The 288,358-nt window shown below is 33.2% G+C and overlaps 4 protein-coding genes across 5 annotated transcripts; 1 reads left to right on the forward strand and 3 right to left on the reverse strand.

Moving 5' to 3' along the window:
- The first annotated feature begins 59,684 nt into the window (after window positions 1-59,684).
- LOC143242300 (uncharacterized) lies at window positions 59,685-175,068 on the forward strand. The gene is made up of 23 exons (XM_076485661.1): window positions 59,685-59,713; window positions 64,102-64,178; window positions 67,729-67,844; window positions 68,759-69,039; window positions 71,690-71,829; window positions 71,959-72,116; window positions 99,859-99,944; window positions 113,576-114,043; window positions 116,057-116,136; window positions 117,986-118,092; window positions 121,469-121,737; window positions 124,650-124,804; window positions 134,938-135,094; window positions 147,458-149,917; window positions 150,134-150,876; window positions 151,427-151,512; window positions 151,766-152,208; window positions 157,201-157,467; window positions 159,953-160,029; window positions 170,802-170,902; window positions 171,610-171,878; window positions 173,660-173,817; window positions 174,087-175,068. The coding sequence occupies exons 2-23, from the start codon at window positions 64,176-64,178 to the stop codon at window positions 174,240-174,242; spliced, it is 6,780 nt and encodes a 2,259-aa protein (XP_076341776.1). The 5' UTR covers window positions 59,685-59,713; window positions 64,102-64,175; the 3' UTR covers window positions 174,243-175,068.
- A 34-nt stretch (window positions 175,069-175,102) lies between these two features.
- Window positions 175,103-207,701, reverse strand: LOC143242430 (nuclear envelope integral membrane protein-like). 2 transcript variants are annotated; one of them, XM_076485818.1, is made up of 10 exons: window positions 207,495-207,701; window positions 205,252-205,370; window positions 202,349-202,553; window positions 199,858-199,890; window positions 186,506-186,545; window positions 186,055-186,148; window positions 179,222-179,437; window positions 177,947-178,071; window positions 177,338-177,499; window positions 175,103-177,080 (listed from the first exon to the last, which is right to left on the reverse strand). In XM_076485818.1, exons 1-10 carry the CDS (start codon window positions 207,583-207,585, stop codon window positions 176,933-176,935), a joined length of 1,233 nt encoding a protein of 410 aa, XP_076341933.1. In that variant the 5' UTR covers window positions 207,586-207,701; the 3' UTR covers window positions 175,103-176,932. The 2 variants fall into 2 exon arrangements, with proteins under 2 accessions (XP_076341933.1, XP_076341932.1); XM_076485817.1 differs by lacking the exon at window positions 199,858-199,890 and having other exon boundaries at window positions 186,506-186,578.
- A 9,865-nt stretch (window positions 207,702-217,566) lies between these two features.
- On the reverse strand, window positions 217,567-228,440 carry LOC143242654 (trypsin-1-like). Its single transcript, XM_076486128.1, has 6 exons — window positions 228,285-228,440; window positions 228,038-228,126; window positions 224,306-224,412; window positions 220,208-220,479; window positions 218,897-219,048; window positions 217,567-218,100 (listed from the first exon to the last, which is right to left on the reverse strand). The coding sequence occupies exons 1-6, from the start codon at window positions 228,346-228,348 to the stop codon at window positions 217,933-217,935; spliced, it is 852 nt and encodes a 283-aa protein (XP_076342243.1). The 5' UTR covers window positions 228,349-228,440; the 3' UTR covers window positions 217,567-217,932.
- A 34,034-nt stretch (window positions 228,441-262,474) lies between these two features.
- Window positions 262,475-270,954, reverse strand: LOC143242605 (peptidoglycan-recognition protein SC2-like). The gene is made up of 5 exons (XM_076486073.1): window positions 270,770-270,954; window positions 266,488-266,658; window positions 263,838-264,023; window positions 262,845-263,050; window positions 262,475-262,732 (listed from the first exon to the last, which is right to left on the reverse strand). The coding sequence occupies exons 1-5, from the start codon at window positions 270,819-270,821 to the stop codon at window positions 262,598-262,600; spliced, it is 750 nt and encodes a 249-aa protein (XP_076342188.1). The 5' UTR covers window positions 270,822-270,954; the 3' UTR covers window positions 262,475-262,597.
- Between the last annotated feature and the right edge of the window lie 17,404 nt (window positions 270,955-288,358).

Consider the following 288,358-nt stretch of genomic DNA (forward strand, 5'->3'; position numbering starts at 1 on the left):
TGTCGCTTTGTATGGATGTGTGTTTAAAATGGTAAATGTCGCTTTGTATGGATGTGTGTTTAAAATGGTAAATGTCACTTTGTATGGATGTGTGTTTAAAATGGTAAATGTCGCTTTGTATGGATGTGTGTTTAAAATGGTAAATGTCACTTTGTATGGATGTGTGTTTGAAATGGTAAATGTCGCTTTGTATGGACGTGTGTTTAAAATGGTAAATGTCACTTTGTATGGATGTGTGTTTAAATGTCACTTTGTATGAATGTGTGTTTAAAATGGTAAATGTCGCTTTGTATGGATGTGTGTTTAAAATGGTAAATGTCACTTTGTACGGATGTGTGTTTAAAATGGTAAATGTCGCTTTGTATGGATGTGTGTTTAAAATGGTAAATGTCGCTTTGTATGGATGTGTGTTTAAAATGGTAAATGTCGCTTTGTATGGATGTGTGTTTAAAATGGTAAATGTCGCTTTGTATGGATGTGTGTTTAAAATGGTAAATGTCACTTTGTATGGATGTGTGTTTAAAATGGTAAATGTCACTTTGTATGGATGTGTGTTTAAATGTCACTTTGTATGGATGTGTGTTTAAAATGGTAAATGTCGCTTTGTATGGATGTGTGTTTAAAATGGTAAATGTCGCTTTGTATGGATGTGTGTTTAAAATGGTAAATGTCACTTTGTATGGATGTGTGTTTAAAATGGTAAATGTCGCTTTGTATGGATGTGTGTTTAAAATGGTAAATGTCGCTTTGTATGGATGTGTGTTTAAAATGGTAAATGTCACTTTGTATGGATGTGTGTTTAAAATGGTAAATGTCACTTTGTATGGATGTGTGTTTAAAATGGTAAATGTCGCTTTGTATGGATGTGTGTTTAAAATGGTAAATGTCGCTTTGTATGGATGTGTGTTTAAAATGGTAAATGTCGCTTTGTATGGATGTGTGTTTAAAATGGTAAATGTCACTTTGTATGGATGTGTGTTTAAAATGGTAAATGTCGCTTTGTATGGATGTGTGTTTAAAATGGTAAATGTCGCTTTGTATGGATGTGTGTTTAAAATGGTAAATGTCGCTTTGTATGGATGTGTGTTTAAAATGGTAAATGTCACTTTGTATGGATGTGTGTTTAAAATGGTAAATGTCACTTTGTATGGACGTGTGTTTAAAATGGTAAATGTCGCTTTGTATGGATGTGTGTTTAAAATGGTAAATGTCGCTTTGTATGGATGTGTGTTTAAAATGGTAAATGTCGCTTTGTATGGATGTGTGTTTAAAATGGTAAATGTCGCTTTGTATGGATGTGTGTTTAAAATGGTAAATGTCACTTTGTATGGATGTGTGTTTAAAATGGTAAATGTCACTTTGTATGGATGTGTGTTTAAAATGGTAAATGTCACTTTGTATGGATGTGTGTTTAAAATGGTAAATGTCGCTTTGTATGGATGTGTGTTTAAAATGGTAAATGTCGCTTTGTATGGATGTGTGTTTAAAATGGTAAATGTCACTTTGTATGGATGTGTGTTTAAAATGGTAAATGTCACTTTGTATGGATGTGTGTTTAAAATGGTAAATGTCGCTTTGTATGGATGTGTGTTTAAAATGGTAAATGTCTTTGTATGGCTTTGTATGGATGTGTGTTTAAAATGGTAAATGTCGCTTTGTATGGATGTGTGTTTAAAATGGTAAATGTCTTTGTATGGACTTTGTATGGTGCTTTGATGTGTGTTTAAAATGGTAAATGTCGCTTTGTATGGATGTGTGTTTAAAATGGTAAATGTCGCTTTGTATGGATGTGTGTTTAAAATGGTAAATGTCGCTTTGTATGGATGTGTGTTTAAAATGGTAAATGTCACTTTGTATGAATGTGTGCTTAAAATGGTAAATATCGCTTTGTATGGATGTGTGTTTAAAATGGTAAATGTGTATGGATGTGTGTTTAAAATGGTAAATGTCGCTTTGTATGGATGTGTGTTTAAAATGGTAAATGTCACTTTGTATGGATGTGTGTTTAAAATGGTAAATGTCGCTTTGTATCGATGTCTGTTTAAAATGGTAAATGTCGCTTTGTATGGATGTGTGTTTAAAATGGTAAATATCGCTTTGTATGGATGTGTGTTTAAAATGGTAAATGTCGCTTTGTATGGATGTGTGTTTAAAATGGTAAATGTCGCTTTGTATGGATGTGTGTTTAAAATGGTAAATGTCGCTTTGTATGGATGTGTGTTTAAAATGGTAAATGTCTTTGTATGGATGTGTGTTTAAAATGGTAAATATCGCTTTGTATGGATGTGTGTTTAAAATGGTAAATGTCGCTTTGTATGGATGTGTGTTTAAAATGGTAAATGTCGCTTTGTATGGATGTGTGTTTAAAATGGTAAATGTCGCTTTGTATGGATGTGTGTTTAAAATGGTAAATGTCGCTTTGTATGGATGTGCTGTTTAAAATGGTAAATGTCGCTTTGTATGGATGTGTGTTTAAAATGGTAAATGTCGCTTTGTATGGATGTGTGTTTAAAATGGTAAATGTCGCTTTGTATGGATGTGTGTTTAAAATGGTAAATGTCGCTTTGTATGGATGTGTGTTTAAAATGGTAAATGTCGCTTTGTATGGATGTGTGTTTAAAATGGTAAATGTCGCTTTGTATGGATGTGTGTTTAAAATGGTAAATGTCGCTTTGTGGATGGATGGTAAATGTCGTGTTTAAAATGGTAAATGTCGCTTTGTATGGATGTGTGTTTAAACTGGTAAATGTCCCTTTGTATGGACGTGTGTTTAAAATGGTAAATATCACTTTGTATGGACGTGTGTTTAAAATGGTAAATGTCGCTTTGTATGGATGTGTTTAAAATGGTAAATGTGCTTTGTGGATATGTGTTTAAAATGGTAAATGTCACTTTGTATGGATGTGTGTTTAAAATGGTAAATGTCACTTTGTATGGATGTGTGTTTAAAATGGTAAATGTCGCTTTGTATGGATGTGTGTTTAAAATGGTAAATGTCGCTTTGTATGGATGTGTGTTTAAAATGGTAAATGTCACTTTGTATGGATGTGTGTTTAAAATGGTAAATGTCGCTTTGTATGGATGTGTGTTTAAAATGGTAAATGTCTTTGTATGGATGTGTGTTTAAAATGGTAAATGTCGCTTTGTATGGATGTGTGTTTAAAATGGTAAATGTCACTTTGTATGGATGTGTGTTTAAAATGGTAAATGTCGCTTTGTATGGATGTGTGTTTAAAATGGTAAATATCGCTTTGTATGGATGTGTGTTTAAAATGGTAAATGTCACTTTGTATGGATGTGTGTTTAAAATGGTAAATGTCACTTTGTATGAATGTGTGTTTAAAATGGTAAATGTCGCTTTGTATGGATGTGTGTTTAAAATGGTAAATGTCCCTTTGTATGGATGTGTGTTTAAAATGGTAAATGTCACTTTGTATGGATGTGTGTTTAAAATGGTAAATGTCGCTTTGTATGGATGTGTGTTTAAAATGGTAAATGTCACTTTGTATGGATGTGTGTTTAAAATGGTAAATGTCACTTTGTATGGATGTGTGTTTAAAATGGTAAATGTCGCTTTGTATGGATGTGTGTTTAAAATGGTAAATGTCACTTTGTATGGATGTGTGTTTAAAATGGTAAATGTCACTTTGTATGGATGTGTGTTTAAATGTCACTTTGTATGGATGTGTGTTTAAAATGGTAAATGTCGCTTTGTATGGATGTGTGTTTAAAATGGTAAATGTCGCTTTGTATGGATGTGTGTTTAAAATGGTAAATGTCACTTTGTATGGATGTGTGTTTAAAATGGTAAATGTCGCTTTGTATGGATGTGTGTTTAAAATGGTAAATGTCGCTTTGTATGGATGTGTGTTTAAAATGGTAAATGTCGCTTTGTATGGATGTGTGTTTAAAATGGTAAATGTCGCTTTGTATGGATGTGTGTTTAAAATGGTAAATGTCGCTTTGTATGGATGTGTGTTTAAAATGGTAAATGTCGCTTTGTATGGATGTGTGTTTAAAATGGTAAATGTCACTTTGTATGGATGTGTGTTTAAAATGGTAAATGTCGCTTTGTATGGATGTGGTTTAAAATGGTAAATGTGCTTTGTATGGATGTGTGTTTAAAATGGTAAATGTCGCTTTGTATGGATGTGTGTTTAAAATGGTAAATGTCGCTTTGGTATCGCTTTGATGATGTGTGTTTAAAATGGTAAATGTCGCTTTGTATGGATGTGTGTTTAAAATGGTAAATGTCGCTTTGTATGGATGTGTGTTTAAAATGGTAAATGTCGCTTTGTATGGATGTGTGTTTAAAATGGTAAATGTGTAAAATTTTGTATGGATGTGTGTTTAAAATGGTAAATGTCGCTTTGTATGGATGTGTGTTTAAAATGGTAAATGTCACTTTGTATGGATGTGTTTAAAATGGTAAATGTCGCTTTGTATGGATGTGTGTTTAAAATGGTAAATGTCACTTTGTATGGATGTGTGTTTAAAATGGTAAATGTCACTTTGTATGGATGTGTGTTTAAAATGGTAAACTTTGTATGGATGTGTGTTTAAAATGGTAAACTTTGTATGGATGTGTGTTTAAAATGGTAAATGTCACTTTGTATGGATGTGTGTTTAAAATGGTAAATGTCACTTTGTATGGATGTGTGTTTAAAATGGTAAATGTCACTTTGTATGGATGTGTGTTTAAAATGGTAAATGTCACTTTGTATGGATGTGTGTTTAAAATGGTAAATGTCACTTTGTATGGATGTGTGTTTAAAATGGTAAATGTCACTTTGTATGGATGTGTGTTTAAAATGGTAAATGTCACTTTGTATGGATGTGTGTTTAAAATGGTAAATGTCACTTTGTATGGATGTGTGTTTAAAATGGTAAATGTCGCTTTGTATGGATGTGTGTTTAAAATGGTAAATGTCACTTTGTATGGATGTGTGTTTAAAATGGTAAATGTCACTTTGTATGGATGTGTGTTTAAAATGGTAAATGTCGCTTTGTATGGATGTGTGTTTAAAATGGTAAATGTCGCTTTGTATGGATGTGTGTTTAAAATGGTAAATGTCACTTTGTATGGATGTGTGTTTAAAATGGTAAATGTCACTTTGTATGGATGTGTGTTTAAAATGGTAAACTTTGTATCGTGTTTTGTCGCTTTGTATGGATGTGTGTTTAAAATGGTAAATGTCGCTTTGTATGGATGTGTGTTTAAAATGGTAAATGTCGCTTTGTATGGATGTGTGTTTAAAATGGTAAATGTCGCTTTGTATGGATGTGTGTTTAAAATGGTAAATGTCGCTTTGTATGGATGTGTGTTTAAAATGGTAAATGTCGCTTTGTATGGATGTGTGTTTAAAATGGTAAATGTCACTTTGTATGGATGTGTGTTTAAAATGGTAAATGTCGCTTTGTATGGATGTGTGTTTAAAATGGTAAATGTCACTTTGTATGGATGTGTGTTTAAAATGGTAAATGTCACTTTGTATGGTCACTTTGTATGGATGTTTAAAATGGTAAATGTCACTTTGTATGGATGTGTGTTTAAAATGGTAAATGTCACTTTGTATGGATGTGTGTTTAAAATGGTAAATGTCACTTTGTATGGATGTGTGTTTAAAATGGTAAATGTCACTTTGTATGGATGTGTGTTTAAAATGGTAAATGTCGCTTTGTATGGATGTGTGTTTAAAATGGTAAATGTCACTTTGTATGGATGTGTGTTTAAAATGGTAAATGTCACTTTGTATGGATGTGTGTTTAAAATGGTAAATGTCACTTTGTATGGATGTGTGTTTAAAATGGTAAAAATGGATCACTTTGTCATGGATGTGTGTTTAAAATGGTAAATGTCACTTTGTATGGATGTGTGTTTAAAATGGTAAATGTCACTTTGTATGGATGTGTGTTTAAAATGGTAAATGTCACTTTGTATGGATGTGTGTTTAAAATGGTAAATGTCGCTTTGTATGGATGTGTGTTTAAAATGGTAAATATCACTTTGTATGGATGTGTGTTTAAAATAGTAAATGTCGCTTTGTATGGATGTGTGTTTAAAATGGTAAATGTCGCTTTGTATGGATGTGTGTTTAAACTGGTAAATGTCGCTTTGTATGGATGTGTGTTTAAAATGGTAAATGTCGCTTTGTATGGATGTGTGTTTAAAATGGTAAATGTCGCTTTGTATGGATGTGTGTTTAAAATGGTAAATGTCACTTTGTATCGATGTGTGTTTAAAATGGTAAATTTCACTTTGTATGGATGTGTGTTTGAAATGGTAAATGTCACTTTGTATGGACGTGTGTTTAAATGTCACTTTGTATGGATGTGTGTTTAAAATGGTAAATGTCGCTTTGTATGGATGTGTGTTTAAAATGGTAAATGTCACTTTGTATGGATGTGTGTTTAAAATGTTAAATGTCACTTTGTATGGATGTGTGTCTGAAATGGTAAATGTCCCTTTGTATCGATGTCTGTTTAAAATGGTAAATGTCACTTTGTATCGATGTCTGTTTAAAATGGTAAATGTCACTTTGTATGGATGTGTGTTTAAAATGGTAAATGTCACTTTGTATGGATGTGTGTTTAAAATGGTAAATGTCGCTTTGTATGAATGTGTGTTTAAAATGGTAAATGTCACTTTGTATGGACGTGTGTTTAAATGCCACTTTGTATGGATGTGTGTTTAAAATGGTAAATGTCGCTTTGTGTGAATGTGTGTTTAAACTGGTAAATGTCACTTTGTATGGTCGTGTGTTTAAATGTCACTTTGTATGGATGTGTGTTTAAAATGGTAAATGTCGCTTTGTATGGATGTGTGTTTAAAATGGTAAATGTCACTTTGTATGGACGTGTGTTTAAAATGGTAAATGTCACTTTGTATGGATGTGTGTTTAAAATGGTAAATGTCACTTTGTATGGATGTGTGTTTAAAATGGTAAATGTCGCTTTGTATGAATGTGTGTTTAAAATGGTAAATGTCGCTTTGTATGGACGTGTGTTTAAAATGGTAAATGTCACTTTGTATGGATGTGTGTTTGAAATGGCAAATGTCTCTTTATATCGATGTCTGTTTAAAATGGTAAATGTCACTTTGTACGGATGTGTGTTTAAAATGGTAAATGTCGCTTTGTATGGATGTGTGTTTAAAATGGTAAATGTCACTTTGTATGGATGTGTGCTTAAAATGGTAAATGTCATTTTGTATGGATGTGTGTTTAAAATGGTAAATGTCACTTTGTATGGATGTGTGCTTGAAATGGTAAATGTCGCTTTGTATGGATGTGTGTTTAAAATGGTAAATGTCGCTTTGTATGGATGTGTGTTTAAAATAGTAAATGTCACTTTGTATGGATGTGTGTTTAAAATGGTAAATGTCACTTTGTATGGATGTGTATTTAAAATGGTAAATGTCACTTTGTATGGATGTGTGTTTAAAATGGTAAATGTCACTTTGTATGGACGTGTGTTTAAATGTCACTTTGTATGGATGTGTGTTTAAAATGGTAAATGTCGCTTTGTATGGATGTGTGTTTAAAATGGTAAATGTCACTTTGTATGGACGTGTGTTTAAAATGGTAAATGTCACTTTGTATTGATGTGTGTTTGAAATGGTAAATGTCCCTTTGTATCGATGTCTGTTTAAAATGGTAAATGTGTCTTTGTATCGATCTCTGTTTAAAATGGTAAATGTCACTTTGTATGGATGTGTGTTTAAGATGGTAAATGTCGCTTTGTATGGATGTGTGTTTATAATGGTAAATGTCGCTTTGTATGGATGTGTGTTTAAAATGGTAAATGTCACTTTGTATGGATGTGTGTTTAAAATGGCAAATGTCGCTTTGTATGAATGTGTGTTTAAAATGGTAAATGTCACTTTGTATGGACGTGTGTTTAAATGTCAATTTGTATGGATGTGTGTTTAAAATGGTAAATGTCGTGTATTATGAATGTGTGTTTAAACTGGTAAATGTCACGTTGTATGGACGTGTGTTTAAAATGGTAAATGTCTCTTTGTATGGATGTGTGTTTAAAATGGTAAATGTCGCTTTGTATGGATGTGTGTTTAAAATGGTAAATGTCGCTTTTTATGGATTTGTGTTTAAAATGGTAAATGTCGCTTTGTATGGATGTGTGTTTAAAATGGTAAATGTCGCTTTGTATGGATGTGTGTTTAAAATGGTAAATGTCACGTTGTATGGATGTGTGTTTAAAATGGTAAATGTCGCTTTGTATGAATGTGTGTTTAAACTGGTAAATGTCGCTTTGTATGGACGTGTGTTTAAAATGGTAAATGTCACTTTGTATGGATGTGTGTTTGAAATGGCAAATGTCCCTTTGTATCGATGTCTGTTTAAAATGGTAAATGTCACTTTGTACGGATGTGTGTTTAAAATGGTAAATGTCACTTTGTATGGATGTGTGTTTAAAATGGTAAATGTCACTTTGTATGGACGTGTGTTTAAATGTCACTTTGTACGGACGTGTGTTTAAAATGGTAAATGTCCCTTTGTATCGATGTCTGTTAAACTGAGAAATGTCACTTTGTACGGATGTGTGTTTAAAATGGTAAATGTCACTTTGTATGGACGTGTGTTTAAATGTCACTTTGTACGGACGTGTGTTTAAAATGGTAAATGTCGCTTTGTACGGATGTGTGTTTAAAATGGTAAATATCGCTTTGTATGGATGTGTGTTTAAAATGGTAAATGTCACTTTGTATGGATGTGTGTTTAAAATGGTAAATGTCACTTTGTATGAATGTGTGTTTAAAATGGTAAATGCCTTTTTGTATGGATGTGTGTTTAAAATGGTAAATGTCGCTTTGTATGGATGTGTGTTTAAAATGGTAAATGTCGCTTTGTATGAATGTATGTTTAAACTGGTAAATGTCGCTTTGTATGGATGTGTGTTTAAAATGGTAAATGTCGCTTTGTATGGATGTGTGTTTAAAATGGTAAATGTCGCTTTGTATGGATGTGTGTTTAAAATGGTAAATTTAACTTTGTATGGATGTGTGTTTAAAATGGTAAATGTCACTTTGTATGGATGTGTGTTTAAAATAGTAAATGTCGCTTTGTATGGATGTGTGTTTAAAATGGTAAATGTCACTTTGTATGGATGTGTGTTTAAAATGGTAAATGTCGCTTTGTATGGATGTGTGTTTAAAATGGTAAATGTCGCTTTGTATGGATATGTGTTTAAAATGGTAAATGTCGCTTTATATGGATATGTGTTTAAAATGGTAAATGTCGCTTAGTATCGATGTCTGTTTAAAATGGTAAATGTCACTTTGTATGGATGTGTGTTTAAAATGGTAAATTTAACTTTGTATGGATGTGTGTTTAAAATGGTAAATGTCACTTTGTATGGATGTGTGTTTAAAATGGTAAATGTCGCTTTGTATGGATGTGTGTTTAAAATGGTAAATGTCACTTTGTATGGATGTGTGTTTAAAATAGTAAATGTCGCTTTGTATGGATGTGTGTTTAAAATGGTAAATGTCACTTTGTATGGATGTGTGTTTAAAATGGTAAATGTCGCTTTGTATGGATGTGTGTTTAAAATGGTAAATGTCACTTTGTATGGATGTGTGTTTAAAATGGTAAATGTCACTTTGTATGGATGTGTGAATATTTTTCTAATATTAAAAATAATTCTACACAGAGATAATTTCTATGTAGTTTTAACTTACTAATTTTTGAAGTTAAGAGATATCCAGTACATTTCCAGCACTTTCATTACACTGGGGAAACAAAATGGTCAGGAGAGGGTGGTGACATACTGGCATTTGTCCAAAGTCTGATTAAAGTAAGTAATGAATGAAGAGTCAGTGACCCTGTGGGCTGAACTGGAACTCATAGGATTGTGTGGCTGTTAAAGAAGGTTTATTTAGGTTGTGACGATCGTTGGATTGTGTGGCTGTTAGAAGTTAATTTATGTTTTGTCATGATGGATTCTCGTTTTGGTTATTAATTCTGGAAATGGCCTGAAATTAATTATATAAATGACAACAATGAAACCAAAATCATGGAATGCTGTTCTAATTCATATGTGTGTACCAAATATTAGTTTGAATTAAATAGCATATTCAATGATAAACAACCTTGGAAAACTTCAAGCTATAATGTTCTTTAAATTTTTAATGAATTCATTTTATATTGTTATGTTTTAAACTAAAATTACGTAAATAACCTCAAAGTATTCACTTAAAGAAAAATTTTCAGTAATATAGAATCTCACCAACAAGTCCTAGCTCCTACTACGTTGTATGCTAAATGGTTACCAAATAACTATGAGATAATATCAAATGTATATCAGCGGCTGTGTACTACACACTCAATTACCCACAGGTGTCAAGCGGACAGATCAAGAACAGCAACCAATATTGACAACATTTTGGTATTTGTCATATGTAAAAACTTTGACCGCAGTTATTAACTTTTTACCTCCATATACTAATAAAATAATTGAAAATACACAATACAGTGTAAAGTAATCTAATGTTAAATCCACTAATACGTTACACAATACAGTGTAAAGTAATCTAATGTTAAATCCACTAATACGTTACACAATACAGTGTAAAGTAATCTGATGTTAAATCCACTAATACTTTACACAATACAGTGTAAATTAATCTGATGTTAAATCCACTAATATCTTACACAATACAGTGTAAAGTAATCTAATGTTAAATCCACTAATACTTTACACAATACAGTGTAAATTAATCTGATGTTTAAATCCACTAATACTTTACACAATACAATGTAAAGTAATCTAATGTTAAATCCACTAATACTTTACACAATACAGTGTAAAGTAATCTAATGTTAAATCCACTAATACTTTACACAGTACAGTGTAAAGTAATCTAATGTTAAATCCACTAATACTTTACACAATACAGTGTAAGGTAATCTAAAGCTAAATCCACTAATATCTTACACAATACAGTGTAAGGTAATCTAAAGCTAAATCCACTAATATCTTACACAATACAGTGTAAAGTAATCTGATATTTAAATCCACTAATACTTTACACAATACAGTGTAAAGTAATCTAATGTTAAATCCACTAATACTTTACACAATACAGTGTAAAGTAATCTAAAGTTAAATCCACTAATATCTTACACAATACAGTGTAAAGTAATCTGATATTTAAATCCACTAATACTTTACACAATACAGTGTAAAGTAATCTAATGTTTAAATTCACTAATTCTTTACACAATACAGTGTAAAGTAATCTAATGTTTAAATCCACTAATACTTTACACAATACAGTGTAAAGTAATCTAATGTTTAAATCCACTAATACCTTACACAATACAGTGTAAAGTAATCTAATGTTTAAATCCACTAATACTTTACACAATACAGTGTAAAGTAATCTAAAGCTAAATCCACTAATATCTTACACAATACAGTGTAAAGTAATCTGATGTTTAAATCTACTAATACTTTACACAATACTGTGTAAAGTAATCTGATGTTTAAATCCACTAATATCTTACATAATACAGTGTAAAGTAATCTAATGTTTAAATCAACTAATACTTTACACAATACAGTGTAAAGTAATCTAATGTTTACATTAACTAATACTTACACAATACAGTGTAAAGTAATCTAAAGTTTAAATCTACTAATACTTACACAATACAGAGTAAAGTAATCTAAAGTTTAAATTCACTAATACTTTACACAATACAGTGTAAAGTAATCTAATGTTTAAATCCACTAATACTTTACACAGTACAGTGAAAAGTAATCTAATGTTAAATCCACTAATACTTTACACAATACAGTGTAAAATAATCTAAAGTTTAAATCCACTAATATCTTACACAATACAGTGTAAAGTAATCTGATGTTTAAATCTACTAATACTCTACACAATACAGTGTAAAGTAATCTGATGTTTAAATCTACTAATACTCTACACAATACAGTGTAAAGTAATCTGATGTTTAAATCTACAAATACTTTACTCAATACAGTGTAAAGTAATCTAAAGCTAAATCCACTAATACTTTACACAATACAGTGTAAAGTAATCTAATCTTTAAATCCAATAATACTTTACACAATACAGTGTAAAGTAATCTAATGTTTAAATCCACTAATACTTTACACAATACAGTGTAAAGTAATCTAATGTTTAAATCCACTAATACTTTACATAATACAGTGTAAAGTAATCTAATGTTTAAATCCACTAATACTTTACACAATACAGTGTAAAGTAATCTGATGTTTAAATCCACTAATACTTTACACAATAGAATGTAAAGTAATCTAATGTTTAAATCCAATAATACTTTACACAATACAGTGTAAAGTAATCTAATGTTTAAATCCACTAATACTTTACACAATACAGTGTAAAGTAATCTAATGTTAAATCCGCTAATACTTTACACACTACAGTGTAAAGTAATCTAATGTTAAATCCACTAATACTTTACGCAATACAGTGTAAGGTAATCTAAAGCTAAATCCACTAATATCTTACACAATACAGTGTAAAGTAATCTGATATTTAAATCCACTAATACTTTACACAATACAGTGTAAAGTAATCTAATGTTTAAATCCACTAATACTTTACATAATACAGTGTAAAGTAATCTAATGTTTAAATCCACTAATATCTTACACAATACAGTGTAAAGTAATCTGATGTTTAAATCTACTAATACTTTACACAATACAGTGTAAAGTAATCTAATGTTAAATCCACTAATACTTTACACAATACAGTGTAAATTAATCTGATGTTAAATCCACTAATATCTTACACAATACAGTGTAAAGTAATCTAATGTTAAATCCACTAATACTTTACACAATACAGTGTAAAGTAATCTAATGTTAAATCCACTAATACTTTACACAATACAGTGTAAAGTAATCTAATGTTTAAATCCACTAATACTTTACACAATACAGTGTAAAGTAATCTAATCTTTAAATCCACTAATACTTTCTACAATACAGTGTAAAGTAATCTAATGTTTAAACCCACTAATACTTTACATAATACAGTGTAAAGTAATCTAATGTTTAAATCCACTAATACTTTACACAATACAGTGTAAAGTAATCTAAAGCTAAATCCACTAATATCTTACACAATACAGTGTAAAGTAATCTGATATTTAAATCCACTAATACTTTATACAATACAGTGTAAAGTAATCTAATGTTAAATCCACTAATACTTTACACAATGCAGTGTAAAGTAATCTAAAGCTAAATCAACTAATATCTTACACAATACAGTGTAAAGTAATCTAAAGCTAAATCAACTAATATCTTACACAATACAGTGTAAAGTAATCTGATGTTTAAATCTACTAGTACTTTACACAATACAGTGTAAAGTAATCTGATATTTAAATCCACTAATACTTTACACAATACTGTGTAAAGTAATCTGATGTTTAAATCTACTAGTACTTTACACAATACAGTGTAAAGTAATCTGATGTTTAAATCCACTAATACTTTACACAATACAGTGTAAGGTAATCTGATGTTTAAATCTACTAATACTTTACACAATACAGTGTAAAGTAATCTAAAGCTAAATCCATTAATATCTTACACAATACAGTGTAAAGTAATCTGATGTTTAAATCTACTAATACTTTACACAATACAGTGTAAAGTAATCTGATGTTTAAATCCACTAATACTTTACACAATACTGTGTAAAGTAATCTGATGTTTAAATCCACTAATACTTTACACAATACTCTGTAAAGTAATATGATGTTTAAATCCACTAATATCTTACACAATACAGTGTAAATTACTCTGATATTTAAATCCACTAATACTTTACACAATACTGTGTAAAGTAATCTGATGTTTAAATCTACTAATACTTTACACAATACAGTGTAAAGTAATCTAATGTTTAAATTCACTAATACTTTACACAATACAGTGTAAAGTAATCTAATGCTTAAATCCACTAATACTTTACACAATACAGTGTAAAGTAATCTAAAGTTTAAATCTACTAATACTTACACAATACAGTGTAAAGTAATCTAAAGTTTAAATCCACTAATACTTTACACAATACAGTGTAAAGTAATCTGATGTTTAAATCCACTAATACTTTACACAATACAGTGTAAAGTAATCTAATGTTTAAATCCACTAATACTTTACACAATACAGTGTAAAGTAATCTAATTTTTAAATCCACTAATACTTTACACAATACAGTGTAAAGTAATCTAATGTTTAAATCCACTAATACTTTACACAATACAGTGTAAAATAATCTAAAGTTTAAATCCACTAATACTTTACACAATACAGTGTAAAGTAATCTGATGTTTAAATCCACTAATATCTTACACAATACAGTGTAAAGTACTCTGATATTTAAATCCACTAATACTTTACACAATACTGTGTAAAGTAATCTGATGTTTAAATCTACTAATACTTTACACAATACAGTGTAAAGTAATCTAATGTTTAAATTCACTAATACTTTACACAATACAGTGTAAAGTAATCTGATGTTTAAATAAACTAATACTTTACACAATACAGTGTAAAGTAATCTAATGTTTAAATCTACTAATACTTACACAATACAGTGTAAAGTAATCTAAAGTTTAAATCCACTAATACTTTACACAATACAGTGTAAAGTAATCTAAAGTTTAAATCTACTAATACTTACACAATACAGTGTAAAGTAATCTAAAGTTTAAATCCACTAATACTTTACACAATACAGTGTAAAGTAATCTAATGTTTAAATCCACTAATACTTTACACAATACAGTGTAAGGTAATCTGATGTTTAAATCTACTAATACTCTACACAATACAGTGTAAAGTAATCTGATGTTTAAATCTACAAATACTTTACTCAATACAGTGTAAAGTAATCTAAAGGTAAATCCACTAATACTTTACACAATACAGTGTAAAGTAATCTGATTTTTAAATCTACTAATACTCTACACAATACAGTGTAAAGTAATCTAATGTTTAAATCCAATAATACTTTACACAATACATTGTAAAGTAATCTAATGTTTAAATCCACTAATACTTTACACAATACAGTGTAAAGTAATCTGATGTTTAAATCCACTAATACTTTACACAATACAGTGTAAAGTAATCTAATGTTTAAATCCACAAATACTTTACACAATACAGTGTAAAGTAATCTAATGTTTAAATCCACTAATACTTTACATAATACAGTGTAAAGTAATCTAATGTTTAAATCCACTAATACTTTACACAATACAGTGTAAAGTAATCTAATGTTTAAATCTACTAATACTTTACATAATACAGTGTAAAGTAATCTAATGTTTAAATCCACTAATACTTTACACAATACAGTGTAAAGTAATCTAATGTTTAAATCTACTAATACCTTACATAATACAGTGTAAAGTAAGCTGATGTTTAAATCCACTAATACTTTACACAATACAGTGTAAAGTAATCTAAAGTTTAAATCCACTAATACTTTACACAATACAGTGTAAAGTAATCTGATGTTTAAATCCACTAATACTTTACACAATACAGTGTAAAGTAATCTAATGTTTAAATCCACTAATACTTTACACAATACAGTGTAAAGTAATCTAATTTCTAAATCCACTAATACTTTACACAATACAGTGTAAAGTAATCTAATGTTTAAATCTACTAATACTTTACACAATACAGTGTAAAGTAATCTGATGTTTAAATCTACTAATACTTTACATAATACAGTGTAAAGTAATCTAATGTTTAAATTTACTAATACTTTACACAATACAGTGTAAAGTAATCTAATGTTTACATTAACTAATACTTTACACAATACAGTGTAAAGTTATCTAATGTTTAAATCCACTAATACTTTACACAATACAGTGTAAAGTAATCTGATGTTTAAATCTACTAATACTTTACACAATACAGTGGAAAGTAATCTGATGTTTAAATCTACTAATACTTTACACAATACAGTGTAAAGTAATCTAATGTTTAAATCCACTAATACTTTACACAATACAGTGTAATGTAATCTGATGTTTAAATCCACTCATACTTTACACAATACAGTGTAAAGTAATCTAAAGTTTAAATCCTCTAATTCTTTACAAAATACAGTGTAAAGTAATCTAATGTTTAAATCCACTAATACTTTACACAATACAGTGTAAAATAATCTAAAGTTTAAATCCACTAATACTTTACACAATACAGTGTAAAGTAATCTGATGTTTAAATCCACTAATACTTTACACAATATAGTGTAAAGTAATCTGATGTTTAAATCCACTAATACTTTACACAATACAGTGTAAAGTAATCTAATGTTAAATCAACTAATATCTTACACAATACAGTGTAAAGTAATCTAAAGCTAAATCCACTAATACTTCACACAATACAGTGTAAAGTAATCTGATATTTAAATCCACTAATACTTTACACAATACAGTGTAAAGTAATCTAATGTTTAAATTCACTAATACTTTACACAATACAGTGTAAAGTAATTTAATGTTTAAATCCACTAATACTTTACACAATACAGTGTAAAGTAATCTAATGTTTAAATCCACTAATACTTTCTACAATACAGTGTAAAGTAATCTAATGTTTAAACCCACTAATACTTTACACAATACAGTGTAAAGTAATCTAAAGCTAAATCCACTAATATCTTACACAATACAGTGTAAAGTAATCTGATATTTAAATCCACTAATACTTTATACAATACAGTGTAAAGTAATCTAATGTTAAATCCACTAATACTTTACACAATACAGTGTAAAGTAATCTAAAGCTAAATCCACTAATATCTTACACAATACAGTGTAAAGTAATCTAAAGCTAAATCCACTAATATCTTACACAATACAGTGTAAAGTAATCTGATGTTTAAATCTACTAGTACTTTACACAATACAGTGTAAAGTAATCTGATATTTAAATCCACTAATACTTTACACAATACTGTGTAAAGTAATCTGATGTTTAAATCTACTAGTACTTTACACAATACAGTGTAAAGTAATCTGATGTTTAAATCCACTAATACTTTACACAATACAGTGTAAGGTAATCTGATGTTTAAATCTACTAATACTTTACACAATACAGTGTAAAGTAATCTAAAGCTGAATCCATTAATATCTTACACAATACAGTGTAAAGTAATCTGATGTGTAAATCTACTAGTACTTTACACAATACAGTGTAAAGTAATCTGATGTTTAAATCTACTAATACTTTACCCAATACAGTGTAAAGTAATGTGATGTTTAAATCCACTAATACTTTACACAATACTGTGTAAAGTAATCTGATGTTTAAATCCATTAATACTTTACACAATACTGTGTAAAGTAATATGATGTTTAAATCCACTAATATCTTACACAATACAGTGTAAAGTACTCTGATATTTATATCCACTAATACTTTTCACAATACTGTGTAAAGTAATCTGATGTTTAAATCTACTAATACTTTACACAATACAGTGTAAAGTAATCTAATGTTTAAATTCACTAATACTTTACACAATACAGTGTAAAGTAATCTAATGTTTAAATCCACTAATACTTTACACAATACAGTGTAAAGTAATCTGATGTTTAAATCTACTAGTACTTTACACAATACAGTGTAAAGTAATCTGATGTTTAAATCTACTAATACATTACACAATACTGTGTAAAGTAATCTGATGTTTAAATCCACTAATATCTTACATAATACAGTGTAAAGTAATCTAATGTTTAAATCTACTAATAGTTTACACAATACAGTGTAAAGTAATCTAATGTTTACATTAACTAATACTTACACAATACAGTGTAAAGTAATATAAAGTTTAAATCTACTAATACTTACACAATACAGTGTAAAGTAATCTAAAGTTTAAATCCACTAATACTTTACACAATACAGTGTAAAGTAATCTGATGTTTAAATCCACTAATACTTTACACAATACATTGTAAAGTAATCTAATGTTCAATTCCACTAATACTTTACACAATACAGTGTAAAGTAATCTAATTTTTAAATCCACTAATACTTTACACAATACAATGTAAAGTAATCTAATGTTTAAATCCACTAATACTTTACACAATACAGTGTAAAATAATCTAAAGTTTAAATCCACTAATACTTTACACAATACAGTCTAAAGTACTCTGATATTTAAATCCACTAATACTTTACACAATACTGTGTAAAGTAATCTGATGTTTAAATCTACTAATACTTTACACAATACAGTGTAAAGTAAACTGATGTTTAAATATACTAGTACTTTACACAATACAGTGTAAAGTAATCTGATGTTAAAATCTACTAATACTTTACACAATACTGTGTAAAGTAATCTGATGTTTAAATCCACTAATATCTTACATAATACAGTGTAAAGTAATCTAATGTTTAAATCTACTAATACTTACACAATACAGTGTAAAGTAATCTAAAGTTTAAATCCACTAATACTTTACACAATACAGTGTAAAGTAATCTAAAGTTTAAATCTACTAATACTTACACAATACAGTGTAAAGTAATCTAAAGTTTAAATCCACTAATACTTTACACAATACAGTGTAAAGTAATCTAATGTTTAAATCCACTAATACTTTACACAATACAGTGTAAAGTAATCTGATGTTTAAATCTACTAATACTCTACACAATAAAGTGTAAAGTAATCTGATGTTTAAATCTATAAATACTTTACTCAATACAGTGTAAAGTAATCTAAAGCTAAATCCACTAATACTTTACACAATACAGTGTAAAGTAATCTGATTTTTAAATCTACTAATACTCTACACAATACAGTGTAAAGTAATCTAATGTTTAAATCCAATAATACTTTACACAATACAGTGTAAAGTAATCTAATGTTTAAATCCACTAATACTTTACACAATACAGTGTAAAGTAATCTGATGTTTAAATCCACTAATACTTTACACAATACAGTGTAAAGTAATCTGATATTTAAATCCACTAATACTTTACACAATACAGTTTAAAGTAATCTAATGTTTAAATCCACTAATACTTTACATAATACAGTGTAAAGTAATCTAATGTTTAAATCCACTAATACTTTACACAATACAGTGTAAAGTAATCTAATGTTTAAATCTAGTAATACTTTACATAATACAGTGTAAAGTAATCTTATGTTTAAATCCACTAATACTTTACACAATACAGTGTAAAGTAATCTAATGTTTAAATCTACTAATACTTTACATAATACAGTGTAAAGTAAGCTGATGTTTAAATCCACTAATACTTTACACAATACAGTGTAAAGTTATCTAAAGTTTAAATCCACTAATACTTTACACAATACAGTGTAAAGTAATCTGATGTTTAAATCCACTAATACTTTACACAATACAGTGTAAAGTAATCTGATGTTTAAATCCACTAATATCTTACACAATACAGTGTAAAGTACTCTGATATTTAAATCCACTAATACTTTACACAATACTGTGTAAAGTAATCTGATGTTTAAATTCACTAATACTTTACACAATACAGTGTAAAGTAATCTGATGTTTAAATCCACTAATACTTTACACAATACAGTGTAAAGTAATCTGATGTTTAAATATACTAGTACTTTACACAATACAGTGTAAAGTAATCTGATGTTTAAATCTACTAATACTTTACACAATACTGTGTAAAGTAATCTGATGTTTAAATCCACTAATATCTTACATAATACAGTGTAAAGTAATCTAATGTTTAAATCTACTAATACTTTACATAATACAGTGTAAAGTAAGCTGATGTTTAAATCCACTAATACTTTACACAATACAGTGTAAAGTAATCTAAAGTTTAAATCCACTAATACTTTACACAATACAGTGTAAAGTAATCTAAAGTTTAAATCCTCTAATACTTTACAAAATACAGTGTAAAGTAATCTAATGTTTAAATCCACTAATACATTACACAATACAGTGTAAAGTAATCTAAAGTTTAAATCCACTAATACTTTACACAATACAGTGTAAAGTAATCTGATGTTTAAATCCACTAATACTTTACACAATACAGTGTAAAGTAATCTAAAGTTTAAATCCACTAATACTTTACACAATACAGTGTAAAGTAATCTGATGTTTAAATCCACTAATACTTTACACAATACAGTGTAAAGTAATCTAATGTTTAAATCCACTAATACTTTACACAATACTGTGTAAAGTAATCTGATGTTTAAATCCACTAATATCTTACACAATACAGTGTAAAGTAATCTAATGTTTAAATCTACTAATAGTTTACACAATACAGTGTAAAGTAATCTAATGTTTACATTAACTAATACTTACACAATACAGTGTAAAGTAATCTAAAGTTTAAATCTACTAATACTTACACAATACAGTGTAAAGTAATCTAAAGTTTAAATCCACTAATACTTTACACAATACAGTGTAAAGTAATCTGATGTTTAAATCCACTAATACTTTACACAATACAGTGTAAAGTAATCTAATGTTTAAATCCACTAATACTTTACACAATACAGTGTAAAGTAATCTAATTTTTAAATCCACTAATACTTTACACAATACAGTGTAAAGTAATCTAATGTTTAAATCCACTAATACTTTACACAATACAGTGTAAAATAATCTAAAGTTTAAATCCACTAATACTTTACACAATACAGTGTAAAGTAATCTGATGTTTAAATCCACTAATATATTACACAATACAGTGTAAAGTACTCTGATATTTAAATCCACTAATACTTTACACAATACTGTGTAAAGTAATCTGATGTTTAAATCTACTAATACTTGACACAATACAGTGTAAAGTAATCTAATGTTTAAATTCACTAATACTTTACACAATACAGTGTAAAGTAATCTGATGTTTAAATCCACTAATACTTTACACAATACAGTGTAAAGTAATCTGATGTTTAAATATACTAGTACTTTACACAATACAGTGTAAAGTAATCTGATGTTTAAATCTACTAATACTTTACACAATACTGTGTAAAGTAATCTGATGTTTAAATCCACTAATATCTTACATAATAGAGTGTAAAGTAATCTAATGTTTAAATCTACTAATACTTTACATAATACAGTGTAAAGTAAGCTGATGTTTAAATCCACTAATACTTTACATAATACAGTGTAAAGTAATCTAAAGTTTAAATCCACTAATACTTTACACAATACAGTGTAAAGTAATCTGATGTTTAAATCCACTAATACTTTACACAATACAGTGTAAAGTAATCTAATGTTTAAATCCACTAATACTTTACACAATACAGTGTAAAGTAATCTAATTTCTAAATCCACTAATACTTTACACAATACAGTGTAAAGTAATCTAATGTTTAAATCTACTAATACTTTACACAATACAGTGTAAAGTAATCTGATGTTTAAATCTACTAATACTTTACATAATACAGTGTAAAGTAATCTAATGTTTAAATCTACTAATACTTTACACAATACAGTGTAAAGTAATCTAATGTTTACATTAACTAATACTTTACACAATACAGTGTAAAGTTATCTAATGTTTAAATCCACTAATACTTTACACAATACAGTGTAAAGTAATCTGATGTTTAAATCTACTAATACTTTACACAATACAGTGGAAAGTAATCTGATGTTTAAATCTACTAATACTTTACACAATACAGTGTAAAGTAATCTAATGTTTAAATCCACTAATACTTTACACAATACAGTGTAATGTAATCTGATGTTTAAATCCACTCATACTTTACACAATACAGTGTAAAGTAATCTAAAGTTTAAATCCTCTAATACTTTACAAAATACAGTGTAAAGTAATCTAATGTTTAAATCCACTAATACTTTACACAATACAGTGTAAAGTAATCTAAAGTTTAAATCCACTAATACTTTACACAATACAGTGTAAAGTAATCTGATGTTTAAATCCACTAATACTTTACACAATACAGTGTAAAGTAATCTAATGTTTAAATCCACTAATACTTTACACAATACAGTGTAAAGTAATCTAATTTCTAAATCCACTAATACTTTACACAATACAGTGTAAAGTAATCTAATGTTTAAATCTACTAATACTTTACACAATACAGTGTAAAGTAATCTGATGTTTAAATCTACTAATACTTTACATAATACAGTGTAAAGTAATCTAATGTTTAAATCTACTAATACTTTACACAATACAGTGTAAAGTAATCTAATGTTTAAATTAACTAATACTTTACACAATACAGTGTAAAGTAATCTAATGTTTAAATCCACTAATACTTTACACAATACAGTGTAAAGTAATCTGATGTTTAAATCTACTAATACTTTACACAATACAGTGTAAAGTAATCTGATGTTTAAATCTACTAATACTTTACACAATACAGTGTAAAGTAATCTAATGTTTAAATCCACTAATACTTTACACAATACAGTGTAATGTAATCTGATGTTTAAATCCACTCATACTTTACACAATACAGTGTAAAGTAATCTAAAGTTTAAATCCTCTAATACTTTACAAAATACAGTGTAAAGTAATCTAATGTTTAAATCCACTAATACTTTACACAATACAGTGTAAAATAATCTAAAGTTTAAATCCACTAATACTTTACACAATACAGTGTAAAGTAATCTGATGTTTAAATCCACTAATACTTTACACAATACAGTGTAAAGTAATCTGATGTTTAAATCCACTAATACTTTACACAATACAGTGTAAAGTAATCTAATGTTTAAATTCACTAATACTTTACACAATACAGTGTAAAGTAATCTGATGTTTAAATCCACTAATACTTTACACAAGACAGTGTAAAGTAATCTGATGTTTAAATATACTAGTACTTTACACAATACAGTGTAAAGTAATCTAATGTTTAAATCCACTAATACTTTACACAATACAGTGTAAAGTAATCTGATGTTTAAATCTACTCATACTTTACACAATACTGTGTAAAGTAATCTGATGTTTAAATCCACTAATACTTTACACAATACTGTGTAAAGTAATCTAATGTTTACATTAACTAATACTTACACAATACAGTGTAAAGTAATCTAAAGTTTAAATCTACTAATACTTACACAATACAGTGTAAAGTAATCTAAAGTTTAAATCCACTAATACTTTACACAATACAGTGTAAAGTAATCTGATGTTTAAATCCACTAATACTTTACACAATACAGTGTAAAGTAATCTAATGTTTAAATCCACTAATACTTTACACAATACAGTGTAAAGTAATCTAATTTTTAAATCCACTAATACTTTACACAATACAGTGTAAAGTAATCTAATGTTTAAATCCACTAATACTTTACACAATACAGTGTAAAATAATCTAAAGTTTAAATCCACTAATACTTTACACAATACAGTGTAAAGTAATCTGATGTTTAAATCCACTAATATCTTACACAATACAGTGTAAAGTACTCTGATATTTAAATCCACTAATACTTTACACAATACTGTGTAAAGTAATCTGATGTTTAAATCTACTAATACTTGACACAATACAGTGTAAAGTAATCTAATGTTTAAATTCACTAATACTTTACACAATACAGTGTAAAGTAATCTAATGTTTAAATCTACTAATACTTTACATAATACAGTGTAAAGTAAGCTGATGTTTAAATCCACTAATACTTTACACAATACAGTGTAAAGTAATCTAAAGTTTAAATCCACTAATACTTTACACAATACAGTGTAAAGTAATCTGATGTTTAAATCCACTAATACTTTACACAATACAGTGTAAAGTAATCTAATGTTTAAATCCACTAATACTTTACACAATACAGTGTAAAGTAATCTAATTTCTAAATCCACTAATACTTTACACAATACAGTGTAAAGTAATCTAATGTTTAAATCTACTAATACTTTACACAATACAGTGTAAAGTAATCTGATGTTTAAATCTACTAATACTTTACATAATACAGTGTAAAGTAATCTAATGTTTAAATCTACTAATACTTTACACAATACAGTGTAAAGTAATCTAATGTTTACATTAACTAATACTTTACACAATACAGTGTAAAGTTATCTAATGTTTAAATCCACTATTACTTTACACAATACAGTGTAAAGTAATCTGATGTTTAAATCTACTAATACTTTACACAATACAGTGGAAAGTAATCTGATGTTTAAATCTACTAATACTTTACACAATACAGTGGAAAGTAATCTAATGTTTAAATCCACTAATACTTTACACAATACAGTGTAATGTAATCTAAAGTTTAAATCCTCTAATACTTTACAAAATACAGTGTAAAGTAATCTAATGTTTAAATCCACTAATACTTTACACAATACAGTGTAAAGTAATCTAAAGTTTAAATCCACTAATACTTTACACAATACAGTGTAAAGTAATCTGATGTTTAAATCCATTAATACTTTACACAATACAGTGTAAAGTAATCTAATGTTTAAATCTACTAATACTTTACACAATACAGTGTAAAGTAATCTAATGTTTACATTAACTAATACTTTACACAATACAGTGTAAAGTTATCTAATGTTTAAATCCACTAATACTTTACACAATACAGTGTAAAGTAATCTGATGTTTAAATCTACTAATACTTTACACAATACAGTGGAAAGTAATCTGATGTTTAAATCTACTAATACTTTACACAATACAGTGTAAAGTAATCTAATGTTTAAATCCACTAATACTTTACACAATACAGTGTAATGTAATCTGATGTTTAAATCCACTCATACTTTACACAATACAGTGTAAAGTAATCTAAAGTTTAAATCCTCTAATACTTTACAAAATACAGTGTAAAGTAATCTAATGTTTAAATCCACTAATACTTTACACAATACAGTGTAAAATAATCTAAAGTTTAAATCCACTAATACTTTACACAATACAGTGTAAAGTAATCTGATATTTAAATCCACTAATACTTTACACAATACAGTGTAAAGTAATCTGATGTTTAAATCCACTAATACTTTACACAATACAGTGTAAAGTAATCTAATGTTTAAATTCACTAATACTTTACACAATACAGTGTAAAGTAATCTGATGTTTAAATCCACTAATACTTTACACAATACAGTGTAAAGTAATCTGATGTTTAAATATACTAGTACTTTACACAATACAGTGTAAAGTAATCTAATGTTTAAATCCACTAATACTTTACACAATACAGTGTAAAGTAATCTGATGTTTAAATCTACTCATACTTTACACAATACTGTGTAAAGTAATCTGATGTTTAAATCCACTAATATCTTACATAATACAGTGTAAAGTAATCTAATGTTTAAATCTACTAATACTTACACAATACAGTGTAAAGTAATCTAAAGTTTAAATCCACTAATACTTTACACAATACAGTGTAAAGTAATCTAAAGTTTAAATCTACTAATACTTACACAATACAGTGTAAAGTAATCTAAAGTTTAAATCCACTAATACTTTACACAATACAGTGTAAAGTAATCTAATGTTTAAATCCACTAATACTTTACACAATACAGTGTAAAGTAATCTGATGTTTAAATCTACTAATACTCTACACAATACAGTGTAAAGTAATCTGATGTTTAAATCTACAAATACTTTACTCAATACAGTGTAAAGTAATCTAAAGCTAAATCCACTAATACTTTACAGAATACAGTGTAAAGTAATCTGATTTTTAAATCTACTAATACTCTACACAATACAGTGTAAAGTAATCTAATGTTTAAATCCAATAATACTTTACACAATACAGTGTAAAGTAATCTAATGTTTAAATCCACTAATACTTTACACAATACAGTGTAAAGTAATCTGATGTTTAAATCCACTAATACTTTACATAATACAGTGTAAAGTAAGCTGATGTTTAAATCCACTAATACTTTACACAATACAGTGTAAAGTAATCTAAAGTTTAAATCCACTAATACTTTACACAATACAGTGTAAAGTAATCTGATATTTAAATCCACTAATACTTTACACAATACAGTGTAAAGTAATCTGATGTTTAAATCCACTAATACTTTACACAATACAGTGTAAAGTAATCTAATGTTTAAATTCACTAATACTTTACACAATACAGTGTAAAGTAATCTGATGTTTAAATCCACTAATACTTTACACAATACAGTGTAAAGTAATCTGATGTTTAAATATACTAGTACTTTACACAATACAGTGTAAAGTAATCTAATGTTTAAATCCACTAATACTTTACACAATACAGTGTAAAGTAATCTGATGTTTAAATCTACTCATACTTTACACAATACTGTGTAAAGTAATCTGATGTTTAAATCCACTAATATCTTACATAATACAGTGTAAAGTAATCTAATGTTTAAATCTACTAATACTTACACAATACAGTGTAAAGTAATCTAAAGTTTAAATCCACTAATACTTTACACAATACAGTGTAAAGTAATCTAAAGTTTAAATCTACTAATACTTACACAATACAGTGTAAAGTAATCTAAAGTTTAAATCCACTAATACTTTACACAATACAGTGTAAAGTAATCTAATGTTTAAATCCACTAATACTTTACACAATACAGTGTAAAGTAATCTGATGTTTAAATCTACTAATACTCTACACAATACAGTGTAAAGTAATCTGATGTTTAAATCTACAAATACTTTACTCAATACAGTGTAAAGTAATCTAAAGCTAAATCCACTAATACTTTACAGAATACAGTGTAAAGTAATCTGATTTTTAAATCTACTAATACTCTACACAATACAGTGTAAAGTAATCTAATGTTTAAATCCAATAATACTTTACACAATACAGTGTAAAGTAATCTAATGTTTAAATCCACTAATACTTTACACAATACAGTGTAAAGTAATCTGATGTTTAAATCCACTAATACTTTACATAATACAGTGTAAAGTAAGCTGATGTTTAAATCCACTAATACTTTACACAATACAGTGTAAAGTAATCTAAAGTTTAAATCCACTAATACTTTACATAATACAGTGTAAAGTAATCTAATGTTTAAATCCACTAATACTTTACACAATACAGTGTAAAGTAATCTAATGTTTAAATCTACTAATACTTTACATAATACAGTGTAAAGTAATCTAATGTTTAAATCCACTAATACTTTACACAATACAGTGTAAAGTAATCTAATGTTTAAATCTACTAATACTTTACATAATACAGTGTAAAGTAAGCTGATGTTTAAATCCACTAATACTTTACACAATACAGTGTAAAGTAATCTAAAGTTTAAATCCACTAATACTTTACACAATACAGTGTAAAGTAATCTGATGTTTAAATCCACTAATACTTTACACAATACAGTGTAAAGTAATCTAATGTTTAAATCCACTAATACTTTACACAATACAGTGTAAAGTAATCTAATTTCTAAATCCACTAATACTTTACACAATACAGTGTAAAGTAATCTAATGTTTAAATCTACTAATACTTTACACAATACAGTGTAAAGTAATCTGATGTTTAAATCTACTAATACTTTACATAATACAGTGTAAAGTAATCTAATTGTTAAATCTACTAATACTTTACACAATACAGTGTAAAGTAATCTAATGTTTACATTAACTAATACTTTACACAATACAGTGTAAAGTTATCTAATGTTTAAATCCACTAATACTTTACACAATACAGTGTAAAGTAATCTGATGTTTAAATCTACTAATACTTTACACAATACAGTGGAAAGTAATCTGATGTTTAAATCTACTAATACTTTACACAATACAGTGTAAAGTAATCTAATGTTTAAATCCACTAATACTTTACACAATACAGTGTAATGTAATCTGATGTTTAAATCCACTCATACTTTACACAATACAGTGTAAAGTAATCTAAAGTTCAAATCCTCTAATACTCTACAAAATACAGTGTAAAGTAATCTAATGTTTAAATCCACTAATACTTTACACAATACAGTGTAAAGTAATCTAAAGTTTAAATCCACTAATACTTTACACAATACAGTGTAAAGTAATCTGATGTTTAAATCCACTAATACTTTACACAATACTGTGTAAAGTAATCTAATGTTTAAATCCACTAATACTTTACACAATACAGTGTAAAGTAATCTAATTTCTAAATCCACTAATACTTTACACAATACAGTGTAAAGTAATCTGATGTTTAAATCTACTAATACTTTACATAATACAGTGTAAAGTAATCTAATGTTTAAATCTACTAATACTTTACACAATACAGTGTAAAGTAATCTAATGTTTACATTAACTAATACTTTACACAATACAGTGTAAAGTTATCTAATGTTTAAATCCACTAATACTTTACACAATACAGTGTAAGGTAATCTAAAGTTTAAATCCTCTAATACTTTACAAAATACAGTGTAAAGTAATCTAATGTTTAAATCCACTAATACTTTACACAATACAGTGTAAAATAATCTAAAGTTTAAATCCACTAATACTTTACACAATACAGTGTAAAGTAATCTAAAGTTTAAATCCACTAATACTTTACACAATACAGTGTAAAGTAATCTGATGTTTAAATCCACTAATACTTTACACAATACAGTGTAAAGTAATCTAATGTTTAAATCCACTAATACTTTACACAATACAGTGTAAAGTAATCTAATTTCTAAATCCACTAATACTTTACACAATACAGTGTAAAGTAATCTAATGTTTAAATCTACTAATACTTTACACAATACAGTGTAAAGTAATCTGATGTTTAAATCTACTAATACTTTACATAATACAGTGTAAAGTAATCTAATTGTTAAATCTACTAATACTTTACACAATACAGTGTAAAGTAATCTAATGTTTACATTAACTAATACTTTACACAATACAGTGTAAAGTTATCTAATGTTTAAATCCACTAATACTTTACACAATACAGTGTAAAGTAATCTGATGTTTAAATCTACTAATACTTTACACAATACAGTGGAAAGTAATCTGATGTTTAAATCTACTAATACTTTACACAATACAGTGTAAAGTAATCTAATGTTTAAATCCACTAATACTTTACACAATACAGTGTAATGTAATCTGATGTTTAAATCCACTCATACTTTACACAATACAGTGTAAAGTAATCTAAAGTTTAAATCCTCTAATACTCTACAAAATACAGTGTAAAGTAATCTAATGTTTAAATCCACTAATACTTTACACAATACAGTGTAAAGTAATCTAAAGTTTAAATCCACTAATACTTTACACAATACAGTGTAAAGTAATCTGATGTTTAAATCCACTAATACTTTACACAATACTGTGTAAAGTAATCTAATGTTTAAATCCACTAATACTTTACACAATACAGTGTAAAGTAATCTAATTTCTAAATCCACTAATACTTTACACAATACAGTGTAAAGTAATCTAATGTTTAAATCTACTAATACTTTACACAATACAGTGTAAAGTAATCTGATGTTTAAATCTACTAATACTTTACATAATACAGTGTAAAGTAATCTAATGTTTAAATCTACTAATACTTTACACAATACAGTGTAAAGTAATCTAATGTTTACATTAACTAATACTTTACACAATACAGTGTAAAGTTATCTAATGTTTAAATCCACTAATACTTTACACAATACAGTGTAAGGTAATCTAAAGTTTAAATCCTCTAATACTTTACAAAATACAGTGTAAAGTAATCTAATGTTTAAATCCACTAATACTTTACACAATACAGTGTAAAATAATCTAAAGTTTAAATCCACTAATACTTTACACAATACAGTGTAAAGTAATCTGATGTTTAAATCCACTAATACTTTACACAATACAGTGTAAAGTAATCTGATGTTTAAATCCACTAATACTTTACACAATACAGTGTAAAGTAATCTAATGTTTAAATCTACTAATACTTTACACAATACAGTGTAAAGTAATCTAATTTTACATTAACTAATACTTTACACAATACAGTGTAAAGTTATCTAATGTTTAAATCCACTAATACTTTACACAATACAGTGTAAAGTAATCTGATGTTTAAATCTACTAATACTTTACACAATACAGTGGAAAGTAATCTGATGTTTAAATCTACTAATACTTTACACAATACAGTGTAAAGTAATCTAATGTTTAAATCCACTAATACTTTACACAATACAGTGTAATGTAATCTGATGTTTAAATCCACTCATACTTTACACAATACAGTGTAAAGTAATCTAAAGTTTAAATCCTCTAATACTTTACAAAATACAGTGTAAAGTAATCTAATGTTTAAATCCACTAATACTTTACACAATACAGTGTGAAATAATCTAAAGTTTAAATCCACTAATACTTTACACAATACAGTGTAAAGTAATCTGATGTTTAAATCCACTAATACTTTACACAATACAGTGTAAAGTAATCTGATGTTTAAATCCACTAATACTTTACACAATACAGTGTAAAGTAATCTAAAGTTTAAATCCACTAATACTTTACACAATACAGTGTAAAGTAATCTAATGTTTAAATTCACTAATACTTTACACAATACAGTGTAAAGTAATCTGATGTTTAAATATACTAGTACTTTACACAATACAGTGTAAAGTAATCTAATGTTTAAATCCACTAATACTTTACACAATACAGTGTAAAGTAATCTGATGTTTAAATCTACTAATACTTTACACAATACTGTGTAAAGTAATCTGATGTTTAAATCGACTAATATCTTACATAATACAGTGTAAAGTAATCTAATGTTTAAATCTACTAATACTTACACAATACAGTGTAAAGTAATCTAAAGTTTAAATCCACTAATACTTTACACAATACAGTGTAAAGTAATCTAAAGTTTAAATCTACTAATACTTACACAATACAGTGTAAAGTAATCTAAAGTTTAAATCCACTAATACTTTACACAATACAGTGTAAAGTAATCTAATGTTTAAATCTACTAATACTCTACACAATACAGTGTAAAGTAATCTGATGTTTAAATCTTCAAATACTTTACTCAATACAGTGTAAAGTAATCTAAAGCTAAATCCACTAATACTTTACACAATACAGTGTAAAGTAATCTGATTTTTAAATCTACTAATACTCTACACAATACAGTGTAAAGTAATCTAATGTTTAAATCCAATAATACTTTACACAATACAGTGTAAAGTAATCTAATGTTTAAATCCACTAATACTTTACACAATACAGTGTAAAGTAATCTGATGTTTAAATCCACTAATACTTTACACAATACAGTGTAAAGTAATCTAATGTTTAAATCCACTAATACTTTACATAATACAGTGTAAAGTAATCTAATGTTTAAATCCACTGATACTTTACACAATACAGTGTAAAGTAATCTAATGTTTAAATCTACTAATACTTTACATAATACAGTGTAAAGTAATCTAATGTTTAAATCCACTAATACTTTACACAATACAGTGTAAAGTAATCTAATGTTTAAATCTACTAATACTTTACATAATACAGTGTAAAGTAAGCTGATGTTTAATCCACACTAATACTTTACACAATACAGTGTAAAGTAATCTAATGTTTAAATCTACTAATACTCTACACAATACAGTGTAAAGTAATCTGATGTTTAAATCTTCAAATACTTTACTCAATACAGTGTAAAGTAATCTAAAGCTAAATCCACTAATACTTTACACAATACAGTGTAAAGTAATCTGATTTTTAAATCTACTAATACTCTACATAATACAGTGTAAAGTAATCTAATGTTTAAATCCAATAATACTTTACACAATACAGTGTAAAGTAATCTAATGTTTAAATCCACTAATACTTTACACAATACAGTGTAAAGCAATCTGATGTTTAAATCCACTAATACTTTACACAATACAGTGTAAAGTAATCTAATGTTTAAATCCACTAATACTTTACATAATACAGTGTAAAGTAATCTAATGTTTAAATCCACTGATACTTTACACAATACAGTGTAAAGTAATCTAATGTTTAAATCTACTAATACTTTACATAATACAGTGTAAAGTAATCTAATGTTTAAATCCACTAATACTTTACACAATACAGTGTAAAGTAATCTAATGTTTAAATCTACTAATACTTTACATAATACAGTGTAAAGTAAGCTGATGTTTAAATCCACTAATACTTTACACAATACAGTGTAAAGTAATCTAAAGTTTAAATCCACTAATACTTTACACAATACAGTGTAAAGTAATCTGATGTTTAAATCCACTAATACTTTACACAATACAGTGTAAAGTAATCTAATGTTTAAATCCACTAATACTTTACACAATACAGTGTAAAGTAATCTAATTTCTAAATCCACTAATACTTTACACAATACAGTGTAAAGTAATCTAATGTTTAAATCTACTAATACTTTACACAGTACAGTGTAAAGTAATCTGATGTTTAAATCTACTAATACTTTACATAATACAGTGTAAAGTAATCTAATTGTTAAATCTACTAATACTTTACACAATACAGTGTAAAGTAATTTAATGTTTACATTAACTAATACTTTACACAATACAGTGTAAAGTTATCTAATGTTTAAATCCACTAATACTTTACACAATACAGTGTAAAGTAATCTGATGTTTAAATCTACTAATACTTTACACAATACAGTGGAAAGTAATCTGATGTTTAAATCTACTAATACTTTACACAATACAGTGTAAAGTAATCTAATGTTTAAATCCACTAATACTTTACACAATACAGTGTAATGTAATCTGATGTTTAAATCCACTCATACTTTACACAATACAGTGTGAAGTAATCTAAAGTTTAAATCCTCTAATACTTTACAAAATACAGTGTAAAGTAATCTAATGTTTAAATCCACTAATACTTTACACAATACAGTGTAAAGTAATCTAAAGTTTAAATCCACTAATACTTTACACAATACAGTGTAAAGTAATCTGATGTTTAAATCCCTTAATACTTTACACAATACAGTGTAAAGTAATCTAATGTTTAAATCCACTAATACTTTACACAATACAGTGTAAAGTAATCTAATTTCTAAATCCACTAATACTTTACACAATACAGTGTAAAGTAATCTAATGTTTAAATCTACTAATACTTTTACACAATACAGTGTAAAGTAATCTAATGTTTACATTAACTAATACTTTACACAATACAGTGTAAAGTTATCTAATGTTTAAATCCACTAATACTTTTACACAATACAGTGTAAAGTAATCTATTTTAAATCCACTAATACTTTACACAATACAGTGTAAAGTAATCTAATGTTTAAATCTACTAATACTTTACACAATACAGTGTAAAGTAATCTAATGTTTACATTAACTAATACTTTACACAATACAGTGTAAAGTTATCTAATGTTTAAATCCAGTAATACTTTATACAATACAGTGTAAAGTAATCTGATGTTTAAATCTACTAATACTTTACACAATACAGTGGAAAGTAATCTGATGTTTAAATCTACTAATACTTTACACAATACAGTGTAAAGTAATCTAATGTTTAAATCCACTAATACTTTACACAATACAGTGTAATGTAATCTGATGTTTAAATCCACTCATACTTTACACAATACAGTGTAAAGTAATCTAAAGTTTAAATCCTCTAATACTTTACAAAATACAGTGTAAAGTAATCTAATGTTTAAATCCACTAATACTTTACACAATACAGTGTAAAATAATCTAAAGTTTAAATCCACTAATACTTTACACAATACAGTGTAAAGTAATCTAAAGTTTAAATCCACTAATACTTTACACAATACAGTATAAAGTAGTCTGATGTTTAAATCCACTAATACTTTACACAATACAGTGTAAAGTAATCTGATGTTTAAATCTACTAATACTTTACACAATACAGTGTAAAGTAATCTAAAGTCTAAATCCACTAATACTTGACACTGTATTGTGTAAAGTAATCTAAAGTTTAAATCCACTAATACGTCAGTCATTTTGAACTTTTTTTCGTACAATCCATAGCCGAATTCATACCCATAACTATAATTCTTGTGATTGTGGAGGAACTTTAGTTATTTTACATTTAAAATGTTTCATTTGTTTGTCCACTCCTTTATAATTGACATTTTTGGAGCAAAGGTTCGAATCCCCGTCGTTCCAAACATGTTTGCTCTTTCAGTCGTGGGGGTGTTATAATGTGAGGTCAATCCCACTGTTCGTCGGTGAAAGTTTAGCCCAAGAGTTGGCGGTGGGTAGTTATGACTAGTTACCTTCCCTCTAGCTTTACACTGCTAAATTAGGTACGAGCAGCGCAGATAACCCTCGTGTAGCTTTGCGCGAAATACAAAAACAAACAAATAAAACAAAATATACATGTTCGAATTATCTGTGCTCCCTGCTAGTACAGCGGTATATCTTCGGATTTACAACGCTAAAATCAGGCGTTCGATTCCCCTCGGAGGGCTCAGCAGATAGCCTGATGTGGCTTTGCTATAAGAAAACACACACACACACTCGAATTATCTTCTTGCCAAAGGACTTCAGAATCACACGGACATTTCTCGTTTTCACAACAACAAGAGAATTACGTACGTTTATCACATAGATCTGCGATTGGGAAGTAATTAAAAACGAACCGTATCTACATGTAGCGTATAAAATAACAGTGAAAACATATCACTAGTTTTTTAAAAGAAAAGTATAAAACAACATGGCATTGCTTCGAATTCGGGTTATTCACGTTCGGTTTGATTGTCATCAAATATAAAACCATATAATGACATTCTCTGCTTGTCCCAACACAGACATCGAAAACTAATTTTTAGTGTCATATATCTGCAAACCTGGCCCAATGAGGGGCATTACTTAACTATCTGTTTAAGACCCCTAAGTCTATCTCGAGTAAACTTCAGGGCTTATAACGCTAGAATTTGGTGCTCGATTCCTGCAGTGAGCACATTGTAAATAACTTACGGTGTGCACCTTTGTGCTAAAACCAATAAATATCTTATTTTGTCGTAAGTATTATGGTTAATTTACATATTCCAATGTATTTTTATATCTACGAAATATTCTATACCTTCAAGGTGTATATTCCACTTATCTTGGAACAGATAAGAAATTTCAATATTGGGATAAATGTACTTGGTTTTTCTTGTGATATATGAATTTGTATAAAGAATTGGACTGACGCTGCTGTTGATAGGACCACTACAGACAGAGAAGGACAGACACATAATCTGATTTCATCAAACCTTAAACAGTGGCCATCACCAACTCACACTGCGACCTACACACATACATTCCCGCTGTTTAACGGTGAAACATTCCAATTCGATATTGAGACACGGGATGAGAACACATATACTGAAAATCTGAGCTTCCCGGGAATCGACTTAATCTCTCTAAACGCGCGGAATCATGGGTATTTCTCCACGAAAAAAACAAAGAATTTCTAAGCCAAGTGAAACAGACATTCCTAAACAGTTACTTGTTGTCGGCACCCCAGAAATGGAACTAGGAGTCGATATGTTGAACTGAAGCATATGTCAATCGTACAATATTTCTTCTTCCGTAAAGCTGACTAGGAATTCTGAAGATACTATTAAAAGACAGTGTAAGTAAAGCACGTATGTTCAAATGTTAGGTGTTACTTAGGGCTGGAATTTTCCCTAACATTTTTGAAAATAACCTAATCCATTAAATGATTCAACAACTAAGTTCTTTTTCTGGCTCACTAAAACTATCAAATATTTGCCGCCAGGATACAAATACTGGTGTGTTGTATTACCAACAAAACATTAACATGCGGCTCAAAAACAACCTAGTACAGATACTGATCTAGACAACACCTAGTACACACTAGACAGATACTGATCTAGACAACACCTAGTACACACTAGACAGATACTGATCTAGACAACACCTAGTACACACTAGACAGATACTGATCTAGACAACACCTAGTACACACTAGACAGATACTGATCTAGACAATATCTAGTACACACTAGACAGATACTGATCTAGACAACACCTAGTACAGACTAGTCAGATACATCTAGACAACACCTAGTACACACTAGTCAGATACTGATCTAGAATATACCTAGTACAGATTAGACAGATATTGATCTAGACAATATCTAGTACAGACTAGACACATACAGATCTAGACAATACCTAATACAAACAAGTCAGATACTGATCTAGACAATACCTAGTACAGAGAAGACAGATATTCATCTAGACAATACATAGTACACACTAGACAGATACTGATCTAGACAATACCTAGTACACACGAGGCAGATACTGATCTAGACAATACCTAGTACACACTGGACAGATATTGGTCTAGACAATATCTAGTACAGAGTAGACAGATACTGATGTAGACAAAACCTAATACAGACTAGACAGATACTGATGTAGACAATACCTAGTACAGACTAGACAGATACTGATCTAGACAATTCCTGGTACAGACTAAACAGATACTGATCTAGACAATACCTAGTACAGACTAGACAGATACTGATCTAGACAATAACTGGTACAGACTACACAGATATTGATCTATAACCTAGTACAGACTAGACAGATACTGATCTAGACAATACCTAGTACACACTAGACAAATACTGATCTAGGCAATACCTAGTACACACTAGACAGATACTGATATAAATAATACCTAGTACAGGCTAGACAGATGCTCATCTAGACAATACCTTGTACAGACTAGACAGATACATCTAGACAACACCTAGTACACACTAGTCAGATACTGGATACTGATCTAGACAATACCTAGTACAGACTAGTGAGATACTGATGTAGACCCTACCTGGTACATACTAGACAGATACTGATCTAGACCATACTTGGTACATACTAGACAGATACTGATCTAGACCATACTTGGTACATACTAGTGAGATACTGATCTACACCATACTTGGTACATACTAGACAGATACTGATGTAGACCATACCTGGTACAGACTAGTAATTGTTTCCTTTCTGTAGATAATACCTCAACAGGAACAATTATAATTATAACAAATGCTCCTGTTTTTATACAAAGAAAAATAAAGAAAGCAGTCCAGATAGTTTGTTGATATAAGCACGGTATGAGGATGGCCCCAGTGTGTTGATGTAAGCACGGTATGAGGGTGACTCCAGTGTGTTGATATAAGCACGGTATGAGGGTGACTCCAGTGTGTTGATATAAGCACGGTATGAGGGTGACTTTAGTGTGTTGATATAAGACCGGTATGAGGGTGACTCCAGTGTGTTGATATAAGCACGGTATGAGGGTGGCCCCAGTGTGTTGATATAAGCACGGTATGAGGGTGACTCCAGTGTGTTGATATAAGCACGGTATGAGGGTGACTTTAGTGTGTTGATATAAGACCGGTATGAGGGTGACTCCAGTGTGTTGATATAAGCACGGTATGAGGGTGGCCCCAGTGTGTTGATATAAGCACGGTATGAGGGTGACTCCAGTGTGTTGATATAAGCACGGTATGAGGGTAACCCCAGTGTGCTGATATAAGCACGGTATGAGGGTGACCCCATCCCTCGTTGAGGCACTTACGTTTTATATCTTACCGGATGTTTGAATTGTATCTTCTTCCGAGTTACAGCTGAGACACATTCGTTCACGACATGCCATACTTTCAAGATTTTAAAACTATTTGAATCAATGTTGTTCATGTAATGCGCTCGCTGTTTCTTCTCCTATAATCATTCATGTAATATCGTCGCTGTTTTCTCCTGTGAGTCTCACCGTTTGTGTAACCTCGTGTATAAATTATATCTTTTGTACACAGACTTTACTCCAACGCTCACTGTACAAATTTATTAAACATTTTTCTCCGTTAGAGGCCGCAACCAGCAATTCTTTCGCTACAATGGACACACATAATTCCTAGAACATGTTATAAAACATCAACGACATTACATCTGCACTATCTTTATTGCCAGCCAGACCTTTCGATCAATACCAGGATTAACCAATCTAACTACATTACGATAAACATAGTTCTAATGGAGTTTTATTTGTATCACCAATTGTATTAACAACTGCAGTAATTTGTGCGAACCAGATTAATTTTAATGTAATTATTATATATTTTGTTTAGGTGGAAAATTATTTAATGTGGGGAATATATATATCAGTTTCTTAACGCTTTTTAAAACTAAGTTTCATAAACAAAACAAACAAATTTTATAACAATGAGTAAAACGGTAACTGTCATCAGCATTGTTGGAGACCTCATTCGTCAGATGATTTCTTCCTGTCATCAGTATTGTTGGAGACCTCATTCGTCAGATGGTTTCTTACTGTCACCAGTATTGTTGGAGACCTGGAGACCTCATTCGTAAGATGATTTCTTACTTCACCAGTATTGTTGGAGACCTCATTCGTAAGATGATTTCTTCCTGTCATCAGTATTGTTGGAGACCTCATTCGTAAGATGATTTCTTACTGTCACCAGTATTGTTGGAGACCTCATTCGTAAGATGATTTCTTCCTGTCACCAGTATTGTTGGAGACCTCATTCGTAACATGATTTCTTACTGTCATCAGTATTGTTGGAGACCTCATTCGTCATATGATTTCTTACTGTCACCAGTATTGTTGGAGACCTCATTCGTAAGATGATTTCTTACTGTCATCAGTATTGTTGGAGACCTCATTCGTCATATGATTTCGTACTGTCACCAGTATTGTTGGAGACCTCATTCGTAAGATGATTTCTTACTGTCACCAGTATTGTTGGAGACCTCATTCGTCAGATGATTTCTTTCTGTCACCAGTATTGTTGGAGACCTCATTTCTAAGATGATTTCTTACTGTCATCAGTATTGTTGGAGACCTCATTCGTCATATGATTTCGTACTGTCACCAGTATTGTTGGAGACCTCATTCGTAAGATGATTTCTTACTGTCACCAGTATTGTTGGAGACCTCATTCGTAAGATGATTTCGCACTGTCACCAGTATTGTTGGAGACCTCATTCGTAAGATGATTTCTTACTGTCACCAGTATTGTTGGAGACCTCATTCGTAACATGATTTCTTACTGTCATCAGTATTGTTGGAGACCTCATTCGTCATATGATTTCGTACTGTCACCAGTATTGTTGGAGACCTCATTCGTAAGATGATTTCTTACTGTCATCAGTATTGTTGGAGACCTCATTCGTCATATGATTTCGTACTGTCACCAGTATTGTTGGAGACCTCATTCGTAAGATGATTTCTTACTGTCACCAGTATTGTTGGAGACCTCATTCGTCAGATGATTTCTTTCTGTCACCAGTATTGTTGGAGACCTCATTTCTAAGATGATTTCTTACTGTCATCAGTATTGTTGGAGACCTCATTCGTCATATGATTTCGTACTGTCACCAGTATTGTTGGAGACCTCATTCGTAAGATGATTTCTTACTGTCACCAGTATTGTTGGAGACCTCATTCGTAAGATGATTTCGCACTGTCACCAGTATTGTTGGAGACCTCATTCGTAAGATGATTTCTTACTGTCACCAGTATTGTTGGAGACCTCATTCGTAACATGATTTCTTACTGTCATCAGTATTGTTGGAGACCTCATTCGTCATATGATTTCGTACTGTCACCAGTATTGTTGGAGACCTCATTCGTAAGATGATTTCTTACTGTCATCAGTATTGTTGGAGACCTCATTCGTCAGATGATTTCTTTCTGTCACCAGTATTGTTGGAGACCTCATTCGTAAGATGATTTCTTACTGTCACCAGTATTGTTGGAGACCTCATTCGTCAGATGATTTCTTTCTGTCATCAGTATTGTTGGAGACCTCATTTCTAAGATGATTTCTTACTGTCATCAGTATTGTTGGAGACCTCATTCGTCATATGATTTCGTACTGTCACCAGTATTGTTGGAGACCTCATTCGTCATATGATTTCTTTCTGTCACCAGTATTGTTGGAGACCTCATTCGTAAGATGATTTCTTACTGTCACCAGTATTGTTGGAGACCTCATTCGTCAGATGATTTCTTTCTGTCATCAGTATTGTTGGAGACCTCATTTCTAAGATGATTTCTTACTGTCATCAGTATTGTTGGAGACCTCATTCGTCATATGATTTCGTACTGTCACCAGTATTGTTGGAGACCTCATTCGTAAGATGATTTCTTACTGTCACCAGTATTGTTGGAGAGCTCATTCGTAAGATGATTTCTTACTGTCACCAGTATTGTTGGAGACCTCATTCGTCAGATGATTTCTTTCTGTCACCAGTATTGTTGGAGACCTCATTTCTAAGATGATTTCTTACTGTCATCAGTATTGTTGGAGACCTCATTCGTCAGATGGTTTCTTACTGTCACCAGTATTGTTGGAGACCTCATTCGTCAGATGGTTTCTTACTGTCACCAGTATTGTTGGAGACCTCATTCGTAAGATGATTTCTTACTGTCACCAGTATTGTTGGAGACCTCATTCGTCAGATGATTTCTTTCTGTCACCAGTATTGTTGGAGACCTCATTTCTAAGATGATTTCTTACTGTCATCAGTATTGTTGGAGACCTCATTCGTCAGATGGTTCCTTACTGTCACCAGTATTGTTGGAGACCTCATTCGTAAGATGATTTCTTACTGTCACTAGTATTGTTGGAGACCTCATTCGTCAGATGATTTCTTTCTGTCACCAGTATTGTTGGAACCTCATTTCTAAGATGATTTCTTACTGTCATCAGTATTGTTGGAGACCTCATTCGTCAGATGGTTTCTTACTGTCACCAGTATTGTTGGAACCTCATTCGTAACATGATTTCTTACTGTCATCAGTATTGTTGGACCTCATTCGTCATATGATTTCGTACTGTCACCAGTATTGTTGGAGACCTCATTCGTAAGATGATTTCTTACTGTCACCAGTATTGTTGGGGACCTCATTCGTAAGATGATTTCGTACTGTCACCAGTATTGTTGGAGACCTCATTCGTAAGATGATTTCTTACTGTCACCAGTATTGTTGGAGACCTCATTCGTAACATGATTTCTTACTGTCATCAGTATTGTTGGAGACCTCATTCGTCATATGATTTCGTACTGTCACCAGTATTGTTGGAGACCTCATTCGTAAGATGATTTCTTACTGTCATCAGTATTGTTGGAGACCTCATTCGTCAGATGATTTCTTTCTGTCACCAGTATTGTTGGAGACCTCATTCGTAAGATGATTTCTTACTGTCACCAGTATTGTTGGAGACCTCATTCGTCATATGATTTCGTACTGTCACCAGTATTGTTGGAGACCTCATTTGTAACATGATTTCTTACTGTCATCAGTATTGTTGGAGACCTCATTCGTCATATGATTTCGTACTGTCACCAGTATTGTTGGATACCTCATTCGTAAGATGATTTCTTACTGTCACCAGTATTGTTGAGAACCTCATTCGTCAGATGATTTCTTTCTGTCACCAGTATTGTTGGAGACCTCATTTCTAAGATGATTTCTTACTGTTATCAGTATTGTTGGAGACCTCATTCGTCATATGATTTCGTACTGTCACCAGTATTGTTGGAGACCTCATTCGTAAGATGATTTCTTACTGTCACCAGTATTGTTGGAGACCTCATTCGTAAGATGATTTCTTACTGTCACCAGTATTGTTGGAGACCTCATTCGTCAGATGATTTCTTTCTGTCACCAGTATTGTTGGAGACCTCATTTCTAAGATGATTTCTTACTGTCATCAGTATTGTTGGAGACCTCATTCGTCAGATGGTTTCTTACTGTCACCAGTATTGTTGGAGACCTCATTCGTAAGATGATTTCTTACTGTCACCAGTATTGTTGGAGACCTCATTCGTCAGATGGTTTCTTACTGTCACCAGTATTGTTGGAGACCTCATTCGTAAGATGATTTCTTACTGTCACCAGTATTGTTGGAGACCTCATTCGTCAGATGATTTCTTTCTGTCACTAGTATTGTTGGAGACCTCATTTCTAAGATGATTTCTTACTGTCATCAGTATTGTTGGAGACCTCATTCGTCAGATGGTTTCTTACTGTCATCAGTATTGTTGGAGACCTCATTCGTAAGATGATTTCTTACTGTCACCAGTATCGTTGGAGACCTCATTCGTCAGATGATTTCTTTCTGTCACCAGTATTGTTGGAGACCTCATTTCTAAGATGATTTCTTACTGTCATCAGTATTGTTGGAGACCTCATTCGTCAGATGGTTTCTTACTGTCACCAGTATTGTTGGAGACCTCATTCGTAACATGATTTCTTACTGTCATCAGTATTGTTGGACCTCATTCGTCATATGATTTCGTACTGTCACCAGTATTGTTGGAGACCTCATTCGTAAGATGATTTCTTACTGTCACCAGTATTGTTGGAGATTTCATTCGTAAGATGATTTCTTACTGTCACCAGTATTGTTGGAGACCTCATTCGTAAGATGATTTCTTACTGTCATCAGTATTGTTGGAGACCTCATTCGTCATATGATTTCGTACTGTCACCAGTATTGTTGGAGACCTCATTCGTAAGATGATTTCTTACTGTCACCAGTATTGTTGGAGACCTCATTCGTCAGATGATTTCTTTCTGTCACCAGTATTGTTGGAGACCTCATTTCTAAGATGATTTCTTACTGTCATCAGTATTGTTGGAGACCTCATTCGTCATATGATTTCGTACTGTCACCAGTATTGTTGGAGACCTCATTCGTAAGATGATTTCTTACTGTCACCAGTATTGTTGGAGACCTCATTCGTAAGATGATTTCGCACTGTCACCAGTATTGTTGGAGACCTCATTCGTAAGATGATTTCTTACTGTCACCAGTATTGTTGGAGACCTCATTCGTAACATGATTTCTTACTGTCATCAGTATTGTTGGAGACCTCATTCGTCATATGATTTCGTACTGTCATCAGTATTGTTGGAGACCTCATTCGTCAGATGATTTCTTTCTGTCACCAGTATTGTTGGAGACCTCATTCGTAAGATGATTTCTTACTGTCACCAGTATTGTTGGAGACCTCATTCGTCAGATGATTTCTTTCTGTCATCAGTATTGTTGGAGACCTCATTTCTAAGATGATTTCTTACTGTCATCAGTATTGTTGGAGACCTCATTCGTCATATGATTTCGTACTGTCACCAGTATTGTTGGAGACCTCATTCGTCATATGATTTCTTTCTGTCACCAGTATTGTTGGAGACCTCATTCGTAAGATGATTTCTTACTGTCACCAGTATTGTTGGAGACCTCATTCGTCAGATGATTTCTTTCTGTCATCAGTATTGTTGGAGACCTCATTTCTAAGATGATTTCTTACTGTCATCAGTATTGTTGGAGACCTCATTCGTCATATGATTTCGTACTGTCACCAGTATTGTTGGAGACCTCATTCGTAAGATGATTTCTTACTGTCACCAGTATTGTTGGAGAGCTCATTCGTAAGATGATTTCTTACTGTCACCAGTATTGTTGGAGACCTCATTCGTCAGATGATTTCTTTCTGTCACCAGTATTGTTGGAGACCTCATTTCTAAGATGATTTCTTACTGTCATCAGTATTGTTGGAGACCTCATTCGTCAGATGGTTTCTTACTGTCACCAGTATTGTTGGAGACCTCATTCGTCAGATGGTTTCTTACTGTCACCAGTATTGTTGGAGACCTCATTCGTAAGATGATTTCTTACTGTCACCAGTATTGTTGGAGACCTCATTCGTCAGATGATTTCTTTCTGTCACCAGTATTGTTGGAGACCTCATTTCTAAGATGATTTCTTACTGTCATCAGTATTGTTGGAGACCTCATTCGTCAGATGGTTCCTTACTGTCACCAGTATTGTTGGAGACCTCATTCGTAAGATGATTTCTTACTGTCACTAGTATTGTTGGAGACCTCATTCGTCAGATGATTTCTTTCTGTCACCAGTATTGTTGGAGACCTCATTTCTAAGATGATTTCTTACTGTCATCAGTATTGTTGGAGACCTCATTCGTCAGATGGTTTCTTACTGTCACCAGTATTGTTGGAGACCTCATTCGTAACATGATTTCTTACTGTCATCAGTATTGTTGGACCTCATTCGTCATATGATTTCGTACTGTCACCAGTATTGTTGGAGACCTCATTCGTAAGATGATTTCTTACTGTCACCAGTATTGTTGGAGACCTCATTCGTAAGATGATTTCGTACTGTCACCAGTATTGTTGGAGACCTCATTCGTAAGATGATTTCTTACTGTCACCAGTATTGTTGGAGACCTCATTCGTAACATGATTTCTTACTGTCATCAGTATTGTTGGAGACCTCATTCGTCATATGATTTCGTACTGTCACCAGTATTGTTGGAGACCTCATTCGTAAGATGATTTCTTACTGTCATCAGTATTGTTGGAGACCTCATTCGTCAGATGATTTCTTTCTGTCACCAGTATTGTTGGAGACCTCATTCGTAAGATGATTTCTTACTGTCACCAGTATTGTTGGAGACCTCATTCGTCATATGATTTCGTACTGTCACCAGTATTGTTGGAGACCTCATTTGTAACATGATTTCTTACTGTCATCAGTATTGTTGGAGACCTCATTCGTCATATGATTTCGTACTGTCACCAGTATTGTTGGATACCTCATTCGTAAGATGATTTCTTACTGTCACCAGTATTGTTGGAGACCTCATTCGTCAGATGATTTCTTTCTGTCACCAGTATTGTTGGAGACCTCATTTCTAAGATGATTTCTTACTGTTATCAGTATTGTTGGAGACCTCATTCGTCATATGATTTCGTACTGTCACCAGTATTGTTGAGACCTCATTCGTAAGATGATTTCTTACTGTCACCAGTATTGTTGGAACCTCATTCGTAAGATGATTTCTTACTGTCACCAGTATTGTTGGAGACCTCATTCGTCAGATGATTTCTTTCTGTCACCAGTATTGTTGGAGACCTCATTTCTAAGATGATTTCTTACTGTCATCAGTATTGTTGGAGACCTCATTCGTCAGATGGTTTCTTACTGTCACCAGTATTGTTGGAGACCTCATTCGTAAGATGATTTCTTACTGTCACCAGTATTGTTGGAGACCTCATTCGTCAGATGGTTTCTTACTGTCACCAGTATTGTTGGAGACCTCATTCGTAAGATGATTTCTTACTGTCACCAGTATTGTTGGAGACCTCATTCGTCAGATGATTTCTTTCTGTCACTAGTATTGTTGGAGACCTCATTTCTAAGATGATTTCTTACTGTCATCAGTATTGTTGGAGACCTCATTCGTCAGATGGTTTCTTACTGTCATCAGTATTGTTGGAGACCTCATTCGTAAGATGATTTCTTACTGTCACCAGTATCGTTGGAGACCTCATTCGTCAGATGATTTCTTTCTGTCACCAGTATTGTTGGAGACCTCATTTCTAAGATGATTTCTTACTGTCATCAGTATTGTTGGAGACCTCATTCGTCAGATGGTTTCTTACTGTCACCAGTATTGTTGGAGACCTCATTCGTAACATGATTTCTTACTGTCATCAGTATTGTTGGACCTCATTCGTCATATGATTTCGTACTGTCACCAGTATTGTTGGAGACCTCATTCGTAAGATGATTTCTTACTGTCACCAGTATTGTTGGAGATTTCATTCGTAAGATGATTTCTTACTGTCACCAGTATTGTTGGAGACCTCATTCGTCAGATGATTTCTTACTGTCACCAGTATTGTTGGAGACCTGGATACCTCATTCGTAAGATGATTTCTTACTTCACCAGTATTGTTGGAGACCTCATTCGTAAGATGATTTCTTCCTGTCATCAGTATTGTTGGAGACCACATTCATAAGATGATTTCTTACTGTCACCAGTATTGTTGGAGACCTGGATACCTCATTCGTAAGATGATTTCTTCCTGTCATCAGTATTGTTGGAGACCTCATTCGTAAGATGATTTCTACCTGTCATCAGTATTGTTGGAGACCTTATTCGTGAGATGATTTCTACCTGTCATATAACAAATATATGTAAAATGTATTCCTAAAGTAATATAAATTTATCCCCTATGAAGTTAGAATAAACCGGTTTAGGTGTTGAATGTCAGTGTTTATATTTTTTGGACAATATGTACGAGTCCCGTTCATAAACATTCAAAACATGAACACAAGAAAAATAACCAACATAGAAGTCTTACCATACCTAAAGATGAACAAAAGATTGGAGACGGCTTGACCGGGTAACGAATAAAACTTTTTATAAATGTAGATGTCCCTCGTTACCAGGTTGAGAATATGTAATGTTCTACCATCTGTTGAGTGAAAAGCTTTTTGGGCTTCGACTTTTAGAACACAGAAGGGATATAAAAGTTTTCTTGAACACAGCTCTGAGTTGGAGTCACATTGGAGAATTTGTGGTAAAAGTTTCATAACTATATTTGTAATATTTTACTCATCGTGTCTGTCGTAATCTGGTAAACTTTACTTCTTAGCGGTTACTTGTTGACCGACAGATACGACATCTTTAAATATTAAGTATTATTTACAGAATATTAGATTAGTTTGAGAAAAGTATTTCCTTGAAGATTCTTTGAAACAAATAATTCCACTTTCGGTAACTTAAATTCATTTTCCTCTTAACATTTTAGAACATATAGGGCAGCAGCGTTAAGGCTATCGATTTATTAACAATAATTCCACTTTCGGTCACTTAAATTTATTTTCCTCTTAACATTTTAGAACATAGAGGGCAGCAGCGTTAAGGCTATCGATTTATTAACAAATAATTCCACTTTCGGTCACTTAAATTTATTTTCCTCTTAACATTTTAGAACATAGAGGGCAGCAGCGTTAAGGCTATCGATTTATTAACAAATAATTCCACTTTCGGTTACTTAAATTCATTTAATTAATGGGCTGTCATGAAAAAACACACAAGTCTTTGTTACCTCATTTTTTATTTACTCCACTGTCATCAACGTCAAAGAAATAAAAAAAATGTGTCTTGATACTGAGCTCAGATAATTCGTTGATTTATAAATACAGTGTGTTAAATACACGTGTTTAATACGGCTGCGTTATGTTAGTTACCTGTCAATTTGTTTTTGTTTTAATTATAGATAAACATTATCTCACAGTCACTGACACACTGAGGTACGTGACATCACATGTGGAACATTTTTAAGCCAAATGTTTTTAACAAATAAATAAAATAATTGCGCGACAACAGCATATGTATATATACCGATAAGAATGATAGCTTCTCACTGGAATTAACATAGAAACTTTTGTTAAAAACAAGCTTTTACTGAATTATTTAAGTGACAAAAAATGCCAAATTTGGGTAAATACGTTTACCAAAAATTGTAACAATTATGTTATAATAAATTATCTTAATTATAAGTGATAAGCTACAAGAAGGTTCTATCATCACTTAGGTAATGTCTGCTACAAATGTTTTCAGGCTCTGATTTCTGGAGTAATTATTGGTTTACTAGTTTATCGCTAGATGTCTCACCTATTTTTTATTTATGTAATTTTGTTTTGTCTTTTACGCTATTACCTTTCTTTTTAATATTATCTCTGATTAACGCCAATTGTTTAAATAATCATGGATTATTGTGTTCCGTCCTTTTTATTGGCTTAACACACGGTGCTTTAATCTCAGACTTCGTAGCTTTCTAAAATGTTCGCTATGTCTCTTGGGAAACTTGTGCGCCCTCTTTTGATAAACACTTTTTCTGCAAGCGTAACTTTCCAAAGGAACAGTAAAAATCAAGCGTAAAGTCACACAAACTCGTCCAAGAAAGTAGTGTGAAGACCTCCTTTAGTAGCAACTTTTCACTCCACTAACTACAAAAACGTTTAACAGATGGCGACACACAAAAATAATTACGCTCACACTTGTTTTCAGGGCTTTTTTGAGTTACGGAACATTAGCTCAGTGTAAATGGTTTATCACGCGTATAGTTCCATTATTATAAAAGTAGCGTGACAACTATGTGAAGACCTCTGTTTGTTTGTGCTGTCGTTTTTTAGTTTGTGTAAATCAATTTTTAGTTTATTGTACAGTGGAAGTACAGTTATTGTTTCTTGTTTTGTGTGTGTGGGAGACGGTGGGTGAAAACTATGAAAGCGCACGATATGAACAAGAACGCAGAATCAACTCGTTAACCCAAGCGTTTTCGGAAACTTGACCTTTGATATGGGCATACAATAAATGGCCACTGTTGATTATTCTTCTTGTGATTATTATTCCTGTAGTCTATACCACGTGCTTTTAAACACGTGACCTAAAATTGTGACCCAGTATTGAATGACATGAAATAAAGCTGGTGAAGACATAAGCTTGTCGAAACGTCTTACAAGCCGTTTCTTTCAAGCCGTTTCCAAACTGTATTTTATCATATTCAATGAGTTCCTTATCGTAAAAAAAGTGTTTGTTTATTTCTCTCATCGCAAAGCCAAACGCCCTCCAGTGGCACAGCGGCATGTCTGTGGACTCACAGTGCAAAAAAACGGGTTTCGATACCCGTGGTTGGCAGAATACAGATAGCCCATTGTGTAACTTTGAGCTTAATTCTAAACAAACAAACAAAAAACAAGCAAGGCCACATAGTGCACTATCTTATCTGTCAACCGCGAGTTTGACAGATTTGTTTGCTTTGAGTTTCTCTCCAAACTGCACGAGGCCTATTTATTTTACACGTTCCTAACTTAACAATGATAGACCAGAGATAAGGCAGCTAATAAACAATACCTACCGCCAAGTTTTAGGGCACTCTCTTACCAACGTCCCTACGACAGAAAGGGCAAGCCTGTTTACTGACGGTGATTCGTACCCACGACTCTCAGATTGCGCGGTGATCTCCCTAACCACCAGGATATTCAAGAAATTGAACCCCAGATTTTAATGTTGTAAGTTAATACACCTTCCACTGACCATCCGGGTGAAGTCTTTGCTTGTTTGTAATTAAGCTACATAATGGGCTATCTGTGCTCTGTCCACCACGGGTATTGAAATCCAATTTCTATCTTTGTAAACCCACAGACTTACTGCTGTGTCACTCGGGAGTTCAAGAGAAGTAATAAAAGACAGAGAGGAAACTGTAATTGTTAAATAAGAAAGGCTTACAAAGAGACTTGTTTGTGGAAGAAATGATGTTCAGAAACATTGAGATATTCCAAACAAGAGCACGAAATAAAACAGTGAAATACAAAATATATTAACAATAATAATACACGAATAAAAATAATATGTGTTAAATATAATACAAAACATAACGAATTATAATTAAACGATACAAATATAAACATTTCAAAATAGAATTTCCTAACGTTTTTAGGGTGTTCGGAGAGTCACTGTGCACTTATATATTTATTAACAGACATGTTTCAATATAGAATACAGGAGGTAAATATGAATGACAATTATAAACAGTGATGAAAGTGACCCCTGTTGGCATCAATACAGGCTTGGATCCTTCTTATTTTGTTTCTAAACACCGCTATCAGTTGCTGGCTTGAAATAGGCTGAATGAATGCTGATTACAAAACTGCACAGTGGCTTTCCGAACACCCTGTATTATGCCCTATTGTCGAGAGTAATTCGTTATCGGAATGAGATAATTACTGATATGTCTCAACTCATCGAACTGTCTGTTATCTCCCGCTGTGACTCAGCGATATGTCTGCGGATTTACAACGCTAAAATCCGGGTTTCGACACCCGTGGTGGGCACAGCACAGATAGCTCCCTTGTGTAGTTTTGTGCTTAACTAAAAAAAAAACACAAAAACTGTTATCTCTTAAAGTCCCCTGGTGAAACAACGGCAAATCTCATGAGTTCGTTTGTCCACGGCAGACACAGCAGATAGCGCAATGTTGCTATAAGAAAACACAAACATACACACTTCCTGAGATTCGAAAGTTTCATCTACCGAACTAAGGTGAAAACTGAACCAAAGGTTCTTATTAACTATAACTACATAGTCACGCTAGTTTCTAATTTATGAAAAATATGCAATTAAAAACTTTATCAAGTCTTTGTAAGTTGTGATATTTAAAAGTCAAAAGTGGACTAATCCGAAAATTTCTCTCATGTAGAATACTTTTAAATTAATTTAATTGCAAATCAATAGATGGCAGCATCACTGTTCTAAAAGTGTGTATCGAATGTATTGTTTTATTTGCAACTTTTGATTCACATCACGAAAACGTATCCACAACTTATTGTAAATAAGTTGATATCAGCTCTAACTTATTGTCATTTTTTTAAAAAAACGATATGGATATAAAACCTTCGTGTAAAAATTAAAAAGCGATTTGTAAAGAATGTGCTTGGTGTTAGGGTTGAGTGCTTACCCTGAAAAGTACAGTAAACAAAGCATCCAATTAGTTTACATCTCTTGTAAGTTATGTATCTCGTTACGTGTTGTTAAACACAAAGATGTGCTATGTCGATATCAGGGATCGAACCTAAAGTTTAGTAGAGTAAGTCTTCAAGCTCATCACTGAGCACCTTCCAGTAGAACAACGGTAAGTCTGCGGATTCGTAATGCTAAAAACCGGGTCTCGAAACCCGTGGTAAAAACAGCATAAATATCCCACTGTGTAACTTTGCGCTTAACTACAAACACAATAAATTATCTCTGAGCAACCTGTGGACCATTTTTCTATTTTCTGAGATATATCGGTCCTCATACAGTGGTGTTATGCATTTTGAATAGAAACAAGTTATAATCTCTTTGGGGATTATTTAAGTAACAATAAACAAGTACTGTCAACGTATAGTTTTCCATAATTATCAATGAGAAGCTAAACGGAAAGCAGCTAGTTAACAGCGCCCTCTATGGTTACTAATTTCCGACGTAACAGTGAGATTTAACTACACTCTTACGGAGTACCTGCAACCTTCAAGTGCGAGCAGATTTTTTGAAACAACGGGTCGCAAACCGTGAATTGTCAGATTCGTAGTCTTAGCTCAATAACCATCAGACCACGATCGGTTCTTGAAGAATCGGAAACATCATAGTTTTAAAATCACTTCAGTGATCAGGAAGGTTAAATAACTCATGTATTTAAAGTAAAAATATAAAGCAACCCGTTTAAATAAATTAGTGGAATGTTGAGGAAAGTCAAAAATCCTCATGTTTATATGAAACACATTTATGTTCCAGGAAACATTAATATTGCTCTATGAAACATGTTTCTATGTACATGATGTATGATGCACAAAATAAAGAAAACACCATCAATGAATATATGGATTCTTCCTCTTTTGTTCTGACATTAGCATTAAATCACGTAATATTACGTGGAATTATCCCGCTAACAGCACTTGAAACTAAATTGTAAGAACGTGAGTACGACTAAACTGGGACACAAATCAAGCATCCGCCATTATAGACCTGGCATGGCCAGATGGTTAAGGCAGACTAAAGTGGGACAAAAATCAAGCGTCTGCCATTATAGACCTGGCATGGCCAGATGGTTAAGGCAGATTAAAGTGGGACACAAATCAAGCATCCGCCATTATAGACCTGGCATGGCCAGGTGGTTAAGGCAGACTAAAGTGGGACACAAATCAAGCATCCGCCATTATAGACCTGGCATGGCCAGATGGTTAAGGCAGATTAAAGTGTGACAAAAATCAAGCATCTGCCATTATAGACCTGGCATGGTCAGGTGGTTAAGGCAGACTAAAGTGGGATACAAATCAAACATCCGCCATTATAGACCTGGCATGGCCAGATGGTTAAGGCAGACTAAACTGGGACACAAATCAAGCATCCGCCATTATAGACCTGGCATGGCCAGATGGTTAAGGCAGATTAAAGTGGGACACAAATCAAGCATCCGCCATTATAGACCTGGCATGGTCAGATGGTTAAGGCAGACTAAACTGGGACACAAATCAAGCATCCGCCATTATAGACCTGGCATGGCCAGACGGTTAAGGCAGACTAAACTGGGACACAAATCAAGCATCCGCCATTATAGACCTGGCATGGCCAGACGGTTAAGGCAGATTAAAGTGGGATACAAATCAAACATCCGCCATTATAGACCTGGCATGGTCAGATGGTTAAGGCAGACTAAACTGGGACACAAATCAAGCATCCGCCATTATAGACCTGGCATGGCCAGGTGGTTAAGGCAGATTAAAGTGTGACAAAAATCAAGCATCTGCCATTATAGACCTGGCATGGCCAGATGGTTAAGGCAGACTAAACTGGGACACAAATCAAGCATCCGCCATTATATACCTGGCATGGTCAGGTGGTTAAGGCAGACTAAACTGGGACACAAATCAAGCATCCGCCATTATAGACCTGGCATGGTCAGATGGTTAAGGCAGACTAAAGTGGGACACAAATCAAGCATCTGCCATTGTAGACCTGGCATGGCCAGATGGTTAAGGTAGACTAAAGTGGGACACAAATCAAGCATCCGCCATTATAGACCCGCCATGGCCAGGTGGTTAAGACACTCGACTCGTAATTCGCGGGTTCGAATCCCCGTCACACCAAACATGCTTAGCCGTGGGGGCGTTATAACGTTCGATCAATCCCACTATTTGTTGGAAAAGAGTAGACCAAAAGTTGGCTGGGGGGGTGGTAACTAATTGCTCTACCTCTAGTCTTACACTGATAAATTAAGGACGACTAGCGCAGATAGCCTTCTTGTAGTTTTGGGCCTAATTCAAAACTAACAAAAAAAACCCACCATTAAAGAAAGTATAAGATAGATGACCGAGTATGCTATAGTAATCAGCTCTTGGGTTTATTTGTTTCAATCATACAGTATAGAATTGGTAGTGCCAATTAAATATATAAATATGTTTATATACTGGTGTGATCTGTTTCGAAACACCAGAGACTTCGTATGTTTTATGTATCACGTTCAGGTGACTGTATCTTTAACCCTCTGACAAGCAGTAAATAAAAATATCACTCAGAAGCTCTAACAATCCGACAGTTTCAAATTAATTAAGACGAGCTGTGACGTCACAGTAAGCCACGTGATTTACTTGTGTGAGTGGCAGTTTTTCTTAAAATGGAACCAATTGTAGCTGGCAAACATAAAAAACACAACATATTTTTCATCAGTTGATTAGAAATGGTTCCACAGTGTTTCAGTCACTCGAATTATGGATCGTCATGGTTTTATTTTGTTATATACCTTTCTTTTTATATATAATAAATTGATAAGTACGCTAAAGGAAATCATACACAAGCTTTGTTTATTCAGAACATGGTTTCTGAACTACAGACATTTCTATGCCGATGTAGGCCTAGTGTGCAATTTTCCATTGTTTCGGACACATAAAGGATCTGGATTTCACGGTTCGTAGGCCTAACATTCTTATGGAGAGTCAAGCGTTTATCATTGAAACACGACGCCAAGTTCTGCAATTAAAAAAAAATCAATTAGTTTAGAAGCTCCATCTATGATAAAGTCGTGTAATTAAACAGCGCGACCAACGAGTGCAACAGTACACATCACTGATAATAAAATGATCACTTCAGTATGGCCGAAGCACGTAACTAGGTTGGAAGATATTTTCAGATGTTAAATTAGAGTTTGAAAAAAAACAAACACAAAAACATGTGGTATAAGCAACATTGTTCCAGGGTGGCATGCGACCTGTAACAGCGAAAATCATACATACTAATCTGCGCTTGCGCGAACTTCGTAAGCCATTTAGCCAATCGCAGGATATTGTATCATTCAGACTTCCGCGTCACCTGGTGAGCTTTGTTAAATTGTCGATTTTTTGTGTGGAAAAATACGAACGATTGTCATTGTGGTAGAAATGAAACAGGTTAACAAATCTTTAATTAGTTTGATAAAAGATTAGAAATTGCAATATTTATAGTAAATATATATATGTGTAATTGTTTTCTATTTTATGTTTATATACATTTTAGTTTAATTATATATATTTAACAAATACATCAATGACGGTTTCTGAAGTCCTCTCATGAGACAAAAGCACTGTCACTGACCGCTTCTTTCGGGGGGTTGGGGTAAACCTTATACAGGTTTAGAAAGTTGAAAGAAGAAACTATTAATCCCGTTCTCTGTGGAGCGTAGCTACTATTGGCGGACAACCACCCTAGGACGAAGAAAATGTGGGTCACTAGCACGAGCACTGACTCTGTCACCTGTAAGTAGGCCTACATCTTGAGCTGAGCTGACTAGCGCATCCAAGACTGTGTTTAGAATTGCCAAAAAGTCATAAATTCTGGATGTGTATGGCCGACGTAAGAAGTATGCAGATGGTCAGTGTTAGATGATCAACTGGACAAGGCCGTATTTGTCTGTCCACCGACATGCCCGATTGAAAGATGAGGTAATCATATTTACGTTTTTCAAATCTCCTGAGGTTATTGGATAACTTAAAAATTCCTGCTTGACCTCAAAACGATCTATGTTCCCATGCTCAAGCTATGCTCTAGGATTCGATCTTTTAATTTAGAGGGTGTTTCAGAAGCGATTGTTTGTTGGTCTTATAATAAAACCATCTTGGATTATTTTCTGTGATTATTTTCCTTAAAATGATCTATGTTCCCACGCTCAAGCTATGCTCTAGGATTCGATCTTTTAATATAGAGGGTGTTTCAGAAGCGATTGTTTGTTGGTCTTATAATAAAACCATCTTGGATTATTTTCTGTGTCCACTGCGGAGGCTAGAAGCCCGGACTACATCGTGGCAAGTCCGTGCACTTACTGCTGCCCCCTAGGGAAAAAAAGAAACAAAAGTAGATAAAAAAACAGCTTCAAGGGTTTTGTTTCAGTTTACGAGGATTTTAAAACACAACTCATGTTACCTTTGTCAGTTTGTGGCCCAGCAATAAGTCTGAAGTCTTACATCGCTAAAAACCTGGCTTCCATACCCTTGGTGGACACAGAACAAACAGTACGTTGTGTATCATTGCGCAAAACATTTCTTTACAAAGTCAGAGTTTCAGAACACCTTGTGCACTATCTTATTATTTGTATAAATACGACATTAAATATTATTTTTGCAATATCGACTTTTCGTTTTACCCAAGTTTTTCGTCCACTGGAATATTCAAAGATATTAATGTAATTACCAATTAACAGAACAACTCGAACTATTGCAACAAATTACATGAACAATATCATAAGTTAACGTAGTTTTTAGATACAAGTCATCTCATCAGTTTTGGTTTTCGTTTTCTCCAACCAGGTTTGGTGGATTCTGGGTTTTGGTTCTCCTCGCTGTTTTGGCAAAACTCTCACTTTGCGCCACCTGAAGAAAAGACAACGTAAGTACTTGTAATAACACTTGTTTTCTGTATCAAAATGCATTATTTTAGGACTTACAAAGAGGGTGGAAGTTGTTTGTTTTTAATTTCGTGCAAAGCTACTCCAGGGCTATCTGCGTTAGCCGTCCCTAATTAAGCAGTGCAAGACTAGAGGGAAGACAGTTAGTCATCACCACCCACCGCCAACTAAAGGGCTACTCTTTTAATAACGAATAGTGGGATTGACCGAAACTTTATAACGCCCCCACGGCTGAAAGGGCCAGCACGTTTGGTGCGACTAGGATTCGAACCCGGGACCCTCAGATTACGAGTCGAACGCCTTAACCCACCTGGCTCGTACTTCGATTTTGAATGAATTTAGTGTTTATTGGAATCTTATGTTTGGCTCACAAAGTGTAACTAGAGGAAAGAAGACAGTGGGACTCGACTTCATAGAAAGCGTGATACGCTAAACAGTTTTAGATCCATCGGGTTAAAATGGATTTACAATATAACTCCGCCCCCAAGTCTTAGAATATAATTTCTGACTTACACGAGTTAATTTCAAATCTAAACGAAATTCAGTTACAGCATCCCTTTTTGTTGTGAAACAATAGGTCTTTTTAGTAACCGCCACAGACATACTTTCATAGTCGATGGTACATTACAAACAACTATGTTATTATTTATATATATATATAACACTATTTTCTGGCTTCTGTTTTCGTGATTCTGTACAATGAAGCGAAACAGTTAGTTCCTCGTCAGAAAGATAATTTTCAAAACCTAATAATTTTAAACAGTGAAAGCGAGTTATTAACTTTTGTTTACTTTCAATCATGTGAAACACTTTTTTGTTAGTTTTCTGATCTGAATAAGCTGGTGTTAAAATATCTTTGGTTTGTGTTTGGTTTGTTGCAACGTCAATAAATATGTGAACTTCAGACAAAGAACCTTGTATGGCATTCCCAGATATACGTGACTAGAATTAAATTATAATATAAAACTAGATGGCGCTTAGTACAGCGTATACCCTTGTCCCTCAAAAAATTGGAAAACGTGTCAGTAAGTCCGTCGTTACCAGTGGACGGTTTGTTTTGAATTTTGCGAAAAGCTACAGGACGGCTATCTGCGCTAGCCGTCCCTAATTTAGCAGTGTAAGACTAGAGGGAGACCAGCTAGTCATCAACACCCACCGTTAACTCTTGGGCTACTCTTTCACCATTGACCATCACATTATAACGCCCCAACAGCTGAAAGGGCGAGCATGTTTGATATGACGGGGATTCGAACCCGTGATCCTCGGATTACAAATCGAGTGCCTTAACCACGTGGCTATGCCAGGCCTTTTATGGAAGGACAATGATGAATAATACTCAACATACGTACATCAAGTTTCGTCAAAATCCGATCATGTTTTGGTGAATTATAGAGAAAAACAAAGTGTGAGAAATCTGTGGTTAACAGGAGGGGGATATTTTATATTTTCGTGGCCTTTATCTTAACCCTTCAAAAACTGACCACTTCAAAGATGGGACATAGTTCAAAGGTATACTAGCTTTCGTCCAAATTCATTCGGCAGTGTTCGAGAAATATTGGTGTTACGCATGCACAATTATTTAGTTAGTGGTTTATACTTTATGTTGTACACTGTATTTAGTCAGTGGTTGATACTTTATGTTGTACACTGTATTTAGTCAGTGGTTAATACTTTATGTTGTACACTGTATTTAGTCAGTGGTTAATACTTTATGTTGTACACTGTATTTAGTCAGTGGTTAATACCTTATGTTGTACACTGTATTTAGTTAGTGGTTAATACTTTATGTTGTACACTGTATTTAGTCAGTGGTTAATACTTTATGTTGTACACTGTATTTAGTCAGTGGTTAATACCTTATGTTGTACACTGTATTTAGTTAGTGGTTAATACTTTATGTTGTACACTGTATTTAGTTAGTGGCTAATACTTTATGTTGTACACTGTATTTAGTTAGTGGTTAATACTTTATGTTGTACACTGTATTTAGTCAGTGGTTAATACTTTATGGTGTACACTGTATTTAGTCAGTGGTTAATACTTTATGTTGTACACTGTATTTAGTCAGTGGTTAATACTTTATGTTGTACACTGTATTTAGTCAGTAGTTAACACTTTATGTTGTACACGATATGTAGTCAGTGGTTAATACTTTATGTTGTACACTGTATTTAGTTTGTATACAATACAAAAGATATAACAACCAGTGAGTATTTGATTTTACTAACACCAATCACGTTGTTACTCTAGGTTCAGTGGTTACAATACCGTTCTAAAGTAACTGTTCGATTAACATGGTTTGTGGCTTCGTATTTCTTCCTTGAGATCACGTGAACTTAATAATTATTTTCCAATGTAGTTAAAGCATGGTTTCAGAGTTTTTTTTTCCTTTATCCTGAATACGTTGTCATGTAAACAGAAAGATACATAGAGTCCGTCACTGAAAACAACAGCTAGTAGTTATTACAGTTTTTAAAGCCAAGTCTTAACGTGACGTCATTACTTTCAGTTGTCCTGGGTGACGTTGGCAGTTTCCTTCAGTCAGGAATTTCGAATGTCAACAGCTGTTTAACACCAGATGGTCGTAAAGGTGTCTGTGGAAACATAGCCAACTGTTCTTATCTAATCTTCGACTTGAATAAACTCCGACAGTCCATATGCTTCCGTTTCTACGTCATACCTGGAATTTGTTGCCCTATAAGTCAAGTAAATTCGATGTTCTTATCCTTCCAGAGAAACAGATAAGATTTCTGGTTTTTGAATTTCAGTTTTTCAGTTATTTACAGTTTAATAAAATTTATCTAAAGAAATAAATTTCAATTATGAAAGCTTGGAAATTGTATCTTGAAAAGAAACACCAGTAACTAATTATTTATATTTATTATATTAACAAAACAAAACAAACCTGATTTTATAATTATTTTTTGTAGTGGAAATCTGTGCCCTGCTGATCCAGTGGTAAGTCTACGGATTTACAAGGCTAAAATCACGGGTTCGATTATCTTCGGTGGACTCTGCAGATAGCCTGATGTGGCTTTGCAATAAGAAACCAAACGTCAAGCTTGAAATCTATTACCTGAATCGATAAATTATTCACATAAATTATCATATGTGTAATGTATTAATGAAAGAATGAAAATACACATATATTAGCTGAGGGTAAACATTGAGGAAACAGTATGACGGACGACGTCAGATATCGTCTTCTCTCCATTCAATCTTTTGTAATTAAATTCGTAATGACCTCATTAGATAACAATAACATGTCTTACTTTGTAGAATATAATAATTGATTAATTTAACCAATTAACAAATTTTATCTTCAAATTAAAAGTCTATAAACCTGTGTATGTGTCTTCTTATAGCAAAGGCTATCTGCTGAGCCTACCGAGGGGAATTGAACCTCTGATTTCAGCGTTGTAAATCCGGAGACGTGCCGCTGCACTTGTGGGGGGAGGCAGTCTATAAACATCTGGAAATGTGTCCTATTTCATGAGGTTTTCATTCCCCATTTTGAATAAAAAAATCATAAACAGAGTCATCCGTACGCACCGACAGACAGTTTCCAGTTACCTTATGAAAATGAAACTAATCGAGACAACCAACTCTGGGCGATGCAACCAAAAATTGTATTAAAAAATAAAAGTACGTCGTATTTCAGGGTATTTTTTATTTATTTGTTTATTCCCTTTCTCGGTCAAGAATCGTAAAACAAAATAGCCTTGCACACTGCCGGACAATTTCTAGTTACCATACCAAACACTAGGGTATTCGAGCCAGCCACCTATGGGCGATGGATGTTTACATTTCCTGAAAGACCATTTTATAGCAATAAGTTATCCAGAAAGTGATAAAATATGTATATATTCCAATGTTTAGTAACGGATTATTGTAGATCAACTCTGAACAAAGCTGTTTATTTACCATGAGATTTGTTGTACGCTCGTGCTGATTGGTATTGTTAATTACAAAATATTTTATTATTACAGCAAGTATCCTCCATCAACAATGATAGACCTCGACCAAGTGTCTCGTCAACCGTATCGATTACGTCAACAACAACTGTCAAACCGTCGACAACAACCACAACGACACCGAGACCCACAACAACCAAAACAACAAGAAAGCCTTTCATAATCACAACAGAAAAAACTCCCTTCTTCTTGACATTACAACCTTCGAATCCAGTGAAACCCGTTCTTGAGGGATCTAGTCAAAGTAGGCAATTGTTATTATTATACCACAAATGTCCTTAAGAGTTCTAGTCAAAGTGAGGCAATTGTTACTATAATACCACAAATGTCCTTAAGAGATCTAGTCAAAGTAGGCAATTGTTACTATAATATCACAAATGTCCTTAAGAGATCTAGTCAAAGTGAGGCAATTGTTACTATAATACCACAAATGTGCTTAAGGGATCTAGTCAACGTGAGAAAATTGTTACTATAATACCACAAATGTCCTTAAGAGTTCTAGTCAAAGTAGGCAATTGTTACTATAATACCACAAATGTCTTCAAGGAATCTAGTCAAAGTGAGGCAATTGTTATTATAATACCATAAATGACCTTGAGAGATCAAGTCAACGTGAGAAAATTATTATAATACCACAAAAGACCTTAAGGGATCTAGTCAAAGTAGGCAATTGTTACTATAATACCACAAATGTCTTCAAGAGATCTAGTCAAAGTAGGCAATTGTTATTACAATACCATAAATGTCCTTAAGGAATCTAGTCAACGTGAGAAAATTGTTATTTTAATACCATAAATGTCCTTAAGGGATCTAGTCAACGTGAGAAAATTGTTATTTTAATACCACAAATGTCCTTAAGGGATCTAGTCAAAGTGAGACAATTGTTATTATAATACCACAAATTTCCTTAAGGGATCTAGTCAACGTGAGAAAATTGTTACTATAATACCACAAATGTCCTTGAGGAATCTAGTCAAAGTAGGCAGTTGTTATTATAATACCATAAATGACCTAGAGAGATCTAGTCAATGCGAGAAAATTGTCTAAGAAATGTTATGATACGTCAACTGTCACAAAGTCAGTGCGATGGATGGTTCTGCATGTCATCTACAAGCTTAGAAATGTCCGGCTTGATGCTTGACGTTGAAAGACGCAAGACTGCTTCCAGATGATCATTAGTCAGCTGATTGCGAGTGTTGTTTTTGTTCAGTTTCATATGCGAGAAAGCCTGTTCGCAGCAGTACGTGCTGTCAAACATGCTGGTGTGGACAAGTGTGTTCTCTTTCAGATTAGCAAATGTATCAGGCAACGTTTTGTAGAAGTCAAGGAAACTGTTTTCTCGGTAAATAGCACGTAGTCAGATGCCTGGAGATCAGTAAGTTCGAGCTGATATTCTGCTGACAAGTCATCCACTGACACACTGAACAGATCAGCAAAACGTTTCATCAACAATCTGCATTGATTAAAGTCATGAAACCGTGACTTGAAGGACTGAATCAAAGTATCTAGCTTCCCAACATAAACTTGTGTCAATGTCCTGATTCTTCTGCAGCTGTGACTGAAAAGTGGGAAAGTGCACGAAGCTGCCTGATGCTGCCGGAACAACTGCAACTTTGTCCTGAAAGCTGAGACGTGATTTGCAAGCTGACAGACAAGCTGTTTTTGACCTTGCAACTTCAAATTAAGATCATTCAAGTGTTGTGTCATGTCGACCACAAAGGTCAAATCAAATTGGATCAGTCATGGAAATCACTTCTGTCTTTGTTCTTGCTTCTGAGGAATTCTATCACCTCATCAATCAACTCCCAAAATCTTCTGAACATCTTCCATCGACTCAGCCAGCGTATTTTACAGTGATACACAAGGTCACCATAGTCTGAATCAATTTCTTCAATAAGACTTCGAAACTGACGGTGATTGAGCCCTCGTGATTTGATGAAATTAATGGTTTTCGTCACTGATGCCATCAGTTCCTAAAAACCAAGTTCTTTACTGCACAGGTTCTGTTGGTGAATATTACAGTGCAATTTCACCAACTGTCTGTCCTGCTTTCCTCGATGGTTCATCAACAGTGCTACCAGCCCACTACTTTCTCCGGTCATGGCTGGTGCTCCATCAGTTGTCACACTTACCAGTTTCGTGAAATCTAATGAAACACAATTACACAGTCGTATTGTCTCCTCGAATAGAGCAGACCCAGTTGTCTGACCCTTCATGGAACCCATGCCGATTAGTTCCTCTGTGATATCAAACGATGACGACACACCACGAACAAAAACTAGTAGCTGTGATGTTGAACTGATGTTAGTCGACTCGTCTGCTGTCAAAGAGAAGTAGACAAAGTTGGCTGCTTTATTTGTAAGCTGCCTTGTCACGTCTGCTGAGAGGTGTGAAATTCTTCGTTGAACTGTCATACGATTCAAAGCCACCGTCTGTAGCTTGCGAACTGCTTTCGGATACAACTTTTCCGATGCAGTAATCATACATTGCTTGACAAAATCACCATCAGTGAACGGTCGGCCAGATTTCGCTATCATCAATGAAATATCGTAACTGGCCTCACAAGCTGCACCGAAATCTGCTGACTGCTTTGAGAAAACGTTCTGCTGGTGATTCAGCAACCGCCGCAGAGATTCAATTCGAGCTGTTCGTTTATCACCGACAACGTTGTGTAAATCTTTATGCTTCGACTCACAACGACACTTTATATTGGACGACTGTCGAATGACACAGCAGATAAATCACGTTCTTCTGTTGTTGAACAAAACAGTATCGCGCAGTCCAATCATCATGAAACTGTCGGTTTTCGTCGTCAACTTTACTTTTACGATTAGCTGCCATTTTTGTTACGAAATAATATAAAAATTCGGCTCATAAGTAAATCTCGAAGAACAATTGGAACGCGTGAGATTTCGTAATTACGGAAATATTACGTCATTGCACCAATGATTAAATACCTATGCATTAAAGAGATTTGTTTATTAAATTTTCTGTATTGCTCGACACAAATACGGAACCATTTAGTATCTAATCTAATGCATATTCTTCTATAGCGCTTAATCTTCGCGCAGGCGCGAACTCTTTATGATTGACTTTCTCGTTGGACATCGCGGGCCGGACTTTGTGCACCACTGCCTTAAGAAATCTAATCAAAGTAAGGCTATTGTTAATATGATACCATAAATGTCCTTGAGGGATCTAATCAAAGTAAGGCTATTGTTAATATGACACCATAAATGTCCTTGAGGGATCTAATCAAAGTGAGGTTATTGTTATTGTAAACATTTGTTTAGAAAATGTGACGTATGAACACATAATATTTTGCCTTCAATGTTTGTTAATGTGAAAGATATATTTCTATGATTTTCTGTGTAGTTTAGGTAATTACCTCATTACAAACTTAAAACAGTCTTACAATTGACTTCAACAAACATTTACGCATTTGTAGCTACTAATATAAAACCTATCATTCTTGGTAATTCCAGAGTAGGCTTACTGAGCTGTACCCATCTCTGACATCGAATACCATTTTTATAGTTATGAGCCTTCTAGCTGAGCTGCCCACAGGGTTTCGATACATGTGATAGGTATAGAACACTTAGGCCATTACATATCTTTATGATTAAGAAACAAAATATCAAGCTGAGCCACCAGGGGAGCTCTGTTGATTCTAACAACAAGAAATGTTAATTCATACATGTTTGTAGTTGGTGGGAAGTCTTGATACTAGGTTCTGTGGTTCTGAGTAGGTTTAGTGAATATATTTGTTTAAAAGATGACGTTTTCACTAAGTTACATTTAAGCGTGCGAGTGTGAAACCCCCTATATTTATTATTGTAATCACTTTCTTAAACGTCAGAGACACAGTTGAAGGTACCTTTGACCTCACCAGAGGGCAATACTTACATGTTTTATTTTCTATCAGTCTTGTTTATAAACAAGTATCAGTTACATTCACATTATTTACATGACAAAATAGCTTTTCTCTACCTCAAAAAAATAAATAAAAATATAACAACCAAACACAAGGTGGCGCTCAGTAGTATAATGTTATGATCGCAAACATTTATTGACTTTAACCGTAAAATTACTAATGGATTTAATATGGATTGCAACTAGATGTTTAAGTTTATTAAAAATATTTTTATTTACTAAAGTGGGTTTGGATCCATAATTTCATCGGTAACGTGATACCTAATTACAAACATATGGCTAAAACAAACATTTTAAATATTACAATTAACCCTAGTCCGTGCTGTTGGGATTCTCTGTAGAGAGATTTTACCTTACAGGTTTCATGACTTCTTCACACACAATGTTGTATCAAACAAAACGTTCAAGTAACTCTACCAACAGCGAGCGATATAAAAACATGTCCGCCATTTAAGGGTTAAACTTATTACTACGACGACCAACTAACACCGTCTAATAATGACACCAAATCGCTAGCTCTATAATCCAGACATCCCAGTGGCTCAGCGGAAAGTCTGGGGGCTTACGCCGCTAAAATTCGAATTTCGATACCCGATCAGAGTTGATTTGTGTCTAACAAAACTTAAACGTTCATAGCGTATTAATTCTTTAGACACCATAGTTTCGCATACTAAAATACAAAATACTTTCTGTTCACAGCAGTGTGTGGCTTGGAAAGTCGAAATTCTCGAATTGTTGGAGGCTACGAAGCAAATCCGGGGCAGTGGCCATGGATGGTATGAACTTTACAAATGCATTCTTTAACTATGTAACTCATCAAATATTGATGTTTAATATACCAAAATAAACCTGCAGGAATTGGGCAAGTTATTTTAGATGATATAGAAATAGTAACATACAAGCACCTTGGTCTTGTAATGTTTAAGTTTTTTATTTGAGTTGAACACAGGATCATGGACAGGTGAAGGGGTGTTGAACTACTACTCCAATATTCTAAAAAATCCAAAAGGTCCATTTTTTCCGATTAAAGAAATGTTCTGTGGATCACTTAATTTATCATTTTTTGACTGCAGAACAAAAAGTTCCACATTTTTCGGGGAAGAAACCCACTTTGTAGTACTAGCTACCCCCCTTGCTTTAGTTAAGTATATATTTATTATTCTAACCATAAATTAACAGTATTTTGACTCGCTGTTTATTTAAGTTAATCTTAACCATTTGTCAGATTGATTAAATTGTCAAAAATTATACGTGTTCAACTGGTTACAAAAATCGCAACTGGTATCTCAGGCAGTATTTCAATACCTCACTTGGTTTCTCTTCTTTATTATACGTGTTCAACTGGTTACAAAAATCTCAACTGGTATCTCAGGCAGTATTTCAATACCTCACTTAGTATCTCTTCTTTATTATACGTGTTCAACTGGTTACACAAATCTCAACTGGTATCTCAGGTAGTATTTCAATACCTCACTTGGTTTCTCTTCTTTATTATACGTGTTCAACTGGTTACAAAAATCTCAACTGGTATCTCAGGTAGTATTTCAATACCTCACTTGGTTTCTCTTCTTTATTATATGTGTTCAACTGGTTACAAAAATCTCAACTGGTATCTCAGGTAGTATTTCAATACCTCACTTGGTTTCTCTTCTTTATTTTACGTGTTCAACTGGTTACAAAAATCTCAACTGATATCTCAGGTAGTATTTCAATACCTCACTTAGTATCTCTTCTTTATTATACGTGTTCAATTGATTACAAAAATATCAACTGGTATCTCAGGTAGTATTTCAATACCTCACTTAGTATCTCTTCTTTATTATACGTGTTCAACTGGTTACAAAAATCTCAACTGGTATCTCAGGTAGTATTTCAATAACACAGTTAGTATCTCTTCTTTATTATACGTGTTCAACTGGTTACAAAAATCTCAACTGGTATCTCAGGCAGTATTTCAATACCTCACTTAGTATCTCTTCTTTATTATACGTGTTCAACTGGTTACAAAAATCTCAACTGGTATCTCAGGTAGTATTTCAATAACACAGTTAGTATCTCTTCTTTATTATACGTGTTCAACTGGTTACAAAAATCACAACTGGTATCTCAGGAAGTATTTCAATACCTCACTTAGTATCTCTTCTTTATTATACGTGTTCAACTGGTTACAAAAATCTCAACTGGTATCTCAGGCAGTATTTCAATACCTCACTTAGTATCTCTTCTTTATTATACGTGTTCAACTGGTTACAAAAATCTCAACTGGTATCTCAGGTAGTATTTCAATACCTCACTTGGTTTCTCTTCTTTATTATATGTGTTCAACTGGTTACAAAAATCTCAACTGGTATCTCAGGTGGTATTTCAATACCTCACTTGGTTTCTCTTCTTTATTATACGTGTTCAACTGGTTACAAAAATCACAACTGGTATCTCAGGAAGTATTTCAATACCTCACTTAGTATCTCTTCTTTATTATACGTGTTCAACTGGTTACAAAAATCTCAACTGGTATCTCAGGCAGTATTTCAATACCTCACTTGGTTTCTCTTCTTTATTATACGTGTTCAACTGGTTACAAAAATCTCAACTGGTATCTCAGGTAGTATTTCAATACCTCACTTGGTTTCTCTTCTTTATTATACGTGTTCAACTGGTTACAAAAATCTCAACTGGAATCTCAGGTAGTATTTCAATACCTCACTTGGTATCTCTTCTTTATTATACGTGTTCAACAGGTTACAAAAATCACAACTGATATCTCAGGTGGTATTTCAATACCTCACTTGGTTTCTCTTCTTTATTATACGTGTTCAACTGGTTACAAAAATCTCAACTGGTATCTCAGGTAGTATTTCAATACCTCACTTGGTTTCTCTTCTTTATTATACGTGTTCAACTGGTTACAAAAATCTCAACTGGTATCTCAGGTAGTATTTCAATACCTCACTTGGTATCTATTCTTTATTATACGTGTTCAACTTGTTACAAAAATCTCAACTGGTATCTCAGGTAGTATTTCAATACCTCACTTGGTATCTCTTCTTTATTATATGTGTTCAACTGGTTACAAAAATCACAACTGGTATCTCAGGTGGTATTTCAATACCTCACTTGGTTTCTCTTCTTTATTATACGTGTTCAACTGGTTACAAAAATCTCAACTGGTATCTCAGGTAGTATTTCAATACCTCACTTGGTTTCTCTTCTTTATTATACGTGTTCAACTGGTTACAAAAATCTCAACTGGTATCTCAGGTAGTATTTCAATACCTCACTTGGTATCTCTTCTTTATTATACGTGTTCAACTGGTTACAAAAATCTCAACTGGTATCTCAGGTAGTATTTCAATACCTCACTTGGTATCTCTTCTTTATTATACGTGTTCAACTGGTTACAAAAACCACAACTGGTATCTCAGGTGGTATTTTAATACCTCACTTGGTTTCTCTTCTTTATTATACGTGTTCAACTGGTTACACAAATCTCAACTGGTATCTCAGGTAGTATTTCAATACCTCACTTAGTATCTCTTCTTTATTATCTTAGGGTTGCAGGATTGAGCTTCGTTCGCACCAAACATGCTCACCCTTTCAGCCGAGGGGGCGGTTTAAATTGACGGTCAATCCCACTATTCGTTGGTGAAAGAGTAGCCTAAGAGTTGAGGGAGGGTGGTGTGACTGTCTGCCTTCCCTCTACACTTACACTGGTAAATTAGGGACGGTTAGCGCAGATAGCCTTCGTGTAGCTTTGCGAGAAATTAAAAAAGATATATAACAACGAATAGTGGGATTGGCCGTTACATTTTACGTCCCCACCGATGAAAGGACGAGCATGTTCCGTGTGACGGGGATTCGAACCTGCGACCCTCGGATTACGAATCGATGGCCTTAACCACCTGTCTTATTTGTTGTAAACCAAGAGTTGGCTGTGTGTGGTTATGACTAGCTACTTTTCTTTTAGTCTTACACTGCTAAATTATATCTGCTAGCGCAGATAGCTTTGCGCAAAATTCTAAAAAACAAACTGAAACTATTATCTTAGTATAATGAACCCTTTTAATATATTTGAGAGGGGTAGTAATTGCAGGTACTTTATTTAAATTTGGAGATACTGACGTTATCAGCTGAAATTCAAAATAAATATAAATATTTATGGTGATAACAAATGTAAGAAGTTACGAAGAAAACATATAATAATTAATATTCATAAAAAATTAGACGATAAATATTATGGAAACTATAAAATACTATTGAAGGTGTTATGAGTTCTTGCTTGCGGGTCAACGTAACTGTATAGTTTAATAGGTTTCGTTTTTTCTACAGGCGGCAATATTTTTGCAGACGAGACGGGGAAAACAATTTTGGTGTGGAGGCGCTCTGGTCAGCGACAATGTTATCGTGACAGCAGCTCACTGTTTGTCGCATCCTAATGGTTTCAAGTAAGGCCTACGTGATATTAGACTGTGAAGCCTAATCTTCAAGATCTATATATACTTACTTCATAAACCAAAACCGTGAGAGTGAAGTAATATTGCACACTGTTCATGATATTACTATATTAGCATATAAATATAATAGTATTATATATTTCACCTCATTTGTAAATATGTTTAAATAGAAAATGATGAAGAAATAGTAATTTTTGTACTAATTCATTAACCTGTTCAGTGCCGAAGACGACATAACTCGTCCAAGCCGATCGGTAACACAGTGCCACGGGCGAGTTAATTCGTTCTCAATAATACCTAACTTCAACGCTAGATGTCAGCATCATGCATTTGACCTACTTACAAATTGACGCCAAAATGGCGTCACGAAAAAAGTTACAAAATGAAGAAGCATTAGAATTGTATTGGAGCAGCTGAAATACTTGGCAGTCAACAAGTTAAATAAAAGAATGCATTAACGTGACATTTCACAACAGATAAAAATAAATAATAAAACATTAAAATAAAACGCAATCGCTTTCAACAGTTCAAACTAATCTAAGTGGACAAAGTAGAACTCTTAAGGTCACTATGTATAGATATATATGACCACAGTACATTATACATTCAGGCTCTCAGCCCCTTACCCCAGAGGTACAGCAATATATCTGTGGACTCAGACCGCAAGAAACTGGGTTTCGATACCCGTGGTAAGCAGAGTACAGGTAGCTTATTGTGTAGCTTTGTACTTACTTCGAACCACACAGACAAATTTTCAGGTTAAAATCCTTCTATAAACTTAAATTTTTACTAACTTCCATTTCATTATTATGTTTTCTCTGTTTTTTAAAATTTCTATCGATTGTTACATTGATGGTTGACTCAGTTGGCTAGGAAAACAGACTAATTTCTGTGTTAAACTCTAGGTACAGCCCGAGTCAGATGAGGGTACGACTCGGAGATCACCATCTGTATTCTGATCAAGACTTTGGTGCTCCACGTGAATATCGAGTTCAGAGTTCAGTTCAACACCCACAGTTCGTTAGAAACGGATTTTATAACGACATTGGTCTCATCAAATTAGAGGAACAAGTTCAATTTAATACGTTCATAGATCCTATTTGTTTACCAAGCCCAGACGAGTTTCGTCCTATCGACTTGGTCGGACAGATTGGAACTGTGTTAGGCTGGGGAACCACATCTTATGGTAAGTAATCGGTACGTATGTCAATCATTACAAAGGTAACAGTTTGGGTGTAGGAAGGAAGCCATTATTATTTTAGCACACTTTAGATTCTGGTCATTTGGTCAATACAGGTCTACAGACCAGCAGATTAGAGATTTAGTACATTATAATAAAACGATTTCAAAATCTCACCATGATGTTACAGTCCATACCGGTGATGCTCTACCTGACGGCCGTGCATCCTGATAATAGCTTTGCATTATAGTTTACTTTGCAAAAGGTTCTGTCAAAAGGTTGTCATGTTACAAGTAGACATAGTTTCTGCATGCTTTCTAAAATCCATCTAAAATATGAGAACGACGGTTTGTAGCGCTTGTTTCAACAGTTCAATCACATAGAGATCCATGGGTGATTTGACCAATTTGTATTCATATGAAATACTACAAAAACTCGTTTCATTTTCCACCTGCTGAATATATCTGATGGTTGAATGGTTTTGCTATGTGTACACGTGACTTGTGTCGCTTCACCAGGCGGATAGTCTTCTTCATTACGTTGCATAATGTAACCTGGAGCACGTAGACGGCTTTTGACACTGACATTTATATTCGTGGATTCTTATTACAACAGAAGAACCAGTTATGAAAGTTTTTTTTTTAAAATAGTCCTGATGCACGACTCTTAAAATAGTCCTGATACTCTACTCTTAAAATAGTCTTGATAAACAACTCTTAAAATAGTCCTGATACACAACTTTTAAAATAGTCCTGATACACAACTTTTAAAATAGTCCTGATACTCTACTTTTAAAATAGTCCTGATACACAACTTTTAAAATAGTCCTGATACACAACTTTTAAAATAGTCCTGATACTCTACTTTTAAAATAGTCCTGACACACAACTCTTAAAATAGTCCTGATACACAACTCTTAAAATAGTCCTGATAAACAACTCTTAAAATAGTCCTGATACACAACTTTTAAAATAGTCCTGATACTCTACTTTTAAAATAGTCCTGACACACAACTCTTAAAATAGTCCTGATACACAACTCTTAAAATAGTCCTGATACACAACTTATCGATATTCCTTTGTTTTTCAATTCAGTAAAGTACAAGGGACATCTTTATGGTCGGAGTGTATGAATATTTCACTTTTGAAATAGCTGTTAGATACTACTTTCAACAGTGATTAATTTTTGTGGTATTACACCTCCTACGTAACAACATCAAAATAAAGTTCTGATTCATCCCGTTCCATCCCGACTGTGGTCTTTCACGTGACTTGCTAATTTGCATATTAAAATAGAATGTAGCTAATTCTTTGTGTAATTCCTTTCAAAAAAAATTTTACAAGCCTGGGGAAAACCATTTATGTTGTACGCACTTCGTATTATCTTGTAGGACTTGCACACTCCAATGGTCGTTAAGCCTTGTTGAAAGATTTTACTAGTCTATGAGTAAAAGTTTGGAAGTTATTGTCAAAAATCAAACTTTATTTTTTTTGTAGCTGAGAATCTAAAAAAAGGTGGTGGCGTTATAAACTAAAGTATGTCTTATGGATGGTTTTAGCCTACGATGTCAAAATTTTTGTTTGTTTTTGAATTTCGCGCAAAGCTACTCGAGGGCTGTAAGCGCTGGCCGTCCATAATTTAGCAGTGTAAGACTAGAGGGAAGGGAACTAGTCATCACCATCCATCACCAATTCTTGGGCTACTCTTTTAACAGTGAATAGTGGGACTGACCGATGCATTATTACGCCCCCACGGCTGAAAGGACGAGCATGTTTGGTGCGACGGGGATTGGAACCCGCGACCCTCAGATTACAAATCGAATTCCTTAACCCACCTGGCCATGCCAGACCGCCTAAAATGTCAAAATAGTTTCACATGTGTCGTAAAATTTGGATAAATAATTCTAGAAAGTAAAATTCTTATTAATAGTTTCGCGCACTTCATCCACTAGGTGGAATTTTGGCTTACGAATCTTAAAGTATCTATACTGTATGTTACTTCTGACGCAATACGGTGAAATGGCTGGGTTTTAAAGTTTATATTTCGTTTGGTTTATTCTATGTTGACACATGCACTCTTTTCCCTAAAGTATATCTACAATAAAGCTATCATTTTATAAATGTAGTTTACCTCAAGGGAATCAAAGTAGTTGTAATGTTTACCTCTTGTCGTATCAATGATACATTATGGCTGAAAAGTAATAGGCCTAAAGAGAATAAAACTATTACTTAAGGGAAGACCTCATAATATTAGATTCTGTCCAAATCCTGTACAGTAATTTTACTATTACCGATTGAATCCCCTGTGAACTGTGTGTAGATAATGGATGATTTTAAACATTTTTTAAGTTCTTTACATTGAGGGTTGTTACAGGCAAAAACATAAGGTTTTTAATATATATGGATCCCTACCACTAAAGAACGGTATGCAAACATCGCTAATTTGGTGGTTAAAAACCTAAAATTAGACGTCAGTGTCCTAGACAACTAAACATATGGATGTCTTCGTTGTGCTCATAATAATTTTGTACACTAGACTAGTTTTGGTTTAAAGCAAAATTTCCGAGAACTAAAATAACTTTATTTTCAACTGTTTAGTTTTTTCTTCCTGGTATCATATTAACTCGAGAAAATAATTTTTATTATTATGAACACAGGAGGGCGCAACAGTGGCGCTTTACACCAAGTTTCCATGCCAATCTGGGACAATGACGATTGTAACCGAAGGTATTTCCAACGAATCACGAGCGGATTTTTATGCGCAGGATTTATTGAAGGCGGGAAAGACGCTTGTCAGGTACGTTAAATAAAATATCTGTTCACCTTCTCACGTTTTTAATAGTACGTTTTATTATTCAATTATATTTTTAACAATTTGATGAGCATTAAAATATTACGTAATCATTATACACCTACGTCATGACAGGGAGACTCAGGAGGCCCCCTAATGGTTAGAAATAGAAACAGAAAATGGACTTTGGTCGGTGTGGTGTCGTTTGGCAGTCGATGTGCCCAAGCTGGATATCCCGGAGTTTACACTCGAATTACAGAGTATATAGACTGGGTAACAAAAAATGTTGAGATGTGAGTTCTCAATTAATTTCTTCTCTGTTGGGTTGGCAATGATAGTGATTGTTTATCAGTTAAATATTTTTATCGCACATATGATACTGTCTATAAAACATATTCATTAAACTTTTCTAAATATGTTACAAAAACAAACCGTAATCAATGCGATATATTGATTAAAATGTTTAAAAACAGAAATATATAAATTACTGAATTTATATAATAATAGCTTCCGGATTACCAGCTGTTGTTTTTGTATACATTTTAAAAAGTGGCATGCAGGTTCACTCAGTAATGACTCAGTGATAACGAGACACCTACTTGAAGTAAAAATGTATTCTCAATACGGCTGCTACGGGTGTTAAAACTTTAATTTAAATACAGTACACAATAACATTGTGACCTTCTTAGGTCATCTTCAGGTGAAAATACTCATATCAGATGTCCTGAAAATAGATAACTGATGACTTATAACCTGGTGTGAAGATAAACAGTTCTGTATCTGGTTGTTTACTACAATTTTACTGTAGCTCCTTGACATATTTTCATGTAATATGTATTCGATTAGATATCTCATTAAGCCTGTAGAATTGTATAAAAGTTAGTTTATACTGTCTCATATTAAATATTATATTAACTACGAAACTGGTTTCGTGACAAAATAAACGTGTTATCCACCAATATGTGTTTTCTTTCTAGTACGAACTAAGTATCAGTCATTGTTAATAAGTAGAGTCATCACACCTATAAAACCAGTTATCACTGCTAATAAGTAGTGTCATCACACCTATAAAACCAGTTATCACTGTTAATAAGTAGTGTCATCACACCTATAAAACGTGTTATCACTGTTAATAAGTAGTGTTATCACACCCATAAAACCAGTTATCACTGTTAATACGTAGTGTCATCACACCTATAAAACGTGTTATCACTGTTAATAAGTAGTGTTATCAAACTTATAAAACCAGTTATCACTGTTAATAAGTAGTGTCATCACACCTATAAAACCAGTTATCACTGTTAATAAGTAGTGTTATCACACCCATAAAACCAGTTATCACTGTTAATAAGTAGTGTCATCACACCTATAAAACGTGTTATCACTGTTAATAAGTAGTGTTATCACACCCATAAAACCAGTTATCACTGTTAATACGTAGTGTCATCACACCTATAAACCAGTTATCACTGTTAATAAGTAGTGTTATCAAACTTATAAAACCAGTTATCACTGTTAATAAGTAGTGTCATCACACCTATAAAACCAGTTATCACTGTTAATACGTAGTGTCATCACACCTATAAAACCAGTTATCACTGTTAATAAGTAGTGTTATCACACCTATAAAACTTGTTATCACTGTTAATAAGTAGTGTTATCACACCTATAAAACTTGTTATCACTGTTAATAAGTAGTGTCATCACACTTATAAAACTAGTTGTCACTGTTAATAAGTAGTGTCATCAAACTTATAAAACTAGTTATCACTGTTAATAAGTAGTGTCATCAAACTTATAAAACTAGTTATCACTGTTAATAAGTAGTGTCATCACACCTATAAAACCAGTTATTACTGTTAATAAGTAGTGTCATCACACCTATAAATCTTGTTATCACTGTTAATAAGTAGTGTTATCACACCTATAAACCAGTTATCACTGTTATAAGTAGTGTCATCACACCTATAAAACGTGTTATCACTGTTAATAAGTAGTGTTATCACACCCATAAAACCAGTTATCACTGTTAATACGTAGTGTCATCACACCTATAAACCAGTTATCACTGCTAATAAGTAGTGTTATCACACCTATAAAACCAGTTATCACTGCTAATAAGTAGTGTTATCACACCCATAAAACCAGTTATCACTGTTAATACGTAGTGTCATCACACCTATAAAACGTGTTATCACTGTTAATAAGTAGTGTTATCACACCTATAAAACTTGTTATCACTGTTAATAAGTAGTGTTATCACACCTATAAAACTTGTTATCACTGTTAATAAGTAGTGTCATCACACTTATAAAACTAGTTGTCACTGTTAATAAGTAGTGTCATCAAACTTATAAAACTAGTTATCACTGTTAATAAGTAGTGTCATCAAACTTATAAAACTAGTTATCACTGTTAATAAGTAGTGTCATCAAACTTATAAAACTAGTTATCACTGTTAATAAGTAGTGTCATCAAACTTATAAAACTAGTTATCACTGTTAATAAGTAGTGTCATCAAACTTATAAAACTAGTTATCACTGTTAATAAGTAGTGTCATCACACCTATAAAACCAGTTATCACTGCTAATAAGTAGTGTTATCACACCTCTAAACCAGTTATCACTGCTAATAAGTAGTGTTATCACACCTATAAACCAGTTATCACTGCTAATAAGTAGTGTTATCACACCTATAAAACCAGTTATCACAACTAATAAGTAGTGTCATCACACCTATAAAACCAGTTATCACAACTAATAAGTTGTGTCATAACACCTATAAAACCAGTTATCACTGCTAATAAGTAGTGTCATCACACCTATAAAACCAGTTATCACTGTTAATAACTAGTGTCATCACATCTACAAAACCAGTTATCACTGTTGTTACTGTTAAAGCATATATTTATATCTCCAAAATGTGGGTTGCCTTGTGTTTCAAGTTTGATGTCAGCGCTCCCTAGTGAGGTTCCAAACTATGGAATACCATGAAACAGATGCAGCCCCCACAATGATGCTGGAACGAGTGTCGGTCAATCTCTGAGCATGATTCTGATTGGCTGCCTTCCCCTCTCAACGGCGTCAGATAGTTTTATTAGGTATTCTTTGATAGATTGTTTTGACAGAGTATTCACTATGAAACTTTGTAGATTGGACGGTTTCGCATATGGATACAAAATGCGAGTACTTTTATAACGTTTCATGCACACATTAAAGTACGGTTTAGCTAATTTAAAGTGTTTGTTTGTTTTGAATTTCGCGCAAAGCTGCCCGAGGGCTATCTGCGCTAGCCGTCCCTAATTTAGCAGTGTAAGACTAGAGGGAAGGCAACTAGTCATCACCACCCACCGCCAACTGTTGGGCTATTCTTTTACCAACGAATAGTGGGATTGACCGTATATTATAACGCCCCGGCGAGCATGTTTAGTGCGACCGGGAGTTGAACGCCTTAACGCGCTTAGCCATGCCGGGCCAATTTAAATTGAAGAAAAGTGTTTATATCGCTTCGTAGAATTTCGAAATAAATACACGACCTCGTATTCTGATAAAATATACGATTCAATCTTAAATTTTTGGCGTTACAAAATCTTTTAACAGTACCGAAGATATCTCTTAAACACCAGAAAATAAATAAATAGATAAGTAAATGGAGTTTCTTAAAATAAACTGTAAGATACTACAGGGTGGCCCTAAGTCCCTACCCATCCATATATCTTATATATCCAGTGTATCTGTGTGCTGTCCCTCATTGTCGCTACATAATATTATGGGACGCCATGTTCTGTGAGACATTTTCCTCAACATAGCAGGGGTTATTGTTCCAAATGTCGCGGTAACAGCTGCCTTCAACTCATCGTGAGGGTTATAACGTTGTTTAGACACAATGCTTTTATAACATATGGATGGGTAGGGGCTTACGGGCCACCCTGTATAATATACAAAAAATTAAATGTACTAGAAAACACGTCTGAAACATGAAGATGTTCGAATAGCTTTCAAAAGTTACAGATGAACATATAATCTCCCCTCCTTTCCCCCAACTGTTATCAGAGACATTCGGAAACATTGTTTGAATAATATTATCTGCTTGCTTCTAAAAATAAACGTTTTGAGTCAGAACACGTGACACTTTTGACCTCTGTGAATTGAAAACAAAAAACTCGGTATATTTACACCTGCATTCGAAACTACTCTTACAACCAATCTCGTGATCCTATAGCTAGCACTCCAAACTACCCTTACAACAAATCTCGTGATCTACAGCTAGCACTCCAAACTACCCTTACAACCAATCTCGTGATCTACAGCTAGCACTCCAAACTACCCTTACAACCAATCTCGTGATCCTATAGCTAGCACTCCAAACTACCCTTACAACCAATCTCGTGATCCTATAGCTAGCACTCCAAACTACCCTTACAACCAATCTCGTGATCCTACAGCTAGCACTCCAAACTACCCTTACAACCAATCTCGTGATCCTACAGCTAGCACTCCAAACTACCCTTACAACCAATCTCGTGATCCTACAGCTAGCACTCCAAACTACCCTTACAACCAATCTCGTGATCCTACAGCTAGTGCTCCAAACTACCCTTACAACCAATCTCGTGATCCTACAGCTAGCACTCCAAACTACCCTTACAACCAATCTCGTGATCCTACAGCTAGCACTCCAAACTACCCTTACAATCAATCTCGTGATCCTACAGCTAGCACTCCAAACTACCCTTACAACCAATCTCGTGATCCTATAGCTAGCACTCCAAACTACCCTTACAACCAATCTCGTGATCCTATAGCTAGCACTCCAAACTACCCTTACAACCAATCTCGTGATCCTAACTACCAAACTTACAACCAATCTCGTGATCCTATAGCTAGCACTCCAAACTACCCTTGCAACCAATCTCGTGATCTATATCTAGCACTCCAAACTACCCTTACAACCAATCTCGTGATCTACAGCTAGCGCTCCAAACTACCCTTACAACCAATCTCGTGATCCTATGCACTCCAAACTCCCTACAACCAACAGCTAGCACTCCAAACTACCCTTACAACCAATCTCGTGATCTACAGCTAGCACTCCAAACTACTCTTACAACCAATCTCGTGATCCTATACGTAGCGCTCCAAACTACCCTTGCAACCAATCTCGTGATCTACAGCTAGCACTCCAAACTACCCTTACAACCAATCTCGTGATCTACAGCTAGCACTCCAAACTACCCTTACAACCAATCTCGTGATCCTATAGCTAGCACTCCAAACTACCCTTACAACCAATCTCGTGATCCTATGCGTAGCTCCAAACTCCAAACTAGCGCTCCAAACTACCTTTGCAACCAATCTCGTGATCTACAGTTAGCACTCCAAACTACCCTTACAACCAATCTCGTGATCTACAGCTAGCACTCCAAACTACCCTTACAACCATCTCGTGATCCTATAGCTAGCACTCCAAACTACCCTTACAACCAATCTCGTGATCCTATAGCTAGCACTCCAAACTACCCTTACAACCAATCTCGTGATCCTACAGCTCGCACTCCAAACTACCCTTACAACCAATCTCGTGATCTACAGCTAGCACTCCAAACTACCCTTACAACCAATCTCGTGATCCTATAGCTAGCACTCCAAACTACCCTTACAACCAATCTCGTGATCCTATAGCTAGCACTCCAAACTACCCTTACAACCAATCTCGTGATCCTATAGCTAGCACTCAAACTATATCTCGTGATCCTATAGCTAGCACTCCAAACTACCCTACCCTTACTAGCACTCCACTATACAACCAATCGTGATCCTACAGCTAGCACTCCAAACTACCCTTACAACCAATCTCGTGATCCTACAGCTAGCACTCCAAACTACCCTTACAACCAATCTCGTGATCTACAGCTAGCACTCCAAACTACTCCTTACAGCCAATCTCGTGATCTACAGCTAGCACTCCAAACTACCCTTACAACCATCTCGTGATCTACAGTAGCACTCCAAACTACTCCTACAACCAATCTCGTGATTCTACAGCTAGCACTCCAAACTACCCTTACAACAATCTCGTGATCCTTAGCTAGCACTCCAAACTACCTTACAACCAATCTCGTGATCTACAGCTAGCACTCCAAACTACCCTTACAACCAATCTCGTGATCTATAGTTAGCACTCCAAACTACCCTTACAACCAATCTCGTGATCCTGGCGCTCCAAACTAGCACTCCAATTCGTGAAAGCTAGCGCTCCAAACTACCTTACAACCAATCTCGTGATCCTATAGTTAGCACTCCAAACTACCCTTACAGCCAATCTCGTGATCCTGCAGCTAGCACTCCAAACTACCCTTACAACCAATCTCGTGATCCTATAGCTAGCACTCCAAACTACCCTTACAACCAATCTCGTGATCCTATAGCTAGCACTCCAAACTACCCTTACAACCAATCTCGTGATCCTACAGCTAGCACTCCACTAACTAACCAATTCTGTGATCTACAGCTAGCCTCTTACCCCAATCTCGTGATCCTATAGCTAGCACTCCAAACTACCCTTGACAGCACCAATCTCGTGATCCTACTTAGCTAGCACTCCAAACTACCCTTACAACCAATCTCGTGATCCTATAGCTAGCACTCCAAACTACCCTTACAACCAATCTCGTGCTTCTATAGCTAGCACTCCAAACTACCCTTACAACCAATCTCGTGATCCACAGCTAGCACTCCAAACTACCCTTACAACCAATCTCGTGATCCTACAGCTAGCACTCCAAACTACCCTTACAACCAATCTCGTGATCTACAGCTAGCACTCCAAACTACCCTTACAACCAATCTCGTGATCTACAGCTAGCACTCCAAACTACCCTTACAACCAATCTCGTGATTCTACAGCTCGCACTCCAAACTACCCTTACAACCAATCTCGTGATCTACAGCTAGCACTCCAAACTACCCTTACAACCAATCTCGTGATCCTATAGCTAGTACTCCAAACTACCCTTACAACCAATCTCGTGATCTACAGCTCGCACTCCAAACTACCCTTACAACCAATCTCGTGATCTACAGCTAGCACTCCAAACTACCCTTACAACCAATCTCGTGATCCTATAGCTAGCACTCCAAACTACCCTTACAACCAATCTCGTGATCCTATAGCTAGCACTCCAAACTACCCTTACAACCAATCTCGTGATCTACAGCTAGCACTCCAAACTACCCTTACAACCAATCTCGTGATCCTATAGCTAAGCCAATCAGGAAAGAGATTTTTGCATGATCCCTGAGCACGTGCACGGTCTTCAGAAGTTAATGTCTCAGATGGTATAAAACTGACGAACCAACGAGAAGATAACAACTATTGTTCACTCACAGGTGTATTGTTGTGTCGAGTTAAAAAAAAATTAATAGCTTCGATGGGTTCCCCGTTGGTACAGCGGTAAGTCTACGGATTTATACGCTAAAATCAGGCGTTCGATTCCCCTCGATAGACAGCACAATTTGGCTTTGCTAAAAGAAAACACACACCATTAGCCATAACAATGGAATTCATAGAAAGACACAGTAATGATACGACACACTGGTTAAAATAATTTAAAAAAATATATATTTTTGTTGATTATCGGTTAAGCCTAAATACAATGATAACAATTAGTTACCAAATACACACATATGAAGACGTATTTAAAAACAAAACAATAGACGTTTAAAAAAAATATAACACTGCACTAATTTTAGTGTCAGACAATCACGTAGTACACAAATATATCTCCAAACAGCACGTCTGTGCGTGAAACTAATCAGCTTCTGTCACGTAATTCTCACGTGGTTCAGTATCATACATTATATGTTTTCGTATTTTTGTGTCGTACCAATACAACATTGAGATTGTATCTCAGGTTGGTTGAGAAACATTTTTGCTTTAAGTGGGTTTCTCGTCATCACGGAAGATTAAGGAATGATAGCTAACAACGTAAACTTGACTAATGTGGGGTAAAATGGCGGAGGGGGGGGTACAAGAGACGTATAAACAAAATAAACCACTACAAGTTGCTTCCTACTCTGCTAACGTCTTTTCGCAACCCCCAGAAACACACTGTTACGTGCCTGTACCCTAAACAACTCAAACTAAGCCTAGTTACGCTTGAGAGAATACCGATAAACGCCTACCACAGCTAAAATAATAACCATCGGGTCGACAGGGACACACGTCAAATTTCTGGAAAACGACTATACAAGGTCAAGTACAGTTACAGAATTCTGTCGCTGCTTCTGTTCAAGTCAGCGAGATATTACAAGCATGGTGAATTAATAACATGCTGATGATGTCGGTGTTTGGTTTGTTTTACTTAACTGAACGAGATTTATCCGACTACAATCTTCCGAGCTCAAGAAAAATGATAAATATTCCATGACAACTGAAAATTACAAGCGATTTTTAAAAACTCGCGTTTAAAACACTCGAAATCTGCTTAAGTGTAACACGCACAACGTATAGTTTCTTATAAAGCTGGGAGAAGGCGTGTCCTAGCGGGTAGCGAGCCCGATTTCAATCAGAAAGATTCCCTTAACATGAAAACGTGGTCCGCACTTTGAGGTGTCAGTACGGCAAAAAAGTGGCTGTCAAGTAATACTAATTAATAAGACAAAAATAGGGCAAGTGTTGGCGGTGAGTGCTACTGACTGCCTTCCATCTAGTTCATCACTTCAAAATTAGCGCAGGTAATTCTTGTGTGGGTATTGCTGAAAAACAAGTGTCGAATTTGGTGCAAAGCTAGTTGTGGACTTACTGCGCGAGCCGTCTCTAATTTTGAATTGATAAACTGGAGAGAGGGCAGCTAATCTACATCACCCACCGCCAACTATTTCGTTATTCTTTACCACCGTAAGTGGGATTGACCCTTACATTATAATGCACTCACGGCTGAAAGACCCAGTATGTTCAATGATTAGGTCCCAACTCATGATTATCAGATTGTGACCACCAGGTGCGTAGATTTTTTACATTCGATGGGGGGGGGGATGATTTTTGCAACCACTTATGTGGACTGTTCAATTTACAAATTGGTAATCTCTGATTACCTGAACTGAAAGCTATAAACATGCAGTCACAGAGTAATCTTGTTGCCACGATACTTGCATGTATACTTAGGTCTACTGACTGATACTTACGAACTATCGCTTAGATCGAAAAGCTTAGAAGCACGCCTATATTAAAGATGTACATTACAGCTACTGAAAAAGCCTACATCTAGGCCTAATTATGTAATTCGATTAGTAAGAACATGAGAATCACAAGAACAAACACACAATTTGAAGGCCTGTGATGCAATAAAACAATTCAAGAGACCAAACTGTAGGGGGGATGACTGTATGCACCATACCCCCACCTAAAATGAAGGGGGTTATTACCCCCAGTATATGCACCCCTGGTAAGTAGTGAAGTCTCTTTACCATGTGGCGCAGATAGCCTTCGAGTAGCTTTGCGCGAAATTCAAAAGAAACCAAACCAAACTTTGCCACGTGACCCCACAAAAGAAAAAAAAAAAGTTAAACAAATAAACAAGACGAAACTTGTTCAAAACCATGGTAATGACATCTCTCTATAATAATAATTTTCTGTGTCATATATCTTATGGTTTTTAATTAAAAACACACTAAAAATTGTAATGAATTTTTGTAACCCATTGCGTGATACGTTCCTTATCATTCAAAGTGTAAACAATAATTTCTTACAAACTGTAAACTGTGTAAATAGATGTGGAAAATTATTACTTTCTGAAAGTACACGTAAAGTCATTGTCAGTAACCAACATCACTTTATATTACGTTAAGTTTGAAGGCTAATAACGCTTACATCCGGGTTTCGATTAACGTGTTGGACAAGGCACAGACAGCCTTTAATTTAACACCCATACCAGCCGTTCTCAGATACAAAGTTGTTGGTTTCTTTGTCGAAACGTTGTTCTCTCCTTATCAGTAGTAGTGTTAATACCCATACCAGCCGCTCTGAGATACATTTTTATTTCAAGTGGGTTTCTCGTCATTAAGAAAGACTGTACAAACATTGTTTGTGCTATTACTAATAAAATGTTCTTTACTAAGCAAGTAACGATTTTTTGTATTAATTTTTAACGACATTTTAATAGGTTTTATAGTAAGTTAGAGGGTGGGTGTGCCAAGCAGACTGCAACCCTCGCCACACGTTATCTGAACTTTTGAAGACCGAGTTCACATTATGAGTTTTCTTACAACCTGCTGAAAGGGCTGGCCTGCAGACTAACGGGTTAACCCTTATATAAAAACATTGAGTAAAATTACCTGACTTTATGTACGGTCGTTATTAAAAAGAGGTTTTCACTCCTTACATTTCAAAGTCAACAGTGTATGTGTGTGTGTTGGGGAGGAGAGGTGAATTACTCTGTATTAAAACAACTTTAGAGCCTCACCACGTCGTTACAGTTCGTAACGTCCGGGCACACAATCTGAAGACAGTGCATCTTTAAAATAACAATGCAAAGTAACTTCAATTTTAAAGGGATCTGTTCTATGTCTGTCATGTCTAAACGACACAACTTATCCCTCAGTACTTTCCATAATCTACGTAGTGTATGAGGACAATAACCTCTTAGCCCTACTTTAATACACCCAAACGTCCAAAAATAACACACGGTTTAACTGGTATGCTTTCGCGTGAAATTGCATTTCATTCTGCAGTTTCTTTGAGATATGCGATAGTCGAAAAAAGCCATGGTTGAAGCCTTATTTTGGTAAATCTATGCCCTTTTCGCCTCGTTTCCAAGCTGAGATCATTCTTGAATGTACCGTGACTGTTGGCTGAGGCACATGGACAGCTTTTATCAGTGACCTATGTGTTTGTGGATTTTTACCTGTTAAAAGATGCCACAATTTTCTCACCACTGCTGAAGTTACGACTCGTTGAAGATCTCTCTCTTGATGTACTGGTGTCCCAAATTGATCCATATTCCAGCGTTTTCCAATTTCATTGACTACGAAGAATATCCTCATCTTGGAAATTCTAAGTCCTCGACCTGAGCACATCTACGATCTGAGAATACAAATACTTTGTTTTGGGAAGAGTTATTTCAAAAACTTCGTAACAGCGATCAAGTACTGATAACGTCATCATGGGCGACCAACGCGTGAAGAAGAAGATGAAAGGTGGAACCCTCTCTAGCTTGCAATATCTACCACCATTCGGGTAAAATTAGAAGCAAACATTATGGTGATTCGGGAAAATTTAACATTTATTCAAAAAACTCATAACGGAAGATTTTGTTCTAAACCTCATTCAGGCAAAATCTGTACAGCCCTGAACAATACTCCGTATGCCTATCGGCGTCACAACCTACAAAAAGACAAACAATATCAAAATACGGTTCTCATAAATTCAGCTTAACAGTAACTTTATACAACTTCTAATGGAACTTGTTAACTTGCAAGTTGAATACATTGCACGCGACCCTCTATACAAGTTAGAAGTGTAGTCTGTCTGTTCGCTTCTTATGCTTAAAGATTTAGACCTATTACAACCAACCTTAAGATTCTCTAAGGTCGAGAATCGAAGCCAACAATAGACTTTACTTCTTTCATAAGCCTAACGTCAATTAAAGAATACATTACAGGACACGAGCTTCTGGCAGATAAAATTAACACTAAATTACAAAAATAGCAACAAAAATTACTACAGTTTTTGTTTATGTCATTAGGGTACATTAACAATTTCAAACGATTAAGCTAAATGTACCAAGAAATCTCATAAATTATCACTGCTGACTAGTACACACTTAAACAATACTTACGGAAGTCATTATTCTGTAATGGTTGAGTAGTAGACGTTTAAACAATACTTACCGAAGTCATTATTCTGTAATGGTTGAGTAGTAGACATTTAAACAATACTTACAAAAGTTATCATTCTGTAATGGTTGAGTAGTATACATTTAAACAATACTTACAAAAGTTATCATTCTGTAATGGTTGAGTATTAGACATTTAAACAATACTTACAAAAGTTATCATTCTGTAATGGTTGAGTAGTAGACATTTAAACAATACTTACAAAAGTTATCATTCTGTAATGGTTGAGTATTAGACATTTAAACAATACTTACAAAAGTTATCATTCTGTAATGGTTGAGTAGTATACATTTAAACAATACTTACAAAAGTTATCATTCTGTAATGGTTGAGTAGTAGACATTTAAACAACACTTACAGAAGTTATCATTCTCTAATGGTTGAGTAGTATACATTTAAACAATACTTACAAAAGTTATCATTCTGTAATGGTTGAGTAGTAGACATTTAAACAATACTTACAAAAGTTATCATTCTGTAATGGTTGAGTAGTAGACATTTAAACAATACTTACAAAAGTTATCATTCTGTAATGGTTGAGTAGTAGACATTTAAACAATACTTACAAAAGTTATCATTCTGTAATGGTTGAGTAGTATACATTTAAACAATACTTACAAAAGTTATCATTCTGTAATGGTTGAGTATTAGACATTTAAACAATACTTACAAAAGTTATCATTCTGTAATGGTTGAGTAGTATACATTTAAACAATACTTACAAAAGTTATCATTCTGTAATGGTTGAGTAGTAGACATTTAAACAATACTTACAAAAGTTATCATTCTGTAATGGTTGAGTAGTATACATTTAAACAATACTTACAAAAGTTATCATTCTGTAATGGTTGAGTAGTAGACATTTAAACAATACTTACAAAAGTTATCATTCTCTAATGGTTGAGTAGTATACATTTAAACAATACTTACAAAAGTTATCATTCTGTAATGGTTGAGTAGTAGACATTTAAACAATACTTACAAAAGTTATCATTCTGTAATGGTTGAGTAGTAGACATTTAAACAATACTTACAAAAGTTATCATTCTGTAATGGTTGAGTAGTATACATTTAAACAATACTTACAAAAGTTATCATTCTGTAATGGTTGAGTAGTAGACATTTAAACAATACTTACAAAAGTTATCATTCTCTAATGGTTGAGTAGTATACATTTAAACAATACTTACAAAAGTTATCATTCTGTAATGGTTGAGTAGTAGACATTTAAACAACACTTACAGAAGTTATCATTCTCTAATGGTTGAGTAGTATACATTTAAACAATACTTACAAAAGTTATCATTCTCTAATGGTTGAGTAGTAGACATTTAAACAATACTTACAAAAGTTATCATTCTGTAATGGTTGAGTAGTAGACATTTAAACAATACTTACAAAAGTTATCATTCTGTAATGGTTGAGTAGTAGACATTTAAACAATACTTACAAAAGTTATCATTCTGTAATGGTTGAGTAGTATACATTTAAACAATACTTACAAAAGTTATCATTCTGTAATGGTTGAGTAGTAGACATTTAAACAATACTTACAAAAGTTATCATTCTCTAATGGTTGAGTAGTATACATTTAAACAATACTTACAAAAGTTATCATTCTGTAATGGTTGAGTAGTAGACATTTAAACAATACTTACAAAAGTTATCATTCTCTAATGGTTGAGTAGTATACATTTAAACAATACTTACAAAAGTTATCATTCTGTAATGGTTGAGTAGTATACATTTAAACAATACTTACAAAAGTTATCATTCTGTAATGGTTGAGTAGTAGACATTTAAACAATACTTACAAAAGTTATCATTCTCTAATGGTTGAGTAGTATACATTTAAACAATACTTACAAAAGTTATCATTCTGTAATGGTTGAGTAGTAGACATTTAAACAATACTTACAAAAGTTATCATTCTCTAATGGTTGAGTAGTAGACATTTAAACAATACTTACAAAAGTTATCATTCTACTTACAAAGAGTAATGGTTGAGTAGTAGACATTTAAACAATACTTACAAAAGTTATCATTCTCTAATGGTTGAGTAGTAGACATTTAAACAATACTTACAAAAGTTATCATTCTGTAATGGTTGAGTAGTAGACATTTAAACAATACTTACAAAAGTTATCATTCTGTAATGGTTGAGTAGTAGACATTTAAACAATACTTACAAAAGTTATCATTCTGTAATGGTTGAGTAGTAGACATTTAAACAATACTTACAAAAGTTATCATTCTCTAATGGTTGAGTAGTAGACATTTAAACAATACTTACAAAAGTTATCATTCTGTAATGGTTGAGTAGTAGACATTTAAACAATACTTACAAAAGTTATCATTCTGTAATGGTTGAGTAGTAGACATTTAAACAATACTTACAAAAGTTATCATTCTGTAATGGTTGAGTAGTAGACATTTAAACAATACTTACAAAAGTTATCATTCTGTAATGGTTGAGTAGTAGACATTTAAACAATACTTACAAAAGTTATCATTCTCTAATGGTTGAGTAGTAGACATTTAAACAATACTTACAAAAGTTATCATTCTGTAATGGTTGAGTAGTAGACATTTAAACAATACTTACAAAAGTTATCATTCTGTAATGGTTGAGTAGTAGACATTTAAACAATACTTACAAAAGTTATCATTCTCTAATGGTTGAGTAGTAGACATTTAAACAATACTTACAAAAGTTATCATTCTCTAATGGTTGAGTAGTAGACATTTAAACAATACTTACAAAAGTTATCATTCTCTAATGGTTGAGTAGTAGACATTTAAACAATACTTACAAAAGTTATTACTCTAATGGTTGAGTTAGTAGACATTTTAAACAATACTGTACAAAAGTTGGTTGAGTAGTAGACATTTAAACAATACTTACAAAAGTTATCATTCTGTAATGGTTGAGTAGTAGACATTTAAACAATACTTACAAAAGTTATCATTCTGAGTAGTAGACATTTAAACAAATACAAAAGTTATCATTCTGTAATGGTTGAGTAGACATTTAAACAATACTTACAAAAGTTATCATTCTGTAATGGTTGAGTAGTAGACATTTAAACAATACTTACAAAAGTTATCATTCTGTAATGGTTGAGTAGTAGACATTTAAACAATACTTACAAAAGTTATCATTCTGTAATGGTTGAGTAGTAGACATTTAAACAATACTTACAAAAGTTATCATTCTCTAATGGTTGAGTAGTAGACATTTAAACAATACTTACAAAAGTTATCAATGGTTGAGTAGTAGACATTTAAACAATACTTACAAAAGTAATGGTTGAGTAGTAGACATTTAAACAATACTTACAAAAGTTATCATTCTCTAATGGTTGAGTAGTAGACATTTAAACAATACTTACAAAAGTTATCATTCTCTAATGGTTGAGTAGTAGACATTTAAACAATACTTACAAAAGTTATCATTCTCTAATGGTTGAGTAGTAGACATTTAAACAATACTTACAAAAGTTATCATTCTGTAATGGTTGAGTAGTAGACATTTAAACAATACTTACAAAAGTTATCATTCTCTAATGGTTGAGTAGTAGACATTTAAACAATACTTACAAAAGTTATCATTCTGTAATGGTTGAGTAGTAGACATTTAAACAATACTTACAAAAGTTATCATTCTCTAATGGTTGAGTAGTAGACATTTAAACAATACTTACAAAAGTTATCATTCTCTAATGGTTGAGTAGTAGACATTTAAACAATACTTACAAAAGTTATCATTCTGTAATGGTTGAGTAGTAGACATTTAAACAATACTTACAAAAGTTATCATTCTCTAATGGTTGAGTAGTAGACATTTAAACAATACTTACAAAAGTTATCATTCTGTAATGGTTGAGTAGTAGACATTTAAACAATACTTACAAAAGTTATCATTCTGTAATGGTTGAGTAGTAGACATTTAAACAATACTTACAAAAGTTATCATTCTGTAATGGTTGAGTAGTAGACATTTAAACAATACTTACAAAAGTTATCATTCTGTAATGGTTGAGTAGTAGACATTTAAACAATACTTACAAAAGTTATCATTCTCTAATGGTTGAGTAGTAGACATTTAAACAATACTTACAAAAGTTATCATTCTGTAATGGTTGAGTAGTATACATTTAAACAATACTTACAAAAGTTATCATTCTGTAATGGTTGAGTAGTAGACATTTAAACAATACTTACAAAAGTTATCATTCTCTAATGGTTGAGTAGTAGACATTTAAACAATACTTACAAAAGTTATCATTCTGTAATGGTTGAGTAGTAGACATTTAAACAATACTTAGATTCATTCTAATGGTTGAGTAGTAGACATTTAAACAATACTTACAAAAGTTATCATTCTGTAATGGTTGAGTAGTAGACATTTAAACAATACTTACAAAAGTTATCATTCTCTAATGGTTGAGTAGTAGACATTTAAACAATACTTACAAAAGTTATCATTCTGTAATGGTTGAGTAGTAGACATTTAAACAATACTTACAAAAGTTATCATTCTGTAATGGTTGAGTAGTAGACATTTAAACAATACTTACAAAAGTTATCATTCTCTAATGGTTGAGTTAGTAGACATTTAAACAATACTTACAAAAGTTATCATTCTCTAATGGTTGAGTAGTAGACATTTAAACAATACTTACAAAAGTTATCATTCTCTAATGGTTGAGTAGTAGACATTTAAACAATACTTACAAAAGTTATCATTCTGTAATGGTTGAGTAGTAGACATTTAAACAATACTTACAAAAGTTATCATTCTCTAATGGTTGAGTAGTAGACATTTAAACAATACTTACAAAAGTTATCATTCTCTAATGGTTGAGTAGTAGACATTTAAACAATACTTACAAAAGTTATCATTCTGTAATGGTTGAGTAGTAGACATTTAAACAATACTTACAAAAGTTATCATTCTCTAATGGTTGAGTAGTAGACATTTAAACAATACTTACAAAAGTTATCATTCTCTAATGGTTGAGTAGTAGACATTTAAACAATACTTACAAAAGTTATCATTCTCTAATGGTTGAGTAGTAGACATTTAAACAATACTTACAAAAGTTATCATTCTCTAATGGTTGAGTAGTAGACATTTAAACAATACTTACAAAAGTTATCATTCTGTAATGGTTGAGTAGTAGACATTTAAACAATACTTACAAAAGTTATCATTCTGTAATGGTTGAGTAGTAGACATTTAAACAATACTTACAAAAGTTATCATTCTGTAATGGTTGAGTAGTAGACATTTAAACAATACTTACAAAAGTTATCATTCTGTAATGGTTGAGTAGTAGACATTTAAACAATACTTACAAAAGTTATCATTCTCTAATGGTTGAGTAGTAGACATTTAAACAATACTTACAAAAGTTATCATTCTGTAATGGTTGAGTAGTATACATTTAAACAATACTTACAAAAGTTATCATTCTCTAATGGTTGAGTAGTAGACATTTAAACAATACTTACAAAAGTTATCATTCTCTAATGGTTGAGTAGTAGACATTTAAACAATACTTACAAAAGTTATCATTCTGTAATGGTTGAGTAGTAGACATTTAAACAATACTTACAAAAGTTATCATTCTGTAATGGTTGAGTAGTAGACATTTAAACAATACTTACAAAAGTTATCATTCTGTAATGGTTGAGTAGTAGACATTTAAACAATACTTACAAAAGTTATCATTCTGTAATGGTTGAGTAGTAGACATTTAAACAATACTAAACAATACAAAAGTTATCTTTCTGTAATGGTTGAGTAGTAGACATTTAAACAATACTTACAAAAGTTATCATTCTGTAATGGTTGAGTAGTAGACATTTAAACAATACTTACAAAAGTTATCATTCTGTAATGGTTGAGTAGTAGACATTTAAACAATACTTACAAAAGTTATCATTCTCTAATGGTTGAGTAGTAGACATTTAAACAATACTTACAAAAGTTATCATTCTCTAATGGTTGAGTAGTAGACATTTAAACAATACTTACAAAAGTTATCATTCTGTAATGGTTGAGTAGTAGACATTTAAACAATACTTACAAAAGTTATCATTCTCTAATGGTTGAGTAGTATACATTTAAACAATACTTACAAAAGTTATCATTCTGTAATGGTTGAGTAGTAGACATTTAAACAATACTTACAAAAGTTATCATTCTGTAATGGTTGAGTAGTAGACATTTAAACAATACTTACAAAAGTTATCATTCTCTAATGGTTGAGTTGTAGACATTTAAACAATACTTACAAAAGTTATCATTCTGTAATGGTTGAGCAGTAGACATTTAAACAATACTTACAAAAGTTATCATTCTCTAATGGTTGAGTTGTAGACGTTTAAACAATACTTACAAAAGTTATCATTCTGTATGGTTGAGTAGTAGACATTTAAACAATACTAGACATTTAAACAATACTTACAAAAGTTATCATTCTGTAATGGTTGAGTAGTAGACATTTAAACAATACTGACAAAAGTTATCATTCTCTAATGGTTGAGTAGTATACATTTAAACAATACTTACAAAAGTTATCATTCTGTAATGGTTGAGTAGTATACATTTAAACAATACTTACAAAAGTTATCATTCTCTAATGGTTGAGTAGTAGACATTTAAACAATACTTACAAAAGTTATCTTTCTGTAATGGTTGAGTAGTAGACATTTAAACAATACTTACAAAAGTTATCATTCTGTAATGGTTGAGTAGTAGACATTTAAACAACACTTACAGAAGTTATCATTCTCTAATGGTTGAGTAGTATACATTTAAACAATACTTAAAAAAGTTATCATTCTCTAATGGTTGAGTAGTAGACATTTAAACAATACTTACAAAAGTTATCAATACTTACAAAAGTTATTCTGTAATGGTTGAGTAGTAGACATTTAAACAATACTTACAAAAGTTATCATTTTGTAATGGTTGAGTAGTATACATTTAAACAATACTTACAAAAGTTATCATTCTGTAATGGTTGAGTAGTAGACATTTAAACAATACTTACAAAAGTTATCATTCTGTAATGGTTGAGTAGTATACATTTAAACAATACTTACAAAAGTTATCATTCTGTAATGGTTGAGTAGTTGACATTTAAACAATACTTACAAAAGTTATCATTCTGTAATGGTTGAGTAGTTGACATTTAAACAATACTTACAAAAGTTATCATTCTCTAATGGTTGAGTAGTAGACATTTAAACAATACTTACAAAAGTTATCATTCTCTAATGGTTGAGTAGTAGACATTTAAACAATACTTACAAAAGTTATCATTCTCTAATGGTTGAGTTGTAGACGTTTAAACAATACTTACAAAAGTTATCATTCTGTATGGTTGAGTAGTAGACATTTAAACAATACTGACAAAAGTTATCATTCTGTAATGGTTGAGTAGTAGACATTTAAACAATACCGACAAAAGTTATCATTCTCTAATGGTTGAGTAGTATACATTTAAACAATACTTACAAAAGTTATCATTCTGTAATGGTTGAGTAGTAGACATTTAAACAATACTTACAAAAGTTATCATTCTGTAATGGTTGAGTAGTATACATTTAAACAATACTTACAAAAGTTATCATTCTGTAATGGTTGAGTAGTTGACATTTAAACAATACTTACAAAAGTTATCATTCTGTAATGGTTGAGTAGTTGACATTTAAACAATACTTACAAAAGTTATCATTCTCTAATGGTTGAGTAGTAGACATTTAAACAATACTTACAAAAGTTATCATTCTCTAATGGTTGAGTAGTAGACATTTAAACAATACTTACAAAAGTTATCATTCTGTATTGTTTGACATCCTGGCCACAAAGAGACGTACATGATACTAGTAACAATGTTTAAAATAACTTTAACAACTAAACTATTTTCTATTCTACTGTTTATCTTCTTACGTTGCTTTATGTGGGTCACTGATTATTGTACAGCACTATAGTGTACTCGGTCTTCATGGGGTTATGTGAAGTTGGAGCGTGATAAATGGGTAGAACTCTGCCTTTCTCAGTGATTAATAAATATTCGTTTTAAAACTGTTATGAATGCGATAAGTGAAACTATCAATTCTGGTTTCATTTCTTTAAGTTACAAGTTGGATTCTTTCTTCGTCAAAACGTTTCCCACACCTGAGGTGTTTTTGTTTAGATATCATGACGTTGTGTCAAAACACACCAACAAATCACAATAATCAAGAAAGTAACCAAAATTAGCTTCAGAATTGTAACCCTGTTTTTCGAAACAGAATTATACTTTACAGAACCAACCAGATTCTTTAACATATATATATGGTGATAAGTTTTCTTCTCTAAAACAGCTCAATAACTTCTTTTATTGTAACGTCATGGTTTGATTTTGAAATTAAGCACAAAGCTACTCGAGGGCTATCTGCGCTAGTCGTCCCAAATTTAGTAGTGTAAGATTAGAGGGAAGGCAGTTAGTCATCACCACCCACCGCCAATTCTTGCTATTCTCTTTTACCAACGAATAGCGGGATTGACGGTCACGGTATAACGCCCCCAAGGCTGAAAGAGTGAGCACGTTTGGTGTCACGGGGATTCGAACCCGCGACTGTCAGTTTACGAGTCGAGTGCCTTAACCACCTGGCCATGCCGGGCCACATAATGGTCTACCTTGACTCTGTCTGCCACGGATGTCGTAGCCTGGTTATCACCCCATGGAATCTTGATGTACGGTTTCTTGTCATCGCCCGCATACAATCAGTATAGTCGTTTCAAGCATCATTATTTATGCCAATTGCTTAAGCTAATATTACTTGACGCTAAACGCTCTTTAATTAGAATAATTTTATAAAATTTAGCAAATTTACAGTGAAAAATGTACAATGAATAATAACCGTCCACTCACACGATTATTTTGAAAACTTGAACTATAAACTGCTAATCTATTTGACTTGACCTGGTTAATACTTATGTATTTTACGTCTTTTCACTCCATAATTTTGCCGCTCTAAATGAGCCTTCCTTGATACGAATGGCACAAAGCTAAAAACAATCCACTTTTACTCTTAGACAAAGCTGTAGTAAAAATGTTATACCAATATCTCACGTGATTTTTTGCGTGGGCGTGCGCAAAAGCTTTTTTAAATTTTCACCTGCATTTGTTGAATAACTTATATTTACACGGCAAGGTTACCATATGTTGTAAAGATCTATCAGTGTGTCAAATTTGGTAAAAAAGAACTCTAAAAGTTAAGTTTCTTTTTTATATCAATTAAAGTATCTTTAAAGTTTTCCTACGTATGGGGCCTGGCATGGCCTAGCGCGTTAAGGCGTGCGCTTCGTAATCTGAGTGTCGCGGGTTCGCGCCCGAATCTCGCCAAACATGCTCGCCCTCCCAGCCGTGGGGGCGTTATAATGTGACGGTCAATCCCACTTTTCGTTGGTAAAATAGTAGCCCAAGAGTTGGCGGTGGGTGGTGATGACTAGCTGCCTTCCCTCTAGTCTTACACTGCTAAATTAGGGACGGCTAGCACAGATAGCCCTCTCGTAGCTTTGTGCGAAATTCCAAAACAAGCAAACAAACCCTACATATGGTGAGAATGAAAAAGAAAAAAATGGAGAAAGACTTGAATAAAAACTGGAGATGTCTCAGGTTTTAATTAATGGATTGCCTTGAAATTTATGTGAAGTCCACTAAAGTACATCTACCGAAAATATTTATTAGTTTGAAGATAGAAAATCGTTAAACTATCACAAACAGTGTGTCCTGCTGATTGCCTTTTTAATAGCGTATCTTGGTGTCCACGACTAAAATATATAATTCCACTTCAAGTAAGTGAGATTATACCAAAAATTTTTTCCCCCAAGTTGGCAGCGTCATTTCCGTCTAATCAACAACAAAAGCCTCGAGTAGCTTTGTGCCAGTTGCGAAAGACAGGTTCCCCGGTGAGACAGCGGTAAGTCTTTGGATTTACAGCGCTGAAATCAACAGCTCGATTTCCAGATAGCCCGCTGTGGTTTTACCATAAGAAGACACATGCACACTTTCTTAACAAAAATATATTGACCCGGCATGGCCAGGTGGGTTAAGGCGTTCGACTTGTAATTCGAGGGTCGCGAAAGTTCGTTTGTTTGTTTTTTGAATTTCGCGCAAAACTACTCGAGGGCTATCTGTCCTAGCCATCTCTAATTTAGCAGTGTAAGACTAGAGGGAAGGCAGCTAGTCATCACCACCCACCGCCAACTCTTGGGCTACTCTTTTACCAACGAATAATGGGATTGACCGTAACATTATAACGCCCCCCCCCCACAGCTGAAAAGGCGAACATGTTTGGTGAGACGGGGATGCGAACCCGCGACCCTCAGATTACGAGTCGCACGCCCTAACCCACCCGGCCATGCCGGGCGTAACAAGCGAAAGACAGCTATAACTAAAGACAGTTAACTGAAATGGAAAGATCAAGTTTTTTTAAAAGAAAAATTCATTTGTAATCACCACTGTTCTGCCGTAAAACTGTGTTTATTTATTGTTGAGTACAAAACTATGGACAAGAATATCTCTGATGTGCCATTCCACCAGACTTACCGCTGGGCCATCAGGGGGCGTTAAACTGTGTGTCTTAAAACATTAGATACATTATGTATTTTTTAGCTTTCATTCTTACCATAACTTGAGGCTTACCAAAATTCTGTTGTATTATCGCATTGTGTCTGTTGGAGTTTGGAGCCACTGCTACTCACAATTTTCTTTCCTTCCGTGTGTGACACAAACTCCGAAAAAAGAGAAAGTTAAAAGAGTTTATAAACCTGAGTGACACTTTGTATAATTATTATCCGTTGCGAAGTGTTATGCACCAGGTGTCAGCAACCAAAATGGGCCGATGGTCATGTGTCTGGACACCTTCAACCAGCTGACCTTGATCCTGTCCTAGCTGAAGTAGTTCCAAGTCAATGATCGGGCACACCGAAATAGGTCATACCCTAGGTTCCGACCAAGACACAGTCTCTAGACATCTGCAGCTGAAATAGAGCACAGCTTCCACCGCGTGGCTGCAGGTAGTGGGTCAGCCAAGCAGTACAGGTAGATAAACACACAGGACTTGGAGAACAGAGATACCTCGACGCCAGTTCTCGCCTTCCTTCTTAGAAGTCAACAGTCAAAAAGCGAGCTCCGCACTCTGTGTGTTTTGAACTTTTGTTATCTGCTCCGTACGGGGGGCCGGAGCGTCCATGGACCACTGCGGGTTTGTGGAGAATATTCAGTAACACCGCTTCATTGAGAGGCAGGTACTGTAATTTCAAGTCTTGCTGAGTGAGAGTATGTGACTAAACCTGATAATTACTGTAATTTTCCTTGGTGATTGTTTATGTAATTATAACGTTTCAACTCATAGCAAAAATATGTTGATATATAATTATATCAGTAGTTTTACAATTATGATGATCAAAGTTTTAAATAACGCATATATATATATATATATACCACAGACACCAATTGGAAATGTTAATTATGTAAACGTCCATTTAAGACAATAATTTGACGTACCAGTTTTAAACATTGCTTTGAGATGCCACTTTTAGAAATCTGATTTAAGACATCAATTTGGGGAAACATTTTTAAACGTTAATTTAAGATATTAATTTGAGGTACCAGTTTTACACGTTAATTTAAGACATTAATTTGAGGTAACAGTTTTAAACGTTAATTTAAGATATTAATTTAAGGAACCATTTTTAAATGTTAATTTAAGACATTAATTTGAGAAACCATTTTTAAACGTTAATTTAAGACATTAATTTGAAGAACCATTTTTAAACGTTAATTTAAGACATTAATTTGAGGTACCATTTTTAAACGGTAATTTAAGACATCAATTTGAGGTACCAGTTTTAAACTGTAATTTAAGACATTAATTTGAGGTACCATTTTTAAACGGTAATTGAAGACATCAATTTGAGGTACCAGTTTTAAACGGTAATTTAAGACATCAATTTGAGGTACCAGTTTTAAACGTTAATTTAAGACATTAATTTGAGGTACCAGTTTTAAACGTTAATTTAAGACATTAATTTGAAGAACCATTTTTAAACGGTAATTTAAGACATCAATTTGAGGTACCAGTTTTAAACGGTAATTTAAGACATCAATTTGAGGTACCAGTTTTAAACATTAAGATGTTAATTCGAGACGTTAATTGTTTTACAAAGGGCAAAAACAACAACAAGCAATATACATCTTAAACAAAGTAAAAAATGGCGAAATATAAAAACCTAATTGATGTTTCTACTGCAGCGGAAAACAGAGTAAGCTTTGTGTGTAGTCAGACGAGTTTGTGAAATATTTGATTAACAAAAAGGCAGGGTTAGCCGGTAGAGGGAGCTGTATGTTTAGTTGGGAGAAGTAATTTCTATTGACTGTAAACTTCTTGAACTTCGGATTAACGTCTTAAGTTTTGCCTGTTGGTTTTGATGTCAACAATTACTTCTAAACACGTTCTAATGTTTCTACGCAGATATAACCTAATGGAATTATGAAAACATAAACCATGAAGGTAAATTACAAAGCTTCTGCGCAAAACTACACAAGGAGCTATCTGTGCATAGCCATCAATATTCGCCACCAACACTTGGACTACTCTTATTGACTGTTACTTTTAAAACGCACTTACGGCCTCAAAGTGCGGAGCGAATTTTAGGGCAACGAGACGAGAGCCATGAATTTCCAGATTCACAGTATGGGCAACGTAAAATTCAGATACACTTTAATACATATATAATATTTTGACCTTTTGTTGCAAGGTTATTTTCCACAAGGAAAAAAAAAACCCTTTAAAATATATGTTTTTAATTTTCTTATGTTCACGTTTTGAGGCTGGAGTGTTTCCAAAATTATAAAATAAATGGTTTAACTGAGACTGTGAAGCGAATATTTAAAGTTCCGTTTGTTCTGTTTATTACATGTGTTAAACACAAAACCCAGGCGATAGGTAAATTTAGCAACCTTCGAGCAACAAAAACTGTCCTTGAAATGACCGGAAGTTTATCAAAGACTTCATAATTAAGTAAAATAATTAATATAGCCAATTATTATATTTGTAGTTTTAAAAAGTATTCACGAGTTCCATTTATTAGATAAAATAAAACATTTTAATTTTTCGAAGGTGTCTTAACCTTCACATTTCATAAATTATATATTCGTAAAAACATTTAATGAGGCTGTAAAAACAGCCCTCTCTTTTATAGTTACCCTATATCAACCAGCGGTACGGAAGATTCTAACTGGTAATATATATTATGTAATTAGAACACAGCAAGTACTTATTTGTCCTGGATTTTATTCCATGAAATTGGAACACAGGGAAATATATAACTGTAACACGAAAAGGAAACAAAGCAAAAAACTTGGAAAGCTTACCCAAGCACATTCTGTCATAATTAGAAGAATAATCAATGTGACAAGGCTATTTAACCTCAAGTAACAATGTCATGGAGTCAGGAAAACCAATGTCCACAAACGGGTTTTGTCTTGTCCATTATTGTGGTCATTCTTATTGTCCGACTAATTTCTTAGAACCGCAGATCACGACCTTCCACTGGTCCCACTAACCCGGAAACAGAGAATCAGTAGGGCAATACGAACAGTGTCTCGGTCTGTTGCGAAGGCCAGGGACAGCCCACATTACAATGACTGTGGCTGCTGACCTACATCACCGTGACGACGTTACGTAAATAACAACATCGTGCAAACAGGTCATTCGCCTTCGGGTTGCCTGGGCGGACTGTAAAAAAGTAATGCATGTATTTTTTTGTGTCAACATTTGTTTTTATTAATTCAGAAATCATAGAACCGAGACTGTCATGGAGAATGTTGCTTTTCTACCCGACAATGATTACAGGATAGAATTACAAGTTCCTTAAAAAATTATAAATTTTATCATAATAACGTAAGTAAAACTTTGTTACTAAATGTTTTTTTTTTTTCTTCTGTATATTGAAACGGGTACAAAATGTTGTGGCCGGCCACATTTTTGTTCTGTGTATCAAAACGGAAGTAAAACATTGAAGCCACATTTCTTCTGTATATCGAAACAGACGCATATGTAGCTACGTATTTCTTCTGTGTGTCGGAAAGAATGTATTAGGAGCCACATTTTACTTTTGCATATTGGGCCAGCACAGTAACATTTTCTTTTGTGTGGAAATTAGGTTATACTTAAAGCTCACCAGGATATCACGTATCCCCCTCAGTTCCGAGATTTCCCGGGTGTTTGAAAACCGCCATGCTGTTGACTAATGCTACGTTGTCTTGGTAACATTGCAACACGTCACTGAGAACAAGAACTTAACTGTTCTTTTTCTTTGGATGATTTAAAAGTTGAACCTTAACGGACACATAATAAATAATCACAAACGTAACACGTTTTTGTTTAAATAAAAGTATTATTTGATATGTAGAGCAAAATGTTTTCGTTTTGATTAAACCAAATATAACTCTCAACACGATATTCTGTGAATAAAAATAAGAGAAGAAATATAAAGTGATTGTGACAAGTTCTTATAACTGAAACCCTACAGTTCTTATAACGTAGCTTTATCACTAACTATCACTTTATCGTTCAATAACGTACGAAACACGTTTAATCACGGATTCTCGTTGTCCTCTTTATCTGTTTCTTTTATTCGAAAGTAATTTTATTTAGACCTTCTTTCTGATCATTAGAACAGATACATCAGTTTAAATAACTTTACCCGATAGTTTTGCATCTATATCATATACAGCCTTCGTTCATTTTAAACTTGTTTCACATAACTTGCACTATTGACGCAGAAAACGTATTACAGAGGGCGCTTCGAAAAAAATGTATTTATTCATTTACTTTACGGTTTTAAACTCTTATTATACTTATTAATTATTCCTTTATTTTACGGTTTTAAGCATCTCATTATATTTATTAATGTTTTACAAGTCATGTTGGTTAACGTTATGTTTATTTTTACTTGCTTAATCGATTATCTGTACTACACTGCTTATTGGAAGCTATAACTTCGAACACGTCAAATATTCTGCGAGTTTATGCGAACGACTCATTTCTTTCTGTTTACAGTAAAGCTACGCGAGTTAGTTATTTTGCCCTAAAAACCCTCAAACTTGCCGCCGAGTTACCGAGAGCATTTATGCAAGGAAATACATTCTTTTTAAAAAACTGTAAGTTTGAACAAACCCGTTTTTAAAGTCCTGAAAATAAATTTTAGTTTTCCAAAAGTTACAACCTAACCTAATATACTTATTAAAAAGAAGTTATTTTTTCATGTTACAAAATATTTTAGTCTCAGTCAACACAAATAAATTCAGCAATTTATAATGCTAATTATCAAATTACTTAAAATGAAATTACAAAGGATGTGAACGAAATAAATACTGTTATAAACTGTTAAAGGCGCTTTTGTTATTCAACTTTTTTGATTGACTAGAGCTTGAGAATATATTTTTTATTTCCAGTGAGTTTCTCCTTAATAATTTTAGCATTCACTTGGTCTAGTAGCCCGGCATAACCAGGTGGGTTAAGGCGTTCGACTCGTAATCCGAGCGTCGCGGATTCGAATCCGCGTCGCACCAAACATGCTCGCCCTATTCACACAAAATCGAACTAAAACCGCTTACATTTCTTATTCTCAGAAAGGGTAGCAGAGATTTTTACATTAATATATAATTGGAAACTCCATTAAAAATAAGTTACTTTGAGTTTCGCTTTTTTCCTCCTGTTGGCGCAGAACATTTGAGATGCAAATTCAAGTTGAAACATATATATAAACAGAATTAAATTGTAAACATTTATTTATCTAATTCTGTATCAAGGCCAACAAATTATTGATTAATCTTCTCCGATCATATTTTAGTAATATTTTCATTTCTTATTATTGGTACCTGACAAATGTGACTTATTTGTTATTGTTATTGTTGGCACTTGATAAAACTATTTTACACATTGTCGTAAGTATATATTTAAAACTTGCACGCTTTCAGCCCATTACAAACTTTAGTATTTGCTCTCATACTTAAAATGACCATAAATTATTTTGTTTTGATTTATTTATTTTTTTACTTTCTCTAGGGTCAACTTATGGTTATGCAAAAGAGCAACAATGGCAGGTTTAACTAGGATCACCGTATTTTTTATAATTACTAACTTCTACTTGTGTAAGTATGACGTAGAAAATCTTGTGAGTGACGATTTCAAACATTATAAGTGTCTTCACATCTAATTCTGCTAGCTGAATGTACCATTTGTATTTAAGTTACTTGTATTTTCAGTTTTGTAATCTGTGGTATTTCTGGTTCGTCTTGATGGGAATTTGAATTCTGGATGTTTAAAACATGTAGAAACTATTTTATTGAAACTAGTCTAAACTTTAGAAACTACCTTCTTAACATTAAGTCTAAACTTGTAGAAACTATTTTATTAAAACTAGTCTTAACTTTAGAAACTACTTTCTTAACATTAAGTCTAAACATGTAGAAACTATTTTATTAAAACTAGTCTTAACTTTAGAAACTACCTTCTTAACATTAAGTCTAAACTTTAGAACCTACCTTGTTATCATTAAGTCTAAACTTGTAGAAAAAATTTTATTAAAACTAAGTCTAAATTTGAAGATACTATTTTGTTAACACTAAGTCTAAATTTGAAGATACTATTTTGTTAACACTAAGTCTAAATTTGTAGATACTCTCTTATTAACACTAAGTCTAAGCTTGTAGAAACTACTTTATTGACATTAAGTCATTTTTAACAGAAATAAAATATTATATAAATTGTTTTTAATTTGTGAGGATTTAGAGCTTTCTTTCAAAAATACGATCTAATAAGTTACCGATAATTTATAGAAGCTTGGATGTAATTTTAAATTTGTGATCTTTATATAATTTGTTGTTGATGTCAATTGGTATAAATCGTGTTTAAAGTTGAGAGTTTATAAGTTGTTTTTAATTTGAGTTAGTGTAAACATTGTTTAAAGTTGTAAGTTTATAATTTGCCGTTAATGTAATTTGGTGTTAGTCTTGTTGAAAGATTTGGGGTTTATAATTTGTTGTTAACGTAATTTGGTGTAAACTTTGTTTAAAGTTGCCACAAGTTTTGATCTCATAAATATTAAGCAGACGTGATGACGAGAAAATTATATATTTACAAACGGCTGGTATGGGTACAAAAAGCACTATCTAGGGGAGCGAACAACGTTTTGACCTTGTTCGGTCATTGCTGATTTTCACATATATAATTAAGCAGACGAAAAAAAATCGTTTTTCGCCGTAAACAAACTTGGTTCTCTAACGATATGTTTACGTTAGGTTTGTTTTCTTTCATTTTCGTCTCTTCTAACATATTTTCATTAAATAAAAGTACGTCCTCGTTGGTTCAGTGATAACTCTAAGAGCTGAGAACACTAAAACTCTGGTTTCAAAACTTGTACTGGACAGAAAACAACAGCTGATGATATAGCTTTGTGTAACAATAGAGAATTAAAGTCCTTTTGAATTACGTTAATAAATAAACATACGTTTTGTCCCTAACTCCTTCTATTTGTATATTTCATGCTACCGATAATTCAGTGAGTTACGGAATTATAACGCTAAGATCTGATGTTCGATTCTCCGTGGTGACACACCAGATAGTCTAATGTGGCTTTTCCCTTTTTTGCCAAACAAACAAATAGCACTGATTTGCCCCCCCCCCGCTAGTACAGCGGTATGTCTTTTGATTTACAACGCTAAAATCAGTGCTTCGATTCCCCTCGGTGGGCTGAGCAGATAGCCTGATGTGGCTTTGCAATAAGAAAACACACACACAGTACCGATTTATATATGTAAGAAGCGGATGTCAAACCTTTATCTTTACTATATACTGTTCATATACAAAAATAATATATTTTATGCTATTAATAATCTTTATTTGTTTCTTTTCCTTGTGATTTTTTAACGTAAATAACTAGTAGATGGTCTATTGTGCTTTCTCTACAGCGATATTAGAACCCCTATTTTTAGCGTTATGAACCTTCAAGTCTATTGCTGAACAACCAAGTGGTTTCGCTTATGCTAAGTTGAATGATTTATGTTATTTTTCTTTAATCTAATGTGTTTGTTTGTAATTAAGCACAAAGCTACACAATGGGCTATCTATGATTTGGCCACTACGGGTATCAAAACCCGGTTTCTAGTGTTATAAATCCACAGACGTATCTCTGTATCACTAATCTTTAATCTAAATAGTTTATGTAAAAACCAGCTGAGGATGGCTTTTTATTAGTGTCCAAATATTATTACTGTTTATTTATCAGCTTAACTTTCCTGAAAGAGGCCGCTTGGCGAGATCACCTGTTTTAATCACTCGTACCATTATACAATAGTGTTTGTCTGTCAGTGAATTAATACATGCTACAATTACGTCACATAAAGGACGCTTAACGCTGCAATTCGTACTGTTGCAAAGTTAGTAAGCGTGCGCATGCCATGAATCGCGAGAAGAATTATGCACTCCGTCGGCTACAACGCAGCATGGCAAATGAACTTCAAAAAAGGCAAGAAACAAAAATATCCGCTGCCCTTAATTTTGCCTTTATTTATTCTTGAAACAGAACACTTTTGGAAGCTTTGCGGTATTACATCTGGTACAGTATAAATAGTTAAAAATAATGTAGGTTTAACAATGTTGGAAGCTTTGCGGTAGTACATCTGGTACAGTATAAATAGTTAAAAATAATGTGGGTTTAACAATGTTGGAAGCTTTGCAGTAGTACATCTGGTACAGTATAAATAGTTAAAAATAATGTGGGTTTAACAATGTTGGAAGCTTTGCGGTATTACATCTGGTACAGTATAAATAGTTAAAAATAATGTGGGTTTAACATTTAGGAAGCTTTGCGGTAGTACATCTGGTTCTGGTACAGTATAAATAGTTAAAAATAATGTGGGTTTAACAATGTTGGAAGCTTTGCGGTAGTACATCTGGTACAGTATAAATAGTTAAAAATAATGTGGGTTTAACAATGTTGGAAGCTTTGCGGTAGTACATCTGGTACAGTATAAATAGTTAAAAATAATGTGGGTTTAACAATGTTGGAAGCTTTGCGGTAGTACATCTGGTACAGTATAAATAGTTAAAAATAATGTGGGTTTAACAATGTTGGAGGCTTTGCGGTATTACATCTGGTACAGTATAAATAGTTAAAAATAATGTGGGTTTAACAATGTTGGAGGCTTTGCGGTATTACATCTGGTACAGTATAAATAGTTAAAAATAATGTGGGTTTAACACTTTTGGAAGCTTTGCGGTAGTACATCTGGTACAGTATAAATAGTTAAACATAATGTGAATTTAACAACCTTAATTATTCATTTCAACACCTTTAACTTCGTTACACTTAGGAAAAATGAACATTATTAGTTGTAAACAACAGAGCTGTTCTTATAATTTCAATGATACTAAAGTCAAGGCCCGGCATGGACTGGTGGGTTAAGGCGCTCGACTCGTAATCTGAGGGTCGCGGATTCCAATCCCCGTCACACCAAATATGCTCGCTTTTTTAGCCTTGAGAGCGTTATAATGATACGGTCAATCCCACTATTCGTTGATAAAATAATATCCCAAGAGATGGCGGTGGGTAGTAATGACTAGCTGTCTTCCCTCTAGTCTTACACTGCTAAATTAGGGACGGCTAGCGCAGACAGCCCTCGAGTAGCTTTGCACGAAATTCAAAACAAACCAATAGTAAGAACAAACAATATATATAATCTTGCACACAGTTCAGCGATTACTACGCCCTTTCTTAGAAACACAGGTTACTCATTCCCCTTAGAAAGAATGTCTGTATCTTTTCTAACTATATTAACCTAATTTCCAAGCACGAGTGGCGACGCGTGTTCTCAGCGTCCATAACGCATGTGGTTAGCGCACGGGTGGTTGTTAGCGAAACCTTGACGTGGTAATCACACTTGACTTCTAACGAAAAATATTCGGGTTCAATGACTTATGGTTGCAATAAACGTTAAGTTATTCTGAAATAGAGTACGAAAAGCTGTATTCGAAACGTTATTAACTTAATAAACAAAGATCCGGTATCAGTAGGATATCCGACCTGATTACCATGAATATATGAAAATTAAAAATTGTCATACGTTTTTCAGGAGGGTGTTGACAACGCTTGGATCTACGTTGTCCGTTAGATTTAACTTCAAGTTGTACGAAGAAAGAATGCGCGAGGTTAAAATTTAGCCCGTGGCAGCAATCGAAACGGTGAAGGAGACAGAATAACACAATGATTAACGTTGTTTTTCTAAAGATAAAAGTTAAGGTGGGAACACTACTACCCCCCTCTCCTGTGATGGAAATACCTTATTTTTGAAAAGCAGCTATCATAAACTTACCCAATTATAAAGCTGGTCTCCTATCTTAAGCAGCTATCATAAACTTACCTAATTATAAAGCTGGTCTCCTATCTTAAGCAGCTATCATAAACTTATCTAATTATAAAGCTGGTCTCCTATCTTAAGCAGCTATCATAAACTTACCTAATTATAAAGCTGGTCTCCTATCTTAAGCAGCTATCATAAACTTATCTAATTATAAAGCTGGTCTCCTATCTTAAGCAGCTATCATAAACTTATCTAATTATAAAGCTGGTCTCCTACCTTAAGCAGCTATCATAAACTTACCTAATTATAAAGCTGGTCTCCTATCTTAAACAGCTATCATAAACTTATCTAATTATAAAGCTGGTCTCCTACCTTAAGCAGCTATCATAAACTTATCTAATTATAAAGCTGGTCTCCTATCTTAAGCAGTTATCATAAACTTACCTAATTATAAAGCTGGTCTCCTATCTTAAGCAGCTATCATAAACTTATCTAATTATAAAGCTGGTCTCCTACCTTAAGCAGCTATCATAAACTTACCTAATTATAAAGCTGGTCTCCTACCTTAAGCAGCTATCATAAACTTATCTAATTATAAAGCTGGTCTCCTACCTTAAGCAGCTATCATAAACTTACCTAATTATAAAGCTGGTCTCCTATCTTAAACAGCTATCATAAACTTACCTAATTATAAAGCTGGTCTCCTATCTTAAGCAGCTATCATAAACTTACCTAATTATAAAGCTGGTCTCCTATCTTAAGCAGCTATCATAAACTTATCTAATTATAAAGCTGGTCTCCTATCTTAAGCAGCTATCATAAACTTATCTAATTATAAAGCTGGTCTCCTATCTTAAGCAGCTATCATAAACTTACCTAATTATAAAGCTGGTCTCTATCTTAAGCAGCTATCATAAACTTATCTAATTATAAAGCTGGTCTCCTATCTTAAGCAGCTATCATAAACTTATCTAATTATAAAGTTGGTCTCCTATCTTAAACAGCTATCATAAACTTATCTAATTATAAAGCTGGTCTCCTATCTTAAGCAGCTATCATAAACTTACCTAATTATAAAGCTGGTCTCCTATCTTAAGCAGCTATCATAAACTTATCTAATTATAAAGCTGGTCTCCTATCTTAAGCAGCTATCATAAACTTATCTAATTATAAAGCTGGTCTCCTATCTTAAGCAGCTATCATAAACTTACCTAATTATAAAGCTGGTCTCCTATCTTAAGCAGCTATCATAAACTTATCTAATTATAAAGCTGGTCTCCTATCTTAAGCAGCTATCATAAACTTATCTAATTATAAAGTTGGTCTCTATCTTAAACAGCTATCATAAACTTATCTAATTATAAAGCTGGTCTCCTATCTTAAGCAGCTATCATAAACTTACCTAATTATAAAGCTGGTCTCCTATCTTAAACAGCTATCATAAACTTACCTAATTATAAAGCTGGTCTCCTATCTTAAGCAGCTATCATAAACTTACCTAATTATAAAGCTGGTCTCTATCTTAAAGCAGCTATCATAAACTTATCTAATTATAAAGCTGGTCTCCTATCTTAAGCAGCTATCATAAACTTACCTAATTATAAAGCTGGTCTCCTATCTTAAGCAGCTATCATAAACTTATCTAATTATAAAGCTGGTCTCCTATCTTAAGCAGCTATCATAAACTTACCTAATTATAAAGCTGGTCTCCTATCTTAAACAGCTATCATAAACTTATCTAATTATAAAGCTGGTCTCCTATCTTAAGCAGCTATCATAAACTTACCTAATTATAAAGCTGGTCTCCTATCTTAAGCAGCTATCATAAACTTATCTAATTATAAAGCTGGTCTCCTATCTTAAGCAGCTATCATAAACTTATCTAATTATAAAGCTGGTCTCCTATCTTAAGCAGCTATCATAAACTTACCTAATTATAAAGCTGGTCTCCTATCTTAAGCAGCTATCATAAACTTATCTAATTATAAAGCTGGTCTCCTATCTTAAGCAGCTATCATAAACTTACCTAATTATAAAGCTGGTCTCCTATCTTAAGCAGCTATCATAAACTTATCTAATTATAAAGCTGGTCTCTTATCTTAAGCAGCTATCATAAACTTATCTAATTATAAAGCTGGTCTCCTATCTTAAGCAGCTATCATAAACTTATCTAATTATAAAGCTGGTCTCCTATCTTAAGCAGCTATCATAAACTTATCTAATCATAAAGCTGGTCTCCTATCTTAAGCAGCTATCATAAACTTACCTAATTATAAAGCTGGTCTCCTATCTTAAGCAGCTATCATAAACTTACCTAATTATAAAGCTGGTCTCCTATCTTAAGCAGCTATCATAAACTTATCTAATTATAAAGCTGGTCTCCTATCTTAAGCAGCTCTCATAAACTTACCTAATTATAAAGCTGGTCTCCTATCTTAAGCAGCTATCATAAACTTATCTAATTATAAAGCTGGTCTCCTATCTTAAGCAGCTATCATAAACTTATCTAATTATAAAGCTGGTCTCCTATCTTAAGCAGCTATCATAAACTTATCTAATTATAAAGCTGGTCTCCTATCTTAAGCAGCTATCATAAACTTACCTAATTATAAAGCTGGTCTCCTATCTTAAGCAGCTATCATAAACTTATCTAATTATAAAGCTGGTCTCCTATCTTAAGCAGCTATCATAAACTTATCTAATTATAAAGTTGGTCTCCTATCTTAAGCAGCTATCATAAACTTATCTAATTATAAAGCTGGTCTCCTATCTTAAGCAGCTATCATAAACTTACCTAATTATAAAGCTGGTCTCCTATCTTAAGCAGCTATCATAAACTTATCTAATTATAAAGCTGGTCTCCTATCTTAAGCAGCTATCATAAACTTATCTAATTATAAAGCTGGTCTCCTATCTTAAGCAGCTATCATAAACTTACCTAATTATAAAGCTGGTCTCCTATCTTAAGCAGCTATCATAAACTTATCTAATTATAAAGCTGGTCTCCTATCTTAAGCAGCTATCATAAACTTATCTAATTATAAAGTTGGTCTCCTATCTTAAACAGCTATCATAAACTTATCTAATTATAAAGCTGGTCTCCTATCTTAAGCAGCTATCATAAACTTACCTAATTATAAAGCTGGTCTCCTATCTTAAACAGCTATCATAAACTTACCTAATTATAAAGCTGGTCTCCTATCTTAAGCAGCTATCATAAACTTACCTAATTATAAAGCTGGTCTCCTATCTTAAGCAGCTATCATAAACTTATCTAATTATAAAGCTGGTCTCCTATCTTAAGCAGCTATCATAAACTTACCTAATTATAAAGCTGGTCTCCTATCTTAAGCAGCTATCATAAACTTATCTAATTATAAAGCTGGTCTCCTATCTTAAGCAGCTATCATAAACTTACCTAATTATAAAGCTGGTCTCCTATCTTAAACAGCTATCATAAACTTATCTAATTATAAAGCTGGTCTCCTATCTTAAGCAGCTATCATAAACTTACCTAATTATAAAGCTGGTCTCCTATCTTAAGCAGCTATCATAAACTTATCTAATTATAAAGCTGGTCTCCTATCTTAAGCAGCTATCATAAACTTATCTAATTATAAAGCTGGTCTCCTATCTTAAGCAGCTATCATAAACTTACCTAATATAAAGCTGGTCTCCTATCTTAAGCAGCTATCATAAACTTATCTAATTATAAAGCTGGTCTCCTATCTTAAGCAGCTATCATAAACTTACCTAATATAAAGCTGGTCTCCTATCTTAAGCAGCTATCATAAACTTATCTAATTATAAAGCTGGTCTCTTATCTTAAGCAGCTATCATAAACTTATCTAATTATAAAGCTGGTCTCCTATCTTAAGCAGCTATCATAAACTTATCTAATTATAAAGCTGGTCCCCTATCTTAAGCAGCTATCATAAACTTATCTAATCATAAAGCTGGTCTCCTATCTTAAGCAGCTATCATAAACTTACCTAATTATAAAGCTGGTCTCCTATCTTAAGCAGCTATCATAAACTTACCTAATTATAAAGCTGGTCTCCTACCTTAAGCAGCTATCATAAACTTATCTAATTATAAAGCTGGTCTCCTATCTTAAGCAGCTCTCATAAACTTACCTAATTATAAAGCTGGTCTCCTATCTTAAGCAGCTATCATAAACTTATCTAATTATAAAGCTGGTCTCCTATCTTAAGCAGCTATCATAAACTTATCTAATTATAAAGCTGGTCTCCTATCTTAAGCAGCTATCATAAACTTATCTAATCATAAAGCTGGTCTCCTATCTTAAGCAGCTATCATAAACTTATCTAATTATAAAGCTGGTCTCCTATCTTAAGCAGCTATCATAAACTTATCTAATTATAAAGCTGGTCTCCTATCTTAAGCAGCTATCATAAACTTACCTAATTATAAAGCTGGTCTCCTACCTTAAGCAGCTATCATAAACTTATCTAATCATAAAGCTGGTCTCCTATCTTAAGCAGCTATCATAAACTTACCTAATTATAAAGCTGGTCTCCTACCTTAAGCAGCTATCATAAACTTATCTAATCATAAAGCTGGTCTCCTATCTTAAGCAGCTATCATAAACTTATCTAATTATAAAGCTGGTCTCCTATCTTAAGCAGCTATCATAAACTTACCTAAATATAAAGCTGGTCTCCTATCTTAAGCAGCTATCATAAACTTATCTAATTATAAAGCTGGTCTCCTATCTTAAGCAGCTATCATAAACTTACCTAATTATAAAGCTGGTCTCCTACCTTAAGCAGCTATCATAAACTTATCTAATCATAAAGCTGGTCTCCTATCTTAAGCAGCTATCATAAACTTATCTAATTATAAAGCTGGTCTCCTATCTTAAGCAGCTATCATAAACTTACCTAATTATAAAGCTGGTCTCCTATCTTAAGCAGCTATCATAAACTTATCTAATTATAAAGCTGGTCTCCTACCTTAAGCAGCTATCATAAACTTATCTAATTATAAAGCTGGTCTCCTATCTTAAGCAGCTCTCATAAACTTACCTAATTATAAAGCTGGTCTCCTATCTTAAGCAGCTATCATAAACTTATCTAATTATAAAGCTGGTCTCCTATCTTAAGCAGCTATCATAAACTTATCTAATTATAAAGCTGGTCTCCTATCTTAAACAGCTATCATAAACTTACCTAATTATAAAGCTGGTCTCCTATCTTAAGCAGCTATCATAAACTTATCTAATTATAAAGCTGGTCTCCTATCTTAAGCAGTTATCATAAACTTACCTAATTATAAAGCTGGTCTCCTATCTTAAGCAGCTATCATAAACTTACCTAATTATAAAGCTGGTCTCCTATCTTATTGATGACAACTTTATTCACACTATTCAAGACAGGATTTAGTTTTAATCTACAACGGTGAAGATATTTATAAACTCTATTAGTTCTCCATTAATCCGCAAACAACGCCAGGAGCAAGACCTTATTTTACATTATCCATAATGGTAGAAAAGAGAAATCCCATTTCATCCTGATGTTTAATATAGCAAGGTTTGTTATGTGCGACAATTCAAAGAACGTATGTGTCTTATTGGTAATTTCTAAACGGAAATCGGTAAAAGAGAACAAATCGTGTTTTACAGTGCACTATCTCTAAACTCACAAAACAGAAAATGTACACTTCGGTAGCAGAGTTTTAAGAACTTAATGTTTAGAGACACCTCAAGGCTTTGCTGACGGAAAGCATGATCGACACAATACTATCAGATAACAGAAGGTTTAGTAGTACGTTTGAAATAGGGGACAGGACGTTACATAAAGGTTAAAGGTTACATGCCCATGTAAGGCTTAGGAAGTCAATACATTCTGTATTCATCAAGTCCTCATGTAAGGATTTCCTCACCCAAAATACAAAATCATTCCAAGAAATAACATATCATGGGACATTTAACGACTTAATGTCTTTCCTTCAAGATAAAGAATGTCATCAGATATTTAACAACGTCATGTCTTTCCAAGAAATAGAATGCCATCAGATATTTAACGACCTCACGTTTTCCAAGACATAAAATGTCTTGCGACTTTATGTCTTTTCGAAACACCACAAGTTTTTGTTCCAGTTCTATTTACAGTGTTAAGTGTTGTGTGTTATTCACATATAATTAAGTTTCATTTAATTCAAATGCTTGTGTTTTGTTTCCTTGTTTTAAAGGAACGCCACATCGTGAGCGCCATAGGAAATCGAACTTCAGATTTCAGCTTTGTTAGTCCATAAACTTACCGCTATCTCACAGGGTGACAACTTGCTGTTTAACAAAATGATGCATCCATTATAATTTTCTTTGTATCTTTGATTTCCACTCATTCGGCTAACAGTATATGTACAGCTTTAGTTTGTTTTTTAAACACATTTACGGGGCTAATCGGACATATACGGTGAACCTTCGTGATGCTACCAAATCCGCTTCAAAATCTGGCGGCTGAGACAGAAAGACAAGTGCCTCTAAAGAAAGCCTGCAGGCTAGATACGTTACTAGAATATAAAAAAAAAACAAGCAAGAGTCTGAAGTACAGGTGGCAGAAAGAGAAACAGAGGTGGAGGTGTTATATGTCATTCTCTCACTATCTGTCTCTCTGGGTTCCTGCTTATCTTAATAACATGTTACTGGTAGCAACATGAACAACTTAAGACCTAACTGGTAGTAACATGAACAACTTCAGTTCTAACTGGTAGTAACATGAATAACTTAAGATCTAACTGGTAGTAACATGAACAACTTCAGTTCTAACTGGTAGTAACATGAACAACTTAAGATCTAACTGGCAGCAACATGAACAACTTAAGATCTAACTGGCAGCAACATGAACAACTTAAGATCTAACTGGTAGTAACATGAATAACTTCAGATCTAACTGGCAGCAACATGAACAACTTAAGATCTAACTGGCAGCAACATGAACAACTTAAGATCTAACTGGTAGTAACATGAATAACTTCAGATCTAACTGGCAGCAACATGAACAACTTAAGATCTAACTGGTAGTAACATGAACAACTTCAGATCTAACTGGTAGTAACATGAATAACTTCAGATCTAACTGGCAGCAACATGAACAACTTAAGATCTAACTGGCAGCAACATGAACAACTTAAGATCTAACTGGTAGTAACATGAACAACTTAAGATCCAACTGGTAGTAACATGAATAACTTCAGATCTAACTGATAGTTACATGAATAACTTCAGATCTAACTGGTAGTAACATGAATAACTTCAGATCTAACTGGCAGCAACATGAACAACTTCAGATCTAACTGGTAGTAACATGAACAACTTCAGATCTAACTGGTAGCAACATGAACAACTTAAGATCTAACTGGCAGCAACATGAACAACTTCAGATCTAACTGGTAGTAACATGAACAACTTCAGATCTAACTGGTAGTAACATGAACAACTTAAGATCTAACTGGCAGCAACATGAACAACTTCAGATCTAACTGGTAGCAACATGAACAACTTCAGATCTAACTGGTAGTAACATGAACAACTTCAGATCTAACTGGTAGTAACATGAACAACTTAAGATCTAACTGGCAGCAACATGAACAACTTAAGATCTAACTGGCAGCAACATGAACAACTTCAGATCTAACTGGTAGTAACATAAACAACTTAAGATCTAACTGGTAGCAACATGAACAACTTAAGATCTAACTGGTAGTAACATAAACAACTTAATATCTAACTGGTAGTAACATGAACAACTTCAGATCTAACTGGTAGTAACATAAACAACTTAATATCTAACTGGTAGTAACATGAATAACTTCAAATCTAACTGGTAGTAACATAAACAACTTAATATCTAACTGGTAGTAGCATGAATAACTTCAGATGTAACACAGTACTTATCTTAAGGACTTCATGAAGAATGGTACAGAGTCCACTGGACGCTCTGGATGTCTCTGTTTTGGATATCCGTTTTCTTTACCTTTCTTGTTAGTTTAGTTTGTTGTTGGAAAGCACAATGCTGTGTCCACCATGAGTATTGAAACCTGGTTTTTAGCTGGTAGTTTAGAAACTGAGTTGTTTTGAGGCTAACTGATACTAGTTTTGCATCTGTTATTGGCTGTTCAGACATTTGGTTTTATGGACTACATATTCTAGTTAGCTTGTAGATATCGTTATTTGACTCTAGTCCAACTTCTAACATTACTATCAGCATTTATTTTGATTTTCGTTTCTAAAAATAACCATGATCTGATAACTGTTTTTCGTGTTATTGAACAGAATGTACTTTGAAATAGTTGTTTGTGGTAGTCCTGTAATCTTGTACTTACTCACAGCTTCAGGTAGTCCTGTAATCTTGTACTTACTCACAGCTTCAGGTAGTCCTCTAATCTTGTACTTACTCACAGCTTCAGGTAGTCCTGTAATCTTGTACTTACTCATAGCTTCAGGTAGTCCTGTAATCTTGTACTTACTCATAGCTTCAGGTAGTCCCGTAATCTTGTAGTTACTCACAGCTTCAGGTAGTCCCGTAATCTTGTAGTTACTCACAGCTTCAGGTAGTCCTGTAATCTTGTACTTACTCATAGCTTCAGGTAGTTCTGTAATTGTACTTACTCACAGCTTCAGGTAGTCCTGTAATCTTGTACTTACTCACAGCTTCAGGTAGTCCTGTAATCTTGTACTTACTCATAGCTTCAGGTAGTCCTGTAATCTTGTACTTACTCACAGCTTCAGGTAGTCCTGTAATCTTGTACTTACTCACAGCTTCAGGTAGTCCTGTAATCTTGTACTTACTCACAGCTTCAGGTAGTCCTGTAATCTTGTACTTACTCATAGCTTCAGGTAGTCCTGTAATCTTGTACTTACTCATAGCTTCAGGTAGTCCTGTAATCTTGTACTTACTCACAGCTTCATGTAGTCCTGTAATTGTACTTACTCACAGCTTCAGGTAGTCCTGTAATCTTGTACTTACTCACAGCTTCAGGTAGTCCTGTAATCTTGTACTTACTCACAGCTTCAGGTAGTCCTGTAATCTTGTACTTATTCACAGCTTCAGGTAGTCCTGTAATCTTGTACTTTCTCATAGCTTCAGGTAGTCCTGTAATCTTGTACTTACTCACAGCTTCAGGTAGTCCTATAATCTTGTACTTACTCACAGCTTCAGGTAGTCCTGTAATCTTGTACTTACTCATAGCTTCAGGTAGTCCTGTAATCTTGTACTTACTCACAGCTTCAGGTAGTCCTGTAATTGTACTTACTCACAGCTTCAGGTAGTCCTGTAATTGTACTTACTCACAGCTTCAGGTAGTCCTGTAATCTTGTACTTACTCACAGCTTCAGGTAGTCCTGTAATTGTACTTACTCATAGCTTCAGGTAGTCCTGTAATCTTGTACTTACTCACAGCTTCAGCTCTACAAATTCGGCCCAAGCCGTGTTCTAACGACCTCGGTGAAAAGGGAACTTGTATGTTCGTGTGGGACTGTATCCAGACAGACGGAGTTCACTTAAATCACTGCTTAGATGGAATTTTAATCGGCAGTTGTTGTGGCCATAATGACGTGTCCAATACTGTGCCTGACTCTGTCCACCGGGACAAACCGTCTACAGGTGTCAGCACTCCGTCCACGGTGACCTCATCAGTGGTTACTAAACAGGCATCTACATCAAATATAAACAAATATACATTCACCACAGTAACCAGTAGCTTTACAACAACCAGACCCACAACAACGACTACAAGAAAACCTTCAACCACCACAACAACGACGACAATTTTATCTACAACCACACCAGCACCAACTAGTTTTCAACCAACTAGAAGAATTACGCGTCCCGGTATATCTAACAGGAGACCAGTCGACCCCTTTAAAGGTACGTACATGTTCACTGATAGCGGTAGAAACTAGATTTAGATAATGGAAACAGGTTCGACTCCCTTTCTGGAGAAAGTTTGTATTTTCCAGTATCGATACTCTCTCAACAGGGCAATACTTGGTGATGACGAGAAACCCACTTGAAGTTAAAGTGTATCTCAAGACGGCTGGTATCGGTATTAACACTATATTATAAATGTATCTCAAGACGGCTGGTATGGGTAGTAACACTATATTATAAATGTATCACAAGACGGCTGGTTTGGGTATTAAAACTTATATTAAAATTAAGAAGAGAACTTAAAGTTCAAATGTTGTTCTCCACTTTATTTTAATGAAAGTTTTAACACCCATACCAGCTGTCTAGGGACACATAGGAATACACATGTATTATTGTGTGAGTTAACATTACACATCATGGACTCACACACAGTACTGAAATATAAAATTGTTTTCTATCGTCTACTAAACACTATAAAACACTTACTACTAAACACTATAAAACACTTACTACTAAACACTATAAAACACCGTTTCTACAAAACACTGTAGAACACTTACTACTAAACACTATAAAACACCGTTTCTACAAAACACTGTAGAACACTTACTACTAAACACTATAAAACACCGTTTCTACAAAACACTGTAGAACACTTACTACTAAACACTATAAAACACCGTTTCTACAAAACACTGTAGAACACTTACTACTAAACACTATAAAACACCGTTTCTATTAAACACTGTAGAACACTTACTACTAAACACTATAAAACACCGTTTCTACAAAACACTGTAGAACACTTACTTACTACTGTAGAACACTTACTACTAAACAAACACACTTACTACTAAACACTATAAAACACCGTTTCTACAAAACACTGTAGAACACTTACTACTAAACACTATAAAACACCGTTTCTACAAAACACTGTAGAACACTTACTACTAAACACTATAAAACACCGTTTCTACAAAACACTGTAGAACACTTACTACTAAACACTATAAAACACCGTTTCTATTAAACACTGTAGAACACTTACTACTAAACACTATAAAACACCGTTTCTACAAAACACTGTAGAACACTTACTACTAAACACTGTAGAACACTTACTACTAAACACTATAAAACACCGTTTCTACAAAACACTGTAGAACACTTAATACTAAACACTATAAAACACTGTAAAACACTTCCTGTTTCTACTAAGTAATAAAATGTTTAATCACGACTAAACGAACACGTTTATTTTTTAACCTGTCACAATATTATTTTAATTCATCCTACCAAGTAATGAAGTGATTTAACCTGTCACAATATTATTTTAATTCATCCTACTAAGTAATGAAGTGATTTAACCTGTCACAATATTATTGTAATTCATCCTAAGTAATGAAGTGTTTTAACCTGTCACAATATTATTGTAATTCATCCTAAGTAATAAAGTGTTTTAACCTGTCACAATATTATTGTAATTCATCCTACTAAGTAATGAAGTGTTTTAACTTGTCACAATATTATTGTAATTCATCCTACTAAGTAATAAAGTGTTTTAACCTGTCACAATATTATTGTAATTCATCCTACTAAGTAATGAAGTGTTTTAACCTGTCACAATATTATTGTAATTCATCCTACTAAGTAATAAAGTGTTTTAACCTGTCACAATATTATTGTAATTCATCCTACTAAGTAATGAAGTGATTTGACCTGTCACAATATTATTGTAATTCATCCTACTAAGTAATGAAGTGTTTTAACCTGTCACAATATTATTGTAATTCATCCTACTAAGTAATGAAGTGTTTTAACCTGTCACAATATTATTGTAATTCATCCTACTAAGTAATGAAGTGTTTTAACCTGTCACAATATTATTGTAATTCATCCTACTAAGTAATGAAGTGTTTTAACCTGTCACAATATTATTGTAATTCATCCTACTAAGTAATGAAGTGTTTTAACCTGTCGCAATATTATTGTAATTCATCCTTCTAGAATGTGGCCTTCCTCCACTGTTTCCGAAACAGAAAATTGTAGGTGGTAAGAATGCAGCTTTTGGGGCGTGGCCCTGGCAGGTAACGAGCATTTCATTTATTTTTTATAATATATATAAAAAAATGTCTCTTTCTATTTCTAGCAAAACAACAAATAGTTTGGAGAATATAGTAAAATAAGTTGAATATTATTTTATTGGTGAACTTTGCACACGCACCCAGCCAACCCGCCTTTCTCGGTATGTTATCTTGAGGGCTTATAACGTTTAAATGTGTTGTTCGATCCCCGAGACGAGCCACAGCATAAATAACAAAGATTTAACTTAGATTCACTTGAATAATTCGATGCACGAGGCTTTCTTGCATGAATTATCGTAAAAAACTTATTTTCAACCGTGACGCGTTAAGCCTTATTTTTATACGTTTCAATACCTATTGCATCATACTATTTGATGATCGTATTGGCTACACCACTCAGTCATTTTTTTACCCAATAGCAATATTAATTGAGAAAGGTATGTGACTAATACACAACACCAGATGTCCTGTAAACAACAGAACATGGACTCACAAGGCTTGTGATGTATATATAAATTAGGGCTAAGTCCATATCGCGTGTGATTGGATAACATCATAGCGTACCCTAAAAGGATTAACTGTAATTGGTTTATTGTTTTTGAGCGATAAAAATGATCAAACACGGGTAGTAAAAATATATTTAATTGAGACTTTAAATATTTTGATACAGTTTATATCGATTCATTATTGTAATTAGCGGCCATTTTGACAAGACCAAAAATATTAAATGCAGCTACAGTACATATTAAACTGAAAATGGTGGTTACAAGGGTTAAAACAAAGACAGCTCAAATAGTTTCACTGTTAATAAATTCGTAGTGAGACGTCTACTTTTTAAATACGATCCGAGATGGCCAGATAATTAGAATGCTTGACTCGTAACCTGAAAGACGCGGGTTCGAATCCCCGTCGCACCAAACATACTCGTTCTTTCATCTTTGGGGTGTTAGAAGTGAGGATTCGTTGGTAAAAGAGCTGGCAATGGGTGGTGTATTAGGTATGTGACGTTCGACTCGTAATCTGAGGGTCGCGGGTTCGAATCCCCGTCGCACCAAACATACTCAATTTTTCAGCCGTGGGGGCGTTACAATGTGACGGGCAATCCCACTATTCGTTAGTAAGAGTAGCCCAAGAGTTGGCGGTGGGTGTTGATAACTAGCTGCCTTCCCTCTAGTCTTACACTGCGAAATTAGGGACGGCTAGCGCAGGTAGCCCTTGAGTAGCTTTGCGCGAAATTCAAACAAACAAACGTCAGGTATGGCTAGCGTAGACATCCATCATACATTTTTGCGCGAAATTTAAAACAAACAAATGTTCAAGTAATTTTACCGTTAATAAATACCTAGTGAGAGGACTACTTTTCAAGTAATTTCACTGTAAATAAATACTTAGTGAGAGGTCCTTTACCGTTCGATATATGTCTATGTTTCCAAAAGAAACAAGATTTTCATCCGGTATTTAATTGTTTTCATCACATATTGTTTGTTGATGACTAATTAATTAATCTTCTAATACTACGGAACACCTTAAACACCGTTATTTACTGTTGCGCCACCTACAAAATTTCTTTCTAAATAATTTTTAAACGTTGTAGTATAAGTAATTAGTTTAGATTATAATTCTTGTTAAAGTGAGAAAGTGTTAAACAAACTCTCACAAACAATTCTTGTTACTGTTATTTTGTTTTATGACATAAATCGTAAAATTTACAAGATGGCGGTTGTTCAGAAGAATATGACTTTTTTTTTTTTTTTAACCAGTATAAATCAGGTTGGACGATTAAGTCTTATTTTGTAAGTTAAGTCCCAAATTATTATGGAAAAAATATTTATATTTGGCATGTTTCAAACAGGTTTCGGTTCGGAGAACGTCGTTCTTTGGTTTTTCTAGCACGCACCGATGTGGCGGCGCCATCTTGAATAGCAAGTGGATTGCTACAGCAGGACATTGTGTTGATGAGTGAGTACAGTCATTTAGGGCTATAGTAAACATCAAACCTTCCTCAAGTTCTAAGACGTGCTTTACTTTGGATTGTTGTATCAATTTGGCCAGTTAGAAATAAGAACATCAAAATGGTTTTTGGTTGTGCGTTCGTTTCATTTGTTTTTAGTGCATTAGTCCCTTGGTTGCCTGAACTACACGCGACTTCATTGGTTAAAAATACGTTTATTTGGTTGAGTGCGAGCTTCGATTCGTTAAAACTACACTTCAGCCAGTAGACTTCATGCGTCAATTGGTTGAGAATCCGCTTCCATTGTTTGAGAGTACATTGCTGTTGGTCGACTCTACTCTTCCATTGACTGAGTATACGATTTAAGCCTGCAGTTAAGACCCGGAATATATTTTACAATCAATGAAGTATATTTAAAAAAATTATTTTTTTCAAAGGAAACTATGAAAAAGTAAGTGAAAATTGTCCACTAAGAAAAAATCCAGAACAAATAATTGAGATACTTTAGAAGTTGTTCTGTTCGTTTACCATATAAGGAATCTTAACGCTTCGAGTTGTCTTCTCTAGGTAGTTTTTCCAACCTTTAAAAAATGTCTCAGAACTTCTTAAAACAGAGTAAAATGTGCACATGCAATCTATCATCACTGTTTACCTACCACTGTGGGTCAGGTCAACAAATGTAGGAACTTAGTTTTCGAACGTTGCTCCCAACATTGAGGTTATATGGAGTCAAGTACCCTCTCTTCTATTAAGCCTTGTGGATATGTAACATCCGGGTACCAGATAAATACTCTCGTACCCCGAACAGTACGTCAGTTTTTCGTATACATGTCAAGTCGTAATATAGCAATAAATTTCGTAACATTTTGCATAATATTTTAAATCTCAATTTTAAAAGTTTTGTTGTTTATTTTGATTCATGGTTTGTGTCTCGCCTCAAAAACACGATTAACACATTATGGCCTTGCAGCTCCGTGTGTGATACGTTTAAACCCACGTTTCTTTTTGTAGTTAACGGTTAACTATGTTTTGTAACATAACGTATACGTTTTCAGGTGATTTCATGTTACTATAAATTTACCCGCTTATCCAAAGTCATTCATTTTAAAATTTGAATCCTACTTTTCAACATTCATCACAGTTTAAATTAAATGTTTATGTGGTTTAAAGCGTTTATTAAAGTAAATTTTATAACCATACAAACAAATATTTAGCCTTTTTTTTATTAGCAAATGTGTTACTTAATGGGTATTTAACTAAAGGGGTATTATGAATTTGTTACTAAACTTCTCATGAAAAAGTGGTGGACTAGTTTCATATTTATCTTGTCCTTCAGATAAAGGGATAGTACAGTTTCATTGTTATCTCGTTCTACAAACATAGGAATAGTTATAATCTCATAATTACCCTTCAAACAAACGTAGCATCCATCATCAATATTAACAAGAACTGAGAACTTACTTGTACTCAGTACTCTATTTTATCATACAAAGCACTTGAAACTTATTGTTTGACTGAACTTACTTGTACTCAGTACTCTATTTTATCATATAAAGCACTTGAAACTTCTTATTGGTTGACTGAACTAACTTGTACTCAGTACTCTAATTTATCATACAAAGCACTTGAAACTTCTTATTGGTTGACTGAACTCAGTACTCTATTTTATCATATAAAGCACTTCAAACTTCTTATTGGTTGACTGAACTAACTTGTACTCAGTACTCTATTTTATCATATAAAGCACTTCAAACTTCTTATTGTTTGACTGAACTTACTTGCACTCAGTACTCTATTTTATCATACAAAGCACTTGAAACTTCTTATTTGTTGACTGAACTTACTTGTACTCAGTACTCTATTTTTTATCATATAAAGCACTTGAAACTTCTTATTGGTTGACTGAACTAACTTGCACTCAGTACTCTATTTTATCATACAAAGCACTTGAAACTTCTTATTGGTTGACTGAACTTACTTGTACTCAGTACTCTATTTTATCATACAAAGCACTTGAAACTTCTTATTGGTTGACTGAACTTACTTGTACTCAGTACTCTATTTTATCATACAAAGCACTTGAAACTTCTTATTGGTTGACTGAACTTACTTGTACTCAGTACTCTATTTTATCATACAAAGCACTTGAAACTTCTTATTGGTTGACTGAACTAACTTGTACTCAGTACTCTAATTTATCATACAAAGCACTTGAAACTTCTTATTGGTTGACTGAACTCAGTACTCTATTTTATCATATAAAGCACTTCAAACTTCTTATTGGTTGACTGAACTAACTTGTACTCAGTACTCTATTTTATCATATAAAGCACTTCAAACTTCTTATTGTTTGACTGAACTTACTTGCACTCAGTACTCTATTTTATCATACAAAGCACTTGAAACTTCTTATTTGTTGACTGAACTTACTTGTACTCAGTACTCTATTTTTTATCATATAAAGCACTTGAAACTTCTTATCGGTTGACTGAACTAACTTGCACTCAGTACTCTAATTTATCATACAAAGCACTTGAAACTTCTTATTGGTTGACTGAACTTACTTGTACTCAGTATTCTATTTTATCATACAAAGCACTTGAAACTTATTATTGGTTGACTGAACTAACTTGCACTCAGTATTCTATTTTATCATACAAAGCACTTGAAACTTCTTATTGGTTGACTGAACTTACTTGTACTCAGTACTCTATTTTATCATATAAAGCACTTGAAACTTCTTATTGGTTGACTGAACTTACTTGTACTCAGTATTCTATTTTATCATACAAAGCACTTGAAACTTATTATTGGTTGACTGAACTAACTTGCACTCAGTATTCTATTTTATCATACAAAGCACTTGAAACTTCTTATTGGTTGACTGAACTTACTTGTACTCAGTACTCTATTTTATCATATAAAGCACTTGAAACTTCTTATTGGTTGACTGAACTTACTTGTACTCAGTACTCTATTTTATCATACATAGCACTTGAAACTTCTTATTGTTTGACTGAACTTACTTGTACTCAGTACTCTATTTTATCATATAAAGCACTTGAAACTTCTTATTGGTTGACTGAACTTACTTGTACTTAGTAAGCTATTCTATCACTTAAAGCACTTGAAACTTCTTATTGGTTGACTGAACTTACTTGTACTTAGTAATCTATTCTATCACTTAAAGCACTTGAAACTTCTTATTGGTTGGTTCGACTTAATCTCCCACTCAGTACCTCTTTTCCATTCACACAGATTAGTTTTCTTATTGGTTGGTTCGACTTACACCAGTATGTTATGGACGATTATATCAACTATATGTTTAAAATATTAAAACAAAGTAAAAATAATCTCGAACTTCATAATACCTTCTATCCACAGCTTACTCCTGTCACAGATTCGCATTAGAGTAGGCGAGTACGACTTCTCGAGTGTTCTGGAACCTTATCCTTACATAGAACGTGGCGTCAAGAAGAAAGTAGTACATCCCAGCTACAATTTTTTCACTTATGAGAATGACCTGGCCTTGGTGAAACTAGAGGAACCGGTGGAATTTAGGCCTCACATAGCTCCAATATGTCTGCCACCCGACGACAATAACTTGATAGGCCGTAACGCCACTATTACCGGGTGGGGGCGTCTTAGTGAAGGTAGATAGATGTTTTAGTGTTACTTTAAATACTTCTAGCTTTTTGTTTCCTTTACCTCTAATATAGTATAACATTTAATCTAACCTGTTAATCAGTATACGTAAAAGCCAAGTGTTGGTCGGCCAGTCAGTTACACGAGATCATTTTCACTTTTACTCCTATAACACTTCCTCTTTTGATTGCATGTTCCCCTTCTAATTGAATTTAATTAATCGCTGACAGAGTCATAAATAACTCCTAAACTTTGGCATCTTTCTGCAACATTGATTTGGTTTTTAAATTTCGCTCAAAGCTACACAAGAGCTATCTGCGCTAGCCGTCCCTAACTTAGCAGTTTAAGACTCGAGAAAAGGCAACTAGTCATCACCATCCATCACCAACTCTTGAGCTACTCTTTTACTAACGAATAGTGGGATTGACCGTAACATTATAACGCTCCACGGCTGAAAGGGCGAGCATGTTTCGTGTTACGGGGATTCGAACCCGCGATCCTCAGATCATGAGTCGAACGCTATGCCGAGCCTTTCTGCTGTATAATATCTTATTAAGAATGGAGCTCCTAGGACGAGATCATGAACGCACTATGTGTGTGACACCACGTGATTATGATGTCATGTTAGATAGGATCTAAAAAGGAAAGCCGAGAAGACCCGTATGCAAAATAAGTAAAATGTAGTACAAATTATGTTTGAGAATTATTATGAAGAAGGGTTTGTTATAACAGGAAGGTTTTCCATCAGAAGAACTGGTGTGATCATCGTATTTTTTATTCTTTCATTCAAAGACCCCACCCTGTGGCATGTTCCTGGGAAGAGAAACTGTGCAATTATTATGTGCGTTGCCAGCTTTATAGGAAATTTTTTTTTCCTAGTGGTTTTACATTATTAATAAATACTGTTTGCTGTACGATCACAACTTACGTACAACAAGCATAAAGAGGATTTCTGATGAAAAACTTATCGTTAATGCGAAATGCTCGACGAATACTGACAACTTACGTACGCACAAAAACAGTTTTATCTTAAAACATTTTAAACATTATAACTCGTCCAAGTAGCCCTCGTGTAGCTTCACAGCAAATTAAAAAAAAAACAAGACAACCAGGCAACTAATCTCATAAAATATAATCTTTGAGAGTGATTCGTGACCATGGCAACTACAGTTTATTAGTTTGTACAGATACAGCCATACTCATGTGTACAAACTAACAAACTGTAGCTGTCTGTTTGTACAGTTTATTAGTTTGTACAGATGTAGTCATACTCATGTGTACAAACAAATAAACTGTAGTTGTCATGTTCAGGAACCACTCTCGAAGATTAGATTTTATGAGTTAATTAGCTGTCTGTTTGTATAGTTTATTAGTTTGTACAGATACAGCCATACTCATGTGTACAAACAAATAAACTGTAGTTGTCATGTTTAGGAACCACTCTCGAAGATTAGATTTTATGAGTTAATTAGCTGTCTGTTTGTACAGTTTATTAGTTTGTACAGATGCAGTCATACTCATGTGTACAAACAAATAAACTGTAGTTGTCATGTTTAGGAACCACTCTCGAAGATTAGATTTTATGAGTTAATTAGCTGTCTGTTTGTACAGTTTATTAGTTTGTACAGATGCAGTCATACTCATGTGTACAAACAAATAAACTGTAGTTGTCATGTTTAGGAACCACTCTCGAAGATTAGATTTTATGAGTTAATTAGCTGTCTGTTTGTACAGTTTATTAGTTTGTACAGATGCAGTCATACTCATGTGTACAAACAAATAAACTGTAGTTGTCATGTTTAGGAACCACTCTCGAAGATTAGATTTTATGAGTTAATTAGCTGTCTGTTTGTACAGTTTATTAGTTTGTACAGATGCAGTCATACTCATGTGTACAAACAAATAAACTGTAGTTGTCATGTTTAGGAACCACTCTCGAAGATTAGATTTTATGAGTTAATTAGCTGTCTGTTTGTACAGTTTATTAGTTTGTACAGATGCAGTCATACTCATGTGTACAAACAAATAAACTGTAGTTGTCATGTTTAGGAACCACTCTCGAAGATTAGATTTTATGAGTTAATTAGCTGTCTGTTTGCACAGTTTATTAGTTTGTACAGATGCAGTCATACACATATGTCCTGGGGTTAAGTTTAATTTAAAAAGTGCACGGCATGGCCAGGCGGTTATGGCGGTCGACTCGTAACCAGCTCGCCCTTTCAGCTGTGGGGACGTTATAAAGTGACGGTCAACCCACTATTCGTTGGTAAAGGAGTAGCCCAAGAGTTGGCGGTGGGTGATGATAACTAGCTGCCTTCCCTCTATTCTTACACTGCTAAATTAGGGACGGCTAGCCCGTTTGAAGCTTGGCAAGAAATTAGAAACAAACAATCCAGATATGTTTATCCATTAGATATTTAATGTTTTAATGACGTCTGGGTTTACAAAATAAAATACTTGTGTATATCGCTATTTGAAATACAGGCGTGCAAGACCTTTTTCATTAAGACATGTCAAACAAGGGTTTGTATTAACGTACACTTCTTCAGGGGTTCATTTGTATGTGAACAAATTATATAGGTTCAATTTATGATTGGATGAGAAAGGACTCTATTGGCTGTCGGTGAAACCTTAGGCTGCTCGGAATCAATCACAGTATGCAATACAAATCATAATTGAAGAAAGTCACTGTTAACGTAGTCTAGGGCCAGTTTGTTTCGAGTTTTGTTATTGGATAATCCTTATTTCAAAACTAAAACAGCGTAGTTAAATGTAAGCTTTGGTTTTCAATAAAATAAAAACATTTACCTGTAAATCGCATTTTGTTTCATAACTTTTGTTTTATTTTTTATATTTATAGTCCCAGTGTCTCAGTTGCAAAATACAATAATTAATTAGTGACTTCGATTATTGTACACAGGTGGCGTTTTGCCCTCTATGCTACAAGAAGTGCAAATTCCCATCGTCAGTAACAAAAAATGCAAGAACATGTTCTTGGCTGCTGGAAGAAACGAATACCTCCCTAATATTTTCATGTGTGCAGGCTTTGAAGATGGCGGAAGAGATTCATGTCAAGTAAGGCTTTTTGACAACATTAGATTAAAACTATTTTAAATATGCCAATCGGCAAGTCATGTGATATACATATCTGATGTGAAGTCACGAACATTGTTTTGCAGTTTAAGGTAGTGCGAGGCAAATTATTCTTACACTCAGATCAAAGAATCTGTTTATATCGGGAATTTATAATTCACATGACAGGAATATTTCTTCTACTAACTAACCTTGAAAATTAAAGAAATATGGATCATCTTGGGACATCAGGACCATTCAGAAAATTATTTGGAACAAGTCGAGCCCTACATGGTAAGCAAAATGTGACGTTTTATAACAGATAAGAATCCATGAACTCAAAGGTCAGTGGCAAAAGCCGTCTACATGACCTACACAACAGTCCATACCATAATCATGAAGAAAGTCCATGAACTCGTCCTTATACCTCACCAACTCCAATGTTGACCAAACTTCTAATGTATTTAGTACTGAATTTATGGTGTTTTGTTCCACAACTCAAAGAATTTGTATTACACTTTAACTAACCTGGTGGAACAACTGTTGTGGAATGGCTACCTTTACAATTTTCCCCCACCCACTAACTATGATCCATGTGAAACTTGGCACACGTTTGGTGCTGCGTTTGTGCTGCAAATAAAACTTCTTACTGCACATAATTTCATAACAGCCGCCCTCACACACGTACACTAACTTGGGCTGGACGTGTAATTGTTAAGTTGTTAAAAATCTCGCACGCCAGGTTGTATAGATTTACAACAATGACTACATAACGTCATGCCACCTTATTAGTTGAATTACGTTTTCAGACACTGATCCTCTAAAGAAATGACCACGAATGGGACGGTGTTTCAAAAGCCAGTAACCAGTCGGTCCGACCTGTAATTACTTACAATATTATACTTTAATTAACACACTGAGCATCAACATACATACAGTTTGTGTAAAAACGCACACCCAGGAAACTTTAAAATCTCACTTCGTTACACATACGAGTAATCTGTTAACATAAAGTTCATAGCTACAATATTTTCCTGTTAAAGTGACGCCTGTAGTGTTTTATATTTAAATTGGCTGTCAACAGTAACATAGGTTGTGAATTGTAAATTGATTGTAAATCATATACAACATACAATCGTTACACCCCAGATTACACCTTTATAAAATTGATTTCCTTTTGTATAAACATGCTACTGTGAAGATAGTCACTATGTGTAATAAATCTTAAGTTCATAAAACAGTCCTACTTCACCTCATTACGTCATCCAAACTGACCAATCGGGAGGACTATCTCTAAGTCGACACACTCCACATCAAATGTTTTCGTGTCTGAGCACCTTAAACACAAAGGGTCATATTGTTAATATTTACGGGGCGTTATTAACGTTAATTAATCGTCAGTTTCTTGTTTTCATTATAGTTTCATATTTCGTAAGCGCATGAGTACAGTAATTTGTAGAAAATATAGTCATTTCAAAATAGTTTGCTACGACCTGCAAAAACGAATCACTTTTTCTGGTAGGCCCTGCAATGGCCAAGTGGGTTAAGGCGTTCGACTCTTAATCTGAGGGTGGCAGATTCGAATCCCCGTTGCACCAAACATATTCGCCCTTTCAGCCGTGGAGCATTATAATGTGACGTTCAATCCCACTATTCATTGGTAAAAGAGTAGCCCAAGAGTCGGCGGTGGGTGGTGATGACTAGCTGCCTTCCCTCTAGTCTTACACTGCTAAATTAGGGACGCAGATAGCCCTCGAGTAGCTTTGCGCGAAATTCAAAACAAACCAAACCTTTTCTGGTAATAATAAGAATGATTTTATATTGTAGATAACGAAGCAGTGGTAATCATCATATAGAGAACTACATTGTTCACTTAAATATTTTAACTAACTACTGTTGAAGGTGGTTTGTTGTCTGTGCTGTGACTTACAGACGAGTTCATAGAAGGGAGTGATTATTTCGTCTAGAACAGCCTAAACAGCGAGCAGGTAAGAACTGGAGTTATTTCTTCCTATATTTCAATCTATATCTGAAATCTGACATTATAATTTTCTATACAAATCACAAGCAGAATAATTGAGTAAAATAAGTCTACTTGTTGTATATGCAAGCTTTATTTTCCGTAAATTTATTGTATGTTGTTTTACTTTCACCGATCCATACCACACCGTTTCTAAACTACACGTGCACGTGTGGTGGAAGATATAAAGAGCCCATTGTCTCTTCACCACGTGATCAGTGGGTAAGTTATATATATTATGAAATTCTGATAATCACTCAAAAAAGTTTGATATGTTAAAATTAAGAACAAAGCGACACAATGGGATATCTGGTTTCAATACCCGCAGTACAGGTAGCCCATTTTGTAGCTTTATGCCTGACAACAAACAAAAACTTTATATGCGACTGCAGCGCCAACAGGCGTCAGTTTTATCGTGAGATACAAATCTTTTTTAATCCAACAATGACTCTTCCCAGTGTTTGCACCTATCCTTATATGTAACGTAGCGAACTAAAATAAATATTGGATAGAAATAAATAAAAATATAGAATGTTTTTTCTAGTGGTAAAATAATATTTACGAATTTATTTTCCTCTATAGGTAAATGAACTTCAAACTAAAACATGTCAACAGGTGTGAAAAAAAGAAGTGGAAGAATTGGACTTAAAGATATACAACGCCATCTTGTCACTGACTCACTAATACAGGTCGATACTGTAATAGTGTCAAAAGAAAAAATTCAATATGGCAACAGTTGTCTGAGAAATCAGGAGGCAAAATGTGTGTTAAAGTATGTTGACTTTGAAAAGAAAGTGAGAATAGACGACTTTAACTGTGACAAGACAGACAGTGACATATTAACAATGTTTTATAAACTTGGAATCCTCTGCCAATGGAAGGAACTCACAGAAGGTGTAAAGAAGACAAACAAATTGTTACTCCGTAAAGAAGACAAACAAATTGTTACTCCGTAAAGAAGACAAACAAATTGCTACTCCGTAAAGAAGACAAACCAATTGTTACTCCGTAAAGAAGACAAACAAATTGTTACTCCGTAAAGAAGACAAACAAATTATTACTCCGTAAAGAAGACAAACAAATTGTTACTCCGTAAAGAAGACAAACAAATTATTACTCCGTAAAGAAGACAAACAAATTGTTACTCCACATTGATTATGATGTTTCACGGAAAATGCCTTGAATTTCGATATTCAATGTGGGGAATACATTCCCAAACAATACGTTCCCAAACAATACATTCCCAAACAATACGTTCCCAAACAATACGTTCCCAAACAATACATTCCCAAACAATACGTTCCCAAACAATACATTCCCAAACAATACATTCCCAAACAATACATTCCCAAACAATACATTCCCAAACAATACGTTCCCAAACAATACGTTCCCAAACAATACATTCCCAAACAATACGTTCCCAAACAATACATTCCCAAACAATACGTTCCCAAACAATACGTTCCCAAACAATACGTTCCCAAACAATACATTCCCAAACAATACATTCCCAAACAATACATTCCCAAACAATACGTTCCCAAACAATACATTCCCAAACAATACATTCCCAAACAATACATTCCCAAACAATACATTCCCAAACAATTGCGTAAGTATCGAGGGGAGTTGTTCTGGTCATCTTTCCCGGCACCAAGTAATATCAATGATTTAGACCAGGGGTCACCAAACTACGACCCTCGAGGTCATTTTGTCCGGCCTGCCAGCAGCTAGCCGCTTGGAAATAAAAAGTGACATTTCATCAAATGTCCGACTGTCATAACAAAATAAATCACACCGATGGTCGCTTTAAGCTGGCAAACACAAGACGTTATGGTAAAAAGAAACAAGGCTATCACGTGCATTTTTAACCAATAGGAAAATTCTTCTTTCGTCCTAGCTGCCCGTTTATTCATATCGAGGCACGTATCTATGAAAGCATTAGGATTTCAAAAACAAGTACAGACTTAACTCTCGTCCTATTGGCATGTCTTGTAAATTCAACGGCCTAGGGTTACCTCTTCAGCAAGCTCATTTCTCTCAGTAGTCGGGTTATGCGCTTTTCATAACTTGTTCTTAGGTAAGTGTCGTGGCAAACGTACATTTCAATATATTTTGTTTGTGCGTTCTTAGACCAGTACAATACTTTTCTCACAGCGCTCTGTGTTTTTCATCTTCAGATCTTTTTTTTTCACCCATTGTTAAGGCTGCTTTTAAAAGAGGAAAAGTGGACTCTGAGTGTCGTGAAGAATGGGGAGAAAAGTACTTCTTTGTGGAAACCAGAAAGCTACTTGTGTGATATGAAAGTGTTGCCGTTTTGAAAGAGTACAATCTTATGAAACAAAACATCTATCAACATGTTTGAAAGTTTCAGGAATTCCGTTCTGAGAAACTTGAATTCATGAAACATGTTTTTGAATTTCAAAAGAATCTCTTCACGAGAAAGTTTGCTGAAAATAAATCTGTCACTCGTACAAGTTACAAAATAGTGCATAGGATGGCAGAGCGAGGAAAACCTTTTATTGACGACAACTTCATCAAAGAGCGTATGACGGAAGCAGCAAATGAACTGTGTCCTGAAAAAACCAATTTCTTTGAAAGTATCAGCCTTTCAGCAACTTCATTGGACGGAGAACAGAACTTGGAGAGAACATCGCATTACAGATACACCAAAAAGCTAGAAACTTCCAATGGTATTCTCTGGCACTGGATGAGTCTACTGATTTCTCGAGTACGTCACAACTTCTCGTGTTCATTTGTGGAGTTAATTTGGACTTTCAGATCACGGAAGAGTTGGCATCAGTTTGCAGCATGCACGGAAAAACAACTGGAGAAGGCATTTTCATGGAAGAGCATAAAACGTTGCAAGACTATAACCTTCAGTGGAATCAGCTTAGAGGTGTAACAGTTGATAGAGGAAAAAAACATGGCTGGAGTAAAGAAGGGTCTGGTGGGGCTGATCAGGAAACAGTTGGAAGATCTTCAACTCCCAAGCGCTCTGTTCATACACTGTATCATACATCAGCAAGCACTCAGTGGAAAAGACTTAGATATTTCTTGTGTATTGAAACCAGTCATTTCTACAGCGAACTTCATTCGGGGATGACCCCCGAACTTAATCATCGCCAGTTCAAGGCGTTTCTTGAAGAAATTGATTCGGATTTCTGTGACTTGCCTTATCACACGGCGGTGAGGTGGCTCAGCTGCGGTAAAGTCTTGTCTCGTTTTTATAAGCTGAGAAGAGAAATACATATAGTTCTTATCGAGAAATATAGAGCCGATCCACTTCTGTCGGATCCATCCTGGTTGTCGAAGTTGTCAATTTTGGTTGACATCACATCCCACATGAATGAATTGAACTTGAAACTTCAGGGGACGAATAACCTTGTCTGTGATCTCTATAGAATCGTTAAAGGATTTCGGAGAAAGCTGTCATTGTTTGAAGCACATTTGGAAGGAGGAAACCTCTCTCATTTTCAGTGTTTCAATGAGTTTCATGCTGGAATCACAGAAGATATCAACCTGGAGTTTCAGAAAAAGATTATTAGTGATTTAAATAAACATTTTTAGAGAGATTTTCGGACTCGACAGAATCGAAAGTGACATTCTCCTTTTTCAGAATCCTTTTGATTGTGTCATTGATGACGTACCAGTGGAACTTCAGCTGGAGGTCATCGATTTGCAAGGAAATGACTTGTTGAAAGCAAAACACAGAGAGGGGCAACTTATTGAATTTTACAGCTGCATACCTGAAGATGATTTTCCAAAGCTGAAGCAGTTCACATCTGGTATGGCATCAGTGTTCGGAATAACTTATGTCTGCGAACAAGAATTTTCAAAAATGAAGTATGTGAAGTCAGTACATCGATCAAGGTTGACTGATGAACATTTGAAAACAATTTTGATGATTGGATGCAGCAATTCAAAACCAAACATTGAAGATATTTTGAAAGCCAAACGCCAATTTCATAAATCTCACTAACATTTTTGTGGCTTAGTGAAATTCAGATATGTACTCACTATGTGTGATGTAACAATTGTTTTTGCTAATGTCACCTTCTTTGATAACCTTTTGGTAAATAAAAATGTTGGTTGTATTTCTGTTTGTTTTTTATTATATGTGTGTATTGCATGCTACTCCCACATGGCTAATGTGGCATCCTAAACTTAGTGTTAAGTCTTTTACAGAGAGCTTTCGTTCTAACTTATGAGTATTGAACATAATGATCATGTGGCCTGCACTTCTCATTCCCCAAGTAATCTGCCCCCTGTGAAAAAAGTTTGGTGACCCCTGATTTTGACACAAGAATGTTCTTTAACCAGAATCCATCAGTTCAGGATGTTCATTTTTCTTTCGTTATATCCGATCTTTGGAGGAATCCAACATGCTCGGCAAACTTAGGTGAACAAAGTTTGTGGTGTTTTTGATTAATAATTTGTTAGCAAAAGTGGTATCAACAAATGTGATAAAATAAAAATAAACCATCGAATGTAAGTATTACTTTCGGTTCATACAGTGAAAGTATTACTTTCGGTTCATACAGTGAAAGTATTACTTATCGGTTCGTACAGTGAAAGTACTACCGATCGGTTCATACAGTGAAAGTATTACCTATCGGTTCATACAGTGAAAGTATTACCTATCGGTTCATACAGTGAAAGTACTACCTATCGGTTCATACAGTGAAAGTACTACCTATCAGTTCATACAGAGAAAGTACTACCTATCAGTTCATACAGTGAAAGTACTACCTATCAGTTCATACAGTGAAAGTACTACCTATCGGTTCATACAGTGAAAGTATTACTTATCGGTTCGTACAGTGAAAGTATAACCTATCGGTTCATACAGTGAAAGTATTACTTATCGGTTCGTACAGTGAAAGTATAACCTATCGGTTCATGCAGTGAAAGTACTACCTATCGGTTCATGCAGTAAAAGTATTACCTATCGGTTCATGCAGTGAAAGTATTATCTGTCGGTTCATACAGTGAAAGTATTACCTATCGGTTCATACAGTGAAAGTACTACCTATCGGTTCATACAGTGAAAGTACTACCTATCAGTTCATACAGAGAAAGTACTACCTATCAGTTCATACAGTGAAAGTACTACCTATCAGTTCATACAGTGAAAGTACTACCTATCGGTTCATACAGTGAAAGTATTACCTATCAGTTCATACAGAGAAAGTATTACCTATAGGTTCATACAGTGAAAGTACTACCTATTGATTCATCAAATAATTATGGATTTTCAACAAGTCAACTTCACCATTTAATTAGGTATAAAACCAGTACAATTACTACATATTCTATTAATGTTAAACGTTTTCCTTTATTCGAGCATGCTATTGCCTGTGGACCCCTAGTCACGGATCGTCTTCCATTTGGTCACTGTAGCGAAAGCTACGATTGGCTTCTCGACTGCGCATGAGCAAGGAATATGACAACATGAAGACTGAACTGAAAAAGACAATGACGCATGGTTCCCACCCTTGTTCTGGGGGGGGGGGGGGTTGAAACCTCATGATTCATGCAGTGCAGGAAACATGACTGGTTTGAATTTCACACAAAACCACATGAGCGCTACCTGCGCGCGCGTGCCTCCTTGAACAACCAGCGAAATAGAGACTAACAGATTATAACAATTCGTCATTGGGATTTTCTTCAGAAGATCTTTGGCTTATGCCTCTCTTCACTCTGTAGGTTCACCGCCCAGTTATACAAATTGTGGCTTGTCTTCCAACTGCTTTCGTTAATATTAATGACGTTTTTGGTATTAGCCAATGATTTTATGATAATATAAATTGATTATCTAGTGTTTTGATAGTCAGTTTCATCTTTTGTCATGTTATGATGATGTTTGGATAAATAAATTACAAGTAGATAATGTTTCCTCCTGTGTTTATTTCAGCAAAAGGCGGATTTCTGGTGAAGTTTTGACGATCAAAAAACTCCAGCATTTCTGTTGAGATCCAAAAATGGAGGCCCGGCATGGCCATGTGGTTAGGGCGCTCGATTTGTATTCTGAGAGTGGCGGGTTCACATCCCCATCGCATCAAATATGATCGCTCTTACACCTGCGGGGGCGTTATTACGTTATGACGAATCCCACTATTCATTAGTAAAAAGAGTAGCCCAAGTGTTGACGGTGGACGGTGGTGACTAGCTGCCTTCCGTCTCGTCTTACACTGCTAAATTAGGGACGGTTAGCGCAGATATCCCTCGTGTAGATTTCCGCGAAATAAAAAAATAACAACTGAAAATGGAGGGAAAACTTTTACTTAACTGGAATGAACAGTTGACTGTGGTCAGGTACAAAACAAACTGCTGCGCTATGGAACATTTGTTGTTATGACGTCGCTTATTGTTAACATTTGTCTTCCGTTAATAAAACTACTAGAGAAGATGTGTTACCAGTTCAGCTGCAATACCTCAACTTAGTTTGTTTTGTTTGTTTATTTTTGAGTTTCGCTCAAAGCTACACGAGGGCTTACAACGCGCCCACGAACGAGCAGGTTTAATGGGGTGGGGATTGGAACCCGCAACCCTCGGATTGAAGTAGAACGCTATGCCGCACCCCCACAACGTGGTACTATTCAGTTTCGAATGTCGTTTAATGCACATTGGTGGGCATAGCTTTGGTGTATTAGCTACACATAAACGTGTCTATTGTGATTGTAAAGTACGAATGTATCTTGCTCCGGTAAGTAAACATCGGGATGCGGTTGACAGTTTCAAATGACTTTAGTCGAAGAACCTAGAAAACCAATAAACTAACCTAATACGAAATTAAATATACGATTCCATAATGAATATGGTTAGCTTCTCATAAAATATTTTTAGCTGTTATTTTTTTCCAGTCCTGTATTATAAAACAAAACAAACCTTGCCAATTGTATTGAAACATTAAGAGACAAGCGCCATAGTAGGCTTGTTGGAAATAGAATAATAAACATTATTATTTGACACGAAATATAATTAGATAAAAACATTATTTATACTACTTGATGGAGAAAAGAAAACAAGGTTTAACCTAGAATATAATTTTTAAATTGATTTAAGCTCCATTAATTAAAAACGTTTTATATGGATTCGAGTCACTGTGTTTGTGTTGAGGTGGGGTGTTGTGAAGTTAACACACACACAAAGATTGCTTCATAAGTCTTGTTGTGGCACAGCAAAAAATAAACACTGAATATGTGCAAACTTTGGTCAACGTTTAGAGTTGGTGAAGGGAAAGCTAGGGTAAGGTTACCTATTCACAAATATTGCCCCATAAGTTTAATTGTAGTAAGGCACAAATGGTAGAACTTGCAGCACAAATTCAGCATTACGTATTGTCACGTTAGCTTAACTTTAGAGTTGGGGGGTTGAAGGATCCAATCTCACGAACCTCAACAATGATATAGAAACGGATAGGGCTCATCAAAACGAGGCTTACAGTTACAGCTCACGTTTAACCACCAAGTACCCCAGTCAACCGGAGAATGCAACAAGTAGTTATTTTTTCATAAAAAAAGACATATCGTTGAAAACGCAACATCTATGACTTTTTAGCATCGGATTACTTAAAATGAACATCGGAAGACCACTATCCTTACTGCATCAGATGGATCATAGAACGTTTTCGAGTACATGAGTGTGTTTTGGGCCTGATAACGTTATGGTAAAGCCTTTTCAAATGGAAATACCTATTGTTGAGATACATTGTCATCAGATAAAGCACGACCGCACGTGTAACGATGTGGAGAGGTTCTGAAATCGTTGTAATACAGTTTAATCTGTATATGTCTCTGTAGATCCATAATAATAAAGGAATATATGCCATGGTAATAAAGTGTACATTGAAGAAAATATAGACATTACAAAAAAGTGAGGACAATGGTAGGGTTGGTTAGATTTCCTGTTTTAGATGTTTCAAGTGTTCTATTTATTAATTATAAAAGCTTTGATACCTCAGTAGCCTGTACGAATAGCTTACTTATAATTATAAATAGGGGTTTGTTTTACACAAATTGTGTCATTTTCGAAAATGACGTCATAGTTATGGCTAGAAATTGCAATTTGAATACATCTGTTGCAAATGTTTAAACTTTTACTTTTGCAGGGAGACTCCGGTGGGCCCATGCAGATCCAAGGAGATGATGGTCGATGGTTTCTGGCGGGGATCATCTCTTGGGGGATTGGGTGTGGAGAGCCAAACCTTCCTGGTGTCTCTACACGAATATCCAAGTTCAAAGACTGGATTCTTGAAAACATAACGTAACGACTTCTCGGTGTAAAATCATTAATTATAAATAATTAATCATGTATATTCCTTGCACTGATGTTGTGTATAGTGGAACCTTCAACCCTGCTCAACCCTTTGAATGTTGCAGTGGACAGAAACTGACCTCTGGTGGTGAGAGGGGCGATATTTCCGTGAAAAAACTTTAAATATAGCGAAACGTTAGGATGATTGAGAGAGGTAGAGTATTATATACGTGTCGTACAGTACGATCACCACTGTACACTGAATTCACCGAATACGAATGTATTGCTAGTATATAGACTGATTCCGTGAGAATACGAGTGGAATATTGTTTAATATGAATGAAATCACTTTAACTTTCTATATTTTTTAGTGAATATTAAGCCTCGCACATCTATCTACTCATACAGTGAAGTGTTGCCATCTTTATATTCCTGATGTTTTATATTCGTAACGACGGAAAACCTGTGTCGATTAGCAAACAAAGCGTAGTGTGACGTAGGTATTGCTACTTCCAACTGTCGCCGTTAGGTGTCTCTAGGGTGAAGGGAAATATTGTCAGGCACAAACAATGTTATACACTATTTACCCAGTAAGTAATACTTAATGCTGGTAGTTAAATGTTACATACGTTTGACTCTGTTTCTAATGAATGGGTCATCTTAAAATAATGAAACTTTTCTGGTACGTTTGCTTCTATCTAGAAACACTGGAATATTAACAACCACTCGAGTGACGCCGTTCTTCAACATAAAAATATGGCTTGTGTTAAATAACAGTATGTCTAACAATAGGAATTCTATGTTAATACATGCTATATGAACAGTGTTTTGACGAGTTAGGGAATCCATGATTGACGTAGGTTTAGGTAGTCACGTTCACAGAAGTGTTGACATAAAGAACCTTCTTCCTGTTACTAAAAGCGAGAATTTTTTTCTGATATCCTATTGAAAACCCAGACTAAACATCAACAAATATGACTGTCATGTATCATGTCACTTTGTTTCCCAGTTATCTATTAGAAACTCATCAACTCATTCTTAACTTGCTGGAACACGAACTAGATAAGTGACCAGTTCTACGTAGTTGTAACTTAATATTTGTAGTGTAGAAAGCTCACATAGTGAACTGTTTAATATACTTACAGTAAGGTACACAAAGTACTTGCACAATGAACTGTTTAATATACGTACAATAAGGTATACAAAGTACTTGCACAATGAACTGTTTAATATACTTATAGTAAGGTACACAAAGTGCTTACATAGTGACCAGTCCCAGGTAGTGCTAATGAGTTACACTGTATTAATGTTCTGACAGTAGCAGGAATTATCTTTGTTGTTTTTTAAATTTAACAAAACGTATAAGTATAAGGATTGTAACTCACTTTTTTGTTTACTAAGCCTTTTTATTTGATAAATAAAATTCGTAAAGATAAATGTAGATAAAAATAAATGTTTTTATTAATAACATAAAATAAAAATCATAAAGTGACACATGTTTTGAATAATTTAAAACGTAACTGCATTTTTTTCTCACTATGATAACATTACGTTGAATTTTTACACATCTGTATTCAAAACTCAATTCTAGACCAACGTTCATTTAAGAAAAAACGTTTATATCATTTATAAAATGTTCATAAATGTGAAATTATTTGACATGAATAAAGTGTCCTGATTTGTTTACACATTTTGTTTGTGTTTATTGTGTTGGACATATTCAAAATAAAAGTTTCATATCAAATTAATGACCTGTTAAAGTTTAAAATTTCACAAGAAAAACTTTAACATCCAATCAGTACTTTGCTAAGTCCGTTCTACAAATTAACAGCAACATTTGAAATAGTTGTGATAACCACGAAATAGAATTAATGAAATATGTATTACAGAATAATAGTATATAAACATTCAATAAGAAAACGCAATCGAAACTTTGTAAGAAATTTACAATTAAGAAAATATTATAATAGCCAAAGCTACGTCTGCGTAAGTAAACTTAATATATAAAAGACCTCACTAGGTATCATTTTTTATATTGAGAATGCACTTTGTCAGATTTCATCAGATGACCACAATAAAAATAACTCCAAGGTAAGAAGCGTGTATCACAGTAAAAATCGCAAGACAAGGACATAACACTTAACAGTCGTAGAAACAGTGGATTGTAAGAAAGAACAATATGCCAGTATGGTTATGCACATTATATACACAGAATTAACAGTGCATCAGTTTAAATTCATGTAAATGTTACAGTATATCCTCAGCGCTGAATATCTTAAAATGACAATAACATGTTCATGAAAACGTAAGAACGAAATCATTTAATGGGTGGAATAATTCAGGTGAAATGTTTCTTCTTTTCCTCTCCAAAACACAAATTTCAGCCAAGAAAAGATAATTTAGAGGCCTAACCTATTCTTTGATTTACTTCACTTAAAACAAACATATACTTCAAATGTTTGACTACAAACACTCATAATGTTATCACTAGGCCTAACCTATTCTTTGACTTACTTTATTAAAAACAAACAGATAATTCAAATGTTTCATTTCAAACTCTCTCATAATGTTATCACTTGGCCTAACCTGTTCTTTGATTTACTTTATTTAAAACAAACAGATAGTTCAAATGTTTGACAACATAACTCTCAGAATGTTATCACTAGGCCTAACCTATTCATTGATTTACTTTATTTAAAACAGATAGTTCAAATGTTTGACAATAGAACTCTTAGAATGTTATCACTATGTCTAACCTATTCTTTGATTTACTTCTTTTAAATCAAACAGATAGTTCAAATGTTTGACAACAGAACTCTCAGAATATTATCACTAGGCCTAACCTATTCTTTGATTTACTTTATTTAAAACAGATAGATCAAATGTTTGACAACAGAACTCTCAGAATGTTATCACTAGGCCTAACCTATTCTTTGATTTACTTCATTTAAAACAGATAGTTCAAATGTTTGACAACAGAACTCTCAGAATGTTATCACTATGTCTAACCTATTATTTGATTTACTTCTTTTAAAACAGATAGTTCAAATGTTTGACAACAGAACTCTCAGAATATTATCACTAGGCCTAACCTATTCTTTGATTTACTTTATTTAAAACAGATAGTTCAAATGTTTGACAACAGAACTCTCAGAATGTTATCACTAGGCCTAACTTATTCTTTGATTTACTTTATTTAAAACAGATAGTTCAAATGTTTGACAATAGAACTCTTAGAATGTTATCACTAGGCCTAACCTATTATTTGATTTACTTTATTTAAAACAGATAGTTCAAATGTTTGACAACAGAACTCTCAGAATGTTATCACTAGGCCTAACCTATTCTTTGATTTACTTCTTTTAAAACAAACAGATAGTTCAGATGTTTGACAACAGAACTCTCAGAATGTTATCACTAGGCCTAACCTATTCTTTGATTTACTTCTTTTAAAACAAACAGATAGTTCAGATGTTTGACAACAGAACTCTCATAATGTTATCACTAGGCCTAACCTATTCTTTGATTTACTTCGTTTAAAACAAACAGATAGTTCAGATGTTTGACAACAGAACCCTTATAATGTTATCACTATGTCTAAACTATTCTTTGATTTACTTTATTTAAAACAAACAGATAGTTCAAATGTTTGATTTCAAACTCTCCCAGAATGTCATTATTATTTTTGTAATTTTCCTTTTCTGAAATTTGCATATTTCAATGGAAGTATGACTCCTGCACTGTGTAATATAATTGCGCAAAAACTAAAGAATTGTATGAACTACAAAATATCTAACAACTGAAGCAATTTTTTCTTAATGCTTTACTGACGAATATTGACCAATTATAGTAAAACAAAGAAGACTGCTACAGAGTATTGATCAATTATAAAAAAATACACTAGAAAACTTCTCCAATTTCAAGATTTTAATGTGTTTATGTACATGATCAACGTACCTGTGTAAGTCCGAGTACGGGTAGCGGAAGGGAAAGCGAACCTTTACTGTCTAAATATTTATATAAATCAGTTGTGGTAAGCTACCAGATACTAAACGTATGTGATATACAGACTTCATATAAAACATAAATGGCTGACAGTAAAATACTCACGCGAAACGTGTTTCTCTTATTTTCTGTTATCGATGCCCCCTATAAGGAGTTGTAAAAGGTAAAAATATGTAAACAAATTAGAAGTAAACAAGTGCTTAAGCTAAAGTTGAGTTTCATTTTACTATCTCACTGTACTCGGATGGGCTAAAATAAAACTATTTTTGGTTCTTTCCCGTTTGTCAAATACGAAATGGTGAACAAGATTTAGCTATTTCTCCACTGTCAAATAGACAGATAATGTTTGTTTGTTCTTGAATTTCGCGCAAAGCTACACAAGGGGTATCTGCGCTAGCCGTCCCTAATTTAGGAGTATAAGGCTAGAAGGAAGGTAGCTAGTCATCACCACCCACCGCCAACTTTTGGACTACTCCTTTACCAATGAATTGTGGAATTGACTGTGATATTATAACGGCCCCACGGCTGAAAGGGCGAGCATGTTCGGTGTGATGGGGATTCGAACCCGTGATCCTCGTATTACCAATCGGGTATGCCTTAACCGTCTGGCCATGCCGGGGCCTGACTAAGGTTGTACGGTTGCACAAAATACTGGTTAAGATATTTAATATGTATATATCTAATTTTATTTTTTTATCTAACATACATTTTTATTTCTTATTTTATTTTAATGGTTATTCTGCATTATTAGCTTAGAATATGAATTTGATTTTCTAGGCTTTTTAGACTATCTGAAATATTATTAAGTTTATGACCGAAAATATCGCTAAAATCGAGGTTATCAAACTGATGGAACAATGCATTCTAGTCATTACGGGTAATATAGGTTGAACCTTATATTCCCCCCGCTAGCACAGCGGTATGTCTCCGGATTTACAGCGCTAAAATCAGGCATTCGATTCCCCTCAATGGGCTGAGCAGATTTCCCGATGTGGCTTTGCTATAAGAAAAACACACTGAACTTTATATTTAATTATTATTTATAGTCATTACTAAGTACAAATGTTTAGTTCTGATATGTGAAGAAGGCGTGCGTTTACCAGAATAATATGACATTAACGGGTTTGAATATTTTCTTGTTGTCAGGTAAGTTTAACATTTCACTACTGATTCTGTCTCAGGTTGAGCAAAATCGTCTTAATGACCATTAACTAAACTCTCCTAAATTTTTGGTGTGTTTTTTTGCAGCGGCATTGTGGCTCATGGAATGGCTTTCAGTTTATTTGTTTGTTTAAATATAAATTTTTACTTCATAGCTCCGTCATCTCTAACCGATTTGAGATATAATTACAGTTTTGGACTCATAAAGTCAAACCCTTTGGACTGATGTATTTAATCACACTGAAGATCTCATATGTTAATTTACTTTAACATTGCATAATAGAATTTCAATTCCAGGGTAGACTGGTAGAGATTCTGATGAGTAACAAAATCGAATCACTCATAAGTGCGCCGCGTCTATTCTGGATTATCTCTTATTTATCATTCTTTCTTTAAATAGTCCCGGCATGGCCAGGTGGGTTAAGACGTTCGACTCGTAATCTGAGGGTCGCGGGTTCGAATCCCGGTCGCACCAAACATGCTTGCCCTTTCAACCATGGGGGCGTTATAATGTTACGGTCAATTCCACTATTCGTTGGTAAAAGAGTAACCTAAGAGTTGGCGGTGAGTGATGATGACTAGCTGCCTTCTCTGTAGTCTTACATCGCTAAATTAGGGACGGCTAGCGCAGATAGGCTTCGTGTAGCCTTCCGCAAAATTCTAAAACAAACAAATAAATGTCAATATTACACAATGTTCTTGTTTTAAGTTTTAAAACATGTTCTGCTCTGGAGATAATTTGACTAGAAGAGAAATCTTAAACCACCACAACTCCAAGCACCTTTGTCAATTACCTATCACGTGCTTTTCATTTGGGTTAAACCATCTAACATACAAATTCTGTATTTTTAAGAACAGAAACAAAAATAGCAACTTCTTGTAATAGTTTACTGAAGATAAACTGTAATTTGTTCATTTTTCGTAGATTTGCAGAATCGATTTGTTTTAATTCCATGGCGTTTTTAATAAGTCATAGATTTAATACACAAACTGCCGTTTTTCGGACACCACGTTATAGTTCTCAGAATGTGGACAATCGTGATGGTAGGACAGTTAACGAACTTAAAATGCTCTTTGTTCTTGTTAAGTCCTGAAGTACCTAAGGTCCTACTGAGAAACAACTTTGGAAACTGGACATCTTCAGGACCTCATTACAGGAGAGGTGAAAGGTCAAAAGGCTCAAACACCAAAATAATAATCTAAAATTGTATACACGAATCATTAATTCCGAGTCCAGTTCCGCCTTCTTTTTGATTGATTTAGAAACTGGCCAATCAGATGAAGGATGGTAAGTTATTTACTTTCTTGATGAGTCTAGTGTCTCAACTAAAATATCTGCTCTGTTGACAGTAGCCTGTTTACCAAGAATTGTTTAAATACTTAAGTTCCTGACTTCCAGTTTCCCACAATTCTGTAATTTCAGGTTACGTCTTTATTTGTTTAAGGGTTCTTCAAGCCTATTTTCATATCGGTGACGTTCTTGTTTATTTTACACCTTTGGCTCTTAAGACATTGGTCGAATAACACCAAGAAATATAGTTTTCGTTAACAATTTGTTTGAAGTTAAGCACAAAGCTACACAATGGACCATTTGTGCTCTGCCCACGTTGTAAGTCCGCGGTGCCACTGGAAGAGAGAGTATTTAACAAATAAATAAATTTATTTTTAAGAATTATAGTTTATTCAACAGCTAAATACATTTATCTATAAGAAGTATGTTTGAATTAAAAAAGAAATATGCTTATTGTACACAATTTGGCTCGAAATTCAGTGTAGCTCCCTGATACTCGGTGTAAGCTTGAGGGCCCACAACGGCAGAATTAGGTGTTTGATCCTGCTGTGGACACCGCTGAGATAGCCCATTGTGTAGTATCGCGCCTAACAACGAAAAATACTATGGTCATTGTTGTTCACATAATTTTTCATTCTTATAAATCTGGCTTCGTGAGAAAACAGCCCTCTGCTCGGAAATTTACAGAAACTGTTTAAAAGATCGTGCTTTTAAACTTTAAGCATTTTGGATTTTCAGTAAGAGAAAGAATGAAACCCTCTAGTGTTCGCTGCTAATAAGAAACAACCCAACAACTTAAACTGTTTTTATAATCGATTACGTTCTATGGATAATAACTTGAAAAGAGAGACTTTCTGTCACTTCTAATATAGACTTTCTGTCACTTCTAATATAGACTTTCTGTAACTTCTAATATAGACTTTTGTCACTTCTAATATAGACTTTTGTCACTTCTAATATAGACTTTTTGTCACTTCTAATACAGACTTTCTGTCATTTCTAATAGTTTCTGTGACAGTTGATTATTTCAGTAAAACATATGTATATCCGTCAAAATACGAATTTTTTGAAATTTCTAAACAGTCCTTTCCACACTATTCATTCGATTTTATTAGTTTCAAATATGAATTTTCTTACAGGAATACAAATTTGCAAATCTGAATGTGGATATATGTGAGAAACGTTAAACAAAACTCGAATTGAAACTGTTCCACTCTTATAGAACGTACATTAATCCAAATAAACACGAATGTGATTTGAGGTCACTATTTCAACACTACCAAAACATATTTCTCCATTAACCTGTTAATATTCGACACAGTCCATTTGGATCGATTCCGCCATTCACACGTTCCAGGAACTTCCTTTTTATTTCTATCGTCATGGTGATTTCCCATTATGATTGGAAACAGGTCAGAGATCCCCAAAAAGCTAGAGACTCTGTTTGTGAAAGAAGGTCTTTCACATAACGAAATAAAATACCAAAAATTATTAAAATTATAATTATTCTAGCTGGTCAGCAGCCAATAAACGACGCGAATTTCGGAACTTTGAACAAACATTCATGTTTTTCGTAATGTATTTTAGTATTTTGAACTCGCGGTATTTTTAATTGTGGAATAATATAATAAAACTTTTCCACAGGATGTCGCTAAAATTCAGGGGACCTTTACTGATTGCTGAAACGCGTTAGTTAACCAATCAGATAACACCCTACAGGAAATGACAGTTAAAAAGGTGGTCTTGGACGAAATGATTCGATTGCATTTTGATAGTCTTTTTTTTTTTCACAATTACACTTGTAACTGGGGGATCTTGGAATAGCTTTGGCCATTCGTCATTCATCGGCATACGTCTTTGTCTTGTTTTGTTTGTTTGTTTGTTTTGGAATTTCGCACAAAGCTACTCGAGGGCTATCTGTGCTAGCCGTCCCTAATTTAGCAGTGTAAGACTAGAGGGAAGGCAGCTAGTCATCACCACCCACCGCCAACTCTTGGGCTACTCTTTTACCAACGAATAGTGGGATTGACCGTCACATTATACACCCCCACGGCTGGGAGGGCGAGCATGTTTAGCGCGACGGGGGCGCGAACCCGCGACCCTCGGATTACGAGTCGCACGCCTTACGCACTAGGCCATGCCGAGCCTACGTCTTTGTCCATCGCTCCAAGAAGCGCCAGCTATCAGGGAACAGTTCAAAACTCTTAATATTTCCAGATCTCCGCAAAAAGTTTCTCCTAATCTTTCGAGAAGATCCGTAAACTTCTATGTTCATAATTAAAAACTCAACCGGTTAGTCCAAAATCCTTCATATTCACGTGACATGTGATCTTAATTCATGAAGTCTGGTGGAGAGAAACGACAGTTCCTGACTGCCCCTGGTTGTCTTTCAGACCCTTCGGGGCCTAAAGCTGTTTAAGATACATTAACCTGCCAAGAAACGAAACGGTTATCAACGTTTCACTAACGGTACTAAAATTACCTTTCAAAATCCGAAGAGTAGGTTTCGCTCTACTTACGTATCTGCTTAATTTGAAATATTTTGAATTCTTGTTGTATTCAATAAAAACTTAAATTAACTCCGTGAATGTATATTTATTAACTAAAAGTAGCAGCACTTATGAATAAAAAAGAACACGTTTCGCAATTTCAAAGATAGTGGATGAGGCCAAACAATTTCCACAGCAACTTTCATTCTGTACTATAGTACACTGCGAGAAATCATTAGGACTTGTTCGTTTATTTTTGGATTTACCCACAAAGATACACAATGCTACCTACGTTGTGCCTACCACGGGTACTGAAACTCGGTTTAAAGTGCTGTAAGTCTTCAAATTTACCGCTGTGCTAACGAAGGTAGCACTGAGATAGACCAAAAGATATAAACACACACCACAGTAAACATCTTAATAAACATAAGTTTTGGGCTGTACCAATGAAGGCCTAAATCCGTAAAAGTAACCACAAACGTCAGGGGGTCAAACCGGGACACCGTTGTGACATGCCAACTCAGTCTAGGCCTAATAATCTAATATTCTACAAAAATGGCGGCAGGGTCTGATCGCGTGACTGATGATGTCACTGCAGTAGAACGCTATCTACATTATTCACATCATTGGTTACATTTTCTATTTTTCGTCTATAGTTACTATAATAATAGCCAAGAAGTAGACCGCTAGCTTTCTTTAAGCAAATATAGACCCATCTAGCACAAAAGAACACAAAAAATGGGGCATTTGTTACGTCCCGAAATATTTCTTCGGGGCACATGGACAGGAAGATCTAAACAGGGATGCATGGTCACTAAGCCTAAACAGTAACGCCTATTGTGGCAATTTTTCTGAGATGTGAATAACCTCTAACCTTACACAATTGTGACCGCTTAATGGAATTTCATCAGTCACATGACGTTTTTTTAAAGAATACTGAAAGGTCCGCTTGTACATAGTCATACTGTTGCTCAATGAAATTAAATCCATGACATGTTAGTAGTTTGGTTTGTAAGGTAAGACCTTACGTCGTTAGTGCTGCCATCTAGAAAAGTTATGTATAACTACCGTTTTTCGTGTGCATAATAGTTTATTTCTCGCAAAGTTGCACGAAGACAATATGCGACAGCTGTCCCCAGTTTAGCAGTGAAAGATAAGAGGGAAGACAGCTAATCATCAACACCCTTCGCCAACTTTTGAGCTATTCTTTTACCAACGAAAAGTGGGATTAACCTTCATATTATAACGCCCCCACGACTGAAATGGTAAGCATATTTGGTGAGACGGGAATTCGAAACTACGACTCTCAGATTGCAAATCAAGCGCTCTAACCATCTTGCGATGTCGGATCATTTTTTTGTTTTCATGTGACCTCGTGCGTAAACGTACTGGAGAACAGGCGCGAATGTGCGAATATTCAAAGCTTGACTTCAGTTTTTTGTTCTTAGTAACTAAGTTTATTGAATCTCGAGTAAAACTTCCAGAGGGCTCTCTGCCTTAACCATCTCTAACTTTAATATGATGGACTAAGGAGAAGGCAGTTAGTCAACAACACCCACCGCCAATTCTGAAGCTTCTATTTTGCCATCATATTATAACGCTTGGACGACTGAAAGTACAAACATGTTTTATGACTGGATTCAAACTCTAGACTCGCAGGTTGCAAATCGAATAGGTTAGCCTCCAGGCCATGCCAGGTCCCTATTATCTTTAATTTTTTATGGTTTTAGGGTTATGAAGAAGATAATTTAGAAAATATGTCTTATTTTGTTTCAAAAGCTGATAGCTTATGATCGCATATGATGGCACAACATATCCATAGCGTGTAGTCTTCCCTATCCAAAACGAGAGCATTTAAATGACTATTAAGTGACTTTACTGTGGTCACCAAATGCTGAACTAATTATAAATCGCAATATTACGAGGAAGATAAGGCTATTTTAAATTATTTTGGGGGCCGTTTTATCTAACCTAATAGGTAAAATGGTCATCTATCACAAAAAGTCAGTTTTCTTAGTGTCTGAAATAAGTCTATGCTCAATTTTTATTTAAGACGAAAAAAGGCACCAGGGGTTTTCACAATATTTACCATAACTGATGAAAAACGTATTTTTATCCAACCATCCGCAACATTATTTTTTCTTTGCTATTTGTTTCATTAACATTATTTCTTAGAATGTTTAATATATATAATCAAACTTTTATTATAGAGATTTATTTATTTTTTATACAGTTAGCTTAGTATATGGACTTAGAAAACTAACCCAAATCTTTAAGTTGATCAAATTTCATGAAATACTATTGGGTTTACGGCCGAAAATGTCGTTAACATCGAGGGTAGCGAACTGGAGAATCTCTTTTAAATATTAACATGTAAGAACAGTATATCTAATTAACTATTTTAATTACTCGAATAATTTTTAGTTTCGATCTAAGTAGATAGCTTGGCCTGCTAGGACCCAAGTAGCTCAGCGGTATATCTGCGAACCTACTCGTACAATGCTTGAATCCAAGTTTCGATACCTGTAATGGTTATATCGTGGATAGATCATAGATAGCCCATTTGTGCTCAATTTTAAAATAAAAAACTATGTTCTGTTAGGAAGTTTATATTGATTAACATCTATTTTAGCACATTGTAAGACAAACTAACAGACTGTAAGAAAACACAAAGATAGAACTTAACAGATAAAGTAAGATTTTATTTGGTAAATACGGACTCGGTTCATGTTGCTTGCAACACGATAAACAAGGTTGTGTTGCATATATGTCTTTTGTTCTAGCTTCAGTGTCAAGTTGAACAAGTTTTCTTACACCTCATAACACGGTGACACACAAAAGTACGACAGGGAAAAGTTACTGACCTCGAGTCGAGTGAAAGACGGAGACCGATTTAGAAACCGCCCGATCGTTTTAACTCCGAGCTCCACTATATACGTAGACCAGTGAAGGTACTTGTGTGGGTGGTCAGAGGGAAAAAAAAAGAAGAGTGGGTATTTCCCGCCACTGATCCACTTCTCTAAGTGTTGGCTCAAGAAGGTAACTTACCTTCAACTGGGTCGGTCATCAACTCCTCTTTAATAAGGTCAGAGCTAAGTAAACCGAAATCTTTGCTACCTCGCCACAAGACAGTTGCTGGTGGCAGAGTGGAGCACTTGGACACCAGCACTTAACTCTTCAGTGTAAATACACAGAAGTAAGTAGCATAACTAGTCAGCTGTGAGGGAGGTAAGTTGCAACGGAAGTTTTTCTTTATAATGACATCATAAAGATATCAATGCAGTTAAACAGTAGTGTGACGATGGTTGTGAACGTGCTAGTGCCACGTGTTTAATGCCTAGCTGTAAATAGTCCAGTCAGTTTAACAATAGCTAGTCCAACTAATGATCTTATACCTTGGTTTAACACTCTACTTAATACACTAACAGTAAACAGTCCAGTCAGTTTAACAATAGCTAGTCCAACTAATGATCTCATACCTTGGTTTAACACTCTACTTAATGCACTAACAGTAAACAGTCCAGTTAGTTTAACAATAGCTGGTTCAGATAATGATCTTATACCTTGGTTTAACACTCTACTTAATGCACTAACAGTAAACAGTCCAGTTAGTTTAACAATAGCTGGTCCAGACAATGATCTTATACCTTGGTTTAACACTCTAACAGTAAACAGTCCAGTTAGTTTAACAATAGCTAGTCCAACTAATGATCTTATACCTTGGTTTAACACTCTACTTGATGCACTAACAGTAAACAGTCCAGTTAGTTTAACAATAGCTAGTCCAACTAATGATCTTATACCTTGGTTTAACACTCTACTTGATGCACTAACAGTAAACAGTCCAGTCAGTTTAACAATAGATGGTTCAGATAATGATCTTATACCTTGGTTTAACACTCTACTTGATGCGCTAACAGTAAACAGTCCAGTTAGTTTAACAATAGCTGGTTCATATAATGATCTTATACCTTGGTTTAACACTCTACTTAATGCACTAACAGTAAACAGTCCAGTCAGTTTAACAATAGCTAGTCCAACTAATGATCTCATACCTTGGTTTAACACTCTACTTAATGCACTAACAGTAAACAGTCCAGTTAGTTTAACAATAGCTGGTTCAGATAATGATCTTATACCTTGGTTTAACACTCTACTTAATGCACTAACAGTAAACAGTCCAGTTAGTTTAACAATAGCTGGTTCAGATAATGATCTTATACCTTGGTTTAACACTCTACTTAATGCACTAACAGTAAACAGTCCAGTTAGTTTAACAATAGCTAGTCCAACTAATGATCTTATACCTTGGTTTAACACTCTACTTGATGCACTAACAGTAAACAGTCCAGTTAGTTTAACAATAGCTAGTCCAACTAATGATCTTATACCTTGGTTTAACACTCTACTTGATGCACTAACAGTAAACAGTCCAGTCAGTTTAACAATAGATGGTTCAGATAATGATCTTATACCTTGGTTTAACACTCTACTTGATGCGCTAACAGTAAACAGTCCAGTTAGTTTAACAATAGCTGGTTCATATAATGACCTTATACCTTGGTTTAACACTCTACTTGATGCGCTAACAGTAAACAGTCCAGTTAGTTTAACAATAGCTGGTTCATATAATGACCTTATACCTTGGTTTAACACTCTACTTAATGCACTAACAGTAAACAGTCCAGTCAGTTTAACAATAGATGGTTCAGATAATGATCTTATACCTTGGTTTAACACTCTACTTGATGCGCTAACAGTAAACAGTCCAGTTAGTTTAACAATAGCTAGTCCAACTAATGATCTTATACCTTGGTTTAACACTCTACTTGATGCACTAACAGTAAACAGTCCAGTTAGTTTAACAATAGCTAGTCCAACTAATGATCTTATACCTTGGTTTAACACTCTACTTGATGCGCTAACAGTAAACAGTCCAGTTAGTTTAACAATAGCTGGTTCATATAATGACCTTATACCTTGGTTTAACACTCTACTTAATGCACTAACAGTGAACAGTCCAGTTAGTTTAACAATAGCTAGTCCAACTAATGATCTTATACCTTGGTTTAACACTCTACTTGATGCACTAACAGTAAACAGTCCAGTCAGTTTAACAATAGCTGGTTCATATAATGATCTTATACCTTGGTTTAACACTCTACTTGATGCGCTAACAGTAAACAGTCCAGTTAGTTTAACAATAGCTGGTTCATATAATGACCTTATACCTTGGTTTAACACTCTACTTTATGCACTAACAGTAAACAGTCCAGTTAGTTTAACAATAGCTGGTTCAGATAATGATCTTATACCTTGGTTTAACACTCTACTTAATGCACTAACAGTAAACAGTCCAGTCAGTTTAACAATAGCTGGTTCATATAATGATCTTATACCTTGGTTTAACACTCTACTTAATGCACTAACAGTAAACAGTCCAGTCAGTTTAACAATAGATGGTTCAGATAATGATCTCATACCTTGGTTTAACACTCTACTTGATGCACTAACAGCAAACAGTCCAGTCAGTTTAACAATAGCTAGTCCAACTAATGATCTCATACCTTGGTTTAACACTCTACTTGATGCACTAACAGTAAACAGTCCAGTTAGTTTAACAATAGCTAGTCCAACTAATGATCTTATACCTTGGTTTAACACTCTACTTGATGCACTAACAGTAAACAGTCCAGTTAGTTTAACAATAGCTAGTCCATCTAATGATCTTATACCTTGGTTTAACACTCTACTTGATGCACTAACAGTAAACAGTCCAGTCAGTTTAACAATAGCTGGTTCAGATAATGATCTTATACCTTGGTTTAACACTCTACTTGATGCGCTAACAGTAAACAGTCCAGTTAGTTTAACAATAGATGGTTCATGTAATGATCTTATACCTTGGTTTAACACTCTAGTTGATGCGCTAACAGTAAACAGTCCAGTTAGTTTAACAATAGATGGTTCAGACAATGATCTTATACCTTGGTTTAACACTCTACTTGATGCACTAACAGTAAACAGTCCAGTTAGTTTAACAATAGATGGTTCATGTAATGATCTTATACCTTGATTTAACACTCTACTTGATGCACTAACAGTAAACAGTCCAGTTAGTTTAACAATAGCTGGTCCAGACAATGATCTTATACCTTGGTTTAACACTCTAACAGTAGACAGTCCAGTTAGTTTAACAATAGCTGGTTCAGATAATGATCTCATACCTTGGTTTAACACTCTACTTGATGCACTAACAGTAAACAGTCCAGTTAGTTTAACAATAGCTAGTCCAACTAATGATCTTATACCTTGGTTTAACACTCAAACAGTAAACAGTCCAGTTAGTTTAACAATAACTAGTCCAACTAATGATCTTATACCTTGGTTTAACACTCTACTTGATGCACTAACAGTAAACAGTCCAGTTAGTTTAACAATAGCTAGTCCAACTAATGATCTTATACCTTGGTTTAACACTCTACTTGATGCACTAACAGTAAACAGTCCAGTCAGTTTAACAATAGATGGTTCAGATAATGATCTTATACCTTGGTTTAACACTCTACTTGATGCGCTAACAGTAAACAGTCCAGTCAGTTTAACAATAGCTGGTTCAGACAATGATCTTATACCTTGGTTTAACACTCTACTTAATGCACTAACAGTAAACAGTCCAGTTAGTTTAACAATAGATGGTTCATGTAATGATCTTATACCTTGGTTTAACACTCTAGTTGATGCGCTAGCAGTAAACAGTCCAGTTAGTTTAACAATAGATGGTTCAGACAATGATCTTATACCTTGGTTTAACACTCTACTTGATGCACTAACAGTAAACAGTCCAGTTAGTTTAACAATAGCTAGTCCAACTAATGATCTTATACCTTGATTTAACACTCTACTTGATGCACTAACAGTAAACAGTCCAGTTAGTTTAACAATAGCTGGTCCAGACAATGATCTTATACCTTGGTTTAACACTCTAACAGTAAACAGTCCAGTTAGTTTAACAATAGCTGGTTCATGTAATGATCTTATACTTTGGTTTAACACTCTACTTGATGCACTAACAGTAAACAGTCCAGTCAATTTAACAATAGCTGGTTCAGATAATGATCTTATACTTTGGTTTAACACTCTACTTGATGCACTAACAGTAAACAGTCCAGTCAATTTAACAATAGCTGGTTCAGATAATGATCTTATACCTTGGTTTAACACTCTAACAGTAAACAGTCCAGTCAGTTTAACACTAACACTTATTATTTCATTTCAGTGAAAAGTTGCGATATGTACTTGTTGTATCATTACTGTAATTATACTATTTTGTCAGTTAACCCTAAATCCATTCCGGAAGCTATGTTATTCTAATCTGTACTTACGCTATCTTAAAGAGGTTAGTTACGATACGGATATGTTATCTTAATTTGGATTACGTACAAACAACTGACCTTATGTCCGGCTACCAAGGATCTGTGATGTATTTTACGTTCTGTGTTGTGTGATGCCCACACACTAACGTTTACGCATGAAAAACAAATTATATTGTTCAGTATAATCACCAACGGCAGTGTCTGAAACGTATAGTACACTCAGATATAATCAGATCCAGCCGTATTTGAATCGCATATGCAGCTGAATGCTCGAGTGTAATAAATACAGACCGTACCCAGACTAGAGTGCCCCAATTATTATCTATGGTGATCGTTCTAAGTTTTTCTATTCGTACCTAGAATGGCTAAGTGGCTGATACCTGGATTGCTGGTCATGTCCATCGTTGGTCCAACTCTTTCGGACAGTTCCCGAACTAAAAGACAAATAACGTTTCCTAACCTTGGAACTGAAAGACGGGTAACGTTTCCAAACTCCATAACCGGAAGACAGGGAACGTTTTCGAGCTCCATAACCGGAAGACAGGGAACGTTTTCGAGCTCCATAACCGGAAGACAGGGAACGTTTCCGAACTCCATAACCGGAAGACAGGGAACGTTTCCAAACTCCATAACCGGAAGACAGGGAACGTTTTCGAGCTCCATAACCGGAAGACAGGGAACGTTTCCGAACTCCATAACCGGAAGACAGGGAACGTTTCCAAACTCCATAACCGGAAGACAGGGAACGTATTTCAACCCTAATCTTCTCTCCACCATTTACACATTCATCCGCTACGTTCTAAGTAAGTACTTTGGAACCAAACTTTATGAAAACATCTCAACCCAATAAGTGTTTTAACTTTTTTGATCTAAATTAATTATTTTTGAGTGTATGGAAATTCAGTGCATGATCTATTATAATAATAATACCCGGTTCTTGTTTGTCCTCATAAGGTGTGTCCACCTTACTATCTATATACGCATATACACGCACCGGATTTCTAAGGATATAATATACTTTAGTAGACATGTTGGGCTACAACATTTTAAATCCTCATTGAAGTCTTTTTTTAAGGGTCTTATGTTAAGTTGTACAATAACGTAAAAATGTTCAATTATTCATGCTATTAAGTACAGTAAAGTTTAAACTAAAGCAAAAGACGTACAAATGATTGTTTTTGAATTTCGCGCAAAGTTACACGAGGGCTATCTGCGCTAGCCGTCCCTAATTTAGCAGTATAAAACTAGAGGGAAGACGGCTAGTCATCGCTACCCACCTCTAACTCTTGGGATACTCTTTTACCAACGAATAGTGGGATTTACCATAAATTATAACATTCCCACGGCTGAAAGGACGAGCATGTTTGGTGTGACTGGAATTCGAACCGGCGACCCTCAGATTACGAGTGGAGGGTGAAAGTGATTGAAGCACTTATTACACATTAAATATAAGAAGAAACCAAAATCTGTGTTTGTAGCAGATTGTCACATCAACATTTTAAATCGTTAGCAGATGTCTTTTTTATATTACTATTACTTTAAGATTATGACGTATTTTCTATTCACTGTGAAATGGACTGCGCATCGTTAACCACAAAAACTAAGGTTAGATTGATTCTCTGTTTGTACATTTTCCAAAATAACAGAGGAATGGTAATTATAAATCCACATAAATAGTTAATTTACGTCACATTATCATGTGATAATTAACTCAATAACAGCCTGTGGAAGCTGGCATCCCGAAAAACCGTGAATACTTAGTGAGTGAATACGTGTTAGTGAAGGTTGTATTTATTTTATTTGTTGAGCCACGTGGTTTTAAATGTTTCTTTAGGCTTGGCATGGCTAGGTGGTTAGGGCGCTCGACTCGTAATCGAGGGTCACGGGTTCAAATCACCGTCATACCAAACATGCTTGCCCTTTCATTAGTGGAGGTTTTATAAAGATACGGTCAATCCCACTATTCGTTGGTAAAAGAGTAGCACAATAGTTGGCGGTGGGTGGTGATGACTAGCTGCCTTCAACCTAGACTTACACTTTTAAATCAGGAACGGCCAGTCCAGATGACCCTCGTGTAGCTTTGCGCGAAATTAAAAACACAAAAACTAAAGTTTCTTTAACTTCAGGAATTTCTGTAATGAAACTATGTATTTTGAAAACGAGGATACGGGTTCGAATCCATGCTACACCACGAAATATTCTCTGCACTTTAATCAAGCTGTCGGGCATTGCCAGAATAGAGTACCTCCAAATGGCTCCCATCTTTCTGATCAGTAGGTCAAAATTACGGACAGCTGCAAATAATAAATATAGAGAGTGTCCACAAATTATTCACTCCATTATAAGCCTTTATAAGTTTTCTATTGTATGAACTATCTTAAAACAGTTTGCGACAATGAATAACCCAATTCAAGAAATGTTTGTTTGAATTCAGTAAACTACCACAGTCCAGTGAATAATTCAATAAACTACCACAGTTCAGTCAATAATTCAGTAAACTACCACAGTCCAGTGAATAATTCAGTAAACTACCACAGTTCAGTAATAATTCAGTAAACTACCACAGTCCAGTCAATAATTCAGTAAACTACCACAGTTCAGTGAATAATTCAGTAAACTACCACAGTTCAGTAATAATTCAGTAAACTACCACAGTCCAGTCAATAATTCAGTAAACTACCACACTTCAGTCAATAATTCAGTAAACCTCCACACTAACCCCATTCTGCACGCAGAACATCAGATGATTTTGTTCCTAACATTAAGAAGCATGTCTTGAGTTAATGTTCTGCAAAGTACAGAAAACAAAATGTCTTGAATTGTGTTATTAATCGCCACAAACCGTTTTAAGACAGCTCATATAATAACAAAACTGTAAAGGCCTATAATGGGTTGAATAATTTACGGACACCCTGTACAGATATAAACACAAATGTAGAATAGACTTAACGTGTAACGCCGTGAATAGGACAGTTAACCAAACTCCGTAACCATATTGCTAATAATTAGACAATCCTTTTCAATTCATAGCGTAAAATATGTCTTATCCCTGAGTTGGTGCAATGTTTTGTTTGATAGTAGAAAATGAATTTTATTTCAAATATTACAGTAATTTAAAATATCTTGCAGCTGTTTGAAATGCAGAGACAATGGTACTTAATTCAAACCTCTATCAATGTTTCACTTTCCACAATAAACAAACTTGTCTTCTAGAATGTTCCATGTTACAGTTTGTGAGAAAAACCTAACATTTAAAGCAGTGAATAACGTGAACGTTTCGGGTCATTTCCAAGAAGACTTCTTCTAACAAAACCAGATTGTTAAAACTGGGCTTACTGCTCAGAGAGTATGCGTATCATAACCTACATCTTCGAAGTTAGCTGGAGACAGTGGTGGTAGACATTAGTGCCAAATTTAAGCAGAAACCCACACAAAAAGCTATCATTACTGTACCCACTGAGAGTATCGATACCAGAATTTTTTAGCTTAATAAATCCGCCATTTTTACTTATGAACCATCGGGAACTTCTAAATACAAAGTAAAATAAAGTACTATTTTATGTTAATAATTATGTTCCAACTGACAATTACAAGACCTAGCCTAAACATCCTGTAAAATGTATCCCAACCATCCAGGATCCTTACCTAAACACACAGGATCCTGTAAAATATATCCCAACCATCCAGGATCCTTACCTAAACACACAGGATCCTGTAAAATGTATCCCAACCATCCAGGATCCTTACCTAAACACACAGGATCCTGTAAAATATATCCCAACCATCCAGGATCCTTACCTAAACACACAGGATCCTGTAAAATGTATCCCAACCATCCAGGATCCTTACCTAAACACACAGGATCCTGTAAAATCTATTCTAAACACCCATAACCCTATAAAACCTATCCTAAACACTCAGAACCCTATAAAACCTATCCTAAACATTAAAGACCCTGTAAAACCTATTTTAAACACTCAGGACCCTGTAAAACCTATTTTAAACACTCAGGACCCTATAAAACCTACCCTAAACACTCAGGACCCTGTAAAACCTATCCTAAACATCCAGAACCCTATAAAACCTATCCTAAACATTAAAGACCCTGTAAAACCTATCCTAAACACTCAGGATCCTGTAAAACCTATCCTAAACACACATGATCCTGTAAATCCTATCCTAAACACTCAGGATCCTGTAAAACCTATTCTAAACACTCAGGATCCTGTAAAACCTATTCTAAACACTCAGGATCCTGTAAAACCTATCCTAAACATTCAGGACCCTGTAAAACCTATCCTAAACACTCAGGACCCTGTAAAACCTATCCTAAACACTCAGGACCCTGTAAAACCTATCCTAAACATTCAGGACACTGTAAAACCTGTCCTAAACACACAGGACCCTGTAAAACCTATCCTAAACACTCAGGACCCTGTAAAACCTATCCTAAACACACATAACCCTGTAAAACCTATCCTAAACACACATGATCCTGTAAAACCTATCCTAAACATTCAGGACCCTGTAAAACCTATCCTAAACACACAGGATCCTGTAAAACCTATCCTAAACACTCAGGACACTGTAAAACCTATCCTAAACACACATGATCCTGTAAAACTTATCCTAAACACTCAGGACACTGCAAAACCTATCCTAAACACACATGATCCTGTAAAACCTATCCTAAACACTCAGGACACTGTAAAACCTATCCTAAACACGCATGATCCTGTAAAACCTATCCTAAACACTCAGGACACTGTAAAACCTATCCTAAACACACATGATCCTGTAAAACCTATCCTAAACACTCAGGACACTGTAAAACCTATCCTAAACACACATGATCCTGTAAAACCTATCCTAAACATTCAGGACCCTGTAAAACCTATCCTAAACACACAGGATCCTGTAAAACCTATCCTAAACACTCAGGATCCTGTAAAACCTATCCTAAACACTCAGGACCCTGTAAAACGTATCCTAAACACACAGGATCCTGTAAAACCTATCCTAAACACTCAAGAATCCTTATAATCATGGCATCCAATAAGCCTGCGTCTTCTTATTTCTTCAAATAGTTCTTTAATAAATACTTCTCATGATGAGAATGCAAGATGAAAATTTTCCTTATTTTTACCAAAAAACAGGGTAATATATTTATTTAAAATAACCAAGATAACCTATAATTTAACTAGGTAATCAATACTATATTGTTATAACTTCTATCGATCACTTAATGTCTGTCCGCCTACCGCTGGAAGACAAATATTTTCAGCCGAGTATGTTAAGCTTGTTCTACAATATTTCGGTAAAATAATTTGTGATTGTTTGCTTGCGTTTTAAACTGAAAGGTCTGAAACGTTTTTGGCTTTTATCCACCACATCTGCGTTTATTTTATTGGAGCCTCGCACGGTCTCGTGATTAAGGTGCTCGACTCCCAGTTTGAGGGTCACAGGTTCAAATCTCCATCACCTTTCATCATCGTAGACGTTATAATATAACAGTTATTCCCACTATTTGTTGATAAAGTCGTAGCCCAAGTTATTGACTAGCTGACTTTCCTCTAGTCTGTCGCTGTTAAATTAGGGACAGCAAGAGCAGAAAGCTCTAATGTAGCTTTGTTCGAAATTAAAATCAAACTTTATGTTGGTAGTAACAGAAGAATGTAGTGTACAATGTATTTTTGCTTTTGATTTTTTTTTAAAGGAAATATTTTTGCTAACCCTTTTTACCTTGTTGAGTTTTAACTTATTTACTCATTATTTTTTTTATTATGTTCTGATAGGGCTTCCACAGAACTGCCTCTACCAGGGACAAACATACGGTTGTGATTTTGGGTTTAACTGTTGGCTTGAAGGAAAGAGGGCGCTAAACTTGTGCAATGGCGGCACGGTGTGGGCCTGCTGTGTGCCTTTGAACTTTCAATCATTTATCAGTGAAAGTTTGAGCTATTTGAGTCAGTCATTGAATGCCAACACACCAAAGCCTAGTGTTGGTACCATAAGCAGCCAAACCACGAAACCAGGGTTCGCTAGTGTAGCGCAAGATGGAGGTAGTAGCTTCATAATTATAATTTCTTACAGAACGATTTGATTTAACATTGCAATAAGAACCAATAGAAATCTAAATCGGTATATATAATGCTGGATGTGCGCCATCTATATTTCAAAACAAGATTATTTATTTTATTTTTGTAAAAGGAAAAGGAAATCAGTGAAGATTAATTTAGAAGTATAGAAATATAAACATATTTTTGTCATGTACTTTTATTTGCCTCATTTTACGCAAGAGAACTGTTGGCGTATTTACATCCGGTTTTTATTTAATAATATACGTAAAAATGTGATTAGAATAATGTATTTGAGTTTTTCACGCATTATAGAATTGTTTATTTGTTGTTTTTAAATGTGTATTTAATGTTTTTTAAAAAATATATGGCCCTATAAAAGTAAAATAAAATATAAGGTATCGCATACCAAATGTGTGTCACATAAAACCTTGCACCAGACGAGAAGATAACTAGAGCCCGCGAATTAAGGGAATTAGCCCATTCAACCACACACACATACATACATACGAGAATACACTTATGTACTTTACGTTCACGTGCAGTGCAATACACCTGGCTGACACTTGTTGAAATAACCAGGAAGTGTCAGGGTATTCCCACATCCTACTGTTTAATGTTAATATACCGTTATGTTCGTCTTTGCTTATGTTATGTAATATAAAATACAACACTTGTTATGTTGTCACCGCATTAAAACGTTTTTTTTTATGTGTCCTTAAAAATAATAACTATTAACATTTGGATATTCTTCACAAAGTATTTGGCAAGATTTGTGGTTTTTTTCTTCTTGAACAGTAGCCGAGCAAAATTGAGTCGTAAACACCAGGAGACCTTTCTTGTAATGTCCACTTTAAAGTAAAATATGCCTTAAAATCAACCTTTTCATGATTGATAACGTAAAGCTAGCACGTGAAATAGAAAGTATACGCGTCCTAAGAGGTTTCCCGTAACGCCTAAAACAGTAATTTCTAAGTCTTTGTCATGCACTCTTCAGCACAGATGATGATATAAATACACATAGCCTTGCGTGGACGATTGGTTTAGATGCTCAAGTCGTGATCGTAACCAAACATGTTACACCCTTCCACCTATGTGGGCGTTGTAATATGACGGTCAACAGGGGAGTAGATTTTTTACATCCGATGGGGGGGGATGATTTTTGCAACCACTTATGTGGACTGTTCAATTTGCAAATTGGTAATCTCTGATTATGTGAACCTGAAAGCTGTAAACATGCAGTCACAGAGTAATCTTTTTGCCACGATACTTACATGTATACTTAGGCCAACTGACTGATACTTACGAACTATCGCTTAGATCGAAAACCTCAGAAGCACGCCTATATTAAAGATGTACATTTCGGCAACTGAAAAATCCTACATCTAGGCCTAATTATGTAATTCAATTGATAAGAACACGAGAATCACTAGAACAAACACACAATTTGAAGGCCTGTGATGCAACAAAACAATTCAACAGACCAAACTGTAGGGGGGGATAATTGTATGCACCATACCCCCACCTAAAGTGAAGGGGGGATATATACCCTCCATCTCCCCAGGATCTACGCCCCTGACGGTCAATCACATTATTCCCTGGTAAAAGATTAGCCCAAGAATTAGTGGGCGGTGTTAACTAGCTTTCTTGTATCTACTCTATCATTTCTAAATTAAGTTCAGTTAGAGCTGATAGCCCTCGAGTAGTTTTGCACGAAATTCAACAAACTATACATAATTTCTAAGTTCAGCGTTAAACTTTAAAAATCCGTTTAGAAAGTTTGGAATGTATACTTATTTTAACTTCAATTTTTAGATTTCTAGAATAAGAGAAAAACGTAAGTAATCAGTGTAACACCTTTTTTTCTAAAATAAAATAGCTTTCTTTTTAAGCAGGTAGTATAAAACACCATGGCTTTGAATCTTATTAATACCAACAAAACACAAAAGTAAAGTTAACTACCGTATTTTACGCCTTGTAAGACCCATTGTTTTCTTTAAAAACAAATCGAAAAATTCCCACGCGTCTTCCAAGACAAAAATGATGGTTTAAGGCAAGAGGTCAGCTAAGGGTCTACTTAAAACGGCCTCTCATACAGATCGTAATTTCATTTCATAAAGTATTTCAAATAGCATAAAACATCCAATAACGAATATTGTCGATATACAGTGAAGAATATAATGTATTTGACTATATTTACTCACAAAGGGTGAATAAATGTCAAGGTTACATCAAGGTGTTGGTTACTGAGTCAAAATATTTGTTTTTAGGAATGTCTTTCTAAAATTAAAATGCGTCTTCCACGGTGAAGCGTCTTACAAGACGTAAAATATGGTATTAATTTAGTGATTACTAATTCAGATTTAAAAAGGCTTCTTTTTGGTTTTAATTACGTAAGTAGGCGATAATAAACGTGAATTATCTTAAAGTTACACTGGTTATAAGTAATGTCATGTGTTTATGCTTTTAGTGTGCGGAAAAACATATTTACGAGGTTCGAAAATCATTGGAGGCGACGATGCAAAATTTGGCGAAGTCCCTTGGCAGGTAGGCCTACGCTTTTTATATTTCATATTAAGCGTCGCGAAGTTTTATTAAAGTAATGATACATAGTTTTGTGAACTATGTTTTAATATTACTTGCTGGACATGAACCAGCTAGCCATGACGTAGTAATAATGTGTGTTACCTAGAAATTTCCTGAATGCTATCTGGATTTGACGTGAGGTCCAGAATATTTGTTGAGAGAAACATTTGATGGTGTAAGAACAAAAAACAGTTTGCTTTTTTTGTTACTAAGAGCAAAGTTATCAGTGTTGTGCCCACAATAGATATCGACAACTGGATTGTATCGTTATAAACTTTAAAACTTATGGATTAGCCATAGAGGGTGGAGTACTACAAAAATTGTCGTTAGCCGGTCGGTCTGTCAGTACATCAGCTTAAAACTGTACTATATGTGCATACACTGTGTTGTAGTTATAGTAGGAAGTTTTGGCCTTTTTATTTCTTATAAAGCTCAACTATGATTTACAAGAGTCACCATATGAGTGTAGGAACAGGTTCACAAAAAACCTGGCGCTAGGCCCACTTACTTATAGCACGAACGAATTTATAATGTCGTTAAATTAAATGTCGGGAAATATATTTTTAACTTTCAACGCTTAGAAAGTTCTAAGTGTAATTTAAGGTAAGAATACACTGCACAACAATTTCTTTGAAAAGTTTTGCTTCCTGAAAAGGTTTTTGCTGATTGTTACAGGTACCTGGTGGGTATGCACAAATATAGTTTTGGTTTTGCTTCATCGCGTAGGAACTCTGAGAAATAGATAGTTAACTGTTTACCGGCAACAACGTATTTAATTGCGTTTATGTTTCTAATACGCTATTAAGTTCAACATAATTAAAAGTGTTTTGCTCCTGATTTTCATTTGTATTCAATGTCCGGTGCATCACGTTGCAGTGTCCAACAGTAATCAGCAAGCATTGGCGGATTCCAGTTGACCTGATATCGTTTTTCCATTGTAGCAAAACTGAAGATTTCGATGAAACGGCACGTGATGAGCAAATTTGGATGTGATTTTCGTGATCAGCAGCCAACAATCTATAAGGTACATCCAACAGTTTTCAAGAAGCAAAAACTTTGTTGTGCAGTGATATCAAATAGTATTTTGTGAGTTATTGAATGAATCTGTTTCAAGTTGGTTTCACAACTAGCAAACTCGAGTATACAGTTTGCTAACAGAAAATACTATTTCGTCTTCATCTTGTTACCAGGAATTGAATTTGGAGTAAAAATGGAATTGGTAGTGTGAGCAAATAATTTCTATAGTAACTACAGTCTAGAATTGGTAGTGTGGGTAAATAATTCCTATAGTATCTACAGTCTAGAATTGGTAGTGTGGGTAAATAATTCATATAGTATCTACAGTCTAGAATTGGTAGTGTGGGTAAATAATTTCTACAGTATCTACAGTCTAGAATTGGTAGTGTGAGTAAATAATTCCTATGGTATCTACAGTCTAGAATTGGTAGTGTGAGTAAATAATTCCTATAGTATCTACAGCCTGGAATTGGTAGTGTGGGTAAATAATTTCTATAGTATCTACAGTCTAGAATTGGTAGTGTGAGTAAATAATTCCTATAGTATCTACAGTCTAGAATTGGTAGTGTGGGTAAATAATTCATATGGTATCTACAGTCTAGAATTGGTAGTGTGGGTAAATAATTCATATGGTATCAACAGTCTAGAATTGGTAGTGTGGGTAAATAATTCCTATAGTATCTACAGTCTAGAATTGGTAGTGTGAGTAAATAATTTCTATAATATCTACAGTCTAGAATTGGTAGTGTGAGTAAATAATTTCTATAGTATCTACAGTCTAGAATTGGTAGTGTGAGTAAATAATTCCTATAGTATATACAGTCCAGAATTGGTAGTGTGAGTAAATAATTCCTATGGTATCTACAGTCTAGAATTGGTAGTGTGAGTAAATAATTCCTATAGTATCTACAGCCTGGAATTGGTAGTGTGGGTAAATAATTTCTATAGTATCTACAGTCTAGAATTGGTAGTGTGAGTAAATAATTCCTATAGTATCTACAGTCTAGAATTGGTAGTGTGAGTAAATAATTCCTATAGTATCTACAGTCTAGAATTGGTAGTGTGGGTAAATAATTCATATGGTATCTACAGTCTAGAATTGGTAGTGTGGGTAAATAATTCATATGGTATCAACAGTCTAGAATTGGTAGTGTGGGTAAATAATTCCTATAGTATCTACAGTCTAGAATTGGTAGTGTGAGTAAATAATTTCTATAATATCTACAGTCTAGAATTGGTAGTGTGAGTAAATAATTTCTATAGTATCTACAGTCTAGAATTGGTAGTGTGAGTAAATAATTCCTATAGTATCTACAGTCTAGAATTGGTAGTGTGAGTAAATAATTCCTATAGTATCTACAGTCTAGAATTGGTAGTGTGAGTAAATAATTCCTATAGTATCTACAGTCTAGAATTGGTAGTGTGGGTAAATAATTCATATGGTATCTACAGTCTAGAATTGGTAGTGTGGGTAAATAATTCATATGGTATCAACAGTCTAGAATTGGTAGTGTGGGTAAATAATTCCTATAGTATCTACAGTCTAGAATTGGTAGTGTGAGTAAATAATTTCTATAATATCTACAGTCTAGAATTGGTAGTGTGAGTAAATAATTTCTATAGTATTTACAGTCTAGAATTGGTAGTGTGGGTAAATAATTCATATAGTATCTACAGTCTAGAATTGGTAGTGTGAGTAAATAATTTCTATAGTATCTACAGTCTAGAATTGGTAGTGTGAGTAAATAATTTCTATAGTATTTACAGTCTAGAATTGGTAGTGTGAGTAAATAATTCATATAGTATCTACAGTCTAGAATTGGTAGTGTGAGTAAATAATTCCTATAGTATCTACAGTCTAGAATTGGTAGTGTGAGTAAATAATTTCTATAGTATCTACAGTCTAGAATTGGTAGTGTGAGTAAATAATTTCTATAGTATCTACAGTCTATAATTGGTAGTGTGGGTAAATAATTCCTATAGTGTCTACAGTCTAGAATTGGTAGTGTGGGTAAATAATTTTTATAGTATCTACAGTCTAGAATTGGTAGTGTGAGTAAATAATTTCTATAGTATCTACAGTCTAGAATTGGTAGTGTGAGTAAATAATTTCTATAGTATCTACAGTCTAGAATTGGTAGTGTGGGTAAATAATTCCTATAGTGTCTACAGTCTGGAATTGGTAGTGTGAGTAAATAATTCCTATAGTATCTACAGTCTATAATTGGTAGTGTGAGTAAATAATTTCTATAGTATCTACAGTCTATAATTGGTAGTGTGAGTAAATAATTTCTATAGTATCTACAGTCTATAATTGGTAGTGTGGGTAAATAATTCCTATAGTGTCTACAGTCTATAATTGGTAGTGTGAGTAAATAATTCCTATAGTATCTACAGTCTATAATTGGTAGTGTGAGTAAATAATTTCTATAGTATCTACAGTCTATAATTGGTAGTGAGAGTAAATAATTTCTATAGTATCTACAGTCTATAATTGGTAGTGTGGGTAAATAATTCCTATAGTGTCTACAGTCTAGAATTGGTAGTGTGAGTAAATAATTTCTATAGTATCTACAGTCTAGAATTGGTAGTGTGGGTAAATAATTCCTATAGTGTCTACAGTCTAGAATTGGTAGTGTGAGTAAATAATTCCTATAGTATCTACAGTCTAGAATTGGTAGTGTGAGTAAATAATTCCTATAGTATCTACAGTCTAGAATTGGTAGTGTGAGTAAATAATTTCTATAGTATCTACAGTCTAGAATTGGTAGTGTGAGTAAATAATTTCTATAGTATCTACAGTCTATAATTGGTAGTGTGAGTAAATAATTTCTATAGTATCTACAGTCTATAATTGGTAGTGTGAGTAAATAATTTCTATAGTATCTACAGTCTATAATTGGTAGTGTGGGTAAATAATTCCTATAGTGTCTACAGTCTAGAATTGGTAGTGTGAGTAAATAATTCCTATAGTATCTACAGTCTATAATTGGTAGTGTGAGTAAATAATTTCTATAGTATCTACAGTCTATAATTGGTAGTGAGAGTAAATAATTTCTATAGTATCTACAGTCTATAATTGGTAGTGTGGGTAAATAATTCCTATAGTGTCTACAGTCTAGAATTGGTAGTGTGAGTAAATAATTTCTATAGTATCTACAGTCTAGAATTGGTAGTGTGGGTAAATAATTCCTATAGTGTCTACAGTCTAGAATTGGTAGTGTGAGTAAATAATTCCTATAGTATCTACAGTCTAGAATTGGTAGTGTGAGTAAATAATTCCTATAGTATCTACAGTCTAGAATTGGTAGTGTGAGTAAATAATTTCTATAGTATCTACAGTCTAGAATTGGTAGTGTGGGTAAATAATTCCTATAGTGTCTACAGTCTAGAATTGGTAGTGTGAGTAAATAATTCCTGTAGTGTCTACAGTCTAGAATTGGTAGTGTGAGTAAATAATTTCTATAGTATCTACAGTCTAGAATTGGTAGTATGGGTAAATAATTCCTATAGTATCTACAGTCTAGAATTGGTAGTGTGAGTAAATAATTCCTATAGTATCTACAGTCTAGAATTGGTAGTGTGAGTAAATAATTTCTATAGTATCTACAGTCTATAATTGGTAGTGTGAGTAAATAATTTCTATAGTATCTACAGTCTATAATTGGTAGTGTGGGTAAAAAATTTCTATAGTATCTACAGTCTATAATTGGTAGTGTGAGTAAATAATTTCTATAGTATCTACAGTCTAGAATTGGTAGTGTGGGTAAATAATTCCTATAGTGTCTACAGTCTAGAATTGGTAGTGTGAGTAAATAATTCCTATAGTATCTACAGTCTAGAATTGGTAGTGTGAGTAAATAATTTCTATAGTATCTACAGTCTGGAATTTGTAGTGTGAGTAAATAATTTCTATAGTATCTACAGTCTAGAATTGGTAGTGTGGGTAAATAATTCCTATAGTGTCTACAGTCTAGAATTGGTAGTGTGAGTAAATAATTCCTATAGTATCTACAGTCTAGAATTGGTAGTGTGAGTAAATAATTCCTATAGTATCTACAGTCTAGAATTGGTAGTGTGAGTAAATAATTTCTATAGTATCTACAGTCTAGAATTGGTAGTGTGAGTAAATAATTTCTATAGTATCTACAGTCTATAATTGGTAGTGTGAGTAAATAATTTCTATAGTATCTACAGTCTATAATTGGTAGTGTGAGTAAATAATTTCTATAGTATCTACAGTCTATAATTGGTAGTGTGGGTAAATAATTCCTATAGTGTCTACAGTCTAGAATTGGTAGTGTGAGTAAATAATTCCTATAGTATCTACAGTCTATAATTGGTAGTGTGAGTAAATAATTTCTATAGTATCTACAGTCTATAATTGGTAGTGAGGTAAATAATTTCTATAGTATCTACAGTCTATAATTGGTAGTGTGGGTAAAATAATTCCTATAGTGTCTACAGTCTAGAATTGGTAGTGTGAGTAAATAATTTCTATAGTATCTACAGTCTAGAATTGGTAGTGTGGGTAAATAATTCCTATAGTGTCTACAGTCTAGAATTGGTAGTGTGAGTAAATAATTCCTATAGTATCTACAGTCTAGAATTGGTAGTGTGAGTAAATAATTCCTATAGTATCTACAGTCTAGAATTGGTAGTGTGAGTAAATAATTTCTATAGTATCTACAGTCTAGAATTGGTAGTGTGGGTAAATAATTCCTATAGTGTCTACAGTCTAGAATTGGTAGTGTGAGTAAATAATTCCTGTAGTGTCTACAGTCTAGAATTGGTAGTGTGAGTAAATAATTCCTATAGTATCTACAGTCTAGAATTGGTAGTGTGAGTAAATAATTTCTATAGTATCTACAGTCTATAATTGGTAGTGTGAGTAAATAATTTCTATAGTATCTACAGTCTATAATTGGTAGTGTGGGTAAAAAATTTCTATAGTATCTACAGTCTATAATTGGTAGTGTGAGTAAATAATTTCTATAGTATCTACAGTCTAGAATTGGTAGTGTGGGTAAATAATTCCTATAGTGTCTACAGTCTAGAATTGGTAGTGTGAGTAAATAATTCCTATAGTGTCTACAGTCTAGAATTGGTAGTGTGAGTAAATAATTTCTATAGTATCTACAGTCTGGAATTTGTAGTGTGAGTAAATAATTTCTATAGTATCTACAGTCTAGAATTGGTAGTGTGGGTAAATAATTTCTATAGTATCTACAGTCTAGAATTGGTAGTGTGGGTAAATAATTTCTATAGTATCTACAGTCTAGAATTGGTAGTGTGGGTAAATAATTTCTACAGTATCTACAGCCTGGAATTGGTAGTGTGGGTAAATAATTTCTATAGTATCTACAGTCTAGAATTGGTAGTGTGGGTAAATAATTTCTATAGTATCTACAGTCTAGAATTGGTAGTGTGGGTAAATAATTCATATGGTATCTACAGTCTAGAATTGGTAGTGTGGGTAAATAATTCATATGGTATCTACAGTCTAGAATTGGTAGTGTGGGTAAATAATTTCTATAGTATCTACAGTCTAGAATTGGTAGTGTGGGTAAATAATTTCTACAGTATCTACAGCCTGGAATTGGTAGTGTGGGTAAATAATTTCTATAGTATCTACAGTCTAGAATTGGTAGTGTGGGTAAGTAATTTCTATAGTATCTACAGTCTAGAATTGGTAGTGTGAGTAAATAATTCCTATAGTATCTACAGTCTAGAATTGGTAGTGTGGGTAAATAATTCCTATAGTGTCTACAGTCTAGAATTGGTAGTGTGAGTAAATAATTCCTGTAGTGTCTACAGTCTAGAATTGGTAGTGTGAGTAAATAATTCCTATAGTATCTACAGTCTAGAATTGGTAGTGTGAGTAAATAATTTCTATAGTATCTACAGTCTATAATTGGTAGTGTGAGTAAATAATTTCTATAGTATCTACAGTCTATAATTGGTAGTGTGGGTAAAAAATTTCTATAGTATCTACAGTCTATAATTGGTAGTGTGAGTAAATAATTTCTATAGTATCTACAGTCTAGAATTGGTAGTGTGGGTAAATAATTCCTATAGTGTCTACAGTCTAGAATTGGTAGTGTGAGTAAATAATTCCTATAGTGTCTACAGTCTAGAATTGGTAGTGTGAGTAAATAATTTCTATAGTATCTACAGTCTGGAATTTGTAGTGTGAGTAAATAATTTCTATAGTATCTACAGTCTAGAATTGGTAGTGTGGGTAAATAATTTCTATAGTATCTACAGTCTAGAATTGGTAGTGTGGGTAAATAATTTCTATAGTATCTAGAGTCTAGAATTGGTAGTGTGGGTAAATAATTTCTACAGTATCTACAGCCTGGAATTGGTAGTGTGGGTAAATAATTTCTATAGTATCTACAGTCTAGAATTGGTAGTGTGGGTAAATAATTTCTATAGTATCTACAGTCTAGAATTGGTAGTGTGGGTAAATAATTCATATGGTATCTACAGTCTAGAATTGGTAGTGTGGGTAAATAATTCATATGGTATCTACAGTCTAGAATTGGTAGTGTGGGTAAATAATTTCTATAGTATCTACAGTCTAGAATTGGTAGTGTGGGTAAATAATTTCTACAGTATCTACAGCCTGGAATTGGTAGTGTGGGTAAATAATTTCTATAGTATCTACAGTCTAGAATTGGTAGTGTGGGTAAGTAATTTCTATAGTATCTACAGTCTAGAATTGGTAGTGTGGGTAAATAATTCATATGGTATCTACAGTCTAGAATTGGTAGTGTGGGTAAATAATTCCTATAGTGTCTACAGTCTAGAATTGGTAGTGTGGGTAAATAATTTCTACAGTATCTACAGCCTGGAATTGGTAGTGTGGGTAAATAATTTCTATAGTATCTACAGTCTAGAATTGGTAGTGTGGGTAAATAATTCCTATAGTATCTACAGTCTAGAATTGGTAGTGTGGGTAAATAATTTCTATAGTATCTACAGTCTAGAATTGGTAGTGTGGGTAAATAATTCATATGGTATCTACAGTCTAGAATTGGTAGTGTGGGTAAATAATTCATATGGTATCTACAGTCTAGAATTGGTAGTGTGGGTAAATAATTCATATGGTATCTACAGTCTAGAATTGGTAGTGTGGGTAAATAATTTCTATAGTATCTACAGTCTAGAATTGGTAGTGTGGGTAAATAATTTCTATAGTATCTACAGTCTAGAATTGGTAGTGTGGGTAAATAATTTCTACAGTATCTACAGCCTGGAATTGGTAGTGTGGGTAAATAATTTCTATAGTATCTACAGTCTAGAATTGGTAGTGTGGGTAAATAATTTCTATAGTATCTACAGTCTAGAATTGGTAGTGTGGGTAAATAATTCATATGGTATCTACAGTCTAGAATTGGTAGTGTGGGTAAATAATTCATATGGTATCTACAGTCTAGAATTGGTAGTGTGGGTAAATAATTTCTATAGTATCTACAGTCTAGAATTGGTAGTGTGGGTAAATAATTTCTACAGTATCTACAGCCTGGAATTGGTAGTGTGGGTAAATAATTTCTATAGTATCTACAGTCTAGAATTGGTAGTGTGGGTAAGTAATTTCTATAGTATCTACAGTCTAGAATTGGTAGTGTGGGTAAATAATTCATATGGTATCTACAGTCTAGAATTGGTAGTGTGGGTAAATAATTTCTACAGTATCTACAGCCTGGAATTGGTAGTGTGGGTAAATAATTTCTATAGTATCTACAGTCTAGAATTGGTAGTGTGGGTTAATAATTCCTATAGTATCTACAGTCTAGAATTGGTAGTGTGGGTAAATAATTTCTATAGTATCTACAGTCTAGAATTGGTAGTGTGGGTAAATAATTCATATGGTATCTACAGTCTAGAATTGGTAGTGTGGGTAAATAATTCATATGGTATCTACAGTCTAGAATTGGTAGTGTGGGTAAATAATTCATATGGTATCTACAGTCTAGAATTGGTAGTGTGGGTAAATAATTTCTATAGTATCTACAGTCTAGAATTGGTAGTGTGGGTAAATAATTTCTATAGTATCTACAGTCTAGAATTGGTAGTGTGGGTAAATAATTCATATGGTATCTACAGTCTAGAATTGGTAGTGTGGGTAAATAATTCATATGGTATCTACAGTCTAGAATTGGTAGTGTGGGTAAATAATTCATATGGTATCTACAGTCTAGAATTGGTAGTGTGGGTAAATAATTTCTATAGTATCTACAGTCTAGAATTGGTAGTGTGGGTAAATAATTTCTATAGTATCTACAGTCTAGAATTGGTAGTGTGAGTAAATAATTCCTATAGTATCTACAGTCTAGAATTGGTAGTGTGAGTAAATAATTCCTATAGTATCTACAGTCTAGAATTGGTAGTGTGGGTAAATAATTTCTATAGTATCTACAGTCTATAATTGGTAGTGTGGGTAAATAATTTCTATAGTATCTACAGTCTAGAATTGGTAGTGTGAGTAAATAATTCCTATAGTATCTACAGCCTGGAATTGGTAGTGTGGGTAAATAATTTCTACAGTATCTACAGCCTGGAATTGGTAGTGTGGGTAAATAATTTCTATAGTATTTTCAGTCTAGAATTGGTAGTGTGAGTAAATAATTCCTATAGTATCTACAGCTTGGAATTGGTAGTGTGGGTAAATAATTTCTATAGTATCTACAGCCTGGAATTGGTAGTGTGGGTAAATAATTCCTATAGTATCTACAGTCTAGAATTGGTAGTGTGGGTAAATAATTCATATGGTATCTATAGTCTAGAATTGGTAGTGTGAGTAAATAATTCCTATAGTATCTACAGTCTATAATTGGTAGTGTGAGTAAATAATTCCTATAGTATCTAGAGTCTAGTATTGGTAGTGTGGGTAAATAATTCCTATAGTATCTACAGTCTAGTATTGGTAGTGTGGGTAAATAATTCATATGGTATCTACAGTCTAGAATTGGTAGTGTGGGTAAATAATTTCTATAGTATCTGGCCCGGCATGTGACTCGTAATCTGAGGGTCGTGGGTTCGCATCCCGGTCGCGCCAAACATGCTCGCCCTCCCAGCCGTGGGGTCGTTATAAAGTGACGGTCAATCCCACTTTTCGTTGGTACAAGAGTAGCCCAAGAGTTGGCTGTGGGTGGTGATGACTAGCTGCCTTCCCTCTGGTCTTACACTGCTAAATTAGGGACGGCTAGCACAGATAGCCCTCGAGAAGCTTTGTGCGAAATTCCAAAACAAACAAACAAACTATAGTATCTACAGTCATGTTTCTTTACAACCCCTAATTTCCTTGTTATTAAGGTTTCATTTTATTTATTTTTGGTCCGGCAGTGGCTCAGCCGTATGTCTGCAGACTTACAGCGCTAGTAACCAGGTTTTGATTCCCATGGTGGCAGAGCATAGATAGTCTAAGGTGCAGCTTTGTGCTTAACTTAAAAAAGAAAAAAATCTATCTTGTTTAATAGATTATTGCTAGAAGTGGTCTTATTTAAGTGTCTAAACTAATGTTTGTTTGTTATTAAAATCCCCCAGTGGGTCAGTGGTACGTTTATAGACTATTTACGTAAAAATCCATTGTTCAATATTCTGCAGTGGTCACGGCTCGTAGCTTAACGTGGCTTTGTTGTAACACCAACTCTTTATTGTTAAAACTTCTGATTCTTCATTCAAGTTTCATAAAAAACATCTTTTAACAGGTAGCAGTTTTGAAGAAAAGTCGCCTTTCTAAACGAATATCGTGTGGTGGTGCTCTAATTCACAAGAAATGGGTGGCAACTGCAGCCCACTGCGTGTATCGGTAAGTGCGTATACGAACGTTACGTATGTGTACCTTCTAAGTCTGTATATGTACGTTATATCATGCAAATATATACCCTTTAAGCGTGTATGGATGTTGTATTACATATATATGAATGTATTCATCTTATAAGTGTGTATATGTACGTTATATCATACCAATATATACCCTCTAAGTTTGTATATGAACATTACATTGTACGTACACATATGTACCCTCTAAGTCTATATATGCACATTGTATCATATATATATATATATAAATGTATATGCCCTCTAAGTATGTACAGATGTTGTATCATATATACACATGTATATACCCTCTGTGAATTGCCTTCTGCCATTGTAGATACCTTGACTTTGGATTTTGATCTAATTAACTTCTTGTCAAAACACGTATGTGCAAGCCTACTAAAGCTATTAATATGTATGTGGTGCTTACTTCGAGTGCTGCTAGTTGTCCCTAATTTAGAAAGGACAAGATAGAAGCCACACAGAAACATTTGTTTTATAGAAAAAGTTAGACATAAATGGAAACTCTAGTATCTGTACTGAATTCACTCAAGCATAAATTTTATTATGACAAAGATACGAATTTAATCTGTTATTTTAGTGTTGAACCTGTATACGTAGTGTTATAATAAAGATACAACTCTATATATATTTGGTATTATGATAAAGATACAACCCTAACTTCTGTTATTTCAGTGCTGCAACACGTATACTTGGTGTTCGAGTTGGTGAGTATGATATTAGGACAACAAATGAGAAGTTACCTCATGATGAGTACAATATCAGAAGAAAGATTATTTATTCAGGATATAACCCAGGAAACTTCCTGGGAGACATTGCCCTCCTTGAGCTTACAGAACCAGTGAAACTCCAACGTCACATAGTTCCAGTGTGTCTACCACAGGATGAACAGGAGTTCACAGGAAACTTAGGAACAGTCACGGGCTGGGGACGAACAAAACATGGTAAGTCTCCATATAGTTTCTGTGTGTATGCCACAGGATGAACAGTAGTTAACAGGAAACTTAGGAACAGTCACTGGCTGGGGACGAACAAAACATGGTAAGTCTCCATATAGTTCCAGTGTATCCTTCACAGGAAGCCTATGAACAGACATGGGGCTGGGGGCCATCTGAGAAATGGTCTTATCATTATGATGTTTCTTTGCTCCAAAAATGGAATGGAAATCAGAGAATAAGGTACAGTAAAATCCTGGTTCACTTAGACTGGTATATTATCAACACCAGTTCTGGTTCAATAAATAAATAAAAAACATACAAGTTGATGTTATATCCACTTCATTTGTGCATATGTTAAGAACTGTATGCTTCCATCTTAGTTATTGTTATAATATTTTAATTAAAGAAATTTTCTTAATTATTTCTTCTTATTAACAATAGATTTCTTACATTGTTAGAAGAAAAAAAAGTGGTATTTTATAATGGTATTCTTCATACATTTGTAACAAAACTGTGATGCTTCTGTTAGTTATGTGTAATCAAATACAAGAACTGTTCAAAGTACAAGTATTCTTCTAATGTTATTGTAGCTGATCAGAGTATAAGTTTTATTAACATAATGTTTTGGAGCAACAAGGAACCTATATGTCCATCACGGACATTCCATCCTCTAAACTAAATTAATTATCATTATCATTTATATACTTAAACTAATTTAAATTTACTCGCTCTACAACATCTATAGGCCAACCACCCTTCTTGAAAAGTAAAACTGTCTTAGCTGAAGATGACTCCAACCTTGCAAAAAACGTATAATTGTGTTCCCTAGTCCTTCTATTTCCACTGGTAAATATAAAAAATGATAATGCATCAACATTACCAATTCCCTTTACAATTTAAAACACATCAGTATATCCCCTTTAACTCTTTTTTTATTTAAGAGAAAACAACTTCAAAATATTTCAGCCTTTCCTCATATAACAACCCCCCTCCATCACAGGTACCATCCTAGTAACCTTTCCCAACAATCTGATGTCTTTCTTAAGGTAAGGAACCCAAGACTGAACAATATTTTATGTGTGATTTAACCAGTGACCTACACAATGAAATTAATAACCTCTTTAGGTTTGTATTCAGTATTTCTGCTGTATCTAATCAGAGGTTGGAACTGATCAAAGTTTTGGCTAGTTTTATACTTACTATATTATTTAGGTTTGATTTGTTTGTTTTGAATTTTTCACAAAGCTACACAAGGGTTACCTGTGCTAGCCGTCGCTAATTTAGCAGTGTAAGACTAGAGGGAAAGCAGCTAGTCATCACCACCCACCACAAACATTTTGGGCTACTCTTGAACCAACAAAGAGTGGGAATGACCATCACTTTATAACACCCCCACAGCTGAAAGGGCGAGTGCGTTTGGTGTGACGGGGATTCGAACCTGCAGCCCTTGGATTACAAGTCGAGTACCTTAACCACCTAGCCTATTATTTTGGTGTTTGCTTCAGTGATGTTTCATTTCATGCATTTATCACACCTCAGTTTTTTAAATTAAAAAAGCAAAAAACTGGTTTTGATGTCAGAATTATATAGAGAAAATAAGCCTTAATACATCTGTTTATGAAACATTACTTTCTAACCTTATTGGGAGCTTTTATGGCCTCACCAACCTGAGGAAGAATTTGAAGGAGACATTTTTTTGTTTCTGATTTAAGGCTGTCACAGTTTATATAGTATTAACTCTCATTTTCATTGGGTTTATGAGCATTAGAACAATCACTGTTTGGTAGGAGTTCGAGCTGTTCCCAGTAAACTTCAGAAAGCAGTGGTGGAGATTATGGACAGTAAAAAGTGCCAGCAGTGGTATAAGAGTGTGGGAAGAAGAGAAAAGATTTACAAAGAAATGTTATGTGCTGGTTACAAACACGGTGGAAAGGATGCCTGCCAGGTAAGAGCTTGTCACTGCACAAGATTTATATAATGAACAGATAATTATCTTGAGTTCCCACAACATAATTACATGTTGTAACTGTTTTCTGTAACAAATATTATACAACTTGTAGCCGTACAACCTCTGAACATAAAACCTTTAGTTAACAGGTAAATCTTTAATGCCATTTACTTCATACATCTTTTTTTTCCTTGTGTCACTTTTAATACTCAACTGAAACTAGTTAAAAACAAAGATATATTAACTGATTCTACTTGTCATTGCAGGGTGATTCGGGTGGCCCACTAACAGTTAAATCCAATGGTAGGTACATGCTGGTAGGAATCGTTTCGTGGGGAGTGGGTTGTGGCCGAGCAAACCTTCCAGGTGTTTACACTAAAGTTTCCTCTTTTATGCCATGGATCAGAACTTATGTTAACTGATCAGATCTCCCATTACATTGCTATTACATAAATTAATTATCAATACGTACTACATTTCTCACGTCTTTGAATCGTGTAGTACAATGCATTTTATCAAACGAGAATCAATCAGTTTTGACTAAGATTATACATACTGGAAGTCTGTTTTGTTACACCAATAACTCCATCAACTATTTTTGTATATTTATTATAATCTGAAACTATGTACATTTATTGAATAAATGAAATGTAACATCTACTGATGAAACACATAGTGTTTACAGGTTTTAAAGTAAACAACTTGTGGAAGTATTTCATATTAATTTTGATCAGTTCAGATGTAGTGGTGAAGTTCCAAATTATTGAATAAGAATGTATGAAATACTCCAACATCGACCACATATGAGAATTGAAAGTTCCAGTGCTTTTAGCCCATCATGTTTTGTACAATTAATTTTATAAACATTTTTATGGTTATTTTTTTCTTTAAATCTCATATACTTAGAAATGTTTGTATGTAAATATATATTTATGTAAAAAACGATATCGGATGGAAATTTTCATGTGTAACACACATCTTAAGTGTTCATTCTGTAAGCACGAGTCAATATATTAAGATGGAAAATTTGCCAAGAGTCAGTTGTTTAAAAAAAAACACTAACCAGTCAAACGTTCATGTTATGCATTTGTTTAACTGTATGCAAAATGATGAAAGGTGACAGTATCTCAACTGAGTTGATCTGTTTAATTTCTTAACTGGGATTTATGTGCCAAACATCCAACAAGATTCTGTACACACGGCTGAATAGTAGTCAATAAATGAGCCATCAAAACGGTTTTGTTTATGACTTTTATGTCTATCGAAACACTGACTCAATGAATTAATAAACTTGTATTTTATTTTTCACAAAAAAAATTTACCTAAATCAAATATTTTATTACATGCTTTTGGATCTAAATTTAAAAAAAAAAAAGGCTTCAGTAAAGATATAAAAATTTATACTGTGATTAAGATGTGTGTGATGTCATTACTTGGTTCTCAAAAAAAAGAAAAGAAAAACCTCCAAGATGACAAAATAATATTAAAAAAACAACAAGGCACCAAACTTACACTACCGACAATACATCCAGTGACTGCTGGATCATTTGTGTTTGTAAGAAAATTATCAATACTTATCTATTGGTGCCTCTTTGCATTCAACTGTTTAAAGGCAAAGCTGACATACCCAATTTTGAACTGCTGATCTCACAAAGAGGCAACGGACCAGCAGGACCCACTGCCAACTGTCGGTCTACTTTTCACCAGCAACCGTCACCATGGCCGAAAGGGCAAGCACGTTCGTTGCCAGATTTATATCCCGTGCTATGTCCTTCAGGATGTTATTCAAGCACCGTAACCATCAACAGAAGAAATCGTTCATGCTACCTGCAACTAGAAGATTGAAGGAAAGGCCAAACAAATGTAGCCCTCACTTCCATTCACTTACCATTTGAGACAATCTAAATTCCAATGTACACAAAATGTTGGGAGGTACATGAACGAAATAACGTTAGAGTAAAAACATTTAAAATAGTATATTATAGCACTGCAGGAATATATGATACAGATTTTAATTCTTCAACATTATGTTACAAAAATATACTCTCCAAGTTCAGTAGCAGAAAGATGTAACAACTGCTTCCATAAATAACATGGAGAAATAGGCAAAGGTCATGAATTAACATATCAATAACATTTCTTATATTTACTAGGAAATCATTTAGTAAAATGCAAAACTTCAAGCTGATTAAGCTGCTAATGAATTTCTCTTACAATTGTTGTTTCCCGAATAAATATGTTTAATCTTATTATTATTGGCTGTTTAATACGAGAGTTATTTAACTCATCATAACATTCGTAAGGTTAGGGACTTGAGGGAAACCAATCAGTTTGGACAACTGGATAAATTGTCATAATCAGTAAACAAAGAAACTTCTACACAACCCTAATCAGGGTGAACCAAAGTCACTATTAAGAAAGGATGGAAACAAAACTTCGGATAGTTGTAACTAAGGCAGAAGCAGTAATGATGGAACATTCACATAAACTGATTTATCCTCTTTGGGAAAACTGACTTTCTACTAAAGACAAGAAAGTCAAATTATTTTAGTTAAAATTACATAAAGTTTTGTGACCTTTGCTTTTGTAGTTTGTTTTTTTTTTATTTGTGGCATTTTATTTCTTTCAATGAATAATTGAGTAAACCTCTCAGTAAATCACACACTTCTGTGTTCTGATACAAAAAAAACCATGATCAAATAATATTACCCATAAAAATGATTAGAGAGATCATAAAGTCCAGAAAACGTGAATTTTGAAGGACTTCTATGATAAATATTTGATGGCACAAAGGTAGCATGGCAACCTTGATGAAACAAGTCTCTGTCTGTTCAGTGAATTACAAGTTTTTATGTTACAAGCTTCATAACAATCTTTGAGAAGTACTTAAATATTTTTGTTTTCCATCATTTCCTTTGTTGAAACATTAAAATCGTTTATTTATATAATTTGTTGGAAGCTTGTACAAACAATGACAATGTTGAACAGCCACATTAGGATATCCAGTTAGTAAATTACTGCTTCTTTAAACTTTGCCAGTTCGCTGCTACAATCTTCTAATTTCATTTAAATTATTGTATTTTTACATCACTTCAATATTCCCAGACTTTCATCAATTTGTAGAATATGGAAGAACCTCTTCATCGCTGTCTTCGTCTTCGGTGAGCATTCCTGTGAGTCCAGCATACAGAGAATCCGAATCATACTCCAAAATTTCTTGATCACTTAAATGAGATTCACCCTCGATAAATCTGGCAAATCTGTTAAAATAAATGTTTAACAATATGAGAATGGTGCACATTTTTTTGTGTATTAAAGAATAGTCTTTTCTGAAAGTTAAATTAAGAGAGTTAAAACCCACCAAACTATCACAACTGCCTTTTTCACAGGTAACAAAATAACCACCAATAAGTATTTTTTACATTGCTTTTATTAATTTGTTTTGTAGGGACTAACACAATACTGAAACGTTATTCTATATAAAAGCTACTGGTTTCATTTCCTGATGAAGGACTACCTGACAGGATCTTTCAGTCTACAGGTTAGTTTCCAAGGGCTACAATTGGGACTTTCACAGTAAGTTCGTAGTGCTTCTAAAGCTTTCCTCGTTTCTTCGCTGGCCTGCTGGATGTATTCTGCTTCAGTCAGTAATTTCACTTTGGGAGGAAACTTACGCCGCCTGAAATGCAATAAAAATAATTACTTCTTTGCAAGTTATTTTGTTTTAAATCTTTCTATATAAAACCGATAAAAATAGTCTGTAATTAACAGTATATCCAATCTTTAGATATTTTTTGGAAGATAGCTTCTTCCAGTTTGAAAACAAATTATTCTTTCAAAAGGAAACAAAAAATATCACGCAGGGATGCTTATTTTGTAATTACCTCATTTTGTGATGTACCTTATTTCAACTTAAATTAAATCTGGCCTAAAATGATTTTTTCATAATTAGTTTTATCATTAGAATCTCTAATGACTTCTTCATCAGTTTATATTCACTGTTTTCTCATGAATTTTAAAAACTTTAATTTCTTAAACTTTTCATATGATGTTAAAAATTAGTTAATTCCTCTAAAAAAATTATTATAATGAATTTTATCAAACAAGTGGAAATCGTATCACCAACCAAAGTGTTTTAGCCTTGGCTATCCATGATTTTGGGATGTTGTATACAATTAGAACGACAATGATGATGGCCGTGCTTACTTCTCTCAGCTCTGAACTATAGAAGATGGACACCAGAGAGATCAACTGGAAATAATGAAAAATTAAGTTAAAACAGCAATCACACCAGGTGTAAAACAATGTAATCTACAATACATATTTATTAGGTTGATGTTCTTTCATATGCAAGATAAACTGTATTTCAGTATTCATTAAAATACATTATTTCTATATTCATAATTCTACTTGAGGTATGCGTTTTAATATGAAACCCCATTTACAGAGTTGAGATATATTTTTCAATATAGTATTATGTTTATATATAATGGTTGTTCTGTCCAATGAATGTCCTGTTAGCTGACAAATAAAACCATTGACACACGTTTTCCAAGCATAAGTCCTGAGTTAACATCAGTGACTTGTTGGTTTCCTCTGAATTCTATAAATTTCAGGAACGTACATTTTCACACTAAAATCATAACCACTAAACCTCTCTCTATTCATCATTACACAAAGAAACATTTCTCATGAATGTATCAGCATTTTAAATTGCAGCTATTTATTCAGAATTAGTGGGCCAACAAAATGATAATCTACTAATATTCTAATCTACATTAAATTTTAAAACTGATGTAATACTTTCTCTCACATATCAATTACTAACAATATTTGTTTTAAGCTCTAATGTAAAAATTAAAAACATTTTCACAACCACAAACTATGAAATCAAGGACTGGCTGCAAAAATAGAAAACGTTACAAACAATCAGTGTGACCAAGTCCCTTGTCTGGAACATAAGAGTTTCTTTCTTTTAACGTCTCCAAGTGAATAACACTTCTAAATAATTAAGATGCTCATTACTATGTCAGCATATCACAATTCTGAATTAAAAGTTTAATAATATCATTTTGTTATAGTATATTTCATGACGATATTAATGTATATTGCAAGGAATAATATGGATTACAGTTACTGACTGCATGATTTTAATTGGTAAAATTCTATTCCCAAATAGAATGGCGCACACCATACGAGCTTAACTAAATTAATTAATGAAAAATGTATTATACTCTTACAACTAAAATACTGTTTATCAAATATTATTAACCTGAACAAGTCAACATAATCATTCTGATTAAAACCTCTCGGAACAGGTAGAGTCTTGTACAGATGTACAAAATGTGTGTACCTTCAGTACACTGGTTAAAAAAACATCAGATTAGAACACAGCTTGTACCTGTAACGTCCACTGAATGAGGTTTAAACTCCTGTAATCGGTCACTGGCCCGTACCTGTAGCAGACAGCGAAACTAATCAGACTAGCAACTGTGATGTAACCCAACAAGACGACATGATACTTCTGAGTAATGTCACGAATGTTATTCCAGACCAGTTGTAGACTATAGAGGACGAGGGACCAGCCAAACAGCATGACTGTATATGCTCCAGCTTTCTATAGGATATCAATAAAATGTTCATTTCTATGCAAAGTAAACAAGTGTGGAGTTCAGTTTTCCAGTATAATTTGTAAGATCTTTAATTTAACCCACATCACCACATAAACAAGCTTAGAGTTCAGTTTTATAAAAGTACTCGTATGATCTTTAGTTTAACACAAATATCACAAAATAAACAAGTGTAAAATACAGTTTTCTAGAAGCATTCATAAGGGTTTTAGTTTTAACACAACTGTCACAAATTAAACAACAATACAAATAACAATGCGATCAGGCTTACGATTCAGTAAAATATTTATTAAAATGAAAACAAAATAAAAATATAGAGAAATAGTTATTTTTAACTAATATTTCATAAGACATAATTAATGTAGATATTTACATTAAGATGATAATTCTAATCATTGTATATCTGACTACTTGCTAGAAATATAACAATACAGGTTGGTTATAAAGTTAGTATGTCAAGTTGGAAATCTGACATCCTGGAAAAATTACAAAATGTATAAAAAAACTAGAGATGGTGCACTAACTTACAGCAAACATTCAGTGTTGAGACTGTTATTTTGGTTCAATATTAGAGCATGTAACCTTTTGTAGGAATCAATAATGTTACAGCAGGTAACATCTCAAGGAATCACTGATGTTACAGCAGGTAATTTCTCACACAAACCAATGATGTTACAGCAGGTAACATCTCAAGGAATCAATGAAGTTACAAAAGAAGGTTTTATTTGGAATAGCTTGCTTTCACATTGCTCACTCCAAGTCGACTGCCAGCCGGCACAGAGCCGAGCCTTGAATACAGGACCACAGTCCATGTATGGAACAGGTACAGCAGTGATAGTGCCAGAGCAGATAGACTTAGCTGCAGTGTCAGCGAGCTTGTTCCCATGAATACCAACGTGGCCCGGTATCCAGAAAAACTGGATAGAAGTACATGTTAAAGAGAAATGGGCCAGTCGGTTTCGAATACCAGTGAAAACAGGGTGTGAACCAGCGTGAAACAATTTCAGGACCAGTAGAGAACTAAGCGAGTCAGTATAAATACTGCAGTTTGAGTACTACTTAGCTTCTATGTGATCCAGAGCAAGAGAAATGCCACACAGTTCAGCAGTGAACACAGAAGCTGTAGAGGGTGTTCTGTGCGCAACCACCGAACCACAACAAACCATGGCAGAACCCACACAGTCACCTGATTTCAAATCATCTGTATAAATAGGAATGGAAGGATGGTTCAAAAGATGTTCAGCAAATAACAGACAGTATTTATAATCGGGAGTGTCTGCTTTTCTCAAATGACTTAAAGATAAGTCACAAATTGGGACTGTAAGAAGCCATGGCGGGATGGGCTGACCAGTGGATACTGCAATGTTATTCAAGGACAGACTCAATTCATCCAACTGCTCCTGGATACAAAAGCCAAAAGGAGCAATGGTAGATCATCTGTTCTGAAAAAGTATGGCCCAACAAGGAAGGAAAACACAATCCCAAATGGGATGTTTTGGTAAGGAATAAAGTTTCAAAGCATGTAGTAAAGACAGTTGCAAATGGCAGACATGCAAAGAAGGTTCATGAGACTCTGTATATAAGATCAGAACTGGGGAAGTGCAGAAAGCCCCAGTGCAGAGCTAAGGTTCCTGATGATGAACAGGGTCCAGTATCTTTAAGACCAAGGGTCTGGCAGAGCTATAGATCAGTGATCCATAGTTGAGTTTCAATCAATAAGAGCACGATATACTTTTAGCATGAAACATCGATCCGCTCCCCAAGTGGTGGAAGAGAGGACACAGAGGATGTTCAGTGCTCTTGTACATTTGACCTCTAGCTGCTTGATGTACGATATAAAGGTCAGCTTACAGTAAAAGATAAGCCCCATGATCTTTGTCTCAGGGACCACAGGTATCACAACTTCAGAGACATGGAGTTCAGAATCAGGGTGAATAACCCCTTGGCAACAAAAGTGCATGCAAACAGTTTTAGAGAGAGAGAAGGTAAAGCCATTTGTTGCGATCCACTTTAATAAACAACTGAGGGCAGTCTGTAGCTGCCGTTCAATATACCTCATGTTTGACGACTGACACGAGATGTGAAAGTCATCGACACAGAGCTCATTTGCCACAGTAAGAGGGAATTGTTCAGTGATGACATTAAACTTTATATTGAAAAGCGTAACACTCAAAACACAGCCCTGAGGGATTCCAAGTTTCTGTAGAAAAGAACGGGAAAGTGTGGAACCAACACGAACTTGGAATCTCCTGTCCATTAAAAAATTAATAAAAATGAGCAAATGGTCATGCAACCCATAGAAATGGATGTCTCGCAAAATGCCATACCTCCATGTTGTGTCATAAGGCTTCTCAATGTCAAAGAATATTGGTACAAGATGTCGTTTGAGAAAGACTTCTCTGATTGACGTTTCAAGTCGAATCAGGTGGTCCATGGTGGAGTGCTGTTGTTAGAACCCACACTGGGAGGAGGTTGTTTGATTTGAGGAAGCAAACAAGATGAGCATTAACCATCCTCTCTAAGGTCTTAGAGGCTTAGAGAAAGGTAGGAAAATAGCCTGGCACCAGACATCAGGAAAAACATTCTCCTGCCAGATCCAGTTAAAAACAATCAGAAGAATATCAAGAGAAGCAGGAGATAGATGGTGCAGCATGTCATAGTGTACATCATCAGGTCCAACCGATGTACTGCCAGACCAATGAAGGGCCACTTTGAGTTCCACCAGTGTAAAGGAATGATTATAGTCATAGAGACAATCAGCTCAAAAGGAAAGAGGTGAACACTCTGCCTGAGTCTTGATGGCTAAGAAGGTGGAGGAAGAAGCAGAAGTGCTAGATACTTGGCAAAAGCTTTCACCTGGAGTATCAGAGATGCTCTGGGTATCAGCTACTTCATAACCATCAGAGAACAAGATCAAGAGGGAGACAGAATTATATTGCCCACTGACCTTTCAAAACTTGTCCCATATGACCTTGGAACTGGTGGTAAAAGATATGCTGATTGTGAACTTAATCCAAGATTCCTTCAGGCTTTGACATCTTACCAAGCATGTACATGGGCATGCTGAAAAGCAATGAGGTTTGAGAGTGTGGGATACCTACGAAAAGCATCCCAGGCCCATTTTTAGCCTTCTGTGCCATATGGCAGACATGATTCCACCATGGATGAGGATATAGTGGAAAATGTGTCGAGGTTTTAGAAATACATTGCATAATACAGTCAGTTAATGCTGCCACACAGTTGTCTATTGATGGCTTACAGACAATGGCAGAATCATGTTCTGCAAGAGCAATGCAAGAGGGCCAGCTTGCTTCATCCAGCTTCCACCAGGGGACACAGGTCAGGTGGCATCGACCACAGCCAGTCTCTCTCAAACTTACAGGAAGATGATCACTGCCTCACGAATTACTGTCAACCCTCTATGAAATGGAAGAATAGTGAAGAGGAGCAAACCGAGAGATCAATAGTGGTAAAGGACTGACTAGGTGCATGAAAATATGTACAACAGCCAGTACTGAAAAGAGAAAGGTTGTGATCGGAGAGCATACACTCTACAGAGTGACCCCTCTTATCAATATCAGCACTTCCCCAGAGGGGATAATGTCCATTAAAGTCCCCCAAAATTAAAAATGGAGATGACAACTGTTCAATGAGAGCATCAAGGTCTGATTGATCATATGTCTCTCCAAGCAACAGGTAGAAAGAACAAACAGTGATGGTACAATCCAAGGACACACAGATGGCTACAGCCTCCAAAGGTGTATCAAGTGGCAAAGACAGGGTGGGCACATACTGATCAACCAATAGTGCCACCCCTCCATGCACTCGTTCATCACACAGCCTGTCATTTTTGTACAGAGAAAACTGCCGAAAGGTGACTGTATCAACAGGTTTAAGAAACATTTCCTGTAAGGAAAGACAAACAAGATGGTAGAAAGCAATCAGTGTTTTGATGTCATCCAGATTAGAACATAAACCTTGACAGTTTCATTGTATCAAGGTGACCATTTTTATTTATGTGTAGGCGAATTGGGTGGAGAGCCCTTTTGTTTACAACCACGTCTTTTTTTGTTACTGTTTTTATTCAAGGGAGGTCTATCAACCTCCATGGATCCTGCCCTCAGTCGATTAGGCAGGTCTTTGCTGTTGGAAGAGGATTCGAGTGACTGAGGATGTGAATGAATGATTGTTTTGCATCTTGGGATGAGAGAAGAAGATGTACCTGAAGAAATGCCTGTACCCGGAACCAAAGGATGTGGATCTTGGGGTTTGTTGGAATGTGTGTAAGGGACAGAGATGGGTGTTGAAGTTGATTCATCGATGTTTTAAACCCTGGAGGTCAAAAGACTTTTCATTTGGTTTGAGAACGATTATTTTGGAGGCACCGAGAGATCTGTCTGCACTCCCATTGTAGTTGTGGAATGAAATAAAGCAGCATACATTTGAAATGAAGCGGTGGACAGCAACTATCAAGCCTCAGGATTAGTAATATTTTGAGTCGTTTTCAAACGCTGCATCTCTTTTTCTTCCAACCATTTAGGAAAAGAGCAAAAGTATGACAGGTGAGAGCCACTGCAATTGATACAATGAGGGTCTGTTTCACACTCACAGGCATCGTGGTCCTCCACAACGAGCACAAGTCAAGGAATCATGACACGACGGCTTCAAGTGACCAAACTACTGACACTGGAAACATCCAAGAGGGTATGGAATGTATGGCCACACCTTCCAATTAAGATAACCTGCCTTAATGGTGGCAGGTGGACATAGTGATGTAAATGCGAGAATGAGTACATTATTCAGTACCATAATTCCATCTTTGCAAGTGGAGATATGCCTCAATGCAGAAACTCCTTAGGTGAAGAAACCAGTGAGAATCCCTGACTCAGGAATGTTCTTCCAATTCCTCTCAACAATAACTCCTCCTGACAAATTCAAAATTGCATGAGGTGTGACCTCAATTGGTATATCTCCAATATATATATGCAAGAGGAGTTCACTGTGTTGAGATGTGGGTGTTTTCACAGGTATGTTTGTTTGTTTGTTTTGAATTTCACACAAAGCTACTGAGGGCCATCTGTGCTAGCAGTCCCTAATTTAGCAGTGTAAAACTAGAGAGAAGGCAGCTAGTCATCACCACCCACCGCCAACTCTTGGGCTACTCTTTTACCAACGAATAGTGGGATTGACGATAACATTATAACGCCCCCATGGCTGGGAGGGCAAGCATGTTTGGTGCAACGGTGATGCAAACCCGTGACCCTCAGATTATGAGTCTCATGCCTTAACCCACTTGGCCATGCCGAGCCCCCACAGGTATGTCACGAGTGCAAGCTTCTTTACTAACTTTGGAGATCCACCAAGTCCCTCTAGTCCCTTCTGAATGAAAAAGAGAGACATCTGCCCTAAAGGTTTGTCTGAAAGAGAATGTAGTATAAGAAAATGAGGTCCAACAGGTGCTACAGATGAAGATTGTTGCTCAGGATCTTCAAGACGTGGTCGTTTACTTATGGACTGTTTTTCAATATTTCATTTAAGTTTTATTTGGAAATATCCATAATAAATATGCCACATTTCAATGCCCACTGACCCCACCCACCATGGAACCCTAAGAGGGGACACATTACAATGTCAAACAAGGATACTGCAGCAATGCCAGGATTTCGTGAGCACTATACCCAAACACCAGCATCAGATACAATGTCCACAACACCTGTTGAGAAGATCCAACACTGGTACTTGGTTAACCCTAGCCCGAGTGGACCAGCTGACTGACCCAGGGGGGGCCCCCAGAAGGCTGCCCGTCTACAGGAATTCAAGGCCAAAGTGGTGTGCTGAAGTTGGATCCCTCAACTACCAGGATTCTCTCCTCCCCTTTACAGGTTACCATGCACAGCAAACACGTGGATGGAGGTTTAGATTCCAGAGGAGGTAAACTGAAAGAACATAACCTTCCCTTGGAGGTCCCCTCACCACATACAGGAATCCACACTGAGGGGCATCTCAAGGGAATCAATAGTGTTACAGCAGGTAACATGTAAAAGGAACCAATGACTTTACAGTAGGTAACATGTAACATGAATTACCTGAACTTCAACTACAACACATAGTTCAGTTGAGAAAGGCTACACAAAGCCCAATAACCTCTAACCATGGGAGCATGATGAGAGTTGGAACTGAGAACCTGGTCCTCACCAAAAAACGACAAAATCATTGTCCCGCACAAATGGAACATACCTGACACATCCGTGTTCTTACTGATACTGCCTATACAGTTCACCCTACAAACTGTTCACATACTGAGTTTATAGTGACCATGCATGAATGTTTCATCCATACTAAATTTACAACCAACATATACTTATGAAACACGTGCATTACTATGTAACCTTGTAGAAGATAAAACATCTTTGTTCCTGATATTTTCCAGTTATTTGAAATTTACAATCTCCGAGAAAGAGAACTTTTTTGTGCGTGTTTTTCTGACTTCATAAGGTAATCACTATGTCCTGTTCTTACACACTTGTAATATCACTGGGCTGCATTCTTTATACTCAACAAAAATGTTTAATTCTACATAATCAAGTTTTACACACATCCTTACCTTTGGTACCAATCGACTGAGAACAAACACAATAATTAGGAGAGAAGCAATGACCCCAAAAGACACTCCTGTTGCGTAGAAGAAAAATACATTCCTTTAAAAGAAAGAAACGACAAATATTATTGTAAATCTTGAGATAAAATGACAAACCAGTAATTCCTCAGCTTAAATGATACACTTGAAAACTACCACAGATTACATTAGATATTCAAGTAACAAACAGTAAACGTTAATATGTACTTCTACTCTATACACAGAGTTAACAGAATGAGAGAGAAAAAAAATAAACCTAATCATACATAATCATTTACTGTCAAACTTTTCTGAGAGGATCTTTTACTATTCACAATTCTACACACACTCTTAATATTTTAATATCTGGTGTTCACACAACATGCAGTAATAATAATTCCTTGCAAGCAAACTGTGGTAAATCAATGAACATTCATACCTGCTGAATGACGGTGCAGAAAGAAAGACGAAGAGTCCACCTATTAACTGTAGTACCCTCCAATAATTGACATCTAAAACAACACAAATTAATAAATACAAAACCATCAAGTTACAAACAAACATTTCACCTATTAACTGTAGTACCCTCCAATAATTGACATCTAAAACAACACAAATTAATAAATACAAAACCATCACGTTACAAACAAACATTTCACCTATTAACTGTAGTACCCTCCAATAATTCACATCTAAAACAACACAAATTAATAAATACAAAACCATCACGTTACAAACATAAACATTCCACCTATTAACTGTAGTACCCTCCAATAATTCACATCTAAAACAACACAAATTAATAAATACAAAACCATCACGTTACAAACATAAACATTCCACCTATTAACTGTTGTACCCTCCAATAATTCACATCTAAAACAACACAAATTAATAAATACAAAACCATCAAGCTACAAACATAAACATTCCACCTGTTAACTGTAGTACCCTCCAATAATTCACATCTAAAACAACACAAATTAATAAATACAAAACCATCAAATTACAAACATAAACATTCCACCTGTTAACTGTAGTACCCTCCAATAATTCACATCTAAAACAACACAAATTAATAAATACAAAACCATCAAGTTACAAACATAAACATTCCACCTGTTAACTGTAGTACCCTCCAATAATTCACATCTAAAACAATACAAATTAATAAATACAAAATCATCACGTTACAAACAAACATTCCACCTATTAACTGTAGTACCCTCCAATAATTCACATCTAAAACACAAATTAATAAATACAAACCCATCAAGTTACAAACATAAACATTCCACCTGTTAACTGTAGTACCCTCCAATAATTCACATCTAAAACAACACAAATTAATAAATACAAAACCATCACGTTACAAACAAACATTCCACCTATTAACTGTAGTACCCTCCAATAATTCACATCTAAAACAACACAAATTAATAAATACGAAACCATCAAGTTACAAACATAAACATTCCACCTGTTAACTGTAGTACCTCTCAATAATTCACATCTAAAACAACACAAATTAATAAATACAAAACCATCACGTTACAAACAAACATTCCACCTATTAACTGTAGTACCCTCCAATAATTCACATCTAAAACACAAATTAATAAATACAAAACCATCAAGTTACAAACATAAACATTCCACCTGTTAACTGTAGTACCCTCCAATAATTCACATCTAAAACAACACAAATTAATAAATACAAAACCATCACGTTACAAACAAACATTCCACCTATTAACTGTAGTACCCTCCAATAATTCACATCTAAAACAACACAAATTAATAAATACGAAACCATAAAGTTACAAACATAAACATTCCACCTGTTAACTGTAGTACCCTCCAATAATTCACATCTAAAACAACACAAATTAATAAATACAAAACCATCAAGTTACAAACATAAACATTCCACCTGTTAACTGTAGTACCCTCCAATAATTCACATCTAAAACAACACAAATTAATAAATACAAAACCATCAAGTTACAAACATAAACAATCCACCTGTTAACTGTAGTACCCTCCAATAATTCACATCTAAAACAATACAAATTAATAAATACAAAACCATCAAGTTACAAACATAAACAATACACCTATTAACTGCAGTACCCTCCAATAATTCACATCTAAAACAACACAAATTAATAAATACAAAACCATCAAGTTACAAACATAAACATTCCACCTATTAACTGTAGTACCCTCCAATAATTCACATCTAAAACAACACAAATTAATAAATACAAAACCATCACGTTACAAACAAACATTCCACCTATTAACTGTAGTACCCTCCAATAATTCACATCTAAAACAACACAAATTAATAAATACAAAACCATCAAGTTACAAACAAACATTCCACCTGTTAACTGTAGTACCCTCCAATAATTCACATCTAAAACAACACAAATTAATAAATACAAAACCATCACGTTACAAACAAACATTCCACCTATTAACTGTAGTACCCTCCAATAATTCACATCTAAAACAACACAAATTAATAAATACTGAAACCATCAAGTTACAAACATAAACATTCCACCTGTTAACTGTAGTACCCTCAATAATTCACATCTAAAACAACACAAATTAATAAATACAAAACCATCAAGTTACAAACATAAACATTCCACCTGTTAACTGTAGTACCCTCCAATAATTCACATCTAAAACAACACAAATTAATAAATACAAAACCATCACGTGACAAACAAACATTCCACCTATTAACTGTGGTGCCCTCCAATAATTCACATCTAAAACAACACAAATTAATAAATACAAAACCATCACGTTACAAACAAACATTACACCTATTACTGTAGTACCCTCCAATAATTCACATCTAAAACACAAATTAATAAATACAAAACCATCAAGCTACAAACAAACATTCCACCTATTAACTGTAGTACCCTCCAATAATTCACATCTAAAACAACACAAATTAATAAATACAAAACCATCACGTTACAAACAAACATTCCACCTATTAACTGTAGTACCCTCCAATAATTCACATCTAAAACAACACAAATTAATAAATACAAAACCATCACGTTACAAACAAACATTCCACCTATTAACTGTAGTACCCTCCAATAATTCACATCTAAAACAACACAAATTAATAAATACAAAACCATCACGTTACAAACAAACATTCCACCTATTAACTGTGGTACCCTCCAATAATTCACATCTAAAACAACACAAATTAATAAATACAAAACCATCACGTTACAAACAAACATTCCACCTATTAACTGTAGTACCCTCCAATAATTCACATCTAAAACAACACAAATTAATAAATACAAAACCATCACGTTACAAACAAACATTCCACCTATTAACTGTAGTACCCTCCAATAATTCACATCTAAAACAACACAAATTAATAAATACAAAACCATCAAGTTACAAACATAGACATTCCACCTGTTAACTGTAGTACCCTCCAATAATTCACATCTAAAACAACACAAATTAATAAATACAAAACCATCACGTTACAAACAAACATTCCACCTATTAACTGTAGTACCCTCCAATAATTCACATCTAAAACAACACAAATTAATAAATACAAAACCATCATGCGTTACAAACAAACATTCCACCTATTAACTGTAGTACCCTCCAATAATTCACATCTAAAACAACACAAATTAATAAATACAAAATCATCATGTTACAAACAAAATTCCACCTATTAACTGTAGTACCCTACAATAATTCACATCTAAAACAACACAAATTAATAAATACAAAACCATCACGTTACAAACAAACATTCCACCTATTAACTGTGGTGCCCTCCAATAATTCACATCTAAAACAACACAAATTAATAAATACAAAACCATCAGGTTACAAACATAAACATTCCACCTATTAACTGTAGTACCCTCCAATAATTCACATCTAAAACAACACAAATTAATAAATACAAAACCATCAAGTTACAAACAAACAATCCACCTATTAACTGTAGTACCCTCCAATAATTCACATCTAAAACAACACAAATTAATAAATACAAAACCATCACGTTACAAACAAACATTCCACCTATTAACTGTAGTGCCCTCCAATAATTCACATCTAAAACAACACAAATTAATAAATACAAAACCATCACGTTACAAACAAACATTCCACCTATTAACTGAGGTGCCCTCCAATAATTCACATCTAAAACAACACAAATTAATAAATACAAAACCATCGCGTTACAAACAAACATTCCACCTATTAACTGTGGTACCTCCAATAATTCACATCTAAAACAACACAAATTAATAAATACAAAACCATCACGTTACAAACAAACATTCCACCTATTAACTGTAGTGCCCTCCAATAATTCACATCTAAAACAACACAAATTAATAAATACAAAACCATCACATTACAAACAAACATTCCACCTATTAACTGTAGTACCCTCCAATAATTCACATCTAAAACAACACAAATTAATAAATACAAAACCATCACGTTACAAACAAACATTCCACCTATTACTGTAGTACCCTCCAATAATTCACATCTAAAACACAAATTAATAAATACAAAACCATCAAGCTACAAACAAACATTCCACCTATTAACTGTAGTACCCTCCAATAATTCACATCTAAAACAACACAAATTAATAAATACAAAACCATCACGTTACAAACAAACATTCCACCTATTAACTGTGGTGCCCTCCAATAATTCACATCTAAAACAACACAAATTAATAAATACAAAACCATCACGTTACAAACAAACATTCCACCTATTAACTGTAGTGCCCTCCAATAATTCACATCTAAAACAACACAAATTAATAAATACAAAACCATCGCGTTACAAACAAACATTCCACCTATTAACTGTAGTGCCCTCCAATAATTCACATCTAAAACAACACAAATTAATAAATACAAAACCATCACGTTACAAACAAACATTCCACCTATTAACTGTGGTACCCTCCAATAATTCACATCTAAAACAACACAAATTAATAAATACAAAACCATCACGTTACAAACAAACATTCCACCTATTAACTGTGGTACCCTCCAATAATTCACATCTAAAACAACACAAATTAATAAATACAAAACCATCGCGTTACAAACAAACATTCCACCTATTAACTGTGGTACCCTCCAATAATTCACATCTAAAACAACACAAATTAATAAATACAAAACCATCAAGTTACAAACATAAACAATCCACCTATTAACTGTAGTACCCTCCAATAATTCACATCTAAAACAACACAAATTAATAAATACAAAACCATCAAGTTACAAACATAAACATTCCACCTGTTAACTGTGGTGCCCTCCAATAATTCACATCTAAAACAACACAAATTAATAAATACAAAACCATCAAGCTACAAACATAAACATTCCACCTATTAACTGTAGTACCCTCCAATAATTCACATCTAAAACAACACAAATTAATAAATACAAAACCATCACGTTACAAACAAACATTCCACCTATTAACTGTAGTACCCTCCAATAATTCACATCTAAAACAACACAAATTAATAAATACAAAACCATCACGTTACAAACAAACATTCCACCTATTAACTGTAGTACCCTCCAATAATTCACATCTAAAACAACACAAATTAATAAATACAAAATCATCATGTTACAAACAAAAATTCCACCTATTAACTGTGGTACCCTACAATAATTCACATCTAAAACAACACAAATTAATAAATACAAAACCATCACGTTACAAACAAACATTCCACCTATTAACTGTAGTACCCTCCAATAATTCACATCTAAAACAACACAAATTAATAAATACAAAACCATCAAGTTACAAACAAACATTCCACCTATTAACTGTAGTACCCTCCAATAATTCACATCTAAAACAACACAAATTAATAAATACAAAACCATCAAGTTACAAACAAACAATCCACCTATTAACTGTAGTGCCCTCAATAATTCACATCTAAAACAACACAAATTAATAAATACAAAACCATCGCGTTACAAACAAACATTCCACCTATTAACTGTAGTACCCTCCAATAATTCACATCTAAAACAAACACAAATTAATAAATACAAAACCATCACGTTACAAACAAACATTCCACCTATTAACTGTAGTGCCCTCCAATAATTCACATCTAAAACAACACAAATTAATAAATACAAAACCATCACATTACAAACAAACATTCCACCTATTAACTGTAGTACCCTCCAATAATTCACATCTAAAACAACACAAATTAATAAATACAAAACCATCACATTACAAACAAACATTCCACCTATTAACTGTAGTACCCTCCAATAATTCACATCTAAAACAACACAAATTAATAAATACAAAATCATCATGTTACAAACAAACATTCCACCTATTAACTGTAGTACCCTCCAATAATTCACATCTAAAACAACACAAATTAATAAATACAAAACCATCACGTTACAAACAAACATTCCACCTATTAACTGTAGTACCCTCCAATAATTCACATCTAAAACAACACAAATTAATAAATACAAAACCATCAAGTTACAAACATAAACAATCCACCTATTAACTGTAGTACCCTCCAATAATTCACATCTAAAACAACACAAATTAATAAATACAAAACCATCAGGTTACAAACAAACAATCCACCTATTAACTGTAGTGCCCTCCAATAATTCACATCTAAAACAACACAAATTAATAAATACAAAACCATCACGTTACAAACAAACATTCCACCTATTAACTGTGGTACCCTCCAATAATTCACATCTAAAACAACACAAATTAATAAATACAAAACCATCACGTTACAAACAAACATTCCACCTATTAACTGTAGTACCCTCCAATAATTCACATCTAAAACAACACAAATTAATAAATACAAAACCATCATGTTACAAACAAACATTCCACCTATTAACTGTAGTACCCTCCAATAATTCACATCTAAAACAACACAAATTAATAAATACGAAACCATCAAGTTACAAACATAAACATTCCACCTGTTAACTGTAGTACCCTCCAATAATTCACATCTAAAACAACACAAATTAATAAATACAAAACCATCAAGTTACAAACATAAACATTCCACCTGTTAACTGTAGTACCCTCCAATAATTCACATCTAAAACAACACAAATTAATAAATACAAAACCATCACGTTACAAACAAACATTCCACCTATTAACTGTAGTACCCTCCAATAATTCACATCTAAAACAACACAAATTAATAAATACAAAACCATCACGTTACAAACAAACATTCCACCTATTAACTGTAGTACCCTCCAATAATTCACATCTAAAACAACACAAATTAATAAATACAAAACCATCAAGTTACAAACATAAACAATCCACCTATTAACTGTAGTACCCTCCAATAATTCACATCTAAAACAACACAAATTAATAAATACAAAACCATCAAGTTACAAACATAAACATTCCACCTGTTAACTGTAGTACCCTCCAATAATTCACATCTAAAACAACACAAATTAATAAATACAAAACCATCAAGTTACAAACAAACATTCCACCTATTACTGTAGTACCCTCCAATAATTCACATCTAAAACAACACAAATTAATAAATACAAAACCATCAAGCTACAAACAAACATTCCACCTATTAACTGTAGTACCCTCCAATAATTCACATCTAAAACAACACAAATTAATAAATACAAAACCATCACGTTACAAACAAACATTCCACCTATTAACTGTAGTACCCTCCAATAATTCACATCTAAAACAACACAAATTAATAAATACAAAACCATCACGTTACAAACAAACATTCCACCTATTAACTGTAGGTGCCTCCAATAATTCACATCTAAAACAACACAAATTAATAAATACAAAACCATCACGTTACAAACAAACATTCCACCTATTAACTGTGGTACCCTCAATAATTCACATCTAAAACAACACAAATTAATAAATACAAAACCATCAAGCTACAAACAAACATTCCACCTATTAACTGTGGTGCCCTCCAATAATTCACATCTAAAACAACACAAATTAATAAATACAAAACCATCACGTTACAAACAAACATTCCACCTATTAACTGTAGTACCCTCCAATAATTCACATCTAAAACAACACAAATTAATAAATACAAAACCATCACGTTACAAACAAACATTCCACCTATTAACTGTAGTACCCTCCAATAATTCACATCTAAAACAACACAAATTAATAAATACAAAACCATCAAGTTACAAACATAAACAATCCACCTATTAACTGTAGTACCCTCCAATAATTCACATCTAAAACAACACAAATTAATAAATACAAAACCATCAAGTTACAAACATAAACATTCCACCTGTTAACTGTGGTGCCCTCCAATAATTCACATCTAAAACAACACAAATTAATAAATACAAAACCATCAAGTTACAAACATAAACATTCCACCTATTACTGTAGTACCCTCCAATAATTCACATCTAAAACAACACAAATTAATAAATACAAAACCATCACGTTACAAACAAACATTGCACCTATTAACTGTGGTGCCCTCCAATAATTCACATCTAAAACAACACAAATTAATAAATACAAAACCATCACGTTACAAACAAACATTCCACCTATTAACTGTAGTACCCTCCAATAATTCACATCTAAAACAACACAAATTAATAAATACAAAATCATCATGTTACAAACAAACATTCCACCTATTAACTGTAGTACCCTCCAATAATTCACATCTAAAACAACACAAATTAATAAATACAAAACCATCACGTTACAAACAAACATTCCACCTATTAACTGTAGTGCCCTCCAATAATTCACATCTAAAACAACACAAATTAATAAATACAAAACCATCACGTTACAAACAAACATTCCACCTATTAACTGTAGTACCCTCCAATAATTCACATCTAAAACAACACAAATTAATAAATACAAAACCATCACGTTACAAACAAACATTCCACCTATTAACTGTAGTACCCTCCAATAATTCACATCTAAAACAACACAAATTAATAAATACAAAACCATCAAGCTACAAACAAACATTCCACCTATTAACTGTAGTACCCTCCAATAATTCACATCTAAAACAACACAAATTAATAAATACAAAACCATCACGTTACAAACAAACATTCCACCTATTAACTGTGGTGCCCTCCAATAATTCACATCTAAAACAACACAAATTAATAAATACAAAACCATCACGTTACAAACAAACATTCCACCTATTAAACTGTAGTACCCTCCAATAATTCACATCTAAAACAACACAAATTAATAAATACAAAACCATCAAGTTACAAACATAAAGAATCCACCTATTAACTGTAGTACCCTCCAATGCTTCACATCTAAAACATAAATTAATAAATACAAAACCATCACGTTACAAACATAAACATTCCACCTATTAACTGTAGTACCCTCCAATAATTCACATCTAAAACAACACAAATTAATAAATACAAAACCATCAAGTTACAAACATAAACATTCCACCTGTTAACTGTAGTACCCTCCAATAATTCACATCTAAAACAACACAAATTAATAAATACAAAACCATCATGTTACAAACAAACATTCCACCTATTAACTGTAGTACCCTCCAATAATTCACATCTAAAACAACACAAATTAATAAATGCAGAAACCATCAAGTTACAAACATAAACATTCCACCTGTTAACTGTAGTACCCTCCAATAATTCACATCTAAAACAACACAAATTAATAAATACAAAACCATCAAGTTACAAACATAAACATTCCACCTGTTAACTGTAGTACCCTCCAATAATTCACATCTAAAACAACACAAATTAATAAATACAAAACCATCACGTTACAAACAAACATTCCACCTATTAACTGTGGTACCCTCCAATAATTCACATCTAAAACAACACAAATTAATAAATACAAAACCATCACGTTACAAACAAACATTCCACCTATTAACTGTGGTACCCTCCAATAATTCACATCTAAAACAACACAAATTAATAAATACAAAACCATCAAGTTACAAACATAAACAATCCACCTATTAACTGTAGTACCCTCCAATAATTCACATCTAAAACAACACAAATTAATAAATACAAAACCATCAAGTTACAAACATAAACATTCCACCTGTTAACTGTAGTGCCCTCCAATAATTCACATCTAAAACAACACAAATTAATAAATACAAAACCATCAAGTTACAAACAAACATTCCACCTATTACTGTGGTGCCCTCCAATAATTCACATCTAAAACAACACAAATTAATAAATACAAAACCATCAAGCTACAAACAAACATTCCACCTATTAACTGTAAAACCTCCAATAATTCACATCTAAAACAACACAAATTAATAAATACAAAACCATCACGTTACAAACAAACATTCCACCTATTAACTGTAGTGCCCTCCAATAATTCACATCTAAAACAACACAAATTAATAAATACAAAACCATCACGTTACAAACAAACATTCCACCTATTAACTGTGGTGCCCTCCAATAATTCACATCTAAAACAACACAAATTAATAAATACAAAACCATCACGTTACAAACAAACATTCCACCTATTAACTGTAGTACCCTCCAATAATTCACATCTAAAACAACACAAATTAATAAATACAAAACCATCAAGCTACAAACAAACATTCCACCTATTAACTGTAGTACCCTCCAATAATTCACATCTAAAACAACACAAATTAATAAATACAAAACCATCACGTTACAAACAAACATTCCACCTATTAACTGTAGTGCCCTCCAATAATTCACATCTAAAACAACACAAATTAATAAATACAAAACCATCACGTTACAAACAAACATTCCACCTATTAACTGTAGTACCCTCCAATAATTCACATCTAAAACAACACAAATTAATAAATACAAAACCATCAAGTTACAAACATAAACAATCCACCTATTAACTGTAGTACCCTCCAATAATTCACATCTAAAACAACACAAATTAATAAATACAAAACCATCAAGTTACAAACATAAACATTCCACCTGTTAACTGTAGTACCCTCCAATAATTCACATCTAAAACAACACAAATTAATAAATACAAAACCATCAAGTTACAAACATAAACATTCCACCTATTACTGTAGTACCCTCCAATAATTCACATCTAAAACAACACAAATTAATAAATACAAAACCATCACGTTACAAACAAACATTGCACCTATTAACTGTAGTACCCTCCAATAATTCACATCTAAAACAACACAAATTAATAAATACAAAACCATCACGTTACAAACAAACATTCCACCTATTAACTGTGGTGCCCTCCAATAATTCACATCTAAAACAACACAAATTAATAAATACAAAATCATCATGTTACAAACAAACATTCCACCTATTAACTGTAGTACCCTCCAATAATTCACATCTAAAACAACACAAATTAATAAATACAAAACCATCACGTTACAAACAAACATTCCACCTATTAACTGTAGTACCCTCCAATAATTCACATCTAAAACAACACAAATTAATAAATACAAAACCATCAAGTTACAAACATAAAGAATCCACCTATTAACTGTAGTACCCTCCAATAATTCACATCTAAAACAACACAAATTAATAAATACAAAACCATCAAGTTACAAACAAACAATCCACCTATTAACTGTAGTACCCTCCAATAATTCACATCTAAAACAACACAAATTAATAAATACAAAACCATCACGTTACAAACAAACATTCCACCTATTAACTGTAGTACCCTCCAATAATTCACATCTAAAACAACACAAATTAATAAATACAAAACCATCACGTTACAAACAAACATTCCACCTATTAACTGTAGTACCCTCCAATAATTCACATCTAAAACAACACAAATTAATAAATACAAAACCATCACGTTACAAACAAACATTCCACCTATTAAACTGTAGTACCCTCCAATAATTCACATCTAAAACAACACAAATTAATAAATACAAAACCATCAAGTTACAAACATAAAGAATCCACCTATTAACTGTAGTACCCTCCAATGCTTCACATCTAAAACATAAATTAATAAATACAAAACCATCACGTTACAAACATAAACATTCCACCTATTAACTGTAGTACCCTCCAATAATTCACATCTAAAACAACACAAATTAATAAATACAAAACCATCAAGTTACAAACATAAACATTCCACCTGTTAACTGTAGTACCCTCCAATAATTCACATCTAAAACAACACAAATTAATAAATACAAAACCATCAAGTTACAAACATAAACATTCCACCTATTAACTGTTGTACCCTCCAATAATTCACATCTAAAACAACACAAATTAATAAATACAAAATCATGTTACAAACATAAACATTCCACCTATTAACTGTAGTACCCTCCAATAATTCACATCTAAAACAACACAAATTAATAAATACAAAACCATCAAGTTACAAACATAAACAATCCACCTATTAACTGTAGTACCCTCCAATAATTCACATCTAAAACAACACAAATTAATAAATACAAAACCATCAAGTTACAAACATAAACATTCCACCTATTAACTGTTGTACCCTCCAATAATTCACATCTAAAACAACACAAATTAATAAACACAAAACCATCAAGTTACAAACATAAACAATCCATCTATTAACTGTAGTACCCTCCAATGCTTCACATCTAAAACATAAATTAATAAATACAAAACCATCAAGTTACAAACATAAACATTCCACCTATTAACTGTAGTACCCTCCAATACTTCACATCTAAAACATAAATTAATAAATACAAAACCATCAAGTTACAAACATAAACATTCCACCTGTTAACTGTAGTACCCTCCAATAATTCACATCTAAAACAACACAAATTAATAAATACAAAACCATCAAGTTACAAACATAAACATTCCACCTATTAACTGTTGTACCCTCCAATAATTCACATCTAAAACAACACAAATTAATAAATACAAAACCATCAAGTTACAAACATAAACATTCCATCTATTAACTGTTGTACCCTCCAATAATTCACATCTAAAACAACACAAATTAATAAATACAAAACCATCAAGCTACAAACATAAACAATCCACCTATTAACTGTAGTACCCTCCAATAATTCACATCTAAAACAACACAAATTAATAAATACAAAACCATCAAGTTACAAACATAAACATTCCACCTATTAACTGTTGTACCCTCCAATAATTCACATCTAAAACAACACAAATTAATAAACACAAAACCATCAAGTTACAAACATAAACAATCCATCTATTAACTGTTATACCCTCCAATAATTCACATCTAAAACAACACAAATTAATAAATACAAAACCATCAAGTTACAAACATAAACATTCCACCTATTAACTGCAGTACCCTCCAATAATTCACATCTAAAACGACACAAATTAATAAACACAAAACCATCAAGTTACAAACAAACATTCCACCTATTAACTGCAGTACCCTCCAATAATTCACATCTAAAACAACACAAATTAATAAACACAAAACCATCAAGTTACAAACATAAACAATCCATCTATTAAATGTTGTACCCTCCAATAATTCACATCTAAAACAACACAAATTAATAAATACAAAACCATCAAGCTACAAACATAAACATTCCACCTATTAACTGTAGCACCCTCCAATAATTCACATCTAAAACAACACAAATTAATAAACACAAAACCATCAAGTTACAAACATAAACAATCCACCTATTAACTGTTGTACCCTCCAATAATTCACATCTAAAACAACACAAATTAATAAATACAAAAACATCAAGCTACAAACATAAACATTCCACCTATTAACTGTAGTACCCTCCAATACTTCACATCTAAAACAACACAAATTAATAAACACAAAACCATCAAGTTACAAACATAAACATTCCACCTATTAACTGTAGTACCCTCAAATACTTCACATCTAAAACACAAATTAATAAATACAAAACCATCAAGTTACAAACAAACATTCCACCTATTAACTGTTGTACCCTCCAATACTTCAAATCCAAAACAACACAAATTAATAAACACAAAACCATCAAGTTACAAACATAAACAATCCATCTATTAACTGTTGTACCCTCCAATAATTCACATCTAAAACAACACAAATTAATAAATACAAAACCATCAAGTTACAAACATAAACATTCCACCTATTAACTGCAGTAGCCTCCAATAATTCACATCTAAAACAACACAAATTAATAAACACAAAACCATCAAGTTACAAACATAAACATTCCACCTATTAACTGCAGTACCCTCCAATAATTTACATCTAAAACAACACAAATTAATAAACACAAAACCATCAAGTTACAAACATAAACAATCCATCTATTAACTGTTGTACCCTCCAATAATTCACATCTAAAAAACACAAATTAATAAATACAAAACCATCAAGCTACAAACATAAACATTCCACCTATTAACTGTAGCACCCTCCAATAATTCACATCTAAAACAACACAAATTAATAAACACAAAACCATCAAGTTACAAACATAAACAATCCACCTATTAACTGTTGTACCCTCCAATAATTCACATCTAAAACAACACAAATTAATAAATACAAAACCATCAAGCTACAAACATAAACATTCCACCTATTAACTGTAGTACCCTCCAATACTTCACATCTAAAACAACACAAATTAATAAACACAAAACCATCAAGTTACAAACATAAACATTCCACCTATTAACTGTAGTACCCTCCAATACTTCACATCTAAAACACAAATTAATAAATACAAAACCATCAAGTTACAAACAAACATTCCACCTATTAACTGTTGTACCCTCCAATACTTCAAATCCAAAACAACACAAATTAATAAACACAAAACCATCAAGTTACAAACAAACATTTCACCTATTAACTGTTGTACCCTCCAATACTTCACATCTAAAACAACACAAATTAATAAATACAAAACCATCAAGTTACAAACATAAACATTCCACCCATTAACTGTAGTACCCTCCAATAATTCACATCTAAAACAACATAAATTAATAAATACAAAACCATCAAGTTACAAACATAAACATTCCACTTATTAACTGTGCACCCTCCAATATTTCCCATCTAAAACAACACAAATTAATAAATACAAAACCATCAAGCTATAAACATAAACATTCCACCTATTAACTGTAGTACCCTCCAATAATTCACATCTAAAACAACACAAATTAATAAATACAAAACCATCAAGTTACAAACATAAACATTCCACCTATTAACTGTAGTACCCTCCAATACTTCACATCTAAAACATAAATTAATAAATACAAAATCATCAAGTTACAAACATAAACATTCCACCTGTTAACTGTAGTACCCTCCAATAATTCACATCTAAAACAACACAAATTAATAAATACAAAACCATCAAGTTACAAACATAAACATTCCACCCATTAACTGTAGTACCCTCCAATAATTCACATCTAAAACAACACAAATTAATAAATACAAAACCATCACGTTACACAGTTGCCATTACAAAGATCACTGCAATTCTTATTTTTTAAACAGTAATTTTGAATTTCTATCACAAATTTTATAACAAGGATATACTACGACACAATTTTCTACCATCTGAATATTTGATGTTAAATTATGAACATTTTCAGATTATGTTACTAATATACAAATGTTGAGAGAACGTTTGATGATTATTATTTTTACAAAAAGAGGTTTCTTTTCTATATTTACTAATGTTACAGTTCAGTTTTTGGTATGTGTGTGTGTGTGCGTAGTTTGAATATAAATAACTTTTACCGTTTACTAATATTTTGCTAAACTCTAAAAAAGATTGAATACTCAGAAACTGCACCTCTACAAAACCTATATCAATAACTGTTAGAAACTTATCTAGAAATCACATTTCGACAGTTACAAATCCAACATTCATGTCAGTTTATTATTTTCGTTATCCCCAGAAAAAATCTGTGATAGATTATTTGAAATAATTTCAAAAAAACATAAATAGAATAAACTGCTAATTAATTAGTTACCAAAAGGAATTTAAATTACACACATTTGCAACTTAATAATGGGACATAATTATTAAGACACGTACTGCGAATAAACACTTGAAGTTCGTATCCATATTTAGTCGCTATACCAAAACAGTAAGAGTCGAAAGCAGGCAGAGAGATAAAAGTTTGTTGCCATGGTAGCAGAGGTAGCCAACTGCCCTGCTGTTCTTGGTACAATCTTACAACCTCACTGCGGTTCTCAGCTAGCAAAAGTGAATATTCTTTAGGGACGACCTTTAACTCGACCTGGATGACCAAAATGGTGAACATTAATACCATAGAACCATATACACACATGCATAAATCTGCAGTACTAGTAAAAGTTGAAATCCACTACATTCTCTTATTACCTATCCTTCCATGAAAGGTTTTTTTAAATATTTGAAATAACCTTTCACACTTTTTTAAAAATAATTTTTGTATCAGGCCCCAGATGGACTTAACGACCATCTCACAATGCTTAGGTACAGATGCCAACAAAGTGTACAGATTTACAGCTGGGACTGTCGTTCACGTCTGCATCAGTTGTTTGGCTTCTGTCTGACCACAACAGATTTCAGCTGTTGCCACAAATTTTCAATCATATTGAAACATGGAGAGTTAGAAGGTCTTCACTATTTTTATTATTTCAGCTTTACCTTATTACTCTAATTACCTTTTATTGCTTCAACCCCTGATGCATTAGATGGAGAGAGGGAACTTGCCAAGACAGATAAGGATAGTGTCTGATTGTTCTTCCTTCATAACCAAGACAGATAAGGCTAGTGTCTAATTGTTCTTCCTTCACAACCAAGACAGATAAGGATAGTGTCTAATTGTTCTTCCTTCACAACCAAAACAGATAAGGATAGTGTCTGATTGTTCTTCCTTCACAACCAAGACAGATAAGAATAGTGTCTGATTGTTCTTCCTTCACAACCAAGACAGATAAGGATAGTGTCTGATTGTTCTTCCTTCACAACCAAGACAGATAAGGATAGTGTCTGATTGTTCTTCCTTCACAACCAAGACAGATAAGGATAGTGTCTAATTGTTCTTCCTTCACAACCAAGACAGATAAGGATAGTGTCTAATTGTTCTTCCTTCACAACCAAGACAGATAAGGATAGTGTCTAATTGTTCTTCCTTCACAACCAAGACAGATAAGGATAGTGTCTAATTGTTCTTCCTTCACAACCAAGACAGATAAGGATAGTGTCTGATTGTTCTTCCTTCACAACCAAGACAGATAAGGATAGTGTCTGATTGTTCTTCCTTCACAACCAAGACAGATAAGGATATGTCTAATTGTTCTTCCTTCACAACCAAGACAGATAAGGATAGTGTCTGATTGTTCTTCCTTCACAACCAAGACAGATAAGAATAGTATCTAACTGTTCTTCCTTCACAACCAAGACAGATAAGGATAGTGTCTAATTGTTCTTCCTTCACAACCAAGACAGATAAGGATAGTGTCTGATTGTTCTTCCTTCATAATTTTAATACATTCTGAACAGAAGAAAGATGCTCCCAAACCATTACTGTGCTCCCAATGTATCTCCAACTTGCTTTATTCACAGTCCACTGTCAGTGATTATTTTACAAAATCCAACCTTTTTTCACAATATGTTTTATGATTAGGTTTCTCAATGGCTACATTTTCCTCCAAGTTGTATCCTTTCTGTCACCTGAAATTGGTTCTGGAACTTTTTTTTAAAAAAAAAAGAATTTTATGAAAAAATGTGGTTACTGACTTTAACAAAAGGTTCTGAAGCAGTGAAAGGTGAAAACCTTTTTAATTATGTTGTTTTCCCTGGATGATCTTTCTCACAGTTGGTTTTGACTGTCCTCCCACAGCACACTATTCAATCGTTATTATATTACATCTCTTGAAATGTCAACTTTTGTGTATAAAGTTCCCTCTTGTCTCGCACGGTCTTCAGTTCAAAAGATTTTTGTCATTTTTGTTTTAAAATCATTAATTTAAAAGAACTAATGAAATCTAATTATTTTAGCACAGCAATTTTAATAAAACAATTACAATCACGAGTAAAATATACCAAACTATTGTTCTCATTCATTGTAATTACTGGAGGAATGTACCTTACATTAATAACATGTTTGCCTTATTATTGGATGTTTTAGAGGGTTTATTTATTTCAACAAATATTTGTCAGTCCAGGACTTGAACTTTTGACCAGTACTGAAAAAAGAATATAGAAAGACAAACCAGCAATAAATATGTTTCTGTAACATTTCGATAATATCCAAACAATAGTGCTGATTATTCATAAACTACAAAATAAATAACAAATACCTTTCTCTACTGTTTCACATCCCGTTGTTGCTTGTGTGTAAACCTTCTTTCTCTTTGGTCTTTAACCAATTAAATATATATTTATTTCACTAATATTTCTACAAAACATTTTAAAGTTTATTCTAAATTCACATGAATTTAAGTAAAAATTAATTTATGTATTTCGCAGATCATGTAATGAAAAATTTTTAAATCATCTTTGATCATAATTTACTTACAAAATATTCTGATTCACCAACAGTTAGATAGCTATGCATGACATCAACCACTGTAACACAAGTTATTCAGCAAAATTATGACTAAGTCAATAAAAGTCATAAAGTTAACAACTAATTAAATGTTTTAAATTACTTCTGCTTCCAACTATCCCAGACATCCAAATAATCAATTGTTTGTGTGTTTTCTTATAGCAAAGCCACATTGGGCTATTTGCTGAGCCCACCGACGGGAATCGAACCCCTGATTTTAGCGTTGTAAATCCGTAGACATACCGCTGTACTAGCGAGGGGCTCCAAGTAATCAAAATGTCTCTGATTTCCCATTATCATTTTTGATATATTCGAGGTTTTTCAACAACTGCTTTGTGTTCCAATACATAGAAGGTGTTAAACTACTATACCACATCTGATCAAAGGATAAAAAACTTACATAAACACTTTTCCAAAGAGCATACAAAGGCCTACTTCCTCCAGGATAACAATAAACATCCAGATCCTTTATGGGGCCTTTCAAAGTCTCTACACTTTTAATTTCTCTTATAAAGTAATCTGAAAGTACCAATAAAAACAACATTGATATTTTACACTTCATAAACAATCATACCAAAGTACTTTCTTAGTTATATGCATAATGTTTTTTTATATATACCACAAAAACAAATACCATACAAAAAGGATAAATTAACCAGGTTTCATTCTGGTCATACTTCTAACAATAGTATAAATAGTTTCTTAAAACATCAACATTAAACTATGTATAATAACTTATGAAACTACTTTACTTTTACCATTAAGTACAATAACAATATAATGAATATAATTAACTTAATACAGTATTTAAATAAACATCTTAAAGTTACTAAAAATAACACAGACAAAATATAAAGTTCAGTGTTGAAAACAACATAACGCGAGGTAAACTGGTACTGAAAAAATTAGGTTATTTCTCTACTTTTATCATAATGTGAAATAAACTAGCACTGTCGCATAATGTGAACACTGGGTTATCAGTTTTTACTTTCATCACTGTCACATAATGTGAACACTGGGTTATCAGTTTTTACTTTCATCACTGTCACATAATGTGAACACTGGGTTATCAGTTTTTACTTTTATCATGGCAGATGTCATCTGCAAACAAGTCACTTCCATTTTACAAACATGTGGTCAGCCTTTGAAATAGACTGACCTTACTGATACAAACGGATTAGATATAGTTTAAACAAGTGCTCGGTGAATATCTAAAGAAGTCACAGTTGTACATAGGTAAGTCGGGGCCTAATGAAATATGTGATACAGCCACAATGGGCTGCTTTCTGTCCATCAAACGTGCCCAGCCACAAGACTCTCCACCTAACTACAGTTTTCTCAACAACCTTATCTCAAGTGAAAGAAACCATGACAACAGAGGTCCATGTACTTCCTCATGAACATGTCACATTAACCACTAGGAGAATGAACAGAATAAAACAAAATTATAGGAGCAAGTTCTAATAGGACACCTAGTGCCATATTCTGAAACTAGATAAAAGCACTTCTCATTATTTCTTATGTATGAAAAATATTTTGCTGCTAAATGATTAATCCTACAGATTATATGATACATCATAACTACCCTATGTGTAAAAAATGTACTGATCATAGTTGATTATACTACTTACTTTAATACCCACAAAAAGTTGCACTGTGAGAGTTTCATACAATATATAACACTGTTACTAAAAACTCACACAACAGTTACTTATTTGCAACACATGGAAACTGTTCACTTATGCTCTTTTTAAATCAGTCCAATAGCTATTATATAACAAGAGTATAACTAGAAACCATTGGTTAAAATGTATTATACATGTTCGATGTAGAAAAATCATGGAACTTATATCATACATCTATATTGCCTCTTGTCAATATATATAAAATCACTGTTAATTATTAATAGCTTCTGAGTGGAAGAAATGAACAGTCCAAACAAAACATTATGTAAATTACATTACAGTTGTTATATCCTGTGCCAAAAAAAACCAACTTCTACCCAATATTAGGGTTCTTCAGATTGGTTGGAATATTAACAGATAAAGTGGTGGTTAACACAATATTTAGGTTAGCAAAACGTTTCACAAGAACCAACATGTGAACCGAACTATGCAAAACATATAAAGTGCATTTAATAATAATAATATATGCATTAAATGTTGCACCTTTCTAACATTACTACGAACATAAAATGGTATCATTTATGACAGGCATAAGTCTAACCTTATTTGTGAAACAGGTAAGATGGACAACAATGCACAAAACAGTACTCCATATTCTGTAAGTGTGAAACTATTAGCAAACAGACAGAAAAATACGAGAACATCTTGTGAGAAATGAAAATTTAAAACAATCTACTTATGTAAATTGAAGTCGTCATTTCAAATATAACTGTCTGAACATTGAAAAAACTAGTTTGGCATTCCTAAGGCCAGAATTAAACAATCTGATGAAATCACGAATTTGTAAACGAAATATCTGGTGTGAGTACGAACCAGGCTCAAGTAAAGTCGTGTTGGAGCAGCATAGTTCATTTACACCGTTACTATTTAAATAAATATAATACATATACTACACCTATATTTTAAACTTTAAAAAAGTTAAAACTATTCATAAAAGTTAATTGAAACTTATCAATACCAGTATCAATAATCTCTGACCAACTGCAGGCTATAAGAAAGAATACAGTTGAAAGTAGTACAGAGAAATTACAAGTAAATCTATAATTCATTTTTGAAATTTGTTAAAAGAAACAATTAAAAAAAAACAAGAACATGAAATAACTTATATTATTTATATCTTATAAGCTTCTCAACATGTCTAACCATGCCGCGCTTTAAATATTAGGGCGACCTCTGTGAAGTCAAATAGCTTGATAAAAATACGTATGGTTAGTTACCCAAGCTTTTAACTATATAACAACAAATTTTGAAAAAAAGCAAGCTACCTATACAGATTAGAACTAAGAATAATTTATCTGATAGCAAATATACCTGATTTAATACACTAATTAATGTTCATAACATTATTTTCCCTCAGAAGAAAAATGTTTCGTTCAGATACTGTTACTATATAATCAAAATAAGTTATTTATTTACGTGAAAAGCTAAATTGTAAATACGGGAGAAATAAAAATTTACAAGCAAATAAGTTAATCTATTTTACTCATTAAGAATCAGAATATTACTAATTGTCAGAGACTAACATCTGGAGTGCTGTTTCAAAAGTTATTAAATACAGTGTTGCCACCTCCCCGCCTCCCAGTGGCTCAGCGGTATGTTTGCGGACTTACAACGCTAAAAACTAGGTTTCGATACCTGTGGTGGGCAAAGCACAGATAGCCTATTGTGTAGCTTTGTACTTAATTCCAAACAACAACAGCCACTTCCCTTTCTCTAAAGTGCACTAATTATTGGAATAATTCAAAATGTTTATAGCTACTGAAAGTCTGTGAATATAGTACATGTTTATGGTTATTACAAGATTCGTTATAAAGTAGTGACCCCAAAAATAAAATTAGTTGCAATGCTGATGGAATATATATTTCGTTTGTTTGTGCGTGTTAGACTCACTTTTTAAATAAATATAAATATCTTACTGTTTTATTGAACAAGTAATTATAAAGTTAAATTTTCGTCCATGTCTCATTATAATCATGAGTTGAATTTAATTAATTAACTTTTTGTATTCTAAATTTTCGGATTGAGGTTTGCTAAGTGTAGACACATTAAAGTATGACTCATCAATAACAGACAAACATGATCAACGTTTCTAAATCACTGAAACATTCAGGAAGTGAATCAGCCAGCTTCTTCAAACCTTTTATATTAGTATTATTATCTGCCTAAAGGTGTAACGCTCCACGTTAACTTAAGACAGGCTTCCTTACTTCAAGAAGCAATTGTTGTTTCATGGAGATGGTGGTATATTGTTAAGCCAACGAAAGGCGTTCGATTGAAACATTTCTTTACTGTGTATATTTCAGAGCAAGACTGCGCAAAAGACTGTTTGTACCGTGTCCACTTAAAAGGTCGGATCCAAAATTTTAGCGCTATAAATTTCCAAGTTTATCATTAGTTTGGTTTGTTTTGAATTTCGCGCATAGCTACACGAGAGCTGTCTGCACTAGCCGTATCTAATTTGGCAGTGTAAGACTAGAGGGAAGGCAGCTAGTCATCACCACCCACCGCCAACTCACCAACGAATAATGGGATTGACCGTAACATTATAACGCCCCCACGGCGGATCATGTTTGGTGTGACGGGGATTCGAACCCGCGACCCTCAGATTACAGTTTATCATTGAGTCGTTGAGTCTATTTTTATTCAGTGTTACATCTTTTTTACGTTTTCTTTTTTCTGTACGTACATATTATAGGTTGCAATAAACAAATCACTTTACTTATTTTAATTTCCATGGATTGAAACTATAATTGAGTGGTTTCAAGATTTCGTTTCTCAGAATCTTTCAGTTGAAAAGTTTGGAGTTAATATTGACTGTCAAAATTTTCATTGAGAATGAGTCACTATATATAAATATAGAAGACCGGCATGGCCGAGCGCGTTAAGGCATGCGCTCGTAATCTGATGGTCGCGGGTTCGCATCCGAGTCGCGCTAAACATGCTCGCCCTCCCAGCCGTAGGGGCGTTATAATGTGACGGTCAATCCCGCTTTTCGTTGGTAAAAGAGTAGCCCAAGAGTTGGCGGTGGGTGGTGATGACTAGCTGCCTTCCCTCTAGTCTTACACTGCAAAATTAGGGACGGCTAGCACAGATAGCTCTCGTGTAGCTTTGCACGAAATTTAAAAAAGAAACAAACCTACAAGCACAGTTTCTTAACTATTACTTCTCTGTGTTACAAGATCGTATTGCTAGTGTGGTATGTTCCGATACAAACATTTCTCACAAAGTAATGACTAAAATCCGTATAATAGGAAGTTAGATCAATATTACGTCATAGATTATAGGCATTCTATACACTGCTGGCCAAAATCTTAAAGCCAATGAACATAAAGAAAAAATATGCATTTTGCGTTGTTAGACTCAACCACTTATTTGAGTAGAACTTCGAAAGGTGAAAATAAAAATAAAAAACTTTTTTAACATTTAATAAAGAACATGTGAACACTATGAAACTAACCTAAATACTAGCTGGTCAAAAGTTTAAGGTCATACCAAAAAGAAGTCCTAAACAGGGTATGAAATGCCCGACAAGAGGTCTCAGTAGTGAGTTGTACGGCCGTCATTGCAAATAACTGCAAACATTCGCTTTGGTATGGTCGATATAAGCGTTTGCAGAAGGCTGGCTGGAATGTTATTCCAAGTGGTGAAGATGGCTTCATGAAGATCATGCACTGTTTAGAATTGACATCAATTTCTATATACTTCCCTTACCATCCACTCCCAAACATTTTCAATGGGGTTCAGTTCGGGCGAACATGCTGGATGGTCCAAAAGAATCAGGTTATTCGCCATGAAAATGTCTCCGGTGGGATATCCTTATCATGCCAGTAACATTGGAAGCCATCTGATTTATCCAGGTTAAATTTTTTTCTCATCAGTGAACAAAACCTTTTGTCCACTTTTCTACGTTTCATGTTTGGTGCTTTTCAGCAAAGTTTAACCGAGCTGTTTCGTGGTGTGGAAGGAAGCGTGGCCTTTAAAGACGTTTACGGTTTTTAAAACCTTTCTCTCGTAGATGCCATCTTATTGTTCTTGAGCTGCATTCTGCGTCCGTAAGGGCCTTAATCTGGTTCGACGATCGGCTGGTGTCTTGTCGGACAACACGTCGAATCCTCCTTCTCAACGCCGGCGAAATTTTCTTGGGCCGATTACTTGAAATTCTCGTTTCGTATCCCTCAGTGTCTTTTAATAAATTTACAACAACAGTTTTACTACATCCAATCTCACCAGTGATGACACATTGAGAGAAATCTTGTTTTTGCAGCTCGACAATTATACCACGTTCAAACTCTGTCAACTTTTTAGCCTTTGCCATGTTGTTACCCAATGTAACACACGAGATGTCAGTGGGAGATGTTGACAATGCTAATGCTTGAACACAAATGACTAAATTTCGTTACGTGTTTACCGATTAACGCTTCGTTTTAGTATGGTTTTAAACTTTTGACCAGCTAGTATTTAGGCTAATTTCACAGTGTTCACATTTTCCCTTTTCTTATTTTCAACTATCGAAGCTCTACTCAAAAACGTGGTTGAGTCTAACAATGCAAATTGCATATTTTTTCTTTATGTTCATTAAACTCAAGATTTTGGCCATCAGTGTATGTAAAAACGGCTGATATGGGTGGAGAAAGCACAATCTAAAAGAGCGAACAAAATAAACCAATACAAAGGAACACCTTTACACTTATATTAATAAATATATCCAACATTTAAGCACGCCCTCTACATCCCTACACTCAATTACACAAACGCCTTCAGATATGTGGTCAGCTATCGGTCAGTTACCTCTTTCTTTCTTTGTGAACCTGTCGATGACCGAAGAAGGTCAAAACGTTGTTCGCTCCTCTACATGGTGCTTTCTCTACCCATACCAACAGTTTATAAATATATAATTTTCTCTACAAGTGGGTTTTTTCGTCGTCACTCTGAATTAGTTAGTTAATAAAAAAACAGTCGATGCACAAAATAACAAACATTAATAAACAAACCCTACTCAAAGTGAAGCGTAAACACAATACATGAAACAAGGGCATGTTGAGCTGGAAAGAGAGAAAATGTGAACAGACCTTTATCGAATCCCTCACCATTACAATGTGAAATCCAATGGAAGCTAAAAATAGAAATATATTAAAAATATGATACCCCTAAACGTCAAAGAAAATATATTGAGATTTCAAGATGAGACAATCAGTAACTTGAAAACATAACAAATCTGTGAATTTCAAACTCCACAAAATATCAGTCAAAATCTACTTAAAAGAAGAAAACGTGACAACAACGTAATGCACAAAGACAGACTGCTCACTGCATGCACCTTATAACTTTGGTGCTTAGATGGGCAGAAGCCCTAAAGTATTGCACGTTTCACTGACAGAAAGACGGCCCTCTATCTGGGGACTTCACGGGTGAAGCCACAGTCCTTTTTTCTTTTAAAAAAACACGCTGAACGACTTATTGTTTGTTTGTTTGTTTTGGAATTTCGCACAAAGCTACTCGAGGGCTATCTGTGCTAGCCGTCTCTAATTTAGCAGTGTAAGAGTAGAGGGAAGGCAGCTAGTCATCACCACCCACCGCCAACTCTTGGGCTACTCTTTTACCAACGAATAGTGGGATTGACCGTCACATTATACACCCCCACGGCTGGGAGGGCGAGCATGTTTAGCGCGACGCGGGCGCGAACCCGCGACCCTCGGATTACGAGTCGCACGCCTTACGCGCTTGGCCATGCCAGGCCCCAGCTTTTCGTCAACATAACACGATCATATCGTTGGTGTTAGCGGTTTCCTTTTACATTTTTCGAATGTTTATGTCTATAAAAATCCAGAACAAAAAGGAATAGTAATATAAAATTTAAAAGTAATTTTCTTAAATTACGTTATTCTAAAATATTTTAATCACAATATTACGGAATTTTTATAAAAGTTAGCTGGTAACTAATATACTTGTCATGTTTATTATGCAAAGGATTTTTCTTAATCAGACGGCCCGACATGGCCTGGTGGTTAAAGCACTCGACTCGTAATTCGAGGGTCAAGGGTTCGAATCCCTGTCACACCAAACATGCTTGCATTTTCAGCTGTGGGGGCGTTATAACGTGACGGATCAATCCCACTATTCGTTGGTAAAAGAGTAGCCCAAGAGTTGGCGGTGGGTGGTGGTGACTAGCTGCTTTCCACCTAGTCTTACACTTTTAAATTATGGACGGCTAGCGCAGATAGCCCTTGAGTAGCTTTGCGCGAAATTCAAAACAAACCAAAGACAGTTTAATCACGTCTGCACATAAAGAAAGGTGGACACTTTGGCTCTCACAGACCCACCGATGAATGAGCCGTGCTCTATTTTCTCGTTTAAGAGCTGGGACAAAACGGCTACATATACGCACTTTCTACAAAAAACGTGATTGTAAAGTGGCTCGTGGGACCCTGGAAAGTGTCGGTAAAATAGGCTTGGGAACCAAAGTGTTAATGATGGACCTTTATAAAGAATTTCTAATGATGTATATTGATAAAAATAGTTTAAATGGTATATGTTTACAATGAAAACTTAATGACGTATATTTATATAGATATTTAATGATTCGTCTTTATAGATATAATTTAATAATGAATGTTTATAAAGAAAGTTTGATGGTATATTATTATAAACAGGGCTTAATTACGTATGTTTATAAAAACTTGGTTTGTTTGGAATTTTGCGAAAAGCTATACAGGGCCATTTTCATAAACAGAGTTTATTGATTTATGTTCATAAAAAAGGTTAGTGATTTAAGTTCATAAAAAAGGTTAGTGATTTAAGTTCATAAAAAGGTTAGAGATTTATGTTCATAAACAGAGTTTATTGATTTATGTTCATAAAAAGGTTAGAGATTTATGTTCATAAACAGAGTTTATTGATTTATGTTCATAAAAAAGGTTAGTGATTTATGTTCATAAAAAAGGTTAGAGATTTAAGTTCATAAAAAAGGTTAGTGATTTATGTTCATAAAAAAGGTTAGTGATTTAAGTTCATAAAAAGGTTAGAGATTTATGTTCATAAACAGAGTTTATTGATTTATGTTCATAAAAAAGGTTAGTGATTTATGTTCATAAAAAAGGTTAGTGATTTAAGTTCATAAAAAGGTTAGTGATTTATTTTCATAAACAAAGTTTAATGATGTATACTATACAGAAGGTTACTGATGTTTCTTTATATAGATAGTTTAGTGATGTGTATTTATAAAGAAAGTTTGATGATATATTTTACATAGAATGTTTAATGAAGTACTTTAATACAAATATATCTTTTAAAATGGCTGGTGTGGGTAGAGAAGACACTAATTTCTCTACAAGTGTTTTCTCGTCATCACGGATTATTCTTTCATACAAATAGTTTAGTGATGTATTTTTATATAGAAGGTTTAATAATGTATGTTCATAAAGATAGTTTAATGATGTATTTTTATATAGAAGGTTTAATAATGTATGTTCATAAAGATAGTTTAATGATGTATTTTTATACAGAAGGTTTAATAATGTATGTTCATAAAGATAGTTTAATGATGTATTTTTATATAGAAGGTTTAATAATGTATGTTCATAAAGATAGTTTAATGATGTATTTTTATATAGAAGGTTTAATAATGTATGTTCATAAAGATAGTTTAATGATGTATTTTTTATATAGAAGGTTTAATAATGTATGTTCATAAAGATAGTTTAATGATGTATTTTTTATATAGAAGGTTTAATAATGTATGTTCATAAAGATAGTTTAATGATGTATTTTTATATAGAAGGTTTAATAATGTATGTTCATAAAGATAGTTTAATGATGTATTTTTATATAGAAGGTTTAATAATGTATGTTCATAAAGATAGTTTAATGATGTATTTTTATATAGAAGGTTTAATAATGTATGTTCATAAAGATAGTTTAACGATGTATTTTTATATAGAAGGTTTAATAATGTATGTTCATAAAGATAGTTTAATGATGTATTTTTATATAGGTTTGATAATGTATTTTTATATAGGTTTAATAATGTATGTTCATAAAGATAGTTTAATGATGTATTTTTATATAGAAGGTTTAATAATGTATGTTCATAAAGATAGTTTAATGATGTATTTTTATATAGAAGGTTTAATAATGTATGTTCATAAAGATAGTTTAATGATGTATTTTTATATAGAAGGTTTAATAATGTATGTTCATAAAGATAGTTTAATGATGTATTTTTATATAGAAGGTTTAATAATGTATGTTCATAAAGATAGTTTAATGATGTATTTTTATATAGAAGGTTTAATAATGTATGTTCATAAAGATAGTTTAACGATGTATTTTTTTTATATAGAAGGTTTAATAATGTATGTTCATAAAGATAGTTTAATGATGTATTTTTATATAGAAGGTTTAATAATGTATGTTCATAAAGATAGTTTAATGATGTATTTTTATATAGGTTTGATAATGTATTTTTATATAGGTTTAATAATGTATGTTCATAAAGATAGTTTAATGATGTATTTTTATATAGAAGGTTTAATAATGTATGTTCATAAAGATAGTTTAATGATGTATTTTTATATAGGTTTAATAATGTATGTTCATAAAGATAGCTTAATGATGTATTTTTATATAGAAGGTTTAATAATGTATGTTCATGAAGATAGTTTAATGATAAACTTTTATAGGGAAAACGATACTCTTCCTCATATTTTCTTCTCAAATATTCGTTCCTTTGAAGTACACAAAAAGGTTTCTGAAGATAAGTGGACAAAGCTTTTTATCGAATCACGTGCAGTACTAGATTTATGTCAAATCGGTGAACAAATGTTATGGATGTTGCACGAATGAAAAGGGTCAGGAAGCCGACATTTATATGATAATCAGTAGAGGATGCTGGGTACAAAAAATAATAATATGAAATGGGTGAGACTCCTTCTTTTTTTACTATTTTAGGTCGCTGCATACAAAGAGATCGCACAGTACAAATGTACCGCGCTACGCATAGCACGAAGCGTCACTTTCGTTTGGCGCCGGCTTCACGTATTTTACTTAGAACCCTTTCAAACTCAAACCATTCCTTCAGTTTCTCACCTATTTAAAATGTATCTTTAGATGTTCACCTCGCCAGGTTTCACTGAAACTGGTTCTGTTAGTTCCTCAACACTTCGTGATATCAAATCTCTCTCCCTATCTCAAAATATACACATTTTGTTATTTTAACTCAAAATACGCTGCATCGACTGAAAATATCCCAGGGTACGTGGTACAATTTGAGATTATAAAATGTATCCTAGGTTTTGGAGGCGACTGAGAACGTAGGACCCACATTGCGATGGGGATACACCGTCTATCAGTCTTAACCTCTATTCGCCATTTTAACGTAAGAAATAAAGAATAAAGAATATCAATAGATAAAGAATTAAAAATAGAAATAGAAATTAGGTGGTGCTCAAGGCTACAACTTCCCACATCTTTATCACCCTTCACTGCCTACAAACAGTTGTGGGAAGGTAACTACTCTCCTATATATATATATAGACTATCGTATACAAATAAATCATGTATCCTTCTTGGCTTCATCAACTAAACTGGTACACTATAGCGTATCCAATGCTGTTTATAATTAAACGCAAAAGGACATGAGATAAAAGTTGAATTTTTCTTTTCTCTCACAGATAAAAGATCGAAACTTCAGCCGAAAAGCTTTTGTCCATGAACTTATTTTTCTGTGATATCTGTTTCAAGGTTACCAGGATCTACAACAACAACCGCGTGTATTATCAACAAGATCACGTAATGGTTTGTGCCACGTAACAATTTTAAAATAGTTGACTTTAATTCAAAAGATATTTCTTTACAATTCAACCCTATTATCTCTTCAAGAAACACGCTTAAAATACGTTACAGAAGTTATTTATGCATATGGTTATCAGAAACAAATGATGTTACAATATTTAAGTGTGCATTTTCTTCTTTCACATGTGGTTCCCCACCTTGAGCAACCGAGATTTTCTGTTCATTATTATATTTTCTTAAAACTCAACATACAAGATTTAGACGTGACTTAGCTGAAAACAAACACTTGCTACAGTGAAATTCATACTTTTTGTATCAAGTAGAGTTTTAAATACTCATGAGATGTACATTTTCACACATTGATGGTTTGACTGTTTTTTGAATTTCGCGCAAAGCTACACGAGGGCTATCTGCGCTAACCGTTCCTAATTTAGCAATGTAAGACTAGTGTGTATTTTCTTATTGCAAAGAAAGCCACATCGGGCTATCTGCTGAGTCCACCGAGGAGAGACGAACCCTAGATGTCTGTAAGACTAGAGGGAAAGAAGCGAGTCATTACCACCCATTGCCAACTTTTGGGCTACTCTTTTACCAATGAACAGTGAGATTGACCGTCACATTATAACGTCCACACGGTTGAAAGGGACGAGCATGCTTGGTGTTACAGAGATTCGAACTCGCGATCCTCGTATTACGAGTCGAGAGCCTCAACCACCTGGCCATGCCGGGTCCCTTTACAGACTGAAACTATACTGACTTTAATGTTATGGTCGGATATGATATTTAAACGTTAGACTGGGAGCTTCTGTAAATCTTAAGGGGGGGGAAACATATCCTTCAGAGGGCTGCCTGACAGATCTCGGGCCCAGCTCGTGTTATGTCCACTAGCAAGGTACACAAAATTATTACAGAGGAGATTGCGTGTTGCATAAATCATAAGTTATCCTGTGGAGGAACTTCCAGGGGATCCATTCCTTCTCACACACCTCGCAATAACATCACACAAAATAATTAGAAAAGGTAGTTTTAATTTTTTGTTGCTAGATTCTAGAAACAGACAGGAACAGTCCAGTTAAACCTCTGCCAAGGTTTTATTTTATTTTTTATATAACTTCCCATATTTTTTGATTAAAGTTACATTTGTTGGGTTGGACTGTGAAAAAGTCTTATATATACTTTCCTTTAGAACCCTCAGAGGCTTGAGGGTTCTACTGTAGAAGACGTCGTCAGTAAAATAAAACTATTTTAAAAGTAGTTTTATTTATAAAAAGAAAACATGTTACAGATAGTAGATGTAACCCACTATTTTTCTAGCGTTTGTACGAGAACTAGCTTACCTAAAAACACCTTGTGTCCATACCTGTATTTAATATTAGATTTAGACGAATAATTTTTACAAAAGTAGCAAACACCACACCAGAACAGAAAAACATTTGTTGTTGTTTTTACAAAAGATTTACATAATCTGCTGTTAGAGATGGACAAGTTACAGAATTCCTCATAACACGTGTAGACGTTGGTTTGTTTCCTCTCTCCTACTTTAAAGGTTAACCCTTCAAGCTCGAAGAATATTCATAAGATTTGAGGGGTTCGGAGCTTCCTGAAAATTATCCCTTAAACGTGTTCTTGTTGGAATTGACCCAGTCAATGTAGTGGGTGAGACGAGTGTAAACATCGGGAAACCCAGGTTTAGCGCAACCTGACCCAAATGACGTCACTCCTGCCAAGTACCATTTTCCGTTCTTCTTACACTGCAGAGGTCCTCCGGAGTCGCCCTGTTAAAAAGGGTAACCAAAATTACCCACAATGCAACTTGTCCGGTCAAGTTTACCTTTGCGAAACAAAATGTTAAAAGTTTTATTATAAATATGGTTCAACGTTGAGAATGTAAGTAAACAATATCTTGACAAAACCAACTATCCCCTGTAAGACAGCTTCATGGAAATACAGACTCCACTAACTAGTGTTAACGTAAAATTAGTCAAAACCCAATATATACAAAGTGATCAGTGTTATAGAAAACAGAGTCCTGTGACCATTACTTAATATGTTATTGTTCGCAAGCTAATTCTACATACTGATTAATATATATATTAATTAATTAAATACATTTAAATGAAGTTAAATAAGTAAACAACATCACTAGAAAGAAAAACCAGCAGATGTGATTAATTATATTATAACCATTATTTTAAGCCAAAACAAAACACATTAAAATTAAACAAGATACGTTGCATTAAAAAAAAATCCTAGGGTACAAGCTACAACGTGGGATTATAAAATCTATCCTAGGTGTTGGAGGTGACTGGAGAAATAGAGCCCATATTTCGGTGGGGATACATCGTCTATCAGTTTTAACCTCCAATTCGTAATAGTTTATATATATATATATATATACACTGAAAGACACTTGTTCTATTGACTAGTTTCACGTAGAAATATCTACTGCAGTAAATAGTTTTCACACCTAAGAAAAGCCAATATACTTAAGATCATTTAGGCTAGACAAACATCGGAGCTCAGTTTCCAAACTAAATATACTTGTCTAAGCAGTTTTGTTCCCATACTCACGTGACATGTTCCCTTTCCTCCAGCCAGAGTTCCGGCACACAAGTGCCACTGGAGAATAGGAATTTTAAACTGTTCTGAGTAGACCTTGCTGCAGATGGAGTTGTCAAAAATCTCCACCTTCACCTTTTGAAGAATAGTGGAACCTTTCTTGTCTAAACAAATAAACAGTCCTAATCAAAACGTGACCTGTTATAGATCAAAGGCTAGAGTAGTCACTATAGTAACGTATTTTAATTTATCAATCATATTTTAATTATTTGATTATATTGTGGAAACTAATTATTGTAATTTTTGTGTGTGGAAAACCTGAAATCAAAATGGGATATTTGGAAGTAAAGCAAGATAGAAAGGACCACAGCTATAATTGTGTAACTCATTCATGTCGACTTAAACTATAAAGTTTACAAAAACACACAAGAAACACGGGAGAAACCTACCAAAATCCACCTTTCCTCTTTACAAAAACACACAAGAAACACGGGAGAAACCTACCAAAATCCACCTTTCCCCTTTACAAAAACACACAAGAAACACGGGAGAAACCTACCAAAACTCACCTTTCCTCTTTACAAAAACACACAAAAAACACAGGCGAAACCTACCAAAACTCACCTTTCCTCTTTACAAAAACACACAAGAAACACGGGAGAAACCTACCAAAATCCACCTTTCCCCTTTACAAAAACACACAAGAAACACGTGAGAAACCTACCAAAACCCACCTTTCCCCTTTACAAAAACACACAAGAAACACGGGAGAAACCTACCAAAATCCACCTTTCCCCTTTACAAAAACACACAAGAAACACGTGAGAAACCTACCAAAACCCACCTTTTCCTTTACAAAAACACACAAGAAACACGGGGAAACCTACCAAGATCCACCTTTCCCCTTTACAAAACACACAAGAAACACGGGGAAACCTACCAAAATCCACCTTTCCCTTTACAAAACACACAAGAAACACGGAGAAACCTACCAAAATCCACCTTTCCTCTTTACAAAAACACACAAAGAACACGGACGAGAACCTACCAAAACCCACCTTTCCCTTTACAAAAACACACAAGAAACACGGGAGAAACCTACCAAAACCCACCTTTCCCTTTACCAAAAACACACAAGAAACACGGGCGAAACCTACCAAAACCCACCTTTCCTCTTTACAAAAACATACAAGAAACACGGGAGAAACCTACCAAAAACCAACTTTCCTCTTTACAAAAACACACAAGAAACACGGGCGAAAACCTACCAAAATCCACCATTCCCCTTTACAAAAACACACAAGAAACACGGGAGAAACCTACCAAAATCCACCTTTCCCCATCCTGTCGCGTAGCAGTCGGTACCTTCGAACTGATCGAACTTGTCTGGCAAACAGACCGGTTGTACATAATCGTTCAGCTCCACTGGTTCTGATAGTCTCATCATAGCTATGTCGTTGTCGTAATTTCGGTACCAGTGGTTATAAAAAACGTGGGACACGTTGTACGTTTTCTCACTCCCTTCCTGTCTCTTCAAGTGGTGGTCTCCGACTCTCACGTGCCAGTAAATTGGGTGTGGTAGGGAAAACAAGGGGCTAGGGAGAGAAAGCAGCGAAAAATTATTTCTGGTCTACGCAGAGACAGAAGTCCCCCCCCCCTCTCTGAGAAGTTACGTTTTAAAATGCGATTTCAAAACAAAAAACTATAGACATATCATGAATAAGGTAAAACAGTTGAGATAAATAAACGTTCAAATTAAACACCTGAAACATTTGGTGAATTTTTTTAAATAACTTTCAAAGAAAACAACACGACACCTGTAGGTTCCAAAATTAACTTCCCTTTGGAAGAGATCAAGAGATCTGTTTTTAAAAGACAGTTCAACTAATTTAAACCATTTTTTTCTACCAAAGTTTAAGACATATAGTAAGTTAATATATTTCAAGTTATTTAAACTCATGTATAAAAGTTAAAATTTTGTTAACAAATTTATAACGTGAAAAGATAAAATACAAATTTGTTTGGTTTGAACTTCGCGCAAAGTTACACGAGGGTTATCTGCGCTAGCCGTCCTTAATTAAGCAGTGTAAAGCTAGAGGGAAGGCAGCTAGTCATCACTACCGACCGCCAACTTTTGGGCTACTCTTTTACCAACGAATAGTGGGATTGACTGTCTAATTATAACGTCCCCACGACTAAAAGGACAAGCATGTTTGGTGTGACGGGGAATCAAACTGCGACCCTCAGATTACGAGTCCAGTGCCTTAACCACCAGGCCATGCCGGGGCCGTAAAACTAGAATGTATAGAAAGTTAGTTTTGTAACTTTCAAAACAATATTATTTTTTATTGTTGTAAGTTTCGAAATGTTTGTCATTGTAACTTGCGTAGACAGTTAGTGGCTTAAAACTACAGCTGTTTTGAGTAGTTTTAACTGCCAGCTAATGAATTCTTAAGCAGTTTTTAACAATGTTTTAAAACTAGTTAGACATTTGGAGATCACCGTTTTACTCAGTGAGTTATGATCGACCAATCATAGGGTGAGATTATTTGAACTCCTTTTCTGAAGATAATAGAAAACGTTCGTCACCTGGTCAATTTAATGTGGTCATCTTTCTCGTGCACGTAAGCCTAGTGATATTTGATAAAGAATGCTAACAAATCATCTGGATCAGTTTCTTCTTTTTTCGTCTTCTGTTAATAGGTAACCGGCCCCCCAGTGGCACAGCGGCATATCTGCATGCTGACACTGCTAGAAACCGGGCTTCAATATCCGTGATGGGCATAGCACAGATAGCCCATTGTGTGATTTTGGGCTTAATTTTTTTTTTTTTAATGAATCATTCAATGCGTAAACTCTGCTCCACAGCCGACAGATTACAGATATCAAAACTGAAATATTCGTCTGGACCCTCGCAAAACATTCTCTGTTGAATACAACTCTTCTGTCATAGATATTCATGTACCAGTTTATTGGATTGTGAGGTTTATAAATGTCTACTGTCTAGTCGAAATACATTGAAACTAAATGGGTTCGTGACAGTACAAAACTTGAAATAAACTGTTGTTAGCTGAGGCATAATGACTCAACAATTCCGATTTGTTGTTCTTTTGTTGTTGTTTATTTTCAAGTACAAAAGTTTAGCTCATAGCTTCGTCATCTCTTGACCGATTTAAGGTCCAATCACAGTTTTGAACTAAGGATCGGTGTACTTTCGATTGATGTATTTATTTGGCCACGTCCAAAATCGCATAGATTCATCTATTCTAAACCTGTTTAAAGTAACTTCAAGTGCCGCGGCTATTAAAGATTCCCTCTTGTTTTAGTCTAATATTTAAAAAACAAAGAAAGTTTTCTCGGGTAAAGACGTTGCTGTTGTTAAACCCAACAATAGGCTACTTATACTCTTCCCGCCACGCGTGTTGAAACCCGAATGTTAGCAGTATGTACCCTTTACACTTTAACATAGTTACCATCATTAGAGTTTGTGAGCACAGTGTTAACTAAGCCTGTATTGCCCTTGATCTGTATCACAATTACTATCGTCAGAGTTTGTGAACACAGTGTTAGCTAAGCCTATATTATTGTTGTTTTGAATTAAGCACAAAACTACACAATGGGCTATCTGTGCTCTGCCCACCACGTGTATCGAAACCCGGATTTTAGCGTTTAAAGTCCACAGACATACCGCTGAGCTACTGGGGGGGGATAAGCCTATATTAAATTCAACCCATTACTGAAACAACTGATTAAGATTTTATCTTTAACCATTTTTTACTTTTAGTACACAGTATCACATGGAGTCGAAAATAAAATACTTAATACACTGCTAATTCTATTGGCCATCATTGAAAAGCACTACCGTAAAAGAAAACTACGATTCATAACCATTTGTTATTGGTCTAGTCACAGCCGAATATATCTATCTTAAAAAAAACAACAACTATAAATATCACGAACTGTGTCTTTGACTCCTTCAAATAATTTTCATTTGATCATTTTCATCCTAAAACGTATTAAATAGAGATAATTGTTTGAGTAACTTTAAATAATTTGGGTCGTTATTATTCGTTCATTCCAATACGCTTATACTTGATTGGTTGTTATTATTCGTTCATTCCCATACGCTTACACTTGATTGGTTGTTATTATTCGTTCATTCCCATATGCTTACACTTGATTGGTCGTTGGTTAACAAGCTCACCAGGCTGTTAATTTGGTAAGAACAAAAAAAGGCCTAGAGGAAAAGCTAGCACTTTATGAACATTGTTAAAGACGTATGGAAATACCTAGATGTTATATGGATACCCAGATATTTAAAGGGTAGATCAGGTGTTTATTGTTAATTATTTAAATTGCGTTAATGGTTTATGTGTTTAAATACATTATAAATATCAAGGAAACTGCACCATATCAAAGACAACACGCCAGTCTTAGCCTTACTTAGTGTTTGTAGTGCCACACTGTTCGATACAACTGTGTTTGAAGAGCCCACCGTCCAATACGACCGCCACGCATTTGCTAAAGAAGTGTGAAAGCGGAGATGAAAAACAGGTTCGCAACATGATTGTGACCTATGACCTTGCTCAAATTTATTATCCAATAAACAGTCGCGCGTGGGGGTCTTGTTCAGTCCAATCAGTAAGCCGCAAATTCAAATCTTGTTCGATTTTAAATTCTTCGTAAATTTACACCATTCAACAACACTCATACAGGAATGGGTTTTGTTACGTGAATTTAATTCATCTTTATAGATTCAAACAAGAAATTAAAATGAACAGAATTTAAAGCTTGAATTGTTGTATTACTGATGCTTTACTAGTGAAGAATAAGGTATGAGATTACCTAAGCCCAGGTTCGAACCTCGCATGGCATCAGTTTCATTCATATTTTACAAAACCAATGCACTCTAATGTGTTTATAGGTCATTGTGAATGAGATTCTGGGAACATTAGGGTAAGAAAAGCTAATTAAGAGTAATTTCACTTTAGAAAATGTAAAAATAATTTAACTGTTTTACTGTGTCAGTATACACTGTATGAAAATAACTCAGGTATATTTGCTTTGAATTTCAAGTAAAACTACACGAGGGCTATCTACGCTAGCCGTTCTTAATTTAGCAGTGTAATATTAGAGGAAAGGCAGCTAGTCATCACCACCCACCGCCAACTCTTGGGCTACTCTTTTACCAACGAATAGTGGGATTGACCGTCACATTATAACGCCCCACGGCTTAAAGGGCGAATATGTTTGGTGTGACGGGATTCCAACCCGCAACCCTCAGATCACGAGTCGAGCGGCCTAACCACCTGACCATGTCAGGCCTACAGAGGAATAATTGTAGGTTTAACAATAGAAATATATATAGTTTATATAAATGACAGAAGTGTATGAACATTTGTTAATTCGCACGAGCCATACTTGATAATACAGTGACACGCTGTCATTATCCATTGTTTGTCTACAAGGACACCTCCACACCAGTGGCCAAGAAATCCAAATTGTGGATGGGTCAGTTGGAGAGAAATCTGAAAAGAAAAGTAAAAAACTTAAAAATAATTTGCTGGGTTGAGGTAAACAATTAAACACTTTCCGTACCTTTTACAAGTACGCATCTGGTCGGTATTTTCTTCATTCACAAGTTACACAAGCGAACGGGAACAGTGGTTCATCCCACCCACCCATGGAGGTACAACCTAAAGACAACAGCTGGTTAGGTCGGAGCAGGTGTTTTGCACGATATTCTCAGACAACGATAATTGAGTCGGTTTGTTCCGAGTTCCGTCTAAAGCCACTCAAGGACTATCTGAGTTAGCCATTCTTAATTTAGCAGAGATAAGCTAGAGCTAAGGCAGACAGTCAACACCTCGAGGACTATCTACGCTAGCCGTCCTTAATTTGGCAGTGTAAAATTAGAAGGAAGGCAATTAGTCATCATCACCCACCGCCAGCTCTTAGATTTCTCTTTCACAAACGTACAGTGGAATTGATAGTCACATTATAACGCTTCTGTGACTAAAAAGGTTGGCATGTTCGATCAAGGAGATTTGAGACCGCGATCCACGTGCTGTTAGTCGAGCATCCTAACCAACAGGCTATGGAAGTTAATTATATACATATAATCAATACAATAAAAGACCACTTATAGAAATTCAACTTCACGACTTCGAGTATTGAAAATGTAATTTAGAATATAAATCAGTTAGGAAAGTGAAAATAATCCACCATGAATTATATCATTAGCCGAGTTACCTATACCTATTACAGCGTTTTCAGCTGTGATAAGGTATAGCAACATAAAGATTATTCCATAAATCTCACTGAATAAATTATAATTTTTCTTAAAAGGCCATCACGAGTGAACGAGACCACGTGCTTTAAGTCAAAATGTGTCCTTGAAAAATAAAATCTAATTTTTCAACCTACCTTTCAGAAACTTGCAAGGTGGGTATTATTAACAATTGAAGTCATTCTAACATGCAGAGATGGAAGCCAAGCATTATTAAGTCGATTTTATTGGCTGTTTCTAATTTATCTCTCCACCTCCTACACAATCGACAACCAATTACTCGTTGGATAGCGGGTGGGTCTCTTAGAAAAAGTGAAAGAAAAAAAAGACAACTACAGCACAGCTCATAAATTAAAGGGAGCGACAGGAAACAGTTCCTTTTCGTCAAGATGAGGTGCGAATATAAATATTAATTAATTTAATACTGTTATAGCTTGAAGCCCCCTCACGTGGGAAACGTCCAATTAAAGAATAAACTTTTTGCTATTCAACTATTGTTTATTGTGCATTTGCTCTAAATTTTCTCTAGTAGAATAAATACAAGACTTACGTATTATATAGTGTCAGTTTCCAAGTCTGCTAGTGACGTCATTGTTACGTCATAATGTTAAAAGCACGTAAAATAGACAAACAAACAACCTTACGTTAAGATGGAAATGTGCAAAAGTTAAGTAACTGAGGTGAAATTTTGTGAAATTATTAACAAGTGATAAAATTTTGATCTTTATTAGCAACTATTGAAATAAGAGCCCTCCCAATAACGTAACGGTGGGCTTACGATGGTAGGTACCAGGTTAGGATACCCGTGTTGGGCAGACAACCAATGGCCTGTCGTACAGTTTTGTGTGTAAATTACAGTTGGAGTACAAACAACGTGGTTTTTAAAGTGTTTTTTAGAATCTGGAGACTTAGGATTCTGGTAAATTATGGCTATTTCTAAAGTCCAAAATTTATAATTTACTATAAAATAAAACAAGTTTATAGATGTTAACTTCACGGTTTAAAAACAAGATAGCTTCTCAGATGAAATGTTCGTTTTAAGTGGTACCATGACTTTATACACAACTGTTATGGTTAGATAAATAATGAATGGTAAAGTGTTAACATATTTGGTGCATCCTTTAATTACTTGTTTTTAAGTAAATGTATTCGAATTTTGTGTTTTAAACATAGTTTTGTCTGACGTGTCACTAAAAATGTGTTTTTTGTTTTAGCTTCCCGAGATATCCAACTGGGTAACTGTCCCCGTGGTGAACAGAGCACTGATAGCACTAAAATGAAAACAAATTTACTTAAGACAGAATGTAAAGTTATTCACAATAAACATGTTTGTAAAAACGGGTCGTTTGGGTTGAGAAAATATTTTTACCTAGAGGAGCGAACAACGCCTCTTCGGTCATCGTCAGGTTCACAAAGAAAGAAAGAGGTAACTGAACGGAAGCTGACCACATGTTTGAAAGGAGTTGTGTAACTGAGTGTCGGAATGTAGAGGGCGTGCTTAGATGTTTGAATATATAATTTTATATTATTTATTTTGTTAGAATTACATGACTTACAAAAACAAAAATGAACCTAGACCATCAACTGGCATGCTGCATCAAACCGGGGATTTACGGACTTATACAACGAAACATAAACCAAATCAACACTAGGAATGACAGAGACAAAAAGATCTGCCACAACAAAAAAACTAGAAAAACTAAGACGCAAACAACAGAAAAGACAACACGACAAACCGTTGACTAACCTTGTAATTAACAGATTCGACCGACAATTAAACACAGACGAGATACATCTACTTAACAAAGGGATCAACTTCGCACTAGCACCTAAGTACATTCCAACCTTAGAAATCAAAACATGTTTAGAAGATTTAGCCAGGAGACTTGTGATACTTTCCACAGGAAACAAAAACAAGAAAATAGGCATGTTTGTTTTCAGGAATAAAAGAAACAATAAATTATTTTTTTATAAAGTTACAATATTTCTAAACATTCTCAGAAGAGAGTAATTTACTTTAAGTTATTGTTATAAACAAACAGTTTTTATGTTTGTACGATCAAATATTTACAAAGATCATGTCGCTCGCAAATACAAAACTAACAAATTAAGTCGCTAAAATCGAAAGAAATGGGTTCTCATAATATAAAATTAGCGAATAAGAGTTTTAAAAAGTAAAAAAAAATATTTGAAGAATCCAAAATCCACAAATTAAATAACTAAAGCGAGCAAATAAGTTGGAAAAACCAGAACAAATTAAATTGTTAAAAGTGAGAAAATGGGTTTTTAAAACCTAAATCTAGTAAATTCAACCACAAAACACGAGAACCCAAAAAATAACAAGTTATATCTGTAAAAGTGGGACATTAAGTTTCATTCTAAATGTTTTGTTTGTAGTTTCATCAAGAAGTTTTCTGTAGCTCCGAAATGCAATTTGCAAAAGCTTTAGATATTTTTAAGGTGAAATCACCTTTTAATCCTTTTTAGTTCGTTATCTAGTTAGTAAAGTCACCTTCTAAGCCTTTTCAGTTCGTTATCTAGTTAGTAAAGTCACCTTCTAAGCCTTTTCAGTTCGTTATCTAGTTAGTAAAATCACCTTCTAAGACTTTTCAGTTCGTTATCTAGTTAGTAAAATCCCCTTCTAAGCCTTTTTAGTTCGTTATCTAGTTAGTAATGTCACCTTCTAAGCCTTTTCAGTTCGTTATCTAGTTAGTAAAGTCACCTTCTAAGCCTTTTCAGTTCGTTATCTAGTTAGTAAAGTCACCTTCTAAGCCTTTTCAGTTCGTTATCTAGTTAGTAAAGTCACCTTCTAAGCCTTTTTAGTTCGTTATCTAGTTAGTAAAGTAAAAAGTAAACTTTCAAACCTGCCATGGAAACTCTCCTTTCTCTGCATTCACACCTCCAACGATCCGGACGGTAAAAGGATCGTCAGCGAATTTACTAACACCACATTCTGGAAAAACAAAAGATGATCCATTCTTTATGAACAATTCATTCTTGATAGGCCTAAATGAACATTTTGTATCAAGGGTTAAAAACCGTTATAACCGTTTCATCGAGTGAATTAAGTGAGGCAGACCCAATGAAAACAATAAGTTTGAATTTTCTTACGTTTCGTAAGTCCCACATAAAATAGTAGAATAAAAAATCTCCAGAAGTGGATCGATAGCAACATTTCTAGAACAGCGACTCGACAAAGTTATTCAAGGTGGAGAACTTTTCTTTTATAGTCTCTTATTAGTGCCCTTGAACCTACCCCGACCTTGAGGTATGGTAGAGCATCCCTTGTATGTGGCTGCTAAATAGATCCAAAGAAACACGCCCCGAGTTGTTAATGAGATCAAAGAAAAAAACAAAAAACTTGTTATACCTTGGCCTTGAGCAGCCGGTTCGAATTGTTAGGTAGTAGTAGTGTTAATAGTTTACACTGGACAATGATAGGTTAGTTAGTGATGTTATTATCTTATAGCACGGAAGCCAATCCTCTAGGTTTCTATTTCCCATTTGCATCCCTACTGGTTTCAGTTTTTCTTTTTCTCACTCAAGTTTAGCAAACCGAAACACAAGCTATCAAATAATAATAAAAAAAATCTACTTTCTGGTTGCTGGCTCCCCCTGTCTAAATAAACGGGAAATTAATTAATTAATTAACCCTGATTTAAAACTTGAATACTTTCTATACAGTCCAACTTTAAACACCAATCAGTGTTTTAGGAAATTGTTTTAACAAATGTTAACTACTCGCTTGTTTAACCAGATAACACTTCACAAGTTTAGGGTTAACATAAAGTTAGCACTAGCTGTCAATACCCACTTGTTCGATCAGATCAGTTTAGGGCTAACATAAAGTTATTACCAGTTGTTAATACCCACTTGTTCGATCAGATCAGATAATCCTTCACGAGTTCAGGACTAATATAACGTTAATAACAGATGTTGACACCCAGTTGTTAAATTAGATTAAATAATCCGTCACAAGTTCAGGGATTATATAAAGTTGATAACAGATATTAACACCCAGTTGTCAAGTTAGGTCAGACAGCCCGTCACAAGTTCAGGGCTAATAGTGGACGTTAACAGCCAATAGTTCAGTTGTGTCTAATTATCTTTCATAAGTTCATAGCTTTGTATAGTTTTATTTTAGTAGAGATAAGTTGGTTGACATATCTGGCTTATCTTTTACCGGTATTAAAACTGGGATTACAGCGTTTTTCACTTTAAAAAGTGTGACGTTTTTCGGAATTAGCTCTGTTTGTTAAATCCTAGAATTTAATTATTTACTGATGTTACTTTATAAGTTAGTCCTACATATTAATTATAATGTTTGTTTTTTACTCGCTGTTAAGGACAATGCTACAGAAAGGAAAAGCTATACGCTGCCACCGCGGGTATCGAAACCAAGTTTTAAACTTTCTAAGGCTCTCAGACGTACCTTTTCATTTTGGCGTAAAACTACACGAGAACTGTCTTCATATAGCTACACCTAATCTCGAGGTAATGGACTATAAAGGTAACAGTTCAACAGAACCAGCCATTGGACTTATTAAAACAGTGACAATTTAATGTCACTCTTGTGACGCACTCATTGCTCCATACCAAGGAACAGGATTTTTGTTTGTAGTAATAAGACGCGAACTATAAACCTTCGGATCCACAGCTTCGTATTGGCCACGGTACTACACTCATCACAGCTATTAATACATGTAAACAGTGGCTATGGATAAAAACTTTAAGGGTGGTGAGTTTGTACTCTCGTTACTTAAAACGTATTTCTTTATATAAATATGAAAATATCTAATACGTCACGTCTCTTATTTCTTTATCAAATTAAACATTTTTTATTAAGTGCTGATTAGAAACATATTAGAACCTTGGGCGAATAATTTAACCTGATAAAACACCTGAAATCATAACCTCTGAAAATAAATACCTGAAGACTCACCCTTTTTAGAAACCTACTTTCAGGAAAAAGCATTTAACCCAATAAAACACCTGAAATCATAACCTCTGAAAATAAATACCTGAAGACTCACCCTTTTTAGAAACCTACTTTCAGTAAAAAACATTTAACCCAATAAAACACCTGAAATCATAACCTCTGGAAATAAATAACTGAAGACTCACCCTTTTTAGAAACCTACTTTCAGTAAAAAGCATTTAACCCAATAAAACACCTGAAATCATAACCTCTGAAAAGAAATAACTGAAGACTCACCCTTTTCAGAAACTTACTTTCAGGAAAAAACATTTAACCCAATAAAACACCTGAAATCATAACCTCTGAAAAGAAATAACTGAAGACTCACCCTTTTAGAAACCTGCTTTCATAAAAAAAAAACACACATTTAACTGGCTGTTTAATTAAGTATAAGAGATAAAACTGAGGTAATTAGCACACAGTTTCACTTTCAAGCCAACAAAATACCCAGTCTTTCAGTATTTTATATTTGTGATTATAGAGTAGTTGTACGGAATATCTTATATATATAGCACACGTTTGTGTGTGTTTTCTTATAGCAAAGCCATAAAGGGATATCTGCTCAGCCCACCGAGGGAAATCGAACCTCTGATTTTAGCATGATAAATCCGGAGACATACCGCTGTACTAGCGGGGGGCCAGATGTTTGTAGTGAACTTTGTTGTTTTCAATTAAGCCTTGTATTTTTAATTTTTAAAACCCTTTTTGAAAATGTGGTTTAATAGTAGTGTAAGCATGGATAAAATTGTTTTATATTTTTGTTATACATTGAATTAATAACTTTACAAATCAGTAGTTATCAGATTACCTTTTTGAAAGGTTATTTTTGTTGTTGTTGTTATTTCCCAACGCTAATAACCCCAACTTTTAAATTTGAAGTTCTAACTCAAATAAAACTTAGCTAAGTTGATACCACCTCGCCCATTGGTGGGCTCTGCTGATGGTGATATATTTTACATTTGTATTTCAAGACACTGCGATCTTAATAACTGAACGATGACCTGGGGAAACTGGAGAAAGGATTCCAGGTTGGCAGTTCGTTCGGTAAGCTAACCCGGGTTGTCTGGAGGTCACTTGGGCTGTTTAAACATAAATTATTTGAAACGTTATGACAGCGAGACGTCAGAAGTAATTTATTGACAGTGAATCGAACACACCGTTCATGCAGGGCTTTGATCTTGTGGCGTAACTCATCAAGCTCAGGGCTACTTAGTAAACACGGCGTACTTGCGCGTTTTACTTAATGCGACCAAGGTCATAGATGAACGTTGTAATGGTGACCTTGCACTGATCTGAATTAATGACAACACAAATTACCTTATTTGATAAAAAAAGTGTAATGTTTTAAGTATTACTAGAATTATAGTATATCTATATAAGAAAAAAATAAGTATATATATATGATATAACGTACATATGCGTATTTTGATACCACTGCCAATGTTAGGGTCCTTTGTGTAGGGCGAAAGTGTCCTTGAATAACACTAAAAAAAACTAATAACCTTCACGGTGTCCAGAGGGGGCCACTTACACCTGGAAAGTTTTGGATTTCAATCTGGTTATTTTTTCTAGCATTTTGTTTGTTTGTTTTTATGTTTTTTGAATTTCGCGCAAAGCTACTCCAGAGCTATCTGTGTTAGCCGTCCCTAATTTAGTAGTATAAAACTGGAGGGAAGGCAGCTAATCACCACCACCCACCGCCAACTCTTGGTCAACTCTTTTACCAACGAATAGTGAGATTAACTGTCTCATTATAACGCCCCCACGGCTGAAAGGGTGACCATATCTGGTGCGACGGGGATTCGAACCAGCGACTCTCTGATTACGAATTGAACGCCTTAACCCACCTGGCCATGCCGGGCCTGTAGTACTTAAAAACGGTTTAGACATGTTTATATAATTGATGAATATTCTCTAGCTTATTAAGTTTAACATTAAACGTCCACATCAAATATTTGTACGTATTTTGGTTTCTGACAATGATGTAGGGAAGGCAACGTCTTCGTATAACGTTCGAAGAGGCGCAGATGTTCCCATTGTAAAGTCCACAAATCCGCCTCGCACTGTCAAGTGAGTAGGGCACTCGACTCACAACCTTAAGATCGCGGGTTGGAATCTCTCTCCCACCAAACAGGTTTGTCCTTTCAGCCGTAGGGCGTTATAGTGGTACGGTAAGTCCTACGTTTCATTGGTTGCAAAGTACTCCAAGAGTTGGCATAGGGTGTTATTAACCATCTGCTTTCTCTGCAGTCTGTCACTTAAAAATTTGGAACAGCAAGCGCAGATAGCCCTCGATTTGCCCTAAATATTAAAACATGTAATAACAGCAGACAAGTTAGGAACACGTAATAACGACAATGAGCTGGTCTCCATCATTCAAAGGTTTCAAACGAGGGGCGGACACGTGTCAATGACGTATGTCTGAAATATTACAAATTACGTTTTTCTTTCATCTTTTGTCCTTCTCACACCATCCAAAAACGTGATTAGAATCTCAATGTCAAATAATAGTGAGGATTTTCTTGCCAGTCTTTTAGCCTTGATATTTCAGAACATTGTGATGTATTCATTGTTTGGGTAATTACACACTGGATCACTGCGTGGAGTTCTCACACGAATAGGCCCCACCTGATTTCAAGCACAAGGCCTCGAGCTCCAGGAAAATCTGTTTTGTTTTCCGTTGAATCGTTTTTTTTTCTTTTTTTAACCCTAAAACCACACATACAGTTATCTGCGCTCTTTCTACCACGAGGAATTGAACCCTGCATTTTAGCGTTTCTAAATTTACGTAATGAAATATATCATATGTAATAAATAATAATGTATAATATATATATAGAATAATATATAATAAATAATATATAATATTTAAAGAATAATATATAATACAGATATCATCAATATTTATAAAATAACATAAACCTAATATCACAGATATCAGTAGTATTTATAAAATAACATACAACCTAATATCACAGATATCAGTAGTATTTATAAAATAACATACAACCTAATATCACAGATATCATCAGTATTTATAAAATAACATACAATCTAATATCACAGATATCATCAATATTTATAAAATAACATACAACCTAATGTCACAGTTTATCACAGATAATAGCAGTATTTATAAAATAAATTATCCAATTTTGTTTTATCTAAGGACTTAAAGGTAGCCGCCTTGTATTTATATTTTCAACGGTTTCTTATAGGACACACTGAATAGACAGCCAAATTACACATGTAAACTTCCAACGTAGCCTTTCCTAATATAGAGCTACAGAAGACAGAAGATACGGGGCCAACCTCGTAGGAACGTTTTTAGAGTTATATAACAAGTTAAACAACTTTCAACTGAATAATTCATAAAAATATCGTTAAAAAAACTTCTTATTGCAAGCCTGTACAAATATAGGTTCCATGTCGTTAGTAAAAGTCAACTCTAAACGCCATATATATAATAAACACTTCACTAATATAAGAAACCCAATTTGTTTATTTTTCATTTGTCTTTGCCCGGAATTACTGATGATGAGTAAAATTCCCCACAACTGGCATAGCTCAGTGATAAGTGGGGAGTCTAATAAGAAACTGAGATTCATATTTATTTATAGAATGGAGCGTATTCAGCGACATACCACAACTCGAACCTTGAGTCTTCCGATCTACAGCTTGCAAATTAACCACTACGCTGGCGCATTCTCTTAACATGATTACAGTTTTAAACATTGTATATGTAAAAACCTGTATACAACTTTCAAAGTTTATAATATTTACATAATTTTAAACAAAATATTAAAGGTGAATTTTTCAACAAATTTAATAATTGCCTTGGAAACTGTACTTTGGTTAGGTATAATTCCTGTGTGGTTGCCATATTTTTAAACATTTTAGTTTTTGAGCAAAAAATGAAACAAAATAGGCGGGTCCTCGAACTCAAGTTCCTCTCGGTCGTTCGGCTGTTTCCGTGACGTTTTACAACTATGACGTAATAGTTGCCAAACACGCTTCGTTGCGCGCCGACCATTGTGTTCCTTTCAGTGCTGGCGTTTTATGTAAATCTATCGGGGTTTTTTTCGGATTACATACTTTGTGAGACTATTTTTTTGTCTTGATATTGCTACTTTATGTTTGTTTTATGATAACATGGTTTACTGCTGCGTACAGGTTCCACCCCTCTGAAGCCATCCCTTGCAATCACAAAGAGAACAAACTTAAAGGTATGTGTGCAGTATAAAGCGATAAACAATAACTAGTATAATATAATAATTTAAAAAGTACAAATCGAGTATATTCCAAGTTTAAAAGCTGGTAGATCATTCCGTAGATGTTTTTGTATCATTTTTAAATATGGAAAAGTTTGAAGAATTCCATTTTTCAAACTTAACATTTCAAGATAAATTAACTATTCAGACTGCGACATCTAGTTTAATTTTGTAGACAGAATTATGACGTATAATTGAAATTCATTTTCTTTTTCATTTTCATTTCATCTGTTTCTTCGTATGCACTGGCCATGTTTATTTACATTCAACGCGCTGGCGTTGGCGGTTTGTTTGGCAACTATTACGTCACATTACCTTTCCTAGCGTCAAAGGTAAAAACTAAAACGTTCGGATTGCCGTTCGGAAAGGGCTCTTTCAGTACCAAGTTTTATGTTTCATTTATTAGCACATATTTTTTATAAAAAACGTGAACCTGCAAAATTAATCAGCATGAGTAGTTCTTTTGACTGCAATGTTTTCTTTTTTCTGTAAAATTCACCTTTGAAACGTAATAATAAGCTTTCCAGAGACTTGTTAACTTTCTCAAACATTTTCTGTTTTTCTTTCACACTTTAACAAAAGTCATTGAAATAAGTGTTAGAATTATTTCATAAAACCTGAGAAAAACTCACACAGTTGAAAGGAAAAGCTTTCCTTTCTTTCCTTTTTTATTATTATTTTATTTTATTTTATTTGTTTATTGGCCGGCATGGCCAAGTGGGTTAAGGCGTGCGACTCTGAGGATTGCGGGTTCGCATCCCCGTCGCGCCAAACATGCTCGCTCTCTCAGCCGTGGGGGCGTTATAATGTGACGGTCAATCCCACTATTCATTGGTAAAAGGGTAGCCCAAGAGTTGACGGTGGGTGGTGATGACTAGCTGTAGTCTTATACTGCAAAATTAGGGACAGCTAGCACAGGTAGCCCTCGAGTAGCTTTCTACGAAATTCAAAAACAATCTTTTTTTATTAATGTTACATCCAACTTTCCTTTTTGTTTATGTTACATCCAACTTTCCATAACTACTAAGATTGAATAAGAAATATTTTTAACTTTAATATATTTAGATTCGAGAACATGTAAAAAAATGATCCAGTACTCTGAAACTATTGTGATCACAGTTCATAAAAAAAACCTTTCTATTGTAGAGATCACGACGAGAGGAACACCTTTACAAGTCCTGGTGAACTAAACCTTTCCATTGTAGAGGTCAAGACGAGAGGAGCACCTTTACAAGTCCTGGTGAACTAAACCTTTCCATTGTAGAGATCAAGACGAGAGGAGCACCTTTACAAGTCCTGGAGAACTAAACCTTTCCATTGTAGAGGTCAAGACGAGAGGAGCACCTTTACAAGTCCTGGTGAACTAAACCTTTCCATTGTAGAGATCAAGACGAGAGGAGCACCTTTACAAGTCCTGGAGAACTAAACCTTTCCATTGTAGAGGTCAAGACGAGAGGAGCACCTTTACAAGTCCTGGAGAACTAAACATTTCCATTGTAGAGATCAAGACGAAAGGAAAACCTTTACAAGTCCTGGAGAACTAAACCTTTCCATTCTAGAGATCACAACGAGAGGAACACCTTTACAAGTCCTGGGGAACTAAGCCTTTCTATTGTAGAGATCAGGACGAGAGGAACACCTTTACAAGTCCTGGGGAACTAAACCTTTCCATTGTAGTGATCAGGACGAGAGGAACAACTTTAAAGATCCTGGGGAACTAAACCTATTCATTGTAGAGATCAGGACGAGAGGAACACCTTTACAAGTCCTGGGGAACTAAACCTTTCCATTGTAGAGATCAAGACGAGAGGAGCACCTTTACAAGTCCTGGAGAACTAAACCTTTCCATTGTAGAGGTCAAGACGAGAGGAGCACCTTTACAAGTCCTGGAGAACTAAACATTTCCATTGTAGAGATCAAGACGAAAGGAAAACCTTTACAAGTCCTGGAGAACTAAACCTTTCCATTCTAGAGATCACAACGAGAGGAACACCTTTACAAGTCCTGGGGAACTAAGCCTTTCTATTGTAGAGATCAGGACGAGAGGAACACCTTTACAAGTCCTGGGGAACTAAACCTTTCCATTGTAGTGATCAGGACGAGAGGAACAACTTTAAAGATCCTGGGGAACTAAACCTATTCATTGTAGAGATCAGGACGAGAGGAACACCTTTACAAGTCCTGGTGAACTAAACGTTTCCATTGTAGAGATCAGAACGAGATGAAAACCTTTACAAGTCCTGGGGAACTAAACCTTTCCATTGTAAAGATCACGACGAGAGGAAAATTTTTACAAATCCTGGGGAACTAAACCTTTCCATTGTAATAATCAGGACGAAAGGAACACCTTTACAAATCCTGGGGAACTAAGCCTTTCCATTGTAGAGATCAGGACGAAAGGAATACCTTTACAAAACCTGGGGAACTAAGCCTTTCCATTGTAGAGATCAGGACGAGAGGAACACCTTTACATGTCCTGGGGAACTGAATAAGACCCAATTAACTATTTAAATACAAGAAGGAAAACTTCTTGTCAGTGAAACAAAGAAATCATAAAAAGAGTGGGAAATGTAATGGTGGGTGGTCAGTAACTTTCACCACGTTTGACCATTCCAGGTTTTGTTTTTTGTGAGGAGATAAAGAAAGGGATCTTTTTGAAAAAACGAATATTGTTTTTTGTTTTTATGGCCAAAGATTAGCAATTGGATAACTGTGTTCTGTCCTCCACAGGTATCGAAATTTGAATTTTAGCATTATAAATTCTCAAATTTGCCACTGAGTCATCGAGGGGTGAGCTTGCGAAAGGGACTGACATGCCAAAAGTTTCTGTTTTGATTAGTTACTAAACTCGCTCTGATTTTTTGTTTTTGAATTTCGCTCAAAGCTACTCGATGGCTATCTGTGCTCGCCGTCCGTAATTTAGCAGTGTAAGACTAGAGAGAAGGCAGCTAGTCATCACCACCCACCGCCAACTCTTGGGCTACTCTGTTACCAACGAATAGTAAGATTGACCGTAACATTATAACGTCCCCACGGCTTGGAGGGCGAGCATGTTTGGTGCGACCGGGATTCGAACCCGCGACCCTCAGATTACGAGTCGAACGCCTTAACACGCTTGGCCATGCTGGACTAACTAGTTCTGATTTAAGCCAAGCTTCTTAGCTACTGTTTCTGTTTGGTTTAACAAAACATTTCGCCGTTTCTGTTATTCAAGAGGTTTAACTTTTATTAATTTCACATTTTTTATGTTTTAATTTTTCTTTCATGAAAAACGTTTTACATATCTTTCTCTGGCTTGGCCAGGTGGTTAGTGCTCTTCACTCCTAATTGTAGGATCACTGGTTCGAATCCCCCTCCTACCAAACATCTCAGGCATGAGAGCGTCATTGTGTTACGATTTATCCCACTATCCGTTGATTTGTGTGTGATTTTTTTCTTATAGCAAAACTACATTGGACTATTTGCTGAGCCGACCGAGGGGAATCGAACCCCTGATTTTAGCGTTGTAAATCTGTAGACTTACCTCTTTATTCGTTGGTAAAAGAGTAGTCCAAGAACTGGCAGTAGGAGGTGATGACTAGCTGTCTTCCCATCAGTCTTTCACTGCTAAATTAGAGACGGCTAGCACAAATAGTCCCCGTGTAACTTTGCACGGAATTTAAAACAAACAAACAGTTTTCTGTTTTTAAAAATAATTAATTTACGTTTTTCTAAATTATTCTGAGTGACAACACTTCTACAATTAAAAATTAATAATCAATCATTTTCAAATATTTGCAATCGTTTTGTCGAATTTTTGTATAAACAACAGACATAGGATTGAAGTTGACTAAATTTATCTGTTACATTTTTTTAAGATGTTATAAATGACTACGTCATTGATATGAATGCAGACGAGTAAGGTCATTGCGTTTGAAAGCTACACCCTGACCAGAAGAGACCACACCTTGAGGACCGTTTTACACATGATATCACTTGCAATACAAGGAAAAGCCCGCTTGCTAAGGACGACTACACCATGACAGACCAGTAGTTTTGTCCACGTTTTCCAGTCTCATTGTGTTCGACGTTCTTCTTTGCCTGTGAAAGTGTCACACTAAACATGCTCACCCTTTCAACCTTGGAGGCGTTATTTACTGAACTAAATTCATTAAGGTGGTATAGATACGAAACATCAATAAAACACGACCACAGATATGGAAAGTGTTTTATTACGTCATTGTGTTTACTGTTGGAAAACGACTATTGTATAAAGTTGTGGGCCTGATGCAACAAGAACGACGCTCACCTTGATGTGTCAGCTTTAAAATGCCATTGTGAAAACAAGAACAGACACGTCTAACACCACATTTATCATCTTATAATATTAAACAGATGTTTATCAGAAGAGGTTAGCTTATCTGTCAGCTGCACTATTGCTGACGATCGAGCATCAGTAATTATTTCATCTCCGATATAAATATTTTTCTTGGTGTTTAGCGTTCTGAGGTAAAGCTCCAATAAAAATTGTACAATATTCTACCACTAGGTGGTACGTAAAGATTTGGCGGCTCCATAATAAGTTAATAGAACCAGTTAAACAAGAGTCCGCGAGGTTGCGCTAACGACTCACTTTTGAATATATCAAACTAAACTTCGATTTCTAGTTTTCTCCTCCCGCCATTAACACCAGTGTTCCTCACCTCACTGTTAATTATGTTTGTTGTTTGAATGTCACGCAAAGCTACACGAGGGCTATCTGCGCTAGTCGTCCCTAATTTAGCAGTGTGAGACTAGAAGGAATGCAGCTAGTCATCACCACTCACCACCTACTCTGGGGCTACTTTTTTACCAACGTATAATGAGTTTGATCGTTACATTGTGACGCCCCCACGGTTGAAAGGACGAACATGTCTGGTGTAACGAGGATTCGCGATCCTCAGATTACCAGTCAAGAACCGTAACCACTTGGTTTCGCCGGGTCACATATACAGAGAGAGAGACAGAGACAGTACATATGTGTAAAAGTGTGCATGTTTTCTTGTCTAAAAGGACCAAATGCGGAAAATTTTTGGAATGCATACCTTCTAACTGATGACAGGTTGTACTAGGAGAACCAATGTGACTGGATACAAAAACACATTAATCACATATTAGGCCCTAAGTAGGGTTGTTTATTCCTTGTATAAAGTTGATAGATGACTTATGTAAGGTTCATATGTAGATATTTTTTTCTCACCATCCTGAGGTCACAGTTCAAAACCTTGCAACAGATGTGCACACAGGATACCCACGGAACATGGCAACACATTACTTTGTTTAACAAACTACAATACGATATCACTTCTGTAATTCACTCAATATGGACTGCTGGACTTCCAATATTTTATTATAAAAATCCACTTATTGAAGCTGCTACTCTTGTTAAACAATAAAAATCCATTTATTTTCATAATAAAAACAGCAAGTAAGTCGCATGACCCTTGAAGAAGGAAACATCATCAGGCTACAGACAGGCTAAAGACAGGTTACAGACAGACTACAGACAGGCTACAGGCAGACTACAGACAGGCTACAGGCAGACTACAGACAGGCTACAGACAGATTACAGACAGGCTACAGACAGATTACAGACAGACTACAAACAGGTTACAGACAGGCTACAGACAGATTACAGACAGGGTACAGACAGGTTACACACAGGCTAGAGACAAGTTACAGACAGACTACAGCAGGTTACAGACAGACTACATACAGGCTACAGACAGACTATAGACAGGCTACAGACAGGTTACAGACAGGCAACAGACAGGGTACAAACAGGTTACAGACAGGCTACAGACAAGTTACAGACAGGTTACACACAGACTACATACAGGCTACAGACAGGTTACAGACAGGCTACAGACAAGTTACAGACAGACTACAGACAGGTTACAGACAGACTACATACAGGCTACAGACAGGCTACAGACAAGTTACAGACAGACTACAGACAGGTTACAGACAAACTACATACTGGCTACAGACAGACTACAGACAGGTTACAGACAGGCTACAGACAGGTTACAGACAAACTACATGCAGGCTACAGACAGACTACAGACAGGCTACAGACAGGTTACAGACAGGCTACAGACAGGTTACAGACAGACTACATACAGGCTACAGACAGGTTACAGACAGGCTACAGACAGGCTACAGACAAGTTACAGACAGACTACAGACAGGTTACAGACAGGCTACAGACAAGTTACAGACAGGTTACAGACAGACTACATACAGACTACAGACAGGCTACAGACAGACTACAGACAGGCAACAGACAGGCTACAGACAGGCTACAGGCTACAGACAGACTACAGACAGGTTACAGACTACAGACAGGCTACAGACTACAGACAGACTACAGACAGGCTACAGACTACAGACAGACTACAGACAGGTTACAGACTACAGACTACAGACTACAGACAGACTACAGACAGGCTCCTGTTGTCTCCTCCCCCTTAGGTCAACATTAAGACGCCAACAGAACGGGAATTTGACCCCATCTGGGAAATATATTATAAAGCATAATGGAGTCCTAGTTTGTAAATGATTCGATTATTTGTTTGTATTTAAGCACAAAGCTATACAATGGGCTATTTGTGCTTTGCCCACTATGGGTAACAAAACCCTGTTTCTAGCATCGCAAGTCCGCAGATACACCACTGTGCCATTAAAACGTGGGATTCTTTAGGAGAAATACAACAGTGTGGTGGGTATAACTCATAGTTATACGTGTCATATCGTGGTGTGTCTTCAAACGTTTGTGAGAAACCCCAATCTCGTGACTTTAATGGAATATGTTTATTTGTTTTACTGTGGAAACATATTTATGATGATAACTGTTGGAAGATATCACATAGTCTGAAGATAAGCTGGTAGAGTGTATGATTTCCTAAAATTAACCTGTGTAGGTCGAAATTGTTCTTCCTTGGTTGACCAGACGGTTAGGGTCGCGAGTTCGAAATCCCCTCGTACCAAACATGCTCGCCTTTTCAGTCGTGGGGACGTTATAATGTAACGATCAATCCCACTATTCGTTGGTAAAAGAGTAGCCCAATATTGGTGGTGGGTCTTACACTGCTAAATTAGGGACGGCTAGCGCAGATAGCCCTCGTATCGCTTTGCATGACATTTAAACAACAAACAAGCAAACTCACTACATCTTCCGTATTCAAAACCGACTACGTCTGCATGTCCAGATGATTAAGGCACTCGATTCGTAATATGAGAGTCGGGGGTTCAAATCCCCATCACAGCAAACATGCTCGCCCTTTCAGCGGTGGGGGCGTTGTAATTTTACGGTCAATCTCACTATTCATTAGTAAAAGAGTAACCCACGAGTTGACGGTGGGTGGTGATGACAAGCTGTCTTCCTTCTAGTCTTTCAACTGCTAAGTTAGGGACGGCTAGCGCAGATAGCCCTCGTGTAGCTTTGCGCGAAATTCCAAAATAAACAAGCAAACTATGATTTTTCTTCTAATGAGATACGTTCGTCTATTTAATTTATAGGTTTACTAGTACGATTAATGTTGTGCTATTTAACACTTTCAACCTCAACAGTTTTATTTCATTTCTATCATGACCTGTTGAACCTACGTGTTCTTCCTAACATCATAAACCTTAACAGGGGGTAAGTCACACAGGTCTAACAGAACACTGTGGTAAAAAATACCACTCAACTACCAATATGCAAGTCACGAGCTCTCATTCCATCACCAATTATCAGAGGGCATTATAATGTGTCAGGTAATCCCATATTTTCTCTGTAGAAGAGTTGACTGTGTGTAGTGTTGACTAGCTGCTTTTCATCTCGTCTATCACTACTAAATTAGGGACAGCAAGCATAATTAACCCCTTCGTATCTTCGCACAAAGGTCAACAAACATTAGCATTATTACTAATGTATCTCAGATAATTGGAGTTGCCGTTTGTTGTATACAGTTTATTTTACCACAGAACTAACGCGTCAGGTTTGTTTTTAAACTATTTACGTTGCTAAGTTGGTTTTCTTTAGTCAGTTAAACTAGTTGTACCTCTTATATCAACAGTATTTTAATACAATTACTTTATCTGAGAAGCACGCTATAACTAATGATTTAAACTTTAGAGCCAAGATAAACGAGCACAGAACTTTCTTAGTTTTATAAATCAAATATCTCTTCCTCTGCTCATTTTGGATAACTGGACGAGCAAGTTTTTTATTTTTGTCTTTATACCTATGTGTATATATATATATATTATAAGACGAACTACTATGACTTTTTAATGTCTTCACTTCATCAGACGATTTGCGATTCAGATTTCTTTGCACTTTTTATGTTAACCTAACTGGTTTTCTTGGAATTTTTTCTTTTAACAGTTTGTGTATGTCACATGACGTAACTGCTTCAAATGTCTTTTTTCACGACTATTGAATTGATATAATTAAATTCAAAGTGCAGAACACGTTTCAGTTTTTTTTTTTATATTAGAATCTCGATTTTTCCTTCACTTCTTGTCATAAAAACTCACAAAAGTTTATTGGAATTTTACACTCTCGTTTCTCCCCCTCTGAACCCTACGGACGTGAAACCTTGAATTAGATATTCTGTGTCAGAGAAAGCAGTTTGTTTGAAGTTACACATAAAGCTACACAATGAGCTGTCTGTGTTCTGCCCGCCACTATTAACGAAACCCGGTTTCTAGCATTGTAAGACATACCGCTATGGTACTGAGGGCAGGACAGAACAGAAATACTTTATTTTATAGGTTTTCTCCAAAACAAACGAACAATTTTGTTTTCTATATAAAACAAACATATAAATTAAACATCTAACAAATTATCCTCCGAGATTAAATATTAGTCTCATATTTATTTTTAATGAAAAAAATGTTATTTTTGCTCCTACTTGCCCTCTTCAGATTATGTGATTTTATGACAATTGCTGCTTTCCTCAAATTGTGCTCCTTTCTTCTTGCAGTAGTTATAATTATATAAAGAATTCTGCACTCAGTTATTCTTTCCCTCTTTGTAACAGCAATCAACAGCTATTCACGTCGTTTCAAATGAAAATTGCGAAATCGGTCAAAATCAAATTTTCATAACCGTTATTTGAGTGCACAACATTTCTAATGTGTCTTACAACATTGTGTCTGTACTTTTTTATGTTATAATACAGGTTCTTTTTTACATGATGGAATCCCTTTCACTTTCTTTATCACGTGAGAAAGAACTGTACCACAGCATATAAAACCATAGACAGGAAAAATATGCTCTGTATCTCCTGGGCCCGGCATGGCCAACCGTGTTAAGGCGTGCGTCTCGTAATCTGAGGGTCGCGTGTTCGCATCCCGGTCGCGCCAAACATGTTCGCCCTCCCAGCCGTGGGGGCGTTATAATGCGACAGTTAATCCCACTATTCGTTGGTAAAAGAGTAGCCCAAGAGTTGGCGGTGGGTGGTGATGACTAGCTGCCTTCCCTCTAGTCTTACACTGCTAAATTAGGGAGAGCTAGCACAGATAGCCCTCGTGTAGCTTTGTGCGACATTCAAAAAACAAACAAAACAAACTGTGCTTCCTGTGGTTGGCAAATTTAGACTGCTTTATTTAATTGTATGAACCACAAAATGTTTTCAAAAATCTATCTAACTAGTCTCTCTTGACTTGTTTGTGTATGTTTATTGCATCATTAATTCTGTTTCAAATAATTCTTATAATAATTTTCTGAATAACCAAAGAACCCTACTTTCTATTAAAATTGTAATTTTGTTCCTATTTATTTATTCAGTTTTTGTATGAAATAAACACAACAACTATAAACTCTCAGTACAGCCTGAGAGCTAAGAAGATTACAAGGCTTAAAACTACAATAATAAAGTAGCGAAATAAAATTCCTACTTTTGTGTCCAGATAAATCTGCCAAATTAGGGAAAACATTTCATAGATTTGTGATTGTGATTTAATTATCGTTTCATTTATTGTTATAAACTGTTGTGTACTTCATTTCAGAATTCAGAATTTCTAATACTCTTGTTTGTTTATGTTTCATGATACACCTGTATAGTGTATATACTTTAACTATGAAAACTATCGAGTATTTATAAATCGATTAAAGCGCCATCTGTTGTGTTGAAAATATATTTAAGGACGTTCATGATACGATTATCGTTTATATTTAAAAAAATATGAATTTGATCAACTGAATATTAAACGTGAATACTCTCAGATCACTCAAGTAGCCTGAAGACATCTAGTAACATTAGCCCAAGCAGCCTAGGGGCTAGTCACGATGACGTGATTAGGTAAATAGGTAGGTAATAATAAAAAAAAGTTGCTGTTTTTACAATTTTTGAATTGTTAAACTGGAGTTGTTAGCAACGTTTTTAGGGTATTTTTAATATACACATGTTTATCACCACTTTAAGTGTTCGGTTTTCATTGTTGTATTGTAACATCATTCTTACAAGATGAGATCATCATTATACTACAGTATCATTGTTGTAAAGTGAAATTATCGTTGTACTATAATATCATTGTCACAAGATTATTGTTGTACTATAATATCATTGTTACAAGATTATTATTCTACTATAATATCATTGTCACAAGATTATTGTTGTACCATAATATCATTGTCACAAGATAAGATTATTGTTGTAGTATAATATCATTGTTACAAGATAAGATTATTATTGTACTATAATATCATTGTCACAAGATTATTGTTGTACTATAATATCATTGTTACAAGATTATTGTTCTACTATAATATCATTGTCACAAGATTATTGTTGTACCATAATATCATTGTCACAAGATAAGATTATTGTTGTAGTATAATATCATTGTTACAAGATAAGATTATTATTGTACTATAATATCATTGTCATAAGATTATTGTTGTACTATAATATCATTGTTACAAGATTATTGTTGTACTATAATATCATTGTCACAAGATTATTGTTGTACTATAATATCATTGTTACAAGATTATTGTTCTACTATAATATCATTGTCACAAGATTATTGTTGTACCATAATATCATTGTCACAAGATAAGATTATTGTTGTAGTATAATATCATTGTTACAAGATAAGATTATTATTGTACTATAATATCATTGTCACAAGATTATTGTTGTACTATAATATCATTGTTACAAGATAAGATTATTGTTGTAGTATAATAGCATTGTCACAATATTATTGTTGTAATATAATATCATTGTTACAAGATTATTGTTGTAGTATAATATCATTGTTACAAGATAAGATTATTATTGTACTATAATATCATTGTCACAAGATTATTGTTGTACTATAATATCATTGTTACAAGATTATTGTTCTACTATAATATCATTGTCACAAGATTATTGTTGTACCATAATATCATTGTCACAAGATAAGATTATTGTTGTAGTGTAATATCATTGTTACAAGATAAGATTATTATTGTACTATAATATCATTGTCACAAGATTATTGTTGTACTATAATATCATTGTTACAAGATAATATTATTGTTGTACTATAATATCATTGTTACAAGACAAGATTATTGTTGTACTATAATATCATTGTTACAAGATAAGATTATTGTTGTACTATAATATCATTGTCACAAGATTATTGTTGTACTATAATATCATTGTCACAAGATTATTGTTGTACCATAATATCATTGTTACAAGATAAGATTATTGTTGTAGTATAATATCATTGTTACAAGATAAGATTATTGTTGTAGTATAATAGCATTGTCACAATATTATTGTTGTACTATAATATCATTGTCACAAGATTATTGTTGTACTATAATATCATTGTCAAAAGTTTATTGTTGCACTAAAATATCATTGTCACAAGATTATTATTGTAGTATAATATCATTGTTACAAGATAAGATTATTATTGTAGTATAATATCATTGTCACAAGATTATTGTTGTAATATAATATCATTGTTACAAGATTATTGTTGTGGTATAATATCATTGTTACAAGATAAGATTATTATTGTAGTATAATATCATTGTTACAAGATTATTGTTGTAATATAATATCATTGTTACAAGATTATTGTTGTAGTATAATATCATTGTTACAAGATAAGATTATTGCTGTAGTATAATATCATTGTCACAAGATTATTGTTGTAATATAATATCATTGTTACAAGATTATTGTTGTAGTATAATATCATTGTTACAGGATAAGATTATTATTGTAGTATAATATCATTGTCACAAGACAAGATTATTGTTGTAGTATAATATCATTGTCACAAGATTATTGTTGAAATATAATATCATTGATACAAGATTATTCTTGTAGTATAATATCATTGTTACAAGATAAGATTATTGTTGTAGTATAATATCATTGTCACAAGATTATTGTTGTAATATAATATCATTGTTACAAGATTATTGTTGTAGTATAATATCATTGTTACAAGATAAGATTATTGTTGTAGTATAATATCATTGTTACAAGATAAGATTATTATTGTAGTATAATATCATTGTTACAAGATTATTGTTGTAATATAATATCATTGTTACAAGATTATTGCTGTAGTATAATATCATTGTTACAAGATAAGATTATTGTTGTAGTATAACATCATTGTTACAAGATAAGATTATTATTGTAGTATAATATCATTGTTACAAGATTATTGTTGTACTATAATATCATTGTTACAAGATTATTCTTGTAGTATAATATCATTGTCACAAGATTATTATTGTAGTATAATATCATTGTTACAAGATAAGATTATTGTTGTACTATAATATCATTGTTGTAATATAATATCATTGTTACAAGATTATTGTTTTAATATAATTTCATTGTCACAAGATTATTGTTGTAGTATAATATCATTGTTACAAGATAAGATTATTGTTGTAGTATAATAGCATTGTCACAATATTATTGTTGTAATATAATATCATTGTTACAAGATTATTGTTGTAGTATAATATCATTGTTACAAGATAAGATTATTATTGTAGTATAATATCATTGTCACAAGATTATTGTTGTAGTATAATATCATTGTTACAAGATAAGATTATTATTGTAGTATAATATCATTGTTACAAGATTATTGTTGTAATATAATATCATTGTTACAAGATTATTGTTGTAGTATAATATCTTTGTTACAAAATAAGATTATTGTTGTAGTATAATATCATTGTCACAAGATTATTGTTGTAATATAATATCATTGTTACAAGATTATTGTTGTAGTATAATATCATTGTTACAAGATAAGATTATTATTGTAGTATAATATCATTGTCACAAGATAAGATTATTATTGTAGTATAATATCATTGTCACAAGATTATTGTTGTAATATAATATCATTGTTACAAGATTATTGTTGTAGTATAATATCATTGTTACAAGATAAGATTATTGTTGTAGTATAATATCATTGTCACAAGATTATTGTTGTAATATAATATCATTGTCACAAGTTTATTGTTGCACTATAATATCATTGTTACAAGATAAGATTATTGTTGTAGTATAATATCATTGTTACAAGATAAGATTATTATTGTAGTATAATATCATTGTTACAAGATTATTGTTGTAATATAATATCATTGTTACAAGATTATTGTTGTAGTAAAATATCATTGTTACAAGATAAGATTATTGTTGTAGTATAATATCATTGTTACAAGATTATTGTTGTAATATAATATCATTGTTACAAGATTATTGTTGTAATATAATATCATTGTTACAAGATTATTGTTGTAGTATAATATCATTGTTACAAGATAAGATTATTGCTGTAGTATAATATCATTGTCACAAGATTATTGTTGTAATATAATATCATTGTTACAAGATTATTGTTGTAGTATAATATCATTGTTACAAGATAAGATTATTATTGTAGTATAATATCATTGTCACAAGATAAGATTATTGTTGTAGTATAATATCATTGTCACAAGATTATTGTTGTAATATAATATCATTGTTACAAGATTATTGTTGTAGTATAATATCATTGTTACAAGATAAGATTATTGTTGTAGTATAATATCATTGTCACAAGATTATTGTTGTAATATAATATCATTGTTACAAGATTATTGTTGTAGTATAATATCATTGTTACAAGATAAGACTATTGTTGTAGTATAATATCATTGTTACAAGATAAGATTATTATTGTAGTATAATATCATTGTTACAAGATTATTGTTGTAATATAATATCATTGTTACAAGATTATTGTTGTAGTATAATATCATTGTTACAAGATAAGATTATTGTTGTAGTATAATATCATTGTTACAAGATAAGATTATTATTGTACTATAATATCATTGTTACAAGATTATTGTTGTAGTATAATATCATTGTCACAAGATTATTATTGTAGTATAATATCATTGTTACAAGATTATTGTTGTAATATAATATCATTGTTACAAGATTATTGTTTTAATATAATTTCATTGTCACAAGATTATTGTTGTAGTATAATATCATTGTTACAAGATAAGATTATTGTTGTAATATAATATCATTGTTACAAGATTATTGTTGTGGTATAATATCATTGTTACAAGATAAGATTATTATTGTAGTATAATATCATTGTTACAAGATTATTGTTGTAATATAATATCATTGTTACAAGATTATTGTTGTAGTATAATATCATTGTTACAAGATAAGATTATTGCTGTAGTATAATATCATTGTCACAAGATTATTGTTGTAATATAATATCATTGTTACAAGATTATTCTTGTAGTATAATATCATTGTTACAGGATAAGATTATTATTGTAGTATAATATCATTGTCACAAGACAAGATTATTGTTGTAGTATAATATCATTGTCACAAGATTATTGTTGAAATATAATATCATTGATACAAGATTATTCTTGTAGTATAATATCATTGTTACAAGATAAGATTATTGTTGTAGTATAATATCATTGTCACAAGATTATTGTTGTAATATAATATCATTGTTACAAGATTATTGTTGTAGTATAATATCATTGTTACAAGATAAGATTATTGTTGTAGTATAATATCATTGTTACAAGATAAGATTATTATTGTAGTATAATATCATTGTTACAAGATTATTGTTGTAATATAATATCATTGTTACAAGATTATTGCTGTAGTATAATATCATTGTTACAAGATAAGATTATTGTTGTAGTATAATATCATTGTTACAAGATAAGATTATTATTGTAGTATAATATCATTGTTACAAGATTATTGTTGTACTATAATATCATTGTTACAAGATTATTCTTGTAGTATAATATCATTGTCACAAGATTATTATTGTAGTATAATATCATTGTTACAAGATAAGATTATTGTTGTACTATAATATCATTGTTGTAATATAATATCATTGTTACAAGATTATTGTTTTAATATAATTTCATTGTCACAAGATTATTGTTGTAGTATAATATCATTGTTACAAGATAAGATTATTGTTGTAGTATAATAGCATTGTCACAATATTATTGTTGTAATATAATATCATTGTTACAAGATTATTGTTGTAGTATAATATCATTGTTACAAGATAAGATTATTATTGTAGTATAATATCATTGTCACAAGATTATTGTTGTAGTATAATATCATTGTTACAAGATAAGATTATTATTGTAGTATAATATCATTGTTACAAGATTATTGTTGTAATATAATATCATTGTTACAAGATTATTGTTGTAGTATAATATCTTTGTTACAAAATAAGATTATTGTTGTAGTATAATATCATTGTCACAAGATTATTGTTGTAATATAATATCATTGTTACAAGATTATTGTTGTAGTATAATATCATTGTTACAAGATAAGATTATTATTGTAGTATAATATCATTGTCACAAGATAAGATTATTATTGTAGTATAATATCATTGTCACAAGATTATTGTTGTAATATAATATCATTGTTACAAGATTATTGTTGTAGTATAATATCATTGTTACAAGATAAGATTATTGTTGTAGTATAATATCATTGTCACAAGATTATTGTTGTAATATAATATCATTGTCACAAGTTTATTGTTGCACTATAATATCATTGTTACAAGATAAGATTATTGTTGTAGTATAATATCATTGTTACAAGATAAGATTATTATTGTAGTATAATATCATTGTTACAAGATTATTGTTGTAATATAATATCATTGTTACAAGATTATTGTTGTAGTAAAATATCATTGTTACAAGATAAGATTATTGTTGTAGTATAATATCATTGTTACAAGATTATTGTTGTAATATAATATCATTGTTACAAGATTATTGTTGTAATATAATATCATTGTTACAAGATTATTGTTGTAGTATAATATCATTGTTACAAGATAAGATTATTGCTGTAGTATAATATCATTGTCACAAGATTATTGTTGTAATATAATATCATTGTTACAAGATTATTGTTGTAGTATAATATCATTGTTACAAGATAAGATTATTATTGTAGTATAATATCATTGTCACAAGATAAGATTATTGTTGTAGTATAATATCATTGTCACAAGATTATTGTTGTAATATAATATCATTGTTACAAGATTATTGTTGTAGTATAATATCATTGTTACAAGATAAGATTATTGTTGTAGTATAATATCATTGTCACAAGATTATTGTTGTAATATAATATCATTGTTACAAGATTATTGTTGTAGTATAATATCATTGTTACAAGATAAGACTATTGTTGTAGTATAATATCATTGTTACAAGATAAGATTATTATTGTAGTATAATATCATTGTTACAAGATTATTGTTGTAATATAATATCATTGTTACAAGATTATTGTTGTAGTATAATATCATTGTTACAAGATAAGATTATTGTTGTAGTATAATATCATTGTTACAAGATAAGATTATTATTGTACTATAATATCATTGTTACAAGATTATTGTTGTAGTATAATATCATTGTCACAAGATTATTATTGTAGTATAATATCATTGTTACAAGATTATTGTTGTAATATAATATCATTGTTACAAGATTATTGTTTTAATATAATTTCATTGTCACAAGATTATTGTTGTAGTATAATATCATTGTTACAAGATAAGATTATTGTTGTAGTATAATATCATTGTTACAAGATAAGATTATTATTGTAGTATAATATCATTGTTACAAGATTATTGTTGTAATATAATGTCATTGTTACAAGATTATTGTTGTAGTATAATATCATTGTTACAAGATAAGATTATTGTTGTAGTATAATCGCATTGTCACAAGATAAGATTATTGTTGTACTATAATATCATTGTTACAAGATTATTGTTGTAGTATAATATCATTGTCACAAGATTATTATTGTAGTATAATATCATTGTTACAAGATTATTGTTGTACTATAATATCATTGTTAAAGATTATTGTTGTACTATAATATCATTGTTACAAGATTATTGTTGTAATATAATATCATTGTTACAAGATTATTGTTGCAATATAATATCATTGTCACAAGATTATTGTTGTAGTATAATATCATTGTTACAAGATAAGATTATTGTTGTAGTATAATATCATTGTCACAAGATATTGTTGTACTATAATATCATTGTCACAAGATTATTGTTGTGATATAATATCATTGTTACAAGATTATTGTTGTAATATAATATCATTGTCACAAGATTATTGTTGTAGTATAATATCATTGTTACAAGATAAGATTATTGTTGTAATATAATATCATTGTCACAAGATTATTGTTGTAGTATAATATCATTGTTACAAGATAAGATTATTGTTGTACTATAATATCATTGTCACAAGTTTATTGTTGCACTATAATATCATTGTCACAAGATTATTATTGTAGTATAATATCATTGTTACAAGATAAGATTATTGTTGTAGTATAATAGCATTGTCACAATATTATTGTTGTAATATAATATCATTGTTACAAGATTATTGTTGTAGTATAATATCATTGTTACAAGATACGATTATTATTGTAGTATAATATCATTGTCACAAGATTATTGTTGTAATATAATATCATTGTTACAAAATTATTGTTGTAGTATAATATCATTGTTACAAGATTATTGTTGTAATATAATATCATTGTTACAAGATTATTGTTGTAGTATAATATCATTGTTACAAGATAAGATTATTATTGTAGTATAATATCATTGTCACAAGATAAGATTATTGTTGTAGTATAATATCATTGTCACAACATTATTGTTGTAATATAATATCATTGTTACAAGATTATTGTTGTAGTATAATATCATTGTTACAAGATAAGATTATTGTTGTAGTATAATATCATTGTCACAAGATTATTGTTGTAATATAATATCATTGTTACAAGATTATTGTTGTAGTATAATATCATTGTTACAAGATAAGATTATTGTTGTAGTATAATATCATTGTTACAAGATAAGATTATTATTGTAGTATAATATCATTGTTACAAGATTATTGTTGTAATATAATATCATTGTTACAAGATTATTGTTGTAGTATAATATCATTGTTACAAGATAAGATTATTGTTGTAGTATAATATTATTGTTACAAGATAAGATTATTATTGTAGTATAATATCATTGTTACAAGATTATTGTTGTAGTATAATATCATTGTTACAAGATAAGATTATTGTTGTAGTATAATCACATTGTCACAAGATAAGATTATTGTTGTACTATAATATCATTGTTACAAGATTATTGTTGTAGTATAATATCATTGTCACAAGATTATTATTGTAGTATAATATCATTGTTACAAGATTATTGTTGTACTATAATATCATTGTTACAAGATTATTGTTGTAATATAATATCATTGTTACAAGATTATTGTTGTAATATAATATCATTGTCACAAGATTATTGTTGTAGTATAATATCATTGTTACAAGATAAGATTATTGTTGTAGTATAATATCATTGTCACAAGATATTGTTGTACTATAATATGATTGTCACAAGATTATTGTTGTGATATAATATCATTGTTACAAGATTATTGTTGTAATATAATATCATTGTCACAAGATTATTGTTGTAGTATAATATCATTGTTACAAGATAAGATTATTGTTGTAATATAATATCATTGTCACAAGATTATTGTTGTAGTATAATATCATTGTTACAAGATAAGATTATTGCTGTAGTATAATATCATTGTCACAAGATTATTGTTCTACTATAATATCATTGTCACAAGATTATTGTTGTACCATAATATCATTGTCACAAGATAAGATTATTGTTGTAGTATAATATCATTGTTACAAGATAAGATTATTATTGTACTATAATATCATTGTCACAAGATTATTGTTGTACTATAATATCATTGTTACAAGATTATTGTTCTACTATAATATCATTGTCACAAGATTATTGTTGTACCATAATATCATTGTCACAAGATAAGATTATTGTTGTAGTATAATATCATTGTTACAAGATAAGATTATTATTGTACTATAATATCATTGTCACAAGATTATTGTTGTACTATAATATCATTGTTACAAGATTATTGTTCTACTATAATATCATTGTCACAAGATTATTGTTGTACCATAATATCATTGTCACAAGATAAGATTATTGTTGTAGTATAATATCATTGTTACAAGATAAGATTATTATTGTACTATAATATCATTGTCACAAGATTATTGTTGTACTATAATATCATTGTTACAAGATAATATTATTGTTGTACTATAATATCATTGTTACAAGACAAGATTATTGTTGTACTATAATATCATTGTTACAAGATAAGATTATTGTTGTACTATAATATCATTGTCACAAGATTATTGTTGTACTATAATATCATTGTCACAAGATTATTGTTGTACCATAATATCATTGTTACAAGATAAGATTATTGTTGTAGTATAATATCATTGTTACAAGATAAGATTATTGTTGTAGTATAATAGCATTGTCACAATATTATTGTTGTACTATAATATCATTGTCACAAGATTATTGTTGTACTATAATATCATTGTCAAAAGTTTATTGTTGCACTAAAATATCATTGTCACAAGATTATTATTGTAGTATAATATCATTGTTACAAGATAAGATTATTATTGTAGTATAATATCATTGTCACAAGATTATTGTTGTAATATAATATCATTGTTACAAGATTATTGTTGTGGTATAATATCATTGTTACAAGATAAGATTATTATTGTAGTATAATATCATTGTTACAAGATTATTGTTGTAATATAATATCATTGTTACAAGATTATTGTTGTAGTATAATATCATTGTTACAAGATAAGATTATTGCTGTAGTATAATATCATTGTCACAAGATTATTGTTGTAATATAATATCATTGTTACAAGATTATTGTTGTAGTATAATATCATTGTTACAGGATAAGATTATTATTGTAGTATAATATCATTGTCACAAGACAAGATTATTGTTGTAGTATAATATCATTGTCACAAGATTATTGTTGAAATATAATATCATTGATACAAGATTATTCTTGTAGTATAATATCATTGTTACAAGATAAGATTATTGTTGTAGTATAATATCATTGTCACAAGATTATTGTTGTAATATAATATCATTGTTACAAGATTATTGTTGTAGTATAATATCATTGTTACAAGATAAGATTATTGTTGTAGTATAATATCATTGTTACAAGATAAGATTATTATTGTAGTATAATATCATTGTTACAAGATTATTGTTGTAATATAATATCATTGTTACAAGATTATTGCTGTAGTATAATATCATTGTTACAAGATAAGATTATTGTTGTAGTATAATATCATTGTTACAAGATAAGATTATTATTGTAGTATAATATCATTGTTACAAGATTATTGTTGTACTATAATATCATTGTTACAAGATTATTCTTGTAGTATAATATCGTTGTCACAAGATTATTATTGTAGTATAATATCATTGTTACAAGATAAGATTATTGTTGTACTATAATATCATTGTTGTAATATAATATCATTGTTACAAGATTATTGTTTTAATATAATTTCATTGTCACAAGATTATTGTTGTAGTATAATATCATTGTTACAAGATAAGATTATTGTTGTAGTATAATAGCATTGTCACAATATTATTGTTGTAATATAATATCATTGTTACAAGATTATTGTTGTAGTATAATATCATTGTTACAAGATAAGATTATTATTGTAGTATAATATCATTGTCACAAGATTATTGTTGTAGTATAATATCATTGTTACAAGATAAGATTATTATTGTAGTATAATATCATTGTTACAAGATTATTGTTGTAATATAATATCATTGTTACAAGATTATTGTTGTAGTATAATATCTTTGTTACAAAATAAGATTATTGTTGTAGTATAATATCATTGTCACAAGATTATTGTTGTAATATAATATCATTGTTACAAGATTATTGTTGTAGTATAATATCATTGTTACAAGATAAGATTATTATTGTAGTATAATATCATTGTCACAAGATAAGATTATTATTGTAGTATAATATCATTGTCACAAGATTATTGTTGTAATATAATATCATTGTTACAAGATTATTGTTGTAGTATAATATCATTGTTACAAGTTAAGATTATTGTTGTAGTATAATATCATTGTCACAAGATTATTGTTGTTATATAATATCATTGTCACAAGTTTATTGTTGCACTATAATATCATTGTTACAAGATAAGATTATTGTTGTAGTATAATATCATTGTTACAAGATAAGATTATTATTGTAGTATAATATCATTGTTACAAGATTATTGTTGTAATATAATATCATTGTTACAAGATTATTGTTGTAGTAAAATATCATTGTTACAAGATAAGATTATTGTTGTAGTATAATATCATTGTTACAAGATTATTGTTGTAATATAATATCATTGTTACAAGATTATTGTTGTAATATAATATCATTGTTACAAGATTATTGTTGTAGTATAATATCATTGTTACAAGATAAGATTATTGCTGTAGTATAATATCATTGTCACAAGATTATTGTTGTAATATAATATCATTGTTACAAGATTATTGTTGTAGTATAATATCATTGTTACAAGATAAGATTATTATTGTAGTATAATATCATTGTCACAAGATAAGATTATTGTTGTAGTATAATATCATTGTCACAAGATTATTGTTGTAATATAATATCATTGTTACAAGATTATTGTTGTAGTATAATATCATTGTTACAAGATAAGATTATTGTTGTAGTATAATATCATTGTCACAAGATTATTGTTGTAATATAATATCATTGTTACAAGATTATTGTTGTAGTATAATATCATTGTTACAAGATAAGATTATTGTTGTAGTATAATATCATTGTTACAAGATAAGATTATTATTGTAGTATAATATCATTGTTACAAGATTATTGTTGTAATATAATATCATTGTTACAAGATTATTGTTGTAGTATAATATCATTGTTACAAGATAAGATTATTGTTGTAGTATAATATCATTGTTACAAGATAAGATTATTATTGTACTATAATATCATTGTTACAAGATTATTGTTGTAGTATAATATCATTGTCACAAGATTATTATTGTAGTATAATATCATTGTTACAAGATTATTGTTGTAATATAATATCATTGTTACAAGATTATTGTTTTAATATAATTTCATTGTCACAAGATTATTGTTGTAGTATAATATCATTGTTACAAGATAAGATTATTGTTGTAGTATAATATCATTGTTACAAGATAAGATTATTATTGTAGTATAATATCATTGTTACAAGATTATTGTTGTAATATAATGTCATTGTTACAAGATTATTGTTGTAGTATAATATCATTGTTACAAGATAAGATTATTGTTGTAGTATAATCGCATTGTCACAAGATAAGATTATTGTTGTACTATAATATCATTGTTACAAGATTATTGTTGTAGTATAATATCATTGTCACAAGATTATTATTGTAGTATAATATCATTGTTACAAGATTATTGTTGTACTATAATATCATTGTTACAAGATTATTGTTGTACTATAATATCATTGTTACAAGATTATTGTTGTAATATAATATCATTGTTACAAGATTATTGTTGCAATATAATATCATTGTCACAAGATTATTGTTGTAGTATAATATCATTGTTACAAGATAAGATTATTGTTGTAGTATAATATCATTGTCACAAGATATTGTTGTACTATAATATCATTGTCACAAGATTATTGTTGTGATATAATATCATTGTTACAAGATTATTGTTGTAATATAATATCATTGTCACAAGATTATTGTTGTAGTATAATATCATTGTTACAAGATAAGATTATTGTTGTAATATAATATCATTGTCACAAGATTATTGTTGTAGTATAATATCATTGTTACAAGATAAGATTATTGTTGTACTATAATATCATTGTCACAAGTTTATTGTTGCACTATAATATCATTGTCACAAGATTATTATTGTAGTATAATATCATTGTTACAAGATAAGATTATTGTTGTAGTATAATAGCATTGTCACAATATTATTGTTGTAATATAATATCATTGTTACAAGATTATTGTTGTAGTATAATATCATTGTTACAAGATACGATTATTATTGTAGTATAATATCATTGTCACAAGATTATTGTTGTAATATAATATCATTGTTACAAAATTATTGTTGTAGTATAATATCATTGTTACAAGATTATTGTTGTAATATAATATCATTGTTACAAGATTATTGTTGTAGTATAATATCATTGTTACAAGATAAGATTATTATTGTAGTATAATATCATTGTCACAAGATAAGATTATTGTTGTAGTATAATATCATTGTCACAACATTATTGTTGTAATATAATATCATTGTTACAAGATTATTGTTGTAGTATAATATCATTGTTACAAGATAAGATTATTGTTGTAGTATAATATCATTGTCACAAGATTATTGTTGTAATATAATATCATTGTTACAAGATTATTGTTGTAGTATAATATCATTGTTACAAGATAAGATTATTGTTGTAGTATAATATCATTGTTACAAGATAAGATTATTATTGTAGTATAATATCATTGTTACAAGATTATTGTTGTAATATAATATCATTGTTACAAGATTATTGTTGTAGTATAATATCATTGTTACAAGATAAGATTATTGTTGTAGTATAATATTATTGTTACAAGATAAGATTATTATTGTAGTATAATATCATTGTTACAAGATTATTGTTGTAGTATAATATCATTGTTACAAGATAAGATTATTGTTGTAGTATAATCACATTGTCACAAGATAAGATTATTGTTGTACTATAATATCATTGTTACAAGATTATTGTTGTAGTATAATATCATTGTCACAAGATTATTATTGTAGTATAATATCATTGTTACAAGATTATTGTTGTACTATAATATCATTGTTACAAGATTATTGTTGTAATATAATATCATTGTTACAAGATTATTGTTGTAATATAATATCATTGTCACAAGATTATTGTTGTAGTATAATATCATTGTTACAAGATAAGATTATTGTTGTAGTATAATATCATTGTCACAAGATATTGTTGTACTATAATATGATTGTCACAAGATTATTGTTGTGATATAATATCATTGTTACAAGATTATTGTTGTAATATAATATCATTGTCACAAGATTATTGTTGTAGTATAATATCATTGTTACAAGATAAGATTATTGTTGTAATATAATATCATTGTCACAAGATTATTGTTGTAGTATAGTATCATTGTTACAAGATAAGATTATTGTTTTACTATAATATCATTGTCACAAAATTATTATTGTAGTATAATATCATTGTTACAAGATAAGATTATTGTTGTAGTATAATATCATTGTTACAAGATAAGATTATTATTGTAGTATAATATCATTGTTACAAGATTATTGTTGTAATATAATATCATTGTTACAAGATTATTGTTGTAGTATAATATCATTGTTACAAGATAAGATTATTGTTGTAGTATAATCGCATTGTCACAAGATAAGATTATTGTTGTAGTATAATATCATTGTTACAAGATTATTGTTGTACTATAATATCATTGTCACAAGATTATTGTTGTAATATAATATCATTGTTACAAGATTATTGTTGTAATATAATATCATTGTCACAAGATTATTGTTGTAGTATAATATCATTGTTACAAGATAAGATTATTGTTGTAGTATAATATCATTGTTACAAGATTATTGTTGTACTATAATATCATTGTCACAAGATTATTGTTGTAATATAATATCATTGTTACAAGATTATTGTTGTAATATAATATCATTGTCACAAGATTATTGTTGTAGTATAATATCATTGTTACAAGATAAGATTATTGTTGTAGTATAATATCATTGTCACAAGATTATTGTTGTACTATAATGTCATTGTTACAAGATTATTGTTGTACTATAATATCATTGTTACAAGATTATTGTTGTACTAAAATATCATTGTTACAAGATTATTGTTGTACTATAATATCATTGTTACGAAATAAGATTGTTGATTAAACTAATATTGTAACCACATTGTCTTAATGGATGTCATGAGAAACAGGAACAAAGATGTCGCTTTAATTAAAACCCTTTGTATAAAAGTATTTGTTTTTTAGTTTCATCCGTGGTATCATAGAGTCCCCTAGTGGCACAGTGGTATGCCTGCGAACTTACGATACCAGAAACCGGTTTTCGATACCCGTGATGAGTAGAACCAGCTTCTTCTTTAGGTATAATTTTGTTTAGCTATTAACAAACAAATCATATTATCCAAGTTTCGTAACCGACTGTTCTTCGAAGCAGTGTTAAGGTCGGTTTTAGTCGAACATAGGTTCACGTAAACACGTACAACACTATTATTTTAGTTTGTCTTCAGACTGTATCTTAAAGTTCCTTCTCAGCAGAAGATATTAAGACAGGGAATTTCGAGAAAGTAATAGAAAAAAACACTTGATTTTCATTAGATAATAGAAACAAAATGTCCAATATTTACTATTATTATTTTTATATTATATATTTTTGTTACCTTCCCTGAAAATTTTACTTAGGATCGGTAATAAAAATTACGACGACGCCCCATAATCGAACCACTGAATATATGGTGCCCCAAGCAACCTTTCAGGTGTTCATCCTTAACGTTGGTTCTTTTCTGTTTTGTTTTATCACTTTTTATATAAGTTACGCGTATACATATACATATTTATAGTTTATGAACAGTAAAACTACATACAAGTGATTTATTTCGTGTTGTTTTTATTCCCTCGCTTCTACAGACAAAGATTAAGTGGTGTCCAGTTGGTAATGGTAAGAGCTTGTTTCAAATCTGGCCGCTAGGAGGTTATTGTGAAAACATGATATTTATAAACAGTAAACTTTCTGTTGCTGCTGTCGTTTCTTTGTTATACATTGATTTATTTTTGTTGTGTTAACCATAAGTATCGAAACTCAATTTTTAGGTTCGTAAGCTTTCAGTTTCACAGGTGAGCCACAGCAGAAGAACGGCTTTTAATGTGTAGCGTATTAATTTAGGCAAATTACATAAATACACAGCGATAATCGTCTGTGTTAAAGAATGCTTATAAAGCAATAGTGTCCATGTGTCACATTCTATGTAACAACACACGTAGAATAGACAGGAAGAATATTATTATAGACCAATGTGTGTCTTGGTCCAGAATATCATGTCGGGAGATTTTTCGTTTTTGTCAGAAAAAAACAAACAAACTGATTCTAAAATTCTCCCAGCTGGGAGAACTGGGCGTGTGATGGATGAAGTTTCCTGCTTCGGATTGCATTAATTACTTCAGCCGCCAGAGGGCAGTTATAGTGGAATGTCTCTCAGCATGTCCTTTAATAGAAAGTAAGCAAGGCAAGGCGTTTTTTTAAGTGATGAATCGAAAGAAGAAATAAGAAGGAAAGTTTCCAGTGGAAGGAAAAAGGAAAACGTTCCTTGTTTGGAACACCGAACAACATTTATCCATCTGTTTGGATTCTAAGGACATTTTGTAGAACACTTATCTCCACAAAAAGAGTTCATATTCAATCCAAATGGTAGTTTCCTGTTGGATTCCCGACATCCAGAACGTTGAATCCCTCTTTTGATGTGTGACTTTGATATTAAATGTTTGATGTTTCTTCTAAGCCTTCCTGTACTTCTACGTATAAGGAATTTTTCTACTCAGTGTTAGATCCATTGATTTTCCTTACATTCTCTCTACCGATAATAAGTCGATCGGCTTTCTGACGTATAGTAGTAGCTCTGTAGATGGCGCTTCTGTTGTACTGAACCATCTTTGTTGGACTGATACATCATTGGGCAATAGTTTTGTAATGTCGTCCACTCGAATGGCTTTTGTACTAGAACTTTATGACTGGTTATAGTCTCTTTAGTCGGACCCTCTGGATGACTCCCTCAATATGTACAACTTCCTTTATAACAGTGGTTACCAACGTTTTCTGAACTTCGCACACCCTATGGAAGACCTTGCACCCTCCTTACAGAGTGTGCATCAGATAATTCTTCTTCACGACAACTGAGAGAAAACAGACCTCGTACAGGCCTCTTCCCCCACCTCCTGGACCCTCATTTCGCACACCCAGGAGGGTGCCAACACCCTCGTTGGAAACCCCTGCTTTAGAGAGAGGCTTCAATTATTTCCCAGTCTGTAATCTACAAGGTTTATTTGAGCTACAAAGGAAAACATCTCCGCCATACGAAACGACAACCCATCAGAATCTAGGGCAAGATGCATTGGAGGACTCGTTTCAAAAGAAACGTTATTAGTACTCACTTTACGACTCCTTACCCGAAACGACATTATTTCGTTCTGTCCACTGTCACTTTCTGTAAGCCCAACTTTTTCCGAGTAACAAGTACACAATGTCTAGTTGTGACGAAAACAAGTTTATTTATTTTAAAAACCACAACCAAGAAAACACAGAAACTTAATAAACGTTTATTCTATTTTAACTCCTAAAAACTGAGATTCTCATAGGTCGAGTTTCGACTTCAACAAACGTAACCAGGCAACTTTCCTCCGTAACTACTCCAACGTTTTATAATAGCATACAACTTGTCTCCAGGACAGGCTGTACACTTAGCATCTCGATGACCATGTACCGTGTGACTGGAAGCGATGTAGCCCTGAAAAGATGACGTATACACACCACGTGATATGACAGTAAAGAAGGAAAGGACGTGTGACTTACAATAGATATGTGATATTCGTTCGATACATTGTAATGAACGTACTTACCTTAGACACGCCACACTTAATCAATGTCTTGGCAGCTTCTAACATTCTGCTACTTGGTGACACTTTCTGGAAGTTTCCCATGAAAGAGATGCCAAGAGACTTACTGTTGTGACCAGGTGAATGAGCTCCTCGTGTTTTCCAGCCACGACCTTCGTAAACTTTCCCGTCTCCACCAATCAGGAAATTGTAGCCGATATCTGACCATTCTGATGTCAAATTTAATATTTGATTAGTAATTTCATGCATAGTGTAACTCCGGAACACAAGGTTTATGACATGCGTGCCCTATTGGCGTGTTAATAAACAAAGAAACATATATATTCTGAGTGAAAGTTTTGGACTTCATTGAAAATACAACCCTGGTCTCAAAAAGACAAAACAAAATAACAAAGCAAGAAACAGTTATGATAAGATAAAAACAAATTAATTCGTGTAATTACTAAAACAAAATAACAAAGCAAACGACAGTTATGTTAAGATAAACACAGATTAATTCGTGTAATTACTAAAACAAACAGGGACTCCATCATATAACAAAAGGCTCGAAGGTAGCTTTGCTTACCAGAAGGTAAGATTATGTCAGAAATGAAGAATGGATGAAGATGATGTTCAGTAGCTTTCATAAACATGCTAGAAGATACGGTTCCACTTAATTCAGTCAAACAGAGAAGCCATTGGCGGGAAAACTTATGGGGAGGTCGAATTATCAAGGTGTACTGAGACGAGTGTTTATAGCTAGTTATTAGTAAATCTAGCTTATGGAAAACGTATCTAAACTGTGCGCAAATAAGGATTTCCATAGTGGTGTCTCAATCAATCCTACCAATATTAACGTCAGTATCTTGTAATGTCGTCACTCTAGTATCTAGCCAATAAAACTTGGAAATGTGTATGCTATTGGTTAATACTCTCCAACCAGGAACAAATTTCTCCCGAAGTGTTCTCTCATGGGTCTACTATCCTAGTAAGTACTAAAAAAAATAGAAAACTTACTTTTTGTTTCCATATGGTACTTCTGGATGTTGCGCACTACACTGGAGCAAGACGACTGGCTGCTGCATGTGGTTCCTGCAGTATGGTGAATCAAAATTTTACCAACAGGTGTCCGTAAGCTGGACCGACTCTTCGGTCTTCGAGCTCTCCATTGGGAACGTGTTACAATAGTTACGTCATTACAGTCTTCAAAACACGTGGCAGGATAAACGAAATAGAGTGTACTTTATATATACATAATTTTAATAGGAGTATAATACGATACTGTTCAAACATTTAAAACAGTTTCATTTTGTGATTCTTAAAGGTTAAATACTGTTTTAAAAATAAAAGCTTTTAAATGTATGGTCTCTCAAAAGTACATAACATTAACTCAGAGATTCAACTCTCAGAGATAAACTGATAAAGATATTTCATCTTTAAGACTATGAAAAGGAGGTACAAGGGTATTCGCACATCCTGCGCCATATTGCACCAGTCCCGTACTTAACACACAATTTTGTACTCTGTTATATTTATTCGTATAGACATTGCGAACCGTGGTGTCTGTACGAGTGTTCGCCTGTCTCTCGTTTACGGCGGCCGCTTCCCGCGCTGGGAAAACTCAACATCCACTGTTGAAATGACAGGAGAACAGACATGAATTACATTTCTCAGTCAGGATATTCTACACTAAATTATTAGGAATTAATCCCGCTGTTACTCACAAGATATGAAGTAAATTAAAAAATAGAAATATACATTTAACATATCTTACCACGTCTTAGCACGACTGAAATGCAGTAGGCATTATAAGTAGTTCAGCTTTGGCTCTGAGTGAAACCAAGAGTGCAACAGCTAACCTGTTTAAAGTCCATGAAATGATTTAAGTCAACAGATTAACATAAACCTTTCCATCACTGGGGACGGATAGTTCTATCATTATTTTATAAATATCATTCGTTATATCTTTGGTGTTATATAGTTTATTTTGTGGTATTTATTATATCCTTGATCTGTGACTTGTATGTTTTGTGACATTCTTAATGCCATGTGAGGGATTCTATAACCCAAGTTATAGCAACATAGACAAACCTTTAAAAGTGCCTAACAAAACTACCCATCACCATGATTACATTACAGGCAGCACCTTATTTTGTGTATATACATACATAATCTACCTGAGGTACTGATTAAAGACAGTATTTCATGAGTATCCTGTCAGTTTACCATTTAATAATTTTACAAGATAAGCGATACATTTAGTTATCTCCCCACATGTTACAAGCTAAATGATTTTTTTTGTTATCTCCCCACATGTTACAAGCTAAATGATTTTTTTTGTTATCTCCCCACATGTTACAAGCTAAATGATTTTTTTTTGTTATCTCCATAATGTTACAAGCTAAGTGATATATTTAGTTATCTCCATAATGTTACAAGCTAAGCGATATATTTAGTTATCTCCATAATGTTACAAGATAAGTGATATATTTAGTTATCTCCATAATGTTACAAGCTAAGCGATATATTTAGTTATCTCCATAATGTTACAAGATAAGTGATATATTTAGTTATCTCCCCACATGTTACAAGATAAGTGATATATTTAGTTATCTCCCCACATGTTACAAGATAAGTGATATATTTAGTTATCTCCTTACATGTTATCAGCTGATTATTATTTTACCCCCTATTTTTACCCCTATTTCAATAAAGAAAAGTATGTACTAAAAATACCAAGGGTCACTCACTGGTCAGACTGATACAGTTAGGACAAAGCATTTGGTCCGGGAATGTGACACAAGGTGGCACCTCTATATGTGTCACGTTAGTCTGTTGGACACAACTGTATCGGCCCGGCATGGCCAGGTGGGTTAAGGCACTCGACTCATAATCTGAGGATCACGGGTTCGAATCTCCGTTACACCAAATATGCTCGCCCTTTTAGCCGTGGGGGCGTCATAATGTGACGATTAATCCCACTATTCGTTGTTAAAAGAGTAGCCCAAGAGTTCGCGGTGGGTGGTGATGACTAGCTGCCTTCCCTCTGGTCTTACGCTACTAAATTAGGGATGGCTAGCGCAGATGGTCCTCGTGTAGCTTTGCACGAAATCCGAAGCAAACAAACACAAGTGTGGTTTCGTGCATGTTCGTTTTGTTGAGCCCCCCGCTAGTACAGTGGTATGTCTCCGGATTTACAACGCTAAAATGAGGGGTTCGATTCCCCTCGGTGGGCTGAGCAGATAGCCCGATGTGGCTTTGCTATAAGAAAAACACACACACACACACTCGTTTTGTTGAATTTTGCTCAAAGCTACACGATGGCTATCTGCGCTAGCCATCCCTAATTTAGAAGTGATATACCAGAAAGAATCTAGGCGCGAACTCTTGGGTTTTCCTAACTGAATAGTATAATTGGTCATCCTAGGTCATCATCAGATTAAGATGACCTAGGAAGGTCGAAACCTCCTTTTCCCCTTATCAACAAAAGTGGTAAAACCCATACGAACCGTTCTGAGGTACATACAGTGTTCGTAATAATATACTGAGAAACAAAATTATTGTGGTCAGTTAGTGACATCTTTATGTAAAATTATATAAAACATTCGTCTAATGTCGCAAGTACTTTTATTTTTATTAGTGGAATCAGCTATAAATCACACCATACCTTTCTGGTTACTTGAAGAGCACGTGTTTCTACCGAAACAACATTTGATGTTGTTTGGCTGTGTTGGACAGAGTCCACTAACATAGTTCCCCCTGTCACAACAAACGGTTTTCATACAAACACCAGCTCGACCATTCCTGACTTTGTCCTTACACGGGGATTCATTATAGGCTATGACATACAAAATGAATCAATATTACTTCATTACCACGGATATCTCGTTTCCCTGGGTAATGAACGGAATTAGTTACTAGTTTACTTATAACTTTTTGTGTTAAACATAACAACTTCTTATGTTCTTTTTTTTGCATTGTTAAGTTCAGTTTATGAGTTCTACATTTCTCGTATGAGAGACTTAACTCCAGAAGAATAACTTGATTCATCACAGACTGAGAGTTTAGACCTTTTATATTTTAATATTTTTACACTGATATCGTCTGAGTGATATCAGATTGTGTTCATTATAACTGAAAGGAAGTACACTAAAGGAGGGCGGAACGACTATAAATACCGTGGATAAAACATTGTATATCTTCTGTATAAACAAGAAGCTCGTGAAAGTTCACGAGTTTTCTGCATCCGGTTTACAAATAATTATGACACAATTACATGCTGGTAAAACAGAAGTTTTGGGGGGAAACACCTGAAAATATATCAATGATATATTGATATATATAGATATATATACCGTATTTTACGCCTTGTAAGACCCACTGTCTTCTTTAAAAACAAATCGAAAAATTCCCACGCGTCTTCCAAGACAAAAATGATGGTTTAAGGCAAGAGGTCAGCTAAGGGTCTACTTGAAACGGCCTCTCATACAGATCGTAATTTCATTACTTAACAATTACAAGTATTTCAAATAGCATAAAACATCCAATTTAACGAATATTGTCGATATACAGTGAAGAATATAATATATTTGACTATATTTACTCACTAGGGTGAATAAATGTCAAGGTTACATCAAGGTGGTGGTTACTGAGTCAAAATATTTGTTTTTAGGACTGTCTTTCTAAAATTAGGGTGCGTTTTATAAGGTGTAAAATACGGTATTCTATACTACTTATGAAAGTATAAACACAATGACAAAATACGGTATTCTATACTACTTATGAAAGTATAAACACAATGACAAAATACGGTATTCTATACTACTTATGAAAGTATAAACACAATGACAAAATACGGTATTCTACACTACTTATGAAAGTATAAACACAATGACAAAATACGGTATTCTACACTACTTATGAAATTATAAACACAATGACAAAATACGGTATTCTATACTACTTATGAAAGTATAAACACAATGACAAAATACGGTATTCTACACTACTTATGAAAGTATAAACACAATGACAAAATACGGTTTTCTATACTACTTATGAAAGTATAAACACAATGACAAATTACGGTATTCTATACTACTTATGAAATTATAAACACAATGACAAAATACGGTATTCTATACTACTTATGAAAGTATAAACACAATGACAAAATACGGTATTCTATACTACTTATGAAATTATAAACACAATGACAAAATACGGTATTCTATACTACTTATGAAAGTATAAACACAATGACAAAATACGGTATTCTATACTACTTATGAAATTATAAACACAATGACAAAATACGGTATTCTATACTACTTATGAAAGTATAAACACAATGACAAAATACGGTATTCTATACTACTTATGAAATTATAAACACAATGACAAAATACGGTATTCTATACTACATATGAAAGTATAAACACAATGACAAAAACGGTATTCTATACTACTTATGAAAGTATAAACATAATGACAAAATACGGTATTCTATACAACTTATGAAAGTATAAACACAATGACAAAATACGGTATTCTATACTACTTATGAAAGTATAAACACAATGACAAAATACGGTATTCTATACTACTTATGAAAGTATAAACACAATGACAAAATACGGTATTCTATACTACTTATGAAAGTATAAACATAATGACAAAATACGGTATTCTATACTACTTATGAAAGTATAAACACAATGACAAAATACGGTATTCTATACTACTTATGAAAGTATAAACATAATGACAAAATACGGTATTCTATACTACTTATGAAAGTATAAACACAATGACAAAATACGGTATTCTATACTACTTATGAAAGTATAAACACAATGACAAAATACGGTATTCTACACTACTTATGAAAGTATAAACACAATGACAAAATACGGTTTTCTATACTACTTATGAAAGTATAAACACAATGACAAAATACGGTATTCTACACTACTTATGAAAGTATAAACACAATGACAAAATACGGTATTCTATACTACTTATGAAAGTATAAACACAATGACAAAATACGGTATTCTATACTACTTATGAAAGTATAAACACAATGACAAAATACGGTATTCTATACTACTTATGAAAGTATAAACACAATGACAAAATACGGTATTCTGTACTACTTATGAAAGTATAAACACAATGACAAAATACGGTATTCTATACTACTTATGAAATTATAAACACAATGACAAAATACGGTATTCTATACTACTTATGAAAGTATAAACACAATGACAAAATACGGTATTCTATACTACTTATGAAATTATAAACACAATGACAAAATACGGTATTCTATACTACTTATGAAAGTATAAACACAATGACAAAATACGGTATTCTATACTACTTATGAAAGTATAAACATAATGACAAAATACGGTATTCTATACAACTTATGAAAGTATAAACACAATGACAAAATACGGTATTCTATACTACTTATGAAAGTATAAACACAATGACAAAATACGGTATTCTATACTACTTATGAAAGTATAAACACAATGACAAAATACGGTATTCTATACTACTTATGAAAGTATAAACACAATGACAAAATACGGTATTCTATACTACTTATGAAAGTATAAACACAATGACAAAATACGGTATTCTATACTACTTATGAAAGTATAAACACAATGACAAAATACGGTATTCTATACTACTTACCACTTATGAAAGTATAAACACAATGACAAAATACGGTATTCTATACTACTTATGAAAGTATAAACACAATATACGGTATTCTATACTACTTATGAAAGTATAAACACAATGACAAAATACGGTATTCTATACTACTTATGAAAGTATAAACACAATGACAAAATACGGTATTCTATACTACTTATGAAAGTATAAACACAATGACAAAATACGGTATTCTATACTACTTATGAAAGTATAAACACAATGACAAAATACGGTATTCTATACTACTTATGAAAGTATAAACACAATGACAAAATACGGTATTCTATACTACTTATGAAAGTATAAACACAATGACAAAATACGGTATTCTATACTACTTATGAAAGTATAAACACAATGACAAAATACGGTATTCTATACTACTTATGAAAGTATAAACACAATGACAAATTACGGTATTCTATACTACTTATGAAAGTATAAACACAGTGACAAAATACGGTATTCTATACTACTTATGAAAGTATAAACACAAGTATAAACACAATGACAAATTACGGTATTCTATACTACTTATGAAAGTATAAACACAATGACAAAATACGGTATTCTATACTACTTATGAAAGTATAAACACAATGACAATGACAAATTACGGTATTCTATACTACTTATGAAAGTATAAACACAGTGACAAAATACGGTATTCTATACTACTTATGAAAGTATAAACACAATGACAAAATACGGTATTCTATACTACTTATGAAAGTATAAACACAATGACAAAATACGGTATTCTATACTACTTATGAAAGTATAAACACAATGACAAATTACGGTATTCTATACTACTTATGAAAGTATAAACACAATGACAAAATACGGTATTCTATACTACTTATGAAAGTATAAACACAATGACAAAATACGGTATTCTATACTACTTATGAAAGTATAAACACAATGACAAATTACGGTATTCTATACTACTTATGAAAGTATAAACACAATGACAAAATACGGTATTCTATACTACTTATGAAAGTATAAACACAATGATAAAATACGGTATTCTGTACTACTTATGAAAGTAGATGATGAATGACACGTGAGAGAAACGTTTACTTAGAGATAGATCTATAGATCTATAACATAAAAACAGGACAAACTAATTAATTTTCTGTGACAATAATATTCAGTTAAAACGATTAGATTAACAAATAATTAACAGTTTTTACACTTACCAGCAAAAATGCCCACAACATGGAAAAAAATAACCAAAAGTACGTAAGTCATTTTACTGTTATTCTGTAGGCCTTCATCACGAACATACTTTTATAACTGTCTGAGGAATCCGGAAGTACGACATCAATCCGGATGTTGCATCTTGTTTAGAAGAGCTTCTAAGCCTAACATCCTGTGAAACTCTGCGAGTTACGCAATTTTGCGCAGTCGGCAAAAATATCCCGGAAAACGGATGTGACATTTGTATGGGAAGTCCTCTGTCGACAATTATAAACATCTATTTTTATTTTTATTTTTTAAATAGAATAATTAATTCAGTAAAACGCAAGTCGCAAGTAAACTTCTGTTTTGTCTTAAAAGTCACTGAAAATGTCAACACGTTGGTTGGAGTATTTTCAAGAATTATGGAACAAATAGAATTAATAACGAGACATCTGTTTCTCATCGTCAGCTAACAAATAATGTTTTTAAGTTTCGCCAATTTATCAATAATAGTCTGCCAGTAGGAACAACTAGAACAAACAGCTTTTGTGTAGCTTTGTGTAACTCCTCTCCCCAAAAAATTAGAACAGAAAAGTACCAGAAATTTGTATATAGTGAAATATGAAACAGTATTGTGTCTTTTATTGGGTGCATTTTAATAAAATTTTAGGCCTTATTGCTCAATAAACTCAAGACATTTATGTTATTATGAAATGAGTCTTGCGTTTCGGTGGCCTGGCATGGCCAGGTGGGTTAAGGTGTTCGATTCGTAATCTGACGGTCGCGAGTTCGAATCCTCGTCACACCAAATATGCTCGCCCTTTCAGCCGTCGGGATGTTATAATGTGAGGTCAATCCCACTATTTGTTGGTAAAAGAGCAGCCCAAGAGTTGGCGGTGGGTGGTGATGACTAGCTGCCTTCCCTATAGTCTTACACTGCTAAAATAGGGATGGCTAGCACAGATAGCCCTCGTGTAGCTTTGTGCAAAATTTAAAAACAAACAAACCTACGTTTTTGTTGGTTGTTTTTTTTTAATTTTACAAGGACGGTTTCTTAGAAATGAAGTAATAATGTTTACGCACGAGCTGTTCTGGAAAAATACGTGTTCATCTATGATACAAAAGAAAGCAACAGTTGGTTATGCTGAGAAAAAAAAATTCATTATTCAATGTCGCGCAAAGTTACTCGAAATCTATCTGCGTTACCTGTACCTACGTTTGAATTGTGTGTTTGTTTGTTTCTTGAAACATACACTGTTGGCCAAAATCTTAAGCTCAATGAATATGAAGAAAAAATATACATTTTGCGTTGATCGACTCAACCACTTATTTGAGTAGAGCTTCGAAAGATGAAAATAAGAAAAGGGAAAATAAAAAAAACAAAACGTTTTAAGCATTTAACAGGGAAAATGAGAACACTATGAAATTAGCCTAAATACTAGCTGGTCAAAAGTTTAAGACCATACCAAAAAGAAGTCCTAAACAGGGTAGGAAATGCTCAACAAGAGGTCTCAGTAGTGAGTTGTACGGCCGTTATTGTGAATAACTTCAAACATTCGCTTTAGAATGGTCGATATAAGCGTTTACAGAAGGCTGGCTGGAATATTGTCCCAAGTGGTGAAGATGGCTTAACGAAGATCATGTATTGTTTGGAATTGACGTCCATTTCTATATACTTCCCTTGCCATCCACCCCCAAACATTTTCAATGGGGTTCAGTTCGCTGGATGGTCCAAAAGAATCACCTTATTTGCCGTGAAAAAGTCCTTTGTCCTGTGGGTATTGGGGATTGCAGCATTGTCCTGCTGAAAGATCCAATCATTTCCACTCAAGCGAGGGCCTTCAGTCAATAAGGATGCTCTCTCCAACATGCCAATGTAGCCAGCTGCTGTTTGACGCCCCTGTATAGCCTGAAGCTCCATTTTTCCATGGAAGGAGAAAGCACCCAAGATCATGATGGAACCTCATCCACTGTGTCGTGTAGAAAATGTCTCCGGTGGGATATCCTTATCGTGCCAGTAACGTTGGAAGCCATCTGGACCATCCAGGTTAAATTTTTTCTCATCAGTGAACAAAACCGTTGTCCACATTTCTACGTCCCATGTTTGGTGCTTCTCAGCAAAGTTAAAAAGAGCTGTTTTGTGGTGTGGAAGGAGGCGTGGCCTTTGAAGACGTTTACAGTTTATAAAGCCTTTCTCTCGTAGATGCCGTCTTATTGTTCTTGAGCTGCATTCTGCGTCCGTAAGGGTCTTAATCTGGTTCGACGATCGGCTGGTGTCTTGTCGGACAACACGTCGAATCCTCCTTCTCAACGCCGGCGAAATTTTCTTGGGCCGACCACTTGAAACTGTCGTTCCCTGTTCCTCAGGGTCTTTTAATAAATTTCCAACAACAGTTTTACTACACCCAATCTCACCAGTGATGACACGTTGAGAGAGACCTTGCTTTTACAGCTCAACAATTCTGCCACGTTCAAACTCTGTCAACTTTTTAACCTTTGTCATGTTTTTACCCAATGTAACACAGTAGATGTCAGTGGGAGATGTTGACAACGCTAATGCTTGAACACAAATGACTAAATTTCGTTACGTGTTTACCGATTAACGCTTTGTTTCATTATGGTCTTAAACTTTGACCAGCTAGTATTTAGGCTAATTTCACAGTGTTCACATTTTCCCTATTAAATGCTTAAAAAGTTCTTATTTTTATTTTCCCTTTTCTTATTTTCATCTTCCAAAGCTCTACTCAAATAAGTGGTTGAGTCTAACAACGCAAAATGTATATTTTTTTCTTTATGTTCATTGGCCTTAAGATTTTGGCCAGCAGTGAATCTAAATGTTTTTATTAGAACCTTTACTATTTAATAAAACATATCTGAAACGTTTTTATTAGGATCTTTATTTTTAGTAGATATATCAAAATGTTTTTATTAGAACACTTTGATAAATATATCTAAAACGTTTTTATTAGAACATTTATTTTTAATAAATATATCTAAATGTTTTTATTAGAATCTTCACTGTTTAAGAGATATATCTAAATGTTTTTATTAGAACCTTCACTGTTTAATAAATATATCTGAATGTTTTATTAGAACCTTCAGTGTTTAATAGATACATCTAAATGTTTTTATTAGAACCTTCATTGTTTAATAAATATATCTAAATGTTTTTATTAGAACCTTCATTGTTTAATAAATATATCTAAATGTTTTTATTAGAACCTTCATTGTTTAATAAATATATCTAAATGTTTTAATTAGAACTTTCATTGTTTAATAAATATATCTAAATGTTTTTATTAGAACCTTCATTGTTTAATAAATATATCTAAATGTTTTTATTAGAACCTTCATTGTTTAATAAATATATCTAAATGTTTTAATTAGAACTTTCATTGTTTAATAAATATATCTAAATGTTTTTATTAGAACCTTCATTGTTTAATTAATATATCTAAATGTTTTTATTAGAAACTTCATTTTTTAATTAATATATCTAAATGTTTTTATTAGAACCTTCATTGTTTAATAAATATATCTAAATGTTTTAATTAGAACTTTCATTGTTTAATAAATATATCTAAATGTTTTTATTAGAACCTTCATTGTTTAATAAATATATCTAAATGTTTTTATTAGAACCTTCATTGTTTAATAAATATATCTAAATGTTTTAATTAGAACTTCCATTGTTTAATAAATATATCTAAATGTTTTTATTAGAAACTTCATTGTTTAATTAATATATCTAAATGTTTTTATTAGAACCTTCATTTTTTAATTAATATATCTAAATGTTTTTATTAGAACCTTCATTGTTTAATAAATATATCTGAATGTTTTTATTAGAACCTTCAGTGTTTAATAGATACATCTAAATGTTTTTATTAGAACCTTCATTGTTTAATAAATATATCTAAATGTTTTTATTAGAACCTTCATTGTTTAATAAATATATCTAAATGTTTTTATTAGAACCTTCATTGTTTAATAAATATATCTAAATGTTTTTATTAGAACCTTCATTGTTTAATAAATATATCTAAATGTTTTTATTAGAACCTTCATTGTTTAATAAATATATCTAAATGTTTTAATTAGAACTTCCATTGTTTAATAAATATATCTAAATGTTTTTATTAGAACCTTCATTGTTTAATTAATATATCTAAATGTTTTTATTAGAACCTTCATTTTTTAATTAATATATCTAAATGTTTTTATTAGAACCTTCATTGTTTAATAAATATATCTGAAACTTCACTTTATGGCAAAATTCTATTAATATAATAATAATAATATAATATTATTTTTTCTTAGAAGTTGATTTTAAACCTTAATAACGTGTTCTCTGTTTGTTTGAAGTATGGTAAAGCTTATTTCACGTTTGAAGTTTAACGTTCCTTTAAATGTTTATAATTGTGGATGTTTGTGTGTGAAAGCTATGTCGTTATTTGTTTGTTCGTCTTGAAGCAACACTGGGCTATCAGCTGTGTCGTTATGTGTTATTTCGTCTAAGAGCAACACTGGGCTATCAGCTATGTTGTTATGTGTTTGTTCGTCTTGAAGCAACACTGGGCTATCAGCTATGTCGTTATGTGTTTGTTCGTCTAAGAGCAACACAAGGCTATCAGCTATGTCGTTATGTGTTTGTTCGTCTAAGAGCAACACTGGGCTATCTACCACTGATATAACTGATATAGTGAAACATTAGTTGTGATTATTTTGTTATTTTTCATCTAGTTTCTTGGCCTTTTCTTATTTACTACTTAACGTCTTTTATTTATGTATTTTGTTACATACCAAATACCAAAGGAAATACCATTGTGATTTCTACAAAATAACGAAGTTATATTAAAATATGTTTATCAAAGGAATTCCTCTCACGTTTAAAACGGTTCTGCAGTTTGTTCCACTAAGCGTGATTAGCATGGGACAGACCAACCTAAAGATTGGCAGTTAAAGGTACAGTTTGACTTTTAGCCATTGTTTATTAGCATAAGTCTGAAAGCAAAGATGGCACATGTCAAAAGTTTCATTTTACCGGGTATATCATGCCAGTAGTGTTGGTCATTTACATAAAAAGTGATGTTTCGTAATTAATAATTCAATCAAATATTTCCAGTGAACATTGGCTGGCTGCCTTTTAAACTCAAGCGCTATGTTATTAAGCTGCCAAGTAATTAGATGCAGGAATATATAATTTCGATAATTATGAAGGGAAAGTCAGTGGACCGTTGAATTTATGTGAGTCAAAGAATTGGTAAAAAAATAAAGATAATTTATTACTGTTTCAACAATACATTTATCATGTTGTAATTCGCCTCTCTCCCACAACACATTCCTGGGTTGACCATTCATCACGTTTTCCTGAGTATATCTAAATACAAGAATGTGGCGGTGAAATAAATTAACACTAAATTATATATGTGTGTATCTATATATATGCACACCCATGCAGAGAGCGGCTCAGTGGTGTGTTTGCGGACTTACAACTCAAAAATACAAGTTTCGTTTTCCGCGGTAAACAGAGCACAAACAGACCGTTGTGCAGGTTTATGCTTACCTGAAAACAAACAAATAAAAACAGCAAACTCATTGTACTTATATTTAATGTTTGTACACGAATACAACTGCAGTGAATGAAGATAAAAACCATATTTGTTTTGGAATACCAAACAGGCCAACAACAGAGACGGAAGTCAAAAATTACATTACCTGTCATAAAAGTACAACGATTACAAAAGCAAAATGAAGATACCTACTGCGGTAGTTGTCAAACACGTTAAAGGTCATTTGGTTATTAAACATTGTGAAAATAACACCGATAGAAAACAAGAAAAGAGAGATACAGAAACCAGAATCCGAAAAGCCTCAAATATTACTTACACTAGCTCTTCCCTGGTGCGAGAATATAGAAACCAGAAACTCAAACGTCTCAACCACAGCTAGCTCTAGTTGCTTCCAGTCAGTTGTAGGCATGGTAGTTATGTAGAATCATTATTAATTATAACTGTTCCTCATCAGTTGTAGGCATGGTAGTTATGAAGAATCGTTATTAATTATAACTGTTCCTCATCAGTTGTAGGCATGGTAGTCATGTAGAATCGTTATTAATTATAACTGTTCCTAGTCGGTTGTAGGCATAGTAGTTATGTAGAATCGTTATTAATTATAACTGTTCCTAGTCGGTTCTAGGCATGGTAGTTATGTAGAATCATTATTAATTATAACTGTTCCTAGTCGATTGTAGGCATGGTAGTTATGTAGAATCGTTAATAATTATAACTGTTCCTAGTCGGTTGTAGGCATGGTAGTTATAAAGAATCATTATTAATTATAACTGTTCCTAGTCGGTTGTTGTCATGGTAGTTATGTAGAGACGTTATTAATTATAACTGTTCCTAGTCGGTTGCAGGCATGATAGTTGTGTAGAATCGTTATTAATTATAACTGTTCCTAGTCGGTTGTAGGCATGGTAGTTATGTAGAATCGTTAATAATTATAACTGTTCCTAGTCGGTTGTAGGCATGGTAGTTATAAAGAATCATTATTAATTATAACTGTTCCTAGTCGGTTGTTGTCATGGTAGTTATGTAGAGTCGTTATTAATTATAACTGTTCCTAGTCGGTTGAAGGCATGATAGTTGTGTAGAATCGTTATTAATTATAACTGTTCCTAGTCGGTTGTAGGCATTGTAGTTATAAAGAATCATTATTAATTATAACTGTTCCTAGCCGGTTGTTGTCATGGTAGTTATGTAGAATCGTTATTAATTATAACTGTTCCTAGTCGGTTGCAGGCAAAGTAGTTATGTAGAATCGTTATTAATTATAACTGTTCCTTGTCGGTTGCAGGCATGGTAGTTATGTAGAATCATTATTAATTATAACTGTTCCTTGTCAGTTGTAGGCATGGTAATTATGTAGAGTCATTATTAATTATAACTGTTCCTAGTCGGTTGTAGGCATGGTAGTTATGTAGAATATTTATTACTTATAACTGTTCCTTGTCAGTTGTAGACATGGTAGTTATGTAGAATCATTATTAATTATAACTGTTCCTTGTCAGTTGTTGTCATGCTAGTTATGTAGGATCATTATTAATTATAACTGTTCCTAGTCGGTTGTAGTCAAGATAGTTATGTAGAATCGTTATTAATTATAACTGTTCCTAGTCGGTTGCAGGCATGGTAGTTATGTAGAATCGTTATTAATTATAACTGTTCCTTGTCAGTTGTAGGCATGATAGTTATGTAGAATCGTTATTAATTATAACTGTTCCTTGTCAGTTGCAGGCATGGTAGTTATGTAGAATCATTATTAATTATAACTGTTCCTAGTCGGTTGTACGCATGATAGTTTTGTAGAATCGTTATTAATTATAACTGTTACTAGTCGGTTGCAGGCATGGTAGTTATGTAGAATCGTTATTAATTATAACTGTTCCTTGTCAGTTGTAGGCATGATAGTTATGTAGAATCATTATTAATTATAACTGTTCCTAGTCGATTGTAGGCATGGTAGTTATGTAGAATCTTTATTAATTATAACTGTTCCTAGTCGGTTGTAGACATAGTAGTTATGTAGAATCGTTATTAATTATAACTGTTCCTAGTTCGTTGCAGGCATGGTAGTTATGTAGAATCGTTATTAATTATAACTGTTCCTAGTCGGTTGTAGGCATGATAGTTGTGTAGATACGTTATTAATTATATCTGTTCCTAGTTGGTTGTAGGCATGATAGTTGTGTAGAATCGTTATTAATTACATCTGTTCCTTGTCAATTATAGGCATGGTAGTTATGTAGAATTTTTATTAATTATATCTGTTCCTAGTTGGTTGTAGGCATGGTAGTTATGTAGAATCATTATCAATTATAACTGTTTCTAGTCGGTCGTAGGCATGGTAGTTATGAAGAATCGTTATTAATTATAACTGTTCCTCATCAGTTGTAGGCATGGTAGTTATGTAGAATCATTACTAATTATAACTGTTTTTAGTTGGTTGTAGGCATAGTAGTCATGTAGAATTTTTATTACTTATAACTGTTCCTTGTCAATTATAGGCATGGTAGTTATGTAGAATCGTTATTAATTACGACTGTTCTTTGTCAGTTGTAGGCATAGTAGTTATGTAGAATCATTATTAATTATAACTGTTCCTAGTCGATTGTAGTCATGATAGTTATGTAGAATCATTATTAATTATAACTGTAACTAGCCGGTTGTTGTCATGGTAGTTATGTAGAATCGTTATTAATTATAACTGTTCCTAGTCGGTTGCAGGCATAGTAGTTATGTAGAATCGTTATTAATTATAACTGTTCCTTGTCGGTTGCAGGCATGGTAGTTATGTAGAATCATTATTAATTATAACTGTTCCTTGTCAGTTGTAGGCATGGTAATTATGTAGAGTCATTATTAATTATAACTGTTCGTAGTCGGTTGTAGGCATGGTAGTTATGTAGAATATTTATTACTTATAACTGTTCCTTGTCAGTTGTAGACATGGTAGTTATGTAGAATCATTATTAATTATAACTGTTCCTTGTCAGTTGTTGTCATGCTAGTTATGTAGGATCATTATTAATTATAACTGTTCCTAGTCGGTTGTAGTCAAGATAGTTATGTAGAATCGTTATTAATTATAACTGTTCCTAGTCGGTTGCAGGCATGGTAGTTATGTAGAATCGTTATTAATTATAACTGTTCCTTGTCAGTTGTAGGCATGATAGTTATGTAGAATCGTTATTAATTATAACTGTTCCTTGTCAGTTGCAGGCATGGTAGTTATGTAGAATCATTATTAATTATAACTGTTCCTAGTCGGTTGTACGCATGATAGTTTTGTAGAATCGTTATTAATTATAACTGTTACTAGTCGGTTGCAGGCATGGTAGTTATGTAGAATCGTTATTAATTATAACTGTTCCTTGTCAGTTGTAGGCATGATAGTTATGTAGAATCATTATTAATTATAACTGTTCCTAGTCGATTGTAGGCATGGTAGTTATGTAGAATCTTTATTAATTATAACTGTTCCTAGTCGGTTGTAGACATAGTAGTTATGTAGAATCGTTATTAATTATAACTGTTCCTAGTTGGTTGCAGGCATGGTAGTTATGTAGAATCGTTATTAATTATAACTGTTCCTAGTCGGTTGTAGGCATGATAGTTGTGTAGAAACGTTATTAATTATATCTGTTCCTAGTTGGTTGTAGGCATGATAGTTGTGTAGAATCGTTATTAATTACATCTGTTCTTTGTCAATTATAGGCATGGTAGTTATGTAGAATTTTTATTAATTATATCTGTTCCTAGTTGGTTGTAGGCATGGTAGTTATGTCGAATCATTATTAATTATAACTGTTTCTAGTCGGTCGTAGGCATGGTAGTTATGAAGAATCGTTATTAATTATAACTGTTCCTCATCAGTTGTAGGCATGGTAGTTATGTAGAATCATTACTAATTATAACTGTTTTTAGTCGGTTGTAGGCATAGTAGTCATGTAGAATTTTTATTACTTATAACTGTTAGTTGTCAATTATAGGCATGGTAGTTATGTAGAATCGTTATTAATTACGACTGTTCTTTGTCAGTTGTAGGCATAGTAGTTATGTAGAATCATTATTAATTATAACTGTTCCTAGTCGATTGTAGTCATGATAGTTATGTAGAATCATTATTAATTATAACTGTTCCTAGTCGGTTGTAGGCATGTTAGTTATGTAGAATCGTTATTAACTATAACTGTCCTTGTCAGTTGTAGACATGGTAGTTATGTAGAATCATTATTAATTATAACTGTTCTTTGTCAGTTGTTGTCATGCTAGTTATGTAGGATCATTATTAATTATAACTGTTCCTAGTCGGTTGTAGTCAAGATAGTTATGTAGAATCGTTATTAATTATAACTGTTCCTAGTCGGTTGCAGGCATGGTAGTTATGTAGAATCGTTATTAATTATAACTGTTCCTTGTCAGTTGTAGGCATGATAGTTATGTAGAATCGTTATTAATTATAACTGTTCCTTGTCAGTTGCAGGCATGGTAGTTATGTGGAATCATTATTAATTATAACTGTTCCTAGTCGGTTGTAGGCATGATAGTTGTGTAGAATCGTTATTAATTATAACTGTTACTAGTCGGTTGCAGGCATGGTAGTTATGTAGAATCGTTATTAATTATAACTGTTCCTAGTCGGTTGTAGGCATGGTAGTTATGTAGAATCATTATTAATTATAACTGTTCCTAGTCGATTGTAGGCATGGTAGTTATGTAGAATCGTTAATAATTATAACTGTTCCTAGTCGGTTGCAGGCATGGTAGTTATGTAGAATCTTTATTAATTATAACTGTTCCTAGTTGGTTGCAGGCATGGTAGTTATGTAGAATCGTTATTAATTATAACTGTTCCTAGTCGGTTGTTGTCATGATAGTTATGTAGAATCATTATTAATTATAACTGTTCCTAGTCGGTTGTAGGCATGGTAATTATGTAGAGTCATTATTAATTATAACTGTTCCTAGTCGGTTGTATGCATGGTAGTTATGTAGAATTTTTATTAATTATAACTGTTCCTAGTCGGTTGTAGGCATGATAGTTGTGTAGAATCGTTATTAATTATAACTGTTCCTAGTCGGTTGTTGTCATGATAGTTATGTAGAATCATTATTAATTATAACTGTTCCTAGTCGGTTGTAGGCATGGTAATTATGTAGAGTCATTATTAATTATAACTGTTCCTAGTCGGTTGTAGGCATGGTAGTTATGTAGAATTTTTATTAATTATAACTGTTCCTAGTCGGTTGTAGGCATGATAGTTGTGTAGAATCGTTATTAATTATATCTGTTCCTATCAGTGATCAGTGATGACGAGAAACCCACCTGTTGAGAAATCTATATGCAAAACGGCTCGTTTGGGCTGAGAAAACACTTTACATAGAAGAGCGAACAACGTTTCGACCTTCTTCGGTCATTGTCAGGTTCACAAAGAAAGAGGTAACTGACCGGAAGCTGACCACATGTTTGAAAGGGGTTGTGTAACTGTGTGTCGAAATGTAGAGGGCGGTGTTAGATGTTTGAATATATAATTTTATTTATTATATTAATATAGGTATAAAGGCGTTCCTTTATATTGGTTTATTTTGGGTTTAAGTTGTTGTATAAGTAAGGCTTCTTTAATTTTACGTTTGTTTATGTTTGTTTCTTTATTTAGTATTTGAGTGTTTTCTATGGTTATGTTGTGTTTATGTGACTTGCAGTGTTCGAAAACGTGTGAAGGTGACTTTTATGTTCTTTGAATCTGGTTTCCATTTTGTCTACTTGTTTCTCCAATATAGAAGTCGTGGCAGTTATCACATTGTATTTTATAAATAATGTTGGTGTGGTGTTTGTCAGTATAGTTTTTACATAGTATAGACCTCAGTTTTGTGCCGGGTTTTTGAATAAATTTGGTATTAATTGGAATGTCATATTTTGTTACTAATTTTTGCCAAATGTTGGTTATTTGTTTGCTGATGTCGGGAATATATGGTATACAGCAGTATATGGTTTCGTGGTTTTTTTGATTCGTGAGCTGTATTTACTTTAGTTGGTTGATTTTGCTTTCTGTCTAGGTGTGTGCGTATAATGTTTTCTACGGTTTGTGGAGGAAACTTATTGATGTTGGTGAAGTATTGTTTTATTTTGTCTAATTCATCGTTAATTTTAGATATCTGTTCCTAGTTGGTTGTAGGCATGATAGTTGTGTAGAATCGTTATTAATTACATCTGTTCTTTGTCAATTATAGGCATGGTAGTTATGTAGAATTTTTATTAAATATATCTGTTCCTAGTTGGTTGTAGGCATGGTAGTTATGTAGAATCATTATTAATTATAACTGTTTCTAGTCGGTCGTAGGCATGGTAGTTATGAAGAATCGTTATTAATTATAACTGTTCCTCATCAGTTGTAGGCATGGTAGTTATGTAGAATCATTACTAATTATAACTGTTTTTAGTCGGTTGCAGGCATAGTAGTCATGTAGAATTTTTATTACTTATAACTGTTCCTTGTCAATTATAGGCATGGTAGTTATGTAGAATCATTATTAATTATAACTGTTCCTAGTCGGTTGTAGTTATGATAGTTATGTAGAATCATTATTAATTATAACTGTTCCTAGTCGGTTGTAGGCATGTTAGTTATGTAGAATCGTTATTAACTATAACTGTCCTTGTCAGTTGGAAACATGGTAGTTATGTAGAATCATTATTAATTATAACTGTTCCTTGTCAGTTGTAAGCATGGTAATTATGTAGAGTCATTATTAATTATAACTGTTCCTAGTCGGTTGTAGGCATGGTAGTTATGTAGAATATTTATTACTTATAACTGTTCCTTGTCAGTTGTAGACATGGTAGTTATGTAGAATCATTATTAATTATAACTGTTCCTTGTCAGTTGTTGTCATGCTAGTTATGTAGGATCATTATTAATTATAACTGTTCCTAGTCGGTTGTAGTCAAGATAGTTATGTAGAATCGTTATTAATTATAACTGTTCCTAGTCGGTTGCAGGCATGGTAGTTATGTAGAATCGTTATTAATTATAACTGTTCCTTGTCAGTTGTAGGCATGATAGTTATGTAGAATCGTTATTAATTATAACTGTTCCTTGTCAGTTGCAGGCATGGTAGTTATGTAGAATCGTTATTAATTATAACTGTTCCTAGTCGGTTGTTGTCATGATAGTTATGTAGAATCATTATTAATTATAACTGTTCCTAGTCGGTTGTAGGCATGGTAATTATGTAGAGTCATTATTTATTATAACTGTTTCTAGTCGGTTGTAGGCATGGTAGTTATGTAGAATTTTTATTACATATAACTGTTCCTAGTCGGTTGCAGGCATGGTGGTTATGTAGAATCGTTATTAATTATAACTGTTCCTAGTCGGTTGTAGGCATGGTAGTTATGTAGAATCATTATTAATTATAACTGTTCCTAGTCGGTTGTAGGCATGATAGTTGTGTAGAATCGTTATTAATTATAACTGTTCCTAGTCGGTTGCAGGCATGGTAGTTATGTAGAATCGTTATTAATTATAACTGTTCCTTGTCGGTTGTAGGCATGATAGTTATGTAGAATCGTTATTAATTATAACTGTTCCTAGTCGGTTGTAGGCATGGTAGTTATGTAGAATCATTATTAATTATAACTGTTCCTAGTCGGTTGTAGGCATGGTAGTTATGTAGAATCATTAATAATTATAACTGTTCCTAGTCGGTTGTAGGCATGGTAGTTATAAAGAATCATTATTAATTATAACTGTTCCTAGTCGGTTGTAGGCATGGTAGTTATGTAGAATCATTATTAATTATAACTGTTCCTAGTCGGTTGTTGTCATGGTAGTTATGTAGAGTCGTTATTAATTATAACTGTTCCTAGTCGGTTGCAGGCATGATAGTTGTGTAGAATCGTTATTAATTATAACTGTTCCTAGTCGGTTGTAGGCATGGTAATTATGTAGAGTCATTATTTATTATAACTGTTTCTAGTCGGTTGTAGGCATGGTAGTTATGTAGAATTTTTATTACATATAACTGTTCCTAGTCGGTTGCAGGCATGGTGGTTATGTAGAATCGTTATTAATTATAACTGTTCCTAGTCGGTTGTAGGCATGGTAGTTATGTAGAATCATTATTAATTATAACTGTTCCTAGTCGGTTGTAGGCATGATAGTTGTGTAGAATCGTTATTAATTATAACTGTTACTAGTCGGTTGCAGGCATGGTAGTTATGTAGAATCGTTATTAATTATAACTGTTCCTTGTCGGTTGTAGGCATGATAGTTATGTAGAATCGTTATTAATTATAACTGTTCCTAGTCGGTTGTAGGCATGGTAGTTATGTAGAATCATTATTAATTATAACTGTTCCTAGTCGGTTGTAGGCATGGTAGTTATGTAGAATCGTTATTAATTATAACTGTTCCTAGTCGGTTGTAGGCATGGTAGTTATGTAGAATCATTATTAATTATAACTGTTCCTAGTCGGTTGTAGGCATGGTAGTTATAAAGAATCATTATTAATTATAACTGTTCCTAGTCGGTTGTTGTCATGGTAGTTATGTAGAATCGTTATTAATTATAACTGTTCCTAGTCGGTTGCAGGCATGATAGTTGTGTAGAATCGTTATTAATTATAACTGTTCCTAGTCGGTTGTAGGCATGGTAGTTATAAAGAATCATTATTAATTATAACTGTTCCTAGCCGGTTGTTGTCATGGTAGTTATGTAGAATCGTTATTAATTATAACTGTTCCTAGTCGGTTGCAGGCATAGTAGTTATGTAGAATCGTTATTAATTATAACTGTTCCTTGTCGGTTGTAGGCATGGTAGTTATGTAGAATCATTATTAATTATAACTGTTCCTTGTCGGTTGTAGGCATGGTAGTTATGTAGAATCATTATTAATTATAACTGTTCCTAGTCGGTTGTAGGCATGGTAGTTATGTAGAATATTTATTACTTATAACTGTTCCTTGTCAGTTGTAGACATGGTAGTTATGTAGAATCATTATTAATTATAACTGTTCCTTGTCAGTTGCAGGCATGGTAGTTATGTAGAATCATTATTAATTATAACTGTTCCTAGTCGGTTGTAGGCATGATAGTTGTGTAGAATCGTTATTAATTATAACTGTTACTAGTCGGTTGTAGACATAGTAGTTATGTAGAATCGTTATTAATTATAACTGTTCCTAGTCGGTTGCAGGCATGGTAGTTATGTAGAATCGTTATTAATTATAACTGTTCCTAGTCGGTTGTTGTCATGATAGTTATGTAGAATCATTATTAATTATAACTGTTCCTAGTCGGTTGTAGGCATGGTAGTTATGTAGAATCATTATTAATTATAACTGTTCCTAGTCGGTTGTAGGCATGATAGTTATGTAGAATCGTTATTAATTATAACTGTTCCTAGTCGGTTGCAGGCATGGTAGTTATGTAGAATCGTTATTAATTATAACTGTTCCTTGTCGGTTGTAGGCATGATAGTTATGTAGAATCGTTATTAATTATAACTGTTCCTAGTCGGTTGTAGGCATGGTAGTTATGTAGAATCATTATTAATTATAACTGTTCCTAGTCGGTTGTAGGCATGGTAGTTATGTAGAATCGTTAATAATTATAACTGTTCCTAGTCGGTTGTAGGCATGGTAGTTATAAAGAATCATTATTAATTATAACTGTTCCTAGTCGGTTGTAGGCATGGTAGTTATGTAGAATCATTATTAATTATAACTGTTCCTAGTCGGTTGTTGTCATGGTAGTTATGTAGAGTCGTTATTAATTATAACTGTTCCTAGTCGGTTGCAGGCATGATAGTTGTGTAGAATCGTTATTAATTATAACTGTTCCTAGTCGGTTGTAGGCATGGTAGTTATGTAGAATCATTATTAATTATAACTGTTCCTATCGGTTGTTGGCATGGTAGTTATGTAGAATCGTTATTAATTATAACTGTTCCTAGTCGGTTGCAGGCATAGTAGTTATGTAGAATCGTTATTAATTATAACTGTTCCTTGTCGGTTGCAGGCATGGTAGTTATGTAGAATCATTATTAATTATAACTGTTCCTTGTCGGTTGTAGGCATGGTAGTTATGTAGAATCATTATTAATTATAACTGTTCCTAGTCGGTTGTAGGCATGGTAGTTATGTAGAATATTTATTACTTATAACTGTTCCTAGTCGGTTGTAGGCATGGTAGTTATGTAGAATCATTATTAATTATAACTGTTCCTAGTCGGTTGTAGGCATGGTAGTTATGTAGAATCGTTATTAATTATAACTGTTCCTCATCAGTTGTAGGCATGGTAGTTATGTAGAATCATTATTAATTATAACTGTTCCTAGTCGGTTGTAGGCATAGTAGTTATGTAGAATTTTATTAATTATAACTGTTCCTTGTCGGTTATAGGCATGGTAGTTATGTAGAATCGTTATTAATTATAACTGTTCTTTGTCGGTTGTAGGCATAATAGTTATGTAGAATCATTATTAATTATAACTGTTCCTAGTCGGTTGTAGGCATGATAGTTATGTAGAATCATTATTAATTATAACTGTTCCTAGTCGGTTGTTGTCATGGTAGTTATGTAGAATCGTTATTAATTATAACTGTTCCTAGTCGGTTGCAGGCATAGTAGTTATGTAGAATCGTTATTAATTATAACTGTTCCTTGTCGGTTGCAGGCATGGTAGTTATGTAGAATCATTATTAATTATAACTGTTCCTTGTCAGTTGTAGGCATGGTAGTTATGTAGAATCATTATTAATTATAACTGTTCCTAGTCGGTTGTAGGCATGGTAGTTATGTAGAATATTTATTAATTATAACTGTTCCTTGTCAGTTGTAGACATGGTAGTTATGTAGAATCATTATTAATTATAACTGTTCCTTGTCGGTTGTTGTCATGGTAGTTATGTAGGATCATTATTAATTATAACTGTTCCTAGTCGGTTGTAGTCAAGATAGTTATGTAGAATCGTTATTAATTATAACTGTTCCTAGTCGGTTTGCAGGCATGGTAGTTATGTAGAATCGTTATTAATTATAACTGTTCCTTGTCGGTTGTAGGCATGATAGTTATGTAGAATCGTTATTAATTATAACTGTTCCTTGTCGGTTGCAGGCATGGTAGTTATGTAGAATCATTATTAATTATAACTGTTCCTAGTCGGTTGTAGGCATGATAGTTATGTAGAATCGTTATTAATTATAACTGTTCCTAGTCGGTTGCAGGCATGGTAGTTATGTAGAATCGTTATTAATTATAACTGTTCCTTGTCGGTTGTAGGCATGATAGTTATGTAGAATCATTATTAATTATAACTGTTCCTAGTCGGTTGTAGGCATGGTAGTTATGTAGAATCGTTATTAATTATAACTGTTCCTAGTCGGTTGTAGGCATGGTAGTTATGTAGAATCGTTATTAATTATAACTGTTCCAGTCGGTTGTAGGCATGGTAGTTATGTAGAATCGTTATTAATTATAACTGTTCCTAGTCGGTTGTAGGCATGGTAGTTATGTAGAATCGTTATTAATATAACTGTTCCTAGTCGGTTGTAGGCATGGTAGTTATGTAGAATCATTATTAATTATAACTGTTCCTAGTCGGTTGTAGGCATGGTAGTTATGTAGAATCTTTATTAATTATAACTGTTCCTAGTCGGTTGTAGGCATAGTAGTTATGTAGAATCGTTATTAATTATAACTGTTCCTAGTCGGTTGCAGGCATGGTAGTTATGTAGAATCGTTATTAATTATAACTGTTCCTAGTCGGTTGTAGGCATGGTAGTTATGTAGAATCGTTATTAATTATAACTGTTCCTAGTCGGTTGTAGGCATGATAGTTATGTAGAATCGTTATTAATTATATCTGTTCCTTGTCAATTATAGGCATGGTAGTTATGTAGAATTTTATTATTAATATAACTGTTCCTAGTCGGTTGTAGGCATGGTAGTTATGTAGAATCATTATTAATTATAACTGTTTCTAGTCGGTTGTAGGCATGGTAGTTATGTAGAATCGTTATTAATTATAACTGT

Source organism: Tachypleus tridentatus, unplaced genomic scaffold (genome assembly GCF_004210375.1).
Source record: "Tachypleus tridentatus isolate NWPU-2018 unplaced genomic scaffold, ASM421037v1 Hic_cluster_2, whole genome shotgun sequence".
Taxonomy (NCBI): Eukaryota; Metazoa; Arthropoda; class Merostomata; order Xiphosura; family Limulidae; genus Tachypleus; species Tachypleus tridentatus.

Excerpts from the sequence above, each read along its gene's own strand:
- LOC143242430 (XM_076485817.1), bottom strand. The coding sequence starts at position 207,585 with ATGAATTATAGATTTACTTGTAATTTCTCTGTACTACTTTCAACTGTA. Across the intron at positions 202,554-205,251 it reads CTCTTTGGAAAAGTGTTTAT|GTCGAGTTAAAGGTCGTCCC; the intron begins GTAAGTTTTTTA and ends TTGGTCATCCAG. Across the intron at positions 186,149-186,505 it reads TCTGCACCGTCATTCAGCAG|GAATGTATTTTTCTTCTACG; the intron begins GTATGAATGTTC and ends TTTCTTTTAAAG.
- LOC143242605 (XM_076486073.1), bottom strand. The coding sequence starts at position 270,821 with ATGACTTACGTACTTTTGGTTATTTTTTTCCATGTTGTGGGCATTTTT. Across the intron at positions 266,659-270,769 it reads TGTTGTGGGCATTTTTGCTG|CCTATAATGAATCCCCGTGT; the intron begins GTAAGTGTAAAA and ends TGTATGTCATAG. Across the intron at positions 264,024-266,487 it reads CTCTTCAAGTAACCAGAAAG|ACTGTAATGACGTAACTATT; the intron begins GTATGGTGTGAT and ends CGTGTTTTGAAG.
- LOC143242300 (XM_076485661.1), top strand. Across the intron at positions 72,117-99,858 it reads GTAACAAAAAATGTTGAGAT|GGTCAACTTATGGTTATGCA; the intron begins GTGAGTTCTCAA and ends TACTTTCTCTAG. Across the intron at positions 118,093-121,468 it reads GCAGGACATTGTGTTGATGA|CTTACTCCTGTCACAGATTC; the intron begins GTGAGTACAGTC and ends TTCTATCCACAG.
- LOC143242654 (XM_076486128.1), bottom strand. The coding sequence starts at position 228,348 with ATGTTGCTATCGATCCACTTCTGGAGATTTTTTATTCTACTATTTTAT. Across the intron at positions 224,413-228,037 it reads AAGGAGAGTTTCCATGGCAG|ATTTCTCTCCAACTGACCCA; the intron begins GTTTGAAAGTTT and ends TTTTCTTTTCAG. Across the intron at positions 220,480-224,305 it reads GCGTGTCACTGTATTATCAA|CCCCTTGTTTTCCCTACCAC; the intron begins GTATGGCTCGTG and ends TTCTCTCCCTAG.